The 256,145-nt window shown below is 46.3% G+C and overlaps 4 protein-coding genes across 10 annotated transcripts; all 4 read left to right on the plus strand.

The window, feature by feature from the left end:
* Positions 1 to 28,415: 28,415 nt before the first annotated feature.
* Npepps (aminopeptidase puromycin sensitive) lies at positions 28,416 to 118,017 on the plus strand. 4 transcript variants are annotated; one of them, XM_037201294.1, is made up of 24 exons: positions 28,416 to 28,492; positions 33,474 to 33,654; positions 51,741 to 51,825; positions 66,181 to 66,258; positions 73,876 to 73,997; positions 78,863 to 78,970; positions 80,131 to 80,331; positions 80,846 to 80,942; positions 81,054 to 81,087; positions 81,845 to 81,959; positions 85,431 to 85,595; positions 87,517 to 87,621; positions 89,029 to 89,089; positions 91,585 to 91,694; positions 94,514 to 94,577; positions 96,561 to 96,700; positions 98,073 to 98,207; positions 99,438 to 99,657; positions 103,798 to 103,940; positions 104,634 to 104,690; positions 110,109 to 110,216; positions 110,642 to 110,797; positions 111,474 to 111,521; positions 117,216 to 118,017. In XM_037201294.1, exons 1-24 carry the CDS (start codon positions 28,431 to 28,433, stop codon positions 117,366 to 117,368), a joined length of 2,748 nt encoding a protein of 915 aa, XP_037057189.1. In that variant the 5' UTR covers positions 28,416 to 28,430; the 3' UTR covers positions 117,369 to 118,017. The 4 variants fall into 4 exon arrangements, with proteins under 4 accessions (XP_037057189.1, XP_028724903.1, XP_037057187.1 ...); XM_028869070.2 differs by lacking the exon at positions 28,416 to 28,492 and having other exon boundaries at positions 33,308 to 33,654; XM_037201292.1 differs by lacking the exons at positions 28,416 to 28,492; positions 33,474 to 33,654 and adding an exon at positions 54,958 to 55,089 and having other exon boundaries at positions 51,758 to 51,825.
* Positions 118,018 to 139,226: 21,209 nt separating this feature from the next.
* Kpnb1 (karyopherin subunit beta 1) lies at positions 139,227 to 169,875 on the plus strand. Its single transcript, XM_028869069.2, has 22 exons — positions 139,227 to 139,621; positions 139,719 to 139,777; positions 141,899 to 142,081; positions 145,930 to 146,130; positions 147,087 to 147,239; positions 148,990 to 149,049; positions 149,524 to 149,613; positions 150,072 to 150,182; positions 151,739 to 151,840; positions 153,570 to 153,794; positions 155,721 to 155,912; positions 157,212 to 157,342; positions 158,977 to 159,124; positions 159,369 to 159,440; positions 161,020 to 161,164; positions 162,739 to 162,821; positions 163,400 to 163,507; positions 163,780 to 163,923; positions 164,049 to 164,154; positions 164,821 to 164,935; positions 166,068 to 166,229; positions 166,918 to 169,875. Coding segments are annotated over exons 1-22 (2,631 nt in total). The 5' UTR covers positions 139,227 to 139,581; the 3' UTR covers positions 166,919 to 169,875.
* Positions 169,876 to 177,546: 7,671 nt separating this feature from the next.
* Positions 177,547 to 194,644, plus strand: Tbkbp1 (TBK1 binding protein 1). Of its 4 annotated transcripts, none has more exons than XM_028869065.2 (10): positions 177,547 to 177,672; positions 179,450 to 179,703; positions 180,011 to 180,133; positions 180,381 to 180,485; positions 181,690 to 181,870; positions 182,608 to 182,786; positions 182,891 to 182,952; positions 191,194 to 191,315; positions 191,454 to 192,172; positions 193,126 to 194,644. In XM_028869065.2, the coding sequence occupies exons 2-10, from the start codon at positions 179,479 to 179,481 to the stop codon at positions 193,252 to 193,254; spliced, it is 1,845 nt and encodes a 614-aa protein (XP_028724898.1). In that variant the 5' UTR covers positions 177,547 to 177,672; positions 179,450 to 179,478; the 3' UTR covers positions 193,255 to 194,644. The 4 variants fall into 4 exon arrangements, with proteins under 4 accessions (XP_028724898.1, XP_037056548.1, XP_037056547.1 ...); XM_037200653.1 differs by having other exon boundaries at positions 182,611 to 182,786; XM_037200652.1 differs by lacking the exon at positions 177,547 to 177,672 and adding an exon at positions 178,213 to 179,067 and having other exon boundaries at positions 182,611 to 182,786.
* Positions 194,645 to 214,597: 19,953 nt separating this feature from the next.
* Tbx21 (T-box transcription factor 21) lies at positions 214,598 to 231,488 on the plus strand. The gene is given in 8 exon segments (XM_028869126.2): positions 214,598 to 214,624; positions 214,626 to 215,086; positions 227,264 to 227,418; positions 227,736 to 227,857; positions 229,672 to 229,830; positions 229,952 to 230,013; positions 230,207 to 230,307; positions 230,310 to 231,488. Coding segments are annotated over 8 exon segments (1,602 nt in total). The 3' UTR covers positions 230,825 to 231,488.
* Positions 231,489 to 256,145: the final 24,657 nt, after the last annotated feature.

The following is a 256,145-nucleotide window of genomic DNA, read 5'->3' on the forward strand; positions in this document are numbered from 1 at the left end:
GAGAGATGAGCTGGCTCCTCAGGGAACTCTAACATGCAGCTCTCATCTCTGCTGAAGCTAAACCACAGAAGCACAGGAAGTTTCCATGGCCCAGAGTGATTCCTTATGTCCGCGCTGCAGAGCTCTTCTCAAGGCTGCCTCTCTTTTTCATCTATTCTTCCACTTTCCTCTGCTGCTGGAGACGGAACCTCGGGCTTTGTGCTTGCCCTAGATTCCTCCTTCTGAAGGCATGTTCGGGGAGAGAGATTATTCATCCTGGCTCAGCCAGGAAAGAAACCCATGCAAACTGCTGCTGGAGAGAGTGAGGTCTAGAATTAATCCCTCACTTCTTTTTGCTCCACTTTCTCCCAGCTGGCTAAATCAACAATAATCCTAAAAGGGAATTTCAGGCTATTTGTGACTCCCTACCTCCGCCCCACCCCACACTAGGGAGGAGAGAGCAAAGCCTTTGGATCAGAGTAATCTGTTTCTAACCCACTTCCATTCTCAGGGATTACTTCTAGGGGGAGGGGAAATGGGAGGGAAAGGGCAATAAATCTTAGTGCCTTAGTGCTTGGGAATGTGAGGAGGAAACTCCAGATATTCCCTGGCAGCTGTAGGCACAGGGATTCCACGAGCCTGGGAGCTGCCTCCCTTCCCGGGGTCCACAGGCTGCAAAGGTCTAAACTAGGGTTTGGCAATTATAGGCACTGAATGAAAAGTGGAAAGTTCATGGCTTGTGGACAGATGAAGGTAAACACTGTCCCTCTTGTATCTCCAAGTTTCGTGTCTTTCTATGCTGACGTTCTGGGTGAAGTGTGACGTGGTGAGAAAGCTCTCTAAGGACAAAGGAAACATGGTCCCACTGCTGCTGGCTTCCATTTGACCTGTGAACTTACACGAGTCACTTTGCACCTCTAATCACAGACTTGTCCTCAGTAAAAGGAGAAAAAAAGTCTTTCTCATGAATCCTAAAAGTCCAGATTCCCAAGTGACATGGATCTCCTTTCTATTTATAACGCCACACAAAGACTGGATCCCCGGAGCATGTACCAGCATGTACGAGACTCTTGTGGGTCTCATGTGAATCTGGTACTTGGCACACATCATTTTCTCTAACCTGTACCCCCTCCTCCACACCTATAGACCTCCATCATCCCAACATGCTTTCCCCAACACTGCTGCATTTTTTTTTTTTTTTTTTTTTTTTTTTTTTTTTTTTTTTGAGATGCTCTCCAGTAGCTGTGGATGTGTGCTAATGCAGGAAACTTCCACTAGAGGGTATCAGGACTGCACTGGGATCTCAGATCGCAAGACCTGTGCAATTCAGGACTTTTACAGCTCTGCGTTGGGAAGTACAGAGCTCTCTATTTAGTGCTCATCACCTCGTGTGCTCTTTTACTGAGCTTAAAAAACAGTCTTAAAAAACCTCCACTATTTTGACACCATTTGATCTGATCTCAGCTCAAATGCAGCTTAGCATGGTGGGATCCATGGGGGTTCTGGCAACTGATACAGACCTTGTTGTATGATTTCCAAATTCTGTGAGCAAATTGCTTAAACCTGCTGTGGCCCCATACCCTCTGGTGAAATGGGGATTGCAAAACTGACCTCGCTGAGTGACAGCATATGGATCGTGTGACTGATAGAGCACAGATGACTGGGGTTCTTTAAGTGCTGGAGGAGAATTTCGAACCTATTGCAGATGGGGAACCTTGGTGTTATAATAGATGGGTTTGCAGGAGCGCAGAGTCCCTTTTGCCATTTTATTCTTCAGTCTTACAGTTTTGAGGCTAATGCTGCTGGTTGCTCGGTGGCCTAGCCCCTCACTGACATCTCATCACTAGAGCAGCCTAAGCATGCTGCTGTTCTTCTGCCCTTTATCTTGCTTTTCAGGAAGGTGAGTTAAATTTCTACTCCCACTCGTGCCTCCATGAAAACCCTCTTTTCTTCTGCCCCTGTTTCCCCTAACTGCACATTTCCTTTCCCTCTCGTCCCATCTCTCCTACATTCACTTCTGAAGATTCCTAGAGAAGTGAAGGTCTGGGGGGGGAGGGGCAGAGCGATCAGGGCTTGCGTGTCAGCAGACACGTTACAGCTGCAGGGCAGCCCAGGGTGAAACCACAGGCAGAGGCTGCAGGGTAGGCAGCTGACCGGCCCGCCCCTTGGCTCCTGTCTTCGCTGTCTCACCCCAGAATTTTCCTGGCAGGAGTGGGAGAGGTTGGTATCGCGTCCTGGAGCCCTGCCTCACTCGCTGTCCCAGCTGGGTGTTTCTCAGTTATATCTCTCCGACTGTCTCTCCAGCCTTCTGTGTTAGCCGCACGGCTGGGTCATCTCAAACAGGAAACGCCAAAGAAGAGGAAACAGACTACCTAGTCATTTCATCCCTATCTGGGGACCCCAACAACACACATGAAGTTTGTAGTCCTTGAGATTGTTATAGAGTAGTGGTTATAAACTGAACAAACCAATCCGGCATTGCTACAAGGGGCTTGATAGTTTCCGGATTTCTTTAAATAATTGAAACACTTGTGCTTAACTTTATCCAAAAAAAGAAATTGTGCAGGAGAAGGGGGAGGGGACATGGGACCAGGAAGTAACACAGTGACTCAGGGCCCTATCTACCGACATAACTCAGGTTTCCCAACCCAACCCTAAATTCCATTCTTTTCCTCTACGAGTTACTCATGGACCACAGTGATATTCTGGGCTTTCTGGACTTTATAATATTGTTCTTTTTTTATGTTGCCAAATTAAGTCCTGTGGATTCAATAGAAAATCAACTGTCGGCGCACACCTTTAATCCCAGCACTTGGGAGGCAGAGGCAGGCAGATCTTTGTGAGTTTGAGGCCAGCCTGGTCTACAGAGCGAGTTACAGGAAAGGCGCAAAGCTACACAGAGAAACCCTGTCATGAAAAAAACAAAACAAAACAAAAATCAACTGTCTTCTGCTTCCTGACTTAGTTTGTCCATTTCACTATTTGTCCTGTGCAAAATGTAAGATAGATGTGTGCTGCCGCCTAGACAGGTGGTCAATACAACTTGGAGTCATCTGAGATTCAAAGAAGACTGATATAGTGGCCTGCCATCCTGAGGTGACATTTTAGAGATCAGAGATTGCATGCTTGTAAGTCCCTGTACCAAGAATGCAAAGAATTATTTCCTCTTTTATTTATTTATTTTTCTTTCATTCTTTTGTTTTGTTTTTGACAGGGTTTTGCTGTGTGACCCTGGCTGTCCTGGAACTCACTCTGTAGACCAGGCTGGCCTTGAACTCAGAGATCTGCCTGCCTCTGCCTCCCAAGTGCTGGGATGAAAGGCATTCACCACCATGCCAGGCTTGAAAATTATTTTCCTACCTTTCCATTATTTAAAGGTTCCAGTCACCCCTAAACTAGGGCTGAGTTTCCTAAATACATTAAGTGGTTTCCAGGAAAGTCGATTTTAGTGCTCTCCTTTGGCAGAGGGAGTGGAGACATTGCACACAGGCCAGGACATCCATTCTGCCAGAGCTCTCCATCTGGAAGAAAGAAAGCTTCAAAGTTTCCAGAAGGGTTGCCTAACAGGGAGGAGCAGCAAGAGACTCAGAGAAAAGAAAGCCATGGGGCTGGCACCCTAAGCTTCATGGTCTGAAAAGACAGTCAAATTCTGGAGACATGGCCCAGCATCACTGGACTCTCCCGACCTTCGGACAGAATTTCCCCATTCCTTAATTCACTCCTTAGTTTTATTGTTCAGACTGGGGTTCTCTGTATGCCGGACTGGTTTTGAACTTGTCATCTGTCTGCTTTAGCCTCTCAAGTGCTAGACTAGAGTAACAGGTGTTCACCTCCATGTCTGGCTAGCTACTTTATCTTCCCTATGTGTTTCCCTATCTCTCCTACCTCTACCCAGATGTTTTATTCTATTTATTTAAGGTTTATTTTATGTGTGTGAATGTTTTGCCTGCATATATGTCTGTGCACCATCTGTAAGTCTGGGGTTCACAGGAGCCAGAGGAGGGCATCTGATCTCCTGGAACTGGAGTTGCAGATGGCTGTAAGTCACTATGTGGCTGCTAGGAATCAAACTTGGGTCCTCTGGAAAAGCAACCAGTGCTCTTAACTACTGAACCATCTCCCCAGCCCTATTACACACACACACACACACACACACACACACACACACACACACACACACACGTATATATATTTGTTTTTTTGAGACAGGGTTTCTCTGTATAGTTTTGGTGCCTGTCCTGGATCTCGCTCTGTAGACCAGGCTGGCGTCGAACTCACAGAGATCTGCCTGGCTCTGCCTCCCGAGTGCTGGGAGTAAAGGCATGTGCCACCACCGCCCGGCTCTATTTACTTAATACTTTGAGACAGGATGTAGCACTGGTTGGCCTGGTACTCTCTATGCAGACGAAACTGTCCTCAAACTCAAAGGGATCCGCCTGCCTCTACCTCCCTGGAGCTGGGATCAAAGGCATGTGCCACCATCCATGCCTCTTAGACTGTGTCTTAAGATGCTAAGGAAAAATCAGGATTGCAGAGTTGCAAGAACTTTCTTATCACCCTCATTGTACAGAAGAGCATTGGAGCCTATGAGTTGATGCCATTATTTTGTGCATATGTTTTTGTTTTTGTTTTTGTTTTTTTGCCAAGTTCTTGAAGGTTCTATGATCAGACCCAGCCTTCTCTGCATAGAGCTGAGTGATAGAATACATGCTTAGCACGCACAAGGTCCTGTGTTCCTTCCTCATTGTAGGAAAAAAAGAAATATTCAATTGCATGGTATAAATCATGAAGTTCAGTGTGTGTTTGTTTTGTTTTGTTTCCAGAATAAGGCTGGCAGTCAAAGTTGATTTGGGGACCTGGGACATGACTTCTTTTAGAAATAAGTAAAAGAGAATATACTATATCAGGGTGTATCCTAAGTAGGAAGGCCATTGGTCTATTAACATTGGCTTAGAATTTAATATATAATAACATTTTATTTATTTATTTATTTATTTATTTATTTATTTATTTATTTATTTTTAAGACAAGGTCTTGCTGTAAAGCCCAGGCTGGCCTAGGACTTGTTACATAGCCCAGGCTGGTCTCAAACTTACCAACCTCTTGCCTCCACCTCCTAAGTGCTGGGATTGTGTAAGGATTAGTTTCTGTGATGACTATTTACTATGACAGATATTTCTGTAAGCACTGAGGAAAAAGGGATGAAAGGGACATGTTTCTGACCCAAAGGCAGCTAGCACTGGGCAGTAAAAAGATACACTGCCAAAAGATGGTGAGAGCTAGGACAAAAGCAGTCACGGGGTACAAGGGGGCACAGAGCAGAACATGGCATGGAGGCATGCAGGGGGGCCACATGTGAGTCCGAAAAGATGAAATCCTAGGCATGGGGACAGACATGCTCAAAGGCACAGCAGTGTAAAATGACCTGGGATAAATTGGACATGATGGAGCATGCCTGTCATCCCAGCACTTGGGAGGCTGAAACAGGAGAACTGCTACAAGTTCAAGGCCAACATGGTCTACAAAACAAGTACGAGGTCAGATAGGGCAATGAAGCAGATCCCGTGTCAAAAATGAAATGAAGACAGTAAACCACCTGGGAGACCCAGGGTGTTCTGTGTGCAATGGAGCATTGCTTCCGAACTGCGGTATCCAGCTGCCCAAGTTACAGATACGAGCTGGAGCATGGAGTCTCCCACCAAATGCAGAAATTCTTACAGCTCCAGCAGCCTGTCACCCATATCTGCCTGGACCCCCTCAGTGCTGGGGTACCTAGGTCCTTGTATGCAGCCCTCTCTGTTGTGACGGAGCCCTTCCTATTCCGATGTGGTATTTTCTTCCCTCTTATACCTGGTGATCCTCACTGTGCTCTGCAGCATTGTGAGGTGAATCTCTACCCCTTTGCTATTAGGTCAAAGCAAGTGAAATATTATTGTAGATCAAAACAGTTGAATATGGGCAATTTTAAATGGTCAGCCTTCAACAGGTCAACCAGGTATTTGAGAACAGGTATTACGGATTACTTTAGTTTTTCTTCCCTGTATCTTCCCTCTCAAGTGCTGCTTGGATCACAGGCATGTGCCACCAGGACCAGCTTTTAACGTGTTTTATTTTTTGAGACTCGATCTCACGTAGACCAGGCTGGCCTTGAACTTGCTATGTAGTTAAGGCTCACCTTGAACTGCTGACGCTCTCACCTCCATTTCTCAAGTGCTGGGGCTACTGACGTGTGTCCCTACACACACCTCCCCTTCTAAGTCTGAGAGCTTCCTCATTGTGCTCTCTCACTAAATACATCCTTTCAATATCTTCCTTAACTGGTAAGGCCAGAGCTGGTCATCACAACACATGGTGAGATTATGATCTCATTCTACCTGACATTCTCCTGAAGTTGAGACTAGACTGAGTTTGTTGACACCTGAAACTTTTCACCTAAAATCTTGTCAAGCCAGTCCTGTTTTTTTGTTTTTTTTGTTTTTTTTTTTGGTTTTTCGAGACAGGGTTTCTCTTTGTAATTTTGGTGCCTGTCCTGGGTCTCAACTTGTAGACCAGACATTTCCTCAAACTCACAGAGATCCACCTGTCTCTGCCTCCCTCATGCTAGGATTAAAGATGTGCACCACCACTGCCAGGTGATTTTTTTTTTTTTTTTAAACACAAATGTAAGTCTTACCTTTATCCCTGTAAAATTTCATCTTGTTGATTTTGGTACTTTGTTCTAATCCATCAAGATGATTTGACCACATTGTAAACATATATCAAACCCTCACACTGGGTCTGGAGAAATGATGTATCAATTCAGAGCACTTGAAACAGTGCAAAGGACTTGAGTTTGGTTCCCAGCACCCAGGCCAGGTGACTCTCAGCTGCTTGTAACTTTGTAACTCTAGCTCTATTGGATCTGGCGCCATCTTCCTAACTCCATAGATACTGCAGTCATGTGCACATACCCAACACATACACACACACACACACACACACACACACACACACACACACATACACTCATATTTAAATATTAAAACAAGCAAACAGCTGGGTGGTGGTGGTGCACGCCTTTAATTACAGTACTAGGGAGGCTGAAGCAAGCAGATCTCTGTAAGTTTGAGGCCAGTCTGGTCTACAGAGAGAGTTCCAGAATAGCCAAGGCTACACAGAGAAACCCTGTCTTGGAAATAAAAAAGAAAGAAAAAGAAAAAGAAAATAAATTTGAGCAAAGTTGTTCTATGTAGCCTAGATTGACCACACACTGGAAATCCTCCTGCCTCAACTTCCCAAGTTATGGGAATACAGGCTTGTGCCAATACAATACAATACTATGCCTATTCCTGGATGAAAAATACATTTACATTTTTTCCAGGTGTGTTTGAAATCCTACATTTATCATCCATTCTTTTGCATATCACCAAAAACCTCGACTTTAAAAATACTAGTGCAGTATGCTGCAGCTCCTTTTCCTTTTTTTTCTTTTGGGGTGGGCATGGTCTCACTACATATCCTTGTCTACCTTGGAGCTCGCTGTATAGACCAGGCTGTCCTGGAATTCATAGAGATCTCCCTGACTCTTCCTCCCAAGAACTGAGATTAAAGGCCTGTGCCACTGTGCCAGCCAGCAGCTCTTCTTCTTCTCAGTCTACTAAGAGTCTCTCTCTCTCTCTCTCTCTCTCTCTCTCTCTCTCTCTCTCTCTCTCTCCCCTCCCCCCCACCCCACCCAGCAGGATCTCTCTATGTAGCTCTGGCTATCCTGGAACTGGCTATGTAGACCAGGCTGGTCGCTAATTCACAGAGGTCTGCCTGCCCCTGCCTTCTGAGTGCTGGGATTAAAGTCCTGTGCTACCAGTCTGGACCTGCTTTTATCTTCTTGCTCTGTCTCTCCTTGTGTCAGGGAGAGGACAAATATATTCCATAGTTTGACACAGGAGCCTTCCGATCAGAGGCCTAAAGACTCAAGGTGAACTCTGCATTCACACACACGTGTTCTATGAAGTTTGGACTGCAGTGCGGGAAGATGAGTTGACACGAAGGGTGTGCCAAGGAGTAATAGATTAAGGGGGAAACCCAGCAAGGCCTGTCTGTTGAGATTCCTGGCCTGTGTGAGCAGTGTTCTTCCTTCCAGGGTGGGTGGGGTAACAGGCTGCAATCAAAACGTCAAGTGAAAGTTTTTTAAAGTGGACTCCCATGGAGGGGTGGAGGGGAGAGGGAGGGGGAGGGGAGGGGAGAGAGAGAGGAGGGGAGAGGGGAGGAAGGGGGAGGGAGAGGGAGAGGGAGCTGCAGAAACATTTTGAGGTTACATGGCTGGCTTCGGAGAAAGGGCTATTTCTCCTCTGGTCATACTTGGGATCTGCCTTGGGGAAGAAGAATCCTGGTGTCTGTGTGGTTTGCCTGGGAGAGACTGAGAGGCCAAACAACAGCAGGGCAGAGATCAGGAAGAAACACAGCTTCTGAGATCTTTATTTGGGGGTATTGTTTGCTGAGCTGTCCACAACTTTCAAGCTCACTTTCTTACCTACATATTCCTGCACCTTTTCTCTTTATTAATAATAACATATTTAATCTGTGCCTAGCCCATTAAAGCGGGCTGGTTCCACCATGCGACCCACATTACACACTTTTGAAGGTGAGCCCAAAACACAGCCTGCACAGCTCGGTCTGTTAGCCCATCCACACTCAGTGACAAGTCCTGTCCTTCTACAAAGCACCAGTTCTGGACTGCTTCAGCCTGTGGCAGAGAATGTGTGAGGTGGGATCACAGGCAGAGGGGTGTAGTTTAGGCCAGCGCTTTCCCTCTGAAGCAGTGGAACAACTGTCTTCTGGTCTCCGGGTGGATCTTCCCAGACAGGAAGCAGTTGGCCTGTCAGTCAGGCTCTTGCAAGTCAGCACACTGTGAAATTCAGGAGGTGCCCGAGACCAATTCAGGCAAGGCTATTCAAACATCTACTAAGACCCAACAATGGGGCTAGACGTTGCTGCGGTGGTGGGAACATAATCAAGTCACATTTTTTTGAAATCAAACTGATTGCCTGGGTTGCCAGCTGCAGGAGAGTGCTAAGTGTCTCAAGAGCCAGAGGCTTGAGGGTATTGTTTGGAGGAGAGGCAGCCAGAGGAGAAAGGGAGAAGGGAAGTAGGGGAAGACGTTGATCCCTGGGGTTTTCTGATTCTTGGGAACAGTGGAGATTAAAGGCCTCCGCAGCACTGGCAGAGGGAGGCACCTTCTGAAGTCTTCTGCTCAAGGTGAGTCAAACGCCTGGCCTGTTTGTCTGGAATGCTGGGAGGAAAGGGAAGGCAGGAGGGCAAAGAGCAGTTGGGAAAAGTTCCAAGGCCTCTGAGTGTGTGTTTCTGCGTGTGGGAGTGGTTGTGTGAAATGCTAATTCCTCTTATTTCCTGGCAGCTTTTCTGGAAACTGTGAGGACAGCTACTGGTGGGAAAAATCACTAGGAACCACAGTCAGTTCCCTGCGTCTAGGTAGCTGGCTATCACCTGAACCATTTCTTATGGCAGACTACTGCCGATTCATTTCTTTTCTCTTGCTCATTTGATATAGTTAGAGTATTATTTTCATTGTTTGACATCTCTTGTTTTGAGTAGAGAGAAAAGTTCGGGGTTGGAGATTTAGCTCAGTGGTAGAGCGCTTGCCTAGCAAGCACAAGGCCCTGGGTTTGATGATCCTCAGCTCAAAAGAAAGAAAGAAAGAAAGAAAGAAAGAGAGAGAGAGAGAGAGAGAGAGAGAGAGAGAGAAAGAAAGAAAGAAAGAAAGAAAGAAAGAAAGAAAGAAAGAAAGAAAAAGAAAAGTCACGTTTGTTTCTTTCTTTCTTTTTTCTTTTGAGTCAGGGTCTCACTATGCAGCTCAGGCTGGCCTGGAACTTGATATATGTAGACCATGTTAATCTCACATTCCCAGTAATATTGCTCTCCTGCCTCCGCCTCCTGACAGCTGGGGTTAAAGGTGTGCATCATCATGCTCAGCTGAGAAGCTCATTTTCAAAGAGCAGTGTATCGATAAGTGGCAATGTCAATATTAACCAGAGAGAGCTTGTTGAAGAATAAAGAGTCCTGGACAGGAGATAAAGTCTACAGAGAAGACAAAGTTTATTTACTTATTTTCTTATTTATTTTCCTGAGACAAGGTTTCTCTGTGTAGCCCTGGCTGTCCTGGAACTCAGAGATCCACCTCCCTCTGCCTCCCAAGTGCTGGGATTAAAGGCATGCTCTATCACATCCAGTGACAAAGTTTATTTAAACCTTTTTTTTAACTTTTTATTTTATGTGTTCGGGTATTTTGCTTGCATGTATGTCTATGCACAATATGCATGCAGTGTCTCGGGGCGTCAAAAGAGGGCATTGTGGATCTCCTGGAAGCTGAGTTCCAGGTGGCTGGGAGCCGCCTTGTGGGCTGGGAACAGAACATGGGCACTCCGGAAGAGCAGCCAGTGCTCTTAACTACTGAGCCATCTCTCCAGTCCTAAAGTAGATAAAAAACATCAACACCAAAACTCTCCTTTGTTGTTGTTGTTGAGATGGGTTGCAGGTAGCCTAGTCTGGCCTTGAACCCACAAGGTAGCTGAGCCTGGCACTGAACTCTTGAGCCTCCTGCCTCCACCTCTCCAGTGCCGAAATTACTGTGTGACACAGTTTCTACCTTTAGGTATGCTCCAACTAGCTTTAGACATTCTCAAGATATCTTTAGTTCATTTATTTGTGTGACAGGAATTTGTGTCCCTCCAAGATATTAATAAAAGGAAACAGAAGAGAAGCTGAGCGTGGTGACACACACTTGTAATCCCAGTACTAGGGAGGCAGAGGCAGGAGGATCACTAAAAGTTAAAGGCCAGCCTGGGCTACATCATGAGACCTTGTCTCAAAAGTGAAAAGAAAGTTGGAAAAAAGGAATAAGAAGTATTTAAACTCCTAAGGAAGTAATACCTTCTAGAACTCTCTTTGATTGTTTTCTCCAGCTATTCTGTTAAAGTAAACTGTCTGTGGCTGACCTGCCATTTTTTAAGTGGATGCTGGGCATTGCTAAGGAGCCTCTTGAATAATTTCCGCCTCTTAACTGGGACAGAGATTCTGGCTATTGACATAGAGAAGGGTCAAAACAGAGCTCAGCTGACCTACTACCTCCAATTTTCAATGCACACCATGGAAGTATTTAGTTCTGAATTCAAAGCTACATCACTGACCAGGGTTGTGGCCCCTGCTTGTGAACCCAGCATTCAGGAGCTTGAGGCTGGTAGATACAAATTTTGAGGCCAGTCTGAGTTATGTACGGTCACCCTGCCTCAAAAGAAGAGAAAAAAAAAATCAAGCTAGATTCAAACACAGACCAGTTCTGTTGAAACGTGTGCTAGTGAACAAGAATGAATTAAACAACGAAGGAAAAGCAAGGAAAGTCTTGATGTGATGGTACACACCTGGAATCCCACCCTTGGCAGTGGAGGTAGGAGGAGCAGGGCCAGTTTAGGTTATATAGTGAATTAGAATTTGGGGCCAGCCTAGGCTACATGAGACCTTATCTCAAAGGGAAAAAAAGCAGAGGGCTGGTGGTGGTGCTGCTGGAGAGTTAGCTCAGTGGTTAAGAACACTTGCTACTCCTGCAGATGACCTGGATTCGGCTATCAGTACCCACGTGATGGTTCACAGCCATCTGTAACTTCAGCTCCAGGGGATCCAATGCCTTCTGAAGACACAGACATACATGCAGGAAAAACACCAAACACAAAAAATAAATTAATAATAATACAGAACAACAACAAAATGGTCAGTCATGGTGGTGCATGCCTTTAACCTCAGCACTTTGGGGCAGAGGCAGGCAGATCTCTGTGGGTTCTGGGCCAACCTGGTCTACACAGTGAGTTCCAGCCAAGGCTACAAAGTGAGAACCATGTCTCAAAAAAGAAAAAGGACAGGAAGAGGAAAGAAAGAAAAAAGAAAAAGAAGAAAAAAATCCACATCTGGAAACAGATGAATATACATAATAAAAGGCTTGTGAATGTTACAATGCATGGAATGCTCAATAATGATATGCCATGTGGTCAACATGTCACCTTTTAGGAATCCTTAGTTCATTGTGCTGAACCAACCTCAGTGTATGAATTTGTCCATCTCTGAAAACAGGTTTGTGATGTTTTGTCTCAGGTTGTTTATCTTTATCTTTGACTTTCACTGAATGAGTCTATATATCCCATAAAAAGAATCATGAGTTCGGTCCTTAAAAAAGAAACCAGATTCTGTATTTGTAGGCTTTCTGGGTATCTATAGCTTCAGACATAAGTAGAGAATGAATGTGTGAACAACCTAGAGAAAGAGGGAGAAAGAAGAAACAGTGAATGTGACCATGGAAACAGGGTGGGGAGGGGTGTTGCCATACAAGCCGCACATACAGATCTACAGTGTATCCAAGGAAAGTCAGAAGGGCAGACAGGAGCTGGAGAGAAGGCTCATCAGTTAAGAGCACTGCCTACTCTTATAAGAGGACCAGAGTTCACTTCCCAGCATCCACATTGTGGCTCACAACTTCCTGTTACTCCATTTCCAGAGGATCCAACACCATCTTCTGGCTTCCAAGGGCTCCTGCAGGACTGTGGTGTTGGGATAATCTTTTTGTATACACCTTCTGATTGGTTTAATAAAGAGCTGAACAGCCAGTAGCTAGGCAGGAGACTGGTGGGACTTCCGGGGAGAGATAGGAACTCTGGGAAAGAATCTGAGGAGGGGGATTCACCTGCCAGACTTGAAGGAAGTCAGACATACTTTACTGAGGGGAGGTAATGACCCACATGGCAAAATGGAGATTAATATAAACGGGCTAATTTAACTTCTAAGAGTTAATTGGGGCCAGGCAGGCAGTGGTGGCACATGCTTTTAATCCTAGCACTTGGGAGGCAGAGGCAGGCATATCTCTGAGTTTGAGGACAGCCTGGTCTACAGATGAAGTTCCCAGACAGCCAGGGCTTCACATAGTAATCAACCCTGTCTTGAAAACAATAACAACAAAATAAACAAACAAAAAAATCCCAAAAGATTAAAAACAGAAGATGAATTAACCATTAAGAAGGACGGGAGAATATAAATATTCATATACCTGATAAAGTATTCGTATCCAGATAATATAAGGAATAGCTAAAAACAACAACAAAAGACAACGATCCATTGAATGGTAAGATTTGAACAGATACTTACAGAGGTGTCTGAATGAACAATGAGTCATGAACAGGCACTTCCGGTGATTGCTGTAATTCTCCTTTCAGAATGAAAAACCTTGTCCTCAGCTGTTGGGAAGGCTGCCTGCCAGCAAACAGCCCTCAACTGTCAGTCACTTCAGTGATGACCTCAGCTTGTCTGCGGTCACTCTCTTTTCTCCCCGTGGCCGATATCCAGAGACTAATGAACATGGGTGTACAAAGACCCAGCCCTTTGCCCAAACTCAGAAACTTTTGAAGGTTATCCAGGCTCATTGCTTTCTAGAGGATCAGCTGAGCCCTCTGAGGGGTGAGAGCTCACTTCTCCTCTTTTCCTTTCCTTTCTTTCCTTTTTGACATGGTGTCCCTCCATAGCCAGGGCTGGTCTGTAGCTCAGGAAACCTCCTGCATCCCTCTGTGTATGTGTGGGTGCTGGTGGTGGCACATGCCACACTTGAGTGTGAAGATCATAAAATAACCTCAGGTGTCAGCTGGTTTTTCTTCTTTGAGTCAGGGTTTCCTTTGTTCCTGGCTGCATAGAGACCAGACCATCTGCCTCAAGAGTTTCTTGGTATTCTTCACCTCTCAGTAAGAGTGTTGGAATCCTAGATGCATACTACCAACTCTAGCTTTATGTGGCTTCTGGAATTCCAACTTAGGTTCTCATATTTTCACAGCAAGAGATTTGTCAAGTCCAGAGTCTACATCGCAGAGATTTAACCCTTGCTATGGTTTAGATATAGTTTCAGTGGGTCCACTGCTGAGGGGGGCGGGGTAATGTCATTGAAGTTATGTCCACAGTAGCAGTGTGAGTTGTAGAACCTTCCAGGGGTTGAGTCTAATGGAAGGTGATTCGGTTCTCAGACATACTGTCCTCAGAAGAGATTCATGTCATTATCAAAGCATCCATTAGTTCTTTTAGAATGTGTCATTATAAAGCAAGGCTACCCAACATGCTTGGGCCCTTCTGCATGCAGCCCTTTCCCTTTCCCTTTCTTTTTTTTTTTTAAGATTTATTTTATTTGCCAGGTGGTGGTAGCGCACGCCTTTAATCCCAGCACTCAGGAGGCAGAGCCAGGTGGATCTCTGTGAGTTCGAGGCCAGCCTGGGCTACCAAGTGAGTTCCAGGAAAGGCACAAAGCTACACAGAGAAACCCTGTCTCGAAAAACCAAAAAAAAAAAAAAAAAAAAAGATTTATTTTATTTAATATAAACAGTGTTCTTTCTGCAAGTTTGCCTGTACGCCAGAAGAGGGAATCAGATCTTATTATAGATGGTTGCGAGCCACCATGTGGTTGCTGAGAATTGAACTCGTGACCTTTGGAAGAGCAGTCAGTGCTCTTAACCTCTGAGGCATCTCTCCAGCCCCCATCCCTTTCCCTTTCTGAGTCTACACTGATGTGACGTAGCCAAGGGGAGTTTCAGACAGTCTGAACAAATGAAGCAGCTTGATCTTTAGCTCACAGCCTTCACCACTGTGAGCTGAACAAGCTCTTTTCTTCATAAGGTGTTCATCCTCGATTATTTTGGTACAATCTCCCAGTGTGTCACCTTAATGGTAGTTGGAGGTGGACCCTGAGGGGAAGTGAAGACCGGGTGAGGTTGTGAAGGTAGGGCCACCATCATGATGACATTAGTGGGCTACTGAGAAGAGGGAGAGAGACCCAGGCTGGTGCTTGCTCTGTTTCACCATGTGATACCCTCTTGCCATGTTCTGATGTGACAGACAAAGCCCTTACCAGAGGCCAGGACCATCCCGTTAAACTTTTCAGCCTCTGGACCCATGAGTTAAATAAACCACCTTTAGAATGATATGTTTAAAGACAAGGATTTGCCGGGCGGTGGTGGCACACGCCTTTAATCCCAGCACTCGGAAGGCAGAGGCAGGTGGATCTCTGTGAGTTCGAGGCCAGCCTGGGCTACCAAGTGAGTTCCAGGAAAGGCACAAAGCTACACAAAGAAACCCTGTCTTGAAAAAAACAAAAAATAAATAAATAAATAAATAAATAAAATAAAGACAAGGACTTGCTGGGCTGGAGAGATGGTTCAGTAGTTAAGAGCACTGCTCTATCAGAGGACCTGGGTTCGATTCCCAGCACCCATATAGTGGCTCACAACCACCTATAACTATAGTCCCAGGATATCTGATACTCTCTTATGGTCTCACCGATACCAGGTATGCAGGAAAAACAACCATAGACATTATAAATAAATGAAATAAAGTTAAAAAAAAAAAGACAAGGTCTTGCTATGTATCCTCAATTGGTACTCAGCCTCTAGTCCAGGATGGCCTTAATTCAAGGTAGTCTTTCTGCCTCAGCCTCCCATGTTCTGGGATTACAGGCATCTGCCAGTAGGACTGACTTAACCTTTTTTTTTTTTTTTTTTTTTTTTTTTGGTTTTTTGAGACAGAGTTTCTTTGTGTAGCTTTGCACCTTTCCTAGAACTCGCTTTGGAGACCAGGCTGGCCTAAAAATCACAGAGATCCACCTGCCTCTGCCTCCCGAGTGCTGGGATTAAAGGTGTGCGCCACTACTGCCTGGCTTAACCTCTATTTTTAAGTTAATGACTTGACTCAGGTATTTTGTTATACCAACAGAAAATGGTCTAATACACTTCAGAATGTGAGCAAAGGACATCTTTAAAAGACTTCCTGCCAGGTGGCTGTGAAGATGGCTCAACTGATAAACTGTCTACTGCATGAGCTTGAGGACCTGAGCTTGAATCTTTAGAACCTACATAAAACCAGAATGTTAACATTAATGTAACTCTCATGCTGGGGCAGCAAAGGAGGAGACTTCTTGGAGCTCAAGGCCAGCCTCTCTAGCAGGATTGACAGACTCTAGGTTTAGTTAAAAACCCTGTCTCAAAAAATAAGATGGAGAGTGATCAAGGGGCACACCCAGTGACTTCTGGCAGACACCCATGTGCACACACACGTACACATAACCATGTATACAGGTATACACCAGCTACCCACACCCTTTCCTGCCAGCTAAGCGTGGTGACACACGCCGTAATCCCAGCACTCAGGAAACTGAGCTATGATGATGAGTAAAGTTCAAGGCTAGCCTCAGCTACATAGTGAGCTGGAGGCCAGCCAGGACTACATGAAACCCTCAAGACCAAAAAGCAACAAACCAAGAAATCAACAATAGCAACAAAAAACCCTTCCTGCCTATTAATTTTCTCTTTGCCTTTACTACCGAGGGAACCCAACTGTGATAATACCCAAGATGACTGGTGATCAGGGTATTTGCAAATGCAAAACATTCATGAGAAGGGCTGAAAGGATTAATAGTAAATGTTAGTGAAGTTGTAGAGAAACCAGGACTCTCTGGGATAAAATAATACCACTACTTTGGAGATTACCTGTCAGTTTCTTTTTCTTCTTCCTTTTTTCTTTATTTTTCTTTCTTTCTTTTTCTTGTCATTGTTGTTCTTGTTGCTCTTGTTTTTCGTTTTTTTTTCTAGACAGGGTTTCTCTGTGTAACAGTCCTGGCTGTCTTGGAACTTGCTTTATAGACCAGGCTGGCCTCAAACTCGCAGAGATGCACCTGCCTCTGCCTCCCAAGTGCTGGGATTAAAGCGTGTGCCACCACTGCCTGGCTCTGGCTGGCAGTTTCTTATAAAGTTAAATAGATACTTAACCCATGATCCAGCATCGAGTTAGCCAGGTGTACTAGTACATGCTTGTGCTCCTAACACTCAAGAGGCAGGAGGGTCATAAAATCAAGGTTATTATTCTCAGCTACATAGTAAGTTTGAGACCAGTCTGAGACACATGAGACAAACAGATAAGGAGATTGTATAACATAGATCTGGCCCACAGATGCAAACCATACCAAAAGATCCCACTGCTGTGAAGTACAGGAACAGGAGGCAAAAATACTCTGTGGCATTGGAACGTGGAACGTAATTGTCAGGTTAGTGTGAGTGGGTAATAGAGCTGACTGAAAAGACCATGAAAAAGCTCCTGGCTTGTTAAAAAGGCTCTATGTCTTGTTTTGAATCATAGTTACACTGCAGCTACAATTCTCAAATCATCGATCTGAACACTTCAGGTTTAGCCCAGTTTACTATATGTAATTGTTTCTCAGTAGAAGCTTATATACGCATATGAAAAAGGTGACTTGTGGGGCCCGGAGAGATGGCTTAAGTGGTTAAGAGCACTTGTTGCTCTTGCAAGGACCTAGGTTCTATTTTTAGCACCCGCATAGCAGCTCACAACAATCTGTAACTCCAGTTCCAGGGGATCCAATACACTTTTCTGACATCCTTGGGCACTAGCACACACATACTACACAGACATATTTGTAGGAAAAACACCCATGCACACAGAATTTAAAAAAAAAAATGATGGCCTGGCAGTGGTTGGTGCACACTTTTAATCCCAGCACTCGGGAGGCAGAGGCAGGCAGATCTCTGTGAGTTCGAGACCAGACTGGTCTATAGAGTAAATTCTAGGACAGCCAAGGCTACACAGAGAAACAGAGAAACCCTGTCTCAACCACCCCCAAACACACACACACACACACACACACACCCCACAATAAAACAAAACAAAAATAAATAAATAAATAAAATTGGAATCTAGGGAGAAGACATAGTTGGTACAGTTGGTTGTCTTGCAAGCAGATCCCTAACATTCAGGTAAGAGGCCAGGCTTAGTAGAGCTCTCATGTAATCCTCGGAGATAAGAGGGTCTCTGGAGCTAGCAAGCAAACTAATCCTGTTGAAACGGTGAACCTTAGGTTCAGATTCAGATCCTATCTCTAAAAATATAAGGTAGAGAGCAATAGAGGAAGACATCGGACATTGATCTATGGCTTGTGTGTGGATGCAAGAACACACCACACACACACACACACACACACACACACACACACAAATCATGGTGCATACTAGGCATTTAATAAACACAATAAACAAGTAAAGAGATGATTTTTTCCTGAAGAATTAAATTATCAAATAAGCTGGGAATCCAGGCATAGTGATGCACACCTTTAATCTCAGCACTCAGGAGGTAAAGGCAGGCAGATCTCTGTGAATTCAAGTCAGAGCCTGGTCTACAGAGTGAGTTCCAGAACAGCCAGGGCTACACAGTGAGACTCTGTCTCAAAAAACCAAACACCAAAACCAAAAGAACAAGTAAATTATCTCATGAAAGGGTTAGGGGAGACAGCTTAGGGGTAAAAGTGCTAGCCATGGGTCTTAGTTATGTTTTTATTACTATGAAGAAACAACATGACCATGGCAACTCTTATAAAGGAAGACATTTAATTGAGGGGGTTTGCTTACAGTTTCAGAAATTTAATCCATTATCATCATGGTGGAGAGCATGGCAGCATGCAGACAGACATGGTGCTGGAGCTGAGAGTCCTACATCTTGACTCAGAGGCAAGAGGAAGTCGACTGACTCACTGGGCAGTATCCTGTATGGTGATATTTTATTTGTACTGAAATGTGATTTTCATTGTATGTTAATAAATAAAGTTGCCCGGGGGTCAGAGCTATTAGAGCCATAGCAAGAGCGTGGTGGTGGTGGTGGTGGTGGCGGCAGCGGCGGCGGCGGTGGCGGCGGTGGCGCACACCTTTAATCCCAGCACTTGGTAGAAGAGCTAGGTAGATCTCTGTGTGTTCAGGGATACAGCCAGCATTGGAAACATACGACTTTAAGACCTGGAGGGCAGTACTTACAGGCAGTGATGAGGCAGTCATGTGGTTGGGTTTACAACCAATGAGAAGGCAGAACAGAAAGACTATTTAAAGACAGACAGACAGGAAGTAGCACTCTTTCCGGGAAGCTAGGAGCGCTGCAGGAGGTAAGATTTTAGCTCTGAGCTCTGGCCTCTCGGCTTTCTCTTTTACATTGGTTCTGTGTTTCTTATGTTAATAAGACGGTTGGTTACATCTACAATCCTGAGCATAGGAAACCTCAAAGCCCGCCCCCACAGTGACACACTTCCTCCAACAAGGCCACACCTCCTGATAGTGCCATTCCCATGGGGGGCCATTTCCTCTCAAACCACCACACCATGCCATGCAAGCCTGATTACTAATGTTTGATTGCCAGACACACTCCTGTGGTGAGGTAGGAGGCTGAGACAGTAGATCACCTACATTCTAGGTCCCAGAAGCTTGTGCGTCAGGTGGCCTAGAGCACAACACGGCACAGAAACAGACCCTGAACTCAATAAGGTAGAAAGTGAGAACCAATTTCCAAAAGTTGCCCTCCAACTCCCACACACCTGCTGTGGCATGCACTTGAACTCACACAATACATGCATAAACACTTTTTTGTTGTTGTTTGTCTTTTTTGAGACAGGTTCTTAATTATGTAGCACTGGCTGGCCAGGAACTGCTATGCAGACCAGGCTGGACTTAGGCTTACAGAGATGTGCCTGCTTCTGCCCCCTGAGTCCTGGGATTAAAAGTTGTATGCCACCATGTCTAGCTAAATAAACATTTTTTTAAAAAATCCTATGAAAGCCAGGTATGGTGGATCATATAAGATAGTTATGAGCTGCCATGTGGGTGCTGGGAGTTGAACCCATGTCCTCTGGAAGAGCAGTCAGTGCTTTTAACCTCTGAACCATCTTCCCAGCCCTGTAATAAAACAATTTTAAATCCAGGTGAGGTGGTTCATACCTCTGATTCCAGCACTCTGGAGGCAGAGGCAGTTGGATCTCTGTGAGTTCAAGGCCAGCCTGGTCTACAGAGTGAGTTCCAGAAAGCCAGGGTTACATAGAGAAACCCTATCTTAAGAAACCAAATAAAGAAATATAAATAGGTAAATTTAAGCTTTGATATTCACAGGAGAGTCTGAATCAGGTCTGGAATGTCAGCCTGAGTCATTGTTAGGTAGTGGAAATGTTCAAAGTATACTGAGACAGTACCATTGGCCAGAGAGAAATGAAAACCATCATTGGTTTCTCTGTGATATGTCAGCTCTTGGCTGCCACCTGACAAAATCTTGCCAATATCACTCTCAAAGTAATTTTTTATTAAACAAACACAGCACAATTGCTACCCTATTCTGAACACAAGTATCTAATCTCAGAAGTAGTATGTAAAGTATCTGAACTATTTGGTGAGACTAGCTGATTTTTATGGAGCCAGCTGAAATTAACTGTGGAGGTTCTGAATGAGAATGGCCCTCATAGGCTCCTAGATTTGAATGCTTAGTCATCTGGGAGTGGAGCTGTTTGAAAGGATTAGGAGGATTAGGAGATGTGGCCCTGTTGGAAGAAGTGTGCCATTGGGGGTGGGCTCGGCGGTTTCAAAAGCCTGAACCCAGCCCAGAGCTTCTCTCTCCCTCTGCCTCCTACAGATCAGGATAGCTCTCAACTGCTTCCCCAGGGTCATTGGTGCTGCCATGCTCCCAGTCATGCTGACAGGGGACTAATCCTCTGAACTTGTAAGCAAGCCCCCAGTTCAATACTTATTTTTATAAGAGTTGCCTTGGTCATGGTGTCTCTTCACATCCATGGAACTGTGACTGAGACATTAACCTATGCTGTCTTCCACTAAAGTAAACAACCTGAATATAGGAAAATCAAAAAAGAGATCCTTTTTAGGGTTTCATAGGTTGAAAAATCTAAACATGACAGAATGCCAGTCAACTCTCAAGAACAAGATTGGTGCAAACAAAAGCTCTTTTGAAGTTCCTTCTTATAAACCAAACAGCTCAGGAACTGAGGAACTACTCAGGGGATGTAGCTCAGATGGTAGCGATGTGATCTCTCAGTAGGCACAAAGGCCTGGCCTCTGCCTTCAGTGCCACATAAAGTGGGATCTGGTAGCACCAGCCTCTAATCCCAGCACTCTAAAGGTGAAGGCAGGAGAATCAGAAGTTCAAGGTCATTCTCTGCTATACACAAGTTTGAAGCCAGCCTGGGATATAGTGAGACCTTTTCTAAAAAATAAACAAACACAAGCTGGGGGTGGTGGCTTTAATAAGAAAGAAAGAAAGAAAGAAAGAAAGAAAGAAAGAAAGAAAGAAAGAAAGAAAGAAAGGAAGGAAGGAAGGAAGGAAGGAAGGAAGGAAGAAAGAAAGAAAGAAAGAAAGAAAGAAAGAAAGAAAGAAAGAAAGAAAGAAAGAGACTAAAATAAACAAACACACAAATCAAGCAAACAGTTTAAATACCATTGGTTGCAGTCTTCACAATTTGAAAGCAGGATTGGTAATATATATGTAAGGCCCTGGCTTCCACCCTAGCACCAAGAAAATTAGTGAGAACTCCATATTAACATTGTATAGTGTTGATATGAGTATAAACTCTTTTTTCTTTTGGTTTTTGGAGACAGGGTTTTTCTTTTCTTTTTTCTTTTTTTTTTCTTTCTTTTTTTACAGCAAGCATCTTTATTTGTGTACATGGGTGCCTCCCCCTAAGGCAGGGTTCAAGAAGTCAACATTGGAGGTAATGAAGATAAGGGTTTTATAGCTCAGTGGTAGAGGGTTTCCAAATGGGGAGTTTGGCAGCCAAATAGGCAGGGTTACAGGAGCAGAATGTAACAAGTTGGTTATAACAACCTCTGCAAAACAAAGACATGGTTGCAAGGTGGTCCTAACAAGGTAGTCATAACAAGATGGTCATAACAACAGGTAGTCATAACAAGGTGGTCATAATAACCTAAGCTGTTTCCTGGGGTTTTTTTGTGTAGCCCTGGCTGTCTTAGAATTTGCTCTATAGACCAGGCTGGCTTGAATTCATAGAGATCTGCCTGTCTCTGACTTCCAAGTGCTGGGATTAAGGTCATGAGCCACCACCGCCCAGCTGTAAACCCTTATTGTGTATTAAAAAAAGATTTAGTTTATGTGTATGTGTGAGTGTCTGCATGCATGCCTGTGTACCACGTGTGTGTAGTACCCATGGAGGCCAAAAGAGAGTGCTGGATCCCCTGGAACTGGTGTTATCTATGGTTGTGAGCTGTCATGTAGGTGCTAGGAAATGAACTGGGTCTTCTGTAAGCACAGCAAGTGTCCTTAAGCTCTGAGCCATCTCTCTCCAGCCATTTACATTTTAATATAATCATATATCATGAAATATTGGATATGTATTTGATGCTAAAATAAACAAACACCCCAGGCGGCGGCGGCGCACGCCTTTAATCCCAGCACTCTGGAGGCAGAGGCAGGCAGATCTCTGTGAGTTCGAGGCCAGCCTGGTCTCCAAAGCGAGTTCCAGGAAAGGCGCAAAGCTACACAGAGAAACCCTGTCTCGAAAAACCAAAAATAAAATAAAATAAAATAAAATAAACAAACAAAAACCCATATTGGGATTCACTAGCCTCTGCTTCCTGATTGTGGACTCAATGTGACCAGCTGCTTCAATTTCCTGTCACTATGGTGAACTGTCCCCTCCAAGGGTGAGTTAAAAATGAACCCTTTCTTCCTTAAGACAAAACAACATATGGTTGTTTATCTAAAAATTAAAATTTATAGCTGGAGAGATGGCTCAGTGATTAAGAACACTGGCTGCTTTTCCAGAGGATCCAAGTTCAATTCCCAGCACCCAGATGGCAGCTCACAATGGTCTATATATAACTCCAGTCCTAGGGGATCCAACGCCCTTTTCTGGCAGGTACCAGGCACTCACATAGTGATATAATGATATGAATAAGGCATACATTCAGGCAAAACACCCATACACATTGAGTAGAATATCAAAAATAAGTTTTTTTTTAAAAAAAAATTCAAATTTAATCAGGTTTCCTTTTATTTCCTGGCAAACCTCTGACCTGGCTGGTAAGGGTACCTTTAGCCATGACCATGAAGAGGACAGATCCTTCTGCTCCATGGATTTTCACTCTGTCCCCTTTACATGGTGAAAAACATGGAAATACACTTTTAATCATTTGGTGCCGTGATGGATCAACTATTAAATAAAGTGGATACTTCATTTGCAGGTCTTCAGTTAGTGTTTGTGTAAGGGCTGAGAGCCTCGGATTAACCGTACAGAGTTATGCCTAGAAAACCTGTTTCTCTTGCTAGGGTTGTTGTTCCTACTGAATTCGGAGATTTGATTCTGTAAAGCAGTTGGAGGCCTTCACAAATGCTGAGTGAGAATGTTTTGTTCTAATGACTGTCATCCCCGCCTTTCCCTAATGGGTTACCCTATTGTCTGGCCTTTTAGGACTTGTCAGACCTCCAGGAGAGAAGCCTGCCAAACAGAGACTAGAACATTGTTATTCCAGAGGGGGCTTGAAAAACAGCTATCCTGGCTGGGTGTGGTGCCACTCCAGAGGCAGAGATAGGAGGAGGTCAGCCTGGTCTACCCAGTGAGTTCTGGGCCAGCCAGGGCTATGTAGTGAGGCTCTGTCTCACAAATAAACGAAGAAAAAAAGAAAAGAAAGGAAGGACGAAAGGAAAGTGGAAAGAGCCCCGCTGTGCTCATCTAGATCACTCCACTCAGCATCAGCTGACGCTCTGTGGCACAGGATTCTGTTACCCTCATTTGAGCAGCCCGGTTATTCCAGCAATCAGATCTTTCTGTCTCCTTCCTGTCACCCGACCTTGACACTACCTATTCATGTGTCCTCTTTGCCTTGACTCCAGGCACACAATCCTTTCATTTTCTGTAAACTCAAATGCCAGAGTATTGGAATTCCCAGACATCGGCCTGTCTTAGGACAACAGTGGAGGAGCAGAGCTGCCCTCGGAGTGTCCCAGAAATGTCCTAGCATAGGTGTGTCCTCTGTGAGTGACAGCGGACAGCCAGACTCTCTGGACAGCAGGCAGGGCTGGGAGTCTGAACCGCTCCTCACTGTGTTTTTAGTCTTTGCTCGCAATTAGCCCCGGGCAGTCTGGGGAATCTTCATCCTGTGTCAGTTTCCTCTCCGTCTATTTGGTGAACCAGCGACAATAATGAAAAGAAAAACGAACTAGTTTCCAACTTACTTTGGCTAGTCTTGAAATGCAACCTAAGAATCTTCAAGGTTGGTTCTGACCCAGCAGGCTGTGTTTCTATGGCCCTTTACCACAAAGTGGGAGAAAGGTTATGATAAAGAAAGGACTTGAAGATTTTCCCATTCGAATCTGAATCCTTTGATTTTTTTCTTTTCTTTCTTTTTTTTTTTTTAAGTTTCTTTCTTTCTTTTTTTTTTTTTTTAGATTTATTTATTATGTATACAATATTAGGCCTGCATGTGTCCCTGCAGGCCAGAGAAGACCACACCAGACCTCATTACCCGTGGTTGTGAGCCACCATGTGGGTGCTGGGAATTGAACTCAGAACCTCTGGAGGAGGAGTCAGTTCTCTTAATCGCTGAGCCATCTCTCCAGCCCCGAATTCTTTGATTTTCACTTTTGTGTTGTTTTGTTTTGTTGTAGTGGTTGTTTTGTTTCATTTTGGTAATGTGGAGATGTAATCCAGGGCCTCATACATGCTAGGCAAGTAAGTTTTACGTCCAGCTGAATTCCTCCTCTCCTTTCCTTCTCTGTCTCTCTGTCTCTGTCTCTGTCTGTCTGTCTCTGTCTGTCTCTGTTTCTCTGTCTCTGTCTGTCTCTGTCTGTCTCTGTCTCTCTCTCTGTCTCTCTTTGTCTGTCTGTCTGTCTGTCTGTCTCTCTCTCTCTCTCTCTCTCTCTCTCTCTCTCTCTCTCTCTCTCTCTCGTGTGTGTGTGTGTGTGTGTGTGTGTGTGTGTGTGTGTGTGTGTGTGTGTGAATATCCTGCCTATGAAGGCCAACAGAGTAAGTCAAATTCCCCGGAGCTGGAGTCACAGGTAGTTGTGAACTGCCTGATGTTGGTGCTAGGAACTGAACTTCTGGGCAAGAGCAGCAAGCCCTCATTCCAGTGTGCCCCACCTCTCATTCCAATTCCTTTTTTTTTTTTTTTTTTTTTTTAAGGAAAAGAATGAATCATGTCCACTTTTAGAATTGCAAGTTGCAAAATTCCCATGTGAATCCCACCTGAACAGAACTCCAATATTCTAATTCCTCGAGAAAGCAGAAGGACGAAGGGCTAGTAAACTGCCGATTTACCCCGGCAGATGGTCACACTAGCATTTCTTGTCAAACTGCTGTCACCTCCCCTGCATCTACTGAGCTGTCCTGCTTTAGGATAAAACAACAACAACAGCAGCAGCAGCAACAAAACAATGAATCACTTAACAGAAGTGCACAGGGTAAAGAGAGACGACACATTTTGGCATCTTTTGGCACAGTTATACACCAGATCAGGACACCCCAGAGTTCCTTGTGTTTGCTGATGCAGACTGGATACCATTGTGGCTTCTGATTCTGAGCTAACATAGATGTGGGGTAATAGGAACATAAATCTCTCTTGAATGGTTTAAATTGTCTTTTGACTAAGGATTTTTTCTTTTTTTTGGACCTGCCCTAATTTCTGATGTCAGGTCCCTACGGTATTCCTGCTATGTCTCTCAGTTCTCAGTGAGTATGTGTTTTATACAGTGCGATCGCACTTTGAACTGAAATAGACCACAGCCAGACTCCTGCTTGTGCAGGCTTCTCAGGGCTAACGAGCAGGTTCACTCGCTCTTCTGTCTCTTTGGTTTCTTTGAGTTGGTTCAGAACATAGAGATGCTGCATCAACATCTTAGATTGTATTTGTGATTTTTAAAAAGATTCTTAAAAGCTGGCTCCATAGCTGAGCGTGGTGGCGCACGCCTTCAATCCCAGCAGTCAGGAGGCAGAGGCAGGCGGATCTCTGTGAGTTCAAGGCCAGCCTGGTCTATAAAGCAGACGGCGAGGGCTGTTACACAGAGAAACCCTGTCTTTAAACCAACCTCTCCCCTGGCAAAATAATATCGGAAGATGGCGGTGCCCCAGAAGCTGGATTTACATTCTCTCTTTGTTCACCTCTAGGATTGTTTTTTTCGTAGGGACAAGACAAGTTCCAGTTGAGTCACAAGCCAATTCCCATCTCTCTCTCCATTTTGTTTTGTTTTAAGACAAGGTCTCCTTACCTAGACTGTCCCAAATTTACTATGTCACTGAAGATGACCTTGAACTCTCAGTTTTATACTTCTGCCTCTCCAGTGCTGTGATTACAGGCATTTACCACCATACCTGGTCTCTTACGCTTTTTAAGTGCCTTAACTTCGATACTGACTCCAGGGAGGTTGGCAGCCCACAAGTGTCATCTTTAGTTCTTTATGTGGCTGAGACTCCAAGGCAAATTGCTGTTATAAAGTCACACCCCGTGAGATGAGATTCTACCAGGTGGTGGCAGACCTTTGTGTCTTGGATTTCTTTCCTTCACCACACCCTTAACCTGGGGTTGGACAAGGGCTGGGCTATTCTCTCTGCTAGGCATGGGATCAGATACTGAGGGTGGCCTAATTCTGATGTCAATTCTTCCTGTCAAGGACTTAAGAAAGAAACAGAAAAAGAGTCAAGGGTGGAGAGATTGAGGCTCTATGACTTATTGTCATGCTGTTGAGGCTTCTAATCCTCTTGGATACACCAATGCTCTGATTCAAGTTGCTTCCACAATAATTTTTTTTAAATTCTTTCTTTTTTTTTTTTTTTTTTTTGTTTGTTTTTTGAGACAGGGTTTCTCTGTGTAGGTTTGGAGCCTGTCCTGGAACTCACTCTGTAGACCAGGCTGACCTCTAACTCAGAGATCTACCTGCCTTTGCCTCCCAAGTACTTTGATCCAAGGTGTGTGCCACCACTGCCCAGCTTAAATTCTTTCTTCTTAGTTATTTTTATTTTGTGTATATGGGTATTTTGCATGTATGTATGTGTACCACGTGTAATGCCCAAGGAAGCAAGAAGAGTGAATTAGATTCTCTAGAATTGGAGTTACAGACAGTTAGCTGTTAGCCACCACGTGAGTTCTGGGAAACAAATCTGGGTCCTCTGAAAGATCAACAAGTGCTCTTAACTTTCCAGCCACCTCTCCAGCCCCTATTATTTATTATTTATGTGTGAGTCTATGTGCATGAATGATGTGTGTGTGTGTGTGTGTGTGTGTGTGTGTGTGTCTGTGTGTGTGTGTGTGTGTCTGTGTGTCTGTGTGAGTGCAGGTGCCAAGTCATGCAAGTGATCACAGGTCAGCATCATGGAGTTTGCTCTCTCCTTCCATTTTTACGTAGAATCTGGCGGTGTGGAACTCAGGTTGCCAGGCCTGAGTGACAAAGGCCTCCACCCACTAGCCATCTCCTGGCTGGATTTTTTTTTTTAAGTCAATGCAAATGTGGTTGAAACCCAATGCCAGCATGCCAGCATACCAGAACACTGTAACCTTTAAAGACTTGGAATTCCACGAGAATCGAGAATCGTTGCTGCTACATTCCAGAAACCCACACTGCAGACACAGACATCTGCATTCTTGCCTGCAGCTGTTGGCTTCCCTCCCTAACACACATTCTGTAGAGTCCTGGTGGCTCACACTTCCCAGGAGAACAGAGGTGAACAGGCCCGACTCAATCTGAAGATAAGCAGTGATGGGCTGGGTCTGTTGGGTAGCTGCTGGTCATTCAGGACTGATAAGTAAACTTTAGTAATGATTATGAGAAGGGCGGCGGTGGTGGTGGTGGGGCTCAAAAGGAAATTAGGCAGGTGGAAATGCATGACTTTCAATTTCCTGATGGAAAGATACCAAGAGAAACAGAAATCTTTTGGACAAAATAGTACCAAGTACCAACCTTTGTCCTCGGTTGGATCCACAGAATAATATTGCCATTCTCCAATAAACAAATGTGGGCTGGGATGTAGGTCAGTGGCAGACCACTTGCCTACCATGAGTAAGTCCCTGGGTTAGAATCTTCAGCACCAGAACAAAGAGAAAAAAAAAACCTGAAAAAATCTCTATCAGCCCGGGGTGGTGGGGGTAGTGGTGCACACCTATAATCCCAGCACTCAGGAGGCAGAGGCAGGCACATCTCTGAGTTTGAGGCCAGCCTGGTCTACAGAGTGAGTTCCAGGACAGCCAGGGTTACACTGAGAAACTCTGTCTTGAAAAATCAAAAACCAAATATATGTACACACACACACACACACACACACACACACACAACACACACACACACACACACACACGCCCAGAACTCATTATGTAGACCAGGCTGGTCTCAAATTCAAATAAATCCACTAGCCTCTGCCTCCAGAGTGCTGGGATTAAAGATGTGCGCCAACACACTGCCCTGGACATATAATATGCTTCTTAATGTATACCGAATTAACCTACTTCCCTTTCATGAAGAACACAGGAGAGTGACAACATTCCGTTTATTTTCATTTCCAACTGTCATTACAACAGCCATTTTAACTTACAGAAGACAGCCAAGGCTGGCGTCACTTCTAGATGGACTGTGCTCCAACTTTCTGTGTCCCTGGCTTTTGGAGCTCCTTCTTCATATTCCACAGGTAAGAATCATATTAGTAGAAGTAGAGTTATAATTTTCACCCTTGAAATTGATGTTGAGGCAAAAATTTCCAAGTCAGGGATAGTGATGTTTTGTTTTGATCTAACATGGTAGGTTTTATGGTCTCCCATGTTTTTTACATCTTTCTCTTCCCCTTTCCATGTTCCACAGCCAGGGTTTCTTTTCTGTCTGGATATTTTGGCTCCCTACTCTAACTCCTTCGTATTATCTTTGCTTTGAATCATCTCTTTCAGTGATCTACATTTTCTCCATGAATCCTTTATGCTTATCCCTTTACCCATCATATTACAAAAATGGTAAAACCTTTTCACAGAAAATTTCAAGCCCCAAGTGAAGCCCAAATCTCACTTATGGATGTGGAAACCAAGGCAGACAATGTATATGACTTGTTCTTGGTCACACAGAAGACACTTACTGAGATTACCTCCTTGTGTCCTCAGAGTCTTGAGCTCAGGGCAAATGAGCACTGTACCACTGAGCTATATCCCCAGCCTATTTTCTTAACCTTCAAAAATTTTATGTATGTATTTGTTTATTGTTACTATTATTTTGTTTTTTGAGATGGTTTCTCTGTGTAGCCTGGCTATGCTGGAATTCGCTATAGACCAGGATGGACTTGAACTTCCGCCTCCTGAGCTAGGGTTAAAGGTACAGGACACTATACCAGTCTTTTTTTTTTTTTTTGAGATAGGGTTCATGTAGCCCAGGCTGGTCTCAAACTCTTTACATAAGGGAGGATGACCATGAACTTCTGATGCTAGTGTGTTCACTTCCAATTACAATATTACAATTGCTCCATCACCTCCCACCTGCCTAATGCAGGCAAGATACTAGGGGTTTTCTCTTTTCTTTTCTTTTCTTTCTTTCTTCTTTCTTTCTTTCTTTCTTTCTTTCTTTCTTTCTTTCTTTCTTTCTTTCTTTCTTTCTTTCTTTCCTTCCTTCCTTCCTTCCTTCCTTCCTTCCTTCCTTCCTTCCTTCCTTCCTTCCTTCCTTCCTTTCTTTCTTTCTTTCGTTTTCCCTGAAGCTGAGGACCGAATCCAGGGCCTTGTGCTTGCTAGGCAAGCGCTCTATCACTGAGCTAAATCCCCAACCCCTCTTTCTTTCTTTCTTTCTTTCTTTCTTTCTTTCTTTCTTTCTTTCTTTCTTTCTTTTTTTTCTTCTTTTGTTATTGTTTTGGAAGATAGCTCAGGCTTGCCTGGAACTCACTATGTAGCCCAGGCTAAGCTCAAAGTTGTGGCAATCCTGTCTCAGCTCTTTAAATATTTGTTTCTCATATGCCCTCCCACTCTACCCCCAACCCTGTGTCTGTAGGTCGTGTGTGCGCTTGTGTGTGTGTGTGTGTGTGTGACAGGACAAGTGGAAATCAGAGGACAACTTGCAGGAGTCAGTTTTTTCCCCCAATGTGTGGGTTCTGGGGATGGAATGAAGATTGTGAGGTTTGGAGGCAAGTACCTTTACCCTCTGAGCCATCCTGCCTGCCCCCTTTTAAACTTTTTATTGAAGCTTATGGATTAGAACAGGATTTCTTCTTCTTATTTGCACATTTTTCAGGGGCTTGGTAAACATATCGAGAAATCTGTTAAAAGTAAGGCTGATTGATGATCTCCTGATAGCACTGACTTCCCTAGTCTGTTGGAAGCACTAAGGAGAATTTCCAAAGGCCCTGGAATTCTCCATCTCAACTGTTTTAGAGAAGCCTTAATAGAATAGAAGTTAGGTGGGTATCCATTCCCAGGTAGGAAATGCTTGATATACTGAAATCTCCTGGGTTATGTAAATCAGGGATGGGGGCTGAATATGATTATTCTCTTCTTTCTCAGCAAGTTCAAAATTACTGCTGGTATGAAGTAGTTTTTTTGAGATGGTGGGGGCCTAGGAATTGAACCCAGAACTTTTTGTACATGTCAGGCAAGCACTCTAACACTAAGCCTACACCCCAGCCCATGTGCATTTTCCTTTTAATCCTTTTATTTAATAAAAGAAGACTGTCTATAGTCTTAGGTTCACAGTTTCCCTGTGGGGCACAGATCTGGTACAGGAAAGACAACACAGACTGAATAAGATGTCCTCTCGTGGCCAGCTGTGAGTCAGCTTGACAACTGAGGTGTACTTTGTTCAGGGGCCTATTACTGAAAGCCATAAAAGAGCTAGAGAGGGAGCTCTTCAAAAAGGAAACGAAACAGAAAGACAAGGAAGAGAGCTAGGTGTGGTGGCTCAAACCTGTAATCCCAGCACCCAGGAGGCTGAGGCAGGAGGATGACTACGTGTTTAAGGCCATCTAGGGCTTCAGTCTGAGACCCTGTTTCAAAAAGAAATGACATGGCGTGGTGGCTCCTGTCTTTTACTTGGGGAGCAGAGGCAAGCTGCTAACTCTTTTGAGTTAGGAGCCAGCCTGGTCTACACAGTTAATTCTATGCTAGTCAGAGTCAAGACCACATAGTGAGACCCGGTCTTAAGGGGGGGGGGGAGAAAGAAAAGAAGAGGAGAGAAGGAAAATAAAGTATGAAAACAAACTGGTGGTGGTGCATGCCTGTAAACACCTGGGGGAGGCTGAGGCAGGAAAATTGCAACAGATTTATGCCAGCCTGGCCTATATATTGAGTCCGAGGCCAGCATGGGCTATAGGGTGAGACCCTGTCTCAGGAAAAAAAAATAAAAAACCAAGCCAACTCTTGCTAGTATTTATCCTACAAACCAAACCAAACCCTATACATTCCATCGCAAAACATAAGAACAAGTACAAATAAGTCAGCAGAGTCAGTACCGGAGCTAAGGGGAGAGGGTTAGAGCTGGGTGGCATCAGTCAACGAGGACTGTTTCCGGCAAAGTGAGGACAGGAGGCGCAGGAGCTTGACAGAAAAGGATGAGGAGGCCATTCCAGCACTAATTTGTGAGCAATGGTAGAAGGCAAACGAGGCAGCTGTAGGGGCCAAACAGTAACAGGTTAGACTGGAGAATGTGTGTTAAAGGGTAAGAAAAAACAAGTCAGACGAGCGGGGGTGGGTGGGGAGTGGGGGTGGGGGGTGGCGCTCACCTTAATCCCAGCACGAGGAAGGCAGAGGCAGGTGGATCTCCGAGTTTGAGGCCAAAATAGCTCACAGACAGCCTTAGATGGTTATAAATCAATTTTGCTTTGACACAGGAAGCCTTTTGGGTATTTTTAAAATGAAAATATCTTGGGGAAACTGATATACAGTTAGATTAGAATAAGACAAAATGGCAGAATTATGAAGGGAGCTGTTGTAAAGTTCCATGGAGATAAAAGAAACCGACTGGGTCCCAACTCCAACCCCGCCTGTATACAGGTCTTGGGCAAGTCATGAACTTTCTTTTCTTTTCCCCCTGAGACAGGGTTTCTCTGTATAGCCCTGGACATTCTGGAACTTGCTCTGTAGATCAGGCTGGCCCTGAAATCACAGAGATCTGCCTGCTCCTGCCTCCCGGGATTAAAGGCGATTGCCACCATTGTCTGGCTATCTCCCTTGTTTTAATTCTACCCAGTGGCTCACAGTGTGATGTGGTGATGTCTATGGACAGGTCTTGTCCAAGAGAGCATTCTCCACTGAGTCTCGGAAATGAAGTTTTGGCTCTACTTTAGAAATTTCTTATAAAGATATATGCTTTTAGGAATACATATCTTTTCCCTTGATCTAATTTAGACTCATGTCTAATTTAACTACAGAATGGAGAGAGCCACAGTTAGGACATTTTTATGAAAGTCACAATTGGTAGAGTCCTGTCATTTAAAAAAGCAGAAACAAGCCGGGCGGTGGTGGCGCACGCCTTTAATCCCAGCACTCGGGAGGCAGAGCCAGGCGGATCTCTGTGAGGTCGAGGCCAGCCTGGGCTACCAAGTGAGTTCCAGGAAAGGCGCAAAGCTACACAGGGAAACCCTATCTCAAAAAACCAAAAACCAAAAAAAAAAAAAGCAGAAACAAAAAAACGAGGAGCTTGAGGTGTGGCTTAGTCGCAAAGGACTTGCCTAGCCTGTATGAAAGCTATGAGTTCAAGGCCTAGCACCACAAGAAGATAAGATCCCGGAGACATATTTATTTTTAATCTATGTTTTTTGAGTCAAAATCTTTCTCCGTGCCCAGACTATCCTGGAACTCACTCTGGAGACCAGGCTGGACCGCGATGATCCTCCTGCCTCAGTCTCCATGCCCAACTCTGAAGCATTATGTTGTATATTATGTTAAATTATGGGGTCCGGTCCTTCTCATGTCTGAAACCACTCTCCCAAAGGTCCCGATCTCACTGGTCGGAGCGCCTTGGAGAACTAAAGAGTTTCTGGTTTAAAAAAAAAAAAGAAAAGAAATGTTTTCAGGTCGTCCCCTTCAACTAGCCGTGTGACAGAAAAGAGCCTCGGGTCAGGATTAGACCGCCGAGGCGGAACGGCTGTTTCCACACGTCACCCCGGCCGGACCGACCGCCGCGGCGGAGGCTTCCATTCCTTCCCCTCGGCACCTCGGGAGCTCCTCCTCCATCCACGCCCTCCCTTCGCGGCTCCCTCTCCTGCCCCAGGCCGAGCGGCGCCGCCGACAGGTGCAGCGCCCAGAGCGCCCCGCGCCTTCCCGGCCGCCGGCCGCGCCCCCGCGGCCCCGCCCGCCCTCGGCGCGCGCCCTCGGCGGGGGCGCGCCCGCCCGCGGGCCGCGCACGCCGCCGCCGCCGCCTCCTCCCTCCCTGCCCTCCTCCCCTGCCCTCCCCTCCGCCCCTTCCCCGTAGGCAGCCCGCCCGCCTGCCCGCCCGCTCCGCCGCCCGCCCGCCCGCCGCCCGCACCGCCGCCCGCCCGCCCGGCCCAGGCACCCGCTGGGTCTGTCCCCCCGCCCCAGCCTCCCCGGCGGCTCTCGGCAGGCGGTCGCCCGCGCCCGGTGGATGTGGCTGGCAGCCGCCGCCCCCTCCCTCGCTCGCCGCCTGCTCCTCCTCGGCCCTCCGCCTCCTCCCCTCCTTCTCCTCCTCAGCCGCTCCTCTCTCCGCCGCCGCCGCCGCCGCCTCCTCCACAGCCTGGGCCTCGCCGCGATGCCGGAGAAGCGGCCCTTCGAGCGGCTGCCCGCCGAGGTGTCGCCCATCAACTACAGCCTCTGCCTCAAGCCCGACTTGCTGGACTTCACCTTCGAGGGCAAGCTGGAGGCCGCCGCCCAGGTACGGCGACCCTCGGGCGCCGGCGGCGAGCAGCGGGCGAGCAGTTAGGCCGCGCCCGCGGGCTGGGCTGGAGGCCGGGGCGGGCTGGGCGCGTGGGCCGCGGGACCGGGCGGGAGGCGGGTGCGGCGCGCCCCTCGAGGCCCGGCGTGCTGGGCCTGGCCGGGCGGGACCGCGGCGCGGGAGGCTGGCGGGCGGAGGGCGCTGCGCCCCTCGCCCCCCCCCCCCTGCACACCTGTGTGCGGCGCCCCGGGTCCCCGCCTTCCGGGCCCCGAGCCCTGGGAGAGGCTGGCTTGGGGGGTGGGGAACCAGACGGGGCTAAGAGTGCCTGCTGGGTCCCAGCCTGGCGGACTCGGTTCTGGTCTGGTTGTCCCTTCACCCCACGGGGGATAGGTTGGAAGGGGGTGGTCATCAGGCCCTCGGGAGCGAGCAGGGGAGCGTCTCGAAGGGGGGGGGGAGAGTGGAACGAGAATGTTAATCCCCGGCCGCCTCACCGCCGAGTTCTCTCGGCCTGATCCTGCCCAGGGGCCGGGTTTGCAGGATGATCCGCCCCCCTCCCCCTTCCCCGCAAATGACAGTGCAGCAGTGACTTTGTTCTCCCCTAACCTCCGGAGAGGCTGCGGGAGGACCCCAGCTCCGCGTTTCCTAGCTGCCTGGCTCTCGGGGCCTTTGAAGCCGGTGGATTTACAGCCGCCGCAGCGATGGTTCTTCAGCCGTCCCCTCCTCTGAAAGAAGGCTCTCAGTCTTAGGCTGCCCCTGGTGAAAATATTCCATTACTCTTCTTGGCAGTTTTTGGTGAATCATACTCTCCTCCCTCCTCCCCGAAGCATTATCTGGCAGTATCGTTTGCTTTTGGAGACCATTAGTAGAGATGGCCCATAAAGGTCCCCAACGGACATTGATGATAGAGATACCATGTTGCATGATGTGTTGTATGAAATCGGAGATGAAAATTGCCAACTGTTTAATGGCCTATCTGTGAAAGGAATGGTGGGAAATAGAATTGGTTCCGTTTCTTTTCCTACACCAGCTAGGGGTGGGGAGCAGGAGCGGTGGTGGAGGAAGCTAGGCCAGTAGGCCTCAACCTGAAAGATGAGGGCGTGTATCTGTTGTGATGAAATGAGAGAAACGGAGACTAGTGCTCATGAACTGAAGGCCCAGAAAGGATGATACTCAGTTTGAAAATTGGTGTAAAAGGGCAGAACTTAAAAGTATACTCTTAGGGGCTGGAGAGATGGCTCAGCGGTTACAGCTCTTCCAGAGGACCCGGGTTCAATTCCCAGCACCCACAACTCACAACTTTCTGCTAACTCCAGGAACCAACAGTCTCACACAGACATACATACAGGCAAAACACCAATGCACATAGAATAAAATAAATAAATAATTAATTGTTAAAAAATACATACTGTTAGATTTGGGGCATTGGTTTGAGAGCTTGAAGATTGTAGGTGCTGGCAGCATCAAAAGGCAGGACTTTTGTGAAAGTGAGATGATTTACAATTTTTCTTTAAGAATATGAATCAGGGCCGGGCGGTGGTGGTGCACGCCTTTAATCCCAGCACTCGGGAGGCAGAGCCAGGCGGATCTCTGTGAGTTCGAGGCCAGCCTGGGCTACCAAGTGAGTTCTAGGAAAGGCGCAAAGCTACACAGAGAAACCCTGTCTCGAAAAACCAAAAAAAAAAAAAAAAAAGGAATATAAATCAGTGGTTAGGGATTTTTAGCTCAGGGTTAGGGATTCAGCTCCAGAAAAAAAAAATACACACACACATACACACACATATAAAATCAGGATGTGTGCATGTTGGGTCTAAATTATGATTTGAAAGTGTTATTTAGGAAACTCTGGTTTATGCCAAGTGGCTTCAGTTTGATAGGTATTGGCAGGGGCAGATCGAAGTAGAGTGTCTTGTGGCTTGGCAGACCTTTGGAAAAGGACCTAGCCTTGGATGAGTGCGAACTGTGTGAAAAGACTAACATTGAGAAAGTTGACTGGAGTTTGTAATTCTGGAAGGTGTACATATTGAATTAAGAAACTTGAGGAAAAATAGTACGATTTGTTTACTGGTTATTAAGTGAATTTTACTGGTGTTAGAACAGCCAGCAGCAACATGCTGCTTTTGACCCCCTCCCCTTTAAAACAGCGTGTGTGAGTGGGTGGGCATGAGTGGGTGCTATGGTATGTATGGTCAGAGGACAACACTTGGTGTCTTTGATCATCTCGCCATGGGATCTTGGGTTCTTACTCAGGTTGTTTAGCTCCCAGTCAATTACTTTTACCCAGATGCTACCTCTCTAAAGAGATGAAAATATGTAGAAGATTGGTTCTGTCATTGGGAAGCACAAGGTTAGATGTTCGCCATCATCAGGATTTAGTAACTTTCTTTGAGATGAAGATCTAGTTGCCCAGGCTGGCCTTGAACTCACCATCTCATACCTCAGCGTCCAGAGTAGATTCTAGGCGCACACCATGTTATTTGCCGGGTTGGTGAATTTGCCATGAGGAAATGAGTGGATCTTTTTTTTTTTTTTCTTTTTGGAGGGGGTTTTGAGACAGAGTTTCTCTGTGTAGCTTTGGAGCCTGTCCTGGAACAAACTGTAGACCAGGCTGGCCTTGAACTCACAGAGATCCTCCTGGCTCTGCCTCTCCAGTGCTGGGTTTAAAGACTGTGCACCACCACCGCCTGGCTGGATCTTTTTAATAGAATAGGCTTTACAAAGAATTAACAAAACACTTCCCTCATTTATTTGTTTTGTGTGTTTACCTGTGAGTGCATGTGTCTGTGTGCACACTTGGGTGCCAAGGCATGCCTGTAGAGGTCATTGGGCAACTTGTGGGAGTTAGTTCTGTCTGTTCACTAACTATGTGGGGCTCTGGGATCAAACTCAAGAGTCTTGGCAGCAAATGCAGCTATCCACTGAGCCGTCGTCTTGGCCTTCAAGCCCCCCTGCCCCCAGTTCTTTTCAGGCTAGGTGGCAACACAAAGATGGGGTGCTAGTGAATCTTAACGAGTTGACTAAGGGATGAATGGACTTTTTAGTTGTCCCTTTGGAAGTGTGAGTGACATTAACAGTAGTTAAAGCAACTGGATCCACAAATTGAAGCTATATGTTTAAGTTGTAGCATTAGGTGGTTTCATTGTGGAAATTTAAAATATTCTAAACTTTAAATTGAATAATGACATTAGATTACTTTTTTTTTTTTTTTTGAGACAGGGTTTCTCTGTGTAGCTTTGCGCCTTTCCTGGAACTCACTCTGTAGCCCAGACTGGCTTTGAACTCATAGAGATCCGCCTGCTTCTGCCTTCCGAGTGCTGGGATTAAAAGCGTGCGCCACCACCGCCCAGTTAGGTTACTTTCTTAACAGTTGATATATCATATCATAGAATATGGCAAGTTGCTTGGTTGCCTTAGTTGTTTAGAGTTGCAAAATTTTATGGCAGAGTATTGGTACAGGTTACGTATTAGAAACTTGGTGGATTTTTAACCTGGCCTCAGGTATTAGATTACTGTGAAAAGTGGAAAAAATTAGACAATGTGTAATGATGTAAAAATTATCTTTTATAATTTTTGTTTAATCCCAGCACTAGGGAGGAAGAGACAGGCAGATTTCTGTGAGTTCAAAGCCAGCCTGGGCTACAGAACTAATTCCAGGACAGCCAAGGCTACACAGAGAAATCCTTAATTGAAAAACAAAATAATAATAATAACAGTAATAATAAATTATATTTTACATAGATGACTCTTCTTTCTTTCTTTTTTTTTTTTTCCCTAGACAGGGTTTCCCTGTGTAGCCCTGGCTGTCCTGGAACTCTGTGTAGATTAGACTGGCCTAGAACTCAAGACCCACGTGCCTTTGCCTCCCTAGTGCTAGGATTAAAGGTGTGTGCCACCACCTCCTGGCTCTTAGACACCTCTTCTGATTGTCGTGGGGTTTTTTTTGGTTTTGTTTTTTAAGATTTATTTATTTATTCTATACACATGTTCTGTCTGCATGTATGACTGCATGCCAGAAGAGGGCACCAGATCTCATTACAGATGGTTGTGAGCCACCATGTGGTTGCAGAAATTGAACTCAGGACCTCTGGAAGAGCCAGTGCTCCCAACCTCTGAGCCATCTCTCCAGCCCTGATTGTGGTCTTTTTGAAATGAGGTCGGTCTTTGTGGCTCAGCCTGCCTTGGCACTCAATGTGCATTCCTTGCTACCCTCAAAAGCTCATCAGTCCTTCTGCCTAGGGAGCACTAGGATTATAAAAGCACGAGCCACTGCTCAGTTTCAGCAGGCCCTGAAAAATGTCTTATGGGCCTGGAGAGATTTTTAGGCCTATAATTCACTTTTATAGGTAACTTTTTTTCTTTTTTTTAATGTACATTGATGTTTTGCCATGGGTGTCAGGTCCCCTGGAACTGGAGTTACCGACACTTGTGAGCTGCCATGTGGGTGCTGGGAGTTGAATCCAAGTCCTCTGGAAGAGCAGCCAGTGCTCTTAACCATAGAACCATCTCTCCAGCCTTCATTTTCACTTTTATATTGGATGTGTTGAATCAATAGATGTCTGCAAGCCTCAGTGAAACATTTCATTATTAGTATAAGAATGTGTACCGTATCAAGCTGATAATAGAAAAATAAATTAATTAAAAAAATAAATGTCTGCAGAAATTTCAAAATCTAATCTGCCATTATTGATTATTAATTAAATTATATTCTAGGCTTATGTGAGTGTGTGAGTGTGACTGCAGTCCTTGGTTGAGTGGCTGGAATTCTTTTTTTATTTTCCTATTTTAAAAAATTTTTTTATGTATACAGTGTTCTGCCTGCATGTATGTCTGCAAGCCAGAAGAGGGCACCAGATCTCATTATATCATTATAGATGGTTATGAGCCACCATGTGGGTGCTGGAAATTGAACTCAGGACCTCTGGAAGAACAGCCAGTGCTTTTAGCCTCTGAGCTATCTCTCTAGCCCGAGGTTGGAATTCTTAAGAGTTGGACACTCTCAGGCTGGGCAGTGGTGGCACATGCCTTTAATCCCAGCACTTGAGAAGCAGGGGTGTCTCTGTGAGTTCCAGGTCAGCCTGGTCTACAGAGTGAGTTCCAGGACAGCCAAGGCTACACAGAGAAACCCTGTCTCGAAAAAAACGAAAACAGACAAACAAAAAAACCCCAAACAACAACAAAAAAGAGTTGGATGCTCTCTCTGTATCAGCCCAGAAATCAGAATGTACTCTAAAGTCTCTGGGTTCTACCAACAAAATAGCCATGTTGCAGATGACTACATTGGCAGTAAGAGGAGAGTTACAGACACCGGCGTTGGTTTGGCAGGCGAAAAGCTTGCCATCTAAGTAGATGTTATTGTTAACCATGTGTTATGAAAATTTATGCCCAAGTTTTCCTTATTTTTCCATAATCATGGGTGACAGTTTTAGTTACTTTAGAAAATGGGCAAAATTAGTAATATGCTAGCATTATGTTAGCTCATTGATTGGTCTTAAATTTGTGGTGTTAAAGGTGTAGCTTAATGGTAAGAATGCATGCTTCAAGGATTTGTGTTCAATGCCCAGCAAATAAAGTTAATAAGGTGGGTGTCTTAGTTAGGGTTTCTGTTGCTGTGAAGAGACACCATGATTACAGCGACTCTTAGAAAGGAAATCTGTTTGTTTGTTTTGTTTTGTTTTCAAGACAGAATTTCTCTGTGTAGCTCTGGCTGTCTTATAACTAGCTTTGTAGACCAGGCTGGCCTCAAACTCAGAGATGGGCCTCCTGCTACCTCCCAAGTACCTGAATTAAATGTGTTTGCTACCACTGCCGGGCAAAGGAAAACATTTAATTGGGACTGGCTTACAGTTCAGAGGTGTAGTCCATTGATGTCATGGCTGGTGGCATGACATGGTAGCACTCAGGCAGACATGGTACTGGAGAAGGATCTCGTTCCTAAGGCAGCAGGAAGAGAATGCCACACTAGGCCTGGCTTGAGCTTCTGAAACCTCAAAGCCCTCCCCCAGTGACACACCTTCTCCAACAAAGCCACACCCACTTCAACAAGGCCACACCTCCTAATAGTGCCTATTTCCTATGGGCCAAGCATTCAAACACATGAGTCTAGGGGGCCATTCTATTCAAACCCCCACAGTGGGTAATAAGGAATTTGCTCACATTCTATGTTCAGCTTTTAAACAGTGTATCTATAAAATAAGAAATGTAAGGCACTAAACTGGGCCTCGTGGCTCATGCTTGTAATTTTAACCCTTTGGGGGCAGGAGGATCAATTACTACAAGGTCAAGGCCAATTTCAAATCAGCCAGACTGCAAAGTAAGACCCTGTCTAGAAAGACAGAGACAGACACACTGACTGACACACAAAAGAAAAAGATAGATAAAAGGGGTTGGGGATTTAGCTCAGTGGTAGAGCGCTTGGGGTTTGGTCCTCAGCTGGAGGGGGGGGGAAGCAAGCAAACCACACCAGCTTGGTAGTGGAGTCCATGCTTAGGATTTAGGGTGTGCAGGAACTTAATGCATAGAACTTTTATGTAGTGAACTTTTGTCTGAAGTCACCTGGCATTGAATTCTGTAGTGAATTTTCCATATAAATCAAACTTATCTTTGAAATATTTAAACTTTATTCACTGATTTGGATGGAAATGTTTAAGGTTTATAATTGACACTCTAGATTTCTCTTTTCCCTTTTTGAAATAGTGGGTCACTCTGAGCATGTCATTGGTGCTAGAATACTTAGAGCAGTTACCTCAAACTGTGCCCTATATGATTCATGAACTTAGTGCCTGTCCTTTAAACTTGCTTGTGTGTTCCCTGCTCTCGGGCACATTGCTTCTCGCTGTGGACTGTGTCTTGTCACAGAGCCTGGTGTGCACCTTGTCCTCTCTTGTTTCACTGAGCTTGAGCTGGAGAAGTCTGTGGAATGAGTCAGGCAAGCTTGTTTGAGCTTAAAAATGAAGTGAGAGTGATGGATTCTCTTCTAAGTAAATGGTATGAGCTTTAGTGTATGAACTTTGTATTGTCTATTCTGGCATTGTGTACAAGCTTTTTTTTTTTTTTAAAGTTTAACTTTCTGGTTCTAGATTATCAATGTCTAATACAACTTGGATAAATGTGGTCTTAAGTAGCCAGTTATCTGTGAAGCTTCTTTGAACTTTGCTACATAAATGAATCTGTTTTTGTTGTAAAGTAAATCTATTCTAATCTGTATGTGAGTCAGTGGCAAAGAACTGAGCTTTCTGCTAGCTGTTGTGTTAACTGAACTCAGCTCCCCAGATTTTAGAGATTTCGAACCTGTGGTTTTGGTTTTTTTGGTCATTTGTAATCTCTTTGAATTTTTATTTTAGATCAGGAAATGTTTTAGAAATATAGAAAATAACTTACCTAGCTTTACTGTCTGGTCCTATTGCTTCAGACTGTGTATACTGTATTTTGGAAGAGGTCATAGGTAGCACGGGGGTTGCGGCTCAGTAAGTGAGAGTTGCTTTTCCAGCTCACACAGGCTCCCTAGCACCACCAGGTAATCTCCGGGGTTGGAAAGTAAAGGCAGGAGGATCAGAAGTTGTTTTTTTTGTTTTGTTTTGGTTTTTGGTTTTTCGAGACAGGGTTTCTCTGTGTAGCTTTGCGCCTTTCCTGGGACCCACTCTGTAGCCCAGGCTGGCCTCAAATTTACAGAACTCACAGAGATATGCCTGGCTCTGCCTCCCAAGTGCTGGGATTAAAGGCTTGCGCCACCACTGCCCAGCATGGATCAGAAGTTTAAGGTCATCCTTGTCTGCACAGTGAATTCAAGACTAGACTGGGCTACATGAGACTCTGCAACCTGGGCACTCCCACCCAAAAAAAGGCTAGGTATGATGGCACACACCTTTCTTTAATTATGGCATTTGGGAGGCAGAGGCAGGCAGATCTCTGAGCTCCAGACTAACCTGGTCCATATAGAAAGTTCCAGGAGCTAGAGCTTTGTCTCAAAAAGTAGGGGTAGTTATGAATACCACTAAAATTCATTCCCATGTCTTACCGTGCTCAACTGTTGACTACTTAGAGATACATAATATGCCTATATACAGTTTTAACTTTATTGTGTTTATAAGTAGTCACAAACTATAAAGGTCAATATTGTGTGTGTGTGTGTGTGTGTGTGTGTGTGTGTGTGTGTATATGTATGTATGTGTATGTATGATGTTTATTGATGACTGGGAGTGGTGGTAACATGCTTGTAATCCCAACTCTTTGGAGGTAGAGACAGGTGGTTCTCAAATTCCAGCCAGCCTGGATTACCATAGTGAGTTGGAGACCAGCCTAAGCTACAAAACAAACTATCTTAAAAAACAAAACAAAACAGAAAAAGTTCTTAACTTGGTTTCGTTTGACTTGCTCTTTTCAACATCACTTGTAAGAAAACTTGGCTCAATTTGAATTGACTGATAATTTGCTTCTCATTGACTTGAGAAATTATAGTTCTGTTCCACCAAGGCAACAATTACTGCAAAGTTTTAGCAGTGGAATCACTTATTAGGGAAAGTGTTTCAGGCTTCCAAATGATTGTGTTTGTGATTATATCACTGGACATTTTCCTTTATTAATTTATCTGGATTTGGCAGTCAGGAAAAATCTATTGAGTCTTACTATAGTAAATGTAAGATTTATTTACTATTTATCTGATTATAACACAATACAAAGTCATCTTCCCCAAAAGATCAAGGCCCTGATGGATGGAGCATGTTACTTCATTGCAGAGAAAGCTTTCAGGAAAAATTGTGTCTGCTTGCTACCTCTGTAGTGCCTGGGAATCTTCCATTGTACAATTGTTACCAAGGACCACGCTGCTTTAGTACAGCCATTTATATGGTTCATTTGAAGTACAATCTGTATAGAAATCCAAAGATTTAATCCTGGAGCTGAAACAAAGAAGTGGCATTCTACTCTTTTATGGCATTAAATGGAAGAATTGAAAGTTAGTTTATTATCACCACAATTTGTAGGTCAACTTAAACATTTCACTTTTTTGGGGGGGGGCGGGGGTTCCGAGACAGGGTTTCTCTGTGTAGTTTTGGTGCCTGTCCTGAATCTCACTTTGTAGACCAAGCTGGCCTCGAACTCACAGAGATTGGCCTGGCTCTGACTCCTGAGTGCTGGGATTAAATACATGCACCACCATTGCCTGGCTGCATTTTACTTTTTAAAGTTAGAAAGTGGCAGTTTTAGTGCTGAAATTCATTTAAATTAAAACCTATTTCTCTTTTATTTTTATTTTTTATCTGCTTATTTTATGTGTACGAGTGTTTTGCCTGCATGTGTTTGTGTGCACCACATGTGTGCTTAGTGCCCATGGAGGTCAAGAGAGGGCATGAGGTGGGGGTGCAGCTGGAGAGATGGCTCAGTGTCCCAGCAACCACATGGTGGCTCACAACCATCTATAATGAGATCTGGTGTCCTCTTCTGGTGTGCAGGCAGAATACTGTATACATAATTAAATAAATCTTAAATAAATAAATAAATAAATAAATAAATAAATAAATAAATCCTGGGGGGCCGGGGAAGAGGGCATCAGATTCCCTGGAAGAATAATGAATGGTTGTGGGTATTGGGAACAAAACCCGGGTCCTCTGCAAGAGCAATAAATGCTCTTTACTACTAAGTCATCTCTCTGTCCCTCTTGTTTTCCTTGTTTCAGTTTTTGGTCTTTCTTTCTTTTTTCTTTTTTCTTTTTCTTCTCCCCCCCCCCCCCCAGACGGGTTTCTCTGTGTAGCCCTGGCTGTTCAGGAACTCACTCTGTAGACCAGGCTGACCTCGAACTCTTAGAGATCCATCTGCTTCTGCCTCCAGCTGCTGGGAGTAAAGGTGTGCGCCACCATCGCTGGGCAGTGTTTTTGTTTTTAATTGCAGAACTCAGGTAATATTTACTAACATGATGGTATTGCTATATGAGAAGTAACATGCTATATCACCAGGTCCTTGCTGTTTTTGGAAAGATGACTTTAAATTTTTTAAATTTTTATTTCTATTTTATGTACATTGGTATTTTGCCTGCATGTATGTCTGTGTGAGGGTTTCAGGTCCTGGAACTTGAGTTACAGACAGTTGTGAACTGCCATGTCGGTGCTGGGAATTGACCCCGGGTCCTTTGGAAGAAGCAGTCAGTGCTAGTCACCTCTGAGCCATCTCTCCAGCCCCGGAAAGATGACTTTATATAGTCTTGTAATCAGCGTACATGCCTATGTCCACATGCATGTTTTAAATTTTCTTTGTTGGGTAGAACATTTGTGCTGGTACCCCCAAAACTATATGATAGAACACAGTTCTTAAATTTCAAATTTAATTTATTTATTTTTTTAAGATTTATTTATTTATTATGTATACAACATGTATGACTGCAGGCCAGAAGAGGGCACCAGATCTCATTGCAGATGATTGTGAGCCACCATGTGGTTGCTGGGAATTGAACTCAGAACCTCTGGAAGAGCAGTCAGTGCTCTTAACCTCTGAGCCATCTCTCCAGCCCCCTCAAATTTAATTTATAAACTGTTGGGTGAATGCTGCTTTTTAAATTATATGAGAATACAGTTACTTTGGTGTGTGTGTGTGTGTGTGTGTGTGTGTGTGTGTGTGTGTGTGTGTGTGTACACAATACCCTTTTAAGTGGTTACTACTTACCAGGCAGTAAATGCTAACAGTTACTTTGGTGTGTGTGTGTGTGTGTGTGTGTGTGTGTGTGTGTGTGTGTACACAATACCCTTTTAAGTGGTTACTACTTACCAGGCAGTAAATGCTAACTCAATCACTTTCTGTAGATTATCTTGTTTTTGGTTACCTTTTTCTTTTTTTTTTTTTTTTTTTTTGGTTGTTCGAGACAGGGTTTCTCTGTGTAGCTTTCAAGCCTATCCTGGAACTCGCTCTGTAGCCCAGGCTGACCTCAAACTCACAGAGATCTGCCTGCCTCTGCCTCCCGAGTGCTGAGATTAAAGGCGTGCACCACCACCGTCCTGCTTTTGGTTACCTTTTTAAACGCATCTCTAATAAGGGGCAAAAAATACTGACTTTTTTTTCATAATATTTTTATTGGTTATTTGGGAATTTCACATCATAAACCCTGAGCACACTCTCCAGTTCTCCCAGGTCCACTCCCCTCACCCTTATGACACCCCTAACTCCCCTACCCCCCTACCCCCCAACCCCTGCCAAAAAAAAAATCCAATTTGTCTTGCCTATATACTCATTTGGAAATGGTCAAATCTCCCGTGGCTAGTTCCTTAAAGAAAACTGAATCCTTTTCCACCCCTACCCTCACCAGAAACTACCACTTGTGGGGAACTACACCTCAGCATCCTTATCACAGTTTTTATGAGTTCTCTTTGTTGGCTCTCTGTCTAGGGTGTTACTATGTTTTGGGGAGGTGAGGTGATATTGACTGATATTTAAAAGGTTTAATGGAGTTCTCTTTTTAAGGTACATGTTTTTGTTCATCTGGCTTCTTTTACTTTTCTAAAAGTGTCAGTAACCTGAAAAGAAAAAGTAGCTGTTAAGTAAAAAATGGCTTGATTTATTAGTATAAGCAGGTAGATTTCCTTAAACATAGGAGAAATGAGAAAATATTGATAATTTGATGTTGTACACAAAGCTTTCTAAAGTAAATAAACATTTTAAGCCCCTTTAAGGTAGTTATGGTAGTAGTTAGCTAAATGGGATTTGCAAATGTAAAGTAGTAAAGTTATGTTGACTTTGGTAGATCAAATAATTGGCTGCCATGAAAATTTCACTGTATGTGTTGATGGATGACAAAATGGTTACTTAGATAAGGATGAAGACCCCTAACTAAACCAGTTGTTTTGTTGGCGTAAGCTTCAAACTTTGAAAAATATTAATTTAATTTACTCTTTGGAGCAAACTCCAGTTAAGTGCTTCTTTCCCCTAGCATTTCTTTTTCTAAAAAAAATTACATTCTTTGTGTGTGTGTGTGTGTGTGTGTGTGTGTGTGTGTGTGTGTGTGTGTAGGGGATGTCATAGTGTGTATGTAGAGGTCCTGGGGATCAGATTCAGGTTGTCAGGGTTGGCAGCAGAAGTCTTTATGTACTGACCCATCATCAGCCACCTTTTCAGGTTTTGAGACAAGGTCTTGTTATGTGGCCCTGGTTGAGCTTGAACTTGTGGGTTACCGTCCTAGCTCTGCTTTCTGAGTACTGAGATTACAGGAATGCCCCACCATTCATGGCTCCCACTACCCTTCTTAATTCAGTTTATGAATAGGCAGAAGGCTTGTTGTCTATGACCAGTTGGGCATAAAGGTTTTGGTACTGATTGGATATGTTCTGATAAAAAACAATGGGAAGGACTATTGCTACTTTAAACAAAAAATTAAAACTAGGTGACATTATTATTTTGAAACAGGAACTTTTAAAATGTGTGTGTGTGTGTGTGTGTGTGTGTGTGTGTGTGTGTTGGATCTTGAACTAAGGACCTTTTTGTATTCAAGGGATAACAGTTAAACCAGAAATTTCCAGGAGGAGAATGTAAGATGTTCAGTAATCAGAGTTTGTAATTTGGGAGATTGTAATTAAAACCATAGAATGCCATTTAATATTCACCAGGTTATCAGACATTTTTAAGTGATTTAGAAGGTACTGAATTTCTTTATTCTTTGTGCAGTGAAGTGTTAGTTGGAGCTATTCAGGAGGGAATTTGTCAAGTCTTGTTAATGTTTTATACACACACACACACACACACACACACACACACACCCTCTGCAGTCCAGATAGACCACCACATCATTAGGTTCCTTCCTTTCTTTTTTTTTAAATTTAAGAATTTTTTTGGGCTGGAGAGATGGCTCAGAGGTTAAGAGCACCGATTGCTCTTCCAAAGGTCCTGAGTTCAATTCCCAGCAACCACATGGTGGCTCACAACCATCTGTAATGAGACCTGGCACCCTCTTCTGTATACATAATAAATAAATAAATCTTTAAAAAAAAAAAAAAGAAAGAAATTTTTTATTCATTTTATATACCAAACACAAATCCCCCTCTCATCCCTCCTCTCGACCCCCCAAAGGTTTTTTTTCTCTGAAAAAATTCTGCTTGTGCACAAGAAAACTCTAAACCAAGATGTTTATTATAGTACTGTTTTGTTTATATGTAACACATATAAACAAGCAGCAAAGCAATGTTTTTTTTTTTTAAATGGAAATAAACTTCTTTAGGAAGTGTCTGAATAAATAACTGCTTTATTCATAGGATAGAACACTACAAAGGAGTTCAAATTAATTAGATCAATCCAGGTGTGGTGGAGGCTGAGGCAGGTGAATTTCTGTGAGTTCCAGGACATCATGGTCTCTATAGTGAGTTGCAGGACAGCAAGGGCTATATTGTGATCAAACAAACAATCAAATAAATACACACACATTTAGATACCTGAAATCATGGTGGCATATTTTAATTCTTCCTAACTATCTTAAAGTGTTACCACATGGTAAAAGAACTATTCTGTTCTCCTTTTTGTTGTTGTTTTCAAGTCAGGGTTTCTCTGTGTAGCCCTGGCTGTCCTGGAACTCTGTAGACTAGGCTGGTCTTGAACTCAGAGATCCACATGCCTCTGCTTCCCAAATGCTGAGGTTAAACATGTGTGCTACCATGCTCAGGTTGTTCTTTAATGGAAGAACAAGATTTATATCACTGTTTTTATACCTTTGGGCCATTGTTAAGTAAAATAATAGTCGAACACAAGCACTTGTACATCTGTACAGACAATCTGATAACCTGGATTTCTAAGTGACTAGCTGTAAATAGGGTATATAGACTCCATAAACTGGACAAAAGATTCCTAGGCAGGACAGGAGATTTTTAAGCTAAGTTTTGCAATTTTTTAAAAAAAGTAATTCTTACTTATTTTTAGATTTATATTATTGAGATTATTTTTGTGTGGGGGAGTGTTTTTGCTTGTTTTTATAGCTTTGCCGTATGTAGGCATGCCTGGTGCATGTCTGGTGCCCACAGAGGTCAGAAGAGGGCATCAGATCCCCTGGAATTGGAGTCACAGATGGTTGTGGGCAGCACCTGGAAGAACAGCCAATGCTCTTAACCAATAGCCATCTCTTCAGCTCCCCTAACACTCTGCCTTGTTTTTTAGGAAAGGGGGTCTGCCTGTGTTGTTCAGGACAACCTTGAAGTCTCTGTATATAGAGCCCAAGTTGGTCTGTAATTTTAGTCCTTTCTGCCTTATTTGCCCAAGTGCTATGATTACAGACAGGAGACACTACCTAGAGCTTAGGTGTTCAATTTAAAATTTAAGAATTGTTTAGACTGAGGATCTATCTAAATGGTAGCGTGCTTGTCACATATAAGGCTGTAACACTACAAAACAAATAATTTTTGGAATTTTCCACTTAATATTTTTGGGCTGTTGATTAAGGATACTCCCCCCACCCCCCAATTCGAGGACTGAACTCAGGGCCCTGTGCTTACTAGGCAAGTGCTCTACCACTGGGCTAAATCGTCAACTCCCCCTTTTTTATTCTAACACAAATAAGACAGATTGATGTTAATATTGATGGTAGGTTATAGTGTCTTTTACATTTGAAATGTTTCTTTGGTAAAAGAAAAATCTAAAGACTAAAATATTTTTTAAATGTGTATAGGTGTTTTGCCTGCATGTATGTGTCCCATTTACATGCAGTGCCTGAGGCCAGAAGAGGGTTTAGATCTCTTGGGTTTGGAGTTACAGGTGGTTGTGAGCTGCTGAGTGGGTGCTGGGAAGTAAACATCGACCTCTGGAAGAACAGCCAGTGGCCTTAACCACTGAGTCTTCTCTCTGGCCCCTATTTTATGATTTTTTTTTTTTTATAACATAGTTTAGTCTCAAGGAAACCCTCATGGCTTCAATGTGCTGATAAAATATGTAACTAGTGTAATATGTAAGAAAGATTTTTGTATTCAGTTTTTCTTGAGGGGCTGGAGAGATGGCTTAGTGATTAAGAGCACTGGCTGCTCTTCCAGAAGACTTGGATTCAATTCCCAGCACCCACCACATGGCAGGTCACAACTGTCTGTAACTCCAGTTCCAGAAGATCTGACACTCTCACACAGACATACATGCAGGCAAAACACCATAAAAAGAAATAAAAATTTAAAAAAATTTCTTGAAATTAAATTTCAGTTAAATGGTTTTAAGGTTTAGGGGTCTGGAGGTTTGGCTCAGCGGTTAAGAATGCTTCCTGCTCTTCAGAGGACTGGACTTCAGCTCAACTCTTCAAAGATTTATTTTTTAATTTTTTTAATTGAGTGTGTGTGTGTGTGAGAGAGAGAGAGAGATGAGAGAGAGAGAGAGAGAGAGAGAGAGAGAGAGAGAGAGAGAGCGCGCTTGAGTTCCTTGGTGTGCACATGAAGTCAGAGAAAACTCCCAGGAATTGGTTCTCTCCCTTCACAGGGATTCAGCTTGGTGACAAGCCTCTTTTCCTACTGAGCCATTTTACCAGCCATGCTTGGGCTGAGAGAGGGACTCACACTGTAGCCAAAGGGGCCAGGAACTCACGGCAATCCTCCTGCCTCTGCTTCCCAAATGCTGAGATTACAAGCATGAGCCACTACATCTACCAAACTGCTTATGTCATTGCACACTCATTCATTCATTCATTCATTCATTCATTCATTCATTCATTCATGCATTTGCAAGACAGGGTTTCTCTCTGTAGCCCTCGCTGTCCTAGAACTCACTCTGTAGACCAGGCTGGCCTCAAACTCACAGAGATCCAGCTGCCTCTCCTAGGATTAAAGACGTGGGCCACCACTGCCTAGCGTCATTGCACATTCTTGTTCACAGCCAGCTTAAAGATTATAACCTGGGTATACATTGGGGTGGATTTTTTTTGTTTGTTTTGGTTTTTTTGTTTCTCTGTGTACTTCGGAGCCTGTCCTGGAACTCACTCTGTAGACCAGGCTGGCCTTGAACTCACAGAAATCCGCCTGCCTCTGCTTCCAGAGTTCTGGGATTAAAGGCATGTGCCTCTGTAGCACGAATCGTTAGAAGGTCTTATTAATAAAAACAAACCCGGGGCCAGGTTTTAGGGTGAATGCTGGAAGACCAGAGAAGCAGAACAAGTCACAGTCACCTCACCTTGTCAGTTTCTCAGCTGATCCTGTTTCCTCAGACTAGAAGCCTCTGAGTCCTCATCCAGAATGAATCTCAGCTGAACTGCTGCTCAAAGCCTAAAAGTTTAACCAGGCTCTAGTTCCTCGTCCTCTCGCCTTAAATACCTTTCTGCTTCCTGCTATCACTTCCTGGGATTAAAGACTCTTGTTACTATGACTGACTGTTTCCAGTGTGGCCTTGAACTCACAGAGATCCAGGCGGATCTCTGCCTCTGGAATGCTAGGATTAAAGGCCTGTGTACTACCATTTTCTGGCCTCTATATCTAGTGGCTGTTCTGTTCTCTGACCCCAGATAACTTTAGTAGGGTGCACAACAATATTTTGGGGAACATAATATCATCACACGCCTCCACTGCCCAGCCAATTATTTATTTAATTTTATATGTGAGTGTTTTACCTGCATGTATGTCTGTGTACCGTGTGCATGCTTGGTACCTGCAGAGGTCAGAAAATGGTGTTAGGTCCCCTGGAACTAGAGTTACAGATGGTTGTGAGCTGTAATGTGGGTGCTGGGAACCAAACTTGGGTCTCTGTAAGAGCAGCCAGTACTCTTAACCACTGAGTCATCATGGCAGTACCCCAGTTAGTGTCTCTTAACTTTCTCCCTCTTCTCTCCTCTCCTCTCCTCTCCTCTCCTCTCCTCTCCTCTCCTCTCCTCTCCCCTCCCTCCCCTCCCCTCCCCTCCCCTCCCCTCCCCTCCCCTCCCTCCCTCCCCTCCCCTCCCCTCCCCTCCTCTCTCTCTCTCTCTCTCTCTCTCTCTCTCTCTCTCTCTCTCTCTCTCGAACTTTCTTTTAATTTGTAAGGTTTTTTATTTGTGTCTGTGTGCCCTGGAAGCCAGAGGACAACTTTGTGGATTCAATTCTCTTTCTACCATGTGGGTCCTGGGGCAGAACTCAGGTTGTCAGGCTTGGTGGCAAGTGCCTTTACCTTCCGAGTCAACTCTTGGCCTTTTCTGGGCTTTTTGTTTTGTTTTTTGTGTGTCTCTTGTTTTAGATTTGTTTATTTATTTAAATTACTTACTCAATTAAAAAAATGAGACAGCATCTCGCTATATAGCTCTGGCTACCCTGGAATTCACCATGTAAACAGACTTATTTTTATTTTTTATGTGTGTGTGTGTGTGTGTGTGTGTGTGTGTGTGTGTGTGTGTGTGTGTGTGTGTCAGTGTTTGTCATGTGAGTGTGGAGTGGAGGTCGATGTGTTGAGAGGCCAACAACAAATGGGTACAGGTGCCCTTAGAGGTCAGAGGCATTGGTTACCCCTGGAGCTGGAATTATGTGTAGTTGTGGGGTGTCCCTTGTGGATGCTGAGAACTGTCAGATCGATTGTTTGTGTTTGTTTTTGTTTTGTATTTTGAGATAGGATCTCTCTATGTAGTCCTGGCTGTCCTGGAACTCTGTGTAGACTGGGCTGGTCTCAAACTCACAGAAATCCTCCTGCTTCTGCCTCCTAGGTACTCTGATTAAAGTCGTGCATAACCAACCGGGAGGGAGGGAGGGAGGGAGGGGGAGAGAGAGAGTGTGTGTGTGTGAGAGAGAGACAGAGAGAGAGAGAGAGAGAGAGAGAGAGAGAAGAGAGAGAGAGAGAAAAAAAAAAGAGATCGTTCTTGATGTGGATGTTGGGAACTGAACTCCAGCCTTCTGCTCCTAATGGCTGAGCTATCTCTCTAATTCCCAATATAAAATGATTTTTTTTAAATAAAGATTTAGATAGAAAATATTTTATTTATTGATCAGGTATTTAATAGTATGAAAAACTTAAACATGTATTATGGCTTTTAATATAATTTAGAAAATGTGAGTTGCTTTGAAGTATTAAAACAACTTACTTATTTTTACTATTGTATAAATAATCAGCCTAGGTTTTAAAAAATTGCATGAAACATTAGCCCAGGTTGAAGGTCAACATATTTTTTGTGTTATTTCTGATAATAGCTGGTTTTCCTTTCTTCTTAGGTAAGGCAGGCAACCAATCAGATTGTGATGAATTGTGCTGATATTGACATTATCACAGCTTCGTATGCGCCAGAAGGAGATGAAGGTGAGCCCTGTTTTCCATTTTAATTTGGTATATGGAGAGAGACAGAGACTGACTGACTCGGCCTTCCAATTGAGACTTCAGTGCCGATTACTTTAAAATGAGCCAGGCATGGTGGTGCATACCTATAATCCTGGGATTGGAGGCTGAGGCAAGAGAACTACATGGTTTTGGCCAACCTGGTCTATGTGGTGAGACTCTTGTTGTCTCAAAAAATAACAAAACAAAGCAAAGAAAAGCAAGTTTGTTAGTTGTTTATGGGACTATCTGAATAGTATTACCTATGTGTATTGTAAGATAAGAGAAGTGTCAGAATTTAAATTCTATTTGAAACAGCTTATGTAGTTATCCTGGGAAATCACATTTTTATACATGTGAAGAGAATATAATGACAAGCATAACAAGGCTGATTTTTGTTTTGTTTTGTTTTGGGGTGGGGGGCAGACAAGGTTTCTCTGTGTAGCCCTGGCTGTCCTGGAACTCCTCTGTAGACCAGGCTGGTCTCGAACTGAGAGATCCGCCTACTGCTAAGATTAATGGCATGTGCCACCACCTCACACCTTCCTGGGTGAATGTTTTTTTTAATTAAGTACTTTGAATATGAAAGTTCATCAAAGGAGCTTATTTTTATATGTTATGTATTTTTCTTTTTCTTTCTTTCTTTCTTTCTCTTTTTTTCTTTTTTTTTGTGTTTTTTTTTGGTTTTTTTTGAGACAGGGTTTCTCTGTGTAGCTTTGGAGCCTTTCCTGGAACTCACTCTGTAGCCCAGGCTGGCCTTGAACTCACAGAGATCTGCCTGCTTCTGCCTCCCAGTGCTAAGATTAAAGACGTGCGCCACCACCGCCTGGCTTTTGTAGTTTTTCGAGACAGAGTTTTTCTGTGTAGCCCTGGCTATTCTGGAACTCACTCTGTAGTCCAGGCTTGCCTCGAGCACACAGAGATCCAACTGCCTCTGCCTCCTGAGTGCTGGCATTAAAGGTGTGCCCCATTACCACCTAGCCTGTATTTTTCTTAGAAGACCTCACCACCTTGAACTGTAGGTTTAATAAAGGTAGTAAGTCTTACTTATAACTAGAAAAAACTTGCTCTGTGAGGCCAAGAGTTAAGGTTAGAAGCTAGATACTGGTGTTAGTCATCAGGATGTTAAAAAAAGAAGCATGGTGTATTTTGTGTGGGAACCCTATTACCATCTTTAAAATGAGAACTATTGTAGATGTTGTAATTTCAGTAAGGTTGTAATAGATTTGGGGTTCATAGCTTATTCACACATAAGATGAATGGAGCCAAATTGTTTTTTATTTTTGTGTTTACCTTACTATTCCTTGTCAGAATATTTTATTGGTTACTTACAGATAATCTCATTTGACATAGAATAAGTTATTGGTATTGTTAAAAATTCCTATTTTTTTTTTATTCTTCTCTTCTGCTTTACATTATTCTGAGAAGCAGCATACAGGTTTATTTTAAGATCTGGCATTGTGTCTTGACTTTTCTAAAATGTCTTGTCAGGAGAAAGATGAGGTAGTAGTGGTTGCCCACACTGTTGCTGCAGTTAGCTTATGCTCAGTAGTTTAGTTTGTGAGGTTGAACTACTGCAGTTTACCTTTAGAAAAACAGATTCTTCAAATGGACTTGAACGAATGCCACCTTTCGAAAGATAGCCTGGCAAATGAGAGAATAGTCAATTTCTTCACCTCTTAGGAAAAATGGAAACACTTGACAGTTAAATCAAGGTTAGTTTTCAGTTAGAGAACATTTAAGTCAGTGTAGATAGGTAGATCTCAGTAAAATAAATACAGCATTTTAGATCACTTAAAAAACAAGATGCATATCTGAGTTCAAGGCCAGCCTTGTCTACAAAACTAGTTCCAGGACAGCCAGGGCTACACAGAGAAACCCTGTCTCTAAAAACCAAAAACAAACAAATGAATAAACAAACAAACAAACAACCCTAGAACAAACATTCCTTACCAAACTGCAGAAAGGGTTCAGGGTTTTACAAGCTTCTGAGTATGCACAACTGAAGGGCGCTAAACTGCCAGTGGCCTGCACTTTGAGCAGCCTCAGTTAGTGCTCTCACTTAAGGAAATAGAATTTATGGAGAGATTCAGATAGAACACTAACAGTTCTAAGACATTTTTCACTGGGTGGTGGTGGTGCATCCCTTTAATTCTAGCACTTGGGAGGCAGAGGCAGGCAATCTCTGAGTTTGGGGCCAGCCAGATCTGTAGAGTGAGTTCTAGGAGCTAGCTACACAGAGAAACCCTGTCTCGAAAAACAAAATCAACAACAACAACAACAAAATTTTCCTTCAGCAGTAGCTACGGAACATTTCCTAATTCTTTTCTCCTATAGAATCAGGAGAAACCCAGAGTAAAGTTTGGTTGATTGTAGAATGTAATTTGCAAAATGGTAATTTTATTGATTTGATATTTTAAGGTTTGTGTAAGCATCATGGATAGATTTGACCTTTCACACACACACACACACACACACACACACACACACACACACACACACACTCACACAATTTAGGTTTGTCCTTAGACCTAGTAGCATTTTATGGCTTTTACCTTATAGGCGAGTATGGCATATTGTTTCTTTAGAAAGTGATAATTATAAATTTGACCCAGCTCTTTCCAGAGCTATCTCCTGGTAACAGGGAACATTTTAACCTAGCTAATAACATCAAGTACTCATTAATACTTATGACAACTTTATGCAAGATTGATTCAGCCTGGCATGGTATCCCATGCCTTTAATCCCAGCACTCAGCAGGTAGAGGCCAGTAGATCTCTGTGAGTTCCAGGCCAGCCAGGGCTACACAGTGAGACCCTGTCTCCAAAGATTCAGATATTAGGATCCACTAAATTTTGATGCTTTAGGGTAAAACCAACCAGAAAAGTATTTGAAGCCATGAAATTGCTACGGTATAAGTTTTTCATGAGTGGAGAGGCCATCTTGTAATATATGCATTAATCCTGAGAGTCTGTTAGACTCTAAGGCACTGTCTTTTAGGCATGGTTTATTTTAAAAAACTATTTGAGATCTTATTTTGTAATATACTTTTTTAATATGAGAAACTAGTAAGCGAAAACGGCTGAAAACTGTTTTTTTACTGTTCTGCACTTCAAGGGTTGGTGAAATCACTGGCACTTAAGCCAGTGCAAGGAATGCACCTCCCTACACAGTGCAGGGATTAGTATTGTCATCACTTCTGCAAGAGAAATACGAAACTCTTGAGTGCCTGAACTCAGGTCCTGACAGGTAAAGAGTCTTTTAATTTATCATTAATAGACAGCTTGAGTAAAGCCACGTAGAAAATGATCATTGGAAAATTTTGTGCCAGGTTTTCCCTTAGTGTGTCCTATCAGATACGTGCTTTCCGCATTAGTGTGTGAGAAAGGCGCTCCCCTGATGAAGTGTCTCTATACAAACCCAAGTCCAGATTTACCAGCTTCACTTTGGCTTATCTATATAAGGGCCTAAATTACATTGTTTGTGAAGTATGGGTTATATATTTGAATGTGTACCATGGAAGTATGCATGTGTTTAATGTAACAAAAGAATATTGCCAAATACATCATCAGAACAAATTGTTAACTTGACAGAAAGTAGTAGTTCTTCACACGTGACCATAAGCCCTTGTTTAACTTCTAGTAATGTATATTCTCTCATATAATTATGTATCGGTAAACAACACCAGCCACCATCTCTTTGAAGTGGGCTTATTTAATGTCATTATTCTGAAAATTCATATGGCCCTTAAGATGGGAAGACTGAAAATGAAAGCAACATAACTGTCTCTAAAACATATGTATTGATGTGATAGACATGGAGATATTTTCAGTGGAAAGGAACTTGACTATGACTTCAGTTTTAAGACAGAGATGTAGGTTAGAGTTACCATATAGTCAGACAAATAGAAAATGACTGAATTGGGCTGGCATTAGGAAAATTTGATGGGACAGAGGCTAAATTAAAAAGAATGCCTGTCTCATAAAAACATACTCAATGTTTGTAGATACAGCTTAGTGGTACAGTATTTGCCTAGCATTCCTGAGGCTCCAGGTAATTGATTCCCAGCAAAGTAAGTAAGTCAAACAATTAAAAGTAAATGTATTCAATTAAAACAATAATAACAACAAAAAACTTCTGGAAGTCACCTATAGAGACACCTCTACTCCCATCACTCAGGATAGTGAGGCATGAGGATCACAAGTTTGAGGCCATCCTGGACTACATGGTTGAGACCTATCTCAAGCAAACAAAAAGTCAAAAGAATCTTCTGTTCAAACAAGACATTTCTTTAAATTAAAAAAAAAAAAACAAATTACTCATTTATTTAGCAGTGTTAAAGTTAAAATTTATTTAGCACTTGCTAAAGAATGTTAGGCAAGTGATCTAGCATTAAGATGCATTCCCAGCCCCAAATAAAACATTTCTGAAGGCCACATTGAACTTAGTTAAAACTTGGAATTCTGAAAGAGTCCTGAGAACTGATTCTAAGGAACTGGTATATTCTGCATCTTCTTCATCACTTAGACCTTAGTACAAGATGTGAGCTTAGCTATCTGATTAAAAGGGAGTAAAAAGAAGAGGTTTGTTTAATTAATTAATTTGTGACACGGGTCTTCTACAGCTTAGGCCTGCTTTCAGCTCATTGTGTGTCTTCAGACTGGCCTTGAAGTTGATATCCTCCTGCTTCAACTTGCCAAGTGCTAGGAATACAAATGTGTTCTGCCATTCCTGTCACAGCCTTGAGGATGTATAGACCTCAGTGAAAATTGACACAAACAGTATGTTAATACACCGTATTATAATGAAACCTTAACTAAGTTGTTTGAATTTATTTGCTGTTCTTCTGTGATACTATAGATACCAAGATTTCAGGGCTGGCAAGATGGTTCAGTGGGTAAAGGCACTCCACCACACCCCCAGCCTCACGACTGGAGTTAGATCTCCTGACTTCACATGGTAGAAGGTGACACGTGTGTCTTGGTGTGCACCCACCTGAAAATAATGTTCAAAAAATAAAATATTTATGGCTGGTGTATAGTTAAGTGGTAGAATACTTTTCTAGCATATGTAAGGCTCTGAGTTCTATCGCTGCTACTAAAAATAAATATTCAGAATCTATCAGCTCCTTTTGATAGACTTTATACTGTTTTGTATGGAGAGGTTTGGTGCATGGTGGCCTACCACTGATAGAATTCTCATGCATATTATACAGACACTCCACCACTGAATTGTATCTTACCCAGTTTATTTTTAGAGAGATTTTCTTTTGTTTCATTTTGCTTTTGAGAAGGGGACACACTGTATATATCTAAGGCTGACCTTGAACACTTAACAACCTCCTGCTTCAGCTTTCTGGCTGCTGTTTAAAGAGGTTTTGAGCACACTTGTTTATACTGGCTTTATTTCTGGGTGTCTTTTGTTGCTGTTTTTGTTTTATTTTAATTTACCTTTGTCTCCAGTTTACTGTTTCTTTCTCCCCTCCCCCCCCAGCTCCCCCCAAAAGGTTTCACTGTAGCCAGGCTGGCCTCAAACTCAAGAGATTCACCTGCCTCTGCCTTCCAAGTGTTGGGGTTAAAGGTGTGCGCCACTGCCTGCCTTGGTTTAGTATTTCTGAATGTACTGAGTTAGAATGGGAATATAACGTCTATTTGTGCTATTGTTCTTTTGAAGAATGAGTAAAATTTTGTGTAACCTGACCACTACTCCAGACTACATTGAGCAACCAAATAGTTTCTCAACTCGTTGGTAAATTTCAGGACATCCTGTTTTCTAAATTAAATGGCTCTCTTATTTCACTTTTAATATATCTTAATTTTTAGAGCTCTTTTAGGTTAACAGCAGAATTGAGGGAAAAAAAATACAGAGAGTTCCCATATAACCTCTGTTCCTGTGCACTCAACAGACTCTAATGTCAGCACACTGTTCCGGAGTGGCATTAGTGGTTCCAGTTGATACATCTCCACCGAAACATCTTCATCTCACATCTGTTTATGTTTCAGTCTTGGTGTACTAGCTGTGGGTTTGGACAGATGGGTGATGACAAGTGTCCACCCTTACAGACTCACGTGGAACTGTTTTACTCCCTAAAACCATATGTGTTCTACCTGATCACCCCTCCTCCCCATCTATCTCCTGACAGCCACTGTGCCCATAGGGTTATTTTATTTTTTAATTATTTTTAATTATATGTCTCTCTGTGGGTATGTGCATATGATTATAGGTGCCCACAGTGGCTAAGGAGTGTGGGATATCCTGGAGCTGGAGTTGCAGGTGGTTTTGTGCTACCTGATGTGGGTGTTGAGAATTATCCTCTGGAATCAGTATGTGTGCTTTAGCTACTGAGCCATCTCTAGCCCTGGGCCCATAGTCTGCCTTTTCTAAAATAGCATGGTTGGAATCAAACAGTATGCAATCTTTCCTGATTGTCACTTTTCACTGCAATAGTATACATTGGAATTTTGTCCGTGTCTTTTCATGGCCTAGTAACTTGTTTCCTTTTAGCACCGAATAATAGTCCATCTGTGTGTGGTGGTACAAACCTTTAATTCCAGCATTTGGGAGGCAGAGGTAGGTGGATTTCTATGAGTTATGCCAGCCTGATGTACACATCAAGGTCCAACCAGCTAGGGCTGCATCATTAGACCCTGTCTCAAACAAAAAAACGCCCTTTTTGCATAGGCTACAGTTTATTTACTACAGGAATGTTTTGGTTGCTTCCAAATTTTAGCAGTTATGAATCCAACTGCTGGAAAAATACATATTCAGGTTATTGTTTGAACTTAAAGTTCTTCGTTCTTTTGTATAAATACTAAAGAGTATAGTTGCTGGATCATATGGTACAAAGAATATTAAGTCTCTTTCATCTTTCTTCCTTCTGAGGCAGGTTCTAATGTAGCTCAGGCTGGCCTTGTATATGTAGCCAAGGATGACCTTGAATTCTAGATCTTCCTGCTTGTACCTCCCCAGTGCTGGGATTGGAGGTATGTGATACTATACCCAGGGTATTCAGTCTGTAAGCCACTTCTACTTTCAAAGTGGCTGTTCTGTCAACAGTGAAGGAGTTTCTATTGCTCTACAACTTTGCTAGAATTCGATGTTCTGGAGTTTGGACATTCTGATAGGTATTTTGGAGTGTCTGTTGGTTTTCATTTGAATTTCTGTGATGATATATGGGGTGCATATTCTTCTCATGAGCTTATGTGCTATCTCATCTTTGGTTTAGATCTCTGTCTTCCTGGGGATCTGATCCAGTACCTTGTACATATCTAATAGAAGCCTTACCCCCCGAGCTACAGCTCTGGTGTCTACTTTGGCCCCTTAAATAGCTGTGATTACAGGCATGAACAATCCTTTCTCTCTTTGTCTACTTTATGATGTTGATGCTGATGATTTGGAAGAGGATCTCACTATGGAGCTTAGATTGGTCTCACACTCATGATCCTCTGATCCTCCTGTATCCCAAGTGCTGGAATTACAGGAGTGTAATTTTTGGTGTGTTTTTGTTTGTTTGTTTTTGGCTTTTTGTACCTCACTTTCCTCCTCCTCCTTTCTCTCCTGCCGCGCGCCCCCCCCCCCCTTCTGACGTTCTTACTACATAGTTAAGGCTGGCCTTAAACTCAAATTCTTCCTGTCTCGGACTCTCTGTGCTGGGATCACAGATGTACTCTCTCCAGCTCTCTTACTGTTGAGTCTTAAGAATTCCTTGTGTATTTTAGATAATACTCTTTTGCTAGATAGTTCTGATAATGTTTCTCCCATTTTGTGGCTTTTCTTTCCATTTTGACAAAGCAGTTGCTTAATTTTAGTTTAGGTTATCAGTTATTTCATGGTTTCATGCCTTTGGTGTTGTAGCTAAAAGGCCATCACCATATTTAAGTCATCTTGATTTTTGTCCTGTGTTGCGTTCTGAGAGTTTCCTAATTTTACCTTTTCCATTTAGGTGTATGGTCCATTTTAAGTTCTTTTATTTTTTTAGGACTGAACCCAGGGCCTTGCGCTTGCTAGGCAAGGCTCTACCACTGAGCTAAATCCCCAACTCCCATTTTAAGTTCTTATGGGGGATGTAAGCTTTGACTTTGTTGAATGTGGCTGTACAGTTCCAGTGAGCTGTGGAGGAGACTACCATTTCTCTTATTTTACTGCTGTTGTGCCTTTGTCAAAGATTGATTGACTTTTATTTGTGTCTATCTCTTCCTGGACTCTTTCCTTGTCAATTTTTTATTCTCTGACCAGAATCACACTGCCTTCATTACGATGGCCTTGTAGTTAGTCTTACAGATGAGTGATGTAGCCCTGACTTGAGGAGATTCTTCTCCAATACTGTGTTCACTCTTTAGGGTCTTTTGCTTTTCCATATGAAATTTAGAATTAGTTATCTATGAAGCAACTTCCTAGAATTTGTATGTCATTTTTCTATATCTATAGGTGTGTGTGTGTGTGTGTGTGTGTGTGTGTGTGTATGTGATCAACTTGAGTGTTGTTCTTTAGAAGCTAGCCAACATCCCCCTCCCTCCTATCCCCCAAAGGATTTCTCTGTGTAGCCCTGGGTATCTTGGAATTCACTCTGTAGACCAGGCTGGCCTCAAACTCACAGAGATCTGCCTGCAGTTGCCTCCTGAATGCTGGGATTAAAGACGTGCGCCACCACGCCTGGCCTAGCTTCACGGAGGTCCACTTCTCTCTGCTTCCCAAGTGCCGGGATTAAAGACATGCACTACCACCTTCTGGCTTCCTTTTGAGTTTTTGTGGAGACAATTTCCTATCTAATGCTAATATAATTGGTGAGAAAATCCAGAAAGGCCTGTCCAGATTCCTCTTGACATTTCCATATAGCATTCTCTTTTGAAGTAGTGGGAGCAAGGAAGATTAACTTACGCTTAATTAATACCTGCTTTGGGGATGGAGTTATGAGCTAGGGCCATTGAGTAAAACTCCAAATACCTATTATTATATCCTAACAGGTGGCAAGAAAACATACAGAATAAACTAGTATTAAAGGCAAAAAAAATAAAAATAAAAAAATTGGAAAGGCATATAGAATGAGGATTATTTATTTTGTTTGGTGTGGGTTTCGTGTAGCCAAGGTTGGCTTTGAACTCACTATGTCCTGGAATTATAGGTGTGTACTACCATGTCCCATGTTATGCAGTGCTGGGGATAGAACCCAGGGCTCCATGCTCATTAGACCAGCACCAGAGCTACACTCCCCAGCCTTGTGACGATTATTCTTAAAATCCCGATTGGTGTGTAAAATGAAAAAAAGTGGTAGAACATATCTTTAAAGAATTGAGTTGATATCTGAATGATTAAGATTTACATACATAGCTGGAGAAAGAACTGTTGAGGCAGATGCGGAAATCCTGAGATTGGGTTGGAGAATGTTTGCACCGGCAATATTAGTTTTCATTCTAGGCAACATTAAAGCTAACTACTCTAGTGTGTGTGTGTAGTGGTCATTGGTGGTGGATTTAATTTGTGTTTCCTTGATGACTAATAATGTTGAACACTTTTTAATTTTTGCTTTGACTATTTATTTTGAGCTTAAGAGCATCATAGACTTTGATTTGAGGGCTACAGAATGCTCCATTTAATCTGTTCAGCATAAAATGAATGGATAGTTCCAAGAATACAAGACAATTTAGAAGAATTCAAATATATGGCTATTCCATACAGAGAGGACTTGATTCCTTGATAGTTCTATGGTCTAGTTGTACTTACAGTTGGAAGTGTCTGTTGTGGAGGAATGTAGCACGCCAGCACTGGGGTGTTCTGTTCTCAGACTCGTGTTCTTTTGTGTTTCATTAACTTCTTGCCAGTTTGAAATGTTTCTGTAGATTTATAAGGACAAATGGGCTTTAGTAATACTGCAGAGCTACCAGAATCCCATTTTCTCTTAGAAAAGAACTTTGGCTGGGGTGGTGGCTTGGTTGGTAAAGTACTTGCTGCACAGTTGTGAGGACTTGATTTCAGATCCACACCACTCACATAAAGGGGGACTTGGAAGTCATTAGCCTTCCAGCATAGCCAAACTGTGAGCTGCAGGTTTAGGAAGAAACTGTCACACACATGAGGTGGAGAGTGAGCCAGGAAGACACCCGATGTTGCCCTCTGGTCTCCTCGTGCACACGAACATGCCACACACACCGAGAAAAGAATGTTGTTCCTTGTCTGTTTGATCATTTGAGAGTATCTCACTATCATCCCAGGCTATCCTCATTGTCGTCATGATCCTCCAGCCTTAGCCTCCCAAGAGCTGAGATTGCTGCTGTGTACAACCACACATGACAGAAGTGAACATTTATAGGCGTTGTGGTGATAATTGCCTTTCCTTCAGGCTGTTGTAATTGTATTCTATGGAATCACTTTAAAGCATGTTTTTAGTTTTTGTTCTAGTAGAGAACAGTTCTCTATATACCAAATTTTGGATATCTGTTTAAATTCAGAAGCAATTTTAGGATTACATAAAGAATCTTAGAAATAATTACAAGAAGGCAGGTAAGATTTAGTCTAGCCATTTAATCTTCATCATATCCTTAAGTTCATTTTCTGTTTACTTTTCTGTAAAATGAAGGTTTATTTAGGGGATCAATGAAAGTTCTTTCAAAGTCTGAACTAAACTGTAAGAATTTAGTTTTAGCCTGGCAGTGGTAGCGCACGCCTTTAATCCCTGCACTTTGGAGGCAGAGGCAGGCACATCTCTGTGAGTTTGAGGCCAGCCTGGTCTACGAAGCAAATTATAGGACAGCCAAGAAAGAATCCCTGTCTTGAACCACCCCCCTCCAAAAAAATTTTTAGTTTTACAGACACATGTATAAACCTTAGTGATAATATAAAAATTTTAAAAATCTTGCTAAGTCAGTTTAAAGCACCTACAGGGCTGTGGATATATGGTAGTCCATTCCTGTAATCTCAGCATTTGGGATGAAGAGCAGAGAGGATCACTGCAAGTTACATACTGACCTGAACTATAGTGTGAGATGCTGACTCATAAAGCCAAACATTTTAAATATGAATAAAGTGTGTAGATTTTAATAGCTTTTAGTTTGTTCACACTTTGTATGGCCACCAGCAGACTCAATATTTCCCAACTCCAAGAAGTACTCATTGCCCATTTCCCCTCCATCTGCCACACATTTACTTTTTAAAGATTTTGTTTTGTTTTGTTTTTTTGAGACAGGGTTTCTCTGTGTAGTCTTGGCTGTCCTAGATCTCACTCTATAGACCAGGCTGGCCTTGAACTCACAAGAGATTCGCCTGCCTCTGCCTCCCAAATATTGGTATCAGAGGCATGTGCCACCACCTCCCAGCTAAGATTTATTTATTTATTTGAGGCAGTTGTCTCACGTACCTCAGGCTGACCTCAAACTTGTAATGTACTCAAGGCTGGCCTTGAGCTTCTGAGTCTTCTACATCTTCCTCCTCTGGGCAAGAATTATAAGCGTGTGTTATCACCCCCAGCTGTGTCTAGGCTGTTCTTTTTTTGTTTTTAGTGGTGCTTGGATATTTGTCTTGTTTAACTTGGTATATGTTCACTTTCAAGTTCATAGGGACCGAGGGTGTTGCTCAGTGGTAGGATGCTTAAAAAAGAACAGCTGGGTGGGCTCATTGAGTAAACTGCCATGTGAGAACTTGAGTTTGGATCTTAGCACCCATGTAATACACCAGGCAAAGCACACACCTAAGTAACCTAAGTAACCTAAGGATCTTAGCACCCATGTAATACGCCAGGCAAAGCACACACCTAAGTAACCTAAGTAACCTAAGCACTGGATAGGCAGAGACTGGGGGATCTCTGAAAGCCAGCCTCTCTCAAACACGCTTTTAATCCCATACAGCACTGGGGAGGAAGGGGCAGGCAGATCTCAAAGTTTGAGGCCAGCCTGGTCTACAGAATGAGTTCTAGGACAGCCAGGGCTACATAGTATAACCCTGCCTAGAAAAAACAAAAACCAAACCAAAACACCCACAGATTAAGGTGGAATCATTTGGAAAGACACTTGGTTGACCTAGCCTCTACACACACATGCACAAATACGTGAAGGTACTTTCAGAAGAAAAAAAATGACAAGACAAAAAAACTTAAGAGGATCACTAGTTGAGCTTGCTCTCCCATGCCTTGACCCCAGCTTTTGAGATACGGAGGCAGGAGGATTAGTAGTTTAAGGTCATCTTCAGTCACATAGCAAGGTCAAGTCCAGTCTGAGCTTAGTGAGACCCTCTTTCAAAGTTGATGCCCATTAAGGCACTCCTCCTTTCCTCCTTCCCACTCTTTGTTTTCAACATTCATTTGAGAAGGTGGCATATACCCCATAATGTATGTGTGGAGGTCCAGAGACAACTTTCAGGAATTGCTCCTCTTCTTCTATCATGTGGGTTTCAGGGATCCAGCTCAAGATTGTCAGGTATGGTGGCATGTACCTTTACCCACTGAGCCATCTTGTGGTACAGCACCTCATTTATTTTTATTGTTGAATAACAGTTCATTGTTATTCACATTTTATCTATTCAATAGTTGATGGACATTCAGTGACAGAAGCTCCACATTGGAACTATTAATAACAATACTATTATGAACATTTGTAAACTTGTATATATACAAGTTTCTGTATTAACATAGTTCTTCAGAGAGAGAAATAGAGAGAAAACAAACATGGGAGTGGGATTGCCCCACCATAAGGTAACTGTACATTTAACCTTTTGATGAAGTACCAAACTGTTTACTAGGTGTCTACCATTTTATATTCTACCAGAAATATATGTGGGCTTCAGTTTCTCAACAGCCTCCCTAGATGTGTTTGTAATTATAGTTCATAGTGGGTTTGAATTGGTATGTTTTTTGGTTTTGATACTGAACATCTTTTTGCATACTTATTAAGGCCAAATCTTTAACCATTATTTTCACTTGGGGTATACTTGGGATGTGTTGGTTGGAACTGGCTTATGGGTTCTTAGTGTGTCAAGTAAGCTTCCTTAAGTGGCATTAAAGACAGCAGTTTCTTCTCTCTCCTAGTTTGTGGAGAGTAAGTAACTAGAGTCTTAATTTATCTGTACATGTTATTATTTTATTTATTTCTGTAAAATCCAAGAGCAAAGAATCTAGAAGAGGGTGTGATTTCTATCTGAGTTTACGTTGTAATCTATCTTTCGGGAACGGGATGCAAGACTCTCGTGATATCTTTAACAGTGAATTCTTAACAGGGTACTAGATCTTCTAAAGATTCATGAGTCGGTACGGCATAGAAAGTAATATCACAGTCTCATAAGAATTAGAATGAAGCATTTCCCTAAGTCTGACAAGATTATCACAACTCTGAAAGCTGAGACCACAAGAGAATTGCTAGTTGAAGGACAGTTTAGACTATATAGTAAGACCCTGTTGATGCATTTAAATAATTACTCTTTATCAATAAAAACTTAGGAGTCAGAGATCGTGGTAAGAACTTGAATGATAAGAGGTGAAGTGGCCAGTGACCTCCTATCTCTTTTGTTCCTCCATTCAAAAGGGCTGAGATCCTCTCTCAGGCCCACCCTTCTACTTCCTGTGTCTATCAGTCCTCATCCTCCAAAACTTCTATGGTTAATTTTGTAGCTAGTAGCTAGCTCCACCCTCTGATTAAAAATAAACTTTATTGTCAGTCTCGGGAGCATCAGAATGCAATCAAAATATCACACAACACTCTATCTCACAAAATGAGCACAGTATAAATAAACAAATAGAAAAGAAAACTATTATTTGTATAACTATTTCCTTTACATCTCCAGAGATGGCAAATTTATAAAGAAATGTAATTATTTTTTAAAATTTCATACGTGTCTGTATGTGTATGCACGAGTGTGCACGTTTGTGCTTATGTGTCAGTGGACAGTTTTGTGGAATTGGTACTCGCCAACTTTTACATTATAAATTCTGCAAAATTTGAACTTTTATTATCAGACACTTGTACAGCAAGAGCCTTTAATCATTGAACCATCTCACCAGCCCACTTGTAATTCTTTTTAAGGAGCATTATTGAAACTTGATTTACTAAATTGAGAATCTTGCATTCTTTCTGGATGTTGGCACACACCTTTAATCCCAGCACAGGGTCTCTGAATTCCAGGCCAGCCAGAGCTACATAGTAAGACCTCATGTCCAAAACACAAAGAAAAAAGAAAGCTAAGGCAGGAGGATTGCTGTAAGATCAAGATCAGCCTGGGCTGCATAGTACCAGGGCTGTCTAGCCGGAACTGTCTCACAAAATAAGAATATTTCATTTCCGTAGGAATTTTGTTAAAGATGTTAACTTCCAAGTCATGTATTCAGATTTGTGAAGTAATTTCTTTTCTTTCTCTTTCCAGAAATCCACGCTACAGGATTTAACTATCAGAATGAAGATGAGAAAGTCACCCTGTCCTTTCCTAGTACTCTCCAGACAGGTGAGAGACTGTCTCTGTGAAATCCATAGAAACTACTTGTGTTAGCTTCCCAGGGAACATGTGCTGTCTTTTCCCTGAGTATTGCTCACCGATTGAAGTGTTCAGACCTTCCCTCCCCCTCAAAATTCTGGGTTATGAAAATAAATGTTTCAGATTTCTTTCTATTTGTGTTTTACTTAAACAGAAAACTAGATGAAAAGCTAAAGATCATTTACCATAGAATAAGATGTTTAATTTTTAATTGTTTCTGTTTGTCTTTCAAGATAAGGTTTCTCTGTGTAGCTCTGGTTGTCCTGGAACTCACTCTGTAGACCAGGCTGGCTTCCAACTTACAGAGATCCACCTGCCTCTGCTTCCTTAGTTCTGGGATTGAAGGTGTATGTCATCATGCCCAGCTCAGTTTCTGTTTTTTAAAAATACATTTACTTAGCTCCATCTGCTACTGGTTGAAATACTCTACATATGATTTTGGTGTACAACCAGAAGGAGAAATTTTACGAGTGAGGGCACAGAATGGAAGATTGTTGGTACGTTACTATTATTTGTCATAAAAGCACAAAGAAAGTAGAAGACTTTCAGAGCTTAGTATAGAAGAAATTATATAAAAATCAATTTGGAAAGCTTTAGGGATTTGATAAATGAGTAGATGAAAATGAGCACTTCAGGTGGTGGCGGCTCACGCCTTTAATCCCAGCACTGGGGAGGCAGAGGCAGGCGATGCTCTGAGTTCAAGACCAGCTTGGTCTACAAAACAAGTTCCAGGGCTACATAGTGATACGCTGTCTCAAAAAAAAACAAAATAAAGAACAGATCATTTATTACACTATTAAATGTGTAAAAAGATACTCAGTTTTCTAGTAATCAGAACTGTCAAAACAAGTTGCTCTAATACAAAACCAATTTATTCTTGTCATGTAAGCTGAAGTTAAAAAGTTTTTTTTGTTTTTGTTTTTGCTTTTCAAGAGAGTTTCTTTGTGTAGTTTTGGTGTCTGTCCTGGAACTCTCTCTGTAGACCAGGCTGGCCTTGAACTCAGTGGTTAAGAGTGCTTGTCGTTCTTACAGGCCCAAGTTCAGTTCTGACACCCATGTCAGGAGACGTGCACCTGCCTATAACTCCAGCCATGGGGGGATCTGATACCCTCTTGTGATCTCCCCCCCACCCCACCCCCGCACACTCTCAGTCCTTTTTTGTTTTGTTTTTCTAAACAGGGTTTCTCCGTGTAGTCTTGGCTGTCCTGGAATTCACTTTGTAGACCAGGCTGACCTCCAACTCACAGAGATCTGTCTGCCTCTTCCTTCCCAGGCACCACCACCGCCCAGCTAAAAGTAACTCTTAAATGAGTAAGATTCATGATGATAAAAAATGCTGGGCCGGGCGGTGGTGGCGCACGCCTTTAATCCCAGCACTCAGGAGGCAGAGCCAGGTGAATCTCTGTGAGTTCGAGGCCAGCCTGGACTACCAAGTGAGTCCCAGGAAAGGCGCAAAGCTACACAGAGAAACCCTGTCTCGAAAAACCAAAAAAAAAAAAAAAAAAATGCTTTGAAGTACTGGGTAGAGATAAACCATGTAATTACTTTTGAAAACTAGCTTGTCAGTACATGCAAAGAGCTGAATGTACTCATGACATTGGACTCAGCCATTCTGCTGGTATGAATGTATGCTAAGGAAAAGTCATAACAAAAATATTTTATGCCTGAAAGTATGTTATTGAGACATTATATATGTTGGTGACAGAATTAGAATTAATATTTGTTAACACTGAGTTAACAAATTCATTGTGACTTATCAGTAAAAATGAAATATACTTAGCAGTAAAAGTTTTTTAATTCTTATTAATATAATAAAATGCTTATTATAATACAAATTTTAAAACTATAAAGTATATATATTCAGGTTGATAAATCCTATTCCTAAACTAGTACAAATAGAATGAGACTCAGATGGATATCCTGGCTCACACCTGTAATCCCAGCACTTGGGAGATAGAAACAGGAGGATCAGGAGGTCATCTGGGCTAGGCCAGACCCCATTTTAGTACCTCCTCCCTGTTTACTCCGTAGATGTCTGGATGATGTCTAAATATTTACACAGTTATTGTTTTTATTCTTATTTATACCTATTATCTGACTTCCAGAAATTTTTAAATTTTTAAAAAATTGATCTGTGTGTGTGTGTGTGAAATGTATGTATGTGTATATACACATAGTATAACTTTTGGAAGTCATAAGAATTAAATGTTTTTTAAATGTATGTATGTATGTATGTATGTATGTATGTATGTATGTATGTATGTATTTTGGTTTTTTGAGACAGAGTTTCTCTGTGTAGCTTTGGAGCCTGTCCTGGAACTCACTCTGTAGCCCAGGCTGGCCTCGAACTCACAGAGATCCACCTGCCTCTGCCTCCAGAGTGCTGGGATTAAAGGTGTGCGCCACCACCGTCCGGCTAAATGTATTTATTTTTATGTCTATGGATGTTTTGCCTGAACATATGTATGTATATGTGCATGTATGTATGTGCACCACATGCATACAGTATCCTCAGTGGTCAGAAGAGGATGTTGGGTCCCCTGGAACTGGAGTCATAGAAGTTTGTAAGCCAACATGTGGTTGCTGGGAATTGAACCTTGATCCTCTGGAAGAGCAGCCAGTCAGCTTAACTCTGAGTCATCTTTACAGCTCCTCCTCCTTTTAAGCAAAGGTTTCAGAAAATGAAATTGAATGTTACAAACTATAGGAAAAAACAAAAAAAATGCAAAACAGAAAAATAGGAACACTGAGTCTATCAGAACCAGAATCCAAATTATTTAGAAAAAAGAAAAATTAAAGGACAGAAAAAATGGGAAGAAATTTTTATTAAAGGAATAAATTCAGCCAGCAAGGTGGTGCTTGTCATCAAGCCTGCTTCTGTAGCTTGACTCTGGAGCCCCATGAGAGCAGGAGAGAACTGTCTCTGCAAGCTGTCCCGGGCCTCCAGTCTTGGCCCTTGTCATATCCTGTAACCGTATAGCAGTTGCCTGATCAAATGATTACACAAAATATTTGGGCTCCAATTGAAATGTTAGGTTTAAAAAGGTTTAAGGAGGCAATAGTATCTTATGGCATGCATTCCCCATATGTAAAGCAAATGTTAAACTTTTGGTCAACATATAATAGGATTGTACCACAGGACTGGCGAGAGCCCGCACAAGCTGTTCTTGAACCCAGCCAGAGGCTGCAGTTTTTAACTTGATTTAAGGATGAAGCTAAAAACATAGAAAAACAATGGAGGGATAAAGGAATACAAGTTTGCCAGGATCAGCCAATATGCTTCGGTACAAACACAATGTTTATATGATGTCCAAACCCTAATTTTATGTCGAACGGCAGCCTTGAATGCATGGGACAGAGTTGAGGAACCAGGAAAAAAACCTGAGTCATTTACAAAGGTTATGCAATGCCCAAAAGAATCTTTCACAGATTTTTTACAAAGACTGGCTTCAGCAGTAAAGAGAATGGTCTCGAATTCAGAAGCTAGTAAGGCAATAATTGAAGCTTTGGCCTTTGAGAATGCGAATGCAGCATGCAAAAGAATAATCAGGCCGTTAAAGGCAAGATCTGCACCTTTGTAAGATTGGATTAGAGACACAATTAATGTTGAGGCTCATGAGTATGATGATATGTGGGTAGGAGAAGCAATTTCAAAAGGTTTGAGGAGTGTTACATGTTTTGAATGTGGAAAGCAAGGACATTTGAAAAGGGACTATAAGACAGGTCATTCCTAGAAGCAATGTTTCTTCAAGGAACAATGGCAACAGAATGCCCCTTCTGGTGTATGCAGAATGTGTGGTAAGGAAAAACACTGGACCAATGAATGTAGATCAACAAAGGACAGACAGGGTAATCCTTTGCCTCAGTCTTCGGGAAACTCCCGGAGGGGCCTCATGCAGGCCCCAATAGCAAATCCAGTTACCCTTACCACTGAGCTACATTCTCACATCCCCAGCCCAGTTTTTTTTTTTTTTTTTTTTTTTTTTTTTTTTTTTTTTTTTTTTTTTTTTTTGTGTGTGTGTGTGTGTGTTGTTTTGTTTTGTTTTTTAAAGATTTATTTATTATGTATACAATGCTCTGTCTGCATGTATGCCTGCAGGCCAGAAAAGGGCCCCAGGTCTCATTACAGATGGTTGTGAGCCACCATGTGGTTGCTGGGAATTGAACTCAGGACCTCTGGAAGAACAGTCGGTGCTTTTAACTTCTGAGCCATCTCTCTAGCCCTTGTTTTGTTTTTTTGAGACAGGGTTTCTCTGTGTAGTTTTGGTGCCTGTCCTGGAACTCGCTCTGTAGACCAGGCTGGCCTCGAACTCAGAGAGCCGCCTGCCTCTGCCTCCTGAGTGCTGGGATTAAAGGTGTGTGCCACCACCGCCAGGCAAAAACAAAGAAAAGGTTCTTTATCTTTTCAGATTTTTATCAGATTATAGAACATGTCTTGGGTGATGATTGAGTAAAGATTGAACATAATTTTATGATTTTTAGCCTTTAGTAGCCTTTGTGTTTTATCTCTTTAAACTTACCAATTGTAGCAGTTATCAGATAGCTAAGTAAAACATCTCTGATACTGACATTCTATAATATTAATATTCCATGATCTTTATTAAGTCTGAAAGCCTGAGAACAATTTTCAAAGTCCTGTAAAGTGGTATCAAATGGAGAAACATAGTCGTTCTTAGTGTTTTCCTTTTATATAAATTGGTCTTCAGTTTTATAGCATTTAGTAAGCTTATTAAATTTCTTATTAAAATAGCTCAAGATATGTAAGTTTTATAATTATAATCTCAAGCTTTCATCATTTGTGTTTTTGATGGATGTTGTGATTATTTTAGTTGTTTAATTTTAATCATTTTATGTTTTTTTTCTGTTGTTTTTTGTTTTTTGAGACAGGGTCTCATTTTGTAGTTCTAGCTGATCTGGAACTCTCAACATTGTAGACCATGCTGGTCTCAAACTCAGAGAGAGATCTGCCCAAGTGCTGGGATTAAAGGGGTGGGCCACTAAGCTGTCTTTATATATGTTTTTAAAGGTTTACCATCTAAACATAAGTAGTTTATATATTGAAATTAAGTATCTAATTTGAGGAAACAATGTAGTTGCATGTGAATAGGTATAAAATTAAAGGTCTATTAAAAGTTTGTTATCATGGTGTTTGATAAATGAAATTTGTCAAAAATCCTTTTTTTCTACTCACGTTAAAATTATATTAATAGTAATACTTTGTGATTAGTATTGTATAATGTGAAACTAATTTATGAATTATTTAAAAAACATTTAACTTGTGTTTTGTTTGAATTTCAGGTAATTATCCTTTCCAATACTTTGTATTTTGTTTAGTAAGCCACTCTTTGGAAGTGGTCACTGTCAGTATCTTGTTATGGTTTGATGGCCTTGGAGATTTAAAACCAAGTAAAAGTGTAAGCAGCCTTTCTTATTTAGTTATGAGTTTTAAACCCACTTTTGTTCCAAATAGGAAAAAGTGAAAGTAAATTTACTGTTAATATGAGTTATGTTAGAAAACCGACTGCCAGTTTCATCTGTGGATCTATAACAGAAAAGTCCATCAGTCAGTTCCCACTAAGGGTAATGGAATTGAAAAATAATCTATTGTATTTTCTTTGAAAACTTTAATAATCTTAGTATATATTAAATTCCTATAGAGACTAGAGGATAAACCAATTAATTATTTTCTTACATTTTTACATTACATATTCCTTTTTTAAGATTTATTTATTTATTTTATGTGTATGAGTGCTCTATCTATATGTACGCCTTTATGCCAAAAGAGTTCATCAGATCTCATTACAGATGATTGTGAGCCACCATGTGGTTGCTGGGAATTGATCTCAGGACCTCTGTAAGAGCAGCCACCTCTTATCTGCTGAGCCATCTCTCCAGCCCTAGTTATTCTCACTATCCATTATTAATCTGTCAATAAAAAAGACTCTAGTAGTGTCTTATAACTGTGGTAATGTTTATTGTCCTAGGAATCAGCTATTCTTGTTAAAGACAAAAGTATTCACTGGAGTTCGGGATATAGCTTAGTGGCAGAGAACCTTCTTAGCACTATTCATGATGTCCAGAGTTCATCCTAGCACCACAAACCAAAACATATTTATTGTCCCTGGAGATGTCACAGATCAAATGTCTGATTTTCAAACTATGCCTATCACAGATGTCTACCGGTTGAGCTTTAGTTAGCTGTTAGTGTTGTTTTCCACATGATTATTTTAAAAATGTGACACTATTCTGACTAGTGCTTACTTTGCTGTTGTAGTCTGAAATTCTGTCTCAAATACCTGTCAGAATGACTTAGTGACATGTAGGAAAATGATTTTAGCCATGTAGCAGATGCACTTGTTTTTAAGTAGAGGTGAGTGATGCCTTTGTCCATTGCCTGTTGTATAGACTTCTACTTACATGACTTTGAACCTTTCCAAAGAGCACATTCAGTTTTAGGCATGAAATTTGACTTTAAGACCATACAAAAAGATAAGTCAAAGGAGGAAAAAGTCAATGACATTTAATGAATGTCAGGCTTTATAGCATTTCAAAATGACAATCTAAAATATTAGGGTATGAAAGTCTGGTATGATTGGCTAATCATTTTCCTCATGTCGTTAATTTGTTAGGCTCACTTTCTCCTGATCTTATTATAAGTAGGCATATGGAAAAGATCAGTCAACATTTTTTAAAAATTCTTTGTGTGACTTGATCTGTGAGATGTAGAGTGGATTGTTGTTTTACCATGAAGCTGACTTTAGCAGGTGAATGCTAGATATAATTATCTTTATTCTATTGTTAAGAACAGTACAGAAAAGCAAAAGTTGAACATAGAGGCAAAAACTCATTTTGCTCTTAAAACAATATGGATATGTATTTAGGTTGCATTTTCGCTTCCATTTAGTAATTTCTTTCTTTAGTATTAGTGCTCAGATTATTGAGGTGATTCTGAGAGTTCATTTTATACCCTATAGTTGATCAAATAATTGCTCTTTCCTATAATTCCTTACAAGAATATGCATCAGTGTTCTATGTGGATCAAACAAATACTGTCTTTAAGCTTAGAATAATTGACTGCATTTCTCTTCTTGTGCATAAAGTTATCTAAAAAGACTAATCACATGGTATAATTGGCAGAGAACATGTTTTGGGTAAAAACATCCTTGCTGCTTACTTATTGTATGACCTTTGGAAAGCCACTTTAAAATTTCAGCCCTCATTTCCTCTTCTAAAAAAGGGGAGTCACTACCTCCAACTTGGTGAAGTCGGAAGTCTCATGCACAGAAACATGCGTTAGATATTAAATAATGAATGTTTTCTTTCTTATTCTTGATTTATATATTGTGGTAATTTGAGACTTACTGAAATTGTTTTCTAAGCAGTCACCCTAAACAAGACTTTAAGGATTAGTTTACCATTTACAGCAATCAGTATAGTATTCTCTTCAGTGCCAAAAAGAGTATTTGAGAAAGGAAATGCTTTGAACATTGTAGTAGCCAATTGAATATAGTGTCTTCAGGGCATGTTTCTGATACCTGTATTTATTAACATCTCCATAAAAAGATCTCTGTTTATCTTCAACCACAGGTACAGGAACCTTAAAGATAGATTTTGTTGGAGAGCTGAACGACAAAATGAAAGGCTTCTACAGAAGTAAATACACCACCCCTGCTGGAGAGGTGCGCTATGCTGCTGTCACTCAGTTTGAGGTAGGTGGTGCTCCTCACTAGTGTAATTCCTTTTGGTTTTCATTTATTTGCTTATTTATTTATTTATTTTAGTTTTTTGAGACAAGGTCTCTCTATGTAGCTCTGGCTGTCTTGGAATTCATCTGTATAGCAGGCTGGCCTTGAACTTCACAGAGATCCTCTTGCCTTTGCCTCCTGAGTCCTAGGATTAAAGGTGCACACATACCCAACCACTAATGTAATTCTGTTAGTTGTTTTGTTTCTTTTCTTTTTTCTCAACATAAGGTTTCTCTGTGTAGCCTTGGCTGTCTTGGAACTAGCTCTGTAGACCAGGTTGGCCTTGAAGTCCATGTCTCTGCTGGGATTAAAGGAGTGCACCATCATGCCTGGCCCTAGAATTTATATTTTATACTCAGGATTTTTTTCTGTCTATGTAAAGGAGATAACTAGGGCTGAGGAGATAGTTCATTGTTTAAGAGTCCATTTTGCTCTTGGAGAAGACCTGAGTTTGGTGGTTTCTAGTGCCTATATTGGGCAACTGAACAACTCCAGCTCCAGGGGATCTGCTCTCCCTTGTGTGTATGCACTCACACACGTAAGAAGAAATCTTAAAAGAAAAAGAGGGAATAAAGGATATGAGTTGGAGAAGAATATCTATCCAGGTAATAATATACATGTAATGAATTTTAATCAGAATTGCTTTTGTTCTTATTGTTGTTTTAGGCTGAATAGCGAATTTGAGAACTGCCATAGCTACCCCGTATTACCCCGTCAAAAATAAACCAAAACAAACAAAAATAGACTTAGCACATTTGTGTATGCTTGTTTCTTGTTTCTTGTTTCTTTCTTTTTTTTTTTTTTTTTTTTTTTTGGCTTTTCAAGACAAGATTTCTCTGTGTAGCCCTGGTTGTCTTGGAGCTCACTCTGTAGACTAGGCTGGCCTCGAACTCACAGAGATCTGCCTGCCTTTGCCTCTGCCTCCTGAGTGCTGGGATTAAAGGCGTGCTCCACCACTGCCTGGCCATTGTTTCTTTACATTTATCCTCGAATTTTAGCTGTAGCACATCTCTAGTTTTTGTTTTGTTTTGTTTTTGTTGTTTGTGTTTGTTTTTTTTACTTTGCAGGGTTTTAATAGTCAAATGCAGCAGTCTGGTTCAGTTCAGCTCTTTGACTTCCAAAGCGGAGGCAGGGGCTGCTTCCGCTTCTCTGCCTTCTCCTTGTCTGTGATGACCAGGCTGTAAAGGTACCTGCTGCCACAGACCTTGACCTTCACATTATCCTTGTTCTTGATCTTGACGGATTTGGCATCCTTCCACTGGACTGTGAGCAGAAAGTCCTTGATTTCCTCAATTTTCCAAGGCACGGTGATGGGCGATTGACTTGGTGACTGCACCTGGTTGTGGACTGTTCTAGGATTTAACTCCCTTCCCCACCTACCCAAAAAACCTCACACTTTTGGGGATGTTTTGAGATAGGGTTTCTCTGTAGCTCTGGCTGTCCTAGAACTTGCTCTGTAGACCACAGATATCTGCTGCCTCTGCCTCCTAAATGATGGGATTATAGGTTTGCGCCACAGTGCTTGGCTGCTGTTGTTGGTTTTTAATATTACTGTGAAATTTGTTCTTCAACAGTTTCATAGGTGTATTTCTCTGTCTTTTAGCTTCCTCCCACTCCAAGTCCCTTTCTCACATTCATGCCTTTTGTTTTACGTGGTGACTCTGATTTTATATACATAAACATTTTTAGACTTTTTATTTTGTGTGTGTGTGTGTATGTTGTGTGTGTGTAGGTTGAAGTGCCCACAGATGTCAGGCATCTGTTCCTCTGGAGTTACAGAGGTAGTGAGGTCCCCTACATAGGTGCTGGGAACTGAATCAGGTCTTAGGCAAGAGCAGTACATGCTCTTAACCTCTCCCGTTTCTATAGCCCTGACTCTGATTTTTAACCAGGACTGTCTGTGTGTGGCCGTGGGGTTAGAACTATCTATTGGAGACTGACAGGTGTACCATGTGGTACGCAGCTGAAGGTAATAACTGTCCCTCCCCTAGAATCCATCAGTTGCCAAAAGTTAGCTTGGAACACAAACAGTTGTGTTTTTATTTAATTGACTTACTTTTTATATGTATGGGTGTTTTTCCTACTTGGATATCTGTGGACCATGTGTATACAGTGCCTGTGGAATCAAGAAGAGGGTGTTGGAACCCTTCGGTCTGGAGTAACAAATGGTTGTGAGCAGCCATGTAGGTGCCGGGTCCTCTGGAAGAGCAGCCAGTGCTGTTTAACCACTGAGTCATCTCTCTACCCCCAAAGTGTTTGCTTGCTTATTTGTTTGTTTGTTTTGTATGTGTTTCGAGACAGGGTTTCTCTTTGTAAAAGCTCTGACTGTCCTAGAACTCACTCTGTAGCCAAGAGTGAGTTTTGTGGCTTTGAACTCACAGAGATCCGCCTAGCTCTGCCTCCTGAGTGCTGGGATTAAAGGCATTAAAGGCGTGCACCACCACCACCACCACCACCACCACCACCTGGCCCCGAAGAGTTTTTTAACTTGGAATATATAGTTATATGCTGTGGCACTCATGTGGAAGTCCGACAACAACTTGGGGGAGTTGATTTTTCCCTTGTACCTTGCAGGTCCTGGAATTGAGCTCAGGTGTTAGACTTGTCACAAAGTACCCTTACCCAGCTGAGCCATCATGTTAGGTTTCCAGTAAGGTTTTTGTTGTTGGTACTGTGTAAGTTGGGCTTGTCTTTCTTTACATTCTTCATGCTCTTCCTGACTTAGCTTGTCCAGTGTTGGGTTTTCAAGTATGTATCACCAGCCTGGCTCACTTCTGTTTCCTGATAGCATCCAATTTAAAGTGTTCTGTTTCCTTAGATCTGCCTCAGATAACACAAACAAAAATTGTTTAACATGTTTTTTTAAGAGCTTTCTTTTATTCTGGGGGGAGTGGAGGGGGTGCGTCTCCTTTATCCTTGGCTGACCTGGAACTCTATCTGTAGACCATTGTGGTCTCAAACTCAGAGATCTCCCTGCCTCTGCTCCATGAGTGCTGGGATTAAAGATGTCCATTCATGCCCTACTTTTAAAAATAGATTTGTTTTATTTTAGTTCTCTGTGTGTTTACATGCACACATGTGGAGTTCAGGTGCCCTAGGAAGCCAGAAGAAGGTATTAAATGTCCATGAATTTGGAGTTACAGGCAATTAAGAGCCACCTGATGTGGGTGCTGGAAACCAAACTTGGGTCTTCTTAAAGAGCAATGAGAGCTCTTAACCATTGAACCATCATTCCAACTCCTGTGAACAGGTGCACAGATGTGAGCAGATACATGTGTTCATGGAGGTCAGAGTTCAGCCACAGATATCATTCCTCGGGTGCTTCCCCCCGCCCCCCTTTTTAAGAGTTTCAATTAGGGCTGGAGAGATGGCTCAGTGGTTAAGAGCACTGGCTGCTCTTCCAGAGGTCCTGAGTTCAATTTCCAGCACCCACATGGTGGCTCACAACCATCTGTAATGAGATCTGGTGCCCTCTTCTGGCCTGCAGGCACACATGCAGACAGAACACTGTACATAATAAATAAATAAATCTTTAAAAAAGAGAAGAGAGAGAGTGTGTTTCAATTAGAGCTGGGCATGGCAGTGCATGACTTTAATCCCAGCATTTGGAGGTGGAAGAGGCAGGCAGATCTCTGAGTTCAAGGCCAGCCTTGTCTACAGAGCAGTTCTAAGACAACCAGAGCTGCTCAGAGAAACCCTGTCTGGAAAAACAAACAATACCACAAAACAAAAGTGTTTTTGTTTGTTTGTTTGTTTGCTTTTCGAGACAGGGTTTCTCTGTGTAGCTTTGCGCCTTTCCTGGAACTCACTTGGTAGCCCAGGCTGGCCTCGAACTCACAGAGATTTGCCTGGCTCTGCCTCCCGAGTGCTGGGATTAAAAGCGTGTGCCACCACCGCCCGGCTTAAAACAAAAGTTTTAATTAGGCTAGACTAGCTGGCCAAGGAGCCCTAGGTCTTTTCTTATCTCTGCTTTCCCAGCCCTGGGATTACAAATACCACCACAAACAGAATCTGAGGATCGAATGTAATCCTGTTAACTCAGTACACACTTCCTGACTGAGCTATCTCCCTAATCCTATTTTTAATTGTTACAGAAAGAATGAGGTCTATAACTGGGCCAGATAGTGACGTTTTTATGTCCAGTGTATAGGAACGCCATTAAACAAATGACCTATTTGGAATTGATAGAGCATCTGTTTTGATTCTCATTCTAGATAAATAGCAGAGTCCATCAGCGATTGGGAATATTTTTACTTTTTTATTACCCCACATGGTGTTCTTTTCTGTATTGATGATTTTTACTTTAAAATAAAAGCCAGAGGTACCTTCTCTCATATTTTTCCTAATCTGAATCCTTACAGCATGGTATTAAATGTTCTGTGGTTGTTTTTTGGTTTTTTGTTTTGTTTTTGTCTTTTTTGAGATAAGGTTTCTCTGTGTAGCCGCCATCACCCAGCATGTTCTGTGTTTTGTGTTGTGTCTACACTATTGATAAAGTTATTTATTCATGTTAAATCTGCAGTGTTAAAATAGTTTAATAAAAGCAAGAATTAATTACAAACGATTCTCATTTTGTTATGATGTTTAGGAGAATAGTTCCCAATAATTGCTGGTGGGACAGTGGTAATAACATTGTGTTTACTTTGCAGTCAGCACCTAGCTGGTTTCCTGGCAGAGTAGACATTAAATCTTTGAAGGTTGTGCGTAGACATTAGTAGAAGAGGGCTTGCTGTTATATGGTGTGTGTGTGTGTGTGTGTGTGTGTGTGTGTACATACAGCCTCTGAGGTTAATCTAATGGTATTTATAAGTTTATATGTTTTCCTTAAGGCTACTGATGCCCGGAGGGCTTTTCCTTGCTGGGATGAGCCTGCTATCAAAGCAACTTTTGATATCTCGCTGGTTGTTCCTAAAGACAGAGTTGCTTTATCAAACATGGTATGTATGTGCTAATGAACTGTTAATAGTCTTTGGTATATTTAGTTTGTTTATTAAATAGGATAATGTGAAACCCCCTAGCTTAGTACATACTACACCATAGAAGTGTTTCTATTAGTTTTCTTTATTTTGAGTAAGTCTTATTTTCCTTGGTTGCTTTTGATTTTTTTTTTTCTCCTCAAGGAAGAACTTCTCTGTTAGAGCCACTGACAAGATTCTCACTTTTTGCTGTTTTGTTTTTGAGTCAGGGTCTATTATATCCAAGGCTGTCCTGGAATTTACTTTGTAGCCTGAACTGGCCTTTAACTCACAACTGTCTTCCTGCTCATCCTGGGTACTAAAATTATGTCTATGAGCCACCGTGCCTAGGTTATCTACTTTTGAAAATCGAAGGACATAAGTAAGGTACAACCTTACATATTACCTGAAGTAAGAGTAGTGGCTTTCTCATTAAATCCTAGAAGTGATAGCTATATTTAAAAAGTACATTAGATTTTTGACTGATTATATTTTTAATATGCTCTCTTTACTATTACTGATCTCATTCATAAACCAGATAAGCTTTCATTACTTAAACAGTATGGTCCAGGAGCACCTTGTTTAAAATGTGCTGTAACCAGGAGTTTAGACTTGACTGTAGAGGGCTAATAGCTGCTAGGGTGGTGAAAGTTCAAGGCCAACCTGGACTACAGAATAAGACCCTTTCCCAAAAGCCCAAAGTAAGCAAACAAAACATGTAGTTTTTGCCTACTTACTGGTAGAGAGAATTCCATAGAGAATGCCATTCTCTTCTCCAACATTCCTAGAGAGGAGACTGATACCCTAAAAAGAACATTCATTTACACTGCAGTATGAATACCTTTAGGGTCTGTTTCTTTGCTCGTCTTTTTTTGCTTTTTCAAGACAGGGTTTCTCTGTGTAGCCCTAGCTGTCTTGGAACTCACTCTGTAGCCCAGGCTGGTCTCAGAACTCTGAGATCCACTTGCCCCTGGAGATCAAAGGCATGTGCCACCACTGCCCTGATGAGGAAAAAGCTTTATCAGATCATTTTCCTTCTGAGAGGAAAAACCTTTATGATATAAAAACACTGATGAACTGGGATTAAAATTAAGACATTCTAAGTTTGCTTTTGTTTTCTGTTTTTGTTTTTTTCCCTGAAGAATGTAATTGACCGGAAACCGTATCCTGATGATGAAAATTTAGTAGAAGTGAAGTTTGCCCGCACACCTGTTATGTCTACATATCTGGTGGCATTTGTTGTGGGTGAATATGACTTTGTAGAGACAAGGTCAAAAGATGGTGTATGTGTCCGTGTTTACACCCCTGTTGGCAAAGCAGAGCAAGGAAAATTTGCGCTAGAGGTAAATGTCCTTGAAGAGGATTGTTCCAACAGTCCATAACTCCAGGTTGGGGAATTTACATTTCTGATCAATTATTAGTACAGTTATTTGTGATTTAATTGGAAAGTTGTTTTAATACTTTCATTTCACTTATTAGACTTGGATATGCCAACCTTGATGTTGGATTAACATTTTATAAGATAATGATCTAGAAAATAGAAAAGAGAGGGCTGAGAGTGTATGTTTATCATTGCATGAAGTCATGGATTCAAACCTGGCTCTGGATAAAAGAGAGAATATAAAAGCAGAATTTTGTTTTTCTGTGGAATTATCATGAAAATACAGTAATATTGTTCATACCAGGTTATAGTTCAAGTTTGGCCAGTAATAGAAAGCTTGTGGAAGTAGGATTCCCTGGGGTTAATTTCTAGAAGCTTATGGTAGTTTGGCTTAAAACAGGTTTCCTTTGTGGATTTCTGTGTGACTCATAACAAAGTATTCATTGAATGTTTTTTGTTTGTTTGTACTTTCATAGGTTGCTGCTAAAACCTTGCCTTTTTATAAAGACTACTTCAATGTTCCTTATCCCCTGCCTAAAATTGATCTCATTGCTATTGCTGACTTTGCAGCTGGTAAAGTAAATTTCCTTTTATTGCCGAATTGTATGATTTTATTTGAATTTTGTGATTTTTGAGGAAAAGTATGCATATGTATCAATAAATGTTTATATTTATTTTATGAAGGTGCCATGGAGAACTGGGGCCTTGTTACTTATAGGTATGTTAATGACACATTACTCTGCCCTCTTTCAAATCACTGATTGCATTCTGTTCACAGATGAGTGCTTTTGCTTTATGCTCCAGGGTACATTTTTCTGCCTCTCCGGGTGTCATGAATATTGAAGCATGCAGATGGACGTTCCTCTCTGGTGCTACTATCTGAGGGTGCAATATTTTTAACAGGAGCATTTGGCACGTGTATCGCTTTTAGCTGTGTTCTTGGCTGAAGCTCATTGGTGTGGCTCCTTCCCAGCAGTTACACAGCTATTACCCAACTTGAAGAGCCTCCCTGATTCTTGTGTTTTCTAGGCAGATTTTTACATGTCTTTCAACACATCACAAGCATGTGGCTTATATAGTTTCTGAGACTGAGTCTGTAAACAATTTTTCCTTCTACTTTCAGTTGCCTTTTAGATGAGCTAAGCTTTGTGAGCCTGCTCCATGCCCTTTTGGGGACTTTAGAATGTCTTCCGATGCTACTCCCTTGAGTCTCTCCTGATGATCATAGTCTTCCTAGTCAGCAGACAGCATGCTGATAAACTTGTATGTCTTTGATCTTATGTTGGACAAAGTCTACCAACGTAGTCTTCTGTCTTCCTGGATCCTATTAATCTTAAAAATGCCAAGAAAATGTTAACTTGATATTGCTAAAGCTTAGCATAAATCCATCTGACTTACTGCCTGAACCTCCTTCATTTCGCTTTTATTGAAATGCTTTTACCATTTTATTTATTTATTTATTTTTTTAAATACAGGGAGACCGCATTGCTTATTGATCCAAAAAACTCCTGTTCTTCATCACGCCAGTGGGTTGCTCTGGTTGTGGGACATGAACTCGCCCATCAATGGTTTGGAAATCTTGTTACTATGGTATTTAATATTTTTAAGTGCTCAAATATATCCATCTATGTCCTGCTGCACATTATTTTGGCCTCACTGTTTCAAATTTGCTATCATACTGTGCCAAAGAAATTGGATGATAGAAGCATTTTATTTTAAGTTGGTGGCACACGCCTTTAGTCCCAGTGCTTGAGAAGCAGAGGCAGTCAGATCTCTAAGTTTGAGCCCAGCCTGGTCTACAGAGTGAGTTCCAGGACAGTTAGGTCTACACAGGGAACCCTGTCGCACAAAACAAAACAAGAAACATTTTCTTTTAAAAAGTCTGTTTTGCAAAAATATTTTTCAGGGCTAGGCAAATACCTCAGTGGTTAGGTACTTGCCCAACATGCTGAAGGCCCTTAGATTCCCTAGCAAAGAGAGGAGAGAGAGTGTTATGAGAACAAAAATGAGACCATATTTGCTTAACAGGAAATACTTTGTAAACTTCTGTGATTTGTTTGCAAATAGGGAATGTTAAGATACTAATTTGAACTAGAGAAAAATTTGTCTTAGACAAAGAGGAATGAATTGTGTGGTGAGATTTTCAGAACTGTAGTTTCTTGAGTTATCTGTTATGTAGTTGCTAGTTGATAAGATTTATATAAACACAAAATTTATCTTTATTAAATTAAAGTGGTTGTTAACAGTCATTTTTATTTGCCTAAAATAAGATGAAGTTTGATGGAATAAAAGTTTTTTTTTTTTTTAATCTGCAGAATAAAGTTATACTTAAATCCAACTAATTGGAGTTTTCAGTTACCCTGTGTATTTTGTACCTGATGTTTCCCCTTTACTATAAATAAAAGTCTATCTGTGGAAGCTAATTATGTTAGTGTTTTGAAATACAGAGTTTAATATTTACCAACTAGAGGCACCTGTGTAGTGAAAGAATTTCTTCATAGCCAGAGAACTGAACCTGACTTGGATGTAGGTTAAGTCCATATATATTAGAAATGAGCAAGAAAGTAAGGTGTGTTCCAACTGTGACTTAGCTGAGAGCATTTCTAAAGAAAGTCAGTCTCTGAAATAAGTTTGTCCACTTTTCTTTAGCTGCTTAAAGCTTTTCTTATAGGTTTTTTTTTGTTGTTGTTTTTTCGAGAAAGGGTTTCTCCGTGTAGCTTTACGCCTTTCCTGGAACTCACTTGGTAGCCCAGGCTGGCCTCGAACTCACAGAGATCCGCCTGCTCTGCCTCCTGAGTGCTGGGATTAAAGGCGTGAGTCACCACCGCCCGGCTTGTTTTGTTTTCTTGAGGCAGGGTCTTTATATAGTCCTGGCTGGCCTGGAGCTCATAATGGCCTGCTGACAAGGCTGACTTGGACCTCATAGACATTCTCTTGCTCCTGCCTCCCAAGTGCTGGGGTCACAGGACTGCACCACCACCCTGCCTTGGTCTTTTCTTTGAATGCAGCAAGTCTGCTACTTCCTACCAAGTCTCCCCTCCTCCTCCTCCTCCTCCCCTCTCCTCCCCCTCCCCTCCCCTTCCTTCCCCTTCCTTTTTTTTTTTTCTCTTTGGTTTTTTGAGACAGGGTTTCTCTGTGTAGTCCTGGTTGTCCTGGAACTCATTCTGTAGCCCAGGCTGGCCTCACAGAGATCCGCCTGCCTCTGCCTCTGCCTCCCAAGTGCTGGGATCAAAGGTGTGCACCACCACATATTTTTGCTTCCTACCAAATATTTTTGCTCAGCTTTGGGAAAATATGATGATTTATGACCAGCAATAAATTTTAGCAGAGGGAATATGTGCTTATTGTTTTGAAACAACTTTTTACTGTGTTTATATAACTGTCTTTATTCGATGTCAGTTGTTCCAAAGGTTTAGTGTTCAGTAGCTTTGAACCAGGCGCTTACTAATACCTAAATGGCACAGCTTTTATTACCTAATATTAAAAATATTTGATCCTTTCAAACTGTGTAAGTGCCCTTTTATTATTCAACAAAAATTCTCTGGCTTCTGTCTTCGATTTATATTACTCTCCTAAGAGATTTAATCAACTTCAATGAAAATTAGACTGTTGTGTTCTAAGAAGGTGGTTCCTAAATGTTTTCATCTGTCACCCATTTGTTTTCATTATAGAGAGAATTCTTTATTAGTTTCTGTGATTACACCCACAGAGATAAAACCTCACATATTTAATAGTGTTACCTCTGTACAGATGGAATAGAAAGGTTTACTGTTTCTAGACCAGTATGGCTGTTAATTTCTATACATTGCCATTTCAACATGGTAAGCTGAAACAAATCCCGTCCCCCCACACCGCCCCACCTCTTGCAAATTGTATCTGTTACTGATTTTATTCTTGGTCTGTTCTGCTCACTATTCATTCTCATTTAGCAGATTGAATTTTCTGTTTCATAAATACTTAAATATCGTTTGCTTTTTAGCTACTTCCTGCCATGTATGACATTTCTGTTACATTTATGTAATCCTTATAAGGCTGTACTATTTTTCTATTTATTTAGAAATAGAAACCCAAGTCACTGTTTCTCCTAGTCATTGTGTGAATAATTTTTTAGTTTTTTTATTTGGTCCTGATAGCTGTGGTTTGGTTTGGGTTTTTTAAAGAGAAATTCTTGGCTTCAAGCAATATTCTGGTTTTCTGCCCAGCCTGATGCCCTGTTGCAGTGAACTTAATAAATTGTTCTTGCTGGGAAGTGAGTAGGGGAGAGTGAGACTCTCATTCTTTATTAAACTTTTTTCTATTTTCTTTTCTTTTTTTTTTTTTTTTTGAGAAGGATTAGCCCTGGCTAACCCAGAACTTGCTATGTAGACCTGGTGGCCCAAAATTCCTAGAGACCCACTGTCTCTGCCTCCTAAGAACTGGCATTAATGTATATGCCACCATGCCTGGCCAGAACTTTTTTCTCTGTGGCAGGGCCAGGTACCATGGCTTCACTTTGTAACTGAAACAAGTGATCCTCCCAAGTTCTGGGATCCTAACAGTATACCCCAGTAGGGGCTGGAGAGATGGCTCAGCAGTTAAGAGCACTTGCTGCTCTTCCAGAGGACCTGGATTCAATTCCCAGCACCCACATGGCAGCTCACTAGTGTCTGTAACTCCAGGTCCAAAGGACCCAACATCCTTACATGCAGACAACCACCAATTCTCATGAAATAAAAATACATAAATTGAAAAAAATCAAATACTAAACTTTTTTTTTTCTTCACTGTGAGGTTTGTTTATCTGGTCTTTGCATATGTGCTCTGTTTTCCTCTTCTGTACACTTAAAACTCTTCCTCCTTTTTACTCCTGGCAGTAAGAAGTTCTTTATCCATGTTACCATCAGTTGGCCTTTCTTTTATTATTCTTTTCTCAAATATGGGTTCTTTACTAGCTGGTTTCTGTTGAATTTTAGGTTATTAAAGTACAAATTTTTCAAGTATAATAGAAGGGAGACATGGTTCTCAAAAGATGGAATGACTATTATTTTGTTTCCTTCACTTGTTTCTACTTCTTTCTTTTTAGGAATGGTGGACTCACCTGTGGTTGAATGAAGGCTTTGCATCCTGGATTGAGTATCTTTGTGTAGACCACTGCTTTCCAGAGTATGATATCTGGACTCAGTTTGTTTCTGCAGACTATACTCGGGCCCAGGAACTGGATGCCTTAGATAACAGCCATCCTATTGAAGTGAGCTCTACTTTCCTACCATTTTAGTGAAATAAGTATAATTTATTATGTCTCACGATGCTTAGAATTCTGAAAGGAAAAGCTGCATGGGTGATTTCCCTTGGATGATTTATTTTTAGCTCATATTTCCGTGCTTGGAACTGATAAGAATAAATTCTAAATAACATTTCTCTTTAAGGTAGGGAATAAATTTTGTCTTTGTAGAGGCAGGAACTCTGGGCATTTAATGAGGAAACCATGTCTATTGAGCAATACCACAACTGGTTTCAACAATCTGGACATAGTTCAGTATCATCAACGCACAGTGCTTTTGTCTAGTTCTTGGCCTGGCCTTCCTCTTGTACTTTCTTTGTTTATTTTTTAACTTTTATTATTAATAGATTGTGATTTAAAAAACATTTTTTTTATTTTTGTTTCTTTTTTTTCCTTTTGGGTTTTTCAAGACAAGGTTTTCCTGTGTAGCCCTGGCTATCCTGGAACTTACTCTGTAGATGAGGCTGCCCCCTCCAACTCAGCCACATGCTTTTGCCTCCCAAGTACTTGGATTAGAGGTGTACATCACCACAACTGGCTTTGTTTTGCTTGTTATTATTTTCTTTTTTTCTTTTTTGGTTTTTCGAGCCAGGGTTTCTCTGCGTAGCTTTGCGCCTTTCCTGGAGCTCACTTGGTAGCCCAGGCTGGCCTCGAACTCACAGAGATCCGCCTGCCTCTGCCTCCCGAGTGCTGGGATTAAAGGCGTGGCCACCACCGCCCGGCTTATTATTATTTTCTTATGTTGGTGGGAACACATGCCACAGTGTGTGTGTTGTATGTGTGTGGATGTCAGAAGACAGCTTCTGAGAGTTGGTTATCTCCTTCCACTGTAAGTTTTGAGGATCGGACTTGTCAGTATCATACGGTTAGCTCTTTTACCCACTAGGCCATCTTGTAGGCCTTTTTTTTTTTTTTTACAACCATTTTTAAAAATTTGTTTTTATTTTATGTACATTGGTGTTTTGCCTACATGTGTGTCTGTGTGAGGGTGTCAGATCTTGGAGTTACAGACAGTTGTGAGCTACCATGTGGCTATTAGGAATTGAGCCTGGGTCCCCTGGAAAATAGTCAGTGTTCTCAACCACTGAGTGATCTCTCCAGCCCCCTATTTTTGGTTTTTTAGATAAGATTTTGCTTTGTAACCCTGGCTAGATTAAAACTCACTATGTAGCCTAGGCTACCCTAAAAGTCATGGGTGATTTTCCTGTATTTGCTTTCTAAGAGCGAGGAGGTGCATCATTGTATGTGGGTAGGTAGCTCTTGTAGTTTATAAATTTTGCATCCAAGAACTGGAGTCACTATCCTGCTTTGTATTTAACCAGTGTTCTAAACTGGCTTTCAACCTTCCTAACCCTACCATCCTCTAAGACAGTTCTTCATGTTTTATATGTGACCCTAACCATAGTTTTTTTCGTTGCTACATCATAACTGTAATTTTGCTACTATTATTGAATCATAGTGTAAATATCTGGTATGCAAGATCTGATATGCAACCCCTGTGAAAGGGTCACTTGACCCCTGCTTGGAGGTCACAACCCATTGGTTGAGAACAGCTATTCTAAACCTTTATAATTTGTGGAAGAAATCAAATTGTTTTCATCGTGGTATTCTCTCCAGACACACTCAAGAAATATGGAGCTTGAACAGATTGCCTTTCATCAAAGGAGAGTCAGGATTAACCCTACACTGGACTCCAGCAGTGATTGTGCTGTATATTCTGTCTTAAGCTAACTGCTCTTATTTGTTAAGGGTTGTCATATACTTTCATGAGTAAGTTAAGGCAGAAGAATATTAGCATTAGAAGGGTTTTCCTAGAAAGCTTTTTATGTAATTCAGTGTTACAGGCTATCTGCTTGCTGTCATAACCCTGAATCACACTGTCTGCCAGGTCAGTGTGGGCCATCCATCTGAGGTTGATGAGATATTTGATGCTATATCGTATAGCAAAGGTGCATCTGTTATCCGAATGCTACATGACTACATCGGAGATCAGGTAAAAAAAATTTTTTTTTCTTCCAACCCTGAAATCATAGTTTTAAAGCATGCACAAAAATTTGGTCTGGGTTTTTTTAACCCCTCCCCCCCCTTGGAGCTGAGGACTGAACCCAGGGCCTTGCGCTTGCTAGGCAAGCGCTCTACCACTGAGCTAAATCCCCAAACCCTTGGTCTGGTTTTTAAAATTAAATTCTAAAAAATCAGTTTGTCTAAATAAACTAAAAATTACCTAGAAATTTAATTTAAAAAACTTGGTTATTAGAGTTTCCTAGAAGAATGCTATACAAGTTAGAATGTTTGTGGTAAGAATGGGAAGCTTGTATAAAACTTAGAAGTTGGGCATGTAATCCCAGTACTGGGGAGACAGAAGCAGGGAGATCTCTCAGTTCAAGGTCAGCCTGGTCTACATAGTGAGACACTATCTGTATTAGTTAATTTTCTATTGATGTGACAAAACACCATGACCATGACAATTTCTAGAAGGAAGCATTTAATGGGGCTTACAGTCTGTTGCCATTATGGGGGAGCATAACAACAGGCAGGCATGGCACTGGGGCTTTACCTAAGAGCGCTCTCTCTCTCTCTCTCTCTCTCTCTCTCTCTCTCTCTCTCTCTCTCTCTCTCTCTCTCTCTCTCTCTCTCTCACACACACACACACACACACACACACACACACCCTTTTCCCCCTGAGGTTGGGTTTTTCTGTGCAGCCCTGGCTGACCTGGAACTACTCTGTACTAAACTGGCCTCAAATGTAGAAATTCGTGTGCCTCTGCCTCTCAAGTGCTGGAAATAAAGGCATGCATCACCACCACCCAGCTAACAGCTCTACTCTTGAGACAAAGCCACCAGATAGAGCTAAATGGGAATGGCAAGAGTGTTTTGAAGCCTCAGAGGCTGCCCCTAGTACCACACCTCCTCCAAAAAGGCCACACCTCCTAATCCTTCCCAAACAGTTCTACTAACTGGGGATCAAGAATTCAAACATACAAGCCTGTGGGGACCATTCTCAATCAAACCACCACACTGTCAAAATAAATAAATAAAGGTACCACATTAAAAGCAAAAGTAGAGCTGGGGGGGCGGGCGCACACCTTTAATCCCAGCACTTGTGAGGCAGAAACAGGTGGATCTCTGTGAGTTCAATGTCAGCCTGGTCTACAAAACGAGTTCCAGACAGAGAAACCCTGTCTCAAAAAGAAAAACAAAACAAAACAAAAAAAAACACCCCAGCAAAGATAAAGGGTAGTTACTCTTAGGTAAAAGGTAGTGGGCTTCAAAAGGATATATGTTTTTCAGAGTCTGTTACTGTAGTATTTGAGTATATTTACTTTTGACTAATGTACATGTCTACTATAAATTCTGAGGTCTGAGTCACTTGACTTTAAAAATTTTATTTTTTCAGGACTTTAAGAATGGAATGAATATGTATTTAACCAAGTTCCAACAAAAGAATGCTTCCACAGGTAATCTTGGAGTTTTTGTTTTAATCTCTGTCTCCATCCTTGCGTTCCTCTTTTTGTCAAGCTGGAGGTCAGTCCAAGGCATGCAGAGCACATACTCCTCCAGCCTGAGCTGTACCCTGGCCTCCAAGATAATACCTAGTAACTTGAGATAGAAATACAGATAAAGGCCCTGGGTTTGATTCCTCAACACCAGACAAGGGGGTGCTGAAGAGAAAATGTTATTTTACACACAAACGTCATTTTATGAGTTATTTGCAGATCACGGACTACACTTTGAATAACAAAATCTGCTTAATGTTTTTTGTTTGTTTTGTTTTTTGTTTTTTCGAGACAGGGTTTCTCTGTGTAGCTTTGCGCCTTTCCTGGAACTCGCTTTGGAGACCAGGCTGGCCTTGAACTCACAGATCCACCTGCCTCTGCCTCCTGAGTGCTGGGATTAAAGGCGTGTGCCACTGCCGCCCGGCTACTTAATGTTTTTATTCCAGCTGTTTATGAAAGATGGTTGTCATTCTTGTATGCTTGGGCTGCCGTGAATGAGTTTGTAAACCGTCTTTTTGCAAAAATTGCAGTGCCTTCTGTCTTTCCTCATCACTAGTCCCCAAATACACGACTTTGTGAGCTATTAGAATTTCGTGATTGCCTACTGACCCAGTCCTTGTGGCTTCGCTCTGTTCGTCTCCTAAGCTAAGGCTGAAGCTGCTTCTCCCAAGTACTGTCCTACTTCCTATTGTAATTCTCTCATGTTGCGGTCCATACCTCTGTGTAAGCCATACTGCCCTGAATACTTTAGCTCTTGGCTATGTTTTTACTATCATCTCCTTATCCTTCTGTACTTTTCTGTGCTGTTACTGATTTCTTTTTTCTTTTTTTTTTTAATTTAATTTTTTTTCTTTTTTTGGGGATTGTGGGAACAGTGTCCTCTATGATGTAGTCTTGGCTGTCCTGGAACCAGCTATGTAGACGGAGTTCTCCCTGTACATGCAGGGATCCTCCTGCTTCTGCCTCATGTGTTCCATGACATCCAGCAACATCACCGTGTGTGTGTGTGTGTGTGTGTGTGTGTGTGTGGGGGGGCGTGTGTGCGTGCGCGCATGTGCTCGCGCCCACACAACAAATGTAGACGTCAGAGGACACTTTTTTGAGAGTTGATTCTCTTCTGTCACTAACGGTGAGGGTAGAGCTCAGGTGTCAGGCTTGTATAGCAAGTGCTTTTACTTACAAGCCCCACCCTAGTTTTGTTTTGCTTGTTTGATTGTTTTTAATTGTGTGTATGTGTCTGTATATGGGTCCATACCTGTACATATGCATGAGTCCCCGAAGACCAGAGACATCAGATCCCCTAAAGCTGGAGTTACAGGTTGTTGTAAATAGCCATGCATGAGTGTTGGGAAACTGGCCCCCTGCAAGAACAACAAATGCTTTTAACCATTGAGTCATAGCTCCAGCCCAACTTTCACGCCTGGCAACGTTGAATATATATTTTAACTTAAGTTACTTGAATGGATATAATGGATTTTAAATTTGTCAACGAATGTTTAATGAGCTTAAACATATTTCTGTGACTTTGTTTTGATTTCTTTTTGTTTGAACTTATCTGTTTGTCTCATTTATGATAATTTTTAATTTTCTTATTGACCAGAATGATTAAATTAATCTTAGAATAGACGTCCAGTTGTTTTTTGTTTGTGTCAAGGGTGTGGGCACATATGTGCATGCAGAAGCCAAGCGTCAATGTTGAATATCTTCCTCAATTGCTGTCTATCTTACTTGGTTTTTTGTTTTTGTTTTTGTTTTTTTGGAGACAGGGTTTCTCCGTGTAATTTTCGTGCCTGTGCTGGATCTCGCTCTGTAGACCATGCTGGCCTTGAACTCACAGAGATCCTGTCTGGCTCTAACTCCTGAGCGCTGGAATTAAAGGCGTGCGCCACCACCGCCTGGCTTATCTTACTTGTTTTGAGAAAGAATCTCTCCCTGAACCTCATCTGCTAGGCTGGTATAGCCGGTCAACAGACAGGACCCCCTCTGGTGTCTGCTTCTCTAGCACTGGGGGCTTATAAGCTTACTCCTAATTTTCTTCTTTCTCTGTCTCTGTCTCTGTCTCTGTCTCTCTCCTTTCCTTCCTTCCTTTTTTTTTTTAAAGACAGGCTTTTCCCACATAGTCTGGCTGTCCTGGAACTCACTATGTAGATCTGGCTAGCCTCAAACTCAGATATGTCCTCATGCCTCTGCCTCTCAAGTGCTGGGATTGAAGGCCCCAATTCAATTTTTTGTGTGAATGATGGTATGGCAAGAATTGTACCAAGTGAGTCGTCCCCTGAAATACTCTTTAGAGTAGAATTTACTTAGTTATAGCATTGTGGGTAGGGCATTTGTTCGACCCTCTGTGTGCTAGAGAAAACAGTTGGTAAGCCATGCAATGTTAAGGGTTAAATGAATTTTCTGATTTAGGAAAGAAACATAAACATTTCAGGTTATTATTTTCATTTTCCTTCTAGAGGATCTATGGGAAAGTTTGGAAAATGCCAGTGGTAAACCTATAGCAGCTGTGATGAATACCTGGACCAAACAAATGGGATTCCCTCTTATTTATGTGGAAGCTGAACAGGTAAACCTATACATAAGAAGCCCTTGTACTGCCAGGTGTGGTATCTCATCCCTGTGATCTCTGGACTTAGGAGAGACAGGAGGAGTCATGAGTTTCAGGACAGCCTAGCCAGATGGTTTGAAAAAACGAAAAGAGTATTAGTGCTCAAGGATGACTGTTTTTTCTCTGAGGATTTCATTCCTCAAAACTGGTAAGCTTATTAATGATTACACTTAATGAAGACTATTAGATGATACTTTTTTTTTCTTTAGGCTCAGCACCCTTATAAGGACTTCAGTAGCCTGCCTGGTGTAGTGGTACACACCTTTAGTCCCAGCACTTGGGAAGCAGACGTAGACAGACTTCTTGTGAGTCTTAGGCCAGCCTAGTCTGCATCATGAGTTCCAGGACAGCCAGAGCTATATTGCCTTAGTGGGGGGAATAAAAAGTAGATTTCAGTGAATACATGAGTTACAACAGAGAACAGTAATTCTCCACTTCCCAGTACTCTAAAAATTCATTTTACTTTTCTATCCAGGTACTTTCAAGGCCTTTCTGTCTTTGTTTTTATTAGTTTTTGTCCCAATGCCTAGCCAATGAGCGTGTACAATGGTGTTTTTGTTTTGTTTTGATTTTTCTGAGACAGGTTATCGCTATGCAGTCCTAGCTGGCCCGGATCTCTTAAATTCTAGAATGCATAATATCCATAACCCATAATACCTCTTTTTTAAAAAAATATTTTTACCTAATTGTAAATTTTTGTTTGTTTTTGTTTTGTTCTTTTTTGAGACAGAGTTTCTCTGTGCAACAGTCCTGGCTGTCCTGGAACCCACTTTGTAGACCAGGCTGGCCCTGAACTCACTGGGATCCGCCTGCCTCTGCCTCCCAAGTGCTGAGACTAAAGACATGCACCACCACCACCCAGCCCAACCTTTTTTCTTTTTTCTTATTTGTTTGCTTGCTTGTTTATTTTTTCTTTTTTGTTTGTTTTGGTTTTGGGAACATGGTCTTCCTATGTAGCCCTGGCTGGCTTCGAACTTCCAGAGATCTGCCTGCCTTTTCTTCCCCAGTAATGAGATTAAAGGTTGTGACACTATGCCTGAATTTCATTTCTGTTTCTTGTACTTAGTTAGTTACTAAGGTCATTTTTTTAGTCTAGGTTTACATTTAATTTAAGTAAGTTCAAATCTTTTATATTGTGTGCTCTTTAAATAATCTATTTATTTGTATTTTATGTACATTGGTATTTGTGTGCTCTTTGAAACATCCCAGAATGTAATGTTGATGAGCAGTCAAGAATATGACTGTCTATTGGTTGGATTTTTTTTCCCTCTGGTTGGGGTTGAATGCATGGTGTAGGTGTGCATGTTTGTGTGTGTGCATGCAGGTGGTAAAGGATAGAGGTCAGTAGGCTGTACACGTGGTTTTCTGACAGGATCTCTCACTGGAACCTGGGATTTGACAGTTTAACTAGGTGGACTGGTCAATAGGCTCCAGGCTCTGCTGTTTCTCCCTTGCAGACACTGGGTTCTAAGTGTTCATTCTCACACCCCAGTTTGTACATGGGTCCTGGGGATTGAACTCAGGTCCTGGTGTTCGCGTAGCAGGCATTATGCTGAGTTGTCATCTCACCCAAACTAGTTTTTGAAAACATATAATTTACTGCTTTTGGTTTTCTAGTTATTTGCAGTCACCCTCACCTTCACATTTGTGTTTTATTGCAAACTTGTACATTGAAAAAAGATGTGTATTGCTTTTACATCTGACAAGTAGCAGTCTAAGATTTGAATTCTGAATATTGAATCTACCTGTTAATCTAATAAAGTGGGGAAAAAACTCTAGATACAATCTTTTTCTATAAAGAGTAGTACAATTTGATTGGTTTGTTTGTTGTGTATACTTTGGGGGGAGTTGAACAAGCCTAGGCTAACTTTCTTTCTTTTTTTTAATTATTTATTTAAATTTATTTCATGTGCATGTGTGAGGGTGTCAGGTCCCTGGAAGTGGAGTTACAGACAGTCATATGCTGCCAAGTGGGTGCTGGGAATTGAACCCCAGCCCTCTGGAAGAGCAGTCAGTGCTCTTAGCCACTGAGCCATCTCTCCAACCCCCTAGGCTAACTTTCAACTCACTGTGTAGCATATTCAAGGGCGACCTGGAAGTCTTACTCTTCTGGTTCCCACTCACAAGAACTGGGATTACCGGTGGGCATTGGCATTCCTGGCTTTTTGTTCTGTATATTTTTAAAGACAAATAAGTTGCTTTTAGGAATTTCTCTCATCTGAGTATTTCACACCTTCAGAGGAGTCATTACATAGAAATTGGTCTTTGAAAAGTTTTACTATATTTAAATTTATTTTGTGTATATATTGAGAGCTGGTCTCTAGGGCATTTAAACAGGCCCTTTTATTTGTTTTTCTTCTGAGGTCTAAATAAAAAAGATTGACTTTTTAATTTATTCTTTGACAGTTTTATACATATATACAATGTATCTTGCATCCCCAGAACTCTTCCCCACACATCCCATTCCCACCCTCATGTTCCCCCCCCCTTTTTTTTTAAATAACTCATTGCATGCACATGGCTATAGGCCCAGCCACTGGAGCATGCACAACCTACAGGGGCCACACATCTGAAGAAAATCGACATCTCCCACCCCAGGGCAGCTGCTTATCAGCTAGGGGTGAGCTTAGATCCCCTCCCTCAAGAGTGACTTTTTTTCTATTCTTTAGTACCTCATCTGTATCACATAAGACATTTGTTTGTACTGTCTATCTTTGTCACAGAAACACCCCTCCTTCGTCACCATTGTTATTACAGCCTTTGCTTTGCTTCTGTAGGTAGAAGATGACAGAGTGCTGAGGCTGTCTCAAAAGAAGTTCTGTGCCAGTGGACCATATGTGGGTGAGCAGCATGCTATAAGAGGGGCTGATCAAGTGCAAGGCTCTGGGTTCGGTCCTCAGCTATGAAAAAAGATGGGCTGATCAGTAAATTCTGGGTTCTTACTAGTGGTTTTTCAAATTAAGAGTAAATAATAGCATGTTATTTATTTTTTGTGTAGTTATACTTTGAGTTTAATTTATTTTATGTATATGTGTGCCTGTCTGTATGTGCATGAACTATATGCAGGTACTATAAGGAGGCTAGAAGAGGGCATTAGATCCCCTAGAATAGAAGTTACTGGCAATTGTTAGCCACAATGTGGATGCTGGGAGTTGAACCCAAGTCTTCTGGAAAAGCAGCCAGTGCTCTTAACTACTGAGCCATCTGTTCAGCCCCAGTCTTTAAAATTTTATGTCTTATTGAAAATGAGTGAAAAAGGGTTGGAATACCTAAGAAATGATTTCTTTAGTCTTACTCTTGAAGGAATTACTGTGTTACTTTTTTTTTGTTAAAGTTATTGGGTGTAGTAAGTATTAAGTCCAGTGATAATTGTCTTTTCTTAGTAGTCATTATACCCAGCACTAGAGTTGGTTCATACTTTGTGTTCTCAGTGTCATTTCAAGGTAGAGAGTAGTATTTTCCTTTTACACATACCAAAGCTAAAGCTAAGGTATGGCTAGGTTAGTTAAGTTGCTCAAAGTCAGCTGGGTATGATGCTGTACACCTTTAATCCCAGTACTTGGGAGGCAGAGGCATGCAAATCTCTGTGAATTTGAGGACAGCCTGGTCTACATAACAAGTTCCAGGACAACCAGGGCTATGTAGTAAGACCCTGTTTTTCTTTTCTTTTCTTTCTTTTTTATTTTATTTTTTTTAAAGATTTATTTATTATGTACACAGAAGAGGGCACCAGATCTCATTACAGATGGTTGTGAACCACCACATGGGTGCTGGGAATTGAACTCAGGACCTCTGGAAGAGCAGTCAGGCTCGTAACCTCTGAGCCATCTCTCCAGTCCCGAAAGACCCTGTTTCAATCACCCACTTCTCCACAGTCCTCCACAAAAAAATTTGTTCAAGTCACCTGTAATAAGTTTAAAAGAGTGGGAATTCAAATAAGATAGTTGAAATCCCTGAGTTTGACCTCTTAACTACTACCTTCTCAGATAACTCCTCTGTCATTAAGGAAGCTCTTTTTACCTATAAAATTTTACCCAGGAAATTACATTTAAATTGAAGAAATTTAAGTTTCCTTTCCTTTAAAATAGTAATCTCAGTATAGTCCCTATGACCAGAACAGTATAGGCAACATTAAAACCTGGAGTATCTAAGTGGTGGGGCTGGAGTGGTGTTTTAACCTGTTTATTTGTTTGTCTTTTCAAGACTGGGTTTCACTGTGTGGCCCAGGGTGTCCTGGAGCTCACTCTGTAGACCAGTCTGTCCTCAGAGATCCACCTGCCTCTGCCCTCCAAGTACTGGGAATAAAGGCGTGTGCCACTACCGCTACCGGCTGTGACTTGACATATGGCTTACTTAAATGTTGATTGTGTGCCTTTTTAAAATAGCTCTCAGTGCACGGACACCAAGTCTGATTGGCTGTTTGATAGCTGAGACAGTGTTGTCCTTCTCACATGCTCTGGCTTTTAGAGGTGGCTCCTCAGTGATGGAATAGAGTGGCTCCCAGGGGTTGTCCTCTCCCGGTGTAGCAGTGTGAGCCCTTGAAGAAAAAAACACCTGAGAACTCTCCCTGCTCAAATTGAACAACAGACTCAGTGTTGGCTTTACTGCTGTGCTTGAGTTCATTATTCTCTTTGAGACAACTATGATTTTGATATTAAGTTATGTTTTCCTTTGCACTAATATTACTCAAGTCACCTGGAAGCATAGTGTAACACTGAGAATGTGTCTTTGTTACAATACTAGCAGTCTTCTGTCTACCTTACCTCCTGTTTCTTTAAGTGTAACATTGTCTTTAAATTTTCTATTTGTTCTCTTCTTGTTTAGGTGAAGACTGTCCTCAGTGGATGGTTCCTATCACAATCTCAACTAGTGAAGACCCCAACCAAGCTAAACTAAAAATACTAATGGATAAACCAGAGATGAATGTAGTTTTAAAAAATGTCAAAGCAGACCAGTGGGTAAAGGTGAGTTGAGAATGGCATAGCTGTTTTTAGCCTCACCTGAATTGATTCGTTTCTTTTACTCTGCCTTCTGTGGCTAGCTCTGAATTGTATTCTTTCAAGTTAGACTAATACTTTCAAGGAGAAGAAGGAAAGACTGAAGTGTGGGAAGGAAAAGTAAAAGTTGACCACATTTGGTCACTCACACCTCTGACCCAGCACCCAGTAGGCTGAGGCTAGAGATTATTAGAGTTTGAGGCTAGCCTAGGTAAGTGAGACTGTTTCAGAAAAGGAAAGGAAGGAGTAAATAGTAGACTGTACATAAAACATTTGTAGTCTTGCAGCTACAAACTGCCCTCCCATTCTAAAAAGCTTAACATGGTGGTAAACACTTTCAATCCCAGCCTTTGGGAGGCAGAGGCAGGCCGATGTCTGAGTTCAGTCCACAGAGTGAGTTCCAGGCCAGCCAGGACTACATAGAAAAACGCTGTCTTGAAAACAAAAACAAAAAACAAAAAAAAAAAAAGGGAATTGTTTGGTTATTTATACAGTATCTTTTTATGATTCATGTGTTATTTTATTTGCATTGGTGTTTTGCCTGCATGTGTGTCCATGTGAGTGTGTCACATCTTGGAGTTACAGACTGTTGTGTACTGCCATATGGGTGTTGGAAATTAAACCTGGGTCCTCTGGAAGAGCAGCCAGTGCTCTTAACTACTGAGCTATCTCTCCAGCCCTATTTTTATAGTATTTCTACAAAGTAAACTTGATAATTTCATTTTACATGTGTTCTTTTGTTATTTGCTTGTCAAGACAGGACTTGCTCAGTAAGAACACACTTGCTTAGTAGTCATGGTCCGTGAGTTTGATCACTGTCACCACCCAAAAGAACAAAACCTAGCCAGGCAGTGGTGGCACACGCCTTTAATCCCAGTACTCGGGAGGCAGAGCCAGGCAAATCTCTGTGAGTTTCAAGGCCAGCCTGGTCCGAGATCCAGGACAGGCACCAAAACTACACAGAGAAACCCTGTCTTCAAAAAACAAAAAAAAGAACAAAACCTTTGTTTGTTTTTTTGTTACTTTTTTTTTTTTTTTTTTTTTTTTTTTTTTTGAGGTAGGGTCTCTCTGTGTAGCTCTGGCTATCCTGGAACTCATGTAGATCAGGGTGGCTACTATGCTCACCCAAAAAAAAAATCTTTTTAAAAATGGAGTGGCTAATCAAGTGTGGTAGTGCTCATCTTTAATCCCAGCACTCTGGAGGCGGATCTCTTTGAGTTTAAGGCCAGCCTGGTCTACATAGTGAGTTCCAGGACAGCCAGAGATATAGTGAGACACTGCCTCCAAAGAAAAGTCAGGGGAAAGGAAGTAGTTAATACTAACTATTGGCTCTTTTCAGTTAAATCTGGGAACAGTTGGGTTTTACCGGACTCAGTACAGTTCTGCCATGCTGGAAAGTTTATTACCAGGCATCCGTGACCTTTCTCTGCCCCCGGTGGATCGACTTGGATTACAGAATGACCTCTTCTCTCTGGTGAGCATCTCACACTTAGGTCATCTGATGCATTTTGTTGGTTAAAGGTTCCTGTTTCTCCTGGAGTATATAAAGGATAATTAGAAGGGTATGGTTCTTCCTGAGGGTTGGCACATTTGGGATGACAGCAAATGGCCAATTATTAATTAACATGACAAAATTGTACCTCTATCATTTGCCAGAAGCAAATTCCATTTCACTGTTTCTAAGCTAGTTTTTATTTAAACTATCCTTTGTAAAGCAAAAAGTCCATTCTTTTCTAAACAAATGGAAATGAGTCATGAAGAAATTTCCCTACTGATTTTTTTTAAAAACTAATTCAGAGTGATTTTATGTTTTTCAAGTAGTACTTGTACTTTGCTAGGAAAGCCAGAATGTTTTAACAGTATGTTATTACTCAAATTATAGCATATCAGGCCCAGAATTATATACATATTTGGCTTTGTTCCAGGAAGGATTTAAAGCAGCAAAATATGTATTTTGTCTTTATGACTCCAGCAGGTTAGGTAATTTCAGGATGTCTTTGCCTGTGGTAAAATTGTCATTCTTTCTAGCGTTCCTTTAAATTGGACCTGAAATCTCCTTGCCCTCTGTGATTGCTGATTGGATTCCTTCTTTGCATAAATGCAGATTAGCATTGATGGACAGATCCTCCCATCTGCTGATCTCACTGCCACGGGAGACCTGTCCCAGGAGAGCAGGCTGTTTGTGCAGTTGGCTGATAGAACAGAAGTTCTTTTTCCAACTCCTGTTAGTCAGTGCTGAGAGCAAGCGCTCTGACTCCGTAGCCTTCCCATTCATGTTCTTTTGGAAGTGAGTGAAGGAGAGGCTCAAGGTGACACAGTTTGCAAGTTCAGCCCCGAAAGGGCCTTTGTCAAGAACCAGAGCCCCAACTCTTCTTGCAGCTTTTCTGAAAGTCTAAAAAAATTGAAAACATTAAAGTCATGTCCTAGAAACTGAGTAGAAATAAGAAGTTAACTGTTTTTTGTTGGTCCCAAATTATGAGGTATAATGTAATTTTTTTAAGGAATTCTTTTACAAATGGCAAAGGAATAAATAAAAGATTTTGTCATGATAGGATGATATTCTACTAGTATTCTGAACTTACTTAGCCTCATTTCCTTAAACCAAAAAAATTACTAGCAGTAGATAATACCAAAGTACATGTTTGTTTTCTTTTATTTTGTTTAGTTTGAAGGCTGGGCTAATTTGTGTTTTTTCCTATCCCAGGCTCGAGCTGGAATCATTAGCACTGTAGAGGTTCTAAAAGTCATGGAGGCTTTTGTGAATGAGCCCAATTATACTGTATGGAGCGACCTGAGCTGTAACCTGGGGATTCTTTCAACTCTCTTGTCCCACACAGACTTCTATGAGGAAATCCAGGAGTTTGTGAAAGATGTCTTTTCACCTATAGGAGAGAGACTGGGCTGGGACCCCAAACCTGGAGAAGGTAATGAATGAACGTACTGTATGGGGAAAGAGTCTGCCTGAAATTGATACTTTCTATTCACTTGTGATTAACAGTTAGGAGCAGCATCTCTGTATCCAGATGTGATTGTGTATTCAGTTAGCCAGAAACTACATCTGCTAAACCTGCTGGTGAAAGTGTCACACCAGCAACAAACAATAATTCAAGTAGCATGAAACCCATAGATACTCTCCTGCCTCAGCATGAGTCATCACACCTGGCATCCCTCAGCTCTCTGAAATAAAGATATTAATTGCTTTCTTTGTGTGTTTTCCATGATTATGCTATAATCATGTACCTTTTTAAAAAACTGTCGTTTAAATGTTGAGAATGGTGATTTGTAAGATTTAAATACAATTATTGCCATCTGCTTACTAAATAAGGTGTTTTCTCCTGACTAATCTTAATTTAGGACTTTTTTCTTTTTCTAGTGCTGGGTTTAAACCCAAGGGCCTAGCCTGTTCTAAACTCTGCCAATGGGTTATTCCCAGACCACTAATCTGGGAATCTTCTAATAAGACAATAATAGTAGCAAATACTTGGCACTATCTTTTCTTTATTGATTCAACTAATATTTATGTAGCTAGTAAAAGTCAGGTGCTATTTTAGAAGCTGGTGGTAGAGATGAGCAAAGCCCTAACCCGTGTAGCTTAAATTCTAGTGGGGGACATAGCAAACACAGTGTATTATGGTGAAGGAAAGTATCACAAGGAAAAATAAAATTAGACTGTGAATAAGGAGTACCAAGCCAGTATTTTATAAGAATAATTGAGGAAAATTATCACTAATATTGATCTTTGAGCATAAATGAAAAATTGAAAGAGAGGTTTAAGAATAGAGCAAACATAGAGCAGACCAGAGAGACTAGCAGGTGACAAAAATCTGAAGGAAGAGCATGGCTGGAGTGTCCACAGAATAACCAGAAGTAGCCGGCATGGTGGTGCACAACTTTAATCCCAGCACTCTGGGAGGCAGAGTCAGGCAGATTTCCGTGAGTTCGAGTCCAGCCTGATACACAAAGTGAGTACCAGGACAGCCAGAGCTGTTACACAAAAAAAACCCTGTGTTGAAAAACAAACAAGATATATTAGAAGTATGTATTCCTTTTAAAAGTAGTACTCAAACTATTTGATGGAGAACTGAGTGTGGTAGAAAGAAAACTCATCAGATTAAGACTGCTTAGAGAGGACCAGGCTTGGTGGCCTTTAATCCCAGCGCTTAGGAAGTCTTAAATTCAAGGCTAGCCTAATCTACACAGAGAGTTGCAGGCCAGGCAGGGTTACATGGTGAGACCCTCTCTTTAATAAAAAAAAAAAAAAAATACACACACAGAGAGAGAGAGAGAGAGAGAGAGAGAGAGAGAGAGAGCGAGAGCTGTAGAAGCCCCTTTGGGTACAGAGGAGTTTGGTTTGCTGTCTTTCAGATTGAAGTCATTGTGGATATCAGAGTAGAGAATGTCTAGAGATCCTAGCTAGGTAAATACATTTTGGAGTTAATAGCATGCAGGTATTATCTATAGCTGTGAAACTAGAAGAAATCACCTAAAGATTAAGAACAGGTGGAGACGAGAGATGTGAGGACTGTATCATGTTCTGAATTTAGAGATTGGTAGAAGAAGCATCAAAACCAGGCATGCTGATGGTACATTCCTGTAATTAGGAAGCAGAAATATGCAAGACCAGCCTAGTCTACTTAGAGTACTTTGATCTTTGTCTCAGAAAAACAAAAACAAAGAAGACTCGACATGGTGGTCCACACCACTAATCTTTGAGAGGTAGAGGCAGGAGGATCAGGAGTCACATCCTCAGCTTTATAGAAAAACCAGGGCCACCCTGGACCATGTGAGACTCTGAGAGAAGAACGTGAAGAATTGCAAAGAAACTGACTGGCCAGTGAGAGGCCAGTGAGAGCCAGGAGAAAGTAGACTGGCCCAGAACTTACCTAGATAACTCTTTAAAAAGAATTTTGTTGCCGGGCGGTGGTGGCGCACGCCTTTAATCCCAGCACTCGGAAGGCAGAGCCAGGCGGATCTCTGTGAGTTCGGAGTGCCAGATGGTCTCCAAAGCGAGCCAGGAAAGGCGCAAAGCTACACAGAGAAACCCTGTCTCAAAAAAACAAAAAAAAAAAAAAAAGAATTTTGTTGACAACAGGAGTAGAATTGAGGATATGGGATTAGAGAATGAATTTTCTTTAAGTCTGTACATTTATAACATTTTTCTACTGTTGAAAATAATGCAAGAGTATATAGGAATTGGAAGGTTACGCGCCCCCCCCCCCCCCCCCCCCCCCCCCCCCCCCGCAGAAGAAATAGCAGTACTGAAAGTGTATGTGTTATGAGAGAAGGTGAAAAGCTAGTGCTGGTGTGGCAGCTGAGGAGTAATTGAGAGGAGTCCAGACCCAGCTTGTAGCAGAGGAGTTAGCTGTCGAGAGGAACATACAGATACAGTAACCGGACAGTAGGAAGGAAGTGGGCTGTGCAGCTAGATTCCTGGATGTTGTACTTGTCTTCGGAAATGATACTGTGTAAATCCTTTGATTCAAAAAGGATGCAGGGAGGAGAATGCCTTTGTTTTATAGCTGTATAGACAGGGGATTTAAGAGAAAAGCAGCCAAACATTGCTTTGACTTACAACACAGGTCAGTAGCAGAATCCCAGTAAGGGCTAGGGAGGCAACTCAGCTGTGTTTCTAAGAGTGCACACCCGAAGCCCCGAGTTCAATCCCAAGAATCCTTGTAAAATAGCTTGGTGTGGTGACACACACTTGTAATCCCAGCACTAAGGATATGAAGACAGGCAGATCTCTAGGTCTTGCTGGCTCTCAGCTCTCACTTGTGAGCTCCATTATAATGAGAGATAATGGCATAAAAAGTGAGGTGGCCAGGATTGGTGGCAGAGGCAGGTGGATCTCTGTGAGTTTGAGGCCAGCCTGGTCTTTAAAGGTAGTTCTTGGCCAGCCAGGGCTAAGTAGTGAGACCCTGTGTCAAAAACAAAAAGACAAGATGAGTGAATGGCTTCTGAGGGATACCACCCGAGGGTGACCTCTGCTCACCACATACATGGATATACACATATGTACCCATATGTGCACACACAAAAACCACCATAGGAGCCCGGGCGCTTGCTCGATTAAGAGTACTTACAGCTCTTGCAGAGGACCAGGTTCGGTTCCCAGGACCCACATGGAGGCTCACAACCATCTGTCTGTAATTCCAGTTCCAGGGAATCCAACTGCCATTCTGATCTGATCTGTATCTTCAAATAAAACTATTTTTTTCCAGTCTTGTGGGTGAACCAAAGGCCTATGGCATGCTCTTACTACTAGCTGTAACACCCAGACCTTACCTTGGAGCTTTTACCTGTAATGACAGTGACGCTCAGTCGGGTGTGGCTGCTTATTGGTAATTTTGCATGTCATTGGAGGATGAATCCATTGGATTTTCATTTTAAAATCTAAGGTTTCAGTTTATTGTGCAAAGAGTGTTCTAGTTCCATGTGGGTCTTTTTAAACAAAATTTGGATCAAACCTGTATGATGTAAGCCTTTCATTTTCTTTTTTCTTTGGTTTCTCGAGACAGGGTTTCTCTGTGTAGCTTTGTGCCTTTCCTGGAACTCGCTCTGTAGACCAGGCTGGCCTTGAACTCACAAAGATATGCCTGCCTCTGCCTCCCCAGAGCTGGGATTAAAGGTGTGCGCCACCAACGCCCCGGCAGCCTTTCATTTTCATGTTAGCTTTGTGTTTTTTTTTTTTTTCAAGACAGGGCTTCTCTGTTTAGCCCTGGCTGGCCTTGAACTCACAGAACCGCCTGGCGCTGGTGCTGAGATCAAAGGTGTGCGCCACCACCACCCAGCTTTAACAGTATAATTGAGAGTACCGTAGTAGGCTCTGATAGCTGGCCCTTGAGTCCAGACAATGTCAGCAAATTTGTTTGCTTATCTGATATGTTTATTCCTTTCCTCTTACAATTTGATAAATTAAGTCAAGTGTTCTCTCAAGTATTAGAGTAATTGATTGTGTTTGTTCAAGACCATAGACTTGGTATAACAAAGTTACAAAATATTTAGGTAGTGAATTTATAAAGGTGGGCTTTTCAAGTAGTTCTGTGTCTTCACTTCTCAATCAGGTCATCTAGACGCACTCCTGAGGGGCTTGGTCCTGGGCAAACTGGGAAAAGCAGGGCATAAGGCAACTTTGGAAGAAGCCCGTCGTCGGTTTAAGGAGCACGTGGAAGGAAAGCAGATTCTCTCTGCTGATCTAAGAAGTCCTGTGAGTTATCTTAATAAATTCCCGTGGAAGCTGGGCATGGTGGGACACTACAGAGTGAGTTCCAGGACAGTCAGGGCCACACAGAGAGACCCTGTCAGGCTGGAAAAACAGTTACAGTAGTAGTAGTAGTAATAGTAATAATAATAATAATAATAATAATAATAATAAATTCCCTTGCCTTTTAGTTCCAGTCTAAACTGGCTCCCAGAGCCGTCCGACTGTTGTAGCATACACTACTTAGATAGGTTGTAGCAGCTTCTCATTGGTTTCTCAGGCAGCACATGGGTGTTGCAAGGTGATGACCGTAGTGCAGTTCTCTGGAAGAACTGGTGCAAGCTGCTGTTAGGACATGGCAGCTCCTCTGATTGTTCACCAGGAGTCTATTAGGGATTGATAACCAGAGTCTGTCTGTGTAGATGCATAACTATAATTGTTCAGATTCACTTTTTAGCTTATCTTTGTTTTGTTCTTCCAGACAGGGTCTCACTGTGTAGCTCACAGAGATCTTTCACTTAGGGTTTTCTCACTCTTTCCAGAGCTAAGGCCACAGGCCCCTGGTAACATGCCCAACTACTTTTTATCTTAGTTAGAATATTTATAACAAAATACGTGTAACTCAAATAGTTAGAATATTTATAACAAAATACGTGTAACTCAAGTGACTTCTTTTTTTCTCCTGGTGTTCTTTTGTAGGTCTATCTAACTGTTTTAAAGCATGGTGATGGCACCACTTTAGATATTATGCTGAAGGTAAGTGTATCTCGAAAAGGCTCCGAGGTCTTGCTTTTGAATTTGGGTATGCCCAGTACCACTTTAAATGGCTTGGGAGTTGGGGAAAAGCCCAGGCAGAGAAATATATGTGCTGGGTCTGACTTATAATTCCAGGTATTAAAGAGGTTGAAGTAGGCAAGAAAGTGTAAGGCCTATATGGCTACGGAGTGAGTTCAAGGTCAGAGTGGGTAACTTTGTAAAAGAGCTCTAGGAGTGTAGCTTAATGGGAGAGCTGGCTTGGCATGTTGGAGACCCTAAGGCCCGGATCCCAGTTCCACCGTCCTAGAGAGAGAGAATGTAGAAGGTCTGTTTGGGTATTTCCAAATGATGCTGAACTCATTTTTCAGGGTTATTTGTTTGTTTTTCCTTTACAACTTTAGTATCTAGCTAAATCTTAACCCTAAAATGGTGAGGTTTGACCCCACGACTTCATGCACATTAGGCAAGGGTTCTGCCACTGAACTATATATAGCCTGTTTGTTTTGTTCTGTTCTGAGACAGTCTCAGTAGCCCGGGCTGACGTTGAAGATTTGTGTTGATTTTCTGATCCTTGTGCCTCTCTACCTTCCAAGTGCTGGACTCCAGGTTTGCCACTGCCCATTTTTCCTTTGTTTTGTTTGTGTGTTTGTTTTTTGAGAGGGCCTCACTTAACCCAGGCAGTACTCCACCTCCCTTTGTAACTGAGGCTGGTCTTGAACTCTTAAATCTTCCTTCCACCTTCCCACATGATGCTCAGTTATGAAGATCTCAGACATGCATCACATCTGCTCCCACTCTTTTAAAAAGCAGGTCTTACTAGGTTATTCAAGTTGCCCTTAAGCTCACTCTAGCCCAGTCAGGCTTGAAATAATTCTTCTGTAGCCTCCTAAGTATCAGTATTAAGAACCCTCCTGGGATCACAGCCTGAATCACCTCCTAATGCCCCACAGAGATACTTGTTTCTGTTAGTGGTTCTCAACCTTCCTAATGCTGCGACCCTTTCAGTTCCTCATGTTGTGGTGACCCCAACCATTAAATTATTTTGTGGCTATTTCATAACTGTAATTTTGCTACTGTTATGATGAATTGTAATGTAAATATCTGATATATCAGGATATCTGATATTTGACCCCAATGGGGGTCATGGCCTACAAGGTTGAGAACAGCTGGTCTAGATGATAAAGGCAGGTTCTTTAAAACTTCTCCCATGGAAAGGCAGGCAAAGTGGTACTTGCCTTTAATCCCAACTCAGACAGATCTCTGAGTTGAAGGCCAGGCGGTCTACATAGTAAGTTCCAGGGCAGGACTAATCAGAGAAACCTTGTCTGGTGGAGGGGAACTTCTCCTATGTAAGAGGTAGAGTTATTCCCTGACCTCCACAATCACATGGATCCCTATACACATACACATGCACCACCGCCGCCGCCGCCTGGCTTCTGAGCAGGATTTTTAATTCTAGTACTTGGGAGGAAGAATCAAGCAGATCTCTGAATTCCAGGACAGCCTGGTCTACAGAGGGAGTTCCAAGACAGCCAAGACTATACAGAAAAATCATGTCTTGAAAAACTAAATAAATATATAAAATAAAAACAAAAACATCTACATTTCAAGCAGGAATAAAATGTGCTAGCTAGTTCAAAGATTAAGAATACTTCTGGCACCAGGCAGTGGTGGCACATGCCTTTAGTCCCAGCACTTGGGAGGCAGAGCCAGGTGGATCTCAAGTTCAAGGCCAGCCTGGTCTACAAAGTGAGATCCAGGACAGGCACCACAACTACATGGAGAAACCCTGGGGGTGGGGTTGGGATACTTCTGGCTAGGTGGTGGCGGCCCATGCCTTTAATCCCAGCACTCAGAAGGCAGAGGCAGTTGGAGCTCTGTAAATTCCAGAACAGCTCTGGTCTACAGAGCAAGTTCCAGGACAGCCATGGCTACACAGAGAGACCCTGTCTCAAAAAGCCCCCAAAAAAATTAATGAATCAATTAATCAATCAGCCCTTAAGAGCACTGGCTGCTCTTCCAAAGGACCCAAATTCAGTTCCCAGCACCCATATGACAGCTCACAACTGTCTGTAACTCCAAGATCTCACACCCTCTCGCAGGCAAAACACCAATGCACATAAAAAATAAATTAAAAAACTTTAGTTTTTTTAAAAAAAGAAAACTTCTGTTAACTGGGTAGTGATGGTGCACATCTTTAATCCCAGCACTTGAGAGACAGAGGAAGGTGGAGCTCTGAGTCTGAGGCCAGCCTGGTCTACAGAGCAAGTTCTAGGACAGCCAGGGGGTACACAGAGAAACACTGTCTTGGAAAACCAAAAAAGGAATAAATACTTCTGTTACCCCAGGTGGGTCAGAAGTACAGAAACTATTGAGTAAAAGGAAGGGACCAAAGGAAAGGGGACAAGAAAATGTACTGGGGAGGTGAGTGTGACCAAAATCTGTTGTATATGCCTGTGGTCTTTTTTTTTTTTTTTTTTTTTGTGGCTTTTTTCAAGCGAGGGTCTCTCTGCAGCCTTGGCTATCTTGGAACTCACTCTGTAGTCCTGGCTGGACTTAAACTATCGAACACTTATCTGCCTCCCGAGTACTGAGATTAAAGGCATGTGCCTCCCCCATCCAGTCTATATATGCTTATGAATATGTCATAATTAAACTCATTATTTTGTACACTCAATATATGCTAATAAAAAAGGAAGAACCAAGCTCAGTAGCATGTGCTGGTAATTCCATGATTGAGGAGGTAAGAGGCAGGAGGATTGCTGTAATTTGAGGCCCATCTGGTCTACATAGTTTCAAGCTAGCTAGGGCTACATAGTGAGACCTGTGTCAAAACAATGAAAAACAAGCCCAGTGTTGTGACACAAGCTTTTAATCCCCCCCTCTTTGGGAGGCAGAGGCAAGTGAATCTCTGTGAGTTTGAGCCAAGCCTGGCCTACATAGTGAGTTCCAGTATAGCCAGAGCATAAAGGAGTAGACCTCAAAGGAAAAAAGAAAAGAAAGAAATTAAAACAAATTTACAGTTAAAAACAAAAAAACTAGCCAGGCAATGGTAGCTCACACCTTTAATCCCAGCACTCTGGAGGCAGAAGCAGGTGAATCTCTGAGTTCAAGGCCAGCCTGGTCTACAAAAGAGAGTTCCAAGACAGCCAGAGCTGATACACAGAGGGAAAAAAACAACAAACTACCAGGCCCATGATACAAGGAATGTCATGTCACATGCAGAGTTCATACCATTAAACTGAGGCTGTTCTTGATTTTTAATAAAAGAAGAGGAAGAAGCAAAAGAATAAACTACACCTCAAGGCTTATTGCTTAGCCTTGTTATATTATACACAGGCTTCCTTTCCACTGTGAAAATCATTTTGGATTAAACTTTCGACTAAACATTTTGAGTGCTTTTCTTGGGCTTCATATTCCTGTGAAACTCTGTATTGTAAGTCAGATGAATGAAATCTGTTACTTTCGTCTGTTCCAAGGTAGAGCATATGGCACACATCTTTCATCCCTGCACTTGGAGGCAGAGCTCTATGAGTTCAAAGCCAGTCAGGTCTCCATAGCAGTTCCAACAGCAGTCTGATAGTGAGACATGTCAAAAAATCAAAGACAGACAAAAGTGTTCCATGTATACATAAAGAAAAGTAAGGATTCTGAAAGCTTTATGCCAGATACTGTAATGTATATTATGTCATGACATTATCAGAATTTACATTAGTGTGTGGTTTAATAGTTCACAGTTAACACAGGAATGGTCACAAAAATCTGCTTTTTTTATGAGGGGGAGACAACCAAAAACCTTAGTAAGACAGAAACAGGGCTCTTTAGGAACTGTGTGAAAGGGCTGGAGAGATGACTCAGTGGTTAAGAGCGTTCATTGACTGCTCTTCTAGAGGATCCAGGTTCAATTCCCAGCACCCCACGGAAGCTCATAATTGTAATTCCAGTTCCAGGGGACCTGACACCCATAGCAAAACAACAGTGCACATAAAATAAAAATAAATTAATTTACAAAAAAAGAACCCTGTGACAAGAGATAAGGATTGTTTTCTCCTGGTAATTGAATAATGATCAGTTTAATTTAAAAATTATTCCTGCTGTCTTGAACTGTGAGATTAGAATGCCATCTAGTGTGTGTGTGTTACATGTTCTCTGGGAGAGAAATGCTTCCTGAAAGCTAAAGGTCGGACCTTGAATATATCAGACTCATGAGACAAAAGGCAGGGGTAGTGTCAGAAATTTGAGTTCCAGAGTGTCCGGGGCTGTATAGTGAGGACTCCGTCTCAAAATAAACAAAAGGAACATTAGGTAATAATAATCTGGGTTTTCCTTTTCTCTTCGTTTTTAAATGTATATAGGTGTTTTACCTTTATGTATGTCATTATACCACATGTATGCCTGGTGACATTCTGATGAGCTCAGAAGATCCCCCAGAGCTAGAGTTGACAGACAGTTGTGAGTCACCCATGGGTGCTTCAGACCCAGGTCCTCTGCAAGAGCAGCCAGTTCTTGACAATGCACAGCCATCTCTCCAGCCCCAAATATTCTTGTGTGACTTTGAGGGGCTGAGGAGAGAGGTAAAAAGCTTGCTATACAGCAAGAGGACCTAGTTTGAATTCTCCATGTAAGACCTAGGTGCAGTGAGTAGAGAGATAGACAGGAGCTTACAGGCCTACTAGCTTAGGTGAAATGGCAAGCTCCAGGTTTATGGACAGATCCTAAATCAAGGAAAGAAGGTACAGAGCAATATAGGAAGACTCCTGACATCGACCTCCAACCTCCACAGGTACACTCCCAAGTGAGTGAGCGAAGCTGCAAACTTGAGCACATGTACACACATACACAAAAACATTTGATAATGTGTCTAGTTAGTTATTTTGGGACAGGGTCTTATGTAGCCACAGTTGGCTTCAAACTATGAAGCTGAGGATGTCCTTAAATTTCTAATCCTTCTGCCTTTGCTTCCCCAAAATTAATGCATCTTCTCTTTTTTTTAATTATTTTTTAATTACACTCAGGATATTCATTAATTACACTCATGATGCATCTTTTCTCAAATGAGTAAGTAATTGTAGTCAGCTACTAGGTGTCTAGATTATTTTCAACTTCCACTACTATAGGCTAAATTGATGATATTTTGTGATAGTTTATTCATCTGATCCAATGTCAGTGATGTAAAGAGTTTGACTGTGCAGACTTACTTCTTAGATCTTACTGTTTGACTCTGTGGGACTGAGGCAGACTATTTAGCTAGTGCGCACCTACATCTAGTGGCTCACTGCTATGGCACATGGAGGTTTTAGTACTCAGCCATTGATGATGTAGTGTCCTGCCAGTCTTACCCAGTGGAAGAGAAGCTGATATGAACATGCATAGAATCTGGGGAAGAGCTAACTATTCCTCATTGTTTTTTCCCTATAGCTTCACAAACAAGCTGATATGCAAGAAGAGAAAAACCGAATTGAAAGAGTTCTTGGGGCTACTCTTTCACCTGAACTGATTCAAAAAGTCCTCACTTTTGCACTTTCAGTAAGTTACAAGTTCAATTTCAGGAGAACTGGAACTCATTGATAATATGGCCAGTGGCTTTGGTTCAGCACACTCATGATCTTTGGGGGACACTGATACTAGCTTTTTGTTTTCAAAATTTTATTTTGTTTGTAGCAGGATTGGGGTGGGGGTGAGAGTGGAGGTCAGAGGAGGTGAGTGGTTGTCTCTTCTGTCACGTGGGTTCCAGAGAGTGAAATCAAGTGATGAGGCTTGGCTGCTAGTAGTGAGGATTGAAGAGGAAGTGGGTTCCTTTAGAATGCCTTTTCCTGCTGAGTTACCTCCCTGGAAGGGAGTGTCTTCCTTGCTATTACTTGAATTTTCCAACAGTCTGTTGTATTGTATTCTCTGGCATCAGAAAATATTCTAGATAGCCAGGCTTCTAGTTCCTTTTTTTTTCTTTTTAGGAAGAGGTACGTCCACAGGACACTGTGTCAGTAATTGGTGGAGTGGCTGGAGGCAGCAAGCAAGGGAGGAAAGCTGCTTGGAAATTCATAAAGGACAACTGGGAAGAGCTCTACAATCGATACCAGGGGGGGTTCTTAATATCCAGACTAATAAAGGTATGTGCAGTCTTGAGTAGCTTGCTAGTCTTTTTTTTTTTTTTTTTTTTTTTTTTTTTGGTTTTTCGAGACAGGGTTTCTCTGTGTAGCTTTGCGGCCTTTCCTGGATCTCACTCTGTAGACCAGGCTGACCTCAAACTCGCAGAGATCCGCCTCCCTCTGCCTCTGGAGTGCTGGGATTAAAGGCGTGCGCCACCACTGCCCAGCTAGCTTGCTAATCTTGAATGTTACTAAATTCATGATTTATTAGAGTCCTGTAGATTAGACCCAAAAAATCAGGGCTCTTTGCTCTTTAAAAGGTTCTTCAGCCAGGTATAGTGAGCCATGCTTATAATTTCAGCACTGATTATAAGCAGAAGCTGAAGCAGAAGGATTACTATGAGTTTGAAACCAGCCAGAGATATATAGCAAGACCCAAACCCTCCTATCCTCAAATAAAGGGTTCCTGCAGGGCTGGGATTGCGTTTCACTCATAGAGGCCTTTCCTACACTAGGCCCTGGGTTCAAACCCCAGCATCAAAACATTTTTACTCAATAGTTTGTGAGGTTGGTTTTATGATTGTGTATGTCCCCATCTTAGGATCTCTGCAACAAACCAGAGTAGAGAGAACAGAATGGCTTGTTTGGAGGAAGTGGAAGTTTGTTCTCGTGTTTAAAACTTATGGTTTCTTTTCAGCTGTCAGTGGAGGGATTTGCAGTTGATAAAATGGCTGGAGAAGTTAAGGTAAGGAAAGTACTGCTTACTTTTTACTTTTCAATCCGGAATATAAAACATGAACCTTGTTTTGTTTTGTTTTTTTTCCCTTAAAATTTACTATATATGTATGAGTGTTTTGCCTGCATGTGTATGTGTACCATGTGCTTGCTTGGTACCATGGATATCAGAGGACATCGGATTCCCTGGAACAAGAAATCTGGGAAGTTGTAAGCCATCGCGTGGGTGCTAGGAACCAGCGTCCTCTGCAAGAGTAGCAGTAACTTTACCCTGAGCTGTCTCCAAAGCTCCATGAACTTTGTTTTAATGAGTGTTGGATGGTGTGTTTTTATGTTTTCGTGTTTCTTAGTAAAAGACAGATTTGACTTTGCCTTCAATATCTGAAGAGTTTAGAGTGGAGAGATAATCAATTTTGTTTGTGTAGACCCTGGACCTAGTAAAGTTTGGGGGACAAATTGATGCTAAGTAGGAAAAAAAAATTTTTTAATTCCAAATGCTATTTATTGAAGTAGGGAAAAGGTCTTAAATACAGGCTTACAGCACAATGGGAGAACCCTGGAGGGCAGAAGTTGCTACTGGTGTTTTACAGTCTTGCATCTAAGCTGTTAACGCCCATTATGCAGGATATACAGACAAGGAACTTCCCTTAAGCATTCAGGAGGGTGGAACCTGGGAGAGAATTAGCATAGGGAGGATATCAAGGTCAAGGTCAGCAAGCAAGGCAACAGTTACCCAAATAAGGGTCCAGGGCCCTACAGGTCCCCCTTTTACTAAAAAATGAGCTTCTGACTTAGGTTGCTTGGGTCGTCAACAGGTCACCTTACCTGTCAGGGAGACACATGCCCAGGCCACACAGGCGCTCTGCCTTAGGTTGGTGAGTGCCCCCCAGGTATTAGCCGTCTTTGAATACACACTATCATACAGGCTCAATCGTGTGTGTGAGCTGCAGAGTTAACTACTGCCAAAGATCTCAAAGTGGCACTGGGCTTGCAATCTGTGTGTTCGACACAGAAAAGACCAACAGAAGTCCTATCCCACCCATAGCCAGTAGGCTAAAGGCAACTGAGCCATTCCCTTCCTTAACGAGCCTTACTGCAAATTGGAGTCCTGGAAAATTTTACACTCCATTATACTTTAAACATACTTTCATCATAATGTCAGTTTCACCTTTATCTTCTTGGAGGCATGATCTGGTTCACTGTAGGAGGTACCTACAGTGTTAGGAATAAGTTATACAGCCAGACACAGTGGCTCACACCTTTGACCCAGCACTTGGGAGACAGAGACAAGTGGATCCCTGAGTTGGAGACTATTCTGGTTCTACTGAGCAAGTTCTAGGACAGCCAGGGATACACAACACAGAAAGACCCTGTCTGGAAAAAAAAGGGGGAGGAGTAAGTGTTACTATTTTTAGGTCTTGAGAAAACAGTGAAATACTTGATTTCTGCTGTCATTTAAGTTACATTGTATATTGTACTACATGAACAATTTCATTGTAAAGATAATGGGATTATAAATGAGAAACACTTAATAGGTTTGGGAAGCAGGGTAGTGGCAAATGGAAGCTGGTAAGGCAGAATTTCCTTAAAATTGACGGTGGGCATAGTGGCTCATGCTAGTCAGGCCAAGGCAGGAGGATCACTGTGATTTGAGGCCAGTCAAGCTATGCTTTGGAATGAGAAAGAAAAGAGATTGAGACACTAATTCTCCAAGCAAGAAAAACATGGTTGCTTAGAGAAGAATAATGGAGTCATGGGGTGACAGATTCAGGATGGATTTTCTCAATAAGCTTTGGAGGGTATGGAGTGAGATAGGGCCTTACTCTCCAGCCAAGCTGGCCTAAAACTCACTGGGAAACCCCAAGTTGGTCTTGAGTTTGTGATGATCCTTCTGTCTCAGCCTCATGAGGACAGGGGTTATGATTTGTGAACCACCACACCTGGCTTTTGTTAATCTTTAATTCAACAGTGTTTCTATGTGTTGTGACCATCTAAGGCCGTGGTTCTCAACCTTCCTAATGCTGCAACCAGTTCCTCGTGTTGTGATGACTTCCTCCCCCAACCATAAAGTTACTTCGTTGCTACTTCATAACTGTAACTTTGCTACTGTTATGAATTATAATGTGAATATCTGATTGCAAGATATCTAATATTCAACCCCTGTCGTGGGTCACCACAAGTTGATATACATAAGGGAAGGAAAAAAAAGAGCCAAGGGTAATTTCCTTGCCTTTCAGCGCAGCACTCCAAAGGCTGGAGAAGGCAGAGTTAGTTCCAGGACAGCCACGGCTATGTAAAGAAACCCTGACTCGAAGGAAAGAAAGAAAGAGTCAAGGATGATTTCCAGGTGTAGGGATGCTGTGATGCGGGTCCTGTTTGTTGAGATGGAGCTGGAGTGCTGCTATGTCCTTCCAGCCTGAGAAGCCCACTGCGCATTGCCTTCTGTGAACCAGGCTGTTGACTGCTGAAGTTCACCCTTCACCTAATGAGTTAGTCGTTTCCCTTTCACACTCTGGTGACCAGGTCCCAGTGCTGCGTGTTGTTTCCAGATGCTTTGTTTGCTGGGAAATCAGGTGAACTAGTTAGAAAATTGCTTAGTAACTTTTAATAATAAACTGGGAAGGAGTTTGATTCTGTGAAAAGTGTAGAACTCTGGAGTTGAACTAGATCAGTATCAGCACCTTACACTTACACTTGGCAGCTTCATCGCCCTCATGCACTCATCTTGGGAGAGCATTGGGTCCCGAAGTGCCCTGTGCCACGTCTTGCCAAGTGCTCCTGCATATTTGTTTCTTCATCCTGCAGACATATCTCATAGATGAGAGATTGAAACTTAGAGCCATTAACTTAGTAACAGGCAAGCACCTTGACCATATGAGTCACATCCTAATTACTCAAGACGTTTTAACATTGGGACATAACATTGTCATCTACAAAATTCAAGCTCATGAACCATGAACTCAGCCAGCAGTCGTGGTGCACGCCTTTAATCCTAGCACTTTGGAGGCAGAGGCAGGTGGATCTCCAAGTTCTAGGCCAGCCTGATCTACAGAATGAGTTCCAGTATAGCCAGGGCTACACAGAGAAACCAAAAGAAAAAAGAAAAAAACAAAACAAAAACATGAACTCAGAAGCAATACACCTTCCAAAGGCCTTACCTCTCAGATCCCATTAACATATTGTATGCAAGGGATCACAGTAAAGAGTCTGCAGACATTATTAGGGTAAGGGGGTTTTATTCTGAATAAGAGAGAGAAAATACCCAGAGGCATCTCAAAGAGTCCAGAGCAGAGAGAAAAAGAAGTAGAGTGGATATGGCTAGGGCTGTCTGGGAGAGAGCAGGGAGAGAGAAGATGGAGGCTTTGATATGTAGAACTTGTGAGTAGGGACTGAGGGATCCTGAAGACCAGCTTGGGCTTTGATGTGCAGTCTTAGTCACTGTTGCATAGCTGTGAAGAGACACCATGACCAAGGCAACTCTTAGAAAAGAAAACATTTAATTGAGGGCTTGCTTACTGTTTCAGAGGTTTATTAGTCCATTATCATGATAAGGAGCTTAGAACAGTAGCTGAGAGCGACACTGGGCCTGGCTTTTGAAACATCAGAAGTCACCCCCCCCCAACCACTTCCTCCAACAAGCCCACACCTCCTAATCCTTCTAATCCCATCCAAGAGTTCCACTCCCTGAAGACTAAGCTTCAGATATATGAACCTGTGGGCATCATTCAAACCACCACAAGAACCAAGTCCCTTCTGCCAGAGGAGAGGAAATGATTCTTTTTGGGGGACAGAAAACCCATTTCATGGGCTGGAGAGATGTCTCAGCAGTTGAGAGCACTGACTGCTCTTCCAGAGGACCCGGGTTCAGTTCCTAGCACCCACATGGCAGTTGACAACTGCCTGTAATGCCAAAATCTGACACTCTCACATAGACATACACGCAGTAATACACATAAAGTAAAAATAAAATTATAAAAAAGAAACCCCGTTTTACAAGTTCCTGAGGAATGCTGGCTTTTATCACCAGAAATCCTTTATAGGCCAGCTAGAGCTCATTAATAGACATATGGTAGGCCCAAGACCTAACACCTAACTCTGAGACCTAAGTTTCTAGGACATGAAGTGTAGGGGTAGGGGACACTTCCAAATGCTAGCAGCAGAATGTTGAAAAGGACAAAGGAGCCAGGCTTTTTGTCAGGTCAGGGTTAGGGCCAGTGAGATGGCTCAGCAGTAAAGGCTCAGCAATAAAAAGTGTTTCCTGCCAAGGCTGGTGACCTAAGCTTGATTCCCCTCGACCCTTGTGGTGCAAGGTGAGAGCTGACTCCTGAGATTGTCTGACTTCCACATTCTCACTGGAGCACACTCAAGTCCATATGTATACACAAACACACACACACACACACACACACACACACACTTAAATAAAAATAAATCTTCAAGAACAAGTCTAGGGGATAGAGAGATGGGTTGGTGTTTAAGAGCATTGATTGCTCTTCCAGAGGTCTTGAGTTCAATTCCTAACATCCACATAGTGGCTCACAACCATCTATAACTGTAGTCCCATGAGGTCCAGTGCCCTCTTCTGATGTGCAGACATATATGCAAACAAAATACCCATATATAAAAACAAATCTTTTTTATTATTTTATTTTTTTTTTAACAAAAACAAGATGCTGGGTATGGTGGCTCATGCCTTTAGTCCCAGCACTCTGGAGGCAGATGCAGGCAGATCTCTGAGTTCAAGGTCAGCCTGGTCTATAAAAAGCAGGATAGCCAAGGCAGTTACACAGAGAAACCCTGTCTTGAAAAAACGAAAAAAATAAAAATTAAAATAAACTAATTAGATTCTGAATGAAGTGAGAGAAAAGTCAGTTTAATAGACTTGAGGGAAGTAGAGGGAGTCTGAACATGCCATACTCTGGAGGGCCCTGCTCTGCCCCACTGGGGTCATGCTGCCCAATGCAGACCAAAACATTTTAGATGCTACACGCGACATCCGAGAACTGGAAATGTAGCTAGCTGCTCTGTAAGTATAAAATAGTCCAGATTTTGGAGACTATGTAAGAAACAAAATAAAAATATCTAAATTTTAAATATATCTGTTATATTTGGAGTAATGTTATTTTTGCTCTTCCTAGTTAAATAAATATTTTTTTTTTTTTTTTTTTTTTTTTTTTTTTTTTTTCGAGACAGGTTTCTCTGTGTAGCTTTGCGCCTTTTCTGGAACTCACTTGTAGCCCAGGCTGGCTCGAACTCACAGAGATCGCCTGCTCTGCCTCCGATGCTGGATTAAAGGCGTGCGCCACCACCGCCCGGCTAAATAAAATATTTTTATTGAGAAAAAAACTGCATAATCAGATTATTAAAAAAATAATGCTTTCCTATACTGAGCCCTGTTCATAGCTGACTTTGGCTGTGTGTATCTTGTGTCTGGGCCATAAATTGGATACACAAGTAGACAATTAACATTTTAAAAAGCATCAGGTTCCATCTCTTTTTATCAGCTTTTGATTAGGTTTTATGCATTCACTTGTTAAGGAAGGATTCCTGTATGTAAGCCCAAGGAGTTGCTTATTCCAGCCTGTGGTAGCACTGGTCAGTTCTCATGATTGAGGCTGATGGATCCTTTAGGCTTTTACATAGTCCCACATTAACTTCTTACAGTTGCTAACAGTGGTTCTGCATTCTGATTGTTTCATACCAGGCTTTCTTCGAGAGTCACCCTGCTCCTTCAGCTGAGCGGACCATCCAGCAGTGTTGTGAAAATATCTTGCTGAATGCAGCTTGGCTAAAGCGAGATGCTGAGAGCATTCAACAGTACCTCCTTGAGCGGAAAGCCTCCCCGCCCTCAGTGTGAAGCCTCTGCACTAGGCTCCTGCTGCCTCTCCACAGGGTGAGGTGGAGCTACCAAACAGCTGATTCACATGCCAAGAATTTGGAGTCTTACACCAGTGGGGGTTGGACAATGAATGTAGTTAACTGGTTCCTGCTCACACTCCAGAATTAAATTCTATTGAAAAAGGAAAATCAGCAATTCAGCAAAAACAAAATAAAAAATAAATAAAATAAAAATGTAAATATGATAGTAATAAACTAGAGCATAACGAAACTGTGAAACTTCCTGGAGCCTGTCATGGTTCAAAGTGTTGAACACTCTGTTGGTGACAGATGTTGTTTTAAAACCTACCAAAAGGAAAGAAAGGCTTTTGGGGAAAGGATCTTTGTGAAGTGGGTTCTACATGCAGCTTGACAAGCCGGGGATGTCCACTGCTGGGGATGCTGACCAGACGGCTGATCCTGGCTCACATAATGGAGTCTGTGCATAATTCCAAGTGGGTTGTTTTGTTGTTGTTTGTTTGTTTTTTTCCTTTTTGGCATGGGGACTGACCAGGAAGGTATCTTTTCCTGCATAATTCAGTCTGAACCAAGGATTGTAGTTTCCTCCTTGCCTCCCTTCTGTGTGATCCCCCCCCCAAAAAAAAAGTAATGAAAAGTTTTTAAAAAAGTGAAACAATTCCCCCCAACCTCCGACTTGGTTTCTTCTCCCTTTAGTTGTGCCCCAGCCTTGACCCTGTCCTTAGAGATGATGAGAAACATCTTTGACAGCCACATTGAGTAAGAGGAGCTGATAATACTTTTTTTTTCTTTTTTAAGATAACTTTTAAGAACCCTGAAATGCATAATAGATGAGAGAGTAGAAATAAAGATTATCAGCCAGGCCTTTTTGCTGGAGTGATTCTGCTCAAAATGGTCCCGGTTTCCTGCCAGGCCAAATGCCGCAGCTCTTCCGAACAGTATCAGTGAGCTCTGGCTCGCCAGCTTGTGCATCGAGGCAGCAGTGGGGCGCTGCACCGCCGCCCCACCAGCGTGCCCACTAACGAGCCTCGCCACCTAACCCAGTGTCTTTTACTAAGTCTCAGCCCCTCCTCTTTCCCTTTCTTCTTTTTATTTTTTTCTGAATCTTTTTTGTGTTAACAGAAATTCATATTTGGTGTGGCTTAATGTATTTCAGAAGGTTGTCAGATTGCGAGACTGCTTCCCTGAAACATTTTTGTGCTATTGTTTTAAAAAATAATAATTAAAAAAAAGTTGGCGTTAATAAAAAATGTCAATGTGAAGTTGATGTCCTGATTCTTTCAGCCTCCTTAAAAAGAAACTAGAATGAGCCAGGCGGTGATGGCGCACGCCTTTAATCCCAGCACTTGGGAGGCAGAGGCAGGCGGATCTCTGTGAGTTCGAGGCCAGCCTGGGCTACCAAGTGAGTTCCAGGAAAGGCGAAAAGCTACACAGAGAAACCCTGTCTCGAAAAACCAAAAAAAAAAAAAAGAAACTAGAACGTCTCTGTGCTTGAGTAGAATTACACAAAGTGTTAGCACCATAGGATTCTTGAGAAACTATCACGTTTTATGTGTGTGGACATACATATACCACAGCACCTGTGTGAAGGTCAGAGGACAAGTGTGGGTACCCGTTTCCCCCTACCTTGTGGGTTTGGGGACTGAACTCAGATCATCTTACTTTGCAGCAAGAGCCCTGACCCCCTGAGCCGTCTTGCCCATTCCTGCCCATTTGTGGTTTCTGAGGCAGAGCCTCATTCTGCAGCCCAGCTACACTAGACTAGAACTCTTAATGTAGCCCAGGCTGACCTCAAACTCAAAATGATCCTCCTGTTTCAGCCTCCTCAGTGTTGGGATTATAGGCATGAGGAAGCAGGAACAGTTTTTTTGTTGTCCTTACTTTGGTTTGGTTTGGTTTTCAAGACAGGGTTTCTCTGTGTAGCCCTAGCTGTCCTGGAACTCAGAGATGATTCTACCTCTGCCTCCTCTACCTCTGGAATTAAAGGCACATACCACCACTGCCCGGCCAGGCACAGCTTTACCACAGGATTTTTTTGAGTTTTAAGAAAATTCAGAGCAGGTATAATGGTTTGTACCTATAATCTCAGCATTCTGAAGGTGGGGCAGGAGGATTGAGAGAATTTCAGGGTAGTATGGGCTATATAGCAATAGAGCTCTCTCTATCTATCTATCTATCTATCTATCTATCTATCTATCTATCTATCTATCTATCAAGATGTACCTCATCAAGAGAGCATTTGCCTAGCACAAAGCAAGCCTTAGTTTTAGTTCCTAGATTTGCCTAGTATGAACAAAGCCTTAGTTTTAGTAAACAATAGGGTCTGGCAAGATGGCTCCCTGGGTAAACTGCTCTGCAAGTTCACATCCTTTGCACCCCCTCTTTTTTTTTTTTTTAAAGCAACAAGCTTAATCCCAGCACTCGGGAGGCAGAGGCAGGTGGATCTCTGTAGAGTTTGAGGCCAGCCTGGGATACATAAGTGAGTTTCAAGACAGGACTGTACAATGAGACCCTGTCTTGGGGAAAGGAAAAAAAAAGCCAGGGGGCTCTAGGGTCTCTAAACCTAGTTCTGGAAAGTGGAGGTACCTGGGGTGAGCTGACAGACCATCATGACCAGCATGCGGAGGAAAAGCAGGGTTGCTGTGAGTGCAAGGCCGCTACTCTAAGTACTGCGCCTGCCTGAGCTCTTCTGTTCTTGGACACCATGTCTCAAAACACAAAAAATTGTCTCTGCACGTAAAAGCACCCGCCACCAAACCTAACAACCTGAGTTCCCTCCCTGGGGCTCACACTGGAAGAAGAGCACCAACTACACCCATTTAACCTTTGACCTGCACATTTTCAAAGAAAACTGAGGATGAGGAAGTGAGATCTGAGTCTGCCCCCCTGGCTTTGTTCCAGGTCTTAGGAGCCCTTCCTGCCCATCTACCAAGCAGCTGTCTCCAGAGATACCGGCGTAGAAAGGACCTCTCACCTGCTGCTCTGGATTGCTCTTATGCCTTGTTGGCTCTCATGAACTTTTCTTAAAAGTGCCTGTGTTTGAGTGTGTTCCATGTCTGGCTAACACCTTAACTGACCGCTACAATGCTTTTGGGACTGGCCTCAAACTTGAACTCCACCTCCTCATCCTTCATGCCCACCCTCAGCAGCCTTATTCTCAGTCCTGAGTGGGAAATTGTGCAGTTCACATCCACCTATTAGTGGATCAGAGCACGATCACCTGGCTTCGTTTGCACTAATCTGCATGCTTTGTTCTTGGTTACTTCCCCTTGTGGGCTTGAGTTTGTTGGTTTAGTTGGTTTGTTTGTTTCCCTGAGATGGGGTTTCTGTGTAGCCCTGCCTGTCCTGGAACTCACTCTAGACCAGGCTGGCCTCAAATTCAAAGATCCATCTGCCTTTGCATCCTCCTGAGTGCTGCGATTAAAGGCGTGCCCAACACCGCTGGCTGTTTTTTAGTTTTTCGGGTTTTTTTTTTTTTTTTTTTTTTTCAAAATAACTATGAGGTATAGTGGCTCCCTCCTTTACTTTTTGTTTTCTATTTTCATGGATGTCTCTGTACCACATGCATGCCCGGCACCAGAGGAAGTTTGAGGAGGGTATCATCCCCAGAGCTGCAGTTACAGGCGTGGACGTTGGGAATTGAACCCAAGTCCTCTTCAAGACCAGCCAGTGCTCTTAACTTCTAAGCCATAACTCCAACCCCACCCCCTTTGGTTTGAGACACTCTTTTTCGTTTTTGAGATGGTTTCTTTGTGCAGCCTTTGTGCAGTCCTGGAACTCATAGACATACATACATGCAGGTAAAAACACCAATGCACATGAAATAAAAATATTAAAAAAAAAATACAAAATGCAAAAGGCAGATGAGCCGGGGCAGTGGTGGCACACACCTCTGCCTCCCGAGTGCTGGGATTAAAGGTGTGTGCCCCCGCTGTCTGGCTCATCTGCTTTTTGCATTGGTGTTTTTACCTGCATGTATGTATGGCTGTGTGAGGGTGTCGGGTCCTCTGGAACTGAAATTTTAGACAGTTGTGAGCTGCACAGTTCAGCTGAGATTCATTCTGGATGAGAGCTCAGAAGCTTCCAGTCTGAGGAAACAGGATCCGCTGAGGAATTGGGAAGGTGAGGTAGCTGTGACTTGTTCTGTCTCTCTGATCTTCCAACGTTCACCCCAATACCCAGTCCGGATTTGTTTTTATTAACAAGACCTAACAATTCGTGCTACAAAGTTCATGGTCACCCATGGTTCAAGGCCAGCCCGAGCTACAGGAGACCCTGTCTTTAAAGAGAATGTGGGGGAGATTGGTTTCCTTCTGCTCCTGACGGGACACTGTGACCATACATCTTCCTGCTGCTGTCCTGCCATCCTTTCCACCCTGCTGTCCCGCCGTCCTGCTGTCCTTCTGTCCCAGCTATCCTGCCATCCTTTCCACCCTGCTGTCCCGATGTCCTGTCCTGCTGCCCTGCCATTGTGAGCTGGTTCCACCCAAACTGAGCAAAAATAAACCCTTTCCTTGAAGAGAGAGGAAAAGGTTGGTTTAGTGAACGTTAAACCAGTTGGAGAGGTCTCAGGATCTCAGATTAGAAACCACTGGGAGATCTTAAACACAATTCAATCATTTTTACTTCTTTGGCAATTTTCAGTATATGTACACGTTACTGGGGAGGGGAGTGTGGTTCTGAAGTTGACCGTGGCTGTCCTCCATGGCTTCTTCACTTTATTTTTGGTTTCCTTTTTTTGTTTGTTTGTTTTTCAAGACAGGGTTTCTCTGTGTAGCCCTGGTTGTCCTGGAACTCTCTGTAGACCAGGCTGGCCTTGAACTCAGAGATCTGCCTGCTTCTGCCTCCCATGTGCTGTGTGATTAAAGACAGGCATCTCCATGCCCAGCTTCACTTTATTTATTTATTTATTTATTTATTTGTTTATTTATTTATTTATTTATTTATTTGAGACAGGGTCTTTCACTGAGAGCTCACAGGTTTGGCAAACAGATCCTGGAGCTCACAGGTTTGATAAACAGATCCTGGAGCTCACAGGTTTGATAAACAGATCCTGGAGCTCACAGGTTTGATAAACAGATCCTGGAGCTCACAGGTTTGATAAACAGATCCTGGAGCTCACTGGTTTGACAAACTGATCCTGGAGCTCACAGGTTTGATAAACTGATCCTGGAGCTCACAGGTTTGATAAACTGCCCTAAGAGCGCCAGGGATCTTGTCTCTGCTTTCCAAGCACCCAGATTACAGGAAGAAGCAAGCTGCCACGCCTCCCTCCCCACGCTGGTGTTTGGGACTCACACCCGGGTCCTCTTGCTTGGGAGCACTGCGCTGACAGCCATCTTCCTAGCACACGTTTTGTTTGTTTTTAGACAAGGTTTTACTTTCTGGCCCAACCTGACCTCCAATTCATAAGCAGTCCCCTTGACTCAGCCCCCAAATGGGGAGATTTCAGGCATGTTTCACCACAGCTGGCTAAGAGAAACAAATATAGCAAATTTTGAGGCCAACCTGGCCTATAAAATAAGATGCAGCTTCAAAAGAAGAAAAGATAAAAGTAAAAAGACATCATGCCCATCCTGAAAAAAGTTCCAGAAGGTCGCGCCTTTTTATACCTAACATCTGTAAGTGTGTTTTTGATGGATGATAGAAAATTGCTTCTTAACTATTTCTTTCCCCAGCTTCTTGAAACAGTTCATCTGAGAACGTCGTATTACTAACCTCTGCCCATTCAAAACCATTTCCAGCCTGGTGGTGCACACCTCTAATCCCAGCACTCAGGAGGCAGAGGCAGGCGGATCTCTGTGAGTTTGAGGCCAGCCTAGTCTACAGAGTGAGTTCCAGGACAGCCAGGACTACACAGAGAAACCCTGTCTTGGAAAAAAAAAAACAAAACAAAACAAAACAAAAAACAACCTATTTCTATCTGAACTGTGATACAGGGCTGGAGACGGCGCTTGTTGGTAGAGAACTGGCTCAGTACGTGCGAGGTTCTGGGTGCGATCCACTGAATAAATAATAATAATGGTATGTATTTTTTCCGAAGTTTTTGGGGTGGGAAGGAAGCCAGGTGTGACGTCATACATACTGAAGAGATTTGGGCAGGAGAAATTCTTGGGCCTATGAATTTCAGAGCAGCCGGGGCTACAGAACCCATCTCAAACAAAAACCAAACAGGCCGGGGGGCGGGGTTGGCCGGCAGAAGAGGCGTGCAGGTTGTGGTTCTCTTGGTAGGGTGCTTGCCTATGGTACACAAAGTCTGAGGTCAGTCCCTACACCTTGCAAATGGTTTGCCGGTGCATGCTTATGATCCCAGCACCCTGGAGGGGGTGGAAGCAGAGGACCAAAGCTTCAGTGTCTTGCTTGTGGGACACAGGATCCTGCCTCCCAAGGGGGTGGGGTGGGCACTCCGCATGGCAGTGCACTCCAGTAATCCCAGCGTTTGGAATCCAGAGGAGGGATTCTCTGGTTCAGGCTAGCCTGGGCTATAGACTTTTTCTCAAAAAGAGGGGATGAGGGTGGATATAGCTCAGCGGTAAGCACTTTCCTGGCATGCATAAGGCCCTGGGCTCCATCCAACTAGAGATCTGGAGGGAGGGGAATTTCTTAACAAGCCCACCTCTCAAAAACAGGCCTTTTTTGTTTGTTTGTTTTCTTTTTTTGTTTGTTTGTTTGTTTTGGTTTCTCAAGACAGCATTTCACTGTATAGCCCTGACTGTCCTGATACTCATCTGTAGACCAGGCTGGCCTCAGATCCACCTGCATCTGCCTCCCAAGTACTGGAAGTAAAGGGGTGAATGGAACAGCCTTGTTTAACAGGTAAGTTTGAAAGTTACTCTACCACTCAGCTTTCTTTCTTCATTTTTTTTTTTTTTAAGACAGGTTCTCGTGTAGCCAAGACAAGCCAGACTCGGCCTAGAACTCACTCTCCTGCCTCATCTCCAAAGTCCTAGGCTCACAGGTGTGGACCAACCCACCCATCCTGGCTGTGCTTGTACTCACTAGTCAGTGTTTGCAGGGGTAGAGATAGGCTGTGCCCCCGTTTTGTGTCCTCTGGGCGACCCAGTGTGGCACACCTTTGCCATCTTTGATGTTCTGAGCTCTGGACCTGGTGCCCATGACAGTGTGCTTGGCAAACACCTGGGGAGTGCATCTTCCTCCACCAGTCACGGTCAGGTGTTGCAGCCTGCCTTGCGGGTATTAGGGTCAGTGTGGTGTAATTCCCACAAGTGAGGAATGAGGTCCAAAGCTTCTGGCATCACTGGTTCTACGTGATTCCTGTCCACGTCCTCGTCACCAGAGTTGTCAGCTGTTCCGAATCTGAGACCAGCTCTTAGAATCCTGCTGGAGTGTTCAGTTACATTTTAAAAACTCCTTTTAGACAATTTCACACAATGCAGTCTGATCCCTCCCTCCCTCCCCCCCCTCCTTCCCTCCATTTATTGTCAACGCTGTCTTCAGCTGTAGTTTCTGGCTAGTATCACCATTAGCTGGATGTAGAAAGCTATATAGTGACTAATTTACAATGATTTTGTAGGGAGAAATAATAGCTGCCTGAGAAAACCACTAGCACCTCTTCTCAGATTCCCAAGCAGTGGAGACTGTATTTCCCGAGCTGCTAAGGATCTAAGAGTACCTCTCAAGGCGCATGCTCACTTGCTGACTGGGGGCCACGCCAGCCTGAGCAACCCTGCTCCTTCCACTGCCCTGCTTGTCTCATTAATCCAGTGACTGACTGACTTCTTCCCACAAACAAAACCATGTGCTGGTGCTGGGGGTGGAGCTCATGGGTAGTCACGTGCAACTTCCTGGGCTCAATCTCAGCTTGAGAGATGGCAGTGAATGGAACACAGGACAGGAAGAACCTCAGGTAGTGTGGGAAGGTTTTGTTTTTGTTTTTTGAGACAGGGTGTCACTATGTAGCTCTGACTAGCCTGGTATAGACAAAGCTGGCCTTGAACTCATGGAGAGCTGCTTGCCTCTGCCTCTTGAGTGCTAGGATAAAGGCATGTTCCATTATTTCTGGAAGTGTGGATAACTTTAAATGACTGTCACTTGCGGTCCATCCTTGACCATGCCCCGTGTGTTGCTGGACATGGGAACATCACAAAAGCAGGGATCTAGTGAGAATGGTACTGGCCTTGCCCAGCTGTTCTGACAGAATGGCACTGTGCCATCTCACAGCATGCCCTTTGCTATGGTGGATGTACATTTGGTCACGAATTAAAAGACCTCAGTTAATCAGCCCTTGGAGGCAGAGGCAAGCAGCTCTGTGAATTTAAAGCCAGTTTGGTCTACACAGTAAGTTCTGGTTATTGATGGGGAGGCTGGGGAAAGAGTTCAGCAGTTAATAACACCCACTGCTCTTGCAGGGGACCCGAGGTTCAGTTTCCAGTACACACCCATAGGAATGAATGAGCTGCCAGGAACTCCAGTTTGGGTGGGTGGGTAAGGATCCAATGTCCTCTTCTGGCTTCTAAGAGCACCTGTGTGCATATGGTGCACATAAACACATACATATACACACACACACACACACACACACACACACACACACACACACACAAATTAAAAAAAAAGACAATGATCATTGAAATACCATAAAAGCAGGGCAGTGGTGGCATACGCCTTTTATCTCAGCACTCAGGAGGCAGAGGCATGTGGATCTTCTCGAGTTCAAGGCCAGCCTGGTGTACAGAGTGAGTTCCAGGACAGTCAGGGCTACACAGAGAAACCCTCTCTCAGGGGAGGGGAGAAGGGGGGGCGGTTGAGAAGAAAAAGAAAAGAGATACCAGAAAAATCATGTCAGAAAAGTCCCACCGCATTGAACGTGAAGGCGGTGTTTTCCAAGCACAGGCTGGACGGTGTTAGTCCTGGCCTTGAAGGACAGCAGATAGCTGTTCCAAATGTTCAGTCACTAGAAAATGATGTCAGACGCAGCAGACATGGCCTCTGTCTGCATGACGAGCTAGCCTGGACAAGAGGCGCTGAATGAGCACTCTTCTCCTGACGTGTCGGAGATGGAAACCAGGGCTCGCAAGTTCAGCCCTCTGCCACTGATCCGCAACATTAACCATCTGGACCGGGAAGCGCAGGGTGAAATACAATCGAGAGCATCCCTGGGGATTGGCTTCAGTGTTGGGGAAAATCTCCTTGAAGAAATGATGTCAAACCGAGACCTGAGAGGTTTGCCAAGCAGGCTGGAGAGACACTCGGCCGTTACGAGCACTGGCTGCACTGGCCACTCTTGCAGAGGACCCAGGTTCTATTCCCGGCACCACATGTGGTTCACAACCATCTGTAACTCCGGTTCCCAAGCATCCAATGCCTTCTTCTGGTTTCATTGGGCACCAGGAATGCATGTGGTACACAGACATATATACAGGCAAAACATTCACATATTAAAAACAAACAAACAAACAAAAAACCACCAAACAAACCACTAGCCGCTACTGCAGAACACCCAGATTTGATACCCAGTACCCAATTGCAGCTCCGAAGCACTCGAAACTCCAGTTCAGGGAATCTGATGCCCTCTCCTGGCCTCTCAGGGCACTGCCTGTACACAGTGTAGAGTCCACATGCAGACAAAACCCCCATACACATAAAATAATTTTTTAATTGAAAAGTAAAGCATTGTTCATGTCTCTTTGTAATGGGGAACTCTACAGACCTGCTCCTCCAGGGATCTGGTGGAAAGGTCGGAAACATACTTCACTTGAAACTCCAGTGTGAGGTCCGGAAGCCCAGGGGCTGAGCTTAGCTGTTTAGAGCAAGAGCCGACCATTTATGGCAATGTGTATTTCTCAACTCCAGTTCCTCAACACAATGTCCAGAAAAGATCAGCATTCCTCCTCTTCAGCCAGTGAGGCAGGCTGGCCCACTAGAGCATGCCGGCTTCCTGGTTTCTTCCGGCCAAAGCTTGTTCTGAACACCAACTAGCTTAAACTTGGTGCCATCGTTCCAAACTATTACAGTCCTCCACACCGTCCTGTCCTGTCTCAGGTCCATGCATTAGCACTTGTGAGACATCTTAAGAAAAAGACAGCCAGGTGGTGGTGGTGGTGGTGGTGGTGGTGGTGGTGGTGGTGGTGGTGGTGGTGCACACCTTTAATCCCAGCACTCGGGAGGCAGAGCCAGGCGGATCTCTGTGAGTTCGAGGCCAGCCTGGTCTCCAAAGTGAGTTCCAGGAAAGGCGCAAAGCTACACAGAGAAACCCTGTCTCGAAAAACAAAAACAAAAACAAAAACAAAAAAAAAAAGAAAATAGAAAAAAAAAAAGAAAAGAAAAAGACGATGCTTTGTGAATCAATACTCAGAGATGACTCAAAAGTACATTGAACTAGTCAAATCTCATGAGATGCCTGAGAGATCTAAGACTTAGCTGGCCCTTAAGATCAGAGCCTCTATTTACTGAGTTAACACTTAGTGTTCATCCTGAGCCTTTCAATGACCAAGTACAGAGGCTGAAAGTTGACTGAGGCCCTGTCTCACAGCCCCTCCCAGCTCTGAGGAAAAAGCAGCAGACCAGTTCTCCCAGAGGCCACTGACTGTGGAAAAGCCCCACTCAGTACAGTCCTAGAGGCCGCAAAGGGGCGTTTTCCTCTTTGACCTGCATGGTGCCGTTCTCCCTGTTTTTTGGACTACTGGGGGTTAACCTAGGGCTTTGCTATCTTAGGCAAGTATGCTGCAACTGAGTCATATAGTCAGTCAGTCTTTACAAAATGCTGTTAGTTTCAAATGCCAGCTTTTAAAATTGTTTTATTTTTAATTATGCATGTGCATGAAAGTGCCTGGGGACCAGAAGACATGGTAGATTTCCTGGAGCTGGAGTTCCAGGCATCTGATATGGTGCTGGGAACCAAACTCTGTCCTGTACGAGAGCAGCATGTGCTCTTATCTACTGAGCCATCTCTCCAGCTCCCCAAAAGCCAGCTTGTAGAAGTCAAGCTATTCTAGACATGAAACAGAACTAAAGAACCATCAAGAAGGGGTGGGGAGGAAGGGGGAAGAGAAGGAGGAAATATTCAAGATATTTCTGCCTAGCTTATGGTGACACAAACTTGTAATCCCAGCATTTGGGAAGCTGAGGCATGGCTGAGAGGTGGTTTTTATTGTTGTTGTTATTGTTTTGTTTTTAAATTAGGCTGGGCGTGGGTGATGCATGCCTCTATTCCCAGAGTTTTAGAGGCAGAGGCAGGTGCATCTCAGTGAGTTCGAGGCCAGCCTGATCTACAGAGCAAGTTCCAGGACAGCCAGGACTGTTACTCAGAGAAACTTTGTCTCAAAAAACAAAAAACAAAAACAATATTGTTTTATGTGTAGGTGTTTTTCCTTCCTGTATGTCTGTGCACCACATGCATACAGAGACTAGGAGAAGGCATCGGATCCCCTGGGCCTGGAGTTACAGACGGTGATGAGCAGCCCTACGGGTGCTGAATGTCAACCCCAGGTCCCTGCAAGCACGGCCAGTACTCTTAAACACTGAGCCATCAATTCAGCCCCACAACTGAGAGTTGGAGGCCATGCCTTAACTACTGGGGCCTGTCTCAAAAAGTAAAAACAAAACAAAAGCAATCAGAGGCTTGGGAGATGGCTTACCAGTTAAGAGCACTTGCTTTTTTTCTAGAGGACCTAAGTTCAGTTCCCAGCACCCAGTCAGGGCAGCTCACAGTTGGTAACTCCAGGTCCAGGGAATCCAGTGCCCCTGCTCTCTGTGGACACCTGCACTAACATGCACAAACACACACCCAATTTAAATTAAAAAAATATTTAAAACAATAAGTCAGGCTTGACAAATGGCTCATCAGATAAAAGGGCTTGGTATAGAAATCCTGATGGCATGATTCAATCCCCTGAAACCCAGGCTTTTTTTTTTTTTTTTTTTTTTTTTTTTTATCAAAATAGGGTTTCTCTGTGTAGCCCTGGCTCTCCTAGAACTCACTTTCTAGACCAGGCTGGCCTCAAACTCACAAAGATCCACCTGCCTCTGTCTACCGTGTGCTGGGATTAAAGGCGTGCGCCACTACACCTGGCTTTTGAAGTCATTTTTTTAAAATTATTTTTATTTTATATACATTGGTGTTTTGCCTGCAATTATGTCTATATGTGGGAATCAGATCCCCTGGAACAGGAGTTACAGACAGCTGGGAACTGCTATGTGGGTGCTGGGAATTGAACCTGGGTCCTCTGGAAGAGCTCTTAACCAATGAGCCATTTCTTTGAGCCTCTTTAAGTCATTTTTTAAATGAGAGGGAGGCTTAAAAACATCAGTAGACAGGCGGTGAGCACCTGTAGTTCCTACTTTTCCAGAGGCCACAGCAAGATCACTTGGGCTACTGAATTCAGGGCCAGTCTAGGCAGCATGGCCAGAAGACTTGGGAAGGCTGGCTTTTGAAGGATGACATGCTGACTCTGACCTTGAGCAAGGCACTCACTGGCACACAGCCCTTTCCTGTAGTGTGAGGGTAGAGCTGCAGGGTGGACAGGGTGGACAGTGCTGAGGGAATATATGCTGATCAAATACTAGGTGTGGTCTTCATCTCCAATTGCAGTTCCTGTAGTGACTCAATAGATCTTAGATTTAAGAAGAGCGGGGCTGGGCAGAAGAGTGGGCAAGTTCTCTTCAGTGCCAAGACGTTAGAGATGAGCAAATGAGAATTTACCTCCAAATTGCTCCGGGTTCAGTGGGAAAAATAAACACAGACCTATGAAAGTGTACAGTATTGTATTTAGGGTTAGCCTACTACAGTCTGGCTTCAGATACACACATCTGCCCTTCCCTATGATGGGATGAAACTTGGCTGTAAACTTCTACATACTGTTTGGGTAAATTGAAAGCTATCAAGTTATTGGAGCACGTTTAACGCTTCCGGTATTTAATAGAAACAATGAACTGTGTTGTGTTTGTGCACACTTTTTCCCACAGCTGTTTGGGTAGCTTACTTACTTTCCTTTCCATTAATGACCACACTTTCTCTCTTCCCCTCCCTTTCCTTTCTTTTTTTAGTTTAATATATACAGGTATTTTACCTGCATTTATACCTGTGTACCACATGCATGCAGTGCCCAAGGACGCCAGAAGAGGGAGTCAAGAGTCTAGGAATTGGAGTTACAGACAGTTGTGTGCAGTCCTGTGGGAGCTGGGAATCAAACCTGGGTACTATTGAAGAGCAGCCAGTGCTCTTAACCACTGAGCCATCTCTCCAGCCCACTTTCTTCTAGTTTCTGAGACAGGATCTCACTATGTAGCCTGGCTGGCCTCACACTCAGCCCTTCTCTTGCCTCAGCTTCCTGAGTGCTGGGATTATAAGCATATATTACCACATTCAGCCTGTCTTTATATTTGGGGTATCCTGTTGCTCAGGCAGTTCTTGAACTTGATGGCCCACGTGATCCTCTTACCTCAGCCTCCCTGAGTAGCTGGGACCACAAAGTAGCTGAGATTACAGGGATGTGCCAGCACATTAGACTTCTTGACAATTTAGTCTAAGTATTTAATGCATTAATTTACTAAATGAATTCCATTCGCTCAATTCCTAGTCAATGAAGAGGAACCCAAGATACTTGAGACAAGAAAGAACTGCTGGCGGGAACCCAGGAAGGACAGTTGGAGGGGAAGGAGACATTCCGGCCGCAGGGGAATAGCTCATCTGTGCCGGGGTGGGAACCAGCAGACTGTTTTCTCTGTTCGACACACACAGCTGGACAGCTCAGTCTGTGATTCTGTGGTTCCTTTGTCCATTTGAGACAGGGTCTCACTATGTAGTCTTGGTCGGCCTGGAACTGGCTATGTAAACCAAGCCTCAAACTCACAGAAATCCTCCTGTCTCTGCCTCCCAAGTGCCAAGATTAAAGGCAATCACCACCATGCCTGGTTCAGTCAGCTTTTAATATTTGGAGTTATAAACAAAAATAGGATTAGATTTTCTCAATGTCCTTGCAATGAACTATTCTCTCATAACAGCCACTTCATCTCATTCCTTGGATATGTACCACGTCTTTTCATCACTAAATTTGCTTTATGTGTCTGTCGTCTGGGGACAAACTGAGGAAACTGGTTGCTTCTTTCTATTATGTGGGTTCCAGTGAGTGAGCTCAGGCTAAGACTGAGCAGCAAGCACCTTTCCCGCTGATCCACCGTGGCCTGGCACACTTCTGTTCTGCTCGCTCTCTAGCCCTGCTGCCTGGCTGGTTTTACCCTGGATTTCCCTCCTTTATTCTGACCCATGTTGATTATCCTGTTTCCTGGATCATATGTCTTCTTCTTTTAAATTATGGTTTTGCTTTTGTTCAAATGGGTCTCACTCTGTAGCACAGACTGGTTCAAACTCACGACAGTCCTATTTCTGCCTCCCTAGTGCCGCTGTTGCTGGGCAGGCCACCATGCCCGACTGCCTGCTTTACTTTCCGGTTTTAACAGTCATCCCCCAGCTGGCTCCTGAAACTGCAGAGATAGGAAGTTAAAGGTTTTGTGTTTTAATTTCGTACATCTGTAAATATGCTTACTCAAGTGAATCGCTATTTTGGCTAATTTATACGGTGACAGGTCGTGATGGTCAGGACAGCTGTGAGGAAAGCATCTCTTGAGAGCGTCTCACCATGGTCTTCCAGCCCAGAAGCAGAGAAGCATGGTGCCTTTCCCATGGTTCTCCCTGTGACCTGCTTTTTCCCTTGGTTCTTCTGTCTTCTCTCCTTCACTCTTCTCTTGCAATTCTCTGAACACTGGATCTCCCGTGTTACCTTTCTCCCCCCTCGGTGTTTGGACAGGATCTCCCTGAGTTACCCTGGCTTGCTACAGCCGAGGCAGGCCTTGAACTTTTAGAGAGCCCCTTGTCTCCGCTCCCGAGTGCTCAGGTTAGTCGTGTTCCACCTCATCTACCTCTTGGGTGTGTGTGAATGCAGGTGTGCTTACTCATGTGGGCACAAGTGGAGGCCGGAGCTCTGTATCAAGATGGCTTCCTTAATTTTGTCCCCACCTTATCTTTTGAGATAGGGTCTCTTACTGAACCTGGAGCCTGCCACTTCAGCTAGCCTAGCTGGCTGAAAATCCCCAGAGGTCTGCCTGTCTTCTCCCTGCAATTCTGGGGTTACAGGTGTGTGCTGCCATGATCAGCTTTCACATGGCTGCCGGGTATGTGATTGCAGGTCCTCACGCTTGCACAGCAAATACTTACCTGCTGAGCCATCTCCTCAGTCTCCACCTTGACATTTAAAAGTGGTTATTTGTCTATTGGTTTTGGGAGGAGTTTGTTTTGTTTGCTTTTCCAGACAGTGTTTCTCAGTGTAATAGCTCTGGCTGTCCTGAACTCACTCTGTAGACCAGGCCTGCCTCTGTCTCCTGAGTCCTGGGGTTACAGACATGCACCATCACTGCCCAGCTTTATTTATTTTTAAAAACAGGGTCTCTCCATGTAAAACTGTTTTTACTTCCTCAATTTTATCTTTCAGCTTTTTGAAGTTATTGTATTTTTTTTTTTTTTTTTTTGGTTTTTCGAGACAGGGTTTCTCTGTGTAGCTTTGTGCCTTTCCTGGAACTCGCTTTGGAGACCAGGTTGGCCTCGAACTCACAGAGATCTGCCTGCCTCTGCCTCCCAAGTGCTGGGATTAAAGGCGTGCGGCACCACCGTCCAGCTAGTTACTGTATTTTTTTTTAAAGATTTATTTATTTATTATGTATACAGCATGTATGATTGCAGGCCAGAAGAGGGCACCAGATCTCATTACAGATGGTTGTGAACCACCATGTGGTTGCTGGGAATTGAATTCAGAACCTCTGGAAGAACAGTCAGTGCTCTGAACCTCTGAGTCATCTCTCCAGCCCTAGTTATTGTATTTTTTATTGCATATATTTATGGGGATGTGTGTGTCGTCTTGCTCACCATACTGTAGCTGGGATTATAGACCAGGGCTAGCTACCACAGCAGGCTAGCAACTGTTAGATCTTATTTTTGCGTGCACAGCCCAGAGATCAACATTGGTTGTCTTTCTCTATTGCCTGCTACTTTTACTTTTTTTTTTCTATTTATAAGTATGTGTGAGTGTATACCATTTGTGTGTGAAAGTCTGATGAGATCATCAGTTCCCTGGAGCTAGAGATACAGGCAGTTGAGAGACCCCAACGTGGGCACTAGGATTCTCTGGTCCTTTGTAAGAGCAGCAGCACTCTTTTTTTTTTTTTTTTTTTTTTGGTTTTTCGAGACAGGGTTTCTCTGCGTAGCTTTGCGCCTTTCCTGGAGCTCACTTGGTAGCCCAGGCTGGCCTTGAACTCACAGAGATCCGCCTGGCTCTGCCTCCCGAGTGCTGGGATTAAAGGCGTGCGCCATCACCACCTGGCTCAAGCAGCAGGGCACTGAGGTCTCTCCAACATCCCACTATTTTTCTTTTTCTTTTTCTTTTTAGTTCAGTGTTTCTCAAGAATGTTGGGACCCTAGAGCTCCTCAGCACTGGAATTCTGTATGGGTACACTGCTGCACCTGGCCATTTGATATGCATGTTGGGATTGAATTCAAAGTATTGCTCGTGTAGCAAGTACTTTACCAACCAAGTCATCTCCTTGGCCCCTTTTTATTTTGGGGGGACAGTCTTATTTTATAGCATGTACTCCTGATTGGCCTTGAGTTTGTAACAATCCTTTTGCATCCAGCTACTGAGTTCTGGATCACCCCTGTGCACTACATGGCTATGGGCTTCTAATCCCAATGTCCTTCCTCCGCTCCGAGCACCTCCTTTGCAAAGCTCTCCACTATTCTTTTACCGCAGGCCCCCTTGATTCTAAGTCACCTCATGCCGGAGCCAACGGAGGCACTGCTTTCCCTCCGCTGACTTTAGCACCACACAACAGATGGTTTTGTCAACAGCAAGTCTACAGAGGGCAGAGAGCAACTTCTGGGAGTCGCTTCTTTCCTCCAAGTGGGTTCTAGGGTTCAGACTTAAGACGCTCAGCTTTGGAGACAAACACTTCATCCAATGGGGCAAGTTGTGGGCCCAGTCTGTCTGTCACTTTCTCATCATTCTCCTTGTGTGTGTCTAGGACTATCATGTGTGTGAGTTTGGGTATCATGCACATGCAGACAAAGGACAGTCTGGACCTAGGCTTCCAGCTAGTTTGAGATAGTCTCTATGTTGTCATGAGTCATTGCTGTCCTCATTGTGTGTCCATGTACCCCAATCTTCTCCACCTCTCATGTCCCCATACGAGCCCTAGGGTTACAGACACTGGTGCTACGTGTCTGGCTTGTACCGGGTTATGGAGATCTGAACTGCAAAGGCTTTTACGCACTGAGCTCTCCCATATATTTAAAATGTCCTGAGGCTTGGGGGTTATCAACTGATGTAGTTGAATGCACCAATTAAGGGTGCAATATTGATGATGGAGAGAGACAAGGAGAGGAGGCTCAGGAGTGTGGGAGGTACCTTGATCCCCGTTCCTATAGGCTAAGGTAAATGATGGAAAGGGGAGCACAGCTAAGTTATAAAGCATCTCTGAGATATCAGTCACTCTTCATGCTTCACATGCTGCATGTTGTCTGTTTTATCCATTGAGCACAATGAAAACCTACTATATGACAGGTACTACTTTAAACAGTGAGACACATGATCTTGGCCTTGTAGAACCTGTCATTTAGAGGGGTAGCAGAGGTTAAATGATCTTTAGGTAGCAAGAGGTGTGCTGAAGGACAGGGTCTGTCCCCAAGCCTACCTGGGTCCTACATAATAGCACATGTCCATCATCCTATGACTAGGAGAATCAAGGCCAACCGGGGAACAAAATGAAACCCTATCTTGAAAAACCAAGGGCTGGAGATGTAGTTCAGTGGTCGAATCACAGTATCTGGCGCCTACATGAGACAATGTGGTCAGGACCAGTGTCACCCGACATCTGGAACAAGGAGTAACAGGAAGGAACTCACCAGGTGGTAATCAAAGAGATGCAGCAAAAATTACTAGTTCTGAGGCTACAAATTAAGGCTCAGTCAAGAAACGGTAGAGTGGGCAAAAGCAAGAGGCTGGGCTGGAGAAGTACTCTGGTTTTTTCTTTGAAGTTTCTATTCCATGTGATGGGTGTTCTGTCTGCATGTGATGTACGTGCACCATGTGTGTGCCCATGATCAAGGAGGCCAGAAGAGGGTGATGGATACCCCTGGAACCAGAGTCATAAAGATTATGAGCTGCCATGTGAGTGCTGGGAATTGAATCCAAGTCCTCTGGAAGAGAAGTCAGTGCTCTTAACCTCTAAGCCATCCCTCCAGCTCTTAGAGAAGTGTTTTGTTCTTAAAGTCAAGTTTCTGTTTCTGAGGGCTAAAGATGGAAGAGTAGCCCTGCCTTGCTTTTCTGTGAATGCTCCCAAGGTCCTAACTTTCTTGGGAGAAGTGTCCTGTGTAAACAGTGTAGTCTAGACAGGTAGGCAGTCCTTGGATATCTTTCTCAGCACCTGTGAAACTGACAGTGAACTCTGCCGCTCAGAAACCTTGCTGGGGCTCCTGGAGGACGGGGTGGGAGAAGAGCGGGCTCTCCTTCACTGGAGAGTCCAGTGTTTGGAACTAGAAGTGCCAGAGCCTCTCTGCGGAAGCTTCTGTCCGGGGACTTTCCAGAGGAGAATTCTCCCACTTCCGATACTAAAATGTAGGCAGTGTTCAGACCAATTAGGAGCAGGAGAGGTGGCTCAGTGAACACACTGGCTGCTCTTGTAGAGGACCTCAGTTCACTTCCCAGGACCCACATGGTGGCTCGCATCCATCTGTAACTCCAGTTCCAAGGGATCCAACACTTTTCTGACCCTGTGGCACGAGGCATGCACATGATGTACAATACACACACACACACACACACACACACACACACACACACACACAGAGCAAAAGACACGCAGAAAAATTGAAGACACAACCAAACCAAACCCCTGAGAAACAGCACTTTTCAGAATGTCCTCTCTTTCCCATGTTGGGACAGAACCGGCTTCATGTATGCTCAGCGAGTGCTGCCTGCTAAGCTTCATCACCAGCCCTTTAGCCCCATTTTACAAGAGGAAAGTACACCTTGAAGGCTAAGAAGAGGGGGACCTGGGAACATGAACTCAAGCAGGCATTTCTGATGTCTGCTCAACACTTAATGCTGAGATATACAGGCATAGAGCATTATACCCAGTTTATGCAGAGCTGGGGATCAAACCCTGGGCTCTGTTCATGCTCGTACAATGGTTAATCTTGGTTTTCAACTTGATTGGCTTGATCAGTGAAGAGACTCATCCTCTGGACAGGTGTGTGATGTTATTTCCTGGATGGATTAACTGATGATGGGGCACGTCTCCCCTAGAGTGAACAGATTTTTCAGAGGTAGCCATGAGGATAAAGCAGGTCTGGTTTTGTCTGCCAGCCTTCATGCTCTGCTGGGCAGTGTGTCTACCAGGTGGCTGCTGCTGCCATCTTCCACTAAAACCAGCTTATTTTGCCTTCCAACATGGATTGAAGATGAGCAGCTATCCAGGAATCCTCCAGGCCATCAGCACCAAATTGAGACTGTTAAGGCACCCAGCCCTGTGGACTGAAAAGCTACCAGGAATACTAATGCACTACGCAAACCCTCTACCAACTGATCTACATTATATCCCCAGCTCTCCACCACTGATTAAAGTCATACATACAATGCAGCACTTCTAGCTGATAGAGCAAGAGGTTGGGGTTAGGGAGCTGGTAAGCCAGAGAAAATCAACTAGTTAAAAGATGGTATGAGGAATGATGGACCTACACTTCTTGCTGCAAAACTGTAAATTCCTGGACCATAAAAAGACTGATTTTGGGGGCTGGAGAGATGACTTAGTGGTTAAGAGCATTGTCTGCTTTTCCAGAGGTCCTGAGTTCAATTCCCAGCAACCACATGGTGGCTCACAACCATCTGTTATGGAATCAGATTCCTTATTCTGGTGTATATATAAAATACATGAATAAGTAAATATTTTTTAAAAAAAGAGCCGACTTTTGTCTTAATCAAATTATGGAGGTGTGCAAGGGGTGCGTAGGTGTGTTCACATACTTGCACAGTAAAGAGAGGGCAGCAAGGGTTAATCCCAGCGCTCAGTACTCTGAGGAAGGCAGATTATGGAAACACTGAAGCCAGCTTGAGCTACATACTGAATATAGTGAATCTTAGACCAGCTACATAAAGGGACTCCATCTCAAAGAGTCAAGGACAAACAAACAAAAAAACCAAACTAACCCCCCCCCAAAAGTAAATAAATCCAAATAAACCCACCAACAACAAAAACAAAAACCTCCGATGAATTCAAATGAAAACATTACAATGAAACTCATTTCTGGCCAACCGTGGTGATGTATGCCTTTAATCCTTGCATTTGGAGGGCAAAAGCAGGTGGCTCTGATTCAAGAACAGCCTGCTCTAACCTAGTGAGTTCCAGGCCAAACAGAGATGAGGCTGTCTTTAGAAAACAAAAACAGAAACCCATACCAAAACCATACTTGAATGCTACCCAAAAAAATTACTTAAAATCAAGGTTAGAGTGAACGTAATCAGAACATATCATATACATATATGAAGCAAAAAACAAAAACAAAACAAATTGAAGAATACAACAAAGAAATTACAGGTTAGCTGGCTAAGCCAGTCTGTCCTTCCAGAAAACACTATAAAACCTTCTGGGTTTTCCAAATGTGGCTAGTGTACACATTTTCTTCACATGTTAAAACTAGGTAGTAAAATCTACATGCCATTCATTAATCCTGGGCCCATCTGCTCCTGAACCCGACTTGCAGACCGGGTACCCAAGTGGGGAGGAGAACGGAGTATCGAGCATATATAGTTATACATCAGCTTTTTTTTTTTTAATCTGTAGTTCAGTCTGCCTCGGCCTTGGAGATACTGAGATTGCAGGTGTGTCGCCACGCCTAGTCAGTACCCATGATCTTTATATCCTTCTATACACATCTTTTAGGTCTTAAGTTTGAGCACCAATGGTTTAAGGTAGCCGTTAAATCGACTGGTCTAAGGACACGCCTCGGCGAAACTTTTGTAACCGCAGCGGTCCGGACAGGGACTCCAAGGGCAATTAAGCACGCCCGAACCCAGCTCAGATCGAGTCTTGAATCGGCTGTGTGACCTTGGACACGCTCCGCGCTCTCTCTGGGCTCCCGTTTCCAAATCCGCACGTTGGAAGGTGAACCACGTGGTGCTCACGGTCCTGCTTAGCCGAGAGCCTGGCCCACGGCGGACCTCGCTACAGCAGCAGCAGCTTCCTGTGGGCGCGGCACAGGACTTTAACGGTCCCCCCTCCCCGCCCCCCCTGAGGCCCGCGAAACCCTCACTTTTTACACCCCGGCCAGGGACCGCGCTACGCAGAGCCCGGTCCGAGCGGCTCGCGCGCAGCTCCGCCCCTCCCCGGAGGCGTCCCGTCGTGCCCCGCGCTAGCATGGTAGGAGTCCGGCCGACTCCCGCCTTTACGCCCGGCGACCCCGAACTCCTCTCCCCAGTTCTCCCGGCGCCCCATCCTATCAACGTCCAGAGCCCCAGCCAATAGGGCGCGCTCCGAGCCTTACCTTCCGCCCGCCCTCCTCCCCGCGCACAGCCGGTGTGAGCCCGAAGGCCTTTCCAAGGCCAGCCCAATCAGCAGCCGGCTCTCACCTGCCCCACCCCAATGTCCCTCCCCTCGGCCAATGAGCGCGCTCCATTCCGCTGCCCGCCCAGCCAACCGGGCCTTGAGGCCCGCGGGCGAATAGGCGCGCGGCGGCCCTTCAACGTTAACCTTCTGGCCAATCGGCGACTCTGCGTCGCCGCGGCAGCGGCCAATCACCGTGCAGCGCGGCGCCGCCGCGGAGAGGTCCGGCCGGAATATCCCTCCGCCTCCCTCCCTCAATCCCTCTCGCTTCTAGCGATCCGCCTCTCACTCACTGCCGCCCTTCCTTCGTTCTCCCTCCGCCGCCTGAGCACCAGCCGCGCGCTGAGCTGCCCCCGGGGTCCCTCCCCCGCCGCCCGAGGAGCAGCTGCCGCCGCCTAGCACATTAGGAGGGCGGAAGGAAGGAGAGAGGGGAGGAAGGGGAGACAGAGCGCCTGCCCAGAGGCAGCCGGTGAATGGGCTTGTGGTGACCCCCGCCCCCCACCCCACCCTCCCTTCCCACCCGACCCCCAACCCCCATCCCCAGTTGGAGCCGCCGCCCGAGAGGCCGGGCCGTCGTCTTTGGAAGAGTCCCCGCCGCCGTCACCTCCGCCATGGAGCTGATCACCATCCTCGAGAAGACCGTGTCTCCGGGTAGGACTCGGGGCCGGGGGTCGGGCTGAGGTGACTGGGGTGGGGGAGGGGGTGGCCCCTCTGACCCCGCCGCCTCTCCCCATTCCTCCCCCCCCAGATCGGCTGGAGCTGGAAGCGGCGCAGAAGTTCCTGGAGCGTGCGGCTGTAGAGAACCTGGTGCGTGCTGCCCCGCCGCGCCCCATCCCGCCGCGTCCCCATCCCTGCGTGCGGGCCTTCCCGCCCTCCTGGAGGCCCAGGCCTCAGGAACCCACCCCGCCCCATCTCGTCCCCCTTCCCCCCCGCCCGGTCCAACCTAACCCCGCCATCGGGAAGCCGGTGGGTGTGTCCCGCCCCGGGGCCCGCGTCTGTCCAATGGCGAGGCGCGCCGGGGTGATTGCTGTCCAATCGCCGTGCGGCCTGAGGGCGGCGGTGCAGCGGGAGGGAGAAAGGGAGGGAAGGGAAGTTAGGTTGCATGGCGCTGCGTGTTCAGCAAGGGTGGGGGTTGGGGAGCCGGGCCTAGGGGCCATGTGGAAGCTCTGCGCCCTGCTGCCTGCCTTCTACTGGCTGGGGCCGGCTTTTCCTTCCTGTCCCATGGCTCTTGTGGCTGTCTGCACCGACTTCCTAGAGCCCTACCCTTTCCCAGCTCCCTTGGTCTGTGCTCATGGCCACGCCTGGCACCCGACCACCTCTGAACCCACTGCCACTGTTTTTCTCCCTTTCGTGCCCTGTATCCCTCGCCTGAGCTAAGTGTGCCTGTGTGTTAGGTTTGGATCATTAGGGACCTCATCCTTAGGGATCTGTATCCTGACCAGAGTCTGAAGCTCATTCCTGAGATTGAGCCTTATTCCCTGAAGAAATCACAGAGGTGTAAACCTGTTTTTCATAGTTACTGATTTAGGAAGTACATTTAAAAAAAAAAAGACTGACCTTTGTGTGGGAAAATGGGAGATGATTGAAATAGTCTGGTGCCAGAACGTTTCTCTTTCGTAGCCCTCTTTTAGGGAGTAGATAACAGGGAAGGGTGGATGGTATTGAAAGTCTCCTAAAGGTAGTAAGTTTAAAAAAAAAAAAAAACCTACAACAACACTGTAACCAAATGTAGTCCTTTGTGATAGCTTGGTAAAATAGTAACATCCATAAAGTGACAAAACCCATTGGTACAAACTGCTTTTCTTTTTGGTATTTAGGTAAGGGACTTTATATTAACCTTTTATCTTTTAACTCACCCCCTTTCAAGCATTTCCTTATTAGTGTAGACTGACAATTCCACTCGTGGTATATTATTTTGCTGATTTGCAAGGAGATCCTTTACCTTGCTCCTCACACTCTTCAGTGGTACATCATAAACCTTGGGAGTTACCTCCTGTGTTTTTAGAGCTTGCTAATAGTGAGGAAATATGTCTACTTTTGGCTTCTTTAACTTTCCTGCTTAGGCAGGTTCATATATATCCCCCCTCCTGTGTGTGTGTGTGTGTGTGTGTGTGTGTGTGTGTGTGTGAGAGAGAGAGAGAGAGAGAGAGAGAGAGAGGAGAGAGAGAAGAGTTTTAGAGTAGCTTTTGGGCCTCTTATCTAAAAAAACGTAGGTATTTGGATGATTCACTCTTAGTCCAAAACATGAGAGGACTTTTGGTATGTGTTGCTATTAAACAAAATGATTTTTCTTGAGACAACTTGTCATTTTTTTTAATCTTCATTTTCCCCCATTCTGCTGAATGTTATCACTTTTACTTACACACCTTCTGCTGAGCACTGCAGACGACGAGGCCCTTACACCTGTTTAGACTTCAATATATTTCTATTAAAAAGATCACTTGTACAAGATTCAGAAAGCTGCCCTGAGTTATTATTTTTGGACTAGATTAAAGGTTTTAAAGTGTACACCAATTTTCTCCCTCCTTTGTCCTATCATTCAGCAAATTGGCAGTACTGGGCCTTCTTACACCTAGTATAACCCACTGTCAGGCTGTCAAATTTGCGTTAATTCTGGGGAGCTATCAGAAGATTGCACAAAGGATAATCTTTGTAGGAAGATCCAGTCTCTTTGTCTAGTAAGTAATGCTTACTTTGAAGTGGGGTCTTGTTACATTGCTTAGTTTGGTTTTGTCCTTAAGAGTTTTGAACCCAAGGAAAGCTCTTGAGTGTCGAATCTAGGCAGGTACCACTTCAAATAGATATTTCCCAGTTTGCTGAGAGGTTTTGATTTGATATAAATTTCTTTGGTGTGTGCCTCAGTAATTTAGTGCTCTACAAGGAAGTTGGGATTTCTGAGATACTCACAACTGCATTTTTTCTCAACAGCCCACGTTCCTCGTGGAACTGTCCAGAGTGCTGGCAAATCCAGGAAATAGTCAGGTTGCCAGAGTTGCAGCTGGTCTACAAATCAAGAACTCTTTGACATCAAAAGATCCAGATATCAAGGCACAGTACCAGCAGAGGTGGCTTGCTATTGATGCTAATGCTCGACGGGAAGTCAAGAACTATGTAAGTGACTGTCATGTAGCCTAAGGAATGGTGTTGTCAAATCTTGGTCAATTGCATGGCTTAGAACTTGACAGTGATATGTTTCTAAGACCTAAACTTAACTTGAAGGTAGAATTTTGTTTCATTAAAATCTCTCAATGTGAGTTCAGAAAAGCAAAACAAGAAATGTTCGAAAAAAAAAAAAAAAATCTCTCAATGTGGCAAAAGGTATTTGGCGATAGGTTGGGTTCAGCTGACTAAGGTAACCTGCAGCAGTTTGTTAGAATTGGAGAAATGCAAGCCGGGTAGTGGTGGTGCACGCCTCTAATCCCAGCACTCAAGAGGCAGAGGCAGGCGGATCTCTGTGAGTTCGAAGCCAGCCTGGACTACAGAGCGAGATTCAGGTCAGACACCAAAACTGCACAGAGAAATTCTGTCTTGAAAAAACAAACAAACAACAAACAAGCATTGGAGAAATGCAGGTTTTGGTGCTGTATATCACCTCCACCTAAGAAATTTCACTAATGTTATGTCTCTATATGTGGAGTTTAACTCAGTGATCGGTACTTCTAGTATCTACAAAGCCTCAGGTTCTCTACTTATCACCACATAAGAGACTGAAGTATTTTATGTATTAGGGATCTCTAGAATGAAGCTGGGAATTCTTTCCATACAGTCTTAATGTAGTCTAGGCTAGCATCAAATTCTTGGTCTTCCTGTCCTCACTTCTGAAGTCCTAGGATTGTAGGTATGTGTCACCACGCTGCACTCTGATAGTGTGAGTGTGTGTGTGTGAGAGAGAGAGACAGACAGACAGACAAGGTATTAAGTAATCCAGCTGGCTTTGAGTTTACAATATTGTAAAAGGGGTGCTATGAACTCTTACCTTCATACTTTTACCCTGAATACTGGGGTACAGGTGTATGCCACCATGCCTGGATTTTCAGAGATTTTTAAAATATTTTCATTTTTATTTATGTGTGTTTATTTATGTTTGGGTGCCTTTGGAAGCCAGAAGAGGGTGTCAGGCTCTTGGAACTGGAGTTACTTGCCATTGTGAGCCAGCAGGCAAGGGTGCTGGGAACTGAGTTCTCAGGTTCTTTAGCAGAGCAGAAAGCGTTAACAACTGCTGAGCTGTCCTCTCTAGCAGTCAGGCAGCTCCCGTTGAGCTTCAGTGGCTCGTTCCTGTCATGACCCTGTAAAGTCCGAGGGGGAATTAGGTCATTTGAGTCTTCCAAATGTAAAGAGTTTGCAAATGGGAGTATGGCATTAACGGTACATTTATTTGTTTTGTTTATTTATTTTGGGTCTGGGTCTCACTAGACCAGGTTGGCCCCAAACTTACAATCTACCTGCCTCTGCTTCCTGAATGCTGGGATCTAAGGTTTGTGCCAGCGCAGCTGGCCCTGTATTGGTTCTTGTATGTACCAGATTATGAAAAACTTGAGATCTCAACACTGGTTCAGATGATGGGTTTTCAGGAAAATACAGAGTCCTTTGCTGTTTTGTATCATGGCATTTTTGTGAGGTTTGCTGCTGTTGTTGAATTCGCCATGTAGCTAAAGCCTAGGATTCAAACAGGCACGCTTGTCTTCTTTGCTTTTAATTAATAAGGTTCTTTAGTGACCTGCATTCCATGGATAAGGGACAAAGGAAGCTGGGTAAATTAAACAGCCGTGTAGTCATAATTTGTTGTAGGCATTTAAGATGGAAACGAGAAATTTCTGTGTCCTTTTGCAGGTTTAGATTATGGACATAGTGATTGCTGGATCTCCATGCCAGCTTTAGGCAAATTAGTGTTCTTTGAGGCTGATGCTTCCCCTGCTTCCCCAGCTTCCCCCTTTCTCCTTCAGTCGTGCTTTCTAGTGCCTGTCACTTGGCATACCAGTTAGGAAAGCAACTTACTTTGACTCTTCCTTGGAGTATCTAAAGCTGTTTCTATCCAAAGTGTTCCTTCTTGGAAATGACATTTTTCTAAAGTGTTTTTAGACAGGGTCTCACTATGTAGCCTTAGATGGCCTCAAACTCACTAGGTAGACCAGGCAGACCTCAAACCCACAGAGATCCACCTGCCTTTGCTTCTCTAGTGCTGGGATTAACAGTGTGCACCACTATGTCTAGCTGTTGTCGTTATTTTTAATAATATATGTGTGGGGGGGTACCCTTTAGTGCAGGTGCCTATGAAGGACAAAGGTGTTGGATCCTTCTGGAGTGGAATTATAGGTGGTTGTGAACTGTTTGATGTAGGAGCCAAGCTTGAGTCCTCTGCAAGTGATATATGCACTCTTAATAGCTGAACTGTCTTTCCAGCCATGTATAGTAATATTTTAATCCTCTTTCTCTTAGCTGTTGGACATAAATGAAATATAGTTTAAGACTAGAAAATCTCTTTCACTTTCTTTGTTTTTGAGACAGGGTTTTCTCTGTGTAACAGTACAGGTATTCACTCTGTAGCACAGGCTGGCCTCAGACTCACAGAGATCCTCCTGCCTCTGCCTCCCGAGTGCTGGGATTAAAGGTGTGCACTTTTGGAGCTGGGCCTGTCACACTGTGTTCCTAGACTGACTTCTACCACATACCTGGTAGTTCTCTTCCCTTCCCCTCCCTGGTCAGCACTCTGGACTGGGACTTGAATCAGATTGGGTCATTTCCATTCTGTTCCTGAGAGTTTAGCTCGTTTTTCCTTTGTTTCACTTTGTTTTTGTGGTTTGAAAAGGGATCTCGTGTAGCCCAGCCTGGCTTTGGCTCACATTGTTCTTCTGCCTAAGCCTCCTAAGATTATAGGCATGAGCCAGGGGTATACCATTTATATCTTCGACATACGGTTTTTATTGATGTCCATTCTAGCTCTACTGTTCCTAGAGAGGCTGTAAGATCAGAATTATTTGGTATCAAGCAGATCTGTCAGGGTGGAGGCTGGCAAACATGATACACCATATTAGAGAAAGAGAGTTCCTACTAGCTAATAGCTGCACAGCAGGGCACTAAATGACCTGACCCAGTCAGCAGAGTGGCCTGAATATCTGGCAGCTTCTCTTTGTCCTGTTCGTGCCAGGAACAGTTAACTGTTTGCCTTTGAGTGGACTGATGATTCTTAGTGAGTTCATGGTCTGAATTAGCTGATCATGGTAATGGTTAACTGTGGGCACATTATGGCTTCATTCTTTATCTGAATCTGTGCCATTACCTTGTATAAATGCTGTGTGGCTGCCATTTCCAATGAGACATGCTTAGTGACAAGTGGGTCTCCATTTGGCATCACCGACTACTTCTTGGTGATGGTTAAGAACAGTATTTTGTTTCTTAGACATACAGAACTTAATCCTCTGAGAGTGCAAGTTATATAATGGCTGAGTCTTAGATTTTTGGTAACATTTAAATGAAGATTTCACTCAACCCCAAACCTTATTGTGTAAGTCAGTACTGGGTTATCGGTGACCAGAAATGAGGTTTGTTCATGTCATTGAGAAAATCACTTTCTTGAATCAGATTAGTGTACTGGGAATTACATTCACCTGGGTGCTGCACAGCTACTCATTCCACAGCCCCACCTTCCTGTCTACATAAGAAGTCAGTGTCCATAGTCGTATTTTGTTCCCATTGCTCCTGCCTTGCTTTTTCAATGCTTCTTCTCACTCTTGAGTTTCTGACGTATTGATTTTGAAGTGAAATGTGAGTTAGGTAGACATTCATTTGGCTGTAGGTTTTGCTTTTAGCTTCTGGATACCCATGTTGCTACTTAAGTAGTCCTTTTGTGGGGTGAGGTGAACAAAAATCACACACATAATGAAGTGCGTGGTGATGGGTAAAAGATGCTCAAAGAATGTTTCAAATTGATATTCTGTTCTGTCATCCCCCTACCCTCCCAGGTTTTGCAGACTTTGGGCACAGAAACTTACCGGCCTAGTTCTGCTTCACAATGTGTGGCTGGTATTGCTTGTGCAGAGATCCCAGTAAACCAGTGGCCGGAACTCATTCCTCAGCTGGTAGCCAATGTTACAAACCCCAACAGCACAGAGCACATGAAAGAGTCCACATTGGAAGCTATCGGTTACATTTGCCAAGATATAGTAAGTACTTGCTTACCTACTGTTTCTAATTTATGTACTTTGATTCTTTTAGCTGTCATGTTAGTGGGGCTGGGACTCTCAGATGGAAAGACCAACCTGCTGTAGTGCCTTAAAAATGGGAATACTTACTTTGGACCTGTAGTCTCACATTACTAATCATGATTTGAAGTAAGGAACGTGAGGTCATGAACTCAGAATGGGGCTGTTGGGTATAGCTAAGTAGTAGAGTGCCTAGCATTTATGAGACCCTTAGGTATGATCTCCAGCACAAAAATGAAAAGAACAAACTCAATGGAGATCCGTATGAGGTGCTTTGGGTTTTTTGTTGTTTTGAGATAGCCTCTTACATTGCAGGCTGACCTTGAACTCCCTTTCTGCCTCCATTTATCAAATGCTGGCTCAGGGTTCTTGGGGTACTGTGAATGTTCCAGTGCCTTTTTATTTACTGCCTGTAAGCCAGTTTTCTTGATTGCTGTAGTTGATTTAGTTACTATAACCACAGAAGTCCTAGATGCAGCCCTCCCTGTACCCTTGCTGGTGAGGGCTGTTACTCCTTGGTATCTGTTCAGCTTTGACTTATTACTGGTCCATAACATTTGACCTGAACTTAGACATCCTTAGATGTTGTACCCAGGTCCTTGACTGTTCTAAAGCTTTATTTTGTTTGGCACAGGTGGGAAAAGCCCCAAGACTGCTGCCATCTCTGTATACAAAAGGGAGAAAAGCCAGGGCTTCCTGTGTCCAGAAACATGTTAAGAAGTCAGGGATAATGAGTTTGATTTATTTCAGTTTAATTTTCTACCATTCTGGGGGATATTTTTAGGTACTTTGCGGAACTGTCCCAAATGGAAATATGTGAGAAATGGCACTCCCTTAGGTAGATCACATGACTAAAAAGATTGCTGATTAGCCACGGGCATGTTGTTGTGACCATTGCATTTCTCTGCTTCTTTCAGGACCCAGAGCAGCTACAAGATAAATCCAATGAGATTCTGACTGCCATAATACAGGGGATGAGGAAAGAAGAACCTAGCAATAATGTGAAGCTAGCTGCTACTAACGCACTCCTGAACTCGCTGGAGTTCACCAAAGCAAACTTTGACAAAGAGGTGTGTTTCTCTGACACATAGATAAGCCGTCAGAGGATGAGGACTAGAGGACTTAAAACATCGCTTGGGCTTTTAAGATTAGGAAGTCCTACCTTGTTTAGAAACACTCCTCTCCATTCTAGTTGATGTTTCTTGTGAGGTACTTCTGTGAAGTACATAACTTGATAAAATACCAGATTCTTCATGGTGACCATTTTTTCAGTGTAAGATCAGTTCTCTAGGCTGCTATAGAAGCCTTCTTTACAGTGTTTCATGTGGCAAACTGTATACCTAGTGACTAACTCCATTTCTCCAGTCTCCAGCTGCTAGCACCCACAATTCTCCTTTCTATTCTGTGAGTTCGATGACTAGATACTGCATATAAATACATGAATGGAATCAGACTGCATTCTCCCTTGTCACGTTTGGAGTTACTGTCACTTATTGGTGTGGGGGGCGACACACATCAGTCAGAGGACAACTTTTGGATCCCTTCTCCTCTTTCACCTTTACTGGGTTCCGGGGTTGAGCTCTGGACATCAGGCTTGCTCAGTAAGCACCTTTACCACTGGGCCATCTCACCAGCCTGGACTGGCCTATTTGTAGCTAGTTTTGTTTGTTTGTTTTTTTAACTTGGCATACTGTCTTTAAGACTTATCCATGCATGACCATTCTCTTTTTAAGTCTGGGTAAGACTCCTTTGGAGGAATGTCCTGCATTTGGTGTATTAAGCCATCCGTTTTGACTGCTTCCACCTTCTGGATACTGTGAACAGTGCTGTTGTGAACATGCGTGTGTGGATGTTTTGAGAGCCGATTTCAGTTCTTTTTGGCTTGTAGTCAGAAGTGGAATTACTGAACCATATGGTCTGAAAGTATTTGGGGGTTCCTGTTTGTTGACACCTTGGCTCAGTTCTTTTCATTTCTTGGCCTTTGAGTGGAGTAGTGAGGTCTAGGCTACCACAGCAAGCTACTTTGTGTGTGTGTGCTTTACTCTTGTTCTTACGTGAGACAGGGTCTCGCTGTGTAGGCCTGGAGCTTAGAGAGCCACTTGTCTCCCTGGTGCTGGCATTAAAGGTGTGTGCCACCAGGCCCAGCTTCAGAGCTGACTTAATTTTAATTGGTTCAGAAGTGGAATTTTCCTTTTAGGTCACAGGTGATTTAGGAAGGGTAACGATGAAGTTCACTGTTTTGTTTTTCCTTTACCACATTTGATATGGATTTGTCAATTCACAGAAAAAAAATTTGTCTCTGAAATCAAATGTTCTGAATATTGTTAAATTTTTTTATTTTGTGGAACAAGGTCTCACTATGTAGCCTTAACTGGCCTAGAACTCATTATAGAACATGCTAGCCTCAAATTCATAGAGATCCCCCCGCCTCTGCCTCTACACATGTAATACTATGCCCTGCTAATCTTAAAATTTACATGTGAAGAAAGTGGTTTTCCTACATGTAGGGTTTTTCTCTCTCTCTTTTCACTAGCTGTTGTTTAAACCTCATGACCTACATCTTCCTATCTGCCTTCTCTCTAATACCTTGTTTGGGAAGGTCACCTTGGTAATTAAAAGATTAAAGACCTCTTTAGAGGGAAGGGTCATACTGAAGACACCAGAGGCAAATTGCTTATAGCCTTTATTGCCTAAGGGCAGGGTGATAGGTTGTACCAGAGTGTTACAGGGCCTTGACATGGTGACAGATTTTCTTTGTTGAGTCTTGAAACCTTCCTACATGGAGTTAATGCGTTCCTAATGCTCTTTACCTTTCTGCAGTCTGAACGGCACTTTATCATGCAAGTGGTCTGTGAAGCCACACAGTGTCCAGATACAAGGGTAAGTTTGTTGCTTTTATGAAAATTGTCTCTCCTTGTCTTTCTAGGAAATGCTGGCTCTATAATCTAATTTGAAATTTAGGGGATCAGTGAATTAAACTAGTCTTATTAATCAAAGTTTTCTCCAGTGGGGACTATTACCCTCTTAAAGGTTGAGAAGGAGGTTTTGATCACCTTTGCTGATTTAGTGCCATGAGTTGTTCCCGTGATTATCTTCATTGTAGACATGGAAGTGGCATTGCTGTTGCTGTACCCTAAACTTGAGCCTTGAAGTTAGTGAAAGGAGCATGTTCAGTCTAGTGAGCACTAGTGAGTGTAACCCTGCTGTGGTTTTTGTAGGGGTTGGTAAAACATGGTGGAGGCAGGATAAGAAAGAGATAGTGAAAATGGAGGGGACAGATTGATTTGGGTCATTGACAGCATTGTTCAGGTACCCTTAGTTCATGAACTCTTCCTGTTTAATCTGATCTTAAAGGTACGAGTGGCTGCTTTACAGAATCTAGTGAAGATAATGTCATTGTATTACCAGTACATGGAGACGTATATGGGTCCTGCCCTTTTTGCAGTAAGTATTTTATGTAATTTGGACTTGTAACTAGTTGCAGGGCTCATTATTTTTAATTGCTATTTTGTAATTCTGTGTTTGTTTTTGTTTTTTAACTTAATATTATGTCTTCAAGATTACTTGAGTATGGATGTTAGGGCTTGTTATTTATTTTTGTGAGACATTGTTTCACACTAGTTCCAGTTGGTCTGGATTTCACTGTTCAGGATGACTACACCTCTTAAAGGGCTGGGATACAGCTATGAGCCCTGCCATGAATGCCGAGAAAATATGTACTAACTTTGGTTGTTCAAAAAGGTCTATTTTTGCAAGTCTTTCCCTCTTTTTGTTGCTTTTTATGTCATACTAAACTTCATAGTTTGTGTTTTTTTTAATCTTGAATATCTGGTTGAAAGGATGTCTAACTTGAATCGGTACTTACTTGGGGTCTGGGGTATCTTTTTCATTTTTTCTTTAAGATCACAATTGAAGCAATGAAAAGTGACATTGATGAGGTGGCCCTACAAGGAATAGAATTTTGGTCCAATGTCTGTGATGAGGAAATGGATTTGGCCATTGAGGCTTCCGAGGTGAGCCTGGGGTGAGCCTCTTTGAGAAGAGCTGCTGTTGTGCTTACATGTTTTCTTTGTGGGTGTCATTCTTCTGGAAGCCTTCCATTCTGACTGGGCTACTGTCTCTGCAGGATAGTGCTTTTTCTGCTAGCCAGATCCCCTCAGTAATGCCACAGATCATGCTTTTGCCGGTCCCAGGTATTCATACTGGTAATTCCACTGTGAACACAAGGGGGCAGCAGGTTGTCAGTTTATTGAAGTGGCAGCTGACCGGAAGTTTTTTGAAATCTCTCTCTCTTTTTTTTCTTTTCTTTTTTTTTTTTTTTTCTTTTCAAAATAGGGTTTCTCTGTGTAGCTTTGGTGCCTGTCCTGGATCTTTCTCTGTAGACCAGGCTGGCCTCGAACTCACAGAGATCCGCCTGGCTCTGCCTCCAGAGTGCTTCGATTAAAGGTGTGCGCCACCAGCGCCCAGCCTTTTTGAAGTACAAGCCCGAGTTGCATAACTGCTAACTTACTAGCTCTGGAGAAGGAGTCAGATCCGGGGAAAGGAAGACTCTCTTGAACTTGGAGCCCTGGCACTGATGCTCTGCTCCAGCAGGGCCTTCCACACTGTCTTCATGTAACTTGTGTGCACCTCTTGAGCCAAAAGAACATTATCTACCAGATTTTGTTGGCTTCTAATGTGCATTACTGTGTGTGTGTGTAGAGAATGGAGACCAACCTCCAGTGTTAACCCACCCCGTGTGTGTGGTGTTTTTTTTTTGTTTTTGTTTTTCTTTTTTGAGGTCAGTTATTTCATAGGACTTGGGGCTGCTGACAGTGCTGGTGGCTGGTGGCTCTGCACCGCTGTGCCAGGATCATAAGCTTGCAAGTCATACTCACCTGGTGTTTTGTTGGTGGTGGTTTGTTTTTGGAACAGGACCTTGCTGTGTAGCGTTAGCTGTCCTGGAACCGACAGATCCCCTTGTCTCTGCCTCCCAAGCACTGTAATTGAAGGCATGCACCACTACACTCCACAACACACCCAGTTGTTTTGTTTTAATGTGGGTTCTGGAGATGGAACTCTCCAACCCTAAGTTTAGTGTTTTGCCAAGTGAGTTATCTTTCTAGCCCTGGATATCAGGTTATTAATATGAATTAACGTATTCAAGGATGATACACACACACACACACACACACACACACACACAGGGTTTCTTTGTATAGCCCTGGACCATGAACTTCTGATCCTCTTTCCCCCATCTCCAAGTACTGGGATTCTATGCCATACCACCACTATGCCTGACTTATGCCATGTTGGGGAATGAGCCAGGGCTTTGCACATGCTAGATAAACACTGTAGTAGCTGCAAGAATATAATTCTAAAAGGCTGACTTGTTCTTTAATCAACATGCATATAATGCATAGATGTATGCACAGATGTGCTACATGAATCTCACTGAGGTTGGTAAAAGTGTAAGCAGTATCTCCAGATGTCCCAGTGACTGTTACCATGAACCTTATACACCTGTTTGAGTTCTCACTGTGCTCCTGGAATGTTCATTACAGCTAGCTTACTTTGTGTTTCTCCTTAGGCAGCAGAACAAGGACGGCCCCCTGAGCACACCAGCAAGTTTTATGCCAAGGGAGCACTACAGTACCTGGTTCCCATCCTCACACAGACACTAACTAAACAGGTGAGCTTCCCGACTGGATGAGTGAGAAACCTTATTTAGGGTGGGTTGGTGGCAAGTGGAACAGTTTCCATGGAGGACATTGGCAACCATCTGATGTTCTGTTGTAGATGACTCAGGAATAGCTGAGCTAAGGCACGGAGACGTCTGTGAAAAGACTATGCCTGAGTATCCTATCTGCCTTGGTTGTGAACAGATCACACACTGCTCTGATTGCCTGAGTGCTGTAGTATCTACACTAATGAGACGTGTTCTGTATAGGTTGCAATAAACACAGGTTGTTGGCAGTGGTGCAGCTCAGTAGTAGTAGGAAACTTGCCTGGCATATACGACACCTTGCTGCTGCCCACTGCCTCAAAGAAGAAAAGGAAAATGTAGAATTGATGGGCTACCTTAAATGCCTGTTTTTGGTATTTGTAATATCTTTGTGAAATCATTTGATACATTTTGTTTTGGGAGTGGTGGTTGTTTGTTTTGGTTTCTTTGTGTAGCCCTGGCTGTACTAGAACTCGATCTGTAGACGAGGCTGGACTTGACTTCACAGAGATACCTGCCTCTGCCTCCAAGTGCTGGGATTGAAGGTGTGCACCGCCGTGCCCAGCCAGAAGTTCTTTCGTGAGCACTGTGTCTGTTTTGGCACTGTTCCCTTTCTGTTGTAGTCACTGCAGTATTCTTGGTGGAGTGTGTGAGCTATGACTAAGGGTCTGGAGCATCCTGAAGGAGCAGCGCTAGAACACTGGGCGCTCGGAGTCTTTTGCACAGGAATATAATTGCTTTAGGGGTGTACATGCTTCTCTCTCCATAGAGCAGTCTCAGAGTGTAAGATAAGGATAAGCTTTTGTTTGATACCTCTAAGGTTCTCCTCCCCCCAGACCTTGTCTGTTTGGTCTCTGTATGTCTGTACACCACTTAGGTGCCTGGTACTCTTGGAGGCCAGAGGAGGGCGTCAGATCTCCTGGAGCTGGGTCTTGAACCCCGGTGCTATGGAAGAGCAGCCAGTGCCTTTGACCACTGGGTATCTCTTCAGCACCTACAGTGGTTGTCTTTAATATTTTTCCTCTTGGATATATTTGTCATGTTTTTTTCCTGTCGAACAGATTTTTTTATTTATTTATTTATTTATTTATTTATTTATTTATTTATTTATTTATTTATTTATTATTTTTGTCCTTTGAGACAAGCTTGCATGTAGTCCAGGCTGAAACTTGCTATATATAACAGGATGGCCTTGAACTTTCAGTCCAGCTTCCACCTACCAGTACTGGGATTACAGGCATGTGTTAACCTGTCTGCTTTATGTGTTATTGACACCCAGTCCCAGAGCTTTGCAAGCACTCTACATTTCCAGCTCCTGCTGTTTTCAGACACAGGATATTTGTACACCTGGTTGGTCTCAAACTCATGACTGTCTTCCTTCCTCATGACCTCAAGTGTTAGTGTCCCAGGTGTGCTCATTAGTGTCCCAGGTGTGCCCCACCAGGCTGGGCAGTTGATCATTCTTATATTTAGCTGAAGTTTCTTCATTCTCATTGTTGTGTGTAATAATTAAGCTGAATCTTCTTCCATCTGCTTCTTAGATTGACATAGGCTATGTTGTGATAAAACTTGGAGAAAAATGAATGTTTTATATTTTATTTGATTCCCTGAACATTAAGCTCTAATGATGCTTAGAAGTCTGTAGAGAGTGAATTCGTGAAACAAAACCCTACCTAGTGTCACCTTCTTTCTCCAGGATGAAAACGATGACGACGATGACTGGAACCCTTGTAAAGCAGCTGGGGTGTGCCTCATGCTTCTGTCCACCTGCTGTGAAGATGACATTGTGCCGCATGTCCTTCCCTTTATTAAAGAGCACATCAAGAACCCTGACTGGCGGTACCGGGACGCAGCAGTCATGGCTTTTGGCAGTATCCTGGAAGGGCCAGAGCCTAATCAGCTCAAACCGCTAGTTATACAGGTATGGTCTGGGGAAATTTCAGAGTTTGTTTGTGTGTGTGTGTGTGTGTGAGAGAGAGAGGGGGGGGGGTTTTAAACTACAGTCACTCACAAATGTTATTTTCAAGTCATTAAGTGGTAGGTAGCATAGACCTAAGTCCCACATTCTTGTGGAGATTAACAGGTTAGTAGGAGGCCTGGGCCACCAGCCTTAGCTGGATAATAATGAGGCCAGCCTGTGCTGAGTGACACTTTGCCTCTCTCACTGTAGTTGCCCATCATTAAGGGTAAAATATGTTTAACTTTTTAAAATTAAGTTATGACCCAGAAACTTGAAAAGAAAAAAGAAAAAGGTCAACTTTAATATAAAAACAGGATGGCGTTATCACTGTGAAGATTGCCTTACAGCAATTTTTAATGCCACAAATAAGCATTTTTCCTGTTGATTTAGGACTTTGGGACAGTCTCAACCTATATCCCAGGGTAGCCTTGAACTGGTGGCTACTGCCTCAGCTTGTGAGTGCTGGCTATATAAGAATAAGCCGCCATACCAAGTAGCTCCAAACCCCAAGGCTCATAATGTCTCATGCTTCGCTTAGCCTTCCAAGTGAATGAGAATTACAGTGTGGAATACTATATCCAGTTACCCTATGGTTTTTCTTTTTCTTTTTTTTTTTAATTATTATTCAGGGTCTATTGTATGCCTCAAATTAGCTATGTGGCCTGAGGCTGGCCCTGAACTATAGATCTTCCTGCCTCTTCTACCCACATATTGTCATCGCTTCTTGGCCTTTTGGCTAAGACCAAGTGTTAGTACCCACATATTGGATATAGGCTTACACCATCATTCCCATAGTCTGGATGGTATTATTATTCTAGTCTTTGAACAAAATTGACATTTATGTTACGATGCAGTATTGGAGAAATTATTTTGGCCACTCCACGTAGTTAAAAGGATATTTATTTAATGGCGTAACTCACAAATTAAGTAATGGGTAGGTCGCAGGGTCTGGGGAAGGTGTAATGCAGTCCAGCGGTGTTCTCCGGAGCTCTGCACAGTCAATCTGCACCGGTCAACATTCCGGCACCGAGAGCGCCCAGAGCGAGCGCTGGCCCATCCAGCTCTCGGGTCCCCAGGCGCCTCCCCTCGCCCCGCCTCGTAGGCGTGACAGTTGCCAGAGTCTCAATGGGGGTTGGAACTTCCAGAACCAAGCTGGAATGGCTACCCACTACAATGCAGTCTTTTTTGGAAATGTTTTTATTTTCCTGGTGTAAATGATAGAAGACCTCATTGTAATTGAGCTTTGTGCATAAAGAGATCAGTCTTTCAGGGTAGAAACTGGTGCCTTGTGATTACTTGGGGTCTCTACCTGACTAAAAATAATTACGAATAAACTGCTTGAAAGTATCCACTGTAAACTCTTTAATAGAATCCTATAATGGGATTTGATGAAGGGAAGAGAATTTTTCCCTACGCCTCGCCGTCCCCCATCCCTGGTTTTTTAAGACAGGGTTTCTCTCTGTAGACCTTGCTGTCCTGGATCTCGCTCTGTATAGACCAGGCTGGCCTCGAGCTCACAGAGATCCGGCTGCCCTTGCCTCCTGAGTGCTGGGATTAAAGGCGTGCGCCCAATGGGAAAAGAACGCTTTACACGTTTTGTTTACTGTTACTATTTTGTTTTAGAAATATCTATTTTCAGAATACCATGGTCATATTTTACATTAAAATTCTTCTATCGTTATATGGGGAAGGATGTTTATATTTCAGATGAGGTCTGGCATTAAATTTGCTACATACGGTAGCCATTGATGGACTTAAATTCCACATCCTCCTGCCTTCATTTCCCAAATGCTGAAATTACAGGCATGTGCAACAATGTCCAGTAGTATTTATTCAGAATAGTAGTCAGCACAAATTTAAATTTGTTTTGCTTTATTGAATTTATAGGCTATGCCCACCCTAATAGAATTAATGAAAGACCCCAGTGTGGTTGTTCGAGACACGACAGCATGGACTGTGGGCAGGATCTGTGAGCTGCTCCCTGAAGCTGCCATCAATGACGTCTACCTAGCACCCCTGCTGCAATGCCTGATTGAAGGCCTCAGTGCGGAACCCAGAGTGGCTTCAAATGTGTGCTGGGTAAGGGGTTTTCTCTGAGCCACTGAGAAGAGAGGAGAATGGGGGAGGACCTGCTCTGGATTCTGTCTCCTGGGATCTTCAGTTAGGATCTGGGGAGACGGCAATTCTAGAAGCCCGGGGAGCTGTTGACTTGCACTGATTGGTCTCATAGCACTTACAGCAGTCCTGGGGCAGAGAGACTTTCTGGACTTGCTTTTCTCCTTCAGTTGCTTTCAGACAAGACATTCTGATTAAAATGCAGATTTTGCTATAAAAGTAGGAGAGGGATGGAAGCAGGAAGAGGTGGTCAGCCTCTGCGCTGAGTCACTGTAGTTCAGAGTAGAAAGAAGGAAATGGTGGGATTGCTGGAAGAACTCTGCTGCTTAGTAGTTGGGCAGATTACTAGGCAGTACGTACAATGTAAATACTTGAAAAATGTTTTGGATTATATCATTTTCTGTCTATAAGTGTTGTGTCTGTGTGCATCATGTCATGTGTACCTTGTGTGCCTGGTGCCTGCAGAGGTCAACAAAGGGTATCCGATTGCCCGGAACTGGAGTTGTAGATAATTGGAAGCCACTTTGTGGGTGCTGGGACTGAATCTAGATCCTATGCAAAACAGGAGTCTTCTTCACTTTTGAGACAGTCTCACTCTATAACCCAGGCTGGCCTCAAACTCAGAGAGAAAGTTCTGCCTCCCGAGTTCTGGAATTAAAGATGTGAGCCACCACATCTGTTTAAATGTTTAGATTATTTTCTTTTTTTTTTTTTTTTTTTTTTTTTTAATTATGAGTGTGTGCTTATGTGAATGTTTTTAAGAAGTTTATTAATACAGCTACTTCCATATAGAATTTTTTTTTTTAATTTCACATACACTGGTGTTTTGCCTGTGTGAGGGTGTTGGATCCCCTAGAACTGGAGTTAACACATAGCTGTGATCTGCCATGTGGGTGCTGGGAATTGAACCTAGGTCCTCTAGAAGAGCAGCTGGTGCTCTTAACCAGGGTGCTTACATGGTCAGTCCCTGATGGATTCCTATGCCTGGAGTCTCTAATGTCCATGATAGACAGCGTTGCATTGTGTGTTGTCATAGAAACCTGTTGAGGGGAGTGGCGTGTGCTTCCTCCAGAACAGTGTCAGAGCCCCACCTCACGTGGGTGCTGAGTAATGAACTTTTCTTGATGGCCTTGACAGGAAAAGTCGAAAATTTAACAGCAGTTTTGTTGTAGGTTAGAGAACACTGTTCAGGGTATCTTAAGGGGAAATGAGACTCCTACTGTGGGGTTCCCGTGGGACTGATCTTAAGTCTCTGCATTCCAGGCTTTTTCCAGCCTGGCTGAAGCTGCTTATGAAGCTGCAGATGTAGCTGATGATCAGGAAGAACCGGCCACCTATTGCTTGTCTTCTTCCTTTGAACTTATAGTTCAGAAGCTGCTGGAGACCACAGACAGGTAACTGATAATCTTTGGCAGCCGAGGACAGCACGTCTAACGCCTCTTTTCTAGAAGATGAAAACTGGGACATGACACAGCGCAGTACCTTCTCAGAGGTTAAAGGTGTCCTATCTGTAGGAGATGAAGTGTTTACAAAAGATGGAGAAACAAAGAAATGAAGACTGCTCCCTTTAGAACTGACGAGATGACAGTGGATGTTGCACCTCTGGAGAGGCTGAGGCAGGAGAATCTCAAGTTCCAAGTCAACTGAGGCTGTATGGGAAACTGTCTCAGAACATGCCAAACAAAGTAAAAATCTCTTTACAGAGTGATTGATTGATAAGCGAGAAGTCTTAGAGTAGTGGCACATTGCCACACCAAATCGGTCACTGTCCTTGATGGAGTTCCTTTGTGGCTGCTCAAGCGATTTCTTGAATTACCCTGTATTTTCTTGGCCCTCAAATTTTAGCCTGCTCACTCTTCCATTCTGAGTTTTGGTTATTGTTAGGGAGAGTTTAGGGTTGGGGAGTGAGTAGACAGGTGCCGTGGTACAGTTGTGAAGGTGGCAGTGGCGGGGACTTCGTGGAGTGGTACTTACCTTTTCACTTTAGATGGCCAGGCCTGCACAGTGAGTGCCTTTCCTCACAGTGCCACCTCACTAGTGCGCCTTATAACTTAGAGCATAGGATTGGCTCAAAGGACTTTAGGGTTTTGTGTTTTTTTTTTTTTTTGGCTGGGCGGCAATGGTGCACACCTTTAATCCCAGTGCTCATGAAGCAGAAGCAGGCAGAAGTCTATGAATTGGAGGCCAGCCTGGTCTACAGAGCAAGTTTCAGGCCAGCCAGGGATACACAGAGAAATCCTGTCTCAGAAAATCAGAAGGAAATAAAAAGAGTCTTTTTATGTAGCCCTGGCTGTCCTGGAGCTCACTCTGTAGACTAAACTCAGACCCACCTGCCTCTGCCTTCCAAATGCAGGGATTAAAGCTGTGCACCACTCCTGTCCGGCAGAAATTCTTCTGTGTGTGGGAGTGGTGCACATGTGAAGACTCGGGGCATCTTATCAAGTCAGATTGCTTCTGCCATCTGGGGTCAAGGACTGAACTCAGGCATTAGCCTTGGTGCAAGGGAATTTTTCTCCTTTGGTTTGTAGATACTATCAGATTGTCTACTTAGAAAACAAAGAAACAGACCAGGATTCCACTCTGTAGCCCATGCTGGTCTCAACTCTGGGCAAAGTCTCTGAGAGCCAGAATTTTAGGTGTGTGATATCATACCTGTGGTTTGTTGATATCTTTTTTTATTTTTGTGAGACAGGGTTTCTCTGTGTAGCAGTTGTGGCTGTCCTGGAACTCTTTGTAGACTTCAAATTCACAGAGATCCGCCCCCCTCTGCCTCTGTTGGGATTAAATGCATGTGCCAGCACGCCTGGCATGGTTTATTGATATCTTATTGCCAAGTTCAAACCTGGTTTACTGTCATACCATTTTTGGCTTCCTGTTTTACAGTACAAGAGATTGAACCCATGGTTTTGTGTGTACTACATCCTCAACCTCGGTTTCCTGGTTTGGGAAAAGTATCGTCTGCTTTACCAGCTCCTTTTCTGTACCTTCTCAATTGAGGCCTTAAGATTTTTGCTTTGTGTCTTTATAGACCTGATGGGCATCAGAACAACCTGAGAAGTTCTGCATATGAATCTCTAATGGAAATTGTAAAAAACAGTGCCAAGGATTGTTACCCTGCTGTGCAGAAGACCACCCTGGTCATCATGGAACGGCTGCAGCAGGTGCTTCAAATGGAGGTGAGACCAGGGAGTGGTCTGCCCTGGGGAGGGGGAGGCTCTTCTGACTTAGAAGCATTGCAGCCTTGGACACGGCCTTAGGTTCAGTCACCAGCACCAAAACCCAAGAACCTTGCATCTTACTGCCTGCTGTGTCTGTCCGTTTCCTGGTGATAATGCAGTGTTAGTATTCCGGCAACTTAGCTGATGGTCAATTGTGAGAAGGTTTCCATTAATTAGAACACCATCTCTTCTTTTCCTTCAGTCCCATATCCAGAGCACATCGGATAGAATCCAGTTCAATGACCTTCAGTCTCTGCTCTGCGCAACTCTTCAGGTATGATGATGCCATCTCTCACTCTTTCTCTTTTTTAATGGTGTTTTGCCTACATGTGTGTCTGTACACCATGTGTGTGAAGTCTTTATGAAGGTTGAAAAAGATGTTAGGTCTCTCCACTGAATTTACAAATGGTTGTAAGCTGTCATGTGGGTGCTGGAATCGAAACCAGGTCTTATGGAAGACCAGCCCGTGCTCTTAACAGCTGAGCCTTCTCTCCAATTCCTAACCTCCTCACTTAATACCTTAAAGGATGAGAACCATTTTATTATTGTTGTTGTTGTTGTTGTTGTTAATTTTATTACTATGACAGATTCATGGCACACAGAAATCTGAAATAGATTCTGACCAAGAGTTTTGCACAGAGAGTGCTTTGTTCTATACCTGAAAGAGGGATTTCTCACCTTTCTTTTGTGTTTGTCCTCAAAGATCTAATTTGTCTTTTGTGTAGATTGAAGTGCCTCAGAATAATGGTTCTTCCCAGCTGTACACCTCATGTGTTGACAGCTTTTACTCTTCGTTATTATCCAAGTGCAGCTTGGTCAGATGTGGTTCACTTAGTTAACAATATGGCCCTGGGGCTAGGGTTGTAGCTCAGACAAGTCATCAGCATATGCCGGGCCCTAGGCTCAATCCCTGCATAGACAAAAAGGCTTTAACTTGGCCATCATCTTTTGAAACAGTACCTGATGTGGCGTTTATAGTGCTTTTTGCTTTTCAAAGATTGACTAGAAAAAACGAAATAAAATTCAGTGTCTGCTTAACCCTTTTTTATCAGAATAAAAGGAAAGCTCGTGGGACATCTCTGAAGCATAGGTAGATACTGGATTTTTGTATGCAGGACACTTGGTTGTCTTCCTGTGCTGATGTCATTTAAGGCATGATTGGTGTTAGAACTGTCTCCTCAAATGGTAGTGATGGGGTGACTTTAGATGGCGCAAACAGGGGAGTAGGGGACAGTTTGAGGACTGAGTCTAGAATTGGAAGGAGTTGGGTGGGTCATTTTATCAGGACTGATTCTTGACCATTACAGCAAAAGTTAAGGCTGTAGGCTTGTTATTTGTGTAAGAACACCTCCAAGACATACTCTTTTGTAAGCTGAAATAATATGTCCCTCTAGTAGGACTGGGGTGGTAATGTTCTGTTTGACAGGCAGAGGAGGTGGTGGTGTTTTTTGTTTTGTTTTCGAGACAGGGTTTCTCTGTGTAGTTTTGGTGCCTGTCCTGGATCTCGCTCTGTAGACCAGGCCGGCCTTGAACTCACTCACAGAGATCTGCCTGGCTCTGCCTCTCAAGTGCTGGGATTGAAGGTGTGCGCCGCCGCCCGGCAGAGGTGGTGGATTTTTTTTTGTTTGTTTGTTTTCTGTGTATGTGGTTCCAGAGATTTGAGAAATAGAAGATCATTGAAATGAGTTTTTAATTGAAGATGATTTGCTGTGCCAGTTCTTGAGGAAAGTCTATTTGACTTTTTGGGGGTGGGGGAAGGAGGGTTTTAATTTTTTATTTTTTAAAGAAAAGGCGTAGTGTCCTGATTTGAGGATTTGGAATTAACAGATCTTGAATTCTTATTCCTTTCTCAGAATGTACTTCGGAAAGTGCAACATCAAGATGCTTTGCAGATCTCAGATGTGGTCATGGCCTCCCTGTTAAGGATGTTCCAAAGCACAGCTGGATCTGGGGGAGTGCAAGAAGATGCCCTGATGGCAGTTAGCACACTGGTAGAAGGTTAGTGTGTGCAAAGACAGGGACTGTGTCCTCAGGGCCGGAGAGGGGTGGTTGAATTGACACATGTAAATTATATCACTGCCTTCCTTGCCAGTCTCCTTAAGGGAGCATCAGTGTCAGACTGACCAGTAGCCGTCCAGGGGCGGGTAGTGCCCATCAGAGGGTCGGTCCATTGGGTTCTTTGGACTTTAGTAGATCAATGGGGCCTAGTGTGGTGTGTTTTTAGGAATTGATTGACTTTTACTGTAGTTATATATCTAACCATATAAAATTGTTCTGGTGAACAGTCTTCAGACTTTTCCAGGGTAATTAAAACATTAAAGAGCACATTGGATCTCTAGAATGCTTCATTAGGGATGACCTTTAAGTATGTTACTAAGGCCATTATTTGAGGATCAGTCCTATTTCTGGAATAAAGAACCTATGTCCAAAACTAGGTGTGATAGTACATGCCTGTAGTCATACACTCTAAAGGCAGACGCAGGAGAATTGTGAGTTTGAGCCTAGTATATGATACATAGGGAGTCCCTTTAGGAGAAAGAACAGGAAGATGCTGAAGATAAACTTCAGTTGGCAGAGTATTTGTTTAAAGAGCAGGAAGCTCTAGGTGCCCCCAAAGCAACATAAACTGCATGGGGGTACACACCTGTTACCCTAACTCCCAGTTAGCCATGGCAAGAGGATCAGGAGCTCAGCGTTATCCTCTGCCACACTGGGCTACATAGTAAACTCAAGGCCAGCCTGGGGTACATGAACCCTGCTGGTGGGGGGGGGAGCAAAGCACACATCTGTAGTCCAAGCATGTGGGAAGCTCTGGGGACACCTCAGCCACAGAATGAGGCCTTGCTTGTCTCAAGGTAACAAAACGGGGCCTAGAAAGGTGTCTCAGTGGTGAAAGGTGCTTGCTGCTCTTGTAGAGAAGCAGAGTTTGCGTCCTGGCACCCATGTGAGCTGGCCTACAAACACCTGTACCTCTTCTAGCCTCCAGGGGCCTATGCACACACATATACTTAAATAAATAGATGAAAATTATAACCACAAGAGGGATAGGAGTCAGGTGGGGAAGGCCCATTCTAGCTGCTGTGGTCTGCAGCTCCGTCTGCCTTTCTCCACTCTCTCTGTACTATGGACTGAACCTAGGGCCTTGCCTATCTTAGGCCAGTGCTCCACCACTGACCCACATCCCTGCCTTTCTGTTGCTTTTCCTGACTGGCTTGCTAGGTCTTTGCTGTGATTGACTAGTAGACCTTGTTTTGAAGCTGGCTTCCCATGGAGGAGGGAATATGAGACAACATTGCTGAGTCAGTCAATTAAAATTATTCTTTCCGTAAGGTCCATGCTACTTTGTTATTTTAGCTACAGGAAAATCTCATTCTGAGGCGCATTGGCATTCTCTCTAAGGCATTTGAATTTGGCCCTTCCAACTGTTAGAAAGTTCGAATGTTTTCATGATGGAAATACCAACCAAGACATATTCTGCCCAACATGTTGAGTAGTGTATATGTTTTGGGTTACTTGCTTTCACGTTGTGTCCTTTCTTACTATGATTAGCTAATAGTTTGTTCCATTAACAGTGTTGGGTGGTGAATTCCTCAAGTACATGGAGGCCTTTAAACCATTCCTGGGCATTGGATTGAAAAATTATGCAGAGTACCAGGTAGGATATGCTTTTCAAAAATAGTGTCTTTGGTTTTTGTTTGTTTTCACATTGCTGAGAATCAGAATTGGAGTGTTGCATGCTAATGCTAGGCAAATACTTAAACCATGAACTACATCCCAGCCCTCCAATCATACACTCTCATTAATGCAGCGTAGAGTAGTACAGACAAAATCAGGTTTCTGAAGCCAAGTGGTTTCCCTTTTGCATTATTTGTAGCCTTCAAGTCTGCCCTGGAGGTAGCGTGTGAAAAGCAGGATATTGGATCTGCCAGATAGAGATCACAAGATGACTGCCTGAACATTCCTAATTAAAGGGCAGCTGCCAAGTTAGGCCACCAGTGCCCTACCGAGCAGCACTGTTGATCGTGTCTGCCGCCACTGTCCTTTCCTACTGATGACTCGGCAGCTAGTGCTCTTGCTGAATCTGGTTAAAATTCCATAATCTCTACAAGGGAAGGAAGGATGTGTTCTGACTTGATTCTGGTTCAAGTGATGAGAGACCACTGACTGGGTAGAAATAACGCTGTACTCGGCTGGAGTCTTCTCTGTTTGGAAAATGGTTCTTTGACTCTGCAGGTGTGTTTGGCAGCTGTTGGCTTAGTGGGAGACTTGTGCCGAGCCTTGCAGTCGAACATCTTACCTTTCTGTGATGAGGTGATGCAGCTGCTCCTGGAGAACTTGGGGGTGAGCATTCTGAAGAAGTTTAAATCTCCAGGTCTGTGACAAGGAGCTTTAGATTCCTAGTACACTGCCTGTGAGCTTGTTTATTTTATAGAGAGATCTAAAGTTGCAAAGTTAATTAAAGGGATGTGTGTTCCACTTGGAGGAAATGGTAAAGTAAATATATAATTTTTTTATCCAACAGTAACTCAGTTGTTGTGCCTCAAGTTTCTTGGGTCTTCAATTCAGACAAGACTTGGTATTTATAAATTCCTGTTTTCTTTTTTCCTTGTTAGAATGAGAATGTCCACAGGTCTGTGAAGCCACAGATTCTGTCTGTGTTTGGTGATATTGCTCTTGCCATTGGTGGAGAGTTTAAAAAATACCTAGAGGTCGTATTGAATACTCTGCAGCAGGCCTCTCAAGCCCAGGTGGACAAGGTAAGCTTGGAACCAACTGTTGATGGTCTTCTAAGACCAGCTCTAATGGGAGCAGAAGGACTGTTGATGTGTGTGTCTCTTACGATGGCCAGTATGACAGAGGTTTTGTTCTTTGTCTCTTCCAGTCAGACTTTGACATGGTGGATTATCTGAATGAGCTCAGAGAAAGCTGCTTGGAAGCATATACAGGAATCGTCCAAGGATTGAAGGGAGATCAGGAAAACGTACACCGTTGAGTATATAGCCCAGCTCCCCAATCCACTGATAGGGTGCATCTTACCTTTGTAGCCCACTGGTGAATGAGTACCTGCTCCATATGGGAAGAAAGAAAAGTGCTGTCCTAATGAAGACAGTGGTTGGGGGGAGGCAGCAGATAGGTATTGGTATTCCTTCGGTGCTCTCTTTCTTCCTTGTAGGGGTGGCAGAGTGCAGGGGATCAAACCCAGGGCTACATGGCATGGTAGCAGATCTCCACCACTGAGCTGTACCTCTAGCTGTGTCTTTTTTAGGGGTCTAAGGAGGCCAGTGGGGAAGTGCTCTTCACTGACTGCAGCCACAGCCAGAGCAGCAGTTGTGGAGCAGCTCAGGCCCACAGTGGAGGGCGGCATTTGTGTTCACGTGTGGGAGGAAACTGTGGTGTAGGAGCACTTTCCTACGGTGTAAGGCCTCCTTCTGTTCTTCAGGACCACAAAAGTCCTGGGTCCACGTGATTACAGAAGGAATACCGATCCCCTCTGTTGCTTTGAAGGATGAGAATCGTTTTTTGCTGTCACTCTGTATAACTGCTTATCCATCTGGAACTTTGCTATTGGGGTAGAATAGCAGTGGCCATATTGAAAAGAGGCTGAGTCCTGTCTAAATGGGACAGTTTAATCAGACCTCCTCTTTCCTTTATAGCGGATGTAATGCTGGTACAACCCAGAGTAGAATTTATTTTGTCTTTTATTGATCACATTGCTGGAGACGAGGATCATACAGATGGAGTTGTAGCATGTGCTGCTGGACTGATAGGGTAAGTCATGCCTTCTTCCACAGAACCAGATGTGTGTACAGAGAAAATCTGCTTGTTTGTTTTTTCCCCCCAAGACAGGGTTTCTCAGAATATCTCTGGCTGCCCTGGCACTCACTATGTAGACTAGTAATCCACCTGCCTCTTCCTCCCAAGTGCTGGGGTTAAAGACATGCGCCATCACTGCCCGGCTAGGAAAATGTTCCAAGTGGAATGGCAATAGCCCACAGGAGTGTTGTTCGTTGGTTCGTTGGTTTCGTTTTGCAGTGCTGGTGAGAGAACCCAGGGTTTCACACTGTAGCCCTTCAAGATTATTCTTTATCTTGTATGTGTGTATGTGTGTGGAGGGCAGAGGACAGCTTGAGGGATTCCCTTCTCTCCTAAACCATGTGGATCTTAGAGATTGACAGCGAGCAGCTTTACCCACTAGGCCACCCCACCAGCCTCTTCTGAGATCCTGAGGCCATGTTGAGATAGTGTCACAGCTTTTCTCTTTTTGTTTTTGTTTTTCGAGGCAGGGTTGCTCTATGTAGTGTTGGCACCTATCCTGGAACTCACTCTGTAGCCCAGGCTGGCCTCAAACTCACAGAGATCCGCCTGCCTCTGACTCCTGAGTGCTGGAATTAAAGGTGTGCGCCACCACGCCTGGCCTAGCTTCACAGCTTAAAGGCCTGGTTCTACTTTTTTTTTTTTCCCCTTTTTACTCCTTTTGAGAAGGTCTTGATATGTGACTGGTGTTGACATTGAACTTATGATTCTTGTCAGCTTCTTTGTTGCTGACATTACAGGGTTGTGCCACCACACTCAGTTAGCTATTAACATTGGGTGAGTCCTTCTAACCCTTGCAACTTAATTTATTCCAGAAATCTCTTAATATTTTAAGAAGTGAATGATCTGGGTGGTGATGGCACACACCTTTAATTCCACTACTTGGGAAGCAGATGCAGGCCAGTCTTTGTGAGTTAGAGGCCAGCCAGAGCTACACAGAGAAACCCTGTCTCGAAAAACCAGGTGGATAAAAAAGTGAATGGATACTGAGGAACCCATAGTTGGCTCTGCCTGGTTTGGCAGCATCAACCATGGTACTGGCGTGGCCAGGAAGTCACTCATTCTCGGGTATGTTTGTTTTACACAGGGACTTGTGTACAGCATTTGGGAAGGATGTACTGAAGTTAGTAGAAGCTAGGCCAATGATCCATGAACTATTAACTGAAGGACGGAGATCAAAGACTAACAAAGCCAAGACCCTGGCTACGTGGGCAACAAAGGAGCTGAGGAAGCTGAAGAACCAAGCTTGGTAAGAACTGTCTCCGCTCCTTCAGGTCCTGGAGCAGGGTGCAACGCTGGACGCACTTTTGGTGATGGCTGCCTAGTGGACTTTTGTGTGTACTCTTCTCTCACCCTGCTTCTGAGTAGGCCTTTCGTCAGGTAGCCTTAATCTTTTCTACGCCAAACATTTGACTCCTTGTGGTAAAGGACAACAAAACTCAGGATCAGAATACTGAAAATATTTTGGGAACCTAGTAAAATTTTCTTGTATCTTTTTTGCTTCTGTTCCTTTCATATCCTTTGCTTGTGCTGTGAATCAAAACCGTGGTGCAGAGCAGGGTTTTTGTATGTAGCCTGGCTAGCCTGGATCTCGCTCTGTAGCCCAGGCTGGCCTCAAACTCACAGAGATCCACCTGCCTCCGCCTCCCAAGTGCTGGGATTAAAAGTGTGCAGCACCATATCTAGCCTTGAGTGGTCATTTATTGATTGCTTAGATTGCTGGGAATTGAACTCAGGACTTCACATGCAAGTAAGCACTTTCACCACTGGACTGCAAAAGTTGCTTACTTCTGGCAGCGGGTAGATGGTGTAAAGGAAGACAAGAAACATACAATCTCTGAGAGTTGGCAGATCCCATTCAAACTTAGGGGCAGTCAGTTGTAGGAGTGGGGGTGTATATGACTGCAGGATTGACTTCTTCATCCATTTGTTTTCAGATCTGGTACCATTGGGATGATGACCTGAGACCCCCACTGGAAATCTCCAATCTTTTGAAAAAACCCGGAAGTGAGGAGTGTGCACGGATGCTGAATGTTTGGGAATGAGAGGATGAGTGAGTGAGGCTTGAAAACACCACATTGAAAATCCTGCCACAGCCAGCAGCAGCAGCAGCAGCAGCGCTGTTAGTGAGCTAAGTAAGCACTGACTTTGTAGAAAACATAACATCAGTCATCTTGGAACAGAGAAACAATGGATTGACTTACTTATTAAAACAAACAGCTGTCTCTTCCCAGGGGAGGCTAGAACTAGCTTTCCTGCCTTGGTCGGTGCCGAATGGGGTGACAGGTTTGGGAGAGGAGGGCCTGGGTTCAGCTGTGGGGCGGTGTTGTGAAAGGCAGCCTGGCCTTTGCTACTGAGGAGAAAGATGGAGCCCGGGTCTTGAGCCCACCTTCACTGTACCGGCGCACTTGGTACTGTGCATGTGCCCGCTAGAAGGCGCGTGGGGGATTTCACAGTCTGAGAATGAGTGTGTGTGAGTGAGGCGGTATCCACATTCTCAACTTCAAGTCATTGCAGTTTCTTTTTCCCAGAAAACAAAGGGGTTTGATGTTGCATTTCATAAACTAACTGAAGTTCTGGCTACTGATGCAGCACAAGAGACATGTTTAAACAAAATGAGGAAAGACGCTCTTTACGTTTGGTTTGGTTTCTTTTTAATTATTCTAGGGAAAACACTGACGAATGGTCAGAGCCCCTGTCCTGATCTTTTCATCAAGGCGCCTTTCCTGATACTATGGTTCAGCTGTGAGTGTAGCTGTGGGGGGAGGGGGGAGACAAAGAAAACTCTGGAGTTAGAGGAGATAGAAAAAATTAAAGTACAGTTGTTACAAATAAAATGCAGACTTCAAAGACAGAAAAAGCCACAACCCCAACCAAATTTAAATGCTTGAAAATTGGCATCACAAACAAGCTCATTCCTGACTTATATTGTGGCAGTCTGAATGCCCCCAGAAAACTGTGCCAAAGAGTTTAGAATACAAATGTACAATAAAAGTAAATACACACTCAAAACCGCAAACTTCAGGTAACTATTTTGAATTGCAAATGACGAAAATTTAATGTTGAACAATCTGATAAAATAACCATTTGGAAACTGCTTGGCCTTCTGTTCTTTTCTTTGATTGACTGCAATGCGGTACTGGTCTCTGCTGCACTTCAAAACCAACTAACCAGTAAGACAGATGTGTGTGTGTGTGTGTGTATACGTATACCCACACACTAACGACAACTGTTGTGATGGAAATGGCACTAGGAAAAGGTTCTATTTTTCCACTGAAGTTGAAGAGGAATAAATGGTGTCAGACATTCCCCTGCTCACACGCTTTAGTATTTTTTTAAAGTGTGATGTGCTGTGATTACCATAAATCAGAATTATTTTCCCTTTCACAAGGGAACAAGGCACCCTGAATTTTAGTCTTTCAGCAATAAGAAAGGATTTCAGTGAGCTGGCCCCTCTTGGCTTGTGCAGACATAGGAGATTTGCTGGCGTTTTGAATATGCTGCTTTAAAGAAATAATAATAGAAACCAAGGGAGTTTTTATTGCTTCCTGGTGGTTGGAAGATTTAAAACACAAGACCCTTCTTCCCACTTCATTTCCATTGTAGTAGAAGGTATTGGCTTAGGTTTTCTCCACTGTCCCTCATCTCCCCTCCCTGTCCAAGCCTGTTCCTGAGTGGGACTGGCTCCGTCTGCCTGTCCATACGCAGCATCTGTAGTCGCTCTTTACAGGGTATCAGATATTGTGCCTTTTGGTGCCAGGTTCAGAGTCAAGTGCCGATCTGATCTGTGAACCAGTGTACAAAAAAGTATTGGAAGGAGAGCTGCTCCGTTGTGAGTGAGCAGAGCAGTCACTAGGAGCTAGTGAGACGAGGGGCCCAGGCCTCTGAATGCCTTGTTTCCATCTTAGCCGTTTTTTCAGATTTACTAACCATTCCTGATACTAGATAGGGTTGGGGCAGGGCTGGGGGGTGGGCAGAAATATTGGGGGAAAGGAAAAAACAATCTGATCATTCCTCAGTGCTACCCGTTTCTGTCCTGTGTGGGCTGCTTAGCGAGACAGCAGGGGAATAAAGTACACCGAGAACCATGACGAAAACAAAACCTTCCGTGTGTTTGCCGTGTTTTGTTCCAGGGAAGCAGTTGACAAGTGCTGTTACTAATGCTTTCTCCCAGATGCATTCATGCTGGAGAGGAGGAAATGGGCTGCTTGGATTGTGGTCTTGGTGCCTTGCTATTCTGTACTCGTTATACATTTTAATCCTCTTTTAGTTACCTCCAGCTACTGTTTCTATGGTTTGGGTGTTTGTCCTTAATCAGTTGGCTCCACTTAAGGCAACTGAAATAAATGCTTTCTGTCCACTCACTGTCTGGGCCTTCCCCACCCTGAGTCTTGGCACATTCCTTCAAGAATGTCGTTACCGTCTGCTTGGGACAATGTCAGTGCAAATGTGAAGAAAATGGCGTCAGACTAGACGGGCTGCCACGCACGGCAGCTGCCTGCACCTATTCTATTGGTTCATTTTGCTTTTCATTTTTCTCAGTTCCCCCAGTCCTCCCTCTCTGTTGAAATGTTGAAGTTTTAGCTGTCAGAGGCGACTGTAATCCTGCCCTAGGGTCTGGAGATGTGGAGGGACTTGCTCACTATGGTGTTCTAACGTTCAGAACCAAGCAGTCTCCTTACTCTTACCATTTTAAGATGTGTGTAGTCTGACTTTAGAAGAAGTCCAAATTCCATCAGCTTTGATAGCATCAATCTGTAATTGGCATTCAGAATGCCATTGGCATGCCAGTCTGTGATGGCATTAAAGACCTGTTAAAACACTTGAGCCCAACTTTATTAACCAAAACTGATACCACCACCTTTATCTTCTGAATAAAGTCCGCTTTATTTTTATTTTCAACATTTTGCTGCTTCGTTCTTTGTTTCAGATGTTGTCACTGCTCTGGTTGTGAAGTGAATGGTTTGGAAGAGGCTGGAGAGAGTGAGTGTGTGTGTGTGTGTGTGTATGTGATGTGTGCGCACGCACACACACACAAAGAGGGACTAAGAGCGTGTAAGTGAAATGGGTGAATTGCCACCTGAGTGAGACACAGACAAAGGTGACTATGCTGTAGGAGACCTATTGGGGAACTGAGGAACTGGGGAGGTTGTCCTCGGTCTCCGCAAGCTTTCAGGATAGGACCCTAGTGGTAGCCCACCCAAAGTTCCTATTTACTTATCCTGCAACAGTGAACTGTGTCTCTTTCCCTCTTCCTGAATCTTGTGTTTAAACTGGGTCCTTCCTTTGCGGTGGGTTCCTGTTGACGGGCCCAGTGGCGCCCACCAACTGAACTGCCTTACTTGCAGAGTAACAAGCTTGTGGCCCTCCAGCTTTGCTTTTGCACACTCCAGAAGGAAGCCCTGACACCTACTCTGCATACTTAGGAGTTAGGTACTGCTCTCTCCATATGTTGTAGAGTCAACAGTAGATACAGAAATGATTATATGAGGGAAAGACAGCTGTGTCTTGTGTCTTATTGTGAAGATTACTGCGTGAGAAAACTATTAGGTCATGAGCCACAGCCATTGACCCAAGAACAGGTATGTTTCCAGTTCAGGCTGTTGTCCAGAAAGTTCTTGATCTCTGCAGGGCTGCAGATGACTACAATGTGACAGTTCCCTTGAATGCTCCTCACTAAGTGTTTAATAGCCCTGAAGTGAACAACAGCGGGGGTGGGGGTGGGGGTTGTTACACTATATCTTAACTGTCAGAACAAGCTTAGTCTCTGGTACCTTTCAATGTAAGGAGCAGAAAGGTTGCTAGGCGAGGATCACAGGGAGTCCGCTGTGTGGGCATACCCTGAAGATGCTGCCCTGTGTTGGCCGTTTCTGAACAAGCACCATCTGCATGTATCCTAGGCTTGTTTACTCTTTGGTTGTGGCATTCCCCACTGTCAGTGTAGGCTTGCTAATGCTGGTTACCCTGGGACTCACTCTGTAGACCAGGCTGGCCTCAAACTCAGATCCCCCTGCCTCTGCCTCCAAGTGCCGGGATTAAAGGTGTGTGCTAATGTATTTGCTAATGTGCCCACTCCTGGTTAGCCTTGCCTTACCTTACCTTAGGTAAAATGAATGGCAACAGTATTGGTCAGTAATTAGCCATTATTTATATGGTATCCATTTTATGCAGTCGGTCAGATGCTAAGCCTGAAACAGCAATAAATGTCATTCATTTTAGTCCCATTTTAAAGATGAGGACTGGGACACAGAAGCTAAGAACCTTGCCCACTTCTCAGTGGCCCCTAGGCTGTGTGTGTACTGAGTATCAGTTGGTATTAGTGAAATTCAGTCCCGTGATCATTTTGTCTTAATTCTGTAGTAAGATTGATTGCATACCTTTGACAACCGCTAAGCATTTTGTGGGGGCTGGTGGACAACACGATGCCTCAGTGGGATAAAGGCACTTGACAGACAAACCTGACAACTTGAGTTCCATTCCTAAGAGTGGTTTTCTGACCTTCACTCACACTCCATGGCACGAGTGTGCCCACAGTGACGCACATACACAATAAAAATGCTGTTTCAGTAGTATGCTAACAGGATCTCTGCAAAGCCGGGTTGGTCTCAAACTTGAGATCTTGGCCCCTAGAATGCTATGGTTACAGGTGTGTGCTACCATAGTAAGCTAAAAACAGTAAAACTCAACTTTAAGATTTATTTATTGGGGCTGGAGAGACTCAACACTTGGGTACTAGCTGTTTTTTCCAGCGGACCTGGGTTCAATTCCCGGCAATGCATGGTGGCTCACAACCATCTGTAACTCAAGTCTCAGTCTGATGCCCTCTGTGGGACCAGGTGCACAATAGTGCACACACATATGTATAGGCAGAACACTCATACATTTACACACTAACGTTTTATTCTCTTGCTGCATTTGGTAAGTGCATACCTTTAATCCCAGAACCCAGGAGGCAGAAATAGGAGTTCAAATCCTATCTGGTCTACATAAGTTCCAGGCCAGCCAGAGTGACATGCTGAGAAGCTGTCTCCAAAAACAAAAAGGTTACCTCTGTGGGAGGCAGCATGGGTCTGTGTGCACCACATGCATGCAGATATGCATTCAGATACCTTTGGAGTGAGTCTAGAGATCATCAGATCCCCTCCCTGAAAGTGCAGTTTCAAAGGGTTGTGAGCCACCTGGTGTGTATGTTGGGAACTGAACCTGGGTCCTCTGTAAGAGCAGTAAGTGCTCTTAGCCACTGAACCGTCTTTCTAGTCCCAACTATTTTGGGGGTGGCTGTGGCCTTCATACTGCCTCAACGCAAGTAATGGGGTTATAGGCATGAACTACTATACCCAATAATAACTGCCAAACTCAATTCACTGGGTGGGGCTGGGAGCATGCCTCTTTGTGTGTGTGTGTGTGTGTGTGTGTGTGTGTGTGTGTGTGTGTGTGTGTGTGTGTGTGTCTAAGGTCGACTTTCTTCCTACTTGAAGTTTAAGCCAAACCATCTCCACTTCTGCTCCATTTCCCCCCTGAGCCAGAAGCTTCTTGAAACAGTCTATGTGCCTGGTAGGCAGAAAGGCCCCAGGGTTGCTGAGTAAGCAGCACATCTGAACTACCCCAGCCCTACCTGCTGATTCCGCACAGTGCAGCCCAGGCAGGAAACCTGTGAGGCCTGGGTTACCTTCCTTTCCCGGGTGCTCCTTGGCCATAAGTTCCCAACAGCTGAGCTGTCTTCAGAGTGAAATGGCATTTAAACTTTCCATGCAGGCCTGAGGTCAGTATGCAGAGGGGTGGACTGTCCGGTACATTCTCCATAGCAATGACAGTCACTGTTCTTTATTGAGTACTGCCCTCCAGCAATACAGTCAATTAACCCTTTTTAGCCCTCACTGTCCTCATTTGTAAAATGAATCCCAGTGAAAGATAAGGCATAGGAATTTCGTAGTACAAGGCTTTGGACATAAATTAAATAACCATTCAATCAAATAACTACCAGACATTGAAGGCACTGGAGATACAATAAACTGAACTAAACACCAAACCCATTTTCTGTGGGGCTCTTATTCATGGGTATGAATACAAGGTATTCAATAACTGATAAAACTTGTTTTCCCTACTTTTCCGAGATAGAGTTTCTCTGTGTAGTCTTACCTGTCCTGAACTCACTATGTAGACCAGCCTGGCCTCGAACTCACAGAGATCAACCTGCCTCTACCTCCCAAGTGCTGGGATTAAAGGCATAAACTACCACTGCCTGACTTTAAAATTTTCTTTTTAAAAGATTGAAGTATTTTTTATCTGAAGTGTGTTAATGTTTTGCCTGCATGTATGCATGTGCACCGCATCTTTCCCTGGTGCAAGGGAGCATCCGGTTCCCTGGAACTGGAGTTAGAGATGGTTGTGAGCCACTGGGTGGGTGCCACGAATCAAACCCGGGTCCTATGGAAGAGCAACAAATGCTCTTAACTACTGATCCATCTCTCCAGCCCCTCCTTATTTTTAAAGATTTTTTTTTTTTATTTTGTGCACTATATATATGGCTGGTGCTGGAAGAAGCCAGAAGAGGGTGTTGGATTCACTGGAACTGAAGTTAGAGGCAGGTGTGAGCCACCATGTGGGTGTTCGAAACTGAGTCTGGTCCTCTGTGAGAACAGCCAGGCCTCTTGATGGACGAGCCAACTTCCAGCCCTAGCTTTGCCTTTATTTATTTATTTTTATTTAATAAGCTTGGACTCATTGAAACTTGATGTGTAAACCAGGCAGGTTTTAAACTCTGTTCTTGCCTCCTGAGTGCTGGACTATAGATATAAGCTGCTTTGCCCAGATTAAATTTTTTGCTGTTTCTGAGGTAACAGGTCCAAGTTGCCCAGGTTGGGCTTGAATTCACAATCCTTGAGTCTTGGCCTCCCAATTAGCTGGGATTAGCAGCACTTCCCACTGGGTCTGGATCAGTATCATTTTTGGAATTTTGTTTGGCAGCTGGGGATGTCCTCCGTGGTCAAGCAATTGCCTAGCATGCACAAAACCCAGGCTTGTCCCCAGCACCACCTACATAAATAATCTTGACTCTGGATAAAAATAAACATCCTTTTTGAGAAAATGAAACAGAATTGTAAAATAATACCACAACATATCCCATCTTCTCCAAGCCCTGCTCCTGGAGATCCTGGTTTTTCTGAGGTGCCTTGTGATCTCTGAAAGAACTGGGAAGTGAGTGCAGGGATGGCTTTACCCCACTGCCTTCACCTCCTTCGTCCACAGAGGAGACCACCGCTCCCCATGACAGCCCACGGTGGTTGCACAGTGCCCCTAACTTCCGGAGGTCTGGAAGTGAAGCATCGGAGGTGGCACCGAGTCCTGTGCTGTCACATGGATCTAATCAATTTCGCCCGCCAGCTATTTGAGTCATCTGGTTTTGATTCAGCCTAATGCCACTTCCTCCTACTCTTTTTCAGGCAAGAACGGGACAGGAAAGACCAAGTCTCTCTAGATCGAGAGTCATGGGAGTAGGAGACAGGCTCTCCCTGGTGGCTTCCAGGATGGATGCTCCCAGGCTCCCGGCTTTAGCACTCTTGAGGACAGCAGTGGGTCCTCCCTCACCATACCTGGGAAGGTCAGTTAGGAACGGCAGTCTGACCAGCACCCAGCACATCTCCCTCATCTAGCCTAGCTCCTTCCTCCGTTCCCCTTGCATTCCCCTGGGTTCCCCTTCTGTCCCCTCCACGATAGGAGCCCAGGTGCTTTCGGGGCTCTTAGAAGGACTTACACCAAGCCCAGCTTTCTCAGTCATAGTTATTAACAATGCAGAACATGCCTTCTAATCCTCCAGAGTTTATCTCTAAGGCTGTGTCATCTGTCACTCTTCCTAGACCACCTGAAGCCACGCCTTCCTCCCTTCTCTGTGACTGCTACTACCGGTTCCTTCCTCCCCTGGGCCCCAGTCCTGGAGCAAGCCCAGCACCTTCCATGCAGATACTAGGCAAGAGCTCTGCCACTGATCACACCCCCACCCATCGGGTAGATAGGAAGGCAGGCAGACTGGAACATAGTGGAACAGGCCAGCCCATTCAAAAGAACCAAGGGCAAGGTAGTGTTCTTTTCCTTCAGGCTCTACAATTGCTCTTGTGAAGTAGGAGCCATGCAAAACCGGAGGTTTTTTGAGACTTTACAGCATAGCCCATGATGGTCTCTGCATCCCGATCCTCCCTCTGCCTCCCAAGTATTGAACTTACAGGTGGAGGCCATCATGCCCAACTTTTCTTCATCTGGCTGCTTCTGCTTCCCAAGGGCCGGGACTAAAAGCAAGCACTACTACCATGCCTGGCTTCCAACTTTTTTTAAATTACCGATTTCTATTTTTATTTTTTTTGACTCTTCTACCAGAATGTAAATTCCATGAGAGCAAAAAAGGCATACTTTTTACTGTATCCTCCGCATCCAGTGCATCATGGGTGTTTGAGAATTTGGGGGGGGGTGTAGGGGTTTTTGAGACAGGGTTTCTCTGTGTAGTTTTGGTGCCTGTCCTGGATCTTGCTCTGTAGACCAGGCTGGCCTTGAACTCACAGAGATCTGCCTGACTCGGCATCCCAAGTGCTGGGATTAAAGGTGTGCGCCACCGCCACCCAACAAGAAATTTTCCTGAAGTCAGGCATGTGGTCCACTTCTGCAGTCCTCTCCCTGAAGAGGTGAGCTGAAGGAGGAAAACTGCTCTGAGGTTGATGTCACAGAGGGAGACCATGTCTCAAAGCAGCCCCCCAAATAACTTTTGAATATTTTTATTAAATAAATGCAATGACCGTGGACTGAGGTGCGTTCTTGTCCTTAGAACTGTCAGACATGAAAAAGCTAGAAATAGAATGTACTGAAATCAGGGCCAAACTTAGGGGCAGGTTTTCAGGCATCTAAGTCTGTTGGGCTTTTGCCAAGAGCCACATAGAGCCCAGGATAGAATCACCTGGCTCTGGGGCACCAGGTGACTCACTTAGCCCCAGCAGCTGCAGGGGCTGACTCATCCTGGAGAGTACTCAGAGGGTACCTCGACCCACTGTCTTTTCCAAGCAAGAGAGGGCCTGCTACGGCCAGCTCTGCTCACTGAGGACTGTGGAGACAGCTGCCCTATGCCCGGCCTCCAGTCTTCCATACCTCCTATATCACAAGAGACATTGTGGAGCCTGAAGGGAAAGGACACCTACCTTGCCCTTGGGTCTAGGGAGTGGGGTAACCTGTGTGCCGGTCAGCTTGTCTTCTTATCTACAGGATAGGTGGGTCATCTACAAGCTCAGAGAAAGTTACTGCTTGCTTGGCCAGCAAGTAGCTGACCTGCCTTTGTGTTCTGAACTATAAAAGGGAGCAGGCCAGCCGGAGGAGGCCAAGCCAGTGAGAATCCCCTCCTTTGAAGAGAGTCCAAGACGGGGGCTGGCCATCCTGGGAGGAGCAGCTGACCCTAGCCTAGCATTTTCCCCTACAGTGGAGATGAGAACTGCCCTTGATTCTCAAAGCTCCTGCAGAACAAGAGACCTTTTCTTTCATCTTCCCCTCCTCAGAGGCACTTCTGCTAGAAGCCAGAAGGCTGGGCTCAGGTTCCAGGGAGTCTTCCCGGCTAAATACCGACCCCACCAAAAGCCCCTTCCCTAGCCTTTGCCCTACCTGCAGGGTTTGCGTCTACCTGGCTCGGAAGGCAAGGGCCCTCAGCTTTCCTCTGGCGATCCCCCAGCAGCCTTTGCCTCTGTCCACGGTTCTTAATCCACCGGGGAACGAAAATGACTCATTAACATCTCCCAGGCATTCTCAGGGCACCTTGGCGTCTGATCCTTATTCTTGCCCCATTAGGGTAGCCTGTCGAGAATGATCTCCAGTGTAAGTCAGAGGTGAAGTAACTTGCCCAAGGTCACACAGTGGGAGCGTAGCTAAAGGACTCGTCTTCTGCCTGCCAGTTTGGCAGCTGCTCAAATCTTTGTGGAAAGGGTGAGATATGTTTCTACATCTCTCCAGCCTCTGGGAGCGTCTTTAATGAGGGTGGGAGGGCTGTCCGTCTTCCCAAACGAACATTTCATCTCCTTAGTTCACTCTCACTTTCAAAGTTAGATTTAACTCTAATGTCTCTGTGTTCAAGTAGAGAGATCAGACCGATGCCCCCTCCTCCGAGAGCAAAGAGTACATAGCCTGGTGATCTTTCTTCTCCAAAGACCAATAAATAAACAAAAATATTCCCCCCCCCAAATAAACAGCTCTACTTCTTCGCAAAATGTGCAGCCCCAAGTCCAGCCCGAGGCGCCCCAGCACACAGCACACAGTCCGCAGACACTGCGCCGGTCGGCGGGGAGGGGAGGCCGCGCGGCGGGGAGCGGGTGGGCGCCCGGCGCGCTGCCAGCCTCCGCCCGGCCGCACCGCGGGGGCCGCCGCCCTCGCCACGTGGTGGTGGCAGCCGCGGGGTCCCGGGCGCCGGCCCAGCTGGAGAGACCCGGAGCAGCCGGGGAGGAGGAGGCGGAGGAGACGGCGGCGGCGGCGGCGGAGGAGGAGCGGGGCGGGCGAGCGGGAGGGAGGGAGGGGGCCGGGAGGGGAGGGGAGGGGGTGGGGAGAGACCCGGCGGCGGCGGCAGGGCGCGGAGCGGCGCGCGGTGCCAGGGGGTGGGGCGCCGGGGCCGGTCAGGGGAGGGAGCCGGCGGAGGGGCGCGCTGCGACTGCGAGCAGGAGCCCGCGGCGGCCGTGAGTGCGGGCCGGGCCGGGGGGAGGGGGAGGGGCGCGGCGGGCGCCCAGGGGCGCGGGAGGCCGGGGCCCGGGGCGCAGGTGGGCGAGCGCTCGGGCCCGGGGCGGAGCGGGGAGGGGTCGTGCGCCGCCGCCCGCAGCCTGCCCGCCGGCCCGAGCGCCGCGGCTCAGTCGCCCGCCCCGGGCCCCGGCCGCGGTGGGGGAGGGGGCTGCGCGGTCTCGGCCCCCGAGAGGGGAGGGGCGAGCATTTCTGTCGGCCGATCCCGACGGCTGGGGAGGGAGAGCGGCTCTTTAAGGGACCGCGGGAGGGGCCCGGCCGGTACGGGCGCCCCCTCCCCAGTCGCCTGCGCGGGCGCTCGGCGCGCGCGGCCCCAGGATGCGGAGGAAGGAAGGCAGCTTGGGTCTCACGGCAGGGGTGTGTGGGGACGCCGAGTCCTCGAGTGGGGGCGGCCCGAGGTCGTGGGCAGGGGTCGAGGGGGCGTGTGTGATGAGCGCGGGCCAGCGGAGTAGGGGGAGGGGGTGGCGTGGGCAGGAGAGGGTTAAAGGTGGGGCCAGCCCTACAAACACGCGCACACGCTCCTTACTCAGACCTGTCACCCGCCGCGTCTCGCCCGCCCGCACTTAGCCCGGGCTGGGGGGAGGGGACTGGGGCCTGCACGGGTCGGAACTCGCGCCTTCGGAAGGGCCGAGCCCCCTGGCCGAGGCGCACACACCACGCTCCAGCGCGCGCACACACCTCGGACATTCCCATAGTGCCTCACGTGACACTCGGCCCGAACGTGCCCACCCTGCCCACACGCTCACGCACGCGTGCTCACACGCGCGCACACACCACCTCCGGCCGCTTCCGAACTCCGCACTGACCCCCGTCCCCCGCCCCGCAAAGGCGCCCATTGACGGCGGCACACCTCCACTCATTCACAGACACACACACACTACCCCCACATGCCAGCCACAGCCACACATTCATAAACAGGGCAGGGAGAAGTACACACGCACCCCCTCGCTGCCTACTCGTTTGGGAGCCCTGAGTCATTCCTGCCCCCCTCTCGGGGCTCCCCATGTCCCTGAGTGCAGGCACAACGGGACAGGCTGGAGTCTCCTTTAGTGGCCCCCGGTCCCCTAGGCCCCCTTGCCCGGTTTGCTGCCTCTGACACTCAGCCAAGGACTTCCTGTAGGTCCCAGGTCAGGGGCTGGCTGCGCCTGGACGGTTGCCACAGCCCCGGTGCAGTTAGGGAGGCACTTCCTTTTCCTGAACTCTGGGATCCTGCGAGAGGAAGTTGGGCGGGGGCCGCCGAGGCCAGGCTGACTGGTGGGACTGGCCCTCCAGCAGCACTGGCCTTTCTTAGGAGCAAGCGACAGAGGCCTGGGATGGGGATCTTGGCGGCTGTCGAGGTATCTGGGGAAACAGAGGTCTGGGGAGGAGACCCAGCTGAGCCGTCCAGCCAGGTTCTGGGTTGGGCCAGTGTTGGGACAGCAGGCCTCCCCTCCACCCACTGGCCTCTCTGGGTTCTGGAAAGAGCCTTTCCCTGCCACTGTGGCTTCCTTGACCCTCTATCAGTTGTCCCCAGACTGCGCTCGTGCGGTCCATCTGGTTCCATCTCCTTCCCCTACACGCAGTGACAGCAGAGGACAGATGTAACCTTCTGGGGTTGAGCGTGTTGTGGAATCTGGTCTCCCAGCGGGCGCTCCGTAGCTACCACAGGGTCCTCAGCCCAGCCTGGGGGAGTCGGGACGAGCACCGGTGGTCCTCTTCATGCCCTTCCTGCTCTCTCAGGAGGCCCAGTGTGGGCCGAAGCCCTTACCATGGAGTCCATGTTTGAAGATGACATCAGCATCCTGACCCAAGAAGCTTTAGGGCCCAGTGAGGTGTGGCTGGATGGTCCCGGAGACGCCTCACTGGGAGGCGACATGTGTTCTGCCTCCCATTTTGCTCTCATCACAGCCTATGGAGACATCAAGGAGCGGCTAGGGGGTCTGGAGAGAGAGAATGCCACCCTCCGCCGGCGCCTCAAAGTCTACGAGGTCAAGGTCAGAACCTGGACGGGGTGGGGAGCTGTGCAGTCCTGTTGTAAGGGTGGGAGGGGTTCCACCAAGAGATTCCAAGGATGACAAGAAGTCCTCAGAACTGGAGGCCCATCCTTGAAGAAGTGGCTGCTCCTCCGGTGTGTGAGCTCCTGCAGCCAGTGGGGTGGGGTTGGGGAGCTCCGCTTTGGAGTGGTGGGTGGGTTCCGCTGGAGAGGGCAGGGATAGAAGTCTCTGAAGCAGGTTGTAGGCGTGGGGCAGGGTGGTCATTGGGTGGGAAGCCAGGCTTCTCTGAGGAATTGCCCTCCCACAGTACCCGCTGATCACTGATTTTGGAGAGGAGCATGGCTTCCCTCTGTATGAAATCAAGGATGGCTCCCTGCTGGAGGTAGAGAAGGTCAGTCTGCAGCAGCGGCTTAACCAGTTCCAACATGAGGTAAGCCCTTGGCCTTAGCTTCCCAGCCAGCCCAGCTCCTTCAGCTTCCTCCCTCCATCTGTTTCTGGTGCCCATCACCCTGCCTCAGCCCCATCATGGCCTTTGACTGGAGGTGGCCACCGTCCTCCCTAAATCAGATTCAGCTCTCCCATATTCCATTGGGAATGGGGTTGGGGAGGTTCGTGGAGCCCCTCTGCCCCCTGTCAAGGATGGCCCTGACCCTGGCACACCTCTCTGGCCTACCCAGCTGCAGAAGAATAAGGAGCAGGAAGAACAGCTCGGGGAGATGATCCAGGCTTACGAGAAACTCTGTGTGGAGAAAAACGACTTGGAGACAGAGCTGGGGGAGATGGTGAGGCCCAGAGAGTGGGGGTGAGGTACCCCTGTACCTGATTGTGTGTATGAGCCCAGAGGGTGGGGGTGAGGTACCCCTGTACCTGATTGTGTGATGAGTCCAGAGAGTGGGGGAGGTACTGATTGTGTGATGAGAGAGAGGGAGGTACCCCTGTACCTGATTGTGTGATGAGCCCAGAGGTGGGGGTGAGGTACCCCTGTACTTGATTGTGTGATGAGCATTCCAACCCTATGACTGTGTGTCCCCGTGTGTCATACACACCTGCTTGTGTGCATGTCTCCTGTATCCATGTGTGTCTCTCTGTGAATGCCTGCTTTGCTTAGTGAGGGAGAGAGTGCCATCCAGGTCATGGGTGACTCTGTTATCTTGGCTATGCGGTGACCCTGTAGGACACTGTGTATTTGGCTCTCACGCTGCATCGAGCCTGTACCTGGAGTGCTGTGCCTGGGAGAGGGTGTGAGTGTCAGGAGGGGCCCAGAACTCGAGAGATAGATGGATCTTGCCGTGAGTGTGATGACAGTTAGCACGTGGCCATTTGTGTGAGCAGTGTGGGCAGGTGGCAGGATCAGGAGACATGGCCTCTGTCAACTCCTCACTGTGACTGACCCTGGTCCAATTATTTGGCTTCCAGCCCTCATCTGAGAAGCAGGGTAAATGGTAGCCCTCTCTCATTGAGCTGCTGTGAGGGTACTGGGACATTTGTGTAAAAGCGTTTTCCTTTTATAGTCGGAAGCATTTGTGAGGCGCTTGCTGCATGCCAGGCACTGTTCTTATCCCTCTACGCACACTTACTCATTTTAGCTCTCACAACAATCAAAAGAGGTAGGCGTGGTACTGCTATCCCCATTTTATACAGGAGGTAGACGAAGCCCAGAAGTGGTTAAGTCACATATGCAAATGGAAGTTATGTTCGCAAGGGGGTGGGGCGGCTGGACCTAGAGCCGAATGTTTGTATAAATGTCCCTGTGTGATCGTGACGGAGGAGAGGACTGGCCCTGACCTTGCCAGCCACAGTTGCCAGGAACATCTGCATTGCAGGTGCTGGAGAGAAGACCTCCCACCTGTGGCCACTTGGAGTGTGAGCGTGGGACATTCCAGCAGTCTCGCTCTAGTTTGGGGAGTGGGACTCTTGGGTCTGGGGGTCCATGGGGCTCCCTGGTCCTGCATAGACTCTGAACCGTCCGTCCGTCTTTCCCTGCAGCGGGCCCTGGTAGAGACCCACTTGCGGCAGATCTGTGGTCTGGAGCAGCAGCTGCAGCAGCAGCAAGGTCTCCGGGAAGCGGCCTTCCCCAGCCTGAGCCCCCCACCTGCCCCTGCCACACCCTGTCCTGACCTGGACCTGCACTATCTGGCTTTGAGAGGGGGACCTGCCTTGGGTCATGGTGAGATCTCAGTGACCTCTGCCTTCCTGATCTCCAAATCTCCAACTGTGACTCCCATTTCAGTGTCACTGGGCACCTCTGCCTTGCCTAGAGTCTCAAGACAATTTGTTTATTTGTTTGTTTGCTTGCTTGCTTGTTTGAGATAGAGTCTTAGCCCTAGTTGGTCTGGAATTTACTATGTACACCAGGCTATCCTTGAACTTGGAATGATATTCCTTATTCTGCCTCCCTGGTGCTGAGATTACAGTCATGTGACACTACACTCTTTCCAATAGCTTAAATCTGTTCAAAATTATTCCATTCTCCTTTCCAACTGTTCTTTCACCTCAACCACCCTTCCACAAATTCTCCCACTGACATCCTTTGCTATTCAGAGCATACAATTCGTAGGTGTGCCAGCAGAGGGCGTCCCCACTCAGCGTCCCCTTAGGCTGTGATTAGAAGAGGCCCCTGAGGATGCTCGAGACTTCTGGTTCTAGCCTGAGATACCTTCCAGAGGACATGTTATCTGCCCCACCCCCACCCCCCACCCCCTGGCCCACAGGAGGACTGAATCTGCGTCTACCCTACCCTTGTTTCCCTTATAACGGTATCTCACCGTTGGCTGTTTGGCTTTCTTCTGGCTCCTCTCAGTACCTGGGGCTGAGTCCCTACCCTACCCATTTCACATTGTGTGGATCTGGGAGTCAACGGAGGCAGCCGGAGCCTCCCTGACATTGTCTTGTGTCCCCCGACAGCAGGTTGGCCTGGCCCTGCTAGCGTCGATGTGAGCGAGCTGGAGCGAAGACAGCTGGAAGAGGCCCTGGAGGCCGCGCAGGGGGAGGCACGGGGGGCTCAGCTTCGGGAAGAGCAGCTCCAGGCGGAGTGTGAGAGGCTGCAGGGAGAGCTGAAGCAGCTGCAGGAGACGCGGGCCCAGGTAGAGGGGCTTCGGAGCTGCCCTTGGACGGGAAGGGCTGGACGAGCAGGGGAGGGGTGAGGCCGGAGGGGAGGCTGGGCTCTGACCGCTACTTTTCTCCTCAGGATCTGGCCTCCAACCAGTCGGAATGTGACATGGCTTGGGTAAAGAGAGTCGGGGACGATCAGTAAGTCACATCTGTCACCCCATGCGCGAGGGGACTCCCTCCGGTCTCCATAGTTGGCTTTCCATCCGTCCACATATTTGAGTGGCCTCTCTTCTAGGTCTTGGGGTGTTGTGTCTGGGTTGCTTGCACTTTAGCCCTGTTACAGGAAGCAGGGAGGGGCTCTGGAGTATTCGGGTTCTGGGACCAGGCTCATCTGGGTTGGGAATGCGCTCAGTAGCTCTGACGCCCTGGTCTGTGTTCCCTGGTGAGTTTTCTCTACCAGAGACAAAACTTTAGAGGTGAGTGCATCCGCTGTCACCTGGGAGGAGGGCGATGGCCTCCCTCGTTTAGGATTTGAACCTGCCTTGTCTGTTCATCTAAAGGGAGCAGTCCTTGAGATGGGTAGAGAGTAGATTCCCACAGGAGAGAGGGCCTGAAAAGTGGGGAAGAGGCTGTGTGTCGGGCGGGGCGGGGTGCATGGCAGTGGGGTCCTGGGATGTGCCGTGCATCAATGGAGGCCGGCATCTTTCACAGCTTATCCTCACCCGCTTCTGAGAAACAGTGCTTAAACCTCCTTTTGCTTCGTTCCTCTCTCGTGTGAGAGGAGGCCAGTTAGTGGTACAAGCTTCGTACATTCCTTACCAGAGAAGTCAGGCCTGAGAGGGGCAGGGATTAACCTTCCCTCACAGGGCATACCCAGTTCCCAGGATCCCAGGGGTCCTCCCTCTCAACAGGTTTCCTTGGCATCCTACCCGCTTCTGGCCAGTTAGGAGTACCCCTTGCTTCCTTCCCCACCCTGGGGTGAGGGCCTGGGTGGGGCTGTGACAGCTGAGAGGGTGAGAACCTAGTTTGTGGGACCCCTCCCTCAGCTAGGCTTCTGTGGGGGATGGGAGGGAGCTCTGCGGAAAGGGTCCACCCTAGCTTGTGGCTGGGGCTCTGGGACCACTGTCGCCATGTGTTCAAACCTGGAACGCACACATACCCACATAGAGTAGACCCTTGCTCAGCCCCGAAGGTCCCCTTAAGGGGTCAGTGATTCCAACCTCTTCTTATAGTGAAAGTTCCTGCACTCAGTGTAGACTTTGGCAGGGCTGGATCCCAGAACTCTTCCTGTCCTGGGAAAAGGCCTTCCGTTCTTGACTTGGCCTTTGCCCCTCTGGACCCTGGGTTCCCCTCCTGGGCTCAGGAGTCAGTCACTGCTGCAGGATGTGAGAGGGAGGTGAGGAAAAACGTGGGAAGGGGCAGAGAGACCAGCAGATCCTCCAGGGCCAGGGCTGCAGGTGCCCAGTGACAGAGAAAACCATCTCAGAAAGTGTTTGCAGGCTGTGCCAGCCTTATTGCTTGTTCTGGCCAAACCAGCTCCTTCCCTCCCAACTGAGGGGAGCTGGCTGAGGAAATTCTCCCAAGGTGCTACACGAGCCTGTGGCTTCTGTAGGCTTCCAGAACCTGTGTCAGCCCTGCAGGCCCTGCCCGTCCTTTCCTTTCTTTTAGCCAAAATGCTCCGGGACAGCCCCAGTGTGGCAGGATCAATTCTCAGAGGAAGTCCTCACTCCCCTGGTAGTTTTATTTTCTTATAAATTCAGCCTTTTTGGTAGTAGGCAATTCCCTGGGGCTTCCTCCCACCCCACCCCCAACCTAAGGATGGCCCAGTCACCTCCTTTCCTCTCCCAGGATCAGCAACCCCTCTTCTCTCTGCTTCTGCTGACTCCGGATCAAGTGGGAATTTTATTGATGGGCTTTCCCGGGAATGAAACGCTGTCACTAAATTATCTGGGGAAGAGGGCAGCAGTTCCTGAGCCCAGTCTGCCTCTAGGAATTAATCTTCTCATCTTGAAAGGTGCCTTCAGTCTCTCTTGTTCGCCAGGGCAGCCAAGTTGGTCTCAGGGATCCCCCATTAAAGCATCTCCCCTGTGTGAACCCCACTCTGTGCCATCTGTGCCTGGGAGCAGGCCTTGGAGGCTACGGTCCCTCGTTCTCAGCTCCGGGCCCACAAACTCTAGCCACCAGTGGTTCACAGCAGGCAGGACTGACACCAAGCCAGACAGACCGGCTGCCGTTCTCCGGGTCTGACCGGGGCTCCGAGTCTCTCGGATAGCTTGCTTCCTGGTGGTCATAGCTCAGGGGCCAGATGGCCCCAGAGGAAGAAGAATGATGAGGGAGAGGTTGGAGGAGGCAGTGGAGTTCACCCAGCATGCGAGGAGGATGTTCAGGAGGGCCAGGACCCAGGAAGGTCCCAGCCAAGGCGACATGTGTAGGAACCCCACAGTCCCCTCCCCTGGCCTGTGGATACGTGGGTGGGACTGTTTGAAAGTATGGCCAGTGCTGGGAGCCAGAGAAACTTGAGTCACTGCTTGAGGGAGAGAGGGCTCTGGAAGGTAGATGGGGTCTTATTGGTGAGGGGATCCAGTGAAAAGATGGGGTACACATGGGTGATGAGGGGGAAACCATAAATTATAGACCTTTCTTTTTTCCTAGTGTGGGGGGCTCAGGGTTGCAACCTGGGACCTTTTCCGCCCACCCCCCCACCCCCTCTCTCCACCCACAAGCCTCTGCGTGGGCTGTGGTTAGTGGTGGGGAAGTGTGAACTCAGAAGAGAGAGGATGGAAACTCTGCACAGAGGTCAAGGGCAGTGTGGGGTGGGTCAGGACGGAAGTCGGAGACCCCCTGTACCCTGAGCCTAGCCTCCTGCCCCCCAGAGCCAGCAGGCCTGAGGCCTCCTCCTTCAGGCTTCTCACCCTCCCTACTTCCTTCCCTCAAGTCTCCTTCAGCCTGAGACACAGAGCACAGAAAAAATCAACCCTGAGCACTGTGGCTGCAGGGCACCCTGAGGGTGGGCAGGGGTTCTGCTGGCCTCGGACCGTGGGGTTTGAAGGCATTTCCAGCCTCGTGCCTGCCGGTTGGGCCCAGAGCTAAGAGGCGCTCTGGTTATCATTCTCCCCACAGAAGACCAGTGTATCCTCCCCTCTCCTCACCGAGTGGTTTTTGTTGTTCTTTGTCTGAGCTTTGGTTAGGTTTTTGTTTTTTAAGACAGCACATAGCCCAGGCCATCTTGAACTTGCTGTGTAGCCGAGGATGACTTTAAATTCCTGTTCTGCCTCTCCCTCCATGTGCGAACATTACAGCATGGACTACCAGCTGGGGGGGGTTTCGCTTTTCTTTTTGAGACAGGGTCACACTGTGTATCTCTGACTGTCCTGAAACTTGCTATGTAGACCAGGCTGGACTAGAACTCACAGAGTGCTATATAGCCCAGGCTGGCCTCTCCTTCCCAAGTGCTAGGATTATAGACATGAGCCACCACGTCCAGCATGCTAAATAAATCTTAAGCCAGTATCTTTTTTTTTCTTTTCTTATTTTATTTATTTCTCTTCTCTCTTTTCATCTACAGGTCCTTTAATATATATTATGGCTTCCATTGTAGTGTTTTTATGGAACTTCTTAGTGTGTGATTAAGTAGTTCTCTGTTTCTTTTAAGCCAGTATCTTAAAAAAAAAGCCCAAGCCCCAAAGTGGGCTTTCTCATGATGTCCACTTCACTCTCATAAACACGAGGCGTAAAAAGTTCAGGCACTAGGGAAGGGCAGTCCAGGCAAGTCCTAGCAAGCAGGGTGATGAGGCTCACTGTTTGCCTGTTCAGGTGGTTCTGCAGGTAGGAGGCCTTTTATACAAGGGTGACCATGTGATTTGTTGACCAAATTGCATCACTTTTGAAAGTGAAAGGGGACACTATTAATTATGCAACAACTCGTGTGAGCAAGGACAGGCCTGGGCAAACAAGGGCCCCTGGTTCCAGTCCAACTGTGGGCTGCTCAGCCCCGCTGTGTCTAGGGAAGCTTCTGGACCCATAGCCGTCTGGTGCTGCCTGGTAGAGGCTGCCATGAAGAGCTCGGGTCTGGGGACCACAAGTCATAGCTGGTCGAGGAGCATGAAGGGCTCAAGGCTCCGGAAAGGAAGTGGTAGATCACTGGCTTGTTGCAAAGCGACTTCCTCCTCCGCCAGCCCGCAACCTCAAGTCCGCTCCACGGCCTGGTGCCTGTGGTCCCCTCCCTGAGGGTCTGGCAGGCGGGAAGACTGATGTTGGGTGTGCCCGTGGGTGGGTGGAAAGTTTGGCCCCTAAATTCCCCTGCTGGGTGGGGTGGCTGGGGCAGCTAGGGGCAGCCAGGGGTAAGGATGGACAGGCTGGGAATGCTGGGTTTCTGGTTTTTCCCGGGTCTGCATCAGATGACATCAGATGACGGTTCTGACCACAGGACAGCTATAGTCCGATTCTTCCCCCAGCCTTTACACTGCACAGGGCCTGACTTTGCCCCTACCCCTAATCCTGACCCCCAACTGTGTCCATAATCATGGCCACAGAAGAACTACCAGCCCCGTACCTTTCATCCTGACTTGAAGCCGGTCTCCAAGCCTCACCCCATCCCTTAGGACTGGCCAGAGTCCTGAATTCTCGCTGCACTAATGCAGCGGGGCCTGCGTTGGTGTGTGTGTGTGTGTGTGTGTGTGTGTGTGTGTGTGTGTGAGAGAGAGAGAGAGAGAGAGAGAGAGAGAGAGAGAGAGAGAGAGGGAGAGGGAGAGAGAGAGAGAGAGAGAGAGAGAGAGAGAGAGAGAGAGAGAGAGAGAGAGGAGGGTGTCTGTGCGGCTCCGAAGCTCCTTTGAGGCAGAAAGAGACTTTGGAGAGGATGTTCAGGCCTTTGACCTTCCTGGATTGCAGTTGCTTTATTAGTGACCGTGGGGACAATTGCTTTCGGGAGGGACTTTGAGATCCCGGGATTACTGGTGGGAAGGATGACGACAGGTTAAGTCAGGAAGAGTAGAAGCGCTCTCCCCTGCCAGCTCTGCCATTTGTGCTCCGGCAGCGGCGTCTCCACAGATGCCAACCCAGCGGGCTGAGGCGCTGAGAGCAAGTGTGTTGAATCACTGCCTCGCGCCAGCTCTTAACCGCTCTGATCTTCCGCTCCCTCATGTGTCTGTTCTCCCTCTTCACTCTTCCCGGGGCAGGAGTGGTGGCTCTCGAAACACCTGGGCTGCCTCGAAGACCTTCAGCCTCTTCCTCCTCCTCCTCATTCTCTTCTGCCCTCCCACTGTATTTCTCCCGCTTTCTTGAGGTTTGGGGTGTGTGTGTGTGTGTGTGTGTGTGTGTGTGTGTGTAATGCTTAGCAGCTGGGATTTGGAATCTCGGAGGCTGGTGCTCTTCTCCAGCTTTAGGACATGGCCAAGTGACTTGACCTCTGGGGACCCATCTTCTTACCTGTGAGGTAGATTGGCATAGGGTAGTCATGAAGTCAAATAAAGTTCGCAGCACTGTGCCTGGCCCGTGACCAGCATTCGTAAGGACCAGGGCAGAATGTGCCACTCGCTGCTCACATGACCTGTTCCTCCTCGAGTCATGATAGTGGAAAAGTCTCTCAGGTGTGGCCAGGAAGTCAGGAAGCAGGGCGTCTATTTAGACGCACATGTGAGGCTTGGGTTGTGTTGTCAAGTTGAGATTTTTTTCCACTGAATTGGCGGTGTTTTCAGTGAGTCATTCTGATGGCGTAGCATCTTCACCCATCAGTGTGTGAGGAGAGAGACGCCCAGAGAAGCGGCATGTCCCACAGGACTGTGAGGTGTCAGGAGGAGGCCAGAGCTCTTCACCCTGTCCAGGGTCTCAGAGGTCTTTGTGAGGGTGGCCTGGGGCTCTTGGAGGACTGGAGCTTGCTCCAAGATCCCAGTGTCAGCTTGGAGAGAGACTGAACACGCTGAGGTAGGGGTTTCTTCCTTCTGTTTCTTGAGACTCCATCTTTTTCACTCCGAGGAGAGTGCCAGGCACTGGGCTGTGGAAACTAGGGTGCCTCCTGACAAGGGAGCCAGCAGGGGAGAAAGGGGCCCGGGGAACTGAACTGACAGGTGAGATCTCCCAGGCAGAGTGTGAAAGAGACGACCTGTATCTGTCACCTGAGATACAGCAGGCACAGTGGATGGGAAAACAACTGTGCTCTGTGGCAGAGGGGACACTCCATAACTGCCCCTTCCAGAGGTCCTTCTGGCTCCCGCCACCGCTGAGTGGACAGCATGATCCCGTCCCCAGAGGTCCCCATTCTGACTAGGAACACGCAGCTCCTGCTCTCAGATGGCTTTCAGTCTGAAAGCTGAAGCTTCCCTGGAGAGTCCCCGGTTTGGTGTGGGACATGCCTGGACTTCCCACTCTCATAGGAAGATGCCATTTCTTCCCACAGACCTGTGGGAGGAAGGTGGTGGGGCAGAGGATGCATTTCACAGACATGAGGCCTGAGATGTGGTAGCATGATAGCCATGGAGTCCAAGTCAGGGTTCCCTGGCCGACTCCTGTCTTGGAAGATGGGTGGTGAGGCCTGGTTATCCCTAAGAAGTGGTTTAGCTCCCAGATGCCTTACTGTAATTGGATTAAAAGCAGTGTTGCACCCTGCCCCAGACTGGTAAGAGTGCCAGCCCCTAAGCCAGAGTGAGGAGCACAGGCATTGCCTGTTCTCTGAAGCTCCAGCCTCCCTCCCTGCCTCTGCTCTCCGGATAGCACACTCCCTGCCTCACACTCCTCACACCCACCTCATGTATCCCTGCCACCTGCCCTCACTGCTCCCTCTGGGTGCATCATTGCAGGAGCTCCTGGGAGGAGGTTCACCCTCCAAAGCATCTGTTACTCTCCCCCCCCATCCCCACCCCCCAGCTTCTGAAGTTCCAGGGTCCCTTCTGAAGTTGTAGAGGCAGGAGAGCTAAGGACAGCCACACCCTTGCCTTCAGATTGCTCCCGGCCCTGTTCAAGCCCAGAACACAGATGCAGGCAGGTCTAAAGGCCATGGTAGAACTCCTGTGAGGTCAGAATTGCTCCTGGGATGGGGTGTCTGAGGTGCCCAAAGGAAGAAAAGGGTCCTTTACTGAACTTAGGAGTGAGTCTGCCCCAGCTCCATGAGAGTAGATATCCCCAGCTCCAGGAGAGTGGGTGTCCCCAGCTCCAGAAGAGTGGGTGTCCCCAGCTCCAGGAGAGCGGATGTTGAAGAGGTTGCAGGAAGTGAACAGGAGAAAAGAACTGGATGGAAGAAGCCGTTTCTGAACCTGTACCGAGTAACGAGCCTGAACAAAGAGCTGGGAATAGAAATGCGATGATACGGTTCCCAGTGAAAGTCCACAGCAAGGCAGCCTTTGAGAAGTGCTCAGTTTGGGTGGCACACCCTGCCAGGTGGGCAGTGCCCAGCGCTTCTCATAAGGATCTGAATGGAAAGGGCAGGACGGGTGTGTACAGTGAGGTCCTGAGAGGTCTGAGGCTAGGAGCACTAGGCATGTTTAGGTAGAGACAAGAGCAGTGGGCCTGGAACGGGGCCAACTTGGAGGGGAGCCGAGTGTTACCTAAGGAATGGCTTCATCACAGCCTGTGCGGAGTGGTCCCCAGTGTTTTCAAGGTTGAGGGTGTTTTTTAAAACACTTTTTTTTTTCTTTTTTTTCCGAGACAGGGTTTCTTTGTGTAGTTTTGGTGCCTGTCCTGGATCTCTCTCTCTGTAGACCAGGCTGGCCTCAAACTCAGAGAGATCCGCCTGGCTCTGCTTCCCGAGTGCTGGGATTAAAGGCGTGCGCCACCACTCCCCAGCTGAGGGTGTTTTTATGGTTCCCCCTCTCCCAGCACACAGATCATTTGTTTATTTTACTGGACATTGGGTATTACAATTTTGGGATTGTAGCCAGTATTGAACCAAGGACCTCCTGTTTGCTAGGCAAGTGTTCTACCATAGAGTTACATTTTGCTTTGCATTTTGAGACAGGATCTCACCAGGCTAACCCTGAACCTGTTCTGTATCCCAGGCAGTCAGCGTCTGCACCGGCCTCCTGCGCAGCAGGGATTGTGGCCTTGACACCAGGAGCCTGTGCTATTTTGCACTCTGAGAAAATGTGCGCTGTACATGTAGTATGTGGCTTTCTTAGGAATCTGTTTTGTCATGGCAGTTTCTGCACCAATTAGGAAAACATTCACACACACCTGTATGAACTATGGCCAACCCCTAAATGGAATTCAGGGACCCCCTTGGAATCTTTCTATTCCACATCCTTGCCCTAGGCGGGGAACCTGGGCTCCAATGTGGGGAACGTCTCTGGAAGCAGAGGGAGGCTCCCCCAGAAGAGGTGGACCCTAAAGGCAGAGAGGAATCCTGCAGCTGGGGTAGGTGCTGAAGATGCAAGGCAGAGCGGGTTCTTTTCTCCGGCTGGGGCAGAAGAACCACATCCCTTTTCTTCCCCACCCCTTGCCCTCTGACCTCAGGGTGAACTTGGCGCTGGCCTACACGGAACTGACAGAGGAGCTGGGTCGGCTTCGGGAGTTGAGTTCCCTGCAGGGGAGGATCTTGAGGACTTTGCTGCAAGAGCAGGCCCCCCGAAACGCAGGTGAGACTGCTAGAGCCGGGCAGGCCCCCAGTGTGGGGAGCAGGGGCGCTGGGCCCAGGAGCCACCTCCCCATCCCTGGGTGGGCATTGTCCCCGCAAGCCTCTGGCTCGCCACTCCACCTCGCTATCTCTTTCCCAGGCCAAAGGCACTCGCCGCTGTCGCAGCGCCACTCCCCGGCCCCCGCGTGCCCCTCGCCCTCCCCGCCTGCCAGACCGCCGCCCTGTGCCCCGTGCCAGTCCCCAGCCACGCAGCGCCGCTCGCCGGTGCCCCATTGCCCTTCGCCCCAGCAGCGCCGCTCGCCCGCCTCGCCCTCCTGCCCGTCGCCGGTCCCACAGCGCCGCTCGCCGGTGCCGCCATCGTGCCAGTCACCCAGCCCGCAGCGCCGCTCGCCGGTGCCACCCAGCTGCCCGGCCCCGCAGCCCCGGCCGCCGCCGCCCCCCGGCGAGAGGACGCTGGCCGAGCGCGCCTACGCCAAGCCGCCCAGCCACCACGCCAAGGCCGGCTTCCAGGGCCGCCGCAGCTACTCGGAGCTGGCGGAGGGCGCGGCCTATGCCGGTGCCTCCCCCGCCTGGCTGCAGGCCGAGGCCGCCACGCTCCCCAAGCCCCGCGCCTACGGCGGCGAGCTCTACGGCCCCGGCAGGCCGCTCAGCCCGCGCCGCGCCTTCGAGGGCATCCGCCTGCGCTTTGAGAAGCAGCCGTCGGAGGAGGAGGAGTGGGCCATGCCCGCCAGCCCGCCCAGTCCCGAAGCGGGCACCATCCGCTGCGCCTCATTCTGTGCGGGCTTCCCCATCCCGGAGTCACCTGCGGCCACCGCCTACGCCCACGCTGAGCACGCACAGTCCTGGCCATCCATCAATGTGAGTAGTGTCCTGCTTCCCTTAGCCGGGCTACCTTGAGATGCCCAGGAGAGAGCCTGCTCTCCCTCAGGAGTCCCACCCCGTTGCTTATCTTCATATGTGGTAGGCAGGGGCGACCTGCAAACACCCCCCCAGCTTAATATAGACCTCCCTTTCCCTTTCCCTCGGTTTCCAGTTGGTAGGAACAAGCTCCCACCGCCACAAAGTGACAGCCCTAGGTTTGATTCCGACTCCACTGCGTAGCATCTGAAGGACCTCTTTCAAATTCTGTCAGTTTTCTCATCAGCAGAATGAGGACCATGATGCTATTACCTTAGTGAGTTTTTAGGAGGCAATGATCCTAAATCAGTTCTTGGATTGTGATGGATGTCTCAAGCATACTATTATGTTGGGGCCAAAGCACGGGGATACTAAAAGGGGCAGAACATGGACCCACACGGGACAGGCCTGCCTATCAAGTTCCGCACTTCAAGCCTCAGATCCTGGGCTCTTTTCTGCCTGTCCTGCATAATAACCCGTTTCAGAGCTCCATCATTTCACTGAAATAATGAGTTTCCTGAGTGCCATAGCTACCCCTTGCCACCTGGAAGGACCCAAATATATTCCAGAGCCAGACAGGAAATTACTTGGGGGCTGTACCTTGTTTGCAGTTGTCCAGTGCTTTAAGTCAGCTGTGCCCTGGCGACTCTGGAGGCAGGTCGAGGTCTTGGTTTCCCTCTTCCCTGGTGTGCCCCAGCTCACTGGACAGTGACTCTCATTCACGCTTTCTAAGACCTGTGCCCTGGGCAAAGCACTGGGTGTTGGCTGGTGGCTGTAGTGTATGTCGAGGGTGCTGCTGGAGCAAGGATAGCCAGACCCCTTCTGAATGCTGTAGCCCTCCCTGTTGCGGGTCCTGGGAAAGAGCAGGCTGGGGTGTGAGGCCGACTCTAAGTGATGTCACTGTCTTCCTGCAGCTACTGATGGAGACGGTGGGCTCTGACATCCGCAGCTGCCCCCTCTGCCAGCTGGGCTTCCCTGTTGGGTACCCAGACGATGCCCTCATCAAACACATCGACTCCCACCTGGAGAACAGCAAGATCTAGGGCGCCTCTCCCGCAACTGGCTGTTCCTCTGCTCTCTCTCATCGCCCCCAAACACTCACTTTGAATGCTGCATGAATCTCGTGGGGGGCCCCTGCCCCTTGCGGTCCCCAGATACCTCCACTAGCTGCCGAGTCAATGTGTGTGTGCCGTCTTCCCTGGTCCAGGCACCACCCAGCTCTGGCTCTTTCCCGGAGGTTGACCGAGGCTCTCTCTATCTTCCTGGTTTCCTCTGGGGAGTGGGGGTCTGGTCTGGGACGGGGAGGACAAACCCTCCATCTCTCTCTCTCTCTCTGCCTTTCTGTTTTTCAACAAAGTTGGATCCAAGAAGAAGTCTAGTGCTTGTGGGAGGGAGAGGAGGAGGGGTCAAGAGCCCTGGGAGCCCCTTCCCAGTATCCGTCTTTCCCGGGCAGTGTTCTTCCAGGGAAGACCTCTCGAGAGGGTCTCAGAGCCTGCCCTGCACACTGATGCCAGCCCTCTGTCTCATGCTCAACCAGCCTGGGGCTCGTGGTATTGGGGAAGGAGGCATCTTTTTTTTCTCACTAGTCACTGCAGGCCAGCTCTGTTCTCCCCCTCTGCCCACCCTGGGGAACAGGGAAGGTGGCGGAGGGGTGGGAGGACCCTGCAGGCCTTCGATGATCCAGTCCAAAGGGGCTGCCTTGAGGCTGGGACTCCTGGGCCATCAGCCATCACCCTCAGTCCGGGTGACTGTCTGGCACCCTCACAGGCCTGGGCCCTTCCAGAGTCCCTGGCACTAAGGTGCAGATCATCAAGGCCGATGCCTCCATGTTCCCCCTCTGCAGCTCCTGACACCCTAGGTGCCCCGGAGCCCAGGTGTGACTCAGCCTGTGTTTGCTGGGTGGGTGTGATCAGCCCCTCCCTCCCAGGCCAGAATCTGAGAATGGGCCCTGGGTGCTGTGGAGATCAACTTCAAAAGAGCTAATCCCCTTCCCATACCCACCCACCCACCCCTATATTCCCTCTGTGAAATCTACCTCAGAGCCGTCCCCTCAGAAAGACAGGGGAGCAGGAGGCTGGGGCCCCAGGCTGAGGTGGGAGCCTCCTGAGGGAGCCTGCTGCCCACTATGAATCCACCCCTCACGTTGAGCCTCCCTGGGGCCTTGGCCAGCCGGTGGCAGTGAGAACCACTGTCCACGCATGTACCATTCGATCCAAATCTTCCAGGCCCTCTCCCCACACCCCTACTTCCTCTGTGCAGGGGGTGAGGGGTGCGTCAGCAGGGAAGGGGCCAAGGACTCCAGAGACACATCATTGTACCCTGAGTGTTCCCCAGGGAGGGGACATGGGGAAGGGGGCCTGTAGAGGGGAGAGAGGACCCTGTGTTCTCGGAACAAGTTCAAAGTCCAAATAAAACTTACCTGTTCCATCTGCGCTCAGCCCGTGCTTCCATGGGGGGGTTGGGGGGGGCTTGACCCTCACTTGCAAGGTCTTGGAAACTGTCTCCGGGACCATAGCCACTGCGGAGCCGGCACTAGAGAGTGTGGATGCCCACATTCTATGATTCTGTTGATCATACTGACAGCTGGTCACACATGGCTTCTGTCTTCATTTAGAACAGGTCTGAAGCACTAGGAAGAGGCCAGACTCAACTGCTACCTCAAACACCCCAAACTTAGGAGGTCAGAGCAGGGTCATGAACTCATGACTTTTGCCTCAGCCTTGGCTGTGCTCTCTGGAGAAAAAAGAAAAAACACATCTGAGTTATTCATTCATTGACTCTATCTTTCATTTCTTTCACACGACTTTTTTTTTTTTTTAGCTGAATGGTCACTTGAAAGCAGAAAAAGGGACTTGGGGAGGACGATGTGTGGCTTAGTGGGAGCACTCTTGTCCAGCATACACAAAGGCCCTGGTTTGAACCCCCGGTACTGGAAAGAAAATACCGACACAGGGCATGGCAGTCCATGCCTTTAATCCCAGCACTCTGGAGGCAGAGGCAGGGGGATCTCTGAGTTCGAGGCCAGCCTGGGCTACAGAGTGAGTTCCAGGACAGCCAGGGCTACACAGAGAAACGCTGCCTTGAAAACAACAACAACAGAAGAAGAAAACTGCAGGACACGGAGGCCTTTGTTGGTCCGTGGTTGAGTTCAGCTCTAGAACAGGGCAGCTGTCCCCTCACAGGTTACAGCAAGGGCCAGCCTCCCCGACTCTGTTGAAATCAGCAACTGCTGTCTGCAGCCAAGACCTTCCAGAGTGCCAAGAAAGGTAGACCCCCTTGCAGATGTGGCTCATAGCCCTGAGAAAGAAGATTCTAGAACATCTGGTATATGAGTGCTTAGTGGCCCCCATGGCTCTGGAAGCACCGACTAGTGTGACACAGACTAAGGGGTGTCCTGGGGACACAGAAGGCAAGGGAAACCCTGGGCCTTGGGAAGAGGCAGAAGAGGGCCTGAGTGAGCTGGCACATGGCAGGCAGACCGGGTAACCTGCCCGCAGCCCTTGAGAGTGACCGAGGGTGGGAGGGGACCCAGGTGTCCTGTCTGGACTTTCCCCTGTCATCAGGGTGAAGAGAACATGGGACACAGGGAGCAGACTCTGGCAGCTTGTCTCCCTGATTTCCAGGGACCCGGGAAAGGCTCAGGTACAGGGCAGAACGTTGCTGGGGGCTGGAAGGGAAGGCGGAGGAGGGAGAGGCAGTGTGCATCGTCCCCTCCACAGCGGCAGACTTCCATCTGACACTCCTGAGAGAGCTGAGGGCAGGCGAGCTGGGGAACCTGCGGCCCTCACCCCTCCTGCTCTCCAGCAGGGCTGTGATCACACAGGACATTTGCTCTGAACTGTTCTCTGGAGCCCAGAGGGCCGCGGGAGGGGGGCTGGGAATTGCAGGGTTCAGAGACCAATGGGTTACCATTTCTAGGCTCCTGGAAACGAGGGGGAAGACTAGAACAACTTTCATTTGAATGAGGTGGAGGGGAGACCCCTGAGAGGCGAGAAGAGATCCTGTGGGCCCACTTGCCCTCCTCAGCACAGACACAAAGACCACGACCACGTGTAGGGTGAGAACTCAGCAGATACCAAGTCAGCCAGGGCAGGTCTCTGTCCAACATTCTCTCCAGTTCTGCCCTGCCCACCAGGATTTCCCCAGCCCGAGGTCCCAGGTCATGCAGACCCTTGCCTCTGTCCTAGGTCCGTGTATAGGCTGTGGCAGGTGATCTGCTGGAGGAAGGTGACAGTTCTTTGTAAGACCCGGGGCCTCTGTTGAGAAGGAGCTGATTGATAATAAAAGGAGGGGTGTGTGTGCAGGAGCGAGCAAATGTTAATGAGAAACACCTCACCCAGCTGATTAGGGCTGAGGAAGACAGGGGTGGGGTTTTCACTTGGTGACATCTTTATAAGGGGGGGGGGGGAGCAGGCTGTCTCTCCTTCAGTAGCAAGAATATAAACAGAGCAACTTTGGCCACCACAGAGCGAATTGAGATCGTGGAAGAGAAGCATTAAGGGGGGGGGGCCTCAATGGGAGGAGTGGGACGGGGTGACTAGCTAAGGACAGAGAGCAGGGAGATGTGAAAGCCACACAATGTTCTCTTCTTGTCCTTCCTCTGCATCCATTCCTGTGACTTGGAGATTCTCACTGGTCCACAGAGCCCCCCAACCCATCCACAAGTTCCCATGAGTGAGATCTAGTTCCATCCACAGGGGGTTGTGAGCCCAGTGTTATAAAGTCGCTGGTCCTGCCCAGGAGCAGCCTGGGAGGGAAGCTCTGCTTTGAGGTCCTGGTCCACGGCACTCACCAGCATCCATGCCGTTGTTGCCAGGACACAACTCTGTGTTCGTGGCCTGAGGCCCGGTGGGGCTGAGGGCAGGAGGGGCAGGAGCAGTGAAGGACTTGGAGACCCACCCCATGCCTACCCTGTCCTTGAGGTAAAAGCAGATGTCCCTGAGGATGCAGCCTCCACCTGCAGCTTTGGCCAAGGGCAGAGCTACTGGGCGCTTTTCATAGCCGGTCCAGGCTGCCGTGTTGGTGTGGGCACAGGGGAGGACAGGGAGGAGCTGGGGGACAGGATGGGTGTCACCAGCACCTCCAGCACCCCCTCATTTGCATTGCCACAGACACCCTGCTTGACCAAGAAGATGGAGCCAGAAATAACAAGGGGAGAAAGTGGTTCCCTTGGGGGGATGACTTTGAGGGGGCTCCTTCCCTGCCTCCAACTCTCCCACGGTGCCAGGGACAGGAGGTCAGCCTCACAGCTGGCCTGGGGGAGAGGAAGTGTACCCACTGTTGCTCATCCACCCTCACACTGAGCAGATGACACCCATCCCAGCCCCTCGATGCTCTCAACCCCGCACACCCCAGCACGACTCCACATCCCTGCCCCGTGAGCCCCTGTCTCTGAAACCCCTCTAGCTACTGGGAAATCCTCCCAGCTGGGAAGTGGCCCCTGTCCATGTTCCCCAGTCTGTGGCCTGTCTTCCCAGTCAGACTGAACCTTCCCTAGGTCCTAAGCCTGACTCGCGTTTGTCCATGAGCCACGCCAGAGGACATTCCACACAGGAGACAGCTCAGCCAATATCAGCAGAGCATATGGTTAGAGTCTACGGCAGGAGATGAATCCGAGCTCAATGTGAAGTCCCAGTCCCCAGAACTGTGTAGTCAGGGCCCCAGAGCAGCCTTCCCTCCTGGGGCCCCCAGTTCTGATGGAGAGCGTCTTTATTTAAATAAGGTCTCCACATGTTGGGCCTTGCCTTCATGAGATCCTCAGAGGGACCACTCCTGTTGGCCTTGCATGTGGTAGGAAGAACTCTACCACTGGGCTGCCATCCCCGCCGGCCATTTTTTCCTTGACCTAAAGACTGTGTGGCTTATACCCTCACCGACAGCTTTGATGTTCAACTTGTGTACATTAAATCCACTTCTTCCTCGGAGGAAGAGGGTAGAGCAGAGGGTGGGGGCGCAGGAGACAGTGGGCAGGGTGGGCCAAGGTCGGTAGGCTCTCTTCCTGGCAAGAGGTCCTGGGATGAAAAGGTAGGGGTACAGGCAGAGCAGAAGGGCTGGGCAGGGAAACCAGGGCGCGAGAGACAGCAGGGAGAGCTGTGAACTCACTGTGGGAAGGAGTGAACAATGAGCTGAGAACCCCCCTCGCTTCCCCTCCCCAGAGATGCTATTTTGGGGGGAGAGAATATATGCAGTGCAGGGGCAGTGGGGGAGGCTGCCAGCTTCCCCAGGGGTCAGCCAGCTGCTTGCTGCTCTCACTCTCCCGAGCATCTTCCTTGGCCGCAGCAGCACCTTCCCTTACCTCTTCCTCCCTTGGAAAAGCCTTTTTGTTCCCGGGTGAGATGCCGAGGAAAGAGCCAGGAGGTTTGGAGCTGGCCTTTGCCCACCTCCCCTGACGGTCCCTGTGGTCTGATAGAGGGAGATATCTCTCTTGTCATTGAATCCTTGGTTAAAAATGTGGACGGTCCTGTGACTGGAGACAGAGCACAGCTCCTCGGGCTGCGCACTCTGGGCTTCCAAAGGCTTTCCTTAGGCACCCCGGACCCTCACCCCCTCTTAGCATCAAATGTGGGCCTTGGGTGGGTGTCTAGCAACCCAGGAAGCTCATCTTGCTCCTTGGCCTCCAGGGGGCTAGATGAAGTGTGCCGTCAAGTAGAGCCATTGTTTGGCACAAAGGGGGGCATTCTTGCACCCCAGCTCAGCTCTCAAGGGCCCTGACTCATTTTTGGATGAAAGCTCTAATGCCCTGTGGGTTTCTGTGGTGATTTGAGGCAGAAGGAGAAAAAGGCAAGCAGAGAGTATGACTGGAGACAAGTGGAGACTTTTATTTTCATTTTTGGAGCTGGGCCATCTTATCTCCCCAAAGGTGTGGATCCACCTGAAGAAGAAGGTTGGCTGGGAGGGGAAGGAAGCCCACCTCCTAACTCAGCACCAGTTGTAGCAGAAGGAACTTCAGGAAGAACAAAGGAATACAGCATCCAGAAGGATGCTAACCCTGCTAAGGACGCTAAGGATCCTAACCCTGGACGGCCCACGGTGGCTCCCTTCCTCCCTCCAAGGCTGGGGAGTTCAGCCTGGCACCTGCACAATGGGGGACAGGGAGAGTCGAGCTGGGCACAGTGAGCCACGATGGGCAGTCGGAAGGCTGTAGACAGGAGGAGGGGTGACGGTAGGTCCAGGTATCAGAACAGGGATGGGCCTCAAAGCCATACCACACCAGGGACCTGACTTAGAAGGCCGTAGGTCTAGACCTCCTGTCTTCTCAGGTCCTCCTGAGCTGGGTTCTTGTCTTCAGGCCTTTCCTCTTCCGCTTCACATACTAGGAGGGGTGGGGCAGAAAGAAAGCAGCAGCCACCGGGGTGAAGGAGACAGTGGCTCCTTGGAGGGCCTGGAGCAAGAGGTCTGCAGGACTGAGCGGCAGCCTGACGAGGCCTCACGGCAGGAAGGGATGACGGTGAAGCCTAGTGGTCCAGGAGAGGAGCTGAAGGCTTCCTTTGTCAAGGCTCCCGCTCTCTAAGCCCACTGAGGGAGAAGCACTCTCCTCCCCCTCCCTGAGGCCCTTGACCGTGGGTGTGACAGAAGCCATCTCTCCTTCCCCCACAGACAGCAACCGTAGATGGGAGGGGAGGGGAGGAGGAGATGGTGTGAAGGAGATAGCTTTCCTCAGCAGGGGTGAGGGGCAAGAGGGAGGCTCGTACCCCCTGTACTGGCCTTTGTGGCGCATCCTGCATGCATGCTCTCCTGATTCAGAGCACCCCTTGCCCGCCTCTGGACCCCATTGCCTCCCGGATGCAGAGACGCTGGTGCGTGCCACACTCCAGGAGTTCTTTGAGCTTAGAAAGTGTGTATGCCAGCTCTGTCCTTGTCCCTCATGATGGGCACAAATGGGTCTCCTCCCCTTGATGGCCGGGTAGATGTTCTAGACTCATCTGGTCACACTTCACCTGGAAGTACCCTGAACAGACCCAGTCTCTCTCTCTCTCTCTCTCTCTCTCTCTCTCTCTCTCTCTCTCTCTCTCTCTCTCTCCCTCTCTACTTAACAGCCTTCTAGGACAACCATATATGAGACACATTTCCTCTAGTGCATGTGGCATACACTTAGTCTCATCCCAACCAGATCACAGTGCCACCTGGGTACTATGTCTCAAGTGTCCCAGGGACATCAGAAACAGTGCACACCAACGCATATATGGCCCGCCTGGGTTTGAGTCTGCCCCCCCCCATCACCCAGTGGTGTGCTGATAAAGACTTAGCCATCAGCTCTCCACTTGATCAGTGACTCGGACGGTGGGAAGAGTCACACATACGGGTTCTTGCTCTGTGTGAGAGCCCACCTGCAGCTACCACCCTAGTATCTTAATAGAAATCACGTGACTAAGGGAGCCGGGAGCCCCTGGGAGGGCTGAACCCGGGCAGCAGTCACTCATGGGGTCAGCTGGGAGTTGGGGGTACCCCCTACTCCACTCATGCCCTACTCTTATGTACCTCACTTTCCTCCCTGTTTCTTCTTCTCCTCCTGCATCCCTTAGGCCCTGAGGGACAGCTGACATTCACACATGCCTCTTTTACCTTGCTTCCTCCACTGTGGCACAGGCTACCAGCAAAACCAGGCCAACTTCCAGAGAGAAAGGCCTTTTGCAGAATGGTCTGCGGATGAGGATGAAGGCTGTAGGTTCTGGAAGCCTGGCGTCCCTTCTCAGGAACCCCACTCCCAGCATGAAGCTAGGAAGAAACTGGACTAGGTGATTTCACTCTATTTTCCGGAGCTGACATATTGGCATTACATACATATTCTGTATTACTAGATTCTTCCAAACTCTGCTCGGTGAGACGTTTTCTTAGAACTCACCTCGGACTCTTCCCTCCAAGTCATAAGGAGGTAAGAAAGGTGGGTTGGGAAAACTGATCATTCTTGACGAGGCGGCAGGAGAGCAGAATAAAGAGGAGACGAAAGTGAAAATGAATCGATTTGGAAGAAAAGGAGACAAGAGGAGGAGAGGGGAAAGGAAAAGAAAGGAGAGAAAGGGGAAATGTAAGGAGGGAGGGAAGGAAAATGGGAAAGGAAGTGAGAACGGAGGAGGCAGGGGGAGTTGACAGGGAGCTGGTCCTGCCTTCAGAAGGCAGTTAGCAGAGGTGTGGGGGAGGGGAGGGAGGGCAGAAGCTGTGCTAGCTGTCACAACCCATCCTGTTGTGTGATCTTGAGCTGGAGACATTCTTCTTCCTTACTGTGCCTCAGTTGCACGAGGCCACTCCAGGTGGCCTGGTCCAGGACACAGCCCACTCCTCTGCCCAGGGCCAAGGCTTCGCTCTGCCTTCTGAAAACTGAAACCACAAAATTGGCTTGTGGTTGAGCGCATATCAGTCAACGCTATTCAGCTTGGCTTCCTAAGATGACTAAAGGGGTTAAGAACCCCTCTCCTTAGACCCCTAAATCCCCAGGTTTCCTCTGGGGGCATCTACTAGAGCCTGAGATCTCCAATACCTCCAGCTGTTGGTAGCATCTTTCCTTTTTCCTAGCTTCCGTATCCTGGAGCTTGGAGTAGGGAGGGGTGTGTGGGCAGAAGATATCAGGGTCCCTGGAAGAGTTCATCTCCATCCGCCTCTCCCTGATCCACCTCTCAAGGATCAGCCCCTGATGAGGGCAGGGCTGAGTACAGTGGGTTCTCTGTCTAGGGCCTAAGTACCAGCCAGGTCTCTGGCGTGGTGCTGGAGCTAAGGACCGACCCTTAGGGCGGAATTCCCCTATGCCTCCGCATGACCTGGATAGACCCTCTCTCGGAAAGTTCTGCTGATGGTCTTTCAGGCAGGAATGGTGCAGGAGACAGTAGCCAGGTTCCACATGCCCAGTCCCAACCCTGGGTTGCAGGCCTATGAGAGATCCTAAGCTCTGGTTTTCCAGGGTCGCCTGTCTGTCAGGTGATCCTAAGTTCAGGGGAGGTGGGCGGGGAGAGAGAGAGAGACGCTTTCTTTTTTCTCCTGGGATTCTTGGCCTCTTTTCTGGCCTCCCTGGGGTGCAATGATGGGAACATGGAGGGAGGAAGTAGTACTTCCCTTAGTATTCCGCAAAGGCATCCTTTAGCGAGCTTGCCATTTCCACTGAGCAAACGCAGCCGGGAGGCTAGACGGGTCCCTTAGTCGGGTCCCCAGCCGGGATCAGGGGGCGGCTCTCCAGGCCCCGCCCACACACGGCCTGCCTGCCCCGCCCCTGCAGAGGCTCCCTGCAGCAGTTGATTCCCGCCACCGACCAGAAGCACGCGCCTGGAAGTGGGCTCCAGCCCGACTCTGGGGTCCTCTTCTGGGGACTCTGAGCCAGCCGAGTTCCCATTAAGCGCTCTCTATATTCTTTTTGATATGAAAAGCTTGGGCTCTTACACGCGCTGAACTTTGGTGTGCCTGTCCTGCTAAGGGAGGAGAGGTGCCTGCTTTTCCCTGGCACCTAACTCCGCGGTCCCCTCCGGTGCCCCGGTGCTGCTCTCTTTCTGACTGTCCACCCATCTTCAGTTTCCCTCTCTCACTCCTCTTTCCTGTTTTCATTCTCTCTCCATCTCTCTTTCTGTTTCAGCCCGCTCACCCTAAACCCCAGGCCACTCTCTCTGCAAGACCCTGCTTCCCCTAGGAGTGGGACCCTCCGGACTCCTGTGCCCTCATCCAGGTCCCGAGGTCTGCTTCTGATGACTGGGGGTGATGTCTGGAGCCTTGGAAGAGCGGGAAAGTGGAGGGTCCGCAGGACGTAGCCTGCGACTGGAATCCTTCCAATTAAGTGCTGGTGCCCCGCTTCCCGTGGGAAAGAAGAGGTAGTATTCTGATGTGGAAAGTACCCACCCCTGCTAAACCTCTGAAACCTGGCACCCGGGAGGCACGAGAATCGGGCGTTCAAGGCCAGCCTCTGCTACACAGCAAGTTCGAGGCCCGTTTGGATTTCATAAGATTTGTCTCAATAAATAAAACACCTTCGGAGTGTCTCCCTCCGGAGCGAGTGGACGGACCTTTTCCCTGCAGGGGTGGAGGACATTGAACTCCCCCCAAACAAAGGGCAGGGGCACTCGCCGTACCGAGAGGAACTTATGGACATAGGAAGGGACCAGGAACCTATGTATGGACACTGGTCTTGCGTCATGCAGTGACACTCGAAGTGAGATCGCTCCTTCTTCCGCTCCGCCCTCCCTTACGGGAGCCCCTCCCCCGCGGCCCAGCGCGTGCTAAGGGCGCAAAAGCACCCGGCTCTCTGAAGGGGGTGGGGAGCTGCGCTGGGGAGGGGGCAGGAGAGGAACAGGAAGGCAGGTAGGCCCACCCCCGCCAGTGCCCGTGCCCCCCGAGTCCCGCCTCCCCGTGGTTGACTTTTCCCAGCTTCGAGGAAACACCTCCTTTTAGCGGAAAGCGAGATGGTGTGGGGAAGCACTGACTCTCGGGCACAGGCGTGAGCCTGATTTTCCAGTTTGGGCGGGGCGGAGAGAGATGGCACTGGGGACGCCCGGGACGGGGGGCTGACTCAAAGCCAGAACCACAGGCTCCTTCACTGTACTGTCGTCGGAGAACAAGAAGCCACCAGGTTTATAAGAAACTGCGATTCATCTCTGTCCTCTTCCACCCGTCTCTAAGGGATTGAGGCTAGACTCGAGGAAGAACCTGTAGTCCAGTCCGTGGGCATGGAAAGGACTCTGTCTCAGAGGATCTTTCTCGAAGTCTTGTTTGTTGAAGGAGAACGGCATGTTAAGGGTGTAGATCTTGAGAAGTATCTGGAGCCAGAGGGTGGGGCCCCTGACCCCCCAAAATGTTGTCAAGCCCCCTGCTCACCCCCAACCCTAATAACAGTCCTTAAGTTCCAGTTTGTCCCCAGGCTACTTCTGCTGCTTCAGTGAGGACATTCAGGCCCCCCAGAATGGCAGCCAGTCCTTGGGCATGGGGAGAGACGGAGCGGCTGGTAGCTGGTTCTGCTTCCCATTTCTCCATTCCCAGGTCCAGGGTGAGAAGCAAGAGGAAGAAGGAGTTTGGCCCACAGGACAGGCTAAGGTGTCCCAGCCTTAGGGAGTGCAGCGCCACCCACAGGGCCCATGGGAACCACCCGTTCCTGAGGGCTGCCCAGGCCTGCTCAGGACATTTCCACTCTAATGCAAGCGCATGCCCGCCCAGATGTCCGGAGTGGGCTCGGCAGGCAGCCGACAACAACAGGTCTCTCAGAGGGGCCAGGAGCATCTCTGCTTCCCACTCCTGCTCAGGATTCCAGGGCCTTCCCCATTTGGACCTACATTCCCGCCTTCTCACCCCGTCCAGCCTGCTCTCAGCTGCATGACTGTGCTCATCTCTGACCCTGGCTGTCCCTCAGTTCATACTGAGGAACGGGGTCCAGTTCTGCAGGGTCAGCAGACAAGAGGATGACGGGAGGGGCGGAGGAGATGATACTCTGAGATGTGGAGATGGTGATCTAAAGAGGGTTTCCAGGCTTCCTTTCCGCAGGACTCCCCAGCCAAGGCTGACTTGGACAAGGCTCCCGGAAGCGGCTCCTCCAGCCTCAGGACCTGGGGCCATTACGCTCCTCCCTCCTCTCTTCTCCTAACGCCTTGCTCTGTAGCCCAAACTGGCCCAGGAATCAGGGCCATCCTCCTGCCTCAGCTTCCTCAGTGCTGGGATTCCAAGCCTGTGCCACCCCCTCAGCCTGGACTTCAGCGTCTCAACTGTAGCAATGTCCCCTTCACACAGAAGAGGGAGGCCCCAGTGTCGGGGTCCAGAGTCCCAGAGAGTCGTATCCCTGCGTCACCCACTGTGTGACCTTGAGGATCTATTAACGTCTCTGTGCCTCTGTTTCCTTCCCTCCATCTGTGAAATGGGCAGCATGGTCCCTGCCCAATTCAGATAGAATGATATCAAGGGTGTCAGTTGTGTGCCGCTTTCCTCTCTCACCCTTCTCCTATGCCCCAGCAAGGGGTGGAGGGGGCAAGCAGAAGAACTGGGGTTTGTGTCCGAGTCCACTGAGGAAGGGAGTAACTGGAAGCAGAAGCCAGCTGTGGTGAGTGAGACACCCAGAGCAGCAGGTGTTCTGGAACACAAGCCATTTCCAAGGCCTCAGAGCCTGGGTCAGTGTCCACATGCCCCTGAGGGGCAAGGAAATGGGCTGGCATTTCAACTGCCTCCGTTGCTAAGGACTTGCCTGACCCTGAGGCTAACCTCCCCTCCCTGGCCCACAGTGTCAGAATCCGCTGCCAGTGACAGAGAAGAAACAGACGGGTGGGTGGGGGAGGGGAGGGAGGCAAGAAGAGGGGGCACTGATGGGCCGCCAAGCCACCCCTCCACCCCCCGACCCCCGGCAACCAGAGCTGCCGTTCAGGCCATTTCTAGGTCCCGCACAGAGTGCCAGCTGCTCATGCCCTAGCGGGAGGAGGTTGCCAGGACTCCCTGTGACACTTGCTGGGTGGCTGAGAGGGGTGAACAGTAGACATCAGGCCCCAGGGAGATCGCAGGCTTGTGTGTCAGAGCCGATCTACATCTGGGGTGATAAGTGGGGTTAATCTCAAGGTCAGATCCAGCCAATCCATTTTCATGCCAACATGGCCCTGGGTGTCCTGCATGGTGGCAGGCGAGACTCAGGTGTCCCCTTGACTAGAGATGGCACCATGCCTGGCTTGTCCCTCCACTGTAATGATCTATTTTCTATCATTATCTTTAGGTCGGTACCTAGAGTTCCAAGGACCCTGGACAGTCCTTCCTGTTCCCCATTTCAGAGAGCTCAAGAAAAGAGATGGGATTGAGAGTGAAGGCTTGCGGGAAGAGGGCTCAAAGGATGCCCAGCCTCGGGGAAGGGTAGAGACCTGAACTACCGGGCACTCAGCCCCTGTTTGCCCTGCTCCTGGAGATCACCCTCTGCTCCCAGGACTCATCTCACGCTCTGCCTTTCCCTGGTCACTACTGTTATGGTGTTCACAGGAAGGAGGAGAACATGGAAGCTCTCAGAATAAGCCGGGGTGCCAAGGTGGCCCCCAAACAGAGTTGGTAAGATGAGAGCGGGGAGGCAGTCTGGAGAGGGAAGAAACAGGGTGGAGCTGGCTGTCTTTGCAGCAGTCGACCAGAAGCTGGCCGGTGAGAAGGACTTCCACACGGGGTCTCCGGTGTTGGTGTGCAGGGAGGGCGCGGTGGATGGAGGAAGAGCTGTGGAGCCCTGCCTTTAAGAGGAAAGTAGCCAGAGGGGGCTGAAAGTACAATTCCAGCCCACCCATGCACAGAGCTGGAGAGGCAGAGGCCCGCCGGGCCCCCAGTCTTGTCCGCTGCTCAGCTCCCCCCCACCCCCGCCCCTGGAAGTCCTCCTCGGCACCCCCGCCCCACGAAAGCCCACAGCCCTGGGGAAGCTGTGTGGCCTTCTCACCACGGACCCAGTGCCGGCTGTGGCTTCTTCCTTCTGACCTATTTTTTAATCATTTGATAAGATCCCCCCCCCTCCCAAACCAAACCCTGGCCCCCTGGGCCCGTCAGCTCCACCGCGTGTCAAAACCACCCCTGTCACTTTGTGTTGCTTTCTTGGTCCAGCAGCCCCTCCCCTCGGGGCCTGAGAGCGAAGGCTAATTACCCAGCTGCTGAGTGGCCCCCCACCCCTGCCACTCTACCCCCAGCCCCAAGAGAGGGGGCCCTGGAGGCCTGCTGCTGGGAGAAGCTAGGACCTCCTTCCTCTCCTATTGCAGGGCAGGACAGGGCAGGAAGTCCTTCCTGCTGTCTAACCTCCATTCTTTCCTCTGTCCTGCCCCTAGTGGTGCTGAACGGCAGACGCAAGGACTGATGGTCTGGACTAGAAGGGACTTTGGGGCATCTCCTCTAGGGACAGGAAAGGTACCAGACTTCTGACCTGAATTTAGAGATGTCCCTCTGGCTCTCACGGGATTGTAGAGGATGGTCTCTGCCAAGTGTCTCATTTTACAGGGCAGAAAACTGAGGGAAAGAAAGGGACAGGTCCAAGGTCATGTGGGGCTGGTGGGGGAGCTAGGATCAGAGCCCAGAGCTTCCTGTCTGTCTTTCTGTCTGTTTCAGTTTCTCCCCATGTGTGCGCAGGTCCTCGTTAGCTGTTTGCCTCAACTGTGCCTCCATACATATTTATTTAAAGATTTTATTGTGTAATGTGTGCCAGTGTTAGCTTGCATGTATGTGTGCGTGTATCTCATGAGTGCCTGGTGCCCTTGGAGGCCAAAAGAGGGTGTCGGTTCCCCTGGAACTGGAGTTACTGATGGTTGTGAGCGGCCATGTGGGTGTTGGGAACTAAACTTCCATCCTTTGCGAGAGCAGCCAGTGCTCTTAACTGCTGAGCCGTGTCTCTAGACCCCGCCACTACACACACACACACACACACACACACACACACACACCACACCACACACATACCACACACACACACACACACTCACCACACACACACACACACACACACACCACACACATACCACACACACACACACACACTCACCACACACACACACACACACACACACACACACACACACACACTTTTATTTTTGGAGACAGGGTCTCTCACTGAATCTGGACTTTGCCCATTTGGCTACACTGCCTGGTGGTCATTGGGCTCCAGGAATTCTCCTTCCTGTCTCCCTCCCGTGCTGGGAAGGCAAGTGTGTGCAGCAGGGGTGAAGATTTACTCAGGCCCAACAGTCCATTTTTCATTGTTTTGGTTTTTTTGTTTTCCGTTTTTATTTTTGAGACAGGGTCTCGCGGTGTAGCCCAGGCTGGCCTGGGACTCAGAATCTTTCTATCCTAGCCTCCTGAGGACTGGGATTCCAGGCATGTGACACCATACTCCCACCTTGGTTTCTATATAACTCAGTCCTTACCCCCTGAGCAAGGCACCACCCTGTGTCCCCCATGAGCTCCATCCTCAGGCCTGGGGCTATACAGCTTGTTCCACACGCCGTTAGAAACTGATTGAGCAGTTTCTTGATCTCTCACCTGACAGGTACCTGCTGTCCCTCTTCCCTCCTTCCCTGGCAGGTCACCAACTGCCCCACATCACCTTATCCTGTCACATTAGCAAGAAGGGCAAAGCCAAGGGTCTCAAAGGAGGCACCATCCCAGATCCACAGATGTGCAGTAGGGCCCTGAGAGTTGGACTGACCTTGAGACTCTGACAGAGTTGGAGATGCAGGACAGACAGACAGGAACCCAAGACAGACAAATAGAGACCCTATGTTCAGTCCAGTAGGTGTATTTGTTGTTTTGGTTTTAGTTATTTTTCAGATAGGGTATCATGTAGTCCAGGCTAGCCTTCCACTTGATATGTAGTTGGGGATGACCTTGATTCCTCATCATCCTGCCTCTGCCTCTCAAGTGCTGGCATTATAGACAAGTACCATCAAGGCTGGCAAGATGGAGTGGTTGGATAGATCCAGAAGTAGAGGTAGATGTGGCCAAGGCACGCTAGGACACAAGGACCTAGAGACATGTACAGGCCAAAACCAACAAGACGGAGAAGCACCAACTCAAAAAGCTTCAGGCATGGTGGCACACAACTTTAATCCCAGCGCTCGATAGGCAGAGGCCAGCAGATCTCTGTGAGTTCGAGGCCAGCCTGGTCTACCTAGTTCTAAGTCAGCCAGTACTTAATAGTGAGACCTTGTCTCAAAAAAGAAAGAAAGGAAGAGAGGGAGGGAGGGAGGAGGAGGGAGGGGAGGGAGGAGGAAGGAAGGAAGGGAGGGAGGAAGGAAGAAAGGAAGGATACAGAGAAAAATACAAAGACAGGTACAGGCAGATAGATTCTAGGGAAGCTCAGGGGCCTGGAGAAATCAGGGCCCAAGCAGGAGATGTCTGTGGCCAGAGCCCTGAGGTTAGCCCATGGGAAGCATAAGGGGCTTGGCCGGACTGTTCCAGAAGCTATGTGTAAGAAGGGATAGGGGACAGAGGAGCCCAGCTACACAGGAGTTAAGGCCACCTCTCCAGCCCTTGCCCTGGCTCAGCTCCCTTTACCCAAGGCCCTGGCATTCCCCCACCCCCACCCCTGGTAACCAGACCCTGCTTCCTGCTGAGATTAAGGCCTGCCTGCCAGATTCCCTGGGGGGAAGAGGCACCATCTCCCCCAGGGCCTTCCAAAGCTTATGCTTACCCTCAGTACCCTAACAATCCTTGTGATTACAGGCTGCTCCTGTGGTAACGTTAAGGGGACCTTCATCCCTAAGGTTGGGGTGCCGGTGGAAAGCAATGGGAAACTTAGGGGAGGGGCACAGCAGCGCGGGACGGGGTGGTGTCTAGGACCAGAGGGTAAAAGTTACCCATCTGGAGAGGTGTTCAGAGTGGCAAAGAGTGACCCCAGCCCAGGAATGAGATCCTGGAGTCCTTGACCTTGGAGTAAGCCCTGGGTGCTGGGTGCTGGGGATTCCGACCTCCTGCAGCTGTCACTGTGGGGGGTGGGGTGTGCTCTCCAGGTGCCTGTCATTGCCCTGCCCCCTCCCTGCTAATCCGATGGTTCCGGCCACAGCGATGCTCTCTGAAGGACTGGCAGTCTGGACCCAGAGCAGGGAGGGCTCCAGGGTGGGCGGATAACAGAGTGAGATGCCCAGAGGACTCTGGTAGGCTGGGTAGATGTGGGAGTAGAGCTGGATGGAGGTGGGGCCTGGCTTGCGGGCTGGTCTTGAGTGAGACTCTGCATGGCATGCTTGTGCACATGGCAGTAACCGGTCCATGCACGAGCTGACGGGTTGCCAGTCTGCTTCCGGGGGGGGGGGGCGAAGTGGGCTGAAGTGCTGGACAAGTCTGGTGAAGTGCTGGACAAGTCTGGGGCCCATGGTCATCTACCTAGCTAGGAGCCTTTGGGGTCGGACTGATCCCGAATTGAGTCCCCAGAGTTCCCAGGACCTAGTTTATCACAGCCCTAGGGGAATGGGGGTGGGGGTGGAGTGGGGTGGGGGTGGGGGTGGGAAACAGTGTATGGGGTCCGGAGGGAGGCAAGCCTATCCATCCTGAGACCAGTCTTCTGACAGAGGAGTTCTCTTCTGGCCCAAGGCTCTAGGGGACTGGGGTGACTGTGAGGGGCCCTTTGTGGAGTGGAGCAACCACCTGAGCTAGAGGGTGGGGAAGGGAAAGCAAAAGACAGGCGGATGGACGGTTCCGCACAGCCTGGGCCTCCGCTCTGCTCCTGCCTCAGGTCAAGGCTCTTAGCCTTTCCAGCCCAAGAGTCTTTTTCTCTGACGAGGAAACCAGTCAATCACCTGGCTAGTGCGGCTGAGGTGGGGGGTTCCCACCAAGCCCCCTGTGGAAGATGCCATTTTCCAATCTTGGGCTTCTGGTACCCCCCAAAGCGTTTAGCCTCTGAGGTCTTTGCTCTCGGGCCACCTCTTCCTTGCTTCCCCGCTCTGGGGCCTGAGACTTTCTCACTGAGTCATAGTTAAGTATCTGACTTCATGGTTTCTTGACTCTGATCTTTCATGAGCAGATCCTGAGCCCGGCATATGCCTTCCTCTGCCTGCCTCACACACGGTTCTAGCCTCTGGGGTTCCAAAGGCAGAGACTTGGCTCCCGGTGCCCTGAGCTCTGAGCCACTGGCTGTACCACCACCACCACCACCCCACCCCCCGTCCCTGCTCAATCTGTTTCTTCCCTTTGCTGAACCCCTGGGACGGTGGGGTTGGCCCTGCACATGTTCAGGAGAGGACAAGGCCCGCTGGTGCCCAGGAGAGGAGCCATCTGGGTTTAGAGTGTTGACCAGGACTCCGAAATGCCTGCAGCCAGTGTGGCTTCCAACGTCCTCCATCCCTTAGTCCCTGGCACTGCGAGTTTCTGGCACACTGACTTGGAGATGGCAAACGAAGAGGAGGGGGCCTAGAAGGGGGGTGTGAGGCCCCAGAATCGGCATGTCTAGGAGCAAGTCCCAGAAATCCACATGACAGCTTGCTAGACTATGTTGTGGCCTAGAGGGATGATGGGGCTGTGTGGCCTTGCGGGAGCCCCTGGAACTCTGTCTCAGACTGGAGAGAAGTCTTGAACACCTGGAGAACGCCACAGGCTGCGGAGAGCCAGTGTCACATTTAGCAGCAGCCTCTCCCGGGTCCCCGATTTTCAGATCTTTTCTAGGGGACTATCAGACTTTTCCTTGTCTGTGGTGCTGGGGATGGACCTGAGGCTCTTACACATGTCCGGTATGTCAGGAATGTGCTTCGCTACTAAGTCACACCCCAGCCCTTGGCAGTTCTAGGAAGAACACTGGACTGGGAGTCTGCACCGGACCCTCAGCCCTAGCTCAGTGGCAAAGAGGCTGTGTGACTTTGGAAGCCTTCTGTCTCCCATGGTACCCATCCAGACTGACTTCTGCAATGGGATGCTGGCTGGGTCCACCCTGGGTACCCGTCCTGTTTCTTCACTCCTTCCCCATCAGGGCCAGCCTGTGGGTAGCATGTGCTGGCGGAATGGGAGAGGGGCTGGGAGCAGCAGCCACAGGGAAGACAGGGGATCCCATGGGGCCTCCTCTCTTCCAGCCTCTCTTCCCACCTCTCTAACCCTGGGGACCGGGAAGGGGGTGAGGTGGCAGCAGGAAGAGGAGGTGTCACTGCTAGGGCTCTTCTTCTCACCCAAGCTGGCAGAGGGGCGGGACTGGCAGTGGTGACACCAGGGCCACTCAGCCCCCGCTTTTCACAAGCACTTTCTTTTTTGGGTGGAAGAAATTAGAGGGAGTGGGGGGGTGAGGATGGTGAGGAATCTAAGGCTAATAAGGCAGGTTCCATGAACCCACCGGATTATGGGGAGACCACGCTTAGGCCCCCTTTCTTCCAGCGACATGTTCCCAGGACCACCCAGCTATGATAATCATAGTCCCTTCTGCCCTGCACAGCTTTTTGGGGGAGCTTAGAACATTCTGTTCTGAAGCAGGGGGATGCATCACTTGACTTGAGGATCAGCATGGAAGAGGGGCAGGACTGAGGAATGAGACCTCATCTGGCCTTTCACTATGGGACACTTACTAAAAATGTTCCCCCGAGAAGTTGCCTGGTGTTCAAAATCTTTCCTTCCTGGGGAAATCAGTCTTTCTGATGAATCTTAGAAGCCAATCTTTTCACAACAGGTAGCCAAGGGTCCCAGGGTCACTCCACCTTCTCAGGCATGGGGGAACAGGGGAAAGGGGGTGAGGAGGAGGCCAGACCTCAATTCCTGGTGCTATCACATATCTAGGCCCATTCTCAAGAGATGACTGGTTGTCTCTCCCCCACCCTCCCTGGGTCATGGCCGTCTCCTGGGGTCCCTCACTTCACCTTCACCTGCCAGCTTGCCTCTTGGTTCAGCTCTAGTTGAGAGGAGAGTGTCCCTCTGGGCCCCTATGGGTGAAGCCCTATTGGGCTGGGACAGAAATGTAGTGATGAGGTCACCCTCCACCCCCAGGGAGGAGTGGGGTGGAGCAGAGGTGAGGGAAAGAAGTCACCCTTTTAACCAAATAAAACTATGTGGAAGTATTTTTCCGGAACATTCTTTAAAATGTAAATCTTTATATATTTGACGTGCAAAGAATCCATTACACCTTACTGATAAAAAAAAAAAAAGAATCCACGTGACAAAACAGACTTCAATATTTGTATGATATTAGATGTGTGTGTGTGTGTGTGTGTGTGTGTGTGTGTGTGTGCATGTGAGCGTGCAAAGACAGAAACACAGGGAGGATCTATACAGGAGGGACATCTGGAAGGGTGTTCTTTCAAAAATGTTAATACTGTCTGCTTTGGGCAATTAGAACTGGGGGTAATCTGTATAACCTTGCTTTTCTGCATTGCCTAGATTTCCTATACAAAGATGGCTTAGTATTGGGGCCAGCAAGATGGCTCAGCAGGTGACGGCACTTGCTGTCTAAGCCTGATGACCCGAGTTCGAGACCCAGCACCCACAAAAAGACAGAAGGAGAGCACTGACTCCACACGGTTGTCCTCTGAACTCCGAATATGCACACATGCCCACACATACACACACTAAATATATAACTTTTAAATGATGCTTTGATTTTTATTTACTCATTTTTGAGATAGGATCCCACGTGACCCAGGCTGGCCCAAATTGTGGAGAATGACCTTAAACTTTTGGTCCTCTACCTCCCCTCTCAAGTGCTGGGATTACAGGGTTTGGCCCCACGCCCCATCTGGTCAATGCTGGGGAATGGAACCAAAGCTTGGTGTGTAAGCTAGGCAAACACTCCTTCATCCGAACTACATCCTCAGCCCCCAAGGATGTTTTTTTCTTTCATAAGAAAACTCCCAATGGGGTTCATTTTCAACTGGGAGAAGAGGGATACTTCTCAAAACGTGTGGCTTACCTTAGCCGAATAGAACGGTGGAGGAAGGACACTCCTCCATCAGAGCGTGCGCTGGGCTATCAACCAGCTCTGAGCGCCTGCTAGCCACTGCTTCCTCTCTAACAGAATGGAAAATGCAGCACACAGAGCCGCTGGGGTAAGGTTCACAGCCCCCCGCCCCCAATACGAATGTTTATTTCCCCCAGCCTACCCCATCAGGCCTGAGGGACTGACTTTCAGGCAAAGGAAGTGACTTACCCAGGTCCCACACACCCGAATCACACACAGGCAGAGTCAGCCCTGGGACTCTGAACACTGACAGCCAGAAGCGCTACTTCCCGTGTCTTTAACTGGCTGCTTCGCCACGTGAACGAGCTTTTGTGGGAGCATTTCAGCCAGCCCAGCCCGCGGTGGGCTGCTTTGGGTGCAATGCTTTTGGGAGCTTGTTGTCCAACAGCTTTCAAATCAGCCCTTGGGCTAGGGGGACAAATATCATCCTCCGCCTGGGATGAGGGGGCTCTAGCCAAAAGAAAGCAGGCAAACATTTCGTGCAAAGTCACAGAGCCTGGGCATAGAGGAGGCAGCAACAAAAATCTGTTGACTATGTAAAGTCTAAGTAGCTCCGAGCCTGCCAGAGCCCTGAGAATGCTCAGATGGTCCCATCTGGGGAAAGGGCCTTTGCTGTACCTTCCAGGATGAGCGGAATTTCCTGGGGAGAGAACCCGCTCGAGTTTCAGGTGGCAGGTTGACTCTCCCAGATTCGGGGCGCACGGAGACTTACTGGTCTCCACTCGGGGGGGGAGGGGGGCTTCAGTCCTCACCAAAAGCGAATTCGCGCTGTATTAGCCACGAGGGGGCGGGGCGAGGCGGGGCGGGGCCGAGGTGGCGGGGTGAGGGGACCCAAGGAGCTTCATAAAGCCACAGCGAAGGCCGCCGCGCCGCTAGTAACAGCGGTCCGCTGGAGAGGGAGCCCCGGAGCCGCTGCGCGTCTCCCCAACGCGCGCTCAGGGCCAGGCGTCCCAGCCCGGGTTCGAGTGGCGTTCCACTCCTCCCCCGGACTCCACCCCCGACCCCCCCCCGTCACCCCTGCCCCCACACCCTCTGGCCTCCTCGACGGCTGCGGGAAGGCGCCCAGCCCGCCGCGGATGGGCATCGTGGAGCCGGGCTGCGGAAGACATGCTGACCGGCACCGAGCCGATGCCGAGTGACGAGGGCCGGGGACTCGGAGCGGATCAGCAGCATCGCTTCTTCTATCCGGAGCCGGGCGCACAGGACCCGACCGATCGCCGTGCAGGTGGCAGCCTGGGGACGCCCTATTCAGGGGGCGCCCTGGTGCCTGCCGCCCCGGGCCGCTTCCTCGGCGCCTACGCCTACCCGCCCCGGGCCCAGGCGGCCGGCTTCCCTGGACCGGGCGAGCCCTTCCCGCCGCCCGCGGGTGCCGAGGGCTACCCGCCCGGGGATGGCTATGCAGCCCCGGACCCGCGTGCCGGGCTCTACCCAGGGCCGCGAGAGGACTACGCATTGCCCGCGGGGCTGGAGGTGTCGGGGAAGCTGAGAGTCGCGCTCAGCAACCACCTGTTGTGGTCCAAGTTCAACCAGCACCAGACAGAGATGATCATCACTAAGCAAGGACGGTGAGTGTGGCGCGCGCAGAGCGGAGCAGGCGGGGGTCTGGCCTCAGTGGCCCGCCGGAACAAGGACTTTGCTCTTTTTTTTTTTCTTCTTCTTCAAATTCTGAAGCTGCACGTTGCTGAGTCTTCGTGTTCGCAGTCTGAGCTTCAGTCTTAGGAGAAAGCAGGATAGCAGTGAGGACGCCGCAAGCTCTGGAGAGCCGCGGAGCCGAGGGCATCACACCAACAGTCAGATCAAAAAAGGACAGAGATGGTGGTGTGGGCGCGATTAGAAGTTACTTTGGTGCAGAGGAAAGGGTGACTCTTGCTTCACCAAGAGTTGACCGGAGGGTCCCAGACTTGCTCCTTGCCTGGGGTCGCAGAGGGCAGTGTGGGGAGAGAGTATTCAGGGCCTGACAGATCCTGGCCACTTCTCAGTCCCTGGGTATGGGAAACTGAAGTGTTGGGGACAGAATCTTTTGGGATCTCGGTGTCTTCTTTGCTGCTGCTGTGCTCAGGGTAGCTTTGGTGTATGGGGGGGGTGGTGGCGGGACAGACTGGGATTTGGTGACATGGAGAAAAGGTCGCCAAGTTTCTTTTCCGGTCTTACTTTGATATCATATGTCTGGAGAGAGAGAGGGGAGAGAGAGAGAGAAAGGAGTGTGTGTGTGTGTGTGTGTGTGTGTGTGTGTGTGTGTGTGTGTTGTGTGTGTGTGTTGTGTGTGTGTGTGTGTGTGTGTGTGTGTGTGTGTTGTGTGTGTGTGTGTGTTGTGTAGAGGTAAGGACAGGAAAACGTATGAAGGCACAAATGCCCACATCCTGAACAGGCCAAACTCAGAACCAGTCCCAGCTGGTGTCCAGTCCTGAACTGTAAGCTTTGAAGCTGGTCCCTAAAAATGTGCTCACATCCTAACGCAGCTATTCATCAGTCCAGCCTGGGAGAAGATGGAGGGTTCCCCTGGGCTGTTGCCTCAGTAGTAAGGTTTGCAGCTCAGCCTGCTGCTTCCGGATGGAGTCTCTTTGCTGAAGAAAGAAAGAGAAACTTGAGTTTGTGAGGGGTCATTGAGCATGCAATACCCGAGTGGACCCTCTGTGTCTTCTGGGAAGAGGCAGTGGAGACCAGCCAGGGCTCTATATGTTCTTTGCCGTTAGTGGGTTAGGATGTGGGGTGTCGGGATGGAGACTCAGGAAGTAATTGAGAGACTGAAAGGGTGGGGTTCTTGCTCAGCCCCAAAGTGGCATTGCTAGACTATATTCCCTGCAGATGATGTCTGTAGCGGGTGGAGGGACCTAGCTGCCAGCTTCAACTGGTTTCAAGCTGCTGACTTGTTCTTTCTCACTGGGATGAACCGAGGATAAACCATGTGTTTGTTTACGGCCCACCCTTCATCTCCAAAGCCTTCTGATAATTCTTCTCTGCTCCCCAGACCGGTCTCTGGGTGTCACCAGGCACTGGCCGGGTTTCTAGTCCTAGAGTGTCTGAACTGGAAGGATCCAGACACTCCTGCCGCTCACTGCACAGACAGGGAAACAGGCCCAGAGACAGCGAGGGACTCTTCTGAGGTTCCGCAGCTGGTGAAGCTGGGACTAGGGCTGAGATGGTACCTGTCTGCTCCTTTCTCCAGTCTCCCCAGCCACGAGTAGAAACAGCCACCTACACCGTCTGAAGGCCTTTTGTGGCACCCAGCATGCTTTCATTATTTCACAGTGGGTTAGGCAGGCCAGGCATTCTCCCCATTTCACAGTTACGAACACTGAGAGACGCAGGGATAACCAGCAGCTTACACTCCCACACAGCAGACTAGGTGGGACCTCCAACTCTGTGCTTTGTGGTGTGTCAGGAGCAGGAGTCCTTCTCATCCTGGGGCCTGGCCAGGTCTTCCCAATGCACTGTCAGGCCTCAGCTCCTCCAGTCTGATGGGATGGGGTGGTCAGCATCAGCCAGAACTTAGTGATTGCTGGCTGGCTGGCTGGGCCTGTCTGTCTGTGAGCTGTTAGGGGAGGCATTAGGAGAGGCACGCTCTGACTGTCCCTGTCTGGACTCCCACGGCCTCCTCCCCTGTGTCTTCCTACTGCAGAATTTTCACTGGACCAACCTGGGATTTCTTCCTTTCCTTTCCCTTTCTGTTTTAGGGCTGTGATTGGAACCCAGGGCCTAGTGTCTGCTAGACATATTTTTTAGGAAAGCTGTGATAATAATGCACAGAGGGGTGATACCCATAACTGGAAACTAGCCTGTGCTACATAATGAGGTTTTTTTTTTCTTCTCTTTCTTTCTCTCTGCTATATAGCAAAGGCTTCTTTTGAACTCCAGATCTTTATCTCTGCCTTCCCAGTGTTAGGACTATAGGTATGTGCCACCATGCCTGGTTGACATGCTGTCTCAAAGAACCAATATTAATTTACTTTTCTTTTCTATGCTAAAAATTAGCCCAGGGCCTTGTGCAGGCTGTGCAGACACAGACACTCCGGTACTGAGCCACAACCTTAAGCAGCTGTTTATCTTGACAAATCCCACTATAAAAAAGTAGAAAGCCAGGCATGGTGGAACACGCCTTTGATTCCAGCACTCGGGAGGCAGAGGCAGGTGGATCTCTGTGAGTTCCAGGCCAGCCTGGTCTACAGAGTGAGATCCAGGACAGGTATCAAAACTACAGAGAAACCCTGTCTTGAAAAAAAAAAAGGGGGGGGGGGGGGGGGGATTTAGCTCAGTGGTAGAGTGCTTACCTAGCAAGTGAAAGGCCCTGAGTTTGGTCCTCAGCTCCAAAGAAAGAAAAAAAGAAAAAGAAATACAACAAGAACAACAACCCTCCAAAAAACAAAAACAAACAAACAAATAAACCCCCCAAAGCAAAAACAAAATTAAAATTAAAAGTAGAAAAATGTAGCAGGCTTAGCTTAAAAAATGTTCAGTATTGGTCTTTTTTGCCCCCTGTGGTTATTTTGTTTGTTTGATTTGTTTTTGTTTGGTTTTTGAGAGAGGGTCTTACTATTCAGGCTCAGCTGTCCTGGAACTCACTTTGTAGACCAGGCTGGCCAGGCTCACAGAGATCTGCCTGCCCTGCCAGAGTGTTGCCATTAAAGGCATTCATCATGTTGTGGTTATCTTGAGATAGGATTTTTGCCATGCAATCAAAATTAGCCTGAAATTGGTGATCTTCCTGCCTTGAATCCGTATGTTCCTCTGAAAGCGGATTTTTGTTGATTTAGTTGAGACGAGGTCTTACTTCACGTCATCCAGGCTGGCCTGGAATTCTCAATTCACCTGCTTCCGCCTCCCAAATGCTGGGATTACAAGTGTGCACTGCAACCATGCTTGGCTTGAAAATGGAACTTAAAAAAATAATGGGCTGGCACAATGGCTCAGTGGGTAGAGACGCTTACTGCCAAGCCTGTCGACCTGAGCTTGATTTCCAGGACCCACATGGTTGAAAGCGAGAACTCCCTCTCACAAATTGTCCTCTGACCTCCAAACACGCACCGTGGCACATGGGTACTGTCCATCACCACCACCATCTGCAAAAGGAAAAAAGAAAAAGAAAAAAAGAAAGAAAGAAAGAACAAAAAAACCAAGGCTGGAGAGACTGTTTAGTGAGTGAAGTATTTGCTTTATAAATATGAGGACTGGAGTTTGAGCCCCAGAACCCATACTAAGAAAACATCAGTTAGGCCTTGTGGCGCACGCCTTTAATCCCAGCACTTTTGAGGCAGAGGCAGGCAAATCTCTATGAGTTCGAGGCCAGCCTGGTCTACAGAGTGAGTTCCAGGACAGCAAGGGCTGTTAAACAGAGAAGCTGTCTTGAAAAACCAAATAAGTAAATAAGTAAATAAGTAAGCAAGTAAATAAATAAATAAATAAATAAGTAAATTAAATGAATGAATGAATGAATGAATGAATAAATAAATAAATAAATAAATACATAAATACATAAATAAATAAATGATAGTGCCTGAGGAATGTCACCCCAGGTTGTCCTCTGGCTTCTACATGGACATGCACATACATGCATACATGTGTACACACACACACACACACACACACACACACACACCAATAAGTAAATAAACAAATAAACAGACAAACAAGCAAATAATAAAATACCATCAGCAAAACTGAAAAAGAAATCCCTAAATGCCTTCTGAGTGTTTCCTAAGAGTCTGCTTGCATCGTGTGTGTGGTGGTCCTCACACTTTAGATCCGGGTCCCTGGTGGATGGGAGCCGTGGCTGCTCATCCTCTCCTGTGATGCCTCCCCTTGGATCAGGTTCCCAGGGGCTCCCTCCTGGGAAGAAGACAGGACACACCACCGTCAAAAAATTCAGCCCTACCAAGCCCACGGCCTCTGCTGTCTTCTCGGCTTGAGCTCCGGTGAGCGGGCCAGCCCAGGGCTGTTTCCTTTTGCTGTAGAGTTTTGGGCTCAGGGCAGCTTCCTTTCTGTCCTCCTCCTTTGGCAGGCTGGCCTGTCCCTCTGTGGTTCCAGTGACCTGCGAGTCACCACCACATCACCCACAGACCTTCTTTCTTTTTGAAAAATTCTTCCATCCCAGACCCACCCACAGCCCCTCAGCCTTTCCTCCTGGCTGACTCACCCGGTCCCTGGTCCTTCCTCTCCCACCCACCCTGGACCCACCTACTGGTGTGGCTCAGTAGCACTGTGGCATTAGATTACCAGTGAGGGGAGGTGGATGATGCCTGGGGTGATGAAGATGTAGGCACTCAAGTGGGGCTCAGAGAGGGAAATGGAGACGAGCAAGCATTTGGGGCGGGCTAGAGAGACCACTCAGCAGTGAAGGAGCTTCCTGCCCATCCTGATGGCCTGAGTTCAGATCCCCGGACCGACTCGGAAGGAGAGCCCTGGCTCCTGCAGGTTGTCCTCTGATCTCTCCGTGCCCGTGTGCACCCACAGACGTACACAAACCCACAAAATAAAAATAACAGAATGTAAGGCTTTTCTTTTTTCTTTGTTTTCGTTCTTTTTGTTTGTTTTTCAAGACAGGGTTTCTCTGTGTAGCCCTGGCTGTCCTGGATCTCTCTCTGTAGACCAGGCTGGCTTAAACTCAGAGATCTGTCTGCCTCTGCCTCCTGAGTGCTGGGATTAAAGGCATGAGCCACCGCTAAAGGTGGTATTTTAAAAAGACAAAAGAAGTCGAGTGGCTGTGGCATACGCCTTTAATCCCAGCACTTGGGAAGCAGAGCCAGGTGGATCTCTGTAAGTTCGAGGACCAGCGTGGTCTACAGAGTGAGATCCAGGACAGGCACCAAAACTACATGGAGAAACCTTGTCTCGGAAAAAGAAAGAAAAAAAGAAAAAAGAAGAGAGAGAGAGAAAGAAAGAAAGAAAGAAAGAGAGAAAAAAAAGGAGACTCTGGGGTCCCTTTTGTGTATTTTTGGAGATGGAGCAACCTGGGAGTGCTGCATAGAGGCCGGGCCAGTGTTTCTGTGTGCGGTGTGTGTTGTGAATGGGGTGGTAAATACAAACAGCTGATATTCTCAGTAAGGGAGAGAGGCCGGGTCTCCGTGGGCGTGTGGGTGGGTATTAATTGCTGGTAATCCCCGCTTTTTCTAAGCGTGATTGGTTGATTATTATAATTAAGATAACTTTGGGGAGAGCTGTTGTTAAGTAGCTCAGTTTGCAGTAATGTGAAGCCAGGGTGGCAAAGGCAATTTCGGCTTCGTGTTCGGCTTCGTGTTCGGTGGCGCCACAGCTGCCGCTTTTTTCCTTTCTCCGTATTCCCGACCCTCACAACTTGTAATTAATGGTTTAACTTAATATTTTACTTTTTAAATATCTATATAATTTTTGGTGTGTGTGTGTGTGTGTGTTGTGTGTGTGTGTGTATATACTAACTATGGGTGTGAGGGAGCCTATGGAGGTTGGAGGTCAGAGCCCCTGGTACTGGAATTACAGGCCATTATGAGCTCATATAGAATCAAACCCAGGTCTCCTGCAAGAGCAGAAAGTATCCTTAACCACTGAGTCATCTCTCTAGCCTTTTACTTTATTATTATTATTATTATTATTATTAATTTATTTATTTATTTAATGATTATGATTAATGATTTTGGGAGGGGGCTTGAGACAGGGTTTCTCTGTGTAACAGCCTTGACTGTTCTGGACCTCACTCTGTAGACCACCAGGCTGGCCTTGAACTCGCAGATCCAACTGATTCTGCCTTTGGAGTGCTGGAGAGTGCCACCACCAGCCAGCCGGCTTTATTTTATTTTTGAGACAGAGGCTTACTCTGTAGCTAGCCGGGAGCTCTCTGTGTCCAGGGTGCCCTGCCCTTGGACAGGCACAGTTTCTTCCTCAGCCTCCTAAGTGCTGGGATTATCGGTGGGAGCCATTATATCCCACTAACCTTTTAGATTTTTTTCATTTAAATTTATTTTATTCATGTGCACGAGTGTTTTCCTCACATGTATGTATGTCTATGAGCCGTGTGCATGGCTGGTACCCTCAGAGGTCAGAAAGAGGATATTGGAATGCTTGTGAGCCACCATGTGGGTGCTAGGAATTGAACCCTGGTCCTCTGCAAGAACAAGTGTTTTTAACTGCTGAGCCACCTCTCCAGTTCCTAAATTTTTATTGGTGGTGCGATATTGAACCCAGGGTCTCATGGGTGCTAGGCAAAACACTCTTATGCTGAGTTACATTCCTAGCTCAACTTTTCAGATCTAAAAAAGCAAAAAAACAAACAAAACAAAACAAAAAAACCCACTTATTTTAAAATCTGGGCACACTCATGGTGCATGTATGTGATCACAGCACTCAGACACAGGAAGATCGTTAAATTCAAAGCTAACCTGGGCTCCATACTGAGACCCTTTCTTTAAAAAATAAGCAAAATAGGCCTGGAGATGGTGGTGCACACCTTTAATCCCAGCACTTGGGAGGCAGAGGCAGGTGGATCTCTTGTGAGTTCAAGGCCTGCCTGGGCTACAGAGTGAGATCCAGGACAGGCACCAAAATTATACAGAGAAATCCTGTCTCAAAAAATAAAAAAAAAAAAAAAAAAAAAAAGCAGAATAGTTTGTTGTAACAAAATGGATGATGTCGAGCTAGCAAGATGATTCAGTGGATAAAGCTGCTTGCTCCCAAGGCTGATGACCCGAGTTCTATACCTGAAACCCGCAGATGGTGAAGGGGAGGACCAACTCCCACAGGTCATCTTCCCCAAGTGTGCCATGCCCTCTGCAATAAATAAGTAAATTATATATATATATACTGTGTACCATCCAATGCTGAGGCAGCTATTGAAAAATTATCCTCTCAGAGACAACTACTGTTGTGACCTCAGAAAATATTTTGGCAATGTCTTATACTTACAGAATACAAAATGTTCTCAGGCATCCAGAGACCTCCTCCCCCTTTCCCCAAGTTGGACCCATGGACTAGGAATCACACAACCACTTGCAAATGGCTATGCAGAAATGCAGAGCTGATCTTTGCCTGCTCCGAGGAAAACGTAGCCAGTCAACCCTACAGACAGTTGGCCGATGTCTGAAAGGAGTCACTGTTTTGTTGTAGCCTTGACTGGCCTGGAACTCACTCTGTTCCCGGCCATGTCCCACGACCCTTCAGATCATCTCTAGATGAGTTAGCCCTTGGAGCAGCAGAGAGTTATGGGGTCATGACTCTGTCCCCTGAAGGTGGTGTGGCAAGTAATTTTACAGAGGTAAATATGGTACCACATCCATTTCCACTACTGTTTTCTTCCCAGCAAAGTCATATGTAAATCAGGGAGTTATTTGGGGATTCTACTGTAGTGTTAGCCGTGTGTGTATGTGTGTGTGTGTTTACATGTACAGGTGTGCACACGTGTGTGGAGGCCATTGGTTAACCTAGCAAGTCATTCCTCAGTCATCATCCTCTCTCTTTCCCTTCCTTCCTTCCTTCCTCCCTTCCTCCCTCCCTCCCTCCCTCCCTCCCTTCCTCCCTTCCTTCCTTTCTTGAAACAGAATCTCTCTATGCAGCCCTCGCTGTCCTGGAACTCTTTATGTAGACCAGGCTGGCCTCAAACTCACAATGATCCATCTGCCTCTGCCTCCCAAATTCTGGGATTAAAGGCGTGCACCACCACGCTTGGCTTATTATTTTTTTTGAGACAGGGTCTTCACTAGCCTGGAATTCATCAAGTAGGCTAGGCTGGCTGGCAAACCGTAAGAATCTAAATGTCTCTGCCTCCTCAGTCCTTAGATTATAGTTATATGCCACCATATGAGGCTTCTCTTTCTCCTCTTCCTCCTTTTGTAACGTGGATAGTGAGAACTCAGGTCTTCATGATTGCACAACATCTCACCATCTTTTTAAGTAGAAGTAAGACTTCCCATCTCCTTGGCTTCGCCCACAACCTTCCTGTGTCTCTTGTCACCCACTAGGAGGATAAGAGTAGGACAGAGGGACAGTAGTGTGGCACTGTCATCAACATCCATCTACAAGCCTCAGTGTCTTCCAGTATAAAGCTTTGAGGAACATTTTATATCTCAAAGGACTGCTTGATGAACTGGCTAGTGTATAAATAGAGGATTGCTAAACATGTTCTGAGGCTGGGGGTGTGGCTTAGTGGTAGAGCATTTGCCTAGCATGCACAAGGCCCCAGATTCTATACTTAGCGCTACCAAAAAAGATATTCCTTTCTATTTCTTTAGAATAGGAAGTTGGAATGAGAGCTGGTCACAATATGAGAAGCACTCCTTGAGTGCTGAGATTAAAGCCTGGCATATGTGTGTGTGTGTGTGTGTGTGTGTGTGTGTGTGTGTGTGTGTGTGTGTATGTATATGTGTGTGTGTGTGTGTGTGTGTATGGATGTTATGTCAGCATATATGAATGTGAACCATATGTATATGGATGTTATGTGCGCCACATGCATGCCTAATACCTGAGAGAGTATTGGATCCCCTGAAACTGGTCTTACAGGTGGTTTGGGCCCATTATGTGGATGCTGAGCATTGAATCCAGGTTGTCTAGAGAAGCAGTTAGTGCTCTTTTTTGATGAGCCATCTCTCCACACACACATCCCCGAGGGGAGGGGGGGCGCCCCTTTTTAAGACAAGGTCTTTCTATTATGTAACTCTGGCCGTCCTGGAACTTGATATGTAGACTAGACTGGCCTCAGACTCACAGAGATCCACTTGCCTTTGCCTTCAAAGTAGTGAGATTAAAGTGCCAAGCCAGGTGTGGCAGGTGGATCTTTGTGAGTCTGAGGCCAGCCCAGTCTACATAGCGCGTCCCAAGACAGCCAGAGGTACATAGTGAAACCCTGTTTCAAAAATAAAATAAAGATGTGAGCCACTGCACCCTGCTTCCTATTTTTAAAAATTAATTAATTAATTTTTTGTTTTGTCTTTTGAGACAGGGTTTCTCTGTGTAGTCCTGGCTATCCTAGAACTCACTCTGTAGAACAGGCTAGCCTCGAACTCATCTATTTTTATTTATGTGTATGTGTGCTTTTGTGAGTTTATGTGCCATATGCATGCAGGCCATGGACTGTTGAATGCCCCGGAACTGGGATGGCAGACACTTGCGAGCTGCCTGATGTGGTGCTGGGAACCAAGTCTGCATCTGCTGGAAGAGCAGGTGCTCTTAACCACTCTGAGCCATCTCTCCGGCTTTAGAGACTGTGATCTGAGTGACCTTACAATGAGTTAGTGAGAGAAATGGATTGAAAATATTTCCCCCGCGGGCCCCGCCCCCGCTGCCACCCCACAGTTTTTCTTTTTCTTTTTTGTTTTTTTCAAGACAGGGTTTATCTATGTAGTTTTGGAGACTGTCCTGGATCTCACTCTGTAGACCAGGCTGGCCTTGAACTCACAGAGATCCGCCTGGCTCTGCCTCCTGAGTGCTGGGATTAAAGGTGTGCGCCACCGCCGCCTGGCCTCCCACAGTTTTTCAATATTTATTTCTTGGGCTAAAGATGTAGCTAAGTTGGTAGGATTCTTGTCTCGAATTCATTAAGTCCTGGATGGATTCCTAGCACTACACAAACTGGGGGTAGTGGTGCACACCTGTAATCCCAGCATTTTGGAAGTAGAAGCAGGTAGACCAGAAGTTCAAAGTCATCCTTATCTATAGGAGTTCAAGGCTAGTCCAGTCTGCAGGTTTCTTGATTGAGAGACCAGTGCTTTCCTATCCTCTAGGGCCCCCTGGGAGGAGGGATGTGAAGGGACATCCAATGACGGTTTGCCACTGCTGTTCTGACAACCCTGCCCTGTCTGCTGGGGCGTGAAGAAGGAGCTCAGCCATTGGAACTGGTCATGGCTCTGAGGCTGCCGCTTAAAGTGGATGGAAGAGACGGTGGTGGTGACGGAAGGCCAGTGGTCGTGATGGCGGTGATGAAAGCCGAGATGCCGTGACGTCAGACAAGAAGGCAGTGGCTGTGGCTATGATGGGGACAGTGGGTGTGGTACTTAGAGCTGGAGTGATGGTGGCTTTGATGGAGGTGGCGGCTTGAGAGTCAGAAGACATGGTGGAATTTTTGGATGGTTAAGATTATGGCTGGCGTGATGGCAGCGATGGGGAGGTGCTGGCTGGAGTGATGGCGGTGATGGGGAGGTGCTGGCTGGCGTGATGGCGGCGATGGGGAGGTGGTGGAGCTAGCCAGGTGATGGCTCCAGGGACAGCGGTTGTAGTCGTGGAGAGGTAATGGTGACGGTGCTGGTTGTAGAAGCGGTGAGGTAGCAACACTGGAGGTTGTAATGGTGGAGACGGTGTAAGGCGATGGTGGAGATAGCGGTGAGGGTGATGGCGGTTGTGATAGGGGGGTGGTTGTAATGATCACGATAACGGGGGCAGTGCTGGTGGAAGTGGTGGCGAGGCCATTGCAAGAGAGGGCTTCCTTTGCTGACTCTTACCCCAGAGCGGTGGGGACGGTGCAGGATCCAGCACACTAACTTTCCTTTTCGCTGGGACCCACGACTTGAAGCAGGAGGACCATTAGAGTCGTCTGGACCCCTGGGGTGTCGCTGAGTTCCTGAAGACCCAGGCTTGGGGCAGGCCGTTCTGTAGATGTGGGGGTACAGGGAGGGCCGGTCAGTGAGTACGGCGTCAGTGCAGGGCACAGAGTGGAAGAGTCACCGTGGAGACGTGGAACTGAGGCCCAACCCTTCTGGGAGCCGTCTCTGGAGAGTTGGCTGGTGCCCTTGGCCCACACAGGAAGCATCTTGATGTTAGAGATGGTGGTTTCCAGATAAATATCTAGTCACTGATCTTTTGAGAGGAAAGCATTCTCAAGAGTCTACAGGGTGGGATGTACTCAGTGTTTGCCGGGCACACATCAAGTCATCAGCCCTACAAAAGATAGGCACTGATTTATAGTGTCTGCCCATTCCCAGGGTGTAAATGCGCTCACCGTGGTTGATTCCAGGCTACCAACATGACAGGGCCTGAACACAGAGCAGGGGGAGAGGCACAGCTGTCTCTCCTCTGCTACCTCGTACAACAGACACAAATAACCTCAAGCTCAGGCCACAGCACAAACGGAAGGAGACTCGAGGAGCGAATGCCGTGGCTTTTTAGAATGTATGTAATTGTTAGGTTTGTACACTTTTGTTTTGTTTTGTTTTGCTTTTGAGACAAGGTTTTTCTCTGCAGCCCTGGCTGTCCTGGAACTCACTCTGTAGACCAAACTGGCCTCAAACTCAGAGATCCTCCTGCCTCCGCTTCCTAAGTACTGGAATTAAAGGTGTGTGCCACCATACCCAGCTAGTACAATTTAATTTTTAAAAAGATTTATTTTTAATAATTTCTGTGTGTGCCTCTGTGTGTGTGCCTGCATGTGCCTCTGTGTGTATGTGTGTGTGTGTGTGTGAGTGCCTCTGTGTGTATGTGTGTGCTTCTATGTGCGTCTGTGTGTGTCTGTGCATGCAGGCATCTGTGGAGGCCAGAGGCATGGGATAATCTTGGAGCTGGAGTCACAGGCCGTTGTGAGCCGCTGATGTGGATGCTGAAAACTGATGTCGAACCCTCTGGAAGAGCAGTATGTGCTCTTACCCGCTGAGTCCATCTCTCTGGCCCTACAAACTAATTTTTGTTCCATCTACATTTAACAACTGACAGGCTAACTTGGGGTACACTTGCCAGTTGGCTCTTGGACAGGTGGGGGCTGGAGGCAGCACACCGCGTGCACACCGCGTGCACACCGCATGCATACCGGTGACTGGCCACGGGGCTGATGGACGCTGGGGCTTCTCTGTTCCCCACAGGCGCATGTTCCCATTCCTCTCTTTTACTGTGGCTGGACTGGAGCCCACGAGCCATTACAGGATGTTTGTGGATGTGGTCTTGGTGGACCAGCACCACTGGCGGTACCAGAGTGGCAAGTGGGTGCAGTGTGGCAAGGCGGAAGGCAGCATGCCAGGTACGACCCCCTTTCGGAGCGGTGGGCATGCTTTCCCTCCCGGGCTGGGGGCCCCCTGGTGGGTTGCTCAAGCTCTTGCCCCTGAGGCGGAAGATTGGGTTCTATAGGCCATACACCTCCTCAGCCTGCCTTGGGCTTGTCAGATCTTCTCTAACTCAGCAGAGGACAGTCGGCTCAGCCCTCTGCTCTCGGTGGCCGCGGCTCAGCCTGTCCGTCCCTTCCCTGCATCTTTCTCGCCTTCCTCTCAGCACAAGCAAAATCCCACATCTCCAGGGGCTGTTCAAGGGCTACTTGGCAATAAGGTTCACTGTCCACAGGAAACCGTTTATACGTCCACCCAGACTCCCCCAACACCGGAGCCCACTGGATGCGCCAGGAAGTTTCGTTTGGAAAACTAAAGCTCACCAACAACAAGGGGGCTTCCAACAATGTGACCCAGGTAGGACTGTCAGCCCCACCTGCCCCTGAATCTGAGAACCTCTCCTCTGACACTTCCTACGACCCCTCTGTGCTGTTGGAGTCCCCTCTCTTCCCTCTCCTCCCCTCCCCCCTCCCCCCCCCCCCCCCCCCCCCCCCCTCCCCCCCCCCCCCCCCCCCCCCCCCCCCCCCCCCCCCCCCCCCCCCCCCCCCCCCCCCCCCCCCCCCCCCCCCCCCCCCCCCCCCCCCTCCCCCCCCCCCCCCTCCCCCCCCCCCCTCCCCTCCCCCCCCCCCCCCTCCCCCTCCCCTCCCCTCCCCTCCCCTCTCCTCCCCTCTCCTCCCCTCTTCCTCCCCTCTCCTCCTCTCCTCCCCTCCCCTCTTTTCCCTCCCCCCCCCTCCCCTCCCCTCTCCTCCCCTCTCCTCCCCTCCCCCCCCCCCTCCCCTCCCCTCCCCTCCCCTCTGCTCTTCTCTCCTCTCCTCCCTACACAGCCAAGGATGACCTTGAACTTCTGATCTCCCTGCCACTAGCCCTGAGTGCTGAGATTCCAGGCATGTACCAACAAGCCTGGTTTGTATGGTTCTGGATATTGCACCCAGGGACTGGTGCGTGCTAGACAAGCATCCTATTAATTGAGCTACTCTCCGCCCCATACCTTTGCTTCCTCTCTGAACTCTGGCTCTTTCCTATTCACCTTGGGAAGACAGTGAGATGGAAGGACACTGGATCTTTGGCAGGGCTTACCCTCAGGTCAGCACAGGCCAAACCAGCCTGGGGGGCTTTTTCACCAGATCATGATTTGTAACCTTGGTGGGTCCCAGAGTCCCAGAGAGTGGATACAAAGTATCCTCACACTGAACAATCGAGGCTTTTTGTTTTGTTTTTTTTTGAACAGATTTATTGATTTTGTTGTGGGGGTGCACCAGTGCTATGCTGTGTTTGTGGATGTGGGAGCAGGCAGAGGACAACTTGCTGGAGTTGTCTGTTCTTCCATCACGTGGCTGCCAGGGATCAAAGTCAGGTTGCCGAGGTTGGCAGCAAGTGCCTTGGCCGGCTGAACCACCCCTACAGCCTCGATCCTGGTTTTGTTGTCTTTTCCTGAGACAGAGTTTCTGTGTGTACTTCTGACTAGCCTGGAACTTGCTCTGTAGCCCAGGCTGGCCTCAAACTCAGAGATCCACCTGCCTCTGCCTCCTGAGTGCTGCGATTAAAGGCCTGCGCCACCACTGTCCGATGCCCAATCCTGTTTATTTATTTTTTAATCTTGAGCTAGAGAGAGACTTCAGTTGGTAAAGCATTTGCCTTGCAAAGACAAGGACCTGAGTCTCATCCCTAGAACCCATTCCTGTTAAACAAAGAGAAGAAAAGCTGTAATGCCATGAGCCAGGAATTTTAGCACTGGGGAGGCAGAGACAGGTGGATCCCTAGGGCTCACTAGCCAACCAGCCTCCTTGGTGAGTTCCGAGACAGGGTGAGAGACCCTGTCTTAAAAAAAGTGCACGGTGATTGAGGTTGTCCCCCAGCCTCCATCTGTATTTGCTCACACACAAGCACACAGAGGCATGCGTGTGCACATATGACCTCCAGCGCTAGTACCTTGGTCTCACTGACATGAAGGATCAAGAAAGTCACAAGAGGCTAGATTAGGTGCCCCAAAGAGAAGCTGCATGGTGCAGGATGGGTAAAGGCACAAGAGGTCCTCAAGCATTCTTTCTAGTCCCACTGTAGGGCTAGTAGTCACTGGTGGGTGAATGCATCCGGTCATGAGACCACAGTGGGGTCAGGAGGAAACTTCCAGCTCCTTCCCGGACCCTGACATCACCTCACTCCCTCTCCAGATGATTGTCCTGCAGTCCCTCCATAAGTACCAGCCCCGGCTGCACATCGTGGAGGTCAATGAGGGAGAGCCGGAGGCCGTCTGCAATGCTTCTAACACACACATCTTTACTTTCCAAGAGACCCAGTTCATTGCAGTGACTGCTTACCAGAATGCCGAGGTGAGGGCTGGGGCAACAGGGGCCTGGGGACAGGCATTTGCTAGGGGACCATCACAGCCTTCTGGTTGGGGGCTGGAGTCCCTGAGCCTCAGACTCAGGCAACTCTATTTCCCCTCTCTAGATCACTCAGCTGAAAATCGACAACAACCCCTTTGCTAAAGGATTCCGGGAGAACTTTGAGTCGTAAGTGAACTGGATTCAGCTTGTCTTTGGGCTCTCTGAGATGGGACCGTAGATCAGTGGCCAACATGTCCTGTCTCTGCTTTGGGGGTCTGGGGCGCAGGCAGGCCAGGGAGGGAGGACCAGGGAAGGAAGAGCTGTGCCTGTGACTTGTTTTCTCATTTTCCGTTTGGTTTTGTTGTTGTTTTGTTTTTAGCATGTATGCATCTGTTGACACCAGTGTTCCCTCTCCGCCTGGACCCAACTGCCAGCTGCTTGGGGGAGACCCCTACTCGCCTCTTCTATCCAACCAGTATCCCGTCCCAGCCGTTTCTACCCCGACCTTCCCGGCCAACCCAAGGATATGGTCTCACAGCCTTACTGGCTGGGGACACCTCGGGAACACACTTATGAAGCCGAGCTCCGAGCAGTGAGCATGAAGCCCACATTCCTGCCCTCTGCCCCCGGACCCACCGTGCCCTACTACCGCGGCCAAGAAGTCCTGGCCCACGGAGCTGGCTGGCCGGTGGCCCCTCAGTACCCTCCCAAGATGAGCCCAGCGGGCTGGTTCCGCCCCATGCGAACTCTGCCCATGGACCCTGGCCTGGGATCCTCAGACGGCCGGGGGCCGGAGGAACAGGGTTCCCCCTCGCTGTGGACTGAGGTCACCCCTCTCCGGCAGGAGCCCAGCGACTCGGGACTAGGCGAAGGCGAGTCTAAGAGGAGACGGATATCCCCCTATCCTTCCAGCGGCGACAGCCCCTCTCCTGCTGGGGCCCCTTCTCCTTTTGATAAGGAAACCGACGGCCACTTTTATAACTATTTTCCCAACTGAGAAGATGCCACTGGGTTGGAGGGCGCCGACTAACTTAGAAAACAGACACGGGGCCGAGAAGCCCCGAGCCATCCCTTCCCCGTGTAGTGATTGGTTGGGGGAGGACAAGGGGCAAGAAGGATTCTGGCCTTCGCGTGTTGCTTCCTGGCCCACAAGGAAATGTGACAGGAATGTTGTCCCCTGCCCTTTCCTCTGCCCGAACTACAGTCACGTACCTGGTGCTGCTTCTGACCGATGGTTCCGTGGAGAACGGAAAATGGACTCCAGAGAGTTTGGGCCCCAGAGGGACTTCATGGCTTCTGGCGGGAGGGTCGGGGAGAGGCCAGGACTGGAGACATTACCCTGTCCCCTGCAGAGCAACTTCGAACTGTTAGTCTCTCGCCTGTGTTCCGTGGATTTTTATAACAGCCAGCCAACCAGGAACCGAGAGAGGACTCAGGTGACTTTGGGTGGACTGGGTCCACCTGTGAGGAGACAAGAGACTGGGTGCAGAGGAAAGGCTTGGGGGGTGCACATTTCACCGAGAGAGGTCACTTTGAACTGGTGTGCACACACGCTTTTTCCTTTTTTATTTCTTTGGGATGGGGAGGCTATTTATTGTAGGGAGAGTGATGTCTGGATGTATTTCTTTTGTTTTCATCACTTTCTGAAAATAAACATGAAACTGGTGAGTCTGTCCTGCTTCTGTGGCTGGTGGGAGGGGGTGTGAGGATGGAGGTTTTGCTGGTCCCTGGCTCTTGTTTTGGGGGTAACTGTTAGGAACGGAACATGACCTCACTTAGGGATAAACTAAGTTAGAGTATGTCTGCTCCTCAGCACTCCGGATGATGGTTCATGCTGCCACGTGTGACCAAAGGTGTCTTTGTGACCAAGGAGTCCCTCAGCCTGTGTTGCCTGCTCAGCACCTGGGGAAAGGCAGGCCAAGGCTGGGCTGGGTGGGAGGGGAGCCCAGGAGAGAGAGGACTCTTGATTTATCTTTGCATTTTTACACTCCCCATTTCTAGGTTTGTTCAAGTGTTAAAGGCATAAGCAGGGGCTAGGATGTGACGTTGCCATTCTTTCCAGGTCAAGATCATCCAAACACTAGCAATTTCTTATGAATCAACCTAGTACATGGGGGGGGGGGCTGGGGATGAGCGCTCGACAAGGTCCTCCGAGTGAGAGCCGCCATCATGGGCTGGTGCACACGCACACACTCTCTCTTCCTCTTTTACTTAACTTACTTATTTTTGACAGGTTCTCACATTGCAGCCCAGGATGGTTTCGAAGCTCATGGTGATCCTCCTGCCTCACCCTCCCAAGTGCTAAGATTACAGACACAAACCACCATGCTGAGCTTTCTAGCTCTGTTTCTTTTAAAAAGAATTTAGGCCAGGGAGTAAAAGTGCTAACTGCGGACCACCCATGCTTGATGCCCTGAACCTATGTAAACGCTGCATCTGGTGGCACACATCTGTCGTCCCAGTGCACCTAGGAGATGGGGGCAGGCACAGGAGGGTGTCCTGGCTGCTCACCAGATGGCAACTCATAGGTGTGAAGCATGGCAGGAGAAGGGACAGAGACCCCACCATAACGTGGTAGGAAAAAGCCAATCTCAGAGGACTGTTCTGATTTCCATGCCTACAGAGAGAGAGAGAGAGAGAGAGAGAGAGAGAGAGACAGACAGACAGACAGACAGACACACACAGACAGAGTAAATAAACATTTTTAGGTTCTTTTTTAAAGATTTATTTATTATGTATACAGTGTTCTGTCTGCATGTATCCCTGCATACCAGAAGAGGGCACCAGATCTCATTACAGATGGTTGTGAGCCACCATATGGTTGCTGGGAATTGAACTCATTCTGGCTGGTCTGGAACTTAGAATGTAGACCAGTCTGGCCTCAAACACAGAAATCCACTTGCCTCTGCCTCTTGAGTGCTGGAATTAAAGGCAGTTACTACCCTAAGCAGCATAAATTAATATTTTTTGAGACAGGGTATCACTATGTAGCCAGCTGGCCTGGAACTCTATGCAAACCAGGCTGGCCTTGAACTCACAAAGATCTACCTGCCTCTGCCTTCCAGGTGATGGATTAAAGGTGTGCACCACCACACCTGGTTATAAATGATTTTTAAAATGTTTATAACATTTATGGGTTTTTTGTTTTGTTTTTGTTTTTTGAGACAGGGTCTCTCCATGCAGCCTTGAATGTGCTGAACTCACAATGTAGCCCAGGCTGGCCTCAAACTCACAAAGATCCACCTGCCTCTGCCTCCTGAGTGCTAGGGTTAAAGGTGTGTGCCACCACACCCAGCTACGTGTTTATCTGTAGGGGTGCCATGGAAGCCAGAGGGGTATCAGATTCCCTGAAGCTGGAGTTAGGTGTGGTTTTGAGCCTCCTGACATGGGTGCTGGGAACCACACTCAGTCCTCTGCACCATCAGTAGGTGCTCTTAACTGATGAGCCACTTCTACACGCCCAAAATAACTTTTTTTGTTTGTTTGTTTCATTTTTTTTGAGACAGGGTTTCTCTGAGTGGCCCTGGCTGTCCTGGAACTCATTCTGTAGACCAGGCTGGTCTCAAACTCAGAGACCTGCCTGCCTCTGTCTTCCGAGTGCTGGGATTAAAGTCCTGTGCCACCACTGCCTGGCTTCCAAATAAATATTTTTAAGATAAAATAATTCAAGCCAGTTGTGGTGGCAAACGGCTGTAAACCCAGCACTTGGGTGACTGAAGCAGGTGGACTAACAGCTGGAGACCAGACTGGGCTGTATAGTGAGACCCCATCTCAAGAAGATAAAGATTCAAATAGTGAAGAAAAGAATAACAGCTAAAAATTAGCTCAAATCTCACCACACGTGAATAATTAGCATTAACATTCAATGGATTAGATAAGCAGAAATGGAATATAAAATTGAGACCTACTAAAATCATGCTTTTTCTTTTCTTTCTTTTTTTTTCTTTTTGATTTTTTTGAGACAGGGTTTCTCTGTGTAACAGCCCTAGCTATCCTAGAACTCGCTCTGTAGACCAGGCTGGCCTTGAACTCACAGAGATTCACCTGGCTCTACCTCCCGAGTGCAGGGATAATCATGTTTTTTCTTTTCTTTTCTTTTCTTTTTTTAAAATTTTATTTACTAATTATGCATACAGTGTTCTGCTTTCATGTATCCCTGCAGGTCAGAAGAGGGCACCAGATCTCATTACAGAGGGTTGTGAGCCACCATATGGGTGCTGGGAATTGAACTCAGGACCTCTGGAAGAACAGCCAGTGTTCTTAACCTCTGAGCCATCTCTCCAGCCCTAATCATGCTTTTTTTTAAATGAAATCTATTGCAATTTACTTTATAGTTGAATAATACAAACACAGAAACCCCTCAGAATACAACTGGAAATAAGAGAATTGTTTATTTGAGATTAAAATTTCTTCACTAGCAAAATTATTTCCTGCACAGACACTCCTGAAATGAAGAAAAAAAAGTTTTTGAAAGGAACACGGTGAGGTGAAGAAAGATTTTTTAGCTGGAGTCATAGATGGTTTGAGCCCTATGTGGATGCTGATCATTGAACCGAGGCCTTTTGTAAGGGCAACAAATGCTCTAACCACTAAGCCATCTCTCCAGCTCATTACATTTCTATTTATTTATTTACTTATTCATGTTTTTAATATGTATTAGTGTTTTGCCTGCATGTATGACTATATACTTGTGTAGAGTGCCTGATGTCCGCAGAGGTCAGGAGAGGGAGTCAGATCCCTGGAACTGGAATTTCTGAGGGTTGTGAGCAGCCTTGTGGGTGCTGGGAATTGAACCCAGGACTTCTGGAAGAGCAGCCAATGTTTTAACCACTAGTCCATCTCTCTAGCTCTAGATCATGAATTCTTTTTTTTTTTTTTTTTTTTTTGCTTATTTTGAGGCAGAGTTTCTCTGTTTTGCCCTACCTGTCCTGGAACTCATTCTATAGACCACGCTGGCCTTGAACCCACAGAGATCCGCCTGCCTCTGCCTCCCGAGTGCTGGGATAAAAGGCGTGCACCACCACCACCCAGCCAGCCAGATCATGAATTCTTGAGGCATTTCTCCATTATATTTTAGTTTACACCATCGCTCTTAAGAGACATTTTGATTCACTCGTGTGAAATTTTTGGTCCTCTCTTCACCTTCAGTGTTCTGAATATTGAGTGCTGCGTGTCTTGGTCTGCAGTCGTGTGGCGGAGTGGGAGTGGGGGGTGGCTGTGGGTGTGGCTGTGGTGGGTGTTACTGAGGATCAAACCCACAGTCTGAGGTGTGCCAGGCAATCACTCCACCAGAGAGCTCCTTTTGCGGTCCCTCTTCAGATCCTCTTTCATACTGGACTCTTAAACACTGGGTGATCCTTAGCAATTAGATCACATCTAATAACAAGGCTCTCTAGTCCCCTTAACAGCTCTTGTGTGTATAGGAGAGGTGGTTATCATGCATGGGCTTCCTGTCGGAATGATCTGGAAGGGTGATCCTGTAGAGGAGCTGGCAATGGGCCGCTGGAGCTGACTCGGCAGCTGATAAAGCCTGGATGTGTTGGGAGTGGTGGCGCCTTTAATTCCAGCAGGTGGATTTCTGTGAGTTTGAGGCCAGCCTAGTCTATGTAGTGAGTTTCAGAATAGCTGGGCTGTGTAGTAGAAAAACCTGTCTTTTTTTTTTTTTTTAAGACCCTCTGGATGCCTCTCTCTTCCAGAAATCAGGTCACACTTCCATGCAATCTGTCCCTTAAGACAAAGAACTAACAGATGCCTGTTGTGACTGTTAGAGATCTCTGAGGGACAAGCAAGCCCAGCTCTGTTCTCCCTCCTGCAGCGCTCTCTCTCTCTCTCTCTCTCTCTCTCTCTCTCTCTCTCTCTCTCTCTCGGACACAGAGTTGATGAGAAATAATGGACTATGCTCTTAGAGTTCCAGTTTATGGTCCTGCCTGGTGCTTGCTCTACACCCTTTGACAGGTAGGCCAGGTTAGACCATGGGGTATGAAGTTTGACCATCCACAGAAAATCTCTAAGAGTCAGAAACTGCCTTGGTCATCTGGATTTGAAGGAAAGTCTCTCTCCTTCCCTCTTCAGGGTCCCAATGTGGCTATCTATGGCTGTGATATCATATCACTCCTGATTGTCTGTGAACTAAAGGGTCTAAGTGTCCCTTCAGGGCATCCCCGTCATGCCATACCTGGTGAGTATCTCTCCTAATGAAGCCCCTCTTCAGACCTGGAGGCGGCTAGCACCTTTCAGGGCCCCATCTAAGAAAGCTCTTGGGAAGGGTACCTCAGCTCCTTTCTGTGAACCTGTCAACTCTCTTTTCTTTTAAGTTGAAACAGAACGGCCATAGCTTCCCCTAATGGCATCCAGTGGCATCCGGTTGGTAGCTTGACATTGTCCACAGTGGGAGTATTTACAACCTGGGAATCAGCCTGTACAACACTGAGGGCAAAGTCTCTCCCAAAGAGCTTGTTTCCTACCACAAAGTAGAGAGCGGGCATCCCCTGCAGTATTAGTGCGCATACAGATTCTTCCTGAGATGATCCTTTCTCCAGAGGAAATCCCTCACCAGCCGAGAGCATTCTGTGAGTGGGGCATGAGACTGGAAAACTGAGCCCCAATTATTACCCCCAATTTTGCTGTATATGATGTATGTGAGTGTGTATGCGTGAGCATGTAAGTGTGTGCACATGTATGTGGTTGTGGGGTGTGTGCATGTGTGTGTGCTATGGCATGTGCTGTGGAGGTCAGAGGACATCCTTGGGCATCAGTCCATCCCCTCCACCTTGTCTGAGACAAGGATTGTATTGTTTTTCTACTGTGTATATAACTTGCTGGCTTTTGAGCTTTTGGGGATTCTCCCGGCTCCACCTTCCATCTCCTGGGAAAGGTGGGGTTACAGGTGTTTGAACTACGTGTCAAGCCTTTGCATGAGTTCTGGGGATTTGAACTCAGGTCCTCACGCTTGTGTGGCAGGTGCTTTTGCTCACCGAGCTGTCTCTCTAGGCCTCCACTGGATTTCCTTTTTTCCACCTTGCCGTATCCCTCTTACTGTCACTAGTGTCCCCAAGTCCTGTGTTTGTTCTTCTTCTCTCCGGAGAAGGATATTCTCTGCTTCTGGGAGGAAGTAGTGGGAGGCGGCTCCCGGTGCTTAGTGGGAGAGGCAGACACGAGCATCTTGACATGTCTGCATTCAGACTTCTGACGGTCAACTAGTTCTCTGAAGGGGCCGCAACCCCTCTTTCCACTGCCTCTGACTGTCCCAAGTCCTGGGACTCTACGGTTCCCTTGGAGATGAGTTAGTTCACTTACTGATAGGCCTTTCAAAAGGCGTTTTAAACTTCAGCCTCATTTCGTGTAACGGCGTTATTCACAAGTCTTTCTCAGCCACATAGTAAGTTAGAGGCCAGCACGGGCTACATCAGACCGTGTCTCAAGATAATCAGATCATCGTCCCTTCTTCTGAAACCTCTGTCCCACCCTCTCTCCAAGGAGGCCAGATTTATACGGTGGGACCATGTCCCATCTCATGCACCACCCCATACCGTAGCACAGCTTCCTGGAAGAGGCTTGTCACATGAAGAAACTGGGATTGAGAGTAGTGAGTTTGGGTGGCATTCTAATCGAGGCTGGGTGAATTGTGTCGGAATGGAACAGCCACGTATATGAACATGCAGGAGGGAGCGTGTGTGTGTGTGTGTGTGTGTGTGTGTGTGTGTGTGTGTGTGTGGTGTCTTAGCTTTCTGTTGCTGTGAGAAAAAAAAAAAAAAGCCATGACCCCAAAAGCAGCTTGGGGAGGAAGGGTTTATTTGGCCTACACACTCTGGTCCTGGTCCATCACTGAGGAGAACTGAGGCAGAAACTCAGCAGGGACTATGGAAGAATGCTGCTTATTGGCCTCCCACAGCTGGCACAGCAGTTATTCTTTTTAACTTTGTACACAGGTGCTGTGGGATGTTCTGTATGTCCTGTGGAGCCCGTTCTTGGTTCCTCGTGGCTTTACCCAGCAGGTCCGCATAGAGGATGATTAGGACCATGGGCCTGAGTGCAGGTGTCTGAGATGGTCTGCACTTGGCTGTGCTGTGGGATGGTCTGTATGGCAAACGTGTTGCTCTGATTGGTTAGTAAATAAAACACTGATTAGCCCATGGCTAGGCAGGTAGTATAGGCGGGACTAACAGAGAGGAGAAAAAAAAAGAACAGGAAGCAGAAGGAGTCACTGCCAGCTACCACCAGACAAGCAGCATGAAAAGATGCCAGTAAGCCATGAGCCACATGGCAAGTATAGATTGTAGAAATGGCTTAATTTAAGATATAAGAACAGTTAGCAAGAAGCCTGCCATGGCCATATAGTTTGTAAGCAATATAAATCTCTGTGTTTACTTGGTTGGGTCTGAGCGGCCTTACATGAGTTCTGGGGATTTGAACTCAGGTCCTCACGCTTGTGTGGCAGGTGCTTTTACTGGGGCTGGGGGACTGTCCGGTGACAAAGATTTGTCCTGACTGTGGGCCAGGCAGGAAAACTCTAGCTACACACAGGCATTTCACCTGCGTGTGTTCCTGTGTGCTGAGAGTGTGGTGTGCCCTGGGAGGCCAGAAGAGGGCGGGATCCTCTAGAACTGGAGTCACAGACAGTTGGGAGCCACCATGTGGGTGCTGGGAATCAAAGCTGGGTCCTCTGAAAGAACAGCCAGTGCTCTTAACTAACAAGTCATTTCTCCAGCCCCTTGGTTTCCCGTTCCTTCCTTTCTTTCTTTTTTCAGACAGGATTTCCTTATATAGCAGCCCTGGTTAGACTGGAACTTGATATGTAGGCCAGACCGGCTTTGAACCCAGAGATCCGCCTGCCTCTGCCTCTCAAGTGCTGAGATTAAAGACATGTGCCATAGGCCTGGCTCAGTTTCTTTTTCTTTTTTTTTTTTTGGACAGAGTTTCTCTGAATCACCTGGCTGTCCTGGAACTCACTCTGTAGACCAGGCTGGCCTTGAACTCACAGAGATCTTCCTGCCTCTGCCTCCCGAGTGCTGGGATGAAAGGCTTGGTTTGTTTGTTTGTTTGTTTGTTTTTTAAGGCACAGGATCACCTTCCCCTGGGTGGCACCACCCCTAGTAGGCTGGGCCCTCCCACAATAATCGTTAATCAAGAAAACGCCCTGCACACTTGCCCACAGACCAGTCTGAGGGAGGCAACCCCTCAGTTGAGGTGCCCTCTTCCCAGAAGACTCCAGCTTATGTCGAATAGACAAAAAAATTAAGCAGTTCCTAGGGATCTCTGACCCCATCTCTCTGGAAGCTGAGACAGGGAGGCTGCCATGAATTCAAAGCAAGCCTGGGGTGTAGTGTGAGAACCCATCTAAACTCAGAGACGTATGGGAATGCCGTGTTAGCATTGATTGACAGCCGAGCAGGAGCCCGGGAGCTCCCTGGGCCCAGCTCCTCCCAGGTCCTGCAAGGCCTCCCTGTCCCTGACGCTGACGCGGTTTCCCTCTGATTTGGAGTAGGAGTCTGAGAGTGCCCTGAGCCTGTCAATGAAGACATCCTCTCCCAGTCCTGAGAAGCAGGACGCGTCTCAGGGAGTAAGAGGATGAAGATGTGATGTGCTCACTTCCTTTTATGGGTTGCCTAGCTCTTCCCACAGCAGGTATCAACTCCCCTGGAGTGGGAGTGGGATGGAGACAGACCACATTTTACCTCTGTGGACGTTATTTTCTGATCCATGAAAACAGCTGGTCTTGTCATTCCCAGATCTTGCGGAAGGTTTTCTTCCTTTTCCTTCTGAGACAGGCTCTTGCTGTATAGCTCAGGCTGCCCGGAACTCACACTTTCCCGTTTCTGCCGGCAGATTACACCGGCCGGACACCAGCATGCACGGCTTTCCTGCAGTACTAAGGTGACGGTTCTGTGTGAACAGCAAAGCTCAGGAAGCTTGCCATTAGATCCTCCTGACTGTGGAATTAAAGACCAGAGAGATGGCTCGGTGAGGCTGCTCTTCTGGAGGATGCAAGTTCAAGTCCCAGCACCTACACGGCAGCTCACAACCAGCTGTACCTCCAGTCCCAGGGGATCCTCTTGTGGTCTCTGCATACACTGTATGCACATGATGCACACACATACATGCAGCTAAAACACCTATACACAAAAATTATATGATTTAAATTTTTTTTATTATAAAAATGTTTGGGAGTATGTGTGCTGTGGGTTCAAGTCTGACCTGGTCTACACATGGAACTCTGGGCCAGCTAGGGCTACCTAGTGAAATCTCAAGAAACAACCACTAAAGATCAGGTTCTTTTTTCTTTTTTCTTTTTCTTTTTTCTTTTTTTCTTTTTTTTTTTTTCTTGGTTTTTCGAGACAGGGTTTCTCTGTGTGGCTTTGCGCCTTTCCTGGAACTTGCTTTGGAGACCAGGCTGGCCCCGAACTCACAGGGATCCGCCTGGTTCTGCCTCCCGAGTGCTGGGATTAAAGGCGTGCGCCGCCGCCGCCGCCGCCGCGCCGCCGCCGCGCCCCACCCGGCTCTTTTTTCTTTTTGTTGTTTTTGTTTGTTTGTTTTATTCGAGACAGGGTTTCACTGTGTAGTTTTGGTGCCTGTCCTGGATCTTGCTCTGTAGACCAGGCTGGCCTGGAATTCAGAGATCCGGCTCCCGAGTGCCACCATTGCCCGGCAAGTACAGGTTCTTATCTTATTGCTCCCAGAAAATGACTTGTGATTCATTCTGACTGTCATGAGCAATCACCTTTTTTAAATTTCATTTTATGTGCATTAATGTTTTGTCATGGGTTTCAGGTCCCCTGGAACTGGAGTTTACAGACAGTTGCAAGCTGCCATGTGAGGGCTGGAACTGAACTCAGGTCCTCTGGAAGAGTGGTCAGTGCTCTCAACCACTGGGCCATCTCTCCAGCCCCACGAGCAGTCACCTTGACTGTGGAGATGGAAGCAGGACTGGACACAGAGGACTGGACACAGTCCTGGCCTAGGAGCAAACAGGACCCCAGATTAAATATCCTGGCTAAGAACAAGATGGTGGAAACAGAGAGCTCTTCAAAGGAAATTTACATGCCATCTGTCCATCTGTCTGTCTGTCTGTCTGTCTGTCTGTCTCTCTTCTTCTCCATCCTGTGCTGGGATTGAATTCAGATCTTTCAGGGTGCTAGGTAGTAGCCCAGTTGTCATCAGAGAGGCTTCCTCCAGCAGCTGATGGGAACAGACACAGAGACCACAGTCAAACATTAGACAGAGCTTGGGGAGCCCCTTGGAAGAGGAGGAGGAAGGATTGCAGGAGCCAGAGGGACTGAGGCCACCAGGAGAACACGGCCCAGAGAATCAACTAAGCAGGGCTCGTAGGGGCTCACAGAGACTGAAGTGGCAACCACAGAGCCGCATGAGTCTATGTTAGGTCCTCTGCGTGTACGCTGTGGTTGCTTAGCTGGGGTGTTTGTGAGACTCCTAACAGTGGGATGCGGGTGTCTCTGACTCTTTTGCCTGATCTTGGGACCCTTTTCCTCCTACTGGGTTGTCTTATCTAGCCTTGATAACGAGATTTGTGCCTAGTCTTACTGCATCTTGTTATGCCATGTTGATATCTTTGGGAGGCCTGCTTTTTTGTGATGGGAAATGGAGGAGGATCTGGGGAGAGGAGAGGTATGGGGAGGGAAGAACTAGAAGGAGTGGAGGGAAGGGAGGCTGCAGTCAGGATGCATTGTATGAGAGAAGAAAAAGAAAGAGGGAAGGAAGGAAGGAAGGAAGGGAGGGAGGGAGGGAGGAAGGAAGGAAGGAAGGAAGGAAGGAAGGAAGGAAGGAAGGAAGGAAGGAAGGAAGGAAGGAAGGAAGGAAAAAAAAAAAAAAGCATGGGCTGCTCTTCCAGAGGACCTGGGTTCAGTTGCCAGAACACACTTGGGGCAGCGGCTCACAACCATCAGGAGATCTGATGCCCTCTTTTGGACTCTTCAAGAACTGCATGCAGGTGTATGAATAAGCAAAACATCCATACACATAAAATTAGACACAAAGGAAAAAAAACTATATATTAAAAAATATGTTGGGGCCAGACAGGGTGGCACACACCTTTAATTCCAGCACTGGTAAGGCTGAGGCAGGCAGATCTCTGAGTTTTAGGCTATCCTGGTCTACAGAGCAAGTTCCAGGACAGCCAAGGCTACACAAAAATATTATCTCAAACAAACAACAAATGTGTATCTGAGGCCCCCTTTTTCTAGGTTGGAATTTCTCTGATGACACTGGTTGAAATAAATCCCACTTGGCTCTCTGTCATTTGAATTTCTGGGGATACCATGTGCAAGGAACCAAGCACATGTGGGTGTGGGTGTGTGTGTGCACCGACTCACATAATATACATACATGTAATTTAAAACAATTTTTAAAAATAGGGCTGGGGAGATAGCTCAGCGATTAAGAGCACTTGCTGCTCCTGTAGAGGACCCAGGTTCAATTTCTATCACCCACTGGTGGTTCACAACCATTGGTAGCTCCAGTTTCACAGGATGTGGCACCCTCCTCTGGCCTCCTTGAGAACTAAAGCATGCATACATATGCTTACTTAAACAAAGACAATACACTGTTCTTGTAGTCCACAATGATAGTCACAGATTGGTTTTCTAGTCAAGGAGATGGATGCTGGGCAGTGGTGGCACATGCCTTTAATCCCAGCACTCAGGAGGCAGAGGCCTGATCTCTGTCAGTTTGAGGCCAGCCTGGTCTATAGAGCTAGTTCTAAAACAGCCAAGGCTATACAGAGAAACCCTGTAAAACCTTGAAAAACAAACAAAAAACCAACGAGCAACCAAACAAACACAATGAGATGGAAGTGCAAAGAAGGGACAGTTGGAATCCAGTCACACGACAGTGTAGCTGCAAAAGATTCGGAGAGGTGAGCTTCCTTCCTAGTGATCCTTGCACCCAACTACCAATTCAAGTTTTTTTTTTTTTTTTTTTGTTTTTTACTAATGAAGGACCAGTAGACGGACTTTGGGGACCGATGATCTGGACATACCTTCTACCCTTCGAATGTTTTGCTGTGACTTCTTGCATTGCGGCTGCATTGTGCTGCAGCTGAAATGTGTGCCACCGACCGACCATCTGATGCTCATCCCGTGGCAGAAAATCTGCTTTGCCTGAAAGCTTTCAAATGAGAATCACAAGGCAGCGCGAGTCACCGGTACCTGTGCCGCTCTCTCGGCCTGGTTCCCCGCTCACTGCTCAGCAAACCACGGCTGTGCTGATGCAGTTCTGCCTCCCTCCCTGCCTCAGCGTCTTCCCACATTGTTAGCAGCCACTCACTGGGGTGCATCCAAATCCATCTCCATGGCTTGTGCCTCTTCCTGAACCTCAACAGCCAACATAACCTAGTCACCTGCTGGGGTCTCAGCTGTAGGACCCCCAGCCACCCCCCAGCCCTCACTTCTCCCGTACCCAGCTGGGCTCTTCATCTCCCTGTGGCCCTCTCTCGGAGAGCTACACAACCATATTCCCCCTTTCCCAAACCGGAAGCCCGTGGCTTCTAAGTGCCATCACCTGCCTCTAAACTCCCTTAGTTTTTTCTCTGGCTAAATCCCCCTAATTTTTCATAACTCTGTGGAAGGGCAGCATTTTGGGCTCTTTCTAGATCGGGTGACTTTCTCTTGAGGATCCCACAGTCACTGTGACCCTTTCAACACTCCGACTTGTCTGGACTGGACTCCATTTGAGGGTAGAGACTGGGTTCCTGACATGGAGATCACGTGGCACATGGAAATGGTGGCTTCCGTTGCTTGCCGGCCATTTCTGTGTCGTCTTGATAATTATGACTCCTTTTCTCTAGAGACCCCTCTCACTCCATGAGGGGTTTTATTTGTTTTTATTTTTTTCAAGGCAAGGTCTTGCTCTTCACCGATTTAGCCTCCAGAACACAATACTCCTGCCTCAGCCTTGTGAGTGCTGGGTGAACTGTGGGCTGCCTTCTGCTTCTGCTTCCTCTACAAAACTGGACTTGTGACCAGCCGGGTTAATTACAGCCTCCCACGTCCCGGGTGACAGTGTTTTCTAGACCATCAGTCGCCTCTCACAGAGCCTCCCCCAGTTATGTGAGCTAACACATTCTCTTTCTATTTCGGTTGGTTCCTGCCACTTACAGCCTCAAGAGTCCGGACTGAAAGGGAACTCCATAAAAGCTTAGTGAAGACACTAGAAACTAGGTGGACCATCTCCAGTGTCTCCTGCCTGTCCTGTTCCCTCGGAGTGTGGGGAAGCATTTCTGCATGCTTAGACGGGATCCCATGCTCTGCTCGCACTGTGGTTCTACCACGGACCCCCACTGCCCAGCGCACCCGCCTCTTCCCAGGCAGCCTGCGAGGCACTGGCTCTGAATCTCCCTGTGTTCAGGCTGCAGGTCTGTGCACAGGCCTCACCTGCTTGGCGCTGCTCTCCAAAGCCTCATCCCCACCCACTCTGACTGATCCCATCTCCCTACAAAGCCTTCCCGCCCACTCCAGGGGAGCCTAGCCTTCTCTTCTGCCGTTACCGCTGCCCCTAAGACAGCCACGCTGAATCACAGCCACGTTGACTCATCCTCCTTCCTCTCCTGAAGGGGTCCCATGAGGCCGAGCTCCGCTCCCTAGCCACCTTTGCAGCGGGGGCTCCACACACCCACAGCGCTCTGCCAGCAAGCACGTGATGAGAGGGAGCTCTCCGGAAGAGGCTTCACTTCCTCCTCCTGGCCCCTCACACCCCTAAGTTTCAGGTTTCAGAAAAGAGGCGAGCCTTGTGACCACTGCTAGGACACTCTTGAGGAATGGAGTGGGGGTGAGAGGGTAGCGCGTGGGGCCACTGTGCACACCGGCCTCTGGTTCCTTAGTGACAGGTCTCTATTCCTTTACTGAGCTCTGGACCCCCCACCCCACCCCCAGAGTCTCAAACATCGGCCACATCTTCTCTGGTTTCCCACAAGAAGCGATCTAAATACTCTGTAAGAGAAGGAAGCCTCTTGGAGGGCTCCCGACCTTTCTTCACCCCTGTGAAAAGTCCTGGGGAGCTGGGGTGGGGTGGGGTGGGGTGGCAGGATGAGCTTTAGGCCTGAGGAGACTGTGTCACGGGCTCGCAAACATGGCAGGATTCTGACCACAGGAGGCTTTCTCACAGCAGTGACAGGCAGGGCAGGGGAGTGCTCACCGGTTCGGCATCTGGAATCTACAGTAGCTGTGTGGCCTGAGGCAACCCATTTAATTTCTGTCTCTGATCCACTTCACTGATACAATCTGTAAAATCAGGTTGAAAGTAGCACTTACCTCCCAGGGTGGTTGTGAGGAATAAATGGACGGCTTATAAAGCACACAGCAACGGCTTCATGATTGCTTGTCTATATGGCAGTAGGGCTTTGTATGCTGAAGTCCGATAAGTAGGTCCTTTAACAAAAGGGACTCCAGTATAAGTCTGTCAACGGCGTACAAATGGTTACAGAAGAATAGGGTGAAATTCCGCCTATCCCCACAAGAGGGCACTCTAATTTCCCCAAAGCTCCCTCTTCATGTTGGAACCCGCGGACCGCCACACCATCTCCTTTGCTCTCTATATGGGTATCTTCACCAAAGCCCGGCCAATCCAAGCCTCAGACACTTGACCGTGGCTGAAAGTTCTGCTGAGTGATGATCAATAACTCCTATAGAGACACCCCCAGACTCAGGCTGTGGGTACCCGGGAGTACACACTCTTCCTTTACCACCGACCCAGCTTTTCTGAGTGTCCAGGATCTGCTACCTCGAGGGCTGTCAGCACACCGCCTGCTTCCACATCTGGACTTGCTGGTTGCTCATCTTCCTCCTCCCACTCAGAGAGTCAGGGTTCTCGGCTGACCTTCCCTAACGGGCCTTCATGATTCCGATCCTTAGCATCATAGACATGGCTCCCCGCTTCCCCAGATGCCTGACCCTGACTACAGTCTGGGATGGTCTCCAAGTGTAACACTGGTCCTCCCTCTGGCTTTCCAGACAGAGCTGTAAGAGGGGCAGGGGTGGGGGAGATAAGAACTAAGCCTTTGACCTGCTGTGGACAGGCTTAGGGCAGAAGTGGGGTGGAGCAGTTAGGCCTGGAGCCTGATGGAGCAGAACACTCACGCCTGACAAGGGACCCTGCTGTCCCTGGGTCCCCACTGCTGAGTAGGAGAGCCAGTGGAAGATGAGGAAGGCAGGTCACACAAATCCACCCCCCACAGAACAAGCCCAGGATCATCTCTCCTGTAGCCTGCATCTGGGAAGGGGCAGAACACCGCTGCTCTCCCGATCCTTCCACAGATCTGAGGAAGGACAGAAGGGCAGAGGAAGAGCGCTGGCCTCTCTGGAGAGCCCAGCACTGCTCTCTCTCATCACTTTCCTGAGAAGGCATGTCCTTGACGCTAAGTTGGGGGGGGGTATCGCCGGGTAATTAACAGAATCGAGGTTTGGAAGGAGAGAGAGCTCAGGGCCCTGAAGGCTATAGGTGAGAACCACACTTAGTTCCGAAAAATGACTGACAGTTTAGCAGGAACAAGAACAGATAAGACAGCTGATGTGAGCTGAGGTCCGTCATCACCCTCGACAACGACGGGATCCCGCGGGATGGTGGTCACCAGAGAAGATACTCTCCATGTTGTGGCTCATCGATCCCTTCTGCCGTTACAGAGCTGAGGGCTATGGAGAGTCTTGCCCCATCCAGCACAAAGAGGAAGTTCTGGAAAAACAGGAAGGCCCTTACTAACAAAGATAGAAGTCGAGGAGCAGAAATGGACGCTTGCTTCTAGACATCACCGTCAGCGCACACTCCGGAACACACATGGGAGTGTTATGGGATGAAACTATTTTGGGCAAATGCAACACACCTGTCTATTCAGAACAGATAGGAAGCCCACAGCAGACCAAAGTACAGATATCACTAAAGTTCAACTCGATAAATCATGGGTTTTATTGGGGTTACTTACAGGAGTGTAGGTGAGGGTTACTCAAAGACAGTTGCGTCCCCGAGGGCCACCCCGGTGTGGGTGACAGCTCACAAAGCTGGGAACCTGGAGCACAGGGCACAGCCTGCAGGCAGCTCGACAGGTTGGGCAGTGTCTCTTCCAGGGGCCTCAGTTGGTCTAAACCTCTTCCTGGCAGCTCGCTGGCTTCTGTTTCTCCTAGGCAGCTGGTCTGGTGGTGGTGGTGGTGTTTTTGCTCTTTTGCTCTTTTGGGGCCCCGCCACCCAGCTCCCAAATAAATCACACACGGAGACTTATTCTTATTTATAAATGCCAGGCCTTAGCTTGGCTTGTTTCTAGCTAGTTTTTCTTAAATTAGCCAGTCTCCTTTTGTCTCTGGGCCTTTACCTTTCTCTTACTTCTGTAATCTTACTTTCACTCTTACTCTGTGGCTGGTTGTGGCTGGGTGGCTGGCCCCTGATGTCCTCCTCTCTTTGTTCTATTGCTCTTCCTTCCTCTTCTTCCCAGATTTCTCCTTCTATATATTCTCTCTGCCTGCCAGCCCCTCCTTATCCCTCTCTCCTGCCTCGCTATTGGCTGTTCAGCTTTTTATTAGACCATCAGGTGTTTCAGACAGGCACAGTAACACAGCTTCACAGAGTTTTAAACAAATGCAACATAAACAAAAGGAACACACCTCAAAATAACATTCTACAACAGTCTGGTCTTGGATCTTCTTTTCAGCTTTGCTTGTCTGAGATGAATTTTTATTGTTTACTCTGGCAGGAAGTGGCCTAGTGAATCCAGTCAGTTTCAGGGACTTCCTGAAGCGGTTTTGAGTTGTTTACCTTTCTGCTTAAGGAGATTTCTGTAGGATGGAATGTTTCAATCTGGGAGGAGACTGATATACAACAGGTATTACCGGAGGTGGCATGTCACCAGGACACCCAGACCCTAAGAGGGCTGCAGCACCCAGGTGAGGACACTGCTTCTCAGAGCAGCCTGAGAGGGACTCCAGGACCACTGCCACCTGTGCTCAGCTGTCTCATTTGTTTCCTCCTTAGGGCAGACCCTGGATATCATGGCTGTGTGCGGGGTCTCTCTGGATAGCCATGCTCTCACTGATTCTCACACTGGCAGGAACACTTCATTGAGACCTAGGAAAAAGGTAGCAACCAACCAGGGCCCAGAAAGAGTGTAGCCAGATAAATCTTTCCCTCCTGCCAGTACCTGAATAACCGGTCAGAGGCTTAATATTAATTACAAACTGTTTGGTCTATGACCCAGGCTTCTTGCTAGCCAGCTCTTTCATCTTAAATTAACCCATTTCTATTCATCTATATTTTTCCATGTTGCTGTGGTGTTACTGGTCTGCTGGCATCTTGTTGCTCCTTGAGCGGCGGGCTGGCATCTTTCCTGACTCCACCTTTCTTCTCCTTGTATCTCTCTTAGATTTCCTGCCTGACTGTGTCCTGTGTTGCCATAAGCCACAACAACTTCTTTATTAACCAATAGTAGCAACACATATTTACAGTGTACAGAAAGATCATCCCACAGCACTTCCCCTTTTCTATCTAATCAAAAAGGAAGTTTTAACTTTAACATAGTAAAATTATGTATAGCAAAACAGTTATCGAGCAAGAATTAGTTATACTATCTAGTCTATTTGTATTTGACAAAATTAAAGAAAAAGGATATAATGTTATCTGAGTAAACTGAGGAAGTGCATTGCAAGCAACTTCTAAAATTCTAGAAATGACAAAGACATCTGGATGGTCATACAAAGTTCTTCTGTGACATTGGGGCATCTATCTCAGCCTACGGCCTAGAATCTCTAGATTACTTTTCAGTGAGGCAGAAAATTTGAAGGACTGTTCTTACTGGCAAATTCATCAGTTGTTTTTCTCTGTGTCCTGCAGAATGTCTGGCAGTTTCTTCTGTGAAACAGGAACAGAAGGACCATCTCGCCTTGTTTTGGTAAAGTTCAGTGGTCACCTTCCTATGGGTCCTGCATGTCTGATTTATCAAGCATGTCCAGGCAAGAGCAGTTTCTTGCCCAAATGGCTAGCCTTTTCTATATTGTAAGAAAACTTCATAATGAGTTTCTTCAATGCCCATCATCCTCTTTGAAGTAATTAGTACTGCCAGGAGCAGACATGTCTCACTGTCCAGAAAAGTCTAAGTGATTAAAACATTTTAAATGCCATATTCTGTAGGTCTTTTAAGTGTTCTAAGATTACCTATTCATCTGAAATATATCTCTGCCTATCTATAAAACCTAATATGACTATAACTTTGACTATTATAGATTACTATTTGTATTTCTTAACTATATATTACATTTTTAAATGAACTGCATAAACATAATACCTTAAGGAGCAGAAATATACATATAGTATAACAAAATTGACCCTAAACCTATAATAATAAACCAAAATCCATACCAATGTAAAGTATTCTGAGACCAACAGTTGTTTTCTTGGATTAAAGTAGACCCAATAATCCACCATTTTTCATCATTTCTATATCATATTCCCCTTTTTTGTTTATAAAGAGATTGACCATGACCATTAACCATTTATAACTAACCCCCTTTAAATGGAAACAAACATTCATAAACAATATTTTGGGAATTTGGGCATAATTTCCTATACTACTTTCTGCTGACTGGGGGCATCGGCAATCTTATGGGGATCCTGAGAAAATTTAGGATTATGGTCAAGTCCTGACTGGAGTAGTCTATGAGGCTGCATCATCTCAGCCAGTTGTCTTGAAGCTGTTCTAGATGTTGGGTCATCTGGAGACCTCTTAGGGGGTCTTCCTTGATGGAACCATATTCACCTGGAAGGAATCACAGGCTTCTCATCTTGTTGGAAACAAAGCAGAACCTCTTTTCCAAAGCAACATATCCTTAGACCCAAAGTTTGAAGTCAAGATACCTTTTAGGATATATATGTTGGTTTAACTTAGCAGCCCCCACAATCAAATATCTCTCTGTAGTTAAAAATCCCAAAGACAACACAATAAGATACAGTATCCACACTCTCTGTGTATTTTCCATCTTTACATGGCTGTTTTTTTATTATTCTATTTCTTTTTTAAGGATTTTCTCTATCCCTTTTCTTTTCTCTCCCAAGCCTACATACATTTTTAAACACATTGTAACCCGTTTAGAGATTTTTTTTTTCCATCTGAATCTGTTTTATTGTGTATCTTTAATTCCTTTCTGACCAGGACAGTTTTTAGACTAAGCTGCATGGCTGGGACAGAAGTACGGCTGTGGTTGCTGGCTCTGCCCCACTCAGCTTTCAATACGGCACAGGGATCAACGAGTCACTCTTTTTTTTTTTTTTTTTTTTTTTTTTTTTGGTTTTTCGAGACAGGATTTCTCTGTGTAGCTTTGTGCCTTTCCTGGAACTCACTCTGTAGTCCAGGCCGGCCTTGAACTCACAGCGATCCACCTGGCTCTGCCTCCCGAGTGCTGGGATTAAAGGCGTGCGCCGCCGCCACCGCCCAGCGCCATTCAGCTTTTGATTACACCAATCACAGCAGCACATCTTCACACAGTGTACAAATATCCCACAGCATGCATTTCTCCTCCTGAAGGCGGGCATGCCTTCAGCACACCAGGACAGTGTCCCCTACTGACTGTCGGTATTTTCTCTGCAGTTTCCAGAGCGGGGAGCCTGAAGGTGCTGGACCGAGAAAGAGTGTCATGTGATGCTGAAGAGACTGCTGAGGAGAAAGGGGGCTTTGTGGAAGCAGCCAGGGACCCCAGATCTCCAGCCTTGCAGGTGCTGGCCCATAACCATGTTCTGGACTCTGGGTGTCGGTAGATCTAACTGCACTGGGCGCCTCCCAAAGGCTGGTCTGGACTCTTGATAGCCCCATTCTGGCTTTTGCAGACAGAAAGGCAATCTTTCAGGGGCCTGCCCACCCTGGGCTTGTATTCTGGTGAGGAGGCTAAAATGGGTAGGTAGCAACACAGAGCACTAATGGAGTCCTGGGCTGGGACAAGCATTGGCCTGGGCATCGGGGGTCTTGGTTTCTACTTTTTGCTAAAAAGAGATGACTTCGTGTAACATTAAGTCTGGCACAGGGTTAGCAGAAACTCTGCCCCAGCCCTGAGGGCACTGCTGAGCTCCTCAGTGAACCCCAAGGACGGGGACTCCCTCAGTCAAGGCAAGTGGCCTCACATGTCGGTGCAGCTCCTAATTCAGTGGTCAGCTATCACATTTTAGGTCCCTGGAGTTAGAGTATAATCAGAGCTTCAGGGACTGGTCATTGTCTCAGGAGCTATGACCTACAATATTCCAGGAGCCTTTCTCCTGCTCCTTTTACCCCTTTTCCAGATGAATACGATCCCTGTTACAGAAGAGAAATGTGAGGCTTAAAAAACATCCAGTAACTTGACCAAGCAAGGAATCAATTAGCAGCAATCAATCAATCAATCCTCATCTGTTAGCAGATTATATGGACTTGGGCTCTTTTTTTTCTTCATTCAAATGTTTTGTTGTTGTTGTTGTTGCTGCTGCGTGTGTGTACATGTGGGTATGCACAAGTGAGTGCCGATGTCATCAGGGGTCAGAAGGTATCAATATCCTGGAGCTGGAGCTACAGATGGTTTTGAACCACCTAATACGGGTACTAGGAACAGAACTCAGGTCCTCTGGAAAAGCAGCAAGTGCTCTTAACCATCAAGCCATTTGTTTGTTAGTTTGTATTGAGACAGGGCGCCATGTATCCCAGGGTGGCCTCAAACTTACTATGTAGCTGGAGATGACTTTGAACTTCTGATCCCCCACAAATGAAAGAATACAGAAAACTTCATCCAGGATTGGTGCACATCTATAAACCCCAAACTTGAGACTAAGGCAGGAGGATTGCCACAAGTCTGAGGCTAGCCAGGGTTACATGGAGAGTTTCAGCCAGTTTGGACTAAATGGTAAGGCCCTGTCTAAACAGACAGATAGACTGACCAAGTATATTGGTGTACCATTCTAATTCTAGCACCCAGAAGTATGTTAAGACCCTGCCTCAAACATTAAAAAATAAGGGCTGGGCACAGTGGTGCACACCCTTAATCCCAGCACAAGGCTCTAGATTCAAGCCTCAACCCTCCCAGGACACAGCAAAACCTGTGTTTTCTGTCTTTTTTTTTTGGGGGGGGGGGTTCAAGACAGGGTTTCTCTGTGTAACAGTTCTGCTGTTTTGGAACTCCCTTTGTAGACCAGGCTGGCCTTGAACTCACAGAGATCCACCTGCCTCTGCCTCCCGAGTACTGGGACTAAGGTCATGCACCGCCAACTGCCTGTCCCAAAACTACATTTTCAAAACTCCTTATGGTGCACACTCCACTTGCCCTCAGGAGGTGGACACTGGTGGACAGCCCAGGTGATCTGATTGTTCAGGAACAGCAGTGTCTGGCAGGGAGGGACTTCTGCTATCTCTGCTGTTTCCAGAAGACTGGAGAAGTGGAGCATCATCATCCACCTCTAAATTACACTCACACTGTCCACTTCCCACAGGCTCTGGAGAGTTCTGGGTCCAAGAACCTATTTGGGGGAAAAAACAAAAGATGGAGGGCCACCAGAAAGAGCACAGGAGAAGTGATGGTCCAGGCCGTCACTGAGGCTTTCACTCAGGCCAGCCCTGGGAAGTCCCAAGTCACTGGCAAAGATGCCAGGACAGGAACAAAGGGAACACATGAGCCGGACCTGCGCACTGACTGGGGACCCCAGCTTGGCGTGTCCGAGGTCCATGGTTCTGGCTCACCAAGGGCTGTGTCTAGTTACGACCAGGCCCAAGGATCAAGAATGCAGGGGCCGGGGCTGGAGAGATGGCTCAGAGGTTAAGAGCACTGACTGCTCTTCCAGAGGTCCTGAGTTCGATTCCCAGCAACCACACAGTGGCTCACAACCATCTGTAGTGAGATCTGGCGCCCCCTTCTGGCCTGTAGACATGCAGGCAGAACACTGTATACAAAATAAATAAATAAATCTTTAAAAAAAAAAAAAAAAAAAGAACCCAGGGGAACTCTGAGAGTCACACACTGGGCTGAACTTGATGGAGAGGTGAGTCAGTTACCCATAAGACCAAGGCAGAGGATGCCAACAGACTTCAAAGAACAGGAGTCCTATTCATCTCACCTCCTGACCACAATCCAATTACGTGAAAATTTTAGCAATGAAGACAAACGTCAGTCACCATATATTTGAAAATGAGAACACCTCTGAATAATTCATGGGTCAAAGAAGAAAGCAGAGTGGAAATTTTGAAATACTTAGAATTGAACTTGAAATGATAAAATGGTACAAAATCCTTCTTCCTTATAAGAGATCAACAGAGCAAAATCATGATCAGCTCCATAGACGCAGAGGAATATTCTTCAGATCAATGTTAATTTGGGTTTTTAAGAAACAACACTTTCCCTGCCTATAAAATGTGCTGGGACAGAGGTGGTGCAGAAATTATGAGAGTGGCCAACCGGTCCAGCTTGAGATTCATGCTGTGAGAGGGAGCCCACCCTGGCACGGCCTGGAGGGTCAGCACCCAGAAGCTGGACAGGCCAGAGGCCGAGGAGAGAACCAAACGTGACTGGCAACAAAGAAAACAAGTCAATGAAATGATTTCTAATGCTATTCTGCTATACTCATACATCGTTGCCTAGACCAACTGTCATCAGAGAGGCTTCACCCAGCAACTGATGGAAACAGATGCAGACAATCACAGCCAAACATTAGCTAGAGCTCAGAGAATCCTGCAGAGGAGGGGAAGGAAGGATTGTGAGAGCCAGAGGGGCCAAGGATACGGTAAGAAAACCCACAGAGGGCTGGAGAGATAGCTCAGTGGTTAAGAGCACCGACTGCTCTTCCAGAGGTCCTGAGTTCAATTCCCAGCAACCACATGGTGGTTCACAACCACTTGTAATGAGATCTGGCGCACTCTTCTGATCTGCAGGGACACATGCAGGCAGACCAGTGTAGACACAATCAGTAAATAAATTAAATTTAAAAAAAGAAAGAAAGAAAGAAAAAGAAAACCCACAGAATCAAATAGTCCGGGTTCACAGAAACTGAACCACCAACCAGGGGACCTGCCCGGGACTGAGCTGGGCCCTCTGCACACATGTTGAAGTTGTGTGGTTTGGTCTTCCTGTGAGACTCCTGGCAGAGGGAGCAGGGGCTGTCTCTGACTCTGCTGCCTGCTCTTGGGACCCTTTTCTCCATGCTAGCCTTAATAGGAGAGGAAGTGCCTAGTCTGACTGCAAATGGATATGCCATGACTGGCTGGTACACATGGGAGGCCTGCACTTTTCTGAAGAGGAAGGAGAAGGGGGAGAGAAGAGAAGAGGGAGGGAGGGAGGGAGGGAGGGGAAACTGTGATAGGGCTGGGAAAATCAATTAATAAAAAATTTAAAAAAGAGAAAGAAACAGCACTTTGCCTTGGAATACAGCTCAATGGTAGAGTGCCTGCCTAGCATGTCCAAGGCCCAAACTTTATCTCCAGCATTCAGAAAGGGGGGCAAGATAATGGTGAAGGAACAACAACACATATAGACATGCATTTGTAAAGATCCGTTTCATTGTTATTTATATGTAGGTGTATGTGCTTATGTGTACATGTATGTGGGTGCCCATGGAGGCGAGAAGAGGGTGTTGGGTCCCCTGAAGCCGGAGTACAGTGGCTGTGAGCTGCCAGGTGTGCCTGCTGGGAAGGACACTCTAGCTGCTCCTAGCTTCTAAGTAGCTACCGGCTCCGAGAGTGTTCCGACCCTGAGAAAATGTGTCTGTAGGAATTCTGTGATAGATGTCACTTAAAATTTTTTTTTTTAATTTATGTGCACTGATGTTTTGCCTGCCTGCATGTCTGTATGAAGGTGTTGGGTCCACTGGAACTGGAGTTACAGACAGTTGTATACTACCATGTGGTTGCTGGGAATTGAACCTGAGTCCTCTGGAAGAGCAGTCAGTGCTCTCAACTGCTGAGCCGTCTCTCCAGCTCCCCCAGCTGTCATTTTAAATGACAGAAATCTTGACATCTTGGCCGGAGGAATCGGTGGGCTGTGGGAGGCAGTGAGTCAGTGAATTCAGTTAATCTGACGCTTCTGTTGTTTTTGTTGCTATTTTGTTTGTTCAAGACCAGGGTCTCACGTAGCCCAGGAAGTCCTCAGACTCCCTGTGTAGTTGAAGAAGACCTTGACTTTCTGATCCCCCTGCTTCTACTTCTTGAATGCTGAGACTACAAGCCTGTGCCATCACGCCTGGGTTATTCAGTGCTGGGGATCGAACCCGGGGCTTTGCATGTGCTAGGCAAGCATTCTCTCACTAAGCTCCATCTTCAGCTCCTGACTTGATGTTTTTTTCAAGAACTAGAAGCCTACTCCCAGTCCTAGAGCATGTAATTCCCCGTTTGCCTATTTCAAAATAAACAGTGCCTCGAAATGCCCTCAGAAAATGAAGGTATTAACAAACATCTCATGCTTGTTTTGGCTAAAATGTTTTTATGCTCTTGGCTCACTCTAGTGCTGTCCAGTGAGAATTACAATAGGTAGCTTTTATTTCAAATCTTGTAAAAAAAAAAAAAAAAAAAAAAAAACAAACAAAAACCATCGCCTGTAATCCCAGCACTGGAGAGACAGGACAGGAAGATAATGAGATCAAGTTTGGTGGGGGATACATAGCAAGATCCCACCTCAAAAAAAAAAGTGCACGTGTTTTTGTTTTTAATTTTCCAGAGCTGAAGACCGAACCCAGGGCCTTGTGCTTGCTGGGCAAGCGCTCTACCACTGAGCTAAATCCCCAACCCCAGTGCACGGTGTTTTATAGTCATGTTCTTGTGCTGGAAGATTTATTCAGTGTAAGGCAATGCAAACAGAAAGAGAAGGCTGGGATAATGGTCAGTCGTGGCCGACTTTCCCACACACACAGCAGGCCCCGGGTTTGAGCTCCAGGACTAAGAGAGAAAGAGGAGAATTCTGGAAGATGAGGAGAGATGGGGACTCAGTGGCACATGCTCATAATCCCAGCATTTAGGAGGTGGTTGAGACAAGAGGGTCTGGAGTTCAAGGCCATCCTCACACACTAAATAGTGAAGCCAGGCTTTGTCTCAAAGGAAGAAAGGATGCTGGGCACAGTGGTACCCACCTTTCATTCCAGCACTCCGGAGGCAAATGGACTTCTGGACTTCTGTGAGCTCCAGGTCAGCCAAGGTTACATAGTGAGATCCTGTCTCAAAAGAAAAAAAAAAAAAAAAAAAGGAAAAAAACTCAACTTCCCACATGACAAGTTCCCTCAGGAAAGAGATGCTTTCGGATGCTTTCCTGGTCTGAACCATGGCTTCAACTGCCAGATGGCCTTTCTCAGTCCCCACTCCCTGTGGGGGCTGGAGGTAATCCCTATGAGATTGGGGTGTCCCC

The sequence above is a fragment of the Peromyscus leucopus genome, chromosome 8b, assembly GCF_004664715.2.
Source record: "Peromyscus leucopus breed LL Stock chromosome 8b, UCI_PerLeu_2.1, whole genome shotgun sequence".
Classification (NCBI taxonomy): Eukaryota; Metazoa; Chordata; class Mammalia; order Rodentia; family Cricetidae; genus Peromyscus; species Peromyscus leucopus.

What these genes read in the sequence shown, in the direction of transcription:
- Npepps (XM_028869070.2), top strand. Translation starts at nt 33,388, where the DNA reads ATGTGGCTGGCAGCCGCCGCCCCCTCCCTCGCTCGCCGCCTGCTCCTC. An exon ending in TGCGCCAGAAGGAGATGAAG is followed by an intron (nt 51,826 to 66,180) that starts GTGAGCCCTGTT and finishes TTCTCTTTCCAG; the next exon opens with AAATCCACGCTACAGGATTT. An exon ending in ATGACTACATCGGAGATCAG is followed by an intron (nt 87,622 to 89,028) that starts GTAAAAAAAATT and finishes TTATTTTTTCAG; the next exon opens with GACTTTAAGAATGGAATGAA.
- Kpnb1 (XM_028869069.2), top strand. Translation starts at nt 139,582, where the DNA reads ATGGAGCTGATCACCATCCTCGAGAAGACCGTGTCTCCGG. An exon ending in GTTACATTTGCCAAGATATA is followed by an intron (nt 146,131 to 147,086) that starts GTAAGTACTTGC and finishes TGCTTCTTTCAG; the next exon opens with GACCCAGAGCAGCTACAAGA. An exon ending in TGGGTCCTGCCCTTTTTGCA is followed by an intron (nt 149,614 to 150,071) that starts GTAAGTATTTTA and finishes TTTTTCTTTAAG; the next exon opens with ATCACAATTGAAGCAATGAA.
- Tbkbp1 (XM_028869065.2), top strand. Translation starts at nt 179,479, where the DNA reads ATGGAGTCCATGTTTGAAGATGACATCAGCATCCTGACCCAAGAAGCT. An exon ending in AGACAGAGCTGGGGGAGATG is followed by an intron (nt 180,486 to 181,689) that starts GTGAGGCCCAGA and finishes CTTTCCCTGCAG; the next exon opens with CGGGCCCTGGTAGAGACCCA. An exon ending in TGCAGGAGACGCGGGCCCAG is followed by an intron (nt 182,787 to 182,890) that starts GTAGAGGGGCTT and finishes TTTTCTCCTCAG; the next exon opens with GATCTGGCCTCCAACCAGTC.